The sequence below is a fragment of the Eulemur rufifrons genome, chromosome 21 (genome assembly GCF_041146395.1).
Source record: "Eulemur rufifrons isolate Redbay chromosome 21, OSU_ERuf_1, whole genome shotgun sequence".
NCBI classification, from domain to species: domain Eukaryota; kingdom Metazoa; phylum Chordata; class Mammalia; order Primates; family Lemuridae; genus Eulemur; species Eulemur rufifrons.
Genome location: NC_091003.1, coordinates 17,824,049 through 18,112,406, shown reverse-complemented (window position 1 = coordinate 18,112,406; position 288,358 = coordinate 17,824,049). Strand labels below are relative to the sequence as shown.

The 288,358-nt window shown below is 44.7% G+C and overlaps 4 protein-coding genes, 1 non-coding gene and 2 pseudogenes across 7 annotated transcripts in view; 3 read left to right on the top strand and 4 right to left on the bottom strand.

The window, feature by feature from the left end:
* Positions 1-4,519, bottom strand: part of XBP1 (X-box binding protein 1) — a 4,555-nt gene extending 36 nt beyond the window's left edge. Inside the window, 6 exon segments of the mRNA XM_069497102.1 lie at positions 1-599; positions 1,203-1,310; positions 1,313-1,348; positions 2,151-2,279; positions 3,155-3,251; positions 4,262-4,519. The exon segment at positions 1-599 is cut by the window's left edge and continues 36 nt beyond it. Of these exon segments, the coding sequence (XP_069353203.1) occupies positions 42-599; positions 1,203-1,310; positions 1,313-1,348; positions 2,151-2,279; positions 3,155-3,251; positions 4,262-4,488 (1,155 nt within the window). The 5' untranslated portion in view covers positions 4,489-4,519 and the 3' untranslated portion in view covers positions 1-41.
* Positions 4,520-27,187: 22,668 nt separating this feature from the next.
* On the top strand, positions 27,188-38,170 carry LOC138401583 (lipid droplet-regulating VLDL assembly factor AUP1-like; annotated as a pseudogene).
* Positions 38,171-59,154: 20,984 nt separating this feature from the next.
* On the top strand, positions 59,155-210,218 carry ZNRF3 (zinc and ring finger 3). The gene is made up of 9 exons (XM_069497131.1): positions 59,155-59,454; positions 149,846-149,971; positions 200,706-200,780; positions 201,194-201,325; positions 202,651-202,761; positions 204,120-204,287; positions 205,789-205,891; positions 206,525-208,273; positions 210,010-210,218. The coding sequence occupies exons 1-9, from the start codon at positions 59,155-59,157 to the stop codon at positions 210,045-210,047; spliced, it is 2,802 nt and encodes a 933-aa protein (XP_069353232.1). The 3' UTR covers positions 210,048-210,218.
* Positions 66,877-66,976, bottom strand: LOC138402003 (U6 spliceosomal RNA; annotated as a pseudogene).
* Positions 210,219-214,509: 4,291 nt separating the features above from the next.
* Positions 214,510-217,059, bottom strand: C21H22orf31 (chromosome 21 C22orf31 homolog). The gene is made up of 3 exons (XM_069497471.1): positions 217,018-217,059; positions 215,931-216,380; positions 214,510-215,021 (listed from the first exon to the last, which is right to left on the bottom strand). The coding sequence occupies exons 1-3, from the start codon at positions 217,018-217,020 to the stop codon at positions 214,581-214,583; spliced, it is 894 nt and encodes a 297-aa protein (XP_069353572.1). The 5' UTR covers positions 217,021-217,059; the 3' UTR covers positions 214,510-214,580.
* An 8,629-nt stretch (positions 217,060-225,688) lies between these two features.
* On the top strand, positions 225,689-285,511 carry KREMEN1 (kringle containing transmembrane protein 1). Of its 3 annotated transcripts, XM_069497590.1 has the most exons (10): positions 225,689-225,808; positions 241,446-241,608; positions 245,942-246,033; positions 265,677-265,801; positions 269,143-269,296; positions 276,504-276,836; positions 278,097-278,306; positions 279,701-279,785; positions 281,293-281,449; positions 285,484-285,511. In XM_069497590.1, the coding sequence occupies exons 1-10, from the start codon at positions 225,712-225,714 to the stop codon at positions 285,484-285,486; spliced, it is 1,419 nt and encodes a 472-aa protein (XP_069353691.1). In that variant the 5' UTR covers positions 225,689-225,711; the 3' UTR covers positions 285,487-285,511. The 3 variants fall into 3 exon arrangements, with proteins under 3 accessions (XP_069353691.1, XP_069353692.1, XP_069353690.1); XM_069497591.1 differs by lacking the exon at positions 285,484-285,511 and having other exon boundaries at positions 278,097-278,255; positions 281,293-285,294; XM_069497589.1 differs by lacking the exon at positions 285,484-285,511 and having other exon boundaries at positions 281,293-285,294.
* Positions 235,671-235,777, bottom strand: LOC138401996 (U6 spliceosomal RNA). The gene has a single exon (XR_011236590.1). It is a non-coding gene; the product is annotated as a U6 spliceosomal RNA (small nuclear RNA).
* Positions 285,512-288,358: the final 2,847 nt, after the last annotated feature.

Genomic DNA, 288,358 nt, shown 5'->3' with positions numbered 1-288,358 from the left:
AGTGATAGTCAAGAAAAAGGGCAACAGTATTGGATCATATCTTAGACACTAATCAGCTGGGGAAAGAGTTCATTGGCAAAAGTGTCCTCCCAAGAATGGTTTACACCAAGCGGAGAGGACATGTCACTGAAGGGGGAAGGGGAGCCCTCATATCCACAGTCACTATAAGCATCCAGTAGGCAGGAAGATGGCTTCAGGCAGTGGCTGGATGAAAGCAGATTTGAGATACCCAACTCTGGAATGAAGTCATCTTCTACAGGTTCTTCCTTCACTGAGACAATGAATTCAGGGTGATCATTCTCTGAGGGACTAGGAGGTGCTTCCTCGATTTTCACTACCACATTAGCTTGGCTCTCTGTCTCAGAGGGTATCTCTAAGACTAAGGGCTTGGTATATATGTGGTCAAAACGAATTAGTTCATTAATGGCTTCCAGCTTGGCTGATGACGTCCCCATTGACAGAGAAAGGGAGGCTGGTAAGGAACTGGGTCCTTCTGGGTAGACCTCTGGGAGCTCCTCCAGGCTGGTAGGCTCTGGGGAAGGACATCTGAAGAACATGACTGGGTCCAGGTTGTCCAGAATGCCCAACAGGATATCAGACTGCAAGAGGCAAAAATCAAATGGAGTACAATTGTTAGGACGCATTTGAGAGGCTGGGCATGGAGGTTCACACCTGTAATCCTAGCACTTTGGGAGGCCAAGGAGAGAAGATCCCTTGAGGCCACAAGTTCAAGAACAGTCTGAGCAATATAGTGAGACCCTGTCTCTATAAAAATTAGAAAAATTAGCCAGGCATGATGGTGCACACCTGTTGGCAGGAAGCTGAGGGTGGAGGATCACTTGAGCCCAGGCATTTGAGATTGCAGTGAGCTATGACAATGCCACTGCATTCTAGCTTGGGCAACAGACTGAGACACTCTCAAAAAAATAAAAAGAATACACTTGAGAATCTATTACACCGAGAACACTTAGTACTGGGTTTCATAATGTAAATTGATCATTATGCTACAAGATGATCTCAGGACCCACAGACCCATTTGTCTCCACCTCACTCCATGTCCTGAGTCACCTTGAAAGGGAATCGATGTTCACTTCAAACCCACCAAAATTAACTTCTGCCCTCCTCTGTCTGGTTAAGGGTGTCAGGCATCAAACAGATGGAATTAAGTAGTGAGACAGCTCTTCAGTAAGAACGATCCGTACCTCTGAGTCTGAAGAGTCAACACCATCAGAATCCACGGGGAGATGCTCTGGAGGGGTGACAACTGGGCCTGCACCTGCTGCAGAGGTGCACGTAGTCTGAGTGCTGCGGACTCAGCAGACCCGGCCACCGGCCTCACTCCATTCCCCTGGGAGGAAAGACCAAAGTGAATAAACAGCTGCAAATCCCCACGGAGATGCTTGCCAGGAGACAGCTGTGATTCTCAACTTTCAATAGAAAACTCTTCTTTAGAGCCATCTTAAATTCCATTTTTTTAAGTCCTTCTCAAAAGATAAGAAAAGGGCGTGTGGTGGGGGAGGACTAACTTCTCACTGTGATTTTCTGTGCAAATGAAACATTCTTCCTCCCCAAGCAAAGATTCAGGCAGAACTGACAATAATTATTTTCTCAAGAATTTTCTTAAAGTTGTACAGCAAGTTTGGTCTAGAATCTTTTTGAATAGTGATTTTTAAAGTTCTTCCTGAATACTACCTTCGCAGAGTAAAACTGCCCTGCTGTCGTCAAATTAGCCATAATGCATAGACTAAAAACCTGTATGTCCCCCTTCTATTATCACTATCACAATGAATCCATTCCTTATTCACATTCATCAAAGAACTACTATAATTTTAGTTGTGACTGGCTCTCTTAGTCTGGTTCTCCTTGATGCTTGCACTGTGCCTCTTGTCGGCTGCTGGCATTTGTTAGTACTTGTTCTTAGAGAGCCATGTAACTTGTTTTAATAATTAGAACTTAGCACTGTTCACTAAACACTTAAAAAATGAGTGTGTCATTAAAGAATACCCTGCCTGTATGGAAATGTCTTGGGAAACTAAGGGAAAATTTCATGAACACTTTTGATCAGAGGTCTAAGTCTGTAAACATAATCACTGGGTCATGTCACTTGGAACCAGTTCTCACAGGCACACCACGTAAAAGAGATGATTTACCTTGGCTTCTGCCTCCTCTTCAGTAACCAGGGCATCCATTCCCAAGCGCTGTCTTAACTCCTGGTTCTCAACTACAAGGCCATGAGTTTTCTCTCGTAAAAGCTGATTTTCTAGCAAAAGTTTTTGGTTCTGGAAGATAGTTCATAGGATGCTATTAAAACATCTAATTCTTTCACTTGATTTCCTTGTAGTTTAGTGCTTGGGGGGGAAACCTATTTGATGAAGTTTCTCTACAACTGGTTTCCTTTCCTTCTTGAGCTTTTGGAATACTCTATGCTTATGCAGTTGTTCAGGACTGGTATTAGAAGGCTTGGCCATAATTATGAGAAATAAACTAAGAAGTGCCGTTTCATGGGGTCCAGAATAACACAATGCCTCCAACTACTAATATAGACTTCAGCAAAGGGTAATTTGTGGCTTCACTGTAGATACGATGTTTTAAAAAAACTATCTTGAACTGGCAAGTAGTAATAAAAGTAATAGTGGTAGACTACAAAAACCAAAATAAATTTAAAAAACCCCTGCTCCTGAATGATCCATGTTTTTACAAGAACCAGCTAATGACTCAAACTTTAAACAGAACAACATAAATAATCCTTGTATCTTGAAAATGTGTAACTGGCAACAATTTAAGATTAGATAACAGGTGGACCTAGAAGGGGAAAAGAACCTTTAGTGAAGTTTTGGTCAAGCCAGGAAGAATGTAAAGTTTAGGCAATGATTTCCTATCTGCTTTTCCTAATTTCTTAGCCCAAACTTGCTAAACATCATTGAATTCACCAAATTTGACCTAGCACCAAATGCCAGAGGATCAATCACGTCTGCTCTCAAGCTTTACCACTTCGCAACTACTTGTCTACCCTAACTTAGTTTAACTTTTAATCACATAATCAACTGTATTCTAACAGGGGCTCAAAACGTCTTGGGATGGGCAGCAAACATCAGAACAGTCACAAAGGAAAGATACACAGTGGATAAAAGAGTTTGGCCTTAAGTAGTTTTACCTCTTCTTCCAAATCTACCACTTGCTGTTCCAGCTCACTCATTCGAGCTTTCTTTCGATCTCTGGCAGTCTGAGCTGCTACTCTGTTTTTCAGTTTCCTGAGAAGAGAAGAAACACACCACACTGAGTCATCTCAAACCTTATTTATATCTTACTTGAAAATATGACCAGCTGGCGCTTTCATTTTAATGTACAGTGTAGGACTAATGGTAAAATACACTTCAGGCTCCTCCCCTCAATAAAATAAAAAATACAGTCTTCGGTCAATCTAGTTTGAAGACCTGCTTTATTCTCTCCCATATTGCATCATCCACCTCAGCCTCATCCCGGCCTCAGCAAGAGGGCTAGACACAGACACTATTCATCTTGCATCATAAGAAACTTTCCTCCTCCCCCTCCTTCTCCCCCGCTGTTTCCTGACTCCAGTTCTCCCAACCTGGACTGATTAAATCTATCTAGTGAAGGCTGCAATCCTGCTATGACATAAAGCCTCCCTCCCCAAGCCCAATTTAGAACAGGGAGAGGCTAATGCCTCTCGCCCTAGTGTTGAGATCCTAGGCGGTGCCCTGATGACTGGGCCCCATGTTTGCTCAAGGAAACCCTTAATAAATCACAAAAGGCACAATGATCACAAAAGAAGGAACATTTACGGAAGACATTATATGCATGTCTCAATCTTCCAAATGACCTCTTGAAGTAGGTCGTAAGAGCGCAGAGACTGAACTTGACCAGTGAGCCTTGAAGAGCTCGCAGCCCTTTCAAGAGAGCTGTCATTTCAGCTCCACGCCCCTCCACAAAAAAGTAGGTAAATCAAGAAAAGGCTAATCGACTCCAGGTTACAGCCGAGTTCAGGGAGCATGAACCACCGGTCTGTGACACACAGCAAGGAGGCCTGGAACCTAGGTGCCCGCATCAGCTCTAATCACCTCTAATGAGACGGGGGGAAGTGAAGGAAAAAGGCCTGGGCAGCCCCGGATTCCACCCAGCGCGGCGGATCCGGTCGGTCCGGCTTCCTGCCCCGCCCCGCCCCGCGCCACGCAGGCACCGCACCCGCAGGGCGGCCAGCGCCGGGCCCCGCTCCCAGCCCCGACCCCGGCCCCTCGCCCACCTCCTCAGCGCCTTCTCCTCGGGGCTCAGGTGCGTGAGGCGCTGTCGCTTGCGCGCCTGGGGTGGCTCCCCGCTCGCCGCCTCGGGGCTGGCCCCTCTCGGGGCCGGCACCATGAGCGGCAGGGCCCGGCCGGCCGGGGCTCCGGCGGCGGCGGCGGCCTGACCGGACAGAAGCAGTACTTTGGGGGCCCCGTCTGCCGGGCTCGGCGCGGCTGCCACCACCACCATGGCCCCAGACCGTCTACGCGAGCGTCCGCCGCCGCTGCCCAGTGGCCTCCCCCGCCGCGCCCGGACTTTCTACAGTCGTGGCCCTCCGCGATTGGCCGGCGCCATGTGACGCCCGGCCGGGCTCGGCGCCCATTGGTCTGGAGGGCACGGTAGGGGGCGTGGCCAGGGCGGCCAGCGTGGCGGCCGCCGTCCTGGCCCGGGGAGCCGAGGGGACCCTGGCTCTCGCGGGAGGGTCCCGGAACGGGGCGGGCAGTTTCCTCAACCAACGCATTTTCCCTCTTGGCTCATTTTCACCCGGAGTGACAGAATTTAACTCCAAACCGAGACGCGTTTTTACCGGGACTAACGGATTATTACCTCTGCCTGACAACGTCTTATCTCGGGCGTCACCTGGGGCCCCGAGCGGAGCAGAAAGCCGGGATAGACGAAAGCCTGGGGAAAAAAATGCGAAATAGGGTCTTTAGGAAATGAGATCGCTCATTTTAAAACCAAGTTTAGCAATAGTGAGGGCTTAATAAAAAATAGGTGGTATTAATATCTCCGGGTGGTGGGAATACATATTTAGTTTTTTGCATTTCTAAACTTTGCACTATGAGCGCATATTATTCTTATTTTAATGAGGAGACAAGAAAGTCTCGTGTACAAACGGAGACCCCGGGGACTCCCCTGAGCCCCCCAGCGCGGGGAGGTCGAGGCTCCTGCCTGGCCTTTGTGGTGCGGGGAGGGCCAGGCCTTGCCAAAGCGAGGCCTCCAGACATCAGCAAGGGAGCAATTTAGACACGTGCATAGTAATATGGAGAAACCCGGGAAATGCTCCACATAATGTATGTTTCGCTTTTTTTCCGTTTCTTAAATTTTTTTGTTCAATGCGAAATTGAGAAAAACTTGTTCACTCTTTTGAAGCTGATTACAAAATGTCCAGTTCCCTAGAATTACAAAGCAATACTTTCTTTAACAAGTAGTTACTGGCCGGGCGCGGTGGCTCACGCCTGTAATCCTAGCACTCTGGGAGGCCGAGGCGGGTGGATTGCTCAAGGTCAGGAGTTCGAGACCAGCCTGAGCGAGACCCCCCGTCTCTACTAAAAAAAAAATGGAAAGACATTATATGGACAACTAAAAATCTATATAGAAAAAATTAGCCGGGCATAGTGGCGCATGCCTGTAGTCCCAGCTACTCGGGAGGCTGAGGCAGTAGGATCGCTTAAGCCGAGGAGTCTGAGGTTGCTGTGAGCTAAGCTGACGCCACGGCACTCACTCTAGCCTGGGCAACAAAGTGAGACTCTGTCTCAACAACAACAAAAAAAAAAACAAAACAAGTAGTTACTGCTTCCTCCTCTGTGCTCGGCGCTATTCCAGGTTATAGGGATGCAAAGATTAGTAAGGTTGGTAGTTGGAAGATATGTAAAAAACGAAATGTTAAGATTAGCAGATTTCTAAGTAATTCTTTGGTATTATTAAGTCAGATTAGTTGATCAATTATATTTTGGTAGGGAGGGAACAGGATGGAAAAAAGGAACTAAAAGCAATTCCATCTCTTGATATCTAGGCCCTTTAAAGGAACACAGTTTTGGCTTTTCCCAGGACCATGCATCTCCTAACACGTTTTCTCTTTCGCCATGTTGGCAAAGGGAAATGAACCACCATTTCCTTAAATTGGGCTAGCCCTAGTCAGGGCGTCCTGAGCACATGATGTTTCTGAGGGCTGGAAAAGAGATGGGAATGATCAGAGTTTCTGCAGCACAAAGAAACCTGCCTCCTTTTTAACGCTCATCAGCTTGGGCTACCTGGATTCTGATGTCCTTCCAGATGTGGCTCCTGGCCTCTGGGACCATTTGGGAGAAGCCTTTGGAGGTGTCTTCTGTTGGAAACCTACAGGTTTATGTTAAAGACCTTGGAAAGCTGTAAGAGGCTCAGAAGTCATGTCACTGTCATGCAACCTTTTATTTATTAAGCTAACAGTTATTAATGCCAAGAGAATGTGTGGCACTGTGTGAGAAATCCCAGGTGAAGTAAGAGAAATTTAAACCATGAAAAGAAAATGCCTGAGGCCCCTTTTAGTACAGCAGGGTATGAATGAATAACTGTATGGAGATAGCACAAGATGCAGGGACACAGGAGAAAAAGTGGATGGGATTGCACTTTGGTCTTGGTTAATGAGATAGGAGTGGAATGCTGAAATTCACTCCCCCAGCTTTTTTTCCCAAGGCTTTTATCTTTTTAACAAACATTTTAAACCACACTGAAAACAGTAATTTGACCCACTGCAGATTGCTGTCCATGAAGTCTTGAACACTCAAGTCTAAACCCTTGATCAGTTTCATATCCTCTAAGATTAGTCCGATAATTCTTGCATCAGGTGCCATTAATGTTTTAAAACATTTACTAACCTGTGATAAGAGCTGTATATATAAAATACAAAGTTCTCAGTCTTTGCGAAGCAGCGATGAGCAAATAAGCAAGTAAAACAGTAAGTCTAAATAAATATCAATGTGAAAAGAGGAAAAAAAGCAAAAATATGAAACTAAATTCAAGAACTGTGCTAATACGGTAACTACTGGCCACATGTGGCTACTGAACGCTTGAAATATGGTTAGTCTGAATAAAAATGTCTGCATGGTTGTGCAACAATTTGAATGTACTATTAAATAGAAATGGTTAAGATGTTAAATTTTATATTACATGTATTTTACCATAATTAAAAGATCCCCCCAAAACTGTGCTGCAAGTATGAAATACACACTGGATTTGAAGACTTAGTATGAAAAACAAAAATATCTCAGTCATTTTTTATATTAATTATATGTTGAAATGATAGTATGTTTAATGTTTGAGGTTAAATACACTGGTTTATTAAAATTAATTTTATATGAAATTTTAAATTACATAAGTGGCTTGCATTATTAGGTTTTTTCTTCTCTTTTTTTTTTTTGGAGACAGGGTCTCGCCTTGCTCTGTCACCTGGGCTAGAGTGCAGTGGCATGATCATAGCTCACTGTGACCTCAAACTCCTGGGCTCAAGCGATCCTCCTGCCTCAACCTCCCAAATAGCTGGGACCACAGGTGTGTGCCACCATGCCCCACTAATTTTTCTATTTTTTGTAGAGATGGGGTCTTACTTTTGCTCAGGCTAGTCTGGAACTCCTGGCCTCAAGTGATCCTCCCAATTTGTTCTCCCAAAGTGCTAGGATTACAGGCGTGAGCCACCGTGCCCAGCCTCGCTTGCATTGTATTTCCATTAGACAGTGCTGGTCTAGATTATTTCAATGTGGAAGGTGGCACAGGTAAAAAGGAGAGAAGGAAGGAAAATAAAAGTGTGCTCTAGACATTCAGGAATAACGTTAATCGGGTGTCGGGCAGATGTGGGGGGGAGGGCATGGGTGTATACATACATAATGAGTGCGATGCGCACTGTCTAGGGGATGGACACGTTTAAAGCTCTGACTGGGAGGGTGGGGGGCAAGGGCAATATACGTAACCTAAACTTTTGTACCCCCATAATATGCTGAAATATAATTTTAAAAAAAAAGAAATTCCAAAGCTTCCATACAGACCTAAAAATATCTTCTTCCTAGAATATTAGCATAGGCAAAAAAAAAAAAAAAAAAGTGTGTTCTATTCCTGCCTTGTTGGGGGAGGGGAAAGGTATGCAGAATGATTAATCCCAGACACTGTTAGAGTGGATAGATGTGTTAATGGTGATTTTAGAACTGAGTGCATGTATTCCTAAGGGTCTTAAAGACTTTTCAAGCCACACATGGGTACATGGATAAAATCGTTTTTCAAAATCCATGTGTCTAAGAAAACAGGGCCTCTGCAGCAGGTGGTTTTTCCCGCCTCTCTTCCCACAGTCTGCAAAGGAGGAGATCCTCTTCTCGCCCAGGTTTAATCTTCCTGAGGTATGTTGCTCCGAAGTAGAAAAACCTCTAGGGCTCCAAACAAATAGACCAATCTAGCTATTGGTGATGGTATTGAGAAAGGAAATGACCCTCATCATTGAGTATCAAGTCCGTTTCCAACTCCAGTGGTTCTAAGTCTTCATTTTCAATAAAGTTAATAGAAGACAAAATTGAATTGTCAGCTGAGAGTTCAGTAAATATAATTTTTGATGATAGATCACTATGTGATTTGGCTTCTAACTTGAAAGTTGTTCCAAGAATCGAAGGACTTTGTTATAACAAAACGCCTTCTATCCCCATTCACTTGGTTATACGAGCAAAGTTTTGGGGCAATTGCATTTTTTTAATGAAAAAGGAACATTTCTAGGGTAGTAAAACTATTCTGTATGATACTACAGTGTTGGATACATGTCATTATCCATTTGTCAAAATTCAGGTGGGGCACAGTGGCTCAGGCCTGTAATTGCATCACTTTTGGGAGGACAAGGTGGGAGGATCACTTGAGGCCAGGAGTTCAAGACCAGCCTGGGCAACACAGCAAGACTCCCCTCTCTATAACAAATTTTAAAAGCAGCTGGACATGGCGGTCCTGGCTACTTGAGAGGTTGAGGCAGAGGATCATTTGAGCCCAGAAGTTTGAGGTTACAGTGAGCTATGATTATGTCACTGTACTCCATCAAGACTGACTCTAAGAAGAACAAAAACCTCAAAGAATGTCCAACACCAAGAGTGCCAGTTAACTTTATTATATAAAATTTTATAATGAACCATAATGTAAACTGTGGACATTGGGTGATAATGATGGGTCGATGTACGGTCACTGATTGTAACAAATGCACCACTCTGTGGTGGAGAATTTCAATAGTGGGGGAGTTGTGCACGTGTGGGGGTGAGGGCGTATGGGAACTCTCTGTACTTTCTGCTCAGTTGTGCGTGAACCTAAAACTGCTCTAAAAAGGTTTCTTAATGAAATTTTTAAAAAAAAGGAATAAAATTTGTGCTGAACTTTGTTAAATTCAAGCAATAAGTGCTATTCATCCATTGATTCATGAATCCAGAGAGTCATTTTAATATTTGACTTTTGATGTTTAATAATTATGTATCAAAATTTAGAATGTATATGCTTTTGATAAATTTTTATAAAAGATTTACAGATTTTAATTGCTTATGATAGCTCAATGCAGAATGATTTTTTATGGTTAGAGGAAAGCTTTTATGAGGTTAAACTTTTTTTTTAAGTTTTAATAAACTCAACTCAATCTGCCTTTATTAAAAAATCTTACAAAAGATGTATTTCAATGCTTGAAAAAATTAACTTTATGCTCTATGCACAGATAAATTTCTCTCACTGTGCAGCTAAATATGGTTATATCCTTTGTTTAAAAAAATGTTTTTTTCCACTAATGACCCATCTTGTGTTGTTCTATACAAACGATCTTTTTCATTCTTCTTGGAACGTTAGTCCTAAGAGCTGATGGACAGTTGGAAACATCCTCACAAAGCGCCACTTTCTTGCTCCGTAATGTTTATTAAGATCGTTTGGGGTTTGGTGGTTTGGTTTTGTGTTTCCTTTTTCTTTTCTTTTCTTTTTTTTTTTTTTTTTTTGAGATGATGTCCAGGCTGGTCTCCAACTCCTGGGCTCAAGCAATCCTCCCACCTCAGCTTCCCAAGGTGCTGAGATTATAGGCATGAGCCACCACACCTGGCCAAATAAAAAATTTTTTATTTAACATCTAAAATTTCTCATCATGGCCAGGCTTGGTGACTCACACCTGTAATCTTAGCACTTTGGGAGGCTGTGGTGGGAGAATCAGCTTAAGGTCAGGAGTTTGAGACCAGCCTGGGCAGCATAGTTAGATCTGGTCTCTACAAACAAATTTTAAATTAACCAGTCCCAGCTACTCAGAGGCTGAGGCAGGAGGACTGCTTGAGCCCAGGAGTTTGAGGTTGCAGTGAGCTATGATGACGCTATTGCACTCCAGCCTGGGTGACAGAGCAAGACCTTGTTTCAAAAAAAGAAAAAAAAAAAAATGTGTGAAGCACCTTAAAGAAAAAATGATTTAATGACACTTGTTAAAGCATCGTAAGGGAGACTTTATCCAGGACCATCAAAATAGGTATAGTGACCACAGCAATGGGATTTTGCAGTGGAGGAGGGAGATTGGACTCTACTCCAAATACAGCATGGGCAAGTGGGAATTTTGTAGCCAAGGAACAAGTATGGATGTCGGTGGATGGAAAATTACTAAGAGGAAACATCAGGAGTAAGAGGGATTCTGGGCTAAACTGAACTAACAGGATTCTTTGTTGAAGACGGGCCAGAGTGAGCAGACATCACCTGAGGGATATTGGAGGCTGAGGAACCCGATAAGATGGAGGGTTCCTGCCAGACTGACTTAGCAGGGTTCCTTGCTGAAATTGGATTTTACAAGGAAATATACAGATGTGCCTAGGGGAAGATTCAGAAGCCTGATTTAGCCAAGCAAACTTTGTCGAGGATATATGGTTTTGCTAAATTATTTTAGGGACCATGTGAACAAAAAGGTTAAGAATAGAACTAAAACATCAGGACAGAGAGAGACAGAGAATGCACAAGAGTGAGCGAGTGAGAGACAGCGAACAAGAAACAATCATTCCAGAAAATATAAGAAGGAAACACAGAAACATTATAAGTGGAAAATGTGAAATAACGTGGTAGGAATAAGTTCAAATATATAAATAAGCAAAAGTAAATGTGAATGGATTATATTCTCTTCTTAAAAGAGAGAGGCTCCGATTGAGGGGAAAAAAAACCAAATCCAGCTATATACTGTTTATAAAGAGATACACATAAAACAAAACAGTATAAGAATGGAAAATGGCTTGCCAGGCAAATATTTACAGGAAGAAAGCATATGTAGGGCCAGGTATGGCGGTAGCTCATGCCCGTAAGCCTGGCACTTCGGGAGGCCAACGCAGGAGGATTGTTTGAGGCCAAGAGTTGGAGACCAGCCTGGGCAACATAATGAGACTCTGTCTCTACCAAAAATTTAAAAATTAGCCATCATGCATCTTTATGAACAGAGTAGCATAACTTTGAAATGCATAAAACAAAGACTGATAGTGAATAGGAAAATGACCGATCCACAAGTACAATGGGAGATAAATATGCCTCTCTCAGAATCAACAGAAGGAGCGGACGAAAAAGATTTGAATAGTTCAATTGACAAGGTTGATCTCATAGAGAATTTTCCTCTCAACCAACAACACACGTTTTTTTCAACACAGAAACATTCGCAAAGTTTGACCCCATTTTCCTCTACAGAGTTAAGACCGACCGTTGTATTTTAGGTTTTGAAATTGAATAGTTTCCAGTTTTGGGCTTTTGTGAATAAAGCTGGTTTGAGCATTTGTATACAAATCTATGTATGAAAGAAATCTTTATATTTTCATTTCTCGTGGATAAATCCTTAGGAGTGGAATTGTGGGATCGTATGATAGACGTATGTTTAAATTTTTTAGAAACTACTGGCTCTCCAAAGTGGTTATACCATTCTGCATTCCCACCAGCACTGTATTGATTTCATGTATTGCTCTTCCAGATTGTTATTAATATTTAACTCTTCCATTGTTGCTCAGTTTTTCATTTGTTTATGTTGTATGTTTTTTCCAGCTGGACTTCAACAAGCTCATTCAAAGCAGAGGCCATAGTTACACTTCTTTTGTTTTTCTGTGTTTACTATAGTGCTGAGTTATAGTAGTCAATCAATAAATATTTTTTAATCCCTCTCCCCTTCTCAATAAATATTTTTTTGAGTGAGTATTGAACAGTTAGATTGTCTGCAATATGCTTTAAATGATAGAACAGCTTTTAAATTACCCTAGAAGATTGCTATATAACACCATTCTCTTGAAATCAGAATTCAGCTTCAGGTTGATCTTTCTCAGGCTCATTATTAAAGCTTAGAATGTACTCATTTTTGCTTCTGCACAGCCAAAGAAACAGTCAAGAGAATAAACAGACCACCTACAGAATGGGAAAAAATTTTTGCATACTACACATCAGATAAAGGACTGATAACAAGAATCTATTTAGAACTCAGGAAAATCAGCAAGAAAAAATCAAGCAACCCTATCAAAAAGTGGGCAAATGACATGAATAGAAACTTCTCGAAAGAAGATATAAGAATGGCTAACAAACATATGAAAAAATGCTCAACATCCCTAATCACCAGAGAAATGCAAATCAAAACCACAATGAGATATCACTTAACTCCAATGAGAATGGCTTTTATCAAAAAAACCCAAAACAACACATGTTGGCGTGGGTGTGGAGAGACAGGAACACTAATACACTGCTGGTGGGACTGCAAACTAGTGCAACCCCTGTGGAAAGCATTATGGAGGTATCTTAAACAGATTCAAGTAGACCTGCCATTTGACCCAGCAATCCCATTACTGGGCATATACCCAAAGGAAAAAAGGTCATTCTGTAACAAAGACACATGTACCCGAATGTTCATAGCAGCACAATTCACAATAGCAAAGATGTGGAAACAACCCAAATGCCCATCAATACATGATTGGATTAGTAAGCTGTGGTATATGTATACCATGGAATATTACTCAGCTATAAGGAATGATGAAGATACGACATCTCTATGGTTCTCCTGGAGAGAGTTGGAACCCATTATATTAAGTGAAGTATCCCAAGAATGGAAAAACAAGCATCACATGTACTCACCAGAAAATTGGTTTCCCTGATCATCACCTAAATACAAATCTGGGAACGACACCAATTGGATATTAGACTGAGGTGGGGGGTGGGGGAGGGGATGGGGGTATGCCTACACAATGAGTGCATTGCGCACCGTTGAAGGTGCTGACTCGGGAAGGGGGGGTGGGGAAGGGAGGGATATATACCTCATGATGGGTGCAATGTGCACGACCTGGGGAACAGACATGCCTGGAGCTCTGACTTGGGGGGAAAGGCAGTACAGGAGCAACATATGTAACCTGCAATTCTGTATCCCCCATAACAAGATAAAATAAAAAAATAAATCAAATAAAATAAAAATAAAAGCCTGTCATGAAACAAAAAAAAAAAAAAAAAAGAATGTACTCATTTTTAAGCACTAAGACAAAATTTCTAGTTAACCACACAGCATCTATTCTAGTTTTCTTCCTTATCAAAAAAAATCAATTTTGTTCAAGATGCCCACTTGAAAATACTCAGCTTCAGATTCCCTTGAAACTATGAACAGCCCCTGTAATTCAGTTCGGGCCGATGTGTGAGTGGAAGTTCTAGGCACAGAGGATTCCAGAAAAGTTTGTTAAATGGAGGAGCCTCAACTGGGGAGCCTTTTACCTTTTTCCTGGTGCCCTTTTTCCACCTCTCTCCTCCTTCGTGCCTGGAATGCTGACAAAAGTTCCAAAGACTGAGAAGGTTCAGCAAACCATCTTGCAAGCTTGAGGAAGGAAGTCACGTGCCAAGGATGCCACAGGGGAGAGACTTAAGGGACCTGGGCTCCTGATGGCATCATGGCGTGGCCTCCTAGCTCTAGACTCCCCGCTTCCTGATGTCAAGTTACATGAGAACTATAAATACCATGGTAGCTGGGTTCTTGTTACGTGCCATTAAACACAGTCCTCACTTTTACTGCCACGTTGCCCTAAGTCAGATTTCCCACCACTGTCTTTGTTGCTCTCATGAACAGGCCATGAGCACTGCTGAGGAACAAGTATGCTTCAGTAGGGCAGCTAGACGTAGGTGCATCCCAAGGACGTGATTTTTATCAGTGGTACTTTCTTCTGATACCAGGAAAAGACATGAGTCATTTCACATTATAGCACTACTATTTTGTGGATGAGGAAATTGAAGTTCAAAGGGAAGAAATAAGCAGCGTAAGGCTATAGATTACGTCTCTAGCTTATCCATCACTCCAGTCTTAATATCTTCCTGGAATGTCCTTCCCTTGTCCCCTTGGTTTTCCCAGCAAACTCCATTTCTCGTCTCTGTTTAAACCAGGTTCTCAACTTTAGCATTATTGACATTTGGGGCTGGACAATTCTTTGTGGTGGGGGACTGTCCTGTGCATCATAGGATGTTTAGCAGCATCCCTGGCCTCTACCCACTAGATGCCAGTAGCACCTCCCCCAACAGTTGTGACAACCAAAGTTGTCTTTGGACATTGCTGAATGTCCCTTGGGCGCCAAGATCTCCCCCAGTTGAGACCTACTGCTCTAAAGTCCGGTCAACCATCACTCCAGTCTGCACCTGCCTTGTTCCCACGCAGTCCCTCCAGACTTCCAGCGTAACACTCACGACAGTCGATGGTTCAGTTCACCTGTCTGTATCTCCGTATTGGACTGCAAGCTTCTCGAAGGCAGGGACTACATCTGTCTCATCTCTGTATCTCTATGTTTATTGACCAAATAGTTTTTTTTTTTTTTTTTGAGACAAGGTCTCGCTCTGTCACCCAGGCTAGAGTGTAGTGGTGTCATCATAGCTCACTGCAACCTCAAACTCCTGGGCTCAAGTGATCCTTCTGCCTCAGCCTCCCAAGTAGCTAGGACTACAAGTGTGTGCCACCATGCCCAGCTGATTTTTCTATTTTTTGTAGAGATAGGGTCTTGCTATGTTGCCCAAGCTGATCTCAAACTCCTGGCCTCAAGCAATCCTCCCACTTTGGCCTCCAAAAGTGCTAGGATTACAGGGATGTGCTACTGCGCCCACCTGGCCTGAACTAAATAGATTTTAAAATGATTCAGGAGAAGAATGGGAATAGAATTCTAGAATTCAGGAATCTGGGCTCCCCATGCCAGGATTTTGACACTCATTGTTAAAGACGCCTGTGTCTCATGCCTTTGCTTGGTGTTGTGTTTTATAGATTCCCATGCTATACTCAAGAGGCAGGTTCTAGCAAGGAAGTCACACTGCTCATTGTTCTAATAGGAAAATTGAATCTTAACCTTGCAGAAAGTGCCATGTACCCTCCTCTCAGTTTCAATTTCCCCTAATGTTGCCATCTTAAATGTGGTACATCCATCACAATTAAGAAACCAACCTGGGTACGTAGGACTTCATTACCCTCTAGAAATGCATGAAGTCATTTTGGTTTGCTAGGACTATTGATCCTAGTGTTCTTGTTTACTTTTATTAGTATGTTTTTAAATAAGGACATTTATGAGCCGTTTAAGTAACGTTGAGACACCGAGCATGTGGGCAGGAAATGCTCTTGGTCATGTTGACGACTATTTCCTTTGGTCCCATAGCTGCCTACCCCTTTCTGGGAAAAAAGTTGCAACACTTCCTGAAGTTCACTTGTGTGCATTAGGGTTCTAAGAAATTCAATACTCCTTTGGCTGCTGCAAAATGCTGCAGTTCATTTGCCCAGTCAATTAAACAGGGACTGAAAGGGCACGAAAACAAAAGGAAAAGATTCGTTTGAAAAGTGCAAGGCTATTGCTCGGCTCTCTGTTTCACTTGGCATTGACCCGCAGCAGTAATTGGCTCTGCGTTTGGTTTTGTCTTTTTTAAAAAAGCACAAATGCTCCATTGTTGGTAACTATTCTTTATGCCAAGGTTCAAAGGTGTCAAGAGAAGCAAGCTTTATCTTACTTGAAAGACATTTAAGCTCTGCAGGCCCCTTCCGTGACTCCTACAAGAAATAATATCAGTTCACTGGTATTGAAATTTTTTAAGTAAACTTTTTATTTTGGCATAATTTAAATTTACAGAAAGGTTGCAAAGGTAATGCAGAGAATTCCCATACACCCCTCACCTAGTTCGTTCCCCCTAATGTTGTCAGCTTACATTACTATGGGACACTTGTCAAAACGAAGAAACCAACAATGATATCGCTAGGAACTAAACCCTAGTCTTTATTTGGATTTCGCCAGTTTTTTCTTTAATGATCTCTTTCTGTTCCAGGATCTTGCATTGGTTTTGATCATTTTGCTTCTGGATAGTACATCTACTTTTGCAAAATGCTTCGTGATTAATTTCAGTAAACTCCATTTATCTGAAGAGCTGAATTCCCTCAAGTTCAACCTTCCCAGACACATACCCTAGGGCTTTGATTCCAAAGTGGCAACAACTGAATCCTTCCCCCTTTGGGGAGCTGGCCTTGCCTTTAGGTGACACTGAGTTTGTGCACGACCTGGCTCCTAGGAAACTGGATTTCTCAAGAATAGTTTAGGGACTCGGCATTTTTTAAAAAATTCTCTCTTTTCTTTATAGCTGACTGAGCACATCTGATATTCATGTGGGAAAAGACAGCAAGCTGCATTTTTTTTTTCTGTTCTCTCATAATTTTTTTTTCATGAAAACATCCAGGATTTATGTGGTTCCAAGAACCAGCTGGGTAAAATATTAGACGAAACTCTGGTTTAGTGAACAAAGGGGATATGAGAAGAGAAAAGCTCTAGGAATGGAGGAGGAAGTATAATTATGTTTGCTTCAGAGATGCTGGGAGAGAGACCATTCATCTTCCATTCATTCATCCTCCACTCCCAGAGCTTGTAAGGACGGCCACTGTGACCCGTTTGGCTTGTTAAACAGATGGACATAAGGTAGGTTTTCAGCTCTACCACATGCTAGTTTGGTAACCTCGCAAAGTACACAACCTCTCTGAGCCTCAGATCCCTTGTTTGCAAAATGAGAATGAGTATTGAATAAGACAATGTATTTAACTCAGTGTGTGACCGAGAGAGCACAAGATACATGTTAAGTATTATTACATTATTACCAAAGGCAGCCCGCCCTAACGCCGACAGGCATTCCCAGGCTCTTCTTAGTCTACCATTAATCTCATCCTTTCTTCCATCTTTAGATATTTGGTAGCCAAGAAAGTTGACAGTTCCCAGAAGGCTGAGTGGAACAAGAGAGTATCCAAGTCTTTAAAATACGTCTAAGTAAGTGTAAAATTTGGCCACTGGTCACAAGCAGGAACGGAGTCCATGAAGCAGGAAGAAAGTCACAGCCATGGACGGTAGACGGGCTTTCTCTTGCTGCTCCCTCCCCCAGCCTGAGAACAAAATGCCCACTTTACCTCTGAGTGGGCCAGACCCGGTCACAGGCTGCCAGTGATCTGCCTGTTGGTGTGACCTGGAATAAGGTTCCCAGCAGAGGACTGCAAACATTTGCTGAACACACAGACCGTGACCCGCTAAGTGAGAGTCCGCGGGCGCAGTTTGGGTTACACCATAACCGAGGGTTGGCGGCTGGTGAGAACCGCTCTGGGCCTAACAAGGTGAGGAAGGCAGTCAGATCTGAGAAAGAAGAGGTTGGGACCTGCAATCTTAAAATGTGACTCTGCTGCTTTCTACAAAACACAATCATTTTCCATTTGGAAACGCGTTGATATTCCAGCATATAATTCCAGAATCCCTGACTGTGTTATAGTCCTTAGGACCCATAACGTGCTTGCAAAAATACCTGCCAATGTCTGTACTTTCATCGATCTGTAACCTCTCGAATAGTGGCGGGATGGGTTAGTTCTTGCCTCTGCTGGATAACCTGGAAGAAAGCGTTAACGTCTTTACGAGCTTCCTTTTTCTTTTTTTCCTTCGTTGTTGTTGTTGGTGGTGGTTGTTTTTACTGGACAAGCCGGCAACGTGCAGGAAAGCAGCCTAGCCGAGTGCCTGGAACACAGGAAGGAGCTTGTTTAATTTATAGTTTCGGGCTCCAGAACAAAGGCGGCCCAGGCTGAGCCACTCTGACTTCACTTTTGGAAACCCTGCCCAGGTATCTAAAGGAGGGTGAGAGCAACTACAGCAAAGCCCTGTGTTTGAGATCTGCCTGCCCACAGATTGCCTCCTCAGCACTGGGAACAGTGTGTGCCGCTGCCTGGAACACACACTGACTTCAAGTCTCGAACGCCGACGCAAGGGCAGCTCTTTCCAGAGACAGTGGAGCGGGTTAAGAAATGAATAAAATGAGCCCAGATTCTCCGACAGTCCAGAGACATACATGGAAGGAGGGACAGGGGGTCCCTTAGATTCATCTTTCAGGTGACCAGGTGCTTTACAACTCTGAGGGTCTGTAAGTCTTTTTTTTTTTTTTTTTTTTTCCCCTTACATTCTAGAACAGATAAAGGGATAAACAAGATAACTTCCCTGGGTACAGCTTCGGATGGGAATAGACACTTGAAGTGTTTGGTAATGTTTTGAAGAACCAGATTTGTTCAGGATTGCTGGAAGTGCATTGTCTGATTCTAAGTTTCACTTAAAAGCCTTGGGGAAAATCACTGAAAACAAAGCCTGCCTGCCTTCCTCCTTTCTTCCCTTCCGTCCTTCTCTTTCATGTGCGTGTGTGTGTGTGTGTGTGTGTGTGTGTGTTTGGAGACTGTCACTCAGAGTGCAGTGGCAGGATCATAGCTCACTACAACCTCTAACTCCTGGGCTCAAGCAATTTTCCTGCCTCAGCCTCCAGAGTAGCTGGCACTCGAGGCATGTGCCACCACATGTGGCTAATTTTTCTATTTTTTGTAGAGACGGGGTCCCTGTGTTGCTCAGGGTGGTCTCAGACTCCTGGCCTCAAGCAATCCTCCCACCTTGGCCTTCCAAAGTGCTAGGATTACAGGTGTAAGCCACCGTGCCCAGCTGAAAACAAAGCATTCTAAAGGGACCCCCCCCCAATCTTGATCAAGCAAGTGACCCATACTCCCCCAAGTGCCAGCATGAGAGAGAGGAGAACAGTTTGTCTTCATGCAGACTTGAGGTTCTCCTGAAACTCCCCACCCTTCCCCTTGCTCATTCATTTACATTCAATGCTTTTTTTTAACTTGGTGTCCAGGGGCTGGGTAAGCTTAGCCATGACACCTGCAATAAACTGATATTTCCAGCAACATGATCAGACTCATTGCCAGAAAACCTTGATTTGGGGTCATGCATTCACCCTGAGTACTGTGCTGCCTTCATCTTGCTCTCAGGAGAGAGCAGGATCCAGAAGAGGAGAGAGATTGTAAATAATTCCCGTGCAGTATAACTGTAACCAGCTGTTAGCGGTAGTGCCAAGGAAAGACAGCTAACTCCCCAGGGCCATCAGGGAGGGTTTCATAAAGGAGGGGATATTTGAATGGGCTTTGAAGGATGAGTAGGAGTTTGCACAGGATTTAACTATTCCTGTCCCCCTTCCCCTTATCCCTGCTAAAGAAGCTAAATGCCACCTGGCACCTGAGATAGAATCTCAAGAAGGCAATAATAGTTCATCTGGTGCTAAAAATGACTTGAAACTAACAAAAAATGTATATTCAACCCTTAACACCTGCTACTGCCCCCAAGGCAGTACAGGAAGATCTTTCTGGATTTCTGTATACTTATTTTAACTTTTGTCCCTTGTTCCTTTCCTTCCCTCATCCTTGGCCCCTTCAAGACTTTTTTTTTTTTTTTTTTTTTGACACAGTCTTGTTCTGTCACCCTAGCTACAGTACAGTGGCGTCATCATAGCTCACTGAAACCTCCAATTCCTGGGCTCAAGCGATCCTCCTGCCTCAGCCTCCCATGTAGCTGGTACTACAGGTACATGCCACCATACCCAGCCAATTTTTTCTATTTTTAGTAGAGATGGGTCTTGCTCTTGCTCAGGCTGGTCTTGAACTCCTGACCTCAAGTGATCCTCCTGTCTCGGCCTCCCAGAGTGCTAAGATTACAGGCATGAGCCACCATGTTTAGCCAAAACTTTCTTAATATTTCTCTTTTAACCAACAACATTTTTTTTTTTAAATGGGAGGCATGCATAGGAGAGACAGAGACAGGACATCCTTCCCTCACCCCTTCTTTTGGCCTTAAATTCTGCACACTCACCACCCGCTTCCCTGCTTTGACTCTCTCTGCAAAGTGGCAGGAAGGAGCTTCAGCTCCCTAGGTTTGGGGCACTATTGCTGCTTGCCCTTAGAGCCCCAGGGCAGGTTATCACTTGGGAGCAGGAGCCGGGACAGCACCCAGAGCTCCTGACACCTGAGACGGCCGTGCTCCCTGCACCTGTCCTGCCTCCTCACTTTGTACAACGAGATAGGCGACCTTTTATATTTCGTCTTGTTTTCTCCCTGCACCCAACTTGGCGTGGCAACCAGAAACCAACAGTTTCCTCCTTGGCATTTCTTACATGTGTACCGCCTGAATGACAAACTCAACAGAGAGAGCCCCACTGGACCTTGAAACGTCCAGCTTGTCTTCTGTCCTTGGCCGCTGGCTTGACAGGTCCCACGGGCTCTCCTGGGAGAGGAGGCAGCTGATGAAACCCGGAGGTCCTGAAACCTGCCTTCCAGTAAGTGCCCATGTTTGCACATCCTGGTTCAGGAACAGGAACTGCTAGTTGGAAATTGATCAGAGAGGTTAAAGTTACTGATTAAGAGGATTTGCTGCCAGCTGCAGGCCGCAGCCTCCCCGAGAAAGAGGGAATCTCTAAGTCTGGTTTTACAGATTAAAATCTTCCTTGTTTGTTCACTTGCTCCTTCTAAAAGTTCTTGGAATCCTTTTCCAGAAAGAAGCCAGGTAATATTCATAGGAAGTCCGAGTAGCAAAAAACATTAAGGCTTGTTTTTGTCCTCCTTATTCTAAAGCTCCTTTGATTTTCAAAGAAACATGCGTGAGGATGTGTGAAATGCGTCAGTATTAGGAGGAATAGCTAATGGGTCTTGGACGTGTGCCAGGCTCTGCGGGAGCACGTGGCGTCCAGTCTCTCCTCTAGGGTCCTACGGGGTAGGAACTGGCTCCATTTTTGAGGAGGAAGATGAGGCTCGGAGAGGTTAAGCCCAATGTTGCAAAATTAGTTAGTGGCGGAACGGGGGTTCCAACCCAGACCCTGTGACTTTTAGACCTTGCCTGGTGTCCTGGAGGTTGCACAGACATGAAGAAGATTCAGGCCTGGTCCACTGCTTTTAGGACGTGACACTTCTCAGGCGACCCCCACTTTCAGTGATTTGCATTTTATTAGATAGAAACTGAAAACTTGAGTCAGGGTGTCTGAAACCAGCAAAAGAATGGCCTTTTCAGTCTTTGTTCCCATACCTTGGTTGGGGGTGTAGATTGGTGGGGCCCCGTGATATTTGCTGTGCAAACAACAGCCCAGGAGCCAGGCAGAGCCCACACCTAGCTGAGTAAATAGCACCTGCGGGCCCTGGCAGGGTGTCCAAGCTCTGCAGAGGCGCTGTGGTTTGTGAAATGACCAGGAGAACGTGGTGGTGGACTGGGAGCCCAGGACGCAGAGCTCTGATCCTATTAACGCGCGCACCTCTCTGTTCCTCATCTCTGGAGTGGAGGAATTCAACTCCTTGATGTTTGAGGCCCGAGGCTGCAGGAGTCCATTTGACTTGCTTGGGCAGTGCTGCATGGTGGTTGGGCAAGCAGAGGCTAGAATCTGGTTCACTGGGTTCGATTCTGAGCCTTCCTACTTACAAACTCTGCAATCCTGGGCAAGTCCTTAACTTTTCACACCTCTGTTTTCCTATCAGTGACCGAATATGATAGCAAGATCCACCTCATGGGGTTGTCAAGAAATTAGAGTTAGAATGACGCACAGAATTCTAGAATATACTGTCCTATGCTTTGACACTTCTACTTTGGTGGGGAAGTTAAGATTCGATTAAAGCAAATTAACAAACAAAAAAAGAAAAAAGAAGAAGTTAGAGTTAACATCCAAAAGTTAGAGTTTAGTTCAGGAGGGCTGGTACTCGATATATCTTAGGGATTATTATTGATTCTTGAATTCTAAAAATATTCACCGAACGCCTAGCACATGCGGAGCTCTGCACTATTTCTCTGGATGATAAGAAAATATTTACACACGGACCTTGTCTCAAAGAACACACAGTCCAGGAGGAGATGCGCACGTGACTATGTGTGTCTGTGACACAGACGTAAGTAACTGCTACACGAGAGACTGGGAAACTACTTCGATGCTTCAGGAACTTCTCCAGAGGCCCAGACACAGGAAGACGCAGGGGAGAAGGTAGACTTTTCGGTTGTGCATAGCACGTTTTCAGGATAATCCTGGACAACTGACCTCACTTCTCTTTGAATGATTTTCTCCTCCCGCGATGGTTGGTTATATAAGCCAACCCACCTAGGCTAGAGGACCCAGTTACTCAATTAAACACTGATCTCAGTGTTGCTGTGAACGTGTTTTGTAGATGTGGTTAACATCTATAATCAGTTGGCTTTAAGTAAAGCAGGTGCTCTGAGTGGGTCTCATCCAACCAGTGAAAGGCCTTAAGGATAAAACTGAAGTTTCTCTAAAGAAGAAGAGATGGTGTTTCTGGACTGTAGCGTCGGCTTCTGCCCAGAGCTACTCTGTAGATGTCAGACGTGCCAGTCCCACAGTCGCATGAGCCAGTTCCTTGAAATAAATGTCACATAGATCCAGATCCACCTCCCGCTGGTTTTGTTGCTCTGACAGGGGGCAAGCAGACACGCTGCCTTCCCAGCTGTCCCAGGCCACACCTACCTCCTCCTCCTCCTCCTCGGTTTCCCCGACACCTAGTCATGCAAGCACAGGACTCAGACCTGGAAGGGCCCCCCAAGGCTGTGTGGTCCACCCTCCCTCATGCGTGGATGAGGACGTTCAGACGGAGAACCCAAGCGAATTGTCCCTGGTCTCAAGGGCTACACTGGAGGCATCTGGGTGGCACTCAGGGCTGCCCTGCAGGGCTGGGATGAGAGGGAGGCAAGGGAGGCATTCAGGTGCGACATTTAACTGGCAAACCAAAAAATTCAGTAATCAAGATAAATAATATTTTGATGCAGTATTTCTAAGTGAATGTAAAAAGTCCATGATGAGCAAAATATCAAAATTTTAAATAAAGAAGGATCGGTATTCTCGGGTTTTCCTTTGCTGCAGGCTTTGATGTGGTTGGTATGACACTGTGTCCTGAGTCACTGGGGTCTCTGTATTAGACACAGCGACACATGCTGCCCCGTAGTGTTCATTGCTGTCGCATGTGTGGTTTTGTCTTCCCATGAAGACCCCACATGGGTGACCAAGTGGGGCCTGGTGTGCTCGGGATTGAGGGGTTTCCTGGGATGAGGGGATTTCAGTGCTTAAACTGGGACAGTCGCAGCGAACCAGGATGGCTGGTCACTTGATCAGAGAAAAAAGCAAGGACGGGACCTTGTGTACCTTTGTACTCCCCAAGCCACTTGGTAGCACTCAGTAATTACCATGGGCTGAATTTGTCCTTCTGGGCTGAGCACGAGGCAGGGGCTCAGTATATCCCCAATCAGTTGCTTATATGAAGCATAGAAAAGCCAAAAATAGTGCGGCCAGGACCTACTGGCAAATCCTCACTGCTCCCGCACCAGGCCTGCTGGGCTCCCGAGTGACTGGCCTGCGACTGCTCCTCCATTCCCTCCCCTGAGATGCCTGAGCAGTGAATCCACCTTGGGTAACTGCTAAAGGCTTACTTGCCTAAAATCCACCCAGGAGGCCCCATGTCCCCTCTTTTTTTTTTTTCTTAGAGACAGGGCCTTGCTCTGTCACCCAGGCTGGAGTGCAGTGGCATGATCATAGTTCACTGTAGCCTCGAATTCCTGGGCTCAAGGGATCCTCCCACCTCAGCCTCCCAAAGTACTGGGATTACAGGAGTGAGCCACTGCGCCCAGCCCCCATAACCCCCCCCCCTTTTTTTTTTTAATAAGTTCTGCCTTTGGAAACTTTCTGTGCCTTGGATACCAATAGTTATTTTGTTTCTGGGATCATTACAGTGTGCCTCCAGCTAGAAACAGAGCTGGGAATTTTCTAGGCAGGCCACTAACTAGGTTAGCTCTGTCATCTGGGTCAAGACCTCTGACTGGGGCTGGGCACAGTGGCTCATGCCTGTAATCCTAGCACTTTGGGAGGTTGAGGTGGGCAAGCGAGACCCCATCTTTACAAGAAAACCCACAAATTAGCCAGGTGTGGTGGCACACGCCTGTAGTCCCAGCTATTAATACTTGGGAGGCTGAGGCAGGAAGATTGCTCCAGCATAGGAGTTCGAGGTTACAGTGAGCTATGAGGATGCCACTGCACTGGGCAGCAGAGCAAGACCTTGCTTGAAAAAAAAAACACAGGCTTACACCTGGTGTTCTAGAAGACAGCAGGGTGCTTCTGTGACCATCAGTTTCCTCATCTGTAAATCTGGCATCATAATAACTTTCAAGGTAATTGTGACGATTAAATGGACTCATGTATATGCACCACCTAGCACAGTCCCTTGTGGGAGCTTATTTATTAGTTCCGTTTTCCTTCTCTTTAGTTCTCCTCTAAATCTAAATTTCAATGCTTTTATGGTTCCCCTTTTAGAGCAGTAGCCCCAGTGGTTCATTCATTCAAAACTTTTTTTATTGTTCCTTTCTATGTGCCAAGCCTCCCCCTACATGGTGGGTGATAAACACATGGTATGAACAAGAACCTGGTTAGAAAACATCAGCAATTGCCCAAATATCCACAGCAATGTAAAGAAAGACCTAGCAAAAAAGATCCATGCTAAAATGCACCCAGAAGTCAGAAATCATGCCTTTTATGATTGTTTCAAATATGTTTTGAGTAGATGCTACTTAGCAGGTAGTCACAGTTCTCCTCAGTGGCGGCTATTCTTGTATTTAAAGCACCTGCTACTGTTTCCAGGATGCTAACATTTACTTTGCTCTTTATGTCAATGTCATCTGTAGAGGGAGCCAGCTGTGGGGCCTTCCTCTTCCAGCATTGCCACTGAATTGTGCTTTGTTGATAAGAAAATAAACACCACTTGCGTAGATAGCGCCAGGGCCAGCCTTCGAGACTGGCTTGAGCGAGAACCTTCTGCTCAAGATGACGAGTGGGCTTCATCTTGTTGGGGTTAGGAACATTTTCCTTCTTTGTGGATTGATCATCTGGCTTAATTTTACTTTACCTTGTGTTGTTTTTGTCTTCCTGCTTTTCCTTCCTTGGAGCCCTTCTTAATAACTCCTCTCTGCTTGTGGGATTTTACCAGAAAGTAAAGAACTGATGACCCATAAAAAGAAAAGTTTAGACAGGAAGCAGATTAGAGGTTGCCCGGTGCTGGGGGTGGGGACGAATGGAGAGCAGGTGCTTAATAGGAACGAGGAAACTATAAGGATAGGAATTAGAACAGTGGTTGCAGTGGGGGCAGGGAGAGGAAAGGGCATTATTGGAAAGAGGCACAAAAGAACTTTCTAGAGTGATGAAAATATTCTGCATCTTGTTTTGGGCAGTGGTTACGGAGTATCTACAATTGTCAAAAAGTATTAAATGTACAGGAAAATCTGCATTTTATTGATGCTAATCATACCTCATTTAAAAATAAAAATGACACAGAGAAAATTTTAAAAAGTAACGATGAGTGTCCTAGAAAAAGAGGCAGGGGATCTGGCAGCATTTGATTGAACAAGTGTCCCCGGGGTCAAGTCATCCCTTTTAAAATGTGCCGCCCTGATGAACTGTTTTCTGCTACTTCGTTGGTTGTTTTAGGAATGCAGTTTTTGGGGAGGAGGAGGTTTCATTATTCCTCACTTCTGGGAATACGGCTTTTCTATATAATTTCATTTCAGAGAACTTTATGTATACTTTGAGCCAAGGGAACCTCTTCCCAAGTGTGATAATGAGTTTTGCCCTCTCTTGAGACGGACTTTAAGAAGTGGTCAATAGCCTTGGTTTTGCAGTCAGATGCCCTGGATTTGCACCCTGCCTAAGCCATTTGACTCTTGTGTCATTTATCTGGCTGGCCATTTGCTAGTTGTGTGACTCTGGGCAAGTTGCTTAATTTCTCAAGGCAGGACTTCCTGCTGGTGTAAAGCAGAGATGGTAACAACCCTTCTTAGCCACCCTCAGTTGATGCCCAGAGCCCAGCACTGGGCTTATGCCAGTAAAATATAGAAGAAAACTGGGCAAGGTAGCTCATGCCTGTAGTCCCAGCTACTTGGGGAGGCTGAGGCAGGAGAATTACTTGAGCCCAGGAGTTCGAGGCTGCAGTGAGCTACAATGGCTGCACTGTACTCCACCCTGGGAGACAGAGCAAGACCTTGTCTCTAAAAAAGAAAAAAAGAAAAAGAAAGAGAACCTGGCTGTGTGAATATGGTTACCAGATAAAATGCAGGATGTTCCAGTCAAATTTGAATTTTCAAGGAAACAAATAATTTTTATGTAAAAGGATGCCCCACATATTGCATTGATTATCTGCAATTCAAATTTAACTGGGCATTCTGTATTTTTATTTATTCAATCTGGCAACACTGTGTTTGAGGCATTATAGAAAGTCTTGTCATTAAGGGATAAAATGGGATGATATAGCTGGTGAAAAGCAAACAGTCTATCACTTGGTTTCCTAAAAACCTCACCTGTGGAGCTACATTTGGAATCTGGAAAAATTCAGCCTAACAAGCTACAGATTTAGGTGGCCTAGGCATGTCCGGGGGTTGAGGTAAAACTCAGAACTAAGAACAAAGGGATTAATTGACAGTCTGCATAATAAATAGATTTCCAGGCCCCTTCATTTCTCCTACTCCCAGGAAACTCATCTCCAGGCAGGAGGCTGGAGGTTCTTCTCTAGACAAATTGAGTTGTTTTAGGCAAATGACTCACACACACCATCATTTTGGGGATCCTCAAATGGAAAAGACAGATTTCCCCTTGATCACGGCACAGGGAAAACCCAGTGGTTAGCAAGCCCTTCACACATAAACACAGAACTTCCAATCAGGTTTCTAGTACCTCCATTCTTAAATTTGAATTGATGGTCAAGGATCCCCAAATACCCGAGGAAAAATTTCAATATGAAAGACTGACAGTGAAACAAAAGAAAAATTGAACCCAAGAAAACAGAGGCAATGTAAGACTGCGGTCCCCAATGCCCGGGCTATGGACTGGTACCAGTCCTCGGCCTGTTAAGGACTGGGCTGCAGAGCTCTGCTGCCCTCCACTCTTGTCCGTGGAAAGATTGTGTTCCCTGAAACTTAGGAACCAGGGGGCCACACAGCAGGAGGTGGGTATCTGGGCCAGCAAGGAAGCTTCATCTGTATTTACAGCCGCTCCCCATAGCTCGCATCACGGCCTCAGCTCCCCTCCCCCCGCCCCCTCCCATCTCTCTGGAAAAATTGTCTTCCATGAAACCGGTCCCTGGTGCCAAAAAGGTTGGGGACCACTGATGTGGGGTCATGAGAAAACAAAACAATAATAACAATAAACAAATACCCCAAAATACAGAGTTATTAACCTCAAAGAGATAGAGAAAATATTGCATCCATAAAAGTAGAACAGGATGCTATGAAAAAGGAACAAAACCAAAAAACGAGCTCTTGGTATTAAGAAATATGATAGCTGAGGCCGGGCATGGTGGCTCATGCCTGTAATCCTAGCACTCTGGGAGGCAGAGGTGAGAGGACTGTTTGAGCTCAAGAGTTCGAGACCAGCCTGAGCAAGAGCGAGACCCAGTCTCTACTAAAAATAGCAATTAGCTGGACAACTAAAAATATATGGAAAAAATAGCCGGGCATGGTGGTGCATGCCTGTAGTCCCAGCTACTCTGGAGGCTGAAGCAGAAGGATCGCTTGAGCCCAGGAGTTTGAGGTTGCTGTGAGCTAGGCTGATGCCACAGCACTCTAGCCCGGGCAACAGAGTGAGACTCTGTCTCCAAAAAAAAAAAAAAAAAAGAAAGAAAGAAAGAAAGAAAGAAAGAAACATGATAGCTGAAATTTTTAAAATAATAGAATATTTGTAAGATAGAGACCTCCCCCCAAACAAAAAGCCCCAGAAAGTAGAACAAAAAGACAAAGAGATGGACAAGAGGAGAGAAAAAAATACAAAAATTGGTGGCTCAATCCAGAAAGTCCAACATGCAACTGACAGGAGTTCTAGTAAAAAAGGAGAGAAAATGCAGGTGAGGAAATTATCAAAGAAATAATATAAGAATATTTCCCAGAACTGGAGGCTATGAATCTCTGTCTTAAAAGGATTTTCTAACTACCTAGCACAAAGAATAAACAAAAAGAGCCACACTAAAGCATTTTTGTATTTTCAAACACCATGGATAAAGAGAATTTTCTGAAAAGAAAATAATCATATTTAATAATTTGAGAACCATAAATAATAGAATTTCTCAACAGCAACATTCCAATCTTGAAATCTTGGGCCAATGTCTTCAAATTTTAAGAAACAATGATTTTCAATTTTGATTTCTCAACCCAACCAAACCCATTAATCATGTGTCAGGATGGAATAAAGAATTTCTTCAAATGTTCAAGGACTCAAAAATGTATCTTGCCATCCCACAGAATAGGAGGAAATTTTTGAAACTCCTATAGCTGATAAGAGACTTGCATTTAGACTACATAAAATATTACAATTCAATAATAAAAATACAAACAACCCAATTAAAAATGGGCAAAAGACTTATCTCCAAAGAAGATAGGCAAATGGCCAAAAACCACATGAAAAGATGCTCAGTGTCATTAGTCATTAAGGAATTGCAAATGAGATGATACTACTAGAGTGGCTATAATAAAAAAGGCAGATAGTAACGTGTTGGTGAGGACGTGGAGACATTGGCATCAATCCTCATATATTGCCGATGGAAATGGAAAATGGAAAACGTCTGCTCTGGAAAACAATCTGACAGTTCCTCAAAACAGAGTTCCCACGCAACCCAGAAATTCCATTCCTAGGTATATACCCAAGAGGAATGAAAACGTATCTACACAAAAATTCGTACACAAATGTTCTTAGCATTATTCATAATAGCCAAAAAGTAGAAACCATCCAATGTCCATCAACAGATAAGCAAAATGGTGTATACACATACAATGGAATATCATTCAGCTTTTAAAAGGAAAGATATACTGACATATGCTGCAACATGGATAAACCTTGAGGACATTATGCTATGTGAAATAAGATAGTCACAAAAGACAAATACTGTATGATTCCACTTATATGAAGTACCTGGCATAGTCAAATTCATACAGACAGAAAGTAGAATGGTGGTTGCCAGGGCTGGGGGATGGGAGGGCAGGGATTGTTTAATGAGTACAGAGTTTCAGTTTTGCAAAGTGAGGAGAATTTTGGAGATGGGTTGCACAACAATGTGAATATACTTAACGCTACAGAACTGTACACTTAAAAATGGTCATGATGGTAAATTTTGTTATGTGTGTTTTACAACAATTAAAAATTTTTAACAATTAATTAAAAAAAGAAATGAAGTACTGATACATGCTACAACATGGATGAGCCTTGAAAACTTCATGCTAAGTGAAAGAGGCTAGTCACAAAGGACCACATATTTTTTTTTTTTTTTTTTTTTTTTTTTTTGAGACAGAGTCTCACTCTGTTGCTCAGGCTAGAGTGAGTGCCGTGGCGTTAGCCTAGCTCACAGCAACCTCAAACTCCTGAGCTCAAGCGATCCTCCTGTCTCAGCCTCCCAAGTAGCTGGGACTACAGGCATGCACCACCATGCCCGGCTAATTTTTTCTATATATATTTTTAGCTGTCCATATAATTTCTTTCTATTTTTAGTAGAGATGGGGTCTCGCTCTTGCTCAGGCTGGTCTCGAACTCCTGAGCTCAAACGATCCGCCCACCTCGGCCTCCCAGAGTGCTAGGATTACAGGCGTGAGCCACCGCGCCCAGCCAGGACCACATATTTATTGTGTGGTTCCATTTATGTGAAATGTTCATAATAGGCAAATCCATAGTGACAGAAAGTAGATTAGTAGTTGCCTAGGACAGGGGTCCCAGGTGGTAAGAGAGGTGAGGGGTGACAGCTACAGGATATGGAGTTTCTTTTTTGGGGTGATGAAAATGTTCTAAAAAATGGATTGTGCTGATTTCACAACTCTGTGAGTATATGAAAAATGATTAAACCACACTTTAAATGGATCATTTGTACATAAATTATATCTAAATAAAGCTTTTAATAAATTATATGTTGCATATGTTTAGGAAACTAAAGGCCAGATGTGTTTCAGGAACATAAGGCAATATCCCAAGAAAGAGGAAGACATAGGATCCAGGAAATTCGTGCTAGGAAGGTTGTGCTGTAAGCTGACAGAGTTAGCAGTCCAGATTAGAGTAGGAGGGCTGTAGAAAGTAATAAAAAAGATCCATAGAAGCACTTGGTAAAAAAATCAATCAATCAATCAATCAACATATATATAAAGTAAGGAAATGAAGAAAACGAGGCAGTTATCAGTTACAAGCAAAACAAATTATAAAAGAATGAAAACTTAATTATATACGTGTCCCAGCTGTGAATAATAATTACATAATCCCAATAATGCATACACGGTATTGGTTTAATAAAAATGGTGCCATAAAATATATTGGGAGAATTGGGGAAGTGGGAATAGTTGTAAAAAGAGAATTAACATCTCATCTGAAAGTCAATGAATGAAGTCAAAAATATTAATAGATGTATCAAGATAGAGTAATGTAAAAAAAAGATAGAGCAATGTAAATTTATTATTTATCAAATAGAAAAATGGAGATCAGGCCAGGTGCAATGGCTCATGCCTGCAATCCTAGCACTCTGGGAGGCTGAGGTGGGGGTATCACTTGAGGCCAGGCGTTCGAGACCAGCCTGAGCAAGAGCGAGACCCCCCCCATCTCTACTAAAAATAGAAAAAATTAGCCGGGCATGGTGGTGCACACCTGTAGTCCCAGCTACTTGGGAGACTGAGGCAGGAGGATCGCTTGAGCCCAGGAGTTTGAGGTTGCTGTGAGCTGGGCTGATGCCACTGCACTCTAGTCTGGGCAACAGAGTGGACTTCAGCTAGACTCTGTCTCTAAAAAAAAAAAAAAAAAAAAAGGAAAAGAAAAGAAAAATGGAGATAAAAGATTAAAGCATGAAGTAACAGGAAGTCACAGCCAAGAAGGTGCCTCTGAGGTGTAAGACTGGGGAGAGGGGCGGGGGAGGCAAGCTGGTGTTTGTTGTAAGCTTTTCAAAACTGCCTTGACTAAAAACCAAACTCCATGCACACATTACTTAAATAAAACAAGATATATTTTTAAAATGGAAACCTAGAATTAGAGTGATCAGATTGCATGCCCACTGAACTATTTTGCATGCCTATTTCCTACTTAGGAAAATGGGTTAATTTTAGAGCTCAGAGTGCCTAGAGGGAGAAGGCACACAGGGGACATGCTCCCCCCCTTTCCCACTGTCTCAAACTCCTGGGGCCCCCCCGGGGAGGGGAAACAGGACACTGGGGCCAGCCTCTGTTCTTGCTGGCGTTTGACATCTGAGGTTATAGATTCTGGGTACCACAAAATTCTCCTGCACCCTCCAGGATTCTTTTGCGCCTTGACCTCTGTATCTCCGGGGATCTTTCCGGCACTGCTTCCTGAACCTGCCAGCCTGTCTCATGAGTTCTCAGATGCCCATCGGTGGTTTTCACTCTTGCCTGGCACCGACTTACCTAAACCGGACACTTCGGACTTTCCCTGCTTTTCCTCATCCAGGACTCAGACTGTAACCGGCTCTGTGAACAAATTACAATGACTTCTATATGTTTTTTAATAATCCTCTCCCTTATCTAACTACTTGACCTTTTGAGTTGTTTCCCAGAAATGATGGATTTTTTGCAACACAAAGGAATTGAAATTCCAAAGGCCGCTGGGTTGACTTTCTGACACCAAGACTCACCATCCCTCTGCAAGCTGCCCTACAGGCTTGACCCTTGTTAATTTCCCCACTATCTGCCAAAATGCAGTAGCCCCTTGTTAATTTCCCCCCTTTAAAAAGTTGGGTACTCTCCAGCGTGGGAAACAGATTTGAGGCTGCTTCTCCCAAGGAGACATCTTTCCTATTAAAATTTCCTTTCTTCCTTGGCAATCCTCATCTCAGCAATTGGTTATTGTGTGACGCAAGCAACCAGACGCAAGCCAAAACCCCCTTGTGGTTCCCATAACAAGACTCCAATTCCTCTGTGTTCCACACCCCACACCCACAGCTGCAGGCCACCCATGCCCAGCCCAGCTCCTGGAACCCTGGCCTTGACAGAATCCCAGATCCACCTAACTGATCAAGAGGGAAAGTCACCCAGAGAGAATCGCCACATTCCTCTGCAGTCTCAGGCCCCTCACTGGTCACTTGGGAGAAATGATTCATATTGTGAAAATACGTAGTGTACAACAGTTGGACCTGTGACTGGCACATAGTAGGCCTGAGGAAATTATTAGTTCAAGAAACACAGGTGTAAAATTTCAAGCAATGACAAGAAACAGCAGCAGGCAGCTGGCTTGTTGTGCAGGAGGGCAGGGCCAAGCAGACGGTTTGAGATTGCAACAGTTCTAAAGGACAAAAAAAAAAATTGTTGAGGCTGGGCTCGGTGACTCACGCCTGAAATCCTAGCACTTTGGGGGCGGGAGGATCACTTGAGGCCAGGAGTTAGAGGCTGCTTGTGCTACTGTACTCCAGCCTGGGCAACATAGCAAGACCTCATCACTACAAAAAATAGAAAAATTAACTGGGTGTGGTGGTGCATACCTGTGGTCCCAGCTACTCAGGTGGCTGAGGCAGGAGGATCACTTGAGCCCAGGAGTTTGAGGTTGCAGTGAGCTATGATGATACCACTGCACTCTAGCCAGGGTGACAAAGTGAGAGTCTGTCTCAAAAAAAAAAAAAAAAAATTGCTGTGTCTGTAACTGGATGGTCTTCTACACCCATCCCTGGGCCTTGATACTTTTGGGCCACACCCAGAGACACAGACAGATGCCATCTTTATCTTTTAAGTGTAAAACAAAAGACGATATTCATTTGGGATTCCCTTCCCTTGTTCCCTCCCATCCACTTCAGAACATCCCCAGATTCTGATAGATCTGAGCTTTCTCAGCCAGCCTCAGTTGTGTCATGACGATCTGCAATGCACTTTCTCTAGAACCAGCTAGAGACATATTATTATCATTATTTTTAGAGATGGGGTCTCACTCTGTTGTCCAGGCTGGAGTGCAGTGGCAGAAGCAGCCTCTAATTCCTGGGCTCAAGTGATCCTCCCGCCTCTGCCTCCTGAGTAGCTGGGACTATAGGTGCACCCTGTTGTATTGCTCCAAAGATTTAACAATTAATGTTGGGCTGGAAGTGGTGGCTCATTCCTGTAATGCCAGCACTCTGAGGCTGCAGTGAGCTATGATCTATGATCACACCACTGCACACTCCAGCCTGGGCGACAGAGTAAGACTGTGTCTCTTAAAAAAAAAAAAAAAAAAAAAAAAAAACCCCACAAACAATTAATATCAATATTTCACAGTAGGGAAATTCCTAATGACTCTGAGCTACCTTGATTTCACAATATTTTTATCAACATCATTTCATTTAACTGTAAAAGAAAACAGGACTTCTAGTAATGTAAATATAATGTATATATTTAACTTTTGCAGGCACTTTAGCTTATTTTAAGGGCCACTGGCTGGAGGATTGGGGATCTTTAAATGACATTGAGATATTTGACTTAGATTCATTTTTTTATGTGAAGCTGGTACTTTTATCAATCCCAGACTTTCCACAATTCACAGTATGGTAAGATTTTTTTTTTTTTTAAGTGGGGAGGGAATATATGTCCTAAGGAAGGTCAATTTTACCAAGGAAGAATATTTACCAAGGAGCAAACAATCATCTACTACGGCTCAAAAGAGTAGGAGGAACATGATCTCAGACTATAGGAAGGGCTTTTAAATTTAGTACTTTAAGCTTTTTTAAAAATGCCCTACATTGTGCTTATTTTTCTCATTTCTCTGTTCTCTTGTGGTTTGGCCCCTAGGAACAGCGCTGTTGGCGTTGGCACCACAAGAGCTGCAGCGTCACCTAGTGGCTAGTTGTCCTTACTGCACGTGCAATGATGGCTGTCATAGCCGGCAGTTCCCCAAAGTATTAACAGTTAACTCACACCCAATGAGGATCAACTTTAAGCATTTTGTGAAAATTTTTTGTGAAAATTTTTGAAATTCATTTTATAAAGACTCCTATAGCTTTGGACTTAAAAAGACTGCTTCACTGTAAATCTGAAGATTGAGTAGTTTCCAGAGTCAGGCCTGAGTTAGAGGTTGTTACTGGGTGACTCAGGGCAAGTTACTTAAACTATCTCTCAGTTTCCTCTTCTACAATGGAGATAAAAACAATAGACAGGACTGTTCTGAAGATAAAAGGAAAGTGTGCATGTCATGTATTTGCTATTGTTCCTGACGAGTAAACATTTGCTATTGATTTGTTTAAAGCTTCTAGAAGGATGGGCTTTAGTTCAGGCAAGGGACAGAAACCCATCCAAAGAGGCTAGAGTAAAAGCCTTCAGCAGTGTCTCAGAAAACTTTCAAGCCACTGGGCATGGTGGCTCACACCTGTAATCCTAGCACTCTGGGAGGCCGAGGTGGGAGGATTGCTTGAGGTCAGGAGTTCGAGACCACCCTGAATGAGAGCAAGACCCTCATCTCTACTAAAAATAGAAAAATTAACCCAGTGTCATGGCAGGCACCTGTAGTCCCAGCTACTCTGGAGGCCAAGGCAGAGGGTCACTTAAGCCCAGGAGTTTGAGGTTGCAAGCCTTTGCAATAACATTTTCTAGTTTTTTTGGGGGGGTGGGGGTTGGTATAGATATCATGTGCATCTTTTTAATATTGATTTCTAGATATTTCAATTTTTGATGCTATTTTACATGGCATTTTTTTACAATTCATTTTATAATTTGTGCTTGTGTGTGGAAGTACATTTCTTATACTGACCTTGTATCCAGCAAACTTGCTAGATTAACTTATCCTACTAGTTTACTTTTAGATTCATTTGGACTTTATGTACAGTCATGTCACCATTTACAGTTTTATTTCTTTCTGTCCAAAAATTATACCTTTATTACTGCCTTATTGCATGCTCATAGGCCTTCAGGACAATGGTGAATAGCTGTGAGAAACACAGGATCCTTGTTTTGTTCCACATCTCAGGAGAGCTTTCAAATTTACTATTAAGTATATTTGCTAAAGGTTTTTCGTGGATCACATTTAGCGAGATCTCTTCTGCTTTGCTGCCTTTCAAACCATTGACTCCTATAGGTAATATCTGAGATAATACACTTCCATCTCTTAACAGTGGTCATATTAGGATGGGGGTATGGGGTGGGTTTACAGGACATTTTGGGGAAACTTTTACTTTCTATAAATCATTGTCAGATTAAGCTTTGTGAAGAGATACCTTTTTTTTTGAGACAGGGTCTTGCTCTGTCACCCAGGCTAGACCATGGCTCACTGTAACCTCGAATGCCTGGGCTCCACCGACCCTCCTGCCTCAGCTTCCCAAGTAGCTGGGACTACAGGTGTGCTGCCACCGTGTCTGGCTAATTTTATTTTAGTTTATGTGGAGATGGGGTCTCATCATGTCGCCCAGGCTGGTCTCTAACTATAGGTATCAGGAGATGCTCCCACCTCTGCCTTGCAGAGCACCCGTATTACAGGCATGGACCGGGCCCAAGTTTCCATTTTTCACTAATTCTTTTCCTTATCACATCGTTCCAACCCTATCCTCAATATTTGCTTAGAATATTTTTTTCCTGGGAGCCCCTGTGGCCCAGTGCGCAGACGGCGGTGGCAACAGGGCACTCCTGAGGCAGCTGCCATGGAGCTTGGAGCGGCTCTTTGACGTGCACCGGTTGGCAGTAAGGACCGCTGAGCGGTGCTGGGGCTCGTGGCTCGGCAGGAGGACTCCGGGCTCCGGGCTCCGGGCTCACCGTGTCAGGGTCCTCATTTCCAACCACGTGACAGCTTCTGCCCACCACAAGTCAATCTGCTCACCACCTGTAGCACCCTCTACTCAATAGCGGCCCCGGCTTTGTGTGCCGGTCTAGGGGCCTCATGGACGTGAGTGGGCGCGGGGGGTTGGTGGAGTCACTCAAGAGACCCTGTGCTTCCTTGAGGCTCCCCCAACCCTCTGCTGCTGTTCCCGGAGGAAGAAGCCACCAATGGTCGGGAGGGGCTCTTGCGCTTCAGTTCCTGGACATTCTCCATCCAGGATATGGTACAACCTTTTACCCTGCAAGTTCGGAGACCCCTGGTCTCTGTGACTGTGTCAGATGCCTCCTGGGTCTCGAACTGCTGTGGTCACTTTTTGTCCCTTTCATGGTGTATCAAGTAAGGTGGCTTCGTCCTATTCATCGCCAACTGGGGGAGAGGAATGAGGAGTTTGCCCTCCGTGTACAACAGCTGTTGGCCGTGTACAACAGGACTTCGGGCACACAGGGACCCGGCTCACTCCAGCAGACAAAGCAGAGCACAGGAAGCGACAAAGACACCATGGATGGCGCCCCCAGTCAGCCCAGTCATCTTTCCCTCCTTCCCCTGGCTTTTCTCCTGATGTGCAGCTGGCAGCTGTGGCTCAGAGAGTCAAGGAGGTTTTGCCCCATGCGCCACTGGGTGTGATCTAGAAAGACCTGCCTAGGACTGGCTGTGTAGACTTGACCATCACTAATCTGCTTGAGGAGGCCATAGCTTTTATGCCTGAAGACATCGCTGAGGGAACTCAGTCCCTACCACAGCCTCTGCCTCCAAGTTCCCCACCTCTGTCCCTGGGACCCCTCAGCCCACAGCCCTAACCTTTGCCAGCCCTTCCTGGGCCCAGCAGGAGAGTCTGCAGGAGCACGAACCAGCGCCGTATGAATGCGCGGGAAACAGGACGGCACCCAGAGCCTCAGGACGGAGACTGCGGGCGGCCCTCGCCCAGCACACAACAGGCTGGATGGCTGGGTGGTAAAAAGGGAGGGATGAGGCTCCCCCAATATCACATTAAATTCAGGGTTTTCACAAAAAAAAAAAAAAAAAAAAAAAAAGAATTTTTTTTTCTAATTCACTGAATTGCAGCATATAGTGAGATTTTGTTTCTGAGGTGGGTGCTCTTGCCTCTGAGGAGGGTGCTGTTGTCTCTGAGGTGAATGTTGTCTCTAAGGTGGATGCTATTGTCTCTGTGGTGATTGTTGTTGCCTCTGAGGTGGGTGCTCTTGTCTCTGAAGTGGATGCTGTTGTCTCTGAGGTGAGTGCTGTTGCCTCTGAGGTGAGTGCTGTTGCCTCTGAGGTGAGTGCTGTTGCCTCTGAGGTGGATGTTGTTGACTCTGAGGGGGATGCTGTTGCCTCTGACGTGGGTGCTGTTGCCTCTGACATGGGTGCTGTTGCCTCTGAGGAGGATGCTGTTGCCTCTGAGGTGGGTGCCCTGCCCAGGTCCTCTTTATCTGGCCAGTGTACCCACTCCCCAGACACTCTCTGGTTTCGGCTGCTAAAAGCTAATAGCTACATTCTTCTTTGGAGGATTCTCTTTGCTAATGGGAGCTGCCTTGCCAGGAGATGCCTGGGAGGTTACGCACACAGCCGGGGTGGCCCATGGCCAGTGACTGACTAATTGGGTGGGGCATAAAAGCCTAGCTCCCTGGACTCAAGGCGGGACACACTGCAGGGTAATAAACACTCCAGAGCTCCCCTTGGGGTCGGACTGTGGTTAGACCTCTCCTGAAAGCACGTATTTGCTTAGCCTCTTCCCCTGCCCTATTCTGCTTCCCTCCCTTCCTTGCAGGTTTCTCCCTCAATAAATCAACTGCATGGAAATTTCTGCCCTCCCTGTCCCCCGCTTCCATTTTCCCCCTGTCCCCATCTGTAGTCCATGGCCAGCCATACCTGGCTGAGACTAAGAGCTAGACCAGACCCCCAACGGTTAGTCCAGGCTCAGGGTCCAGCAAAGCAGATGACTTGGACTTAGCTGAAATTATTTTCACTTTGACAGAACCTGCCAAAGAGCTGTGTGAAGGAGCTACGTGAGGTCGAAGATACCTCCTGGCCCTGGGTGCGGATCCTGGGTCCTCAGAGGTGCACCTGAAGTGGCCTCAGCTGCCCAAGTGGGCCGAGGCATGTGCCCTGTCAGAAGGGTCTAGAACCCTGCGAGCTACTGCCATTTATCCCTTTTACTCTGGCAGAGGGATCGTGTCAACTCCCGTGACGTGACCCTAACGTCTGAGTTGTAGGTTTAAAACATCTGACTGTGCAACAGTTACCAGTTACTTCTGCTTTCTTTTCTCACTGTGTTATTAGATCTACCTGAGGTGCCAATGCAACAGGGCTGGCCTGGGCTACCATGGGCTATACGTATTTTAAAAAATATATTATTTATTTTTGAATTGAGAAAAATTATATATATTTATGATGTACAACATGAGATGTTGAGATATGTATACATTGTAGAATGGCTAAATCAGGCTAATTAACATACGCGTTACCTCACATACTTATTTTTTTGTGTGTGATGAGAACACTTAAAATCTATTCTCTTAGCAATTTTTGAGTATACAATACATTGCTATTAACTATAGTCACCGTGTTGTATAAGACTGTACTTATTTTGAAATTGAATTGAAATTCTCAGAATAAAAGGAAGCTGTAGAGTTCTCTTTAGCCTGCATTTCTCTGGGGTTTTCTTGTGTCATTATACCTGCTCTTGGATGAACTGTCAGCACAAGCTGTCTGGGTTTTTTATTTCTATTTTTTTTAGAGAGGGCTATCTTTTGGGAGGCTGAGGTGGGAGGATCACTTGAGGCCAGGAGTTCAAGATCAGCCTAAGCAACATAGCAAGACCCCGTCTCTACAAAAAATAGAAAAATTAGCTGGACATGGTGGCACATACCTGTGATCTCAAGCTACTCGGGAGGCTGAGGCAAGAGGATCACTTGAGCCCAGGAATTTGAGGTTGCAGCAAGCTATGATGATGCCACTGCACTCTAGCCTGGGCAACAGAGCGACACCCCATCTCAAGGAAAAAGAAAACTAAATAAAAATTTTAAAACAAAAAAAAAAAAAAAAGAAGAGGGCTGTCTTAAAGCTCAATCTCAACTCCAGTTCTAGGGGAAGAAAAGTGACCTTGATCATCTTAGTGGCAGTGGAAGGAATAACAACACAAGAAATTCCTTAAATAAAAATATATTGACTTTAAAAATTAAATTAAGTTAAAAAACTTTCATTCATCAAGAGACAACAGCGAGAGAATGAAAAGATAAGACACATAGAAGATATTATGATAGATATATCTGACAAAAGACTTATATCCAGGATATATAAAGAACATTTACAAATCAGTAAGAAAAGAGAGACAACATAGGTGGGTGCAGTGGTGTGCATCTATTAATATAATCCCAGCTACTCGAGAGGCTGAGATAGGAGGATCCCTTGAGCCCAGGAGTTCGAGGCCAGCCTGGGCAACATAATGAGACACCCCATTAAGAAAAGAAAAAGAAAAAGAAAAGGCAGACAGTAATATAAAATTTGCCATTGTAAATTTTTTTTCTCTCTCTCACTCTTTTTCTTTTATTATTTCCACAATGGAAGCAAGGAACCATCGTAAATTGTAAAGTGTACAATTCAGCAGGATTAAGTCTACCCACAACGATGTGCAATAATCACTCTATCTAGTTCCAGAACTTTTTCCTTGCCCCAAATAAACAGAAATTCTGTAACCCATTAGGCAGTCACTCCTCAATTGCTTTCGTACCTTTGACCACTAATCTTCTTTCTGTCTCTAGGGATTTGCCTGTCCTGGATATTTCATGTAGATGGAATCATATAATATGTAGCCTTTTGTGTATGGCTTTTTTCACGTAACATAATATTTTCAAGGCTCATCATGTTGTATTTCATGTCTTTTCATGGCTGAATAATATTCCATTGAATGGATATATCACATTGTGTTTATACATTCTTCTGTTGATAGACATTTGGGTTGTTTTCACATTTTTAGCATTGTTGATAGGGTTGCTATGAATGTATAAGATTTTTTTGTGGACACATGTTTTCAATTCTTTTGAGGATATACTATACCTAGAAGTGAAGTTGCAGAGTCATATGGTAATTCTATGTTTAACTTATTGAGGAACTGCCAAACTGTTTGGCATAGTGGTTGCACCCCTACACATTCCCACCTGTAATGTATGAGGCTCAAATTTCTCTGCATCCTTGCCAACACTTGTTATTTTCCTTTTTAAAAATGACCATCCTAGTGAATGTGAAGTGGTGTATCATCATGGTTTTGATTTGCATTTCCCTAGTGACTAATGATGTTGAACATCTTTTCATGTGGTGGTTAGCCATTGGTATATCTTCTTTGGAGAAATATCTATTCAATTCCCTTGCCTATTTTTAAATTGGGTTGTTTGTCTTTTTGATGTTGAGTTGCAAGAGTACTTTATATATTCAGGATACTAGACTCTTACATATGATTTGCAAATATTTTCTTCCATTCTGTGGGTAGACTAACCAATTAGTAAAATAGGCAAAAGAGTCACACAGGAATTTCACAAAACAAGTATCAAAATGACAAATAAACATATAAAAAGGTGCTCAATATCTTTTGTCATCAGAGAAATGTAAATTAAATTCATAAAGAGATACTACAACATACTCACCAGAACGGCTACAATGAAAAAGGCCAACATACTGAGTATTGGTGAGGAAAAACTGGAACTCTTATTTTGTCAGTGGGAACATGTATTGATACAACCACTTTGAAAAACTATTTGGCAGTAGTTACTAAACCTAAACATATGGATATTCTGTGATCCAGCAATTCCACTCCTGGGCATACACCTAACAGAAGTGAAGTGTTATGTCTACCAAAGAACACGCTCAAGAATGTTCTTTGCAGCTTTATGCACAATAATCTCAAACTGGAAACAACCCAAATGTCCATCAACAAGCTGTAAGATTCCATTATTATGAAGTTCAGAAACAGACAAAATTATTCTATGCTGATAGAAGTCAGAATATTAGTTACCTTTAGGTGGGTACAGATTGACAAGGTATACAAGGGAGCATGCTGGGGTGTTGAAAGTGTTTCATATCTTGATCTGGGTGGATGTTACGTGACTATGATATATGTAAAAAATTCCTCGAGCTATATAGCTGTCATCTTAACAGGGAGGCCTTCACTCACCACTTTATTGGAAGTAGCATTTTGCCTCCCACCAACCTGATGCCCTCACCCTGCTTTATTTCTCTTCATAGTAATCCTGACTACCTAACTGTTAATGGCTCAGACTGCCATAACACAATGCCATAGACTGGGTGACTTAAACAACAGACATTTCTTTCTTCCTTTCCTTCCCCTCCCTCCCTCCCTCCCTCCCTCTCTCTCTCTTTCTTTCTTTCCTTTCTCTTATTTTCTCACAGTTCTGGAGGCTGAGAAGTCCAAGATCAAGGTTCCAGCTGATTTGGTTTCTTGGGAGGGCTCTTTTTTTGGCTTGCTGATGGCTGGCTACCTTCTTGCTGTGTGCTCACATGACCTCTTATTTGTGTGTTTTGTGGGGGGAAGAGACCACTTTCTGATGTCTCTTTTTTTTTTTTTTTTTTGAGACAGAGTCTCATTTTGTCACCCCAGGTAGAGTGCAGTGTCATCATCATAGCTCACTGCAACCTCAAACTCCTGGGCTCAAGTGGTCCTCCTGCCTCAGCCTCCCGAGTAGCTGGGACTATAGGTGCACACCACTGTGCCCAGCTAAAGAGGAAAGACTTTTTACATGCATTCTGCGGCGCATTTTATAGCATGTACTGTTAGGTCATTGCTTCTTTTAAGAAAATTATTTCTTGGTTATCACTCTGTGGTAAGCATCCTCAGTCAAAGTTTAGTACTTGATTCTAGTCCTGACTTCACCACTAAGTTGCTGTACACCCTGGTGATTCCCTTTCCCTCTATAGACCTTGCCTTCCTCAATTGTTAAATAAAGGGTTGCAACTGAGTTAAAATGTCTGAGGTCAGTCCTTTGCCGCTGGAAAATGTTATTAAAACTTGCCTAGTGTGTTGTTCTTGTTTCTAGCACTAGGGGGCAATACAAGCAGCACATTGGAACACATTCTGCTCTTAACTGTTTCTGTTAAGAGATAAATGGGTTGATGCAGAAAGATGATTGCTGTCTGCTTTGGTTCTCCAACCTCTTCTGAAACCTCAAGCTCACACATTCGAGGTTCTACCAGGCTAGAGACACGAATTTCCATCAAAAGCAACAGGACTTGATTGCCCTTGAAATCCTGGATCCATCACTTTTGTATCTGGCACGGATCATGTATGTGGTTGGGGAGATGGCATGCAGAGAATAAACTGTCTGTGAATGACAAATAGATACCCAGAGGGAGGAAAACTGAGGTATAGGATGAGATTTTGTGCAGAAGAGAAAACCAGTTTAGTAATACTGTCTTGCTATGGTGTCTGACTGAGACCAGCATGTGGTTGGAAGGTCCATGGAGGCCGTGCACAGAGAGGAAGATCAATGGTCTGAACACTAGAAGACCTATACCAGAGTCCCAGCTTGTCCAGTGACGTGTTATGTGACCCTGTGCAAAGTACTTCCCCTCTGAGTATTATCTTTCTACCTGTGAAATGAGGAGGGGCCTATACATAGCTAACACATATCTCATGTACCTTCTACCACCTCCTATACCATGACAGGTATTTCTTACCAACCCAGGAGCCTTTCCCACCAATCCAGACACAGACACAGCCTCAGAATCCTTTTCAACACTACAGCTGGTTTTTGCCATCTCTGTTGACTTTAGATTATTCCCCCCCCCCTTTTTTTTTTTTTTTTTTTTGAAGACAAGGACTTACTCTGTTGCCTGGGCTAGAGGGCAGTGGCATCATCACAGCTCACTGCAACCTCAAACTTCTGGGCTCACTGGTCTCAAGCGATCCTCTTGCCTCACCCTCCTGAGTAGCTGGGACTACAGATGCGCTCCACCACACTGAGCTAATTTCTTTTTATTATTTTTTTTTGTAGCAACAGGGTCTTGTTATTTTCCAGGCTGGTCTTGGACTCCTGGGCTCAAGTGATCCTCCCGCCTCAGCCTCCCAAAGTGCTAGGATTACAGGTGTGAACCACCGTGCCCAGCCAACTTTAGATTATTTCTAAAAGTCCTTCTATCACCAACATTTTGTGGTAACAGGGCTTAAATAGCAGAGACCTCTTTGGTGTTGACCAACTTCGGCTGGTTCTGGATGGTTTGGGGTCAATATTTTAATGACTTTATACATTGGGTAGAGACAGACATATTTTCTGCTTTACACGATTATAATGCTTATAGGGGTTGAAGAACTTGATGCTCTAGCCTACTGGCTTAGAAAAAAGGCTTTACTTTTGTGGAGAGGTTGGTGATCACATTCCAAAGTAATTAATAGGTAGGAGAACATGTATTCAACCTTGCCCTTGACCTTTAGGATGTCGCTTGGAATTTTCAGATCCAAGTACAGAACATGGCTGTTTAAATTTAAGCACAAAGATCAGGTTCTTCTTCTCCCAGGCTGGTCTCAAACTCCTGGCCTCAAATGATGCTCCTGCCTCAACTTCCCAAAGTGCTGGGATTATAGTTGTGAGCCCCCGCAACTGACCAAATCACGTTCTTCTAAGAAAATTTGGAATTAACTCAGACTTCGTTACTGGAAGGTATCTCCTTTATATGATATCACCACCACCCAGTTAAAAATGGGTAAAAGTGAACACGTAGTGATTAATAGTTTTACTGAACTAGAAGTCATAATTCCATTTATATAAAGTTCAAAACCAGGCAAGACTTATCTTTGGAAATTGAAGTCAGGACACAGGTTACTCTCAGGGGGAGGGTAGAGATTAGGAGGGGGTATTAAGGTGTTCCTGGGAGGCAGAAAACATTCTGTTTCTTCATCTAGGAGCTGGTTACATGGATGTGTTCACTTTGCAAAGATTCATCAAGCAATACACTTATAATTTGTGTACTTCTCTGCAAGTATGTTACCCTTCAATAAAAAGTTGAAAACGTGTGCATGTATCAACATCAACCTCATTTAGGTGTTCGCTGACATCTGCTGGAAACAGCCCAGGGACAAGGAAAGGGGAAGGGAAAAGGCCACTTCAGGAGGCTGCCTTACCTTGAGTTTCCCCTGTTTTCTGAGAAGCGCTTGAATGTCACTGTTCAGCATGATCAACTGGAGAAAGGCCTTGAGGTTGGTACTGTGGGTGAGTCACTGTGGGAGTAAATCCTGACAGTGACAAATGAATAAAGTGTGGTTTTTAACTGTTAAAAAAAAAAAAAAAAAAGTGCATGCCCCTGACCCAGAAACTTTGTTTTTAAGAGTTAATTTTTTATAAATGAAATATTTATTAAGCAATTTTTTTTTACAAATACTTTAGCTTCAGCAGTGTGCCACTTTGCTATATTGTTTTAATTTTTTTTAATACAGTCACTCTGGCTTTCTTTTCCTTAGACATTGGTTATATCTTTTTCCATTCTTTTCCATTTTTGGTGATTTTTTTTTTTGAGATTAAATATACATAACATAAAATTTGCCATTTTAGCCATTTGAAAGTGTGCGATTCAGTGGCATTAAGCACATTCACAATGTTGTGCAACCATCATCACTATCCATTTCCAGAACTTTTTCGTCATACCAAACAGAAACTCTGTACCCATTAAATAATAACTCTCCATGGCCCCTTCCCCCAGCTCCAGGTAATTCTACTCGCAGTCTCTGAACATGCCTATTTTAGGTACTGCATGCAAGTGGAGTCACATAATATTTGTCCTTGTGTGTCCGGCTTATTTTGTGTATCATGGTGATTTCAAGGTTCACCCATGATGTAGCATGCATCAGAATTCATTCCTTTTTAGATTGAATTATATTCCGTTATATGTATACGTCACATTGTTTATCCATACATCTGTCGATGAACAGTTGGGTTGTTTCACACCTTTTGGCTATTTTGCAAAATGTTGCTATGAACATTGGTGTACAAGTCCATACTTTCAATTCTTTGGGGTAGATACCAGGAGGTGGAATTGCTGTATCATATGGTAATATTATATTTAGCTTTTTGAGGAACTGCCGAACTTTTCCATAGCAGCTGTGCCATTTTCCATTCCTACCAGCAATGCATAAGGATTCCGATTTCTCTGCATCCTTGCCAACACTTGCTGTTTTGATTTTTGATCATGCCGTTCTAGTGGGTATGAAGTATTTTCTCATTGTGGTTTCGATTTGCATTTCCCTGATGACTAATGATGCAGAGAATAATTTTATGTGTTTTTTGGCCATTGGTATATCTTCTTTGGTATCACTTCTTTTTAAAGTACAAAATACTTGAAGTGCCAAAAGACATAAAGGATAATACAATAAACATCTGTGTTCGTACCACATGGCTTAAGGAATAAAGCACCCCCCATACTGCAGAAAATTCTTGTGTGCCCTTCCCAATTGTTTCTTTGCTCCCTCCCCCCAAGTAAACACTATCCCAATCTTGATGTTTATTACTCCCATGCATTTCCTTATACTTTCATTACATCTATATATATGCCCTAACAAGAAGTGGTATTGTCTTGCATGTTGGTACAGCTTATTTAAATGAAATTTTACATTGTGTGCTCTTTCTTTACCCTTTTATTTAGCATTTATGAATCAACCAGTTGATGCACATAATTGTAGTTCATTCACTTTCTCTGCTCTGTGCTGTTTCATGGTGGATATGACACATCTATCCATTCTCCTGTTAATGGTCACGTCCTCCCCGTTTTTTGCTATTACAAACAATGCTCCTCTGAACATTTCTGTACCTGCTTTTTTGTGTGCATGAGTAATGTTTTTTGCAGGTATATATATGTAGGAGTGTAATTAAATTGAGAGGTTGTTGGGCATACACATCATCAACTTTACTAGATATTAATACTGTGAAATGCTCTTCAAACCCACCATGCCAATTTATACATTTCCAGCAGTGTGAGAGTTTCCGTGGCTCCACACCATCACCAACACTTAGTGTTGTCATGCTTCTTAATTTTTGCTAATTTGATGGCTGTGAAATGGATCTCATTGTGATTTTAATTTGCCTTCTCTGTTTAGGAGTGAGTTTCCTCATGCATGGGCCACTCAGATTTCCTGTTCTGTGGCTCACCCAGTCATGTTTTACCCGTTTTTCTATTGGGTTGCTTATGTTCATCCTATTTCCTTATGGATGCTCTTTATGTATGCCTAATATTGATCTTTTGTTGATTACGTGTTGCAAAAATTTTCTTCCCATCTGTGGCTCATATTTTCTCTTTTTAATGATGTCTTTCGTTTAATAGGAGATTTTTAAGTTTAATTGGTCTCTCTTTTCCTTTATGGTATGGCTTCAGAAATCTTTTCCTACTCCAAAGTCAGACCAATATTCACCTCTATTTCCTTTTTGTTGTTGTTGTTGTTTTGTGTTTTGGTAGAGACAGTCTTGCTACGTTGCTTAGGTTGGTTTCAAACTCCTGGGCTCAAGTGACCCTCCCACCTTGGCCTCCCAAAGTGTTAGGATTACAGGCATAAGCCACCATGCCCAGCTTCCATTTCCTTTCAAAAGGTTTGAAGTTTTGCACTTTAATCTTACTGAAGTTGATGCTTGTGTATGTATGTTGTGATGCAGGAATCCCCCCCCCCACTCTGCCACATACACTTTTTTTCTATTATATAACAAGTTGTCCCTTCACTAGCTGTTTAATAATCAATGACAATTGATTAATGTCATTCCCCTACTTAAAACTCTCCCATGGCTCTTCTGCCCATGGCATGAAGTCCCCATCTCCTTGCTGCTGTCTGTTAGGGATTGTATAAACTGGCCCAGCCTCCCCACCCCTCCACCTCACCTCTCATCGCTCTCCTACTCTCCAGGCACACGGACCTTGACCTTCCTTCAGTTCTAAAGGGCTGGACTCTCTTTTACCTCTAACCTTCAACTGGTTTTGTTTTCACTACCTGGCATGCCCATATTCTTCTGGTCTCAGTTAATACTAGTTGTATGGGGTTGAATGGTACATCCCCCCACAAAGATATATCCACCCAGAATCTATAAATGTGATCTCATTTGGAAAAAGGGTCTTTGCATATGTAATTAAGTTAAGGATCTTGAGATGAGATCCTCCTGGATTACCAGGGTGGACCTTAAATCCAATGACAAATCGTAGGAGACAGAAGAGGAAAAGACACACAAAGGGAAGAAAGGGAAAGCCACAGGAAGATGGAGGCAGAGATGGGAGTGACAGAGCCACAAGCCAAGGGACTTCAGCAGTCACCAGGAGTTGGGAGAGTCAAGGAAGGATCCTCCCCTCCCTTAGAGTCTTTGGAGGGAACATGGCTTTGGTGACACCTTGATTTAGGACTGACGGCTTCCAGAACCATGACAAAATAAATTTCTGTTGTTTTAAGCCACTGAGTTTATAGTGATTTGTTATCACAGCCACAGGAAACTACTACAGGCAGGAAGCCCGAGTGAGGAGCCGGCAACGTCAGTGGGCAGGGCTGGAGAAGACGAGGCAGGTGGTGGGATGAAGCATCTTCCAACCCCAGCCAGGAGCAGGGCCTCTTACTCATAGGCAGGTCATAGACAGTGACCACGGAGGGGGTTTAAGTGATGGGGCCACACTAGAAGGACCCTTGGCTTCCCATGTCTTCAATGGAATGAACAAATCTACTCAATACACCTTTAGGGTCCCTCATCCATGGAGGAGAGAGGCAGGAGGGACCCCAAGGAGGCCCAGGGAGCACGGAGTGGTGGGGGTGCGAATGATTCAGTTGCTGCAATGGGTGGACGTCCGGGCAGTGCAGTCTGGGCTGGCAGAAAGGACAGAAAAAGAAGAAAGGGAGTGATGGAGATGAGAACAGCTGGGGCCTGGGAGGCACACGGCTTGCAGTGGCCCCAGAGAGAAGCAGACCATCCTCAAAAAGACACTAAGGGCTAACCAGAATGCAGCAAGGTGGGTAAGGACAAGGGACAATGGTTCAGAGGCAGATGCCAGCAGGCTAAAGGACAATTCCGGGATGGGGCAGTGGGAGGGCTCCTGTGTCTTCGGATTTCTTTGATCCCTGAACCACTTTGGCTGGGACAGAGCCTTGGGCACCCACAAGGTCATATCTGTTCAAACAAAATTTAACACTGGAGGTAAATCATTAACGATTTGAAGAAGCAAACAGGAATATAGGCCATATCTCTAGCACAAGGACTTGAGAGCCACAGGGCTGTTCAGAACTCGTGAACAGCAGAAGAGGCTGCTACGCATGGTTGCCTTAGGCTAGTGCAAGCATTTGCTCAGCACCTTCTATTATAGAAGTAAGTGCCAGGTGCTGTGGGAACTAATGCATAGAGACTAGCAGAATCTGCTCTCAGCTCAGAGCTGGGGGAATCCAAGCTCATGGCCATGGTGAGCGCCCACATGCCAGTCACCCGGCCCACCATGGCCGACCCATCAGCTTGTGTAATCCTCACGCTGATCCCCTGAGATAGGGCAAGGATTGGCTGCATTTAATTGACAAGGAAACTCAAGCTCAGAAAGGGAAAGTGACTTGCCTTGGCCACACAGCTTATCGGTGATGGAGGAAAATAAACAGGAGCTGGCTTTAGCAAAGAGGGGAAGAAGTTGTTAGGGTTCAGGGTGTGTTTAGGACTTTAAGGGCAGTAAGCACAGCTGGGCCTCCTAAAAGACAGGAGTCAGGACCAGCAAAGCTATTGGGGAGGCAAAGCGGGCCCTGTCCCTATCTGAGACTACATAGTCTCAAAACTCTACCTTTCACTGAACATTTATTTTATTCTTCCCTCTGTTTTGAGATTAAGAGCAAGGGTTCTGGCATTAAATCTGGATTGTGCCATTAGATCTGGGTTCACCAATTTTATCTCTGTGACTTCAGGCGAGCCTACTTCCCACCTATAAAATAGGGATACTACAGCCCCCTAGTAGGAGTCAAATGAGAAAACAAGCACAAGGCCCTTAGCACAGTGCCTGGCACATAGTAAATGTGAATATTTGGATATCGAATATCAGCATTTTATTTTGGCATAGACTCAAGAGTCATTCATTCATTTAGCAATTTTTTTTTTAATTTTTATTTTTATTTTTATTTTTTTTTATTATTATTTTTTTTTTGAGACAGAGTCTCACTGTGTTGCTCAGGCTAGAGTGAGTGCCATGGCATCAGCCTAGCTCACAGCAACCTCAAACTCCTGAGCTCAAGGGATCCTCCTGTCTCAGCCTCCCGAGTAGCTGGGACTACAGGCATGCACCACCATACCCGGCTAATTTTTTCTATATATGTTTTTAGCTGTCCATATAATTTCTTTCTATTTTTTAGTAGAGATGGGGTCTCGCTCTTGCTCAGGCTGGTCTCGAACTCCTGAGCTCAAACGATCCGCCCACCTCGGCCTCCCAGAGTGCTAGGATTACAGGCGTGAGCCACCGCGCCCGGCCTTAATTTTTATTTTTTAAGAGATGATGTCTTGCTCTATCACCCAGGCTGGAGTGCAGCAGCATCATCATAGCTCACTGCAGCCTCAAACTCCTGGGCTCAGACAATCCTCCTGCCTCAGCCTCCTTAGTAGCTAGGACTACAGGCATGCATCACGACACCCAGCTAATTTTTTTTTCCCTTTTTTTAGAGATGGGGGTCTTGCTATGTTGCCCAGGCTAGTCTTGAACTCCTGGCCTCAGGCGGTTCCCCCGCCTCAGCCACCCAAATTGCTGGGATTACAGATCCAAGCCACTGTGCCCAGCCTCATTTATCAAATATTTATTGTGTGCCAACTGTATGTCAGGCATTTTGCCAGGGATTACCTACCTAAGCGAAAGGCAAAGTACTTGTCCTCAAGGAGTTAAATGGTTTAGTAGGAGGAAACAGACACACAAATGGATGAATGTTATGCAACGTGGCCCAAATCCGAGAGGGATTTGCTCAAGGTGCAAGAGAACAGGGGGAGGAGCACCTGTCCACCCGAGGGTGGGGAGCAAGGGAAGATGTTAGAGTAGGCAACTACCCCATCTATTTTTGCTTTTGTGGGTTTTGCCTGCCTACCATCCACTCTCCCTTTCCTAAGGGGAAACAGTCATCAGCCAATCTCAGTCCATGTGGTTCCAAGGGACTGACTCATGTTCCCGGCTCCACAGAAGGACAGATGAGCCAGGTCTAGGCAATCAACATATTCCATCCCCCTGGCCCTGGTCATTGGTTCAGTGAGGTGTATGTAAACCAGGCCTGGCCAATGAGATTCAACCTATGACTTGGGTTTGTGCCGAGAGGAAAGAAGCTCTTTTTTCACGGTGGTGGTGGCAACACGGAGGAACCGAGCCCGGAAGAGAGGGACCAAGGTGTAGAAACCGAGAAAAATAGCATCACAGAGGAGAGCAGAGCCAAGAGCTGGAGAGAGATGGCACCTGACAGTATCTGTGAGCCCTGGATCCAGCTGTTTCTGAAACCCAAATTATCCTTGGACCTTGAAGTTATGCGAATCATTAAATTACCTTTTTTGTTTAGAGCAGTCGGAGATGGTTTTTTGTCACTGGAAGAGAAAAGGTTTTGACATGTTTATTCCCTTTCATTCCAGACTTCCTGTTTTCCTTTTTTCAAACAATTCTGCTAAGTTTCTTCTGTACTGTGCCAGAATATATACTGTATTTACAAGGACGTTCATTGTAGCATTGTTGGTAGAAGCCAAAGAGTGAAAACAACCTGTGTCCACCAACAGAGGATGAGTTATGGACAAATGAAGTGATCGCCCAGATTTGCTTCAAAAAAGGGGTGAAACAAGATTGGCCAGGTGTTGATAATCAGCAAAACTGAGCATTAGGCTCATGGAACGCCATTATACCATTCACTCTTTTGTATATGTTTGAAATTTTCCAAGATAAAAATTGTAAGAATTTAAATTATGATAGATACATCCATTAACCGAATATTCTATGACCGTTAAAAAATGAGATAGACCTGTATGTGCTGATACAGCAAGAGTTCCAAGACATTGCTACACACAGAATATAGGATATATCATAGCATGTATAGTATTTTCCCGATTTATTTTTCTCTCTGGACTTTGGATGTGGAGAATTAGATTAGTCATGGCACACTCACATCATTGGTCCATATATGTCCTGCTTTTATTTATTTATTTATTTAGTTAGTTAATTAGTTTTAATAATATAGTAAATACCTATGATCCCACCATCTAAAATGAAAACTAGGACTTTGAAAATAACCTAAAGGCTACTGTATAATATGACATGTACCATATGTTAAGAGCAGCATTAGAGCAAAAACTCTTGCTCCACAAGAACAAAAGCTTGGAAATAGCCCAAATACCCATCAACAGAAGAATGAAATGGATAAACTCTGATATATCTATGCAATGAAATATTAGACAGGAGTCAAAACAGGTGAACTTCAATGACTCACAACAATATGAACAAATATTAGCAATATACTATTAAGTGGAAAAAAGTAAAGAAAGGTCCTGAAGATTATATTCATTATGATACTCTTTTCTAAAGGTAAAATCAACTAAAGTGACAAAACTAAAAACTTTAGGATTACATATAGATGCAAAGACAGTATACCAAAGGGAAGCAAGGAATTCAAGATGATGAATAACTCAAGTGAGGAAGGCAGGGGCATGAGATGGGGGAATCTTATCCTTAGATATTCCCTTTTTTATAAAACAAATAAAAATATATATGCATGTGTATATATGAATATATGTGATAGATATACATCCTGTGACTATATGCATATATACACATATGCATGTGTACATATATACATGTATACTTATGTATGAAATATATATACACACACGTGCACTGTAAATCTTTGCAGGCAGTTGTGGAAGTATCTGTAGAATAAGAGTGGGCTTGTTTGATCCAAAGAGTATATGAATTCTAAATGCTGACAGATTTTGCCAGATTGTCCTCCAAAGGGTTGCCCTAGTTACCACTCTGCATCATCAATTGTTTCATATCTTTAAAACCTCATTCTCACTATTGTTTCACTTCAGGTTGCTGTTTCTTGATTTTCCTCTTCTTATATGGAAACAGGGAAGATGCCCAGAGCAAAGAAAAAAGTAAGAGAGGTAGAAGTAAGGCCACTCACATGGCCATTCCCGGGGAGGGATTGTCAGCTCCTTGAGATCTGGTGGCTGTGGCTTCTCAGAGCCTCAAGGCTCTAGCTGACCAGAGCCAGAGAAGGTGTCACTGCTTCAATCCAGTGCCCCCAGAACACAAAGGCAAACTTGTGGGCTCCCTCTCTTTCATGTCACGTCTGTGCTCAGTGTTTAATTGCTGCCAGATTGCACCTGTGTATAAATGAGAGGGTGTAGGAGGCCAGGCACCTCTATGCTGTATAATTTTATTGATTTATTAGCTTGTTGTGGGTTCTAGGTCTTGGTTTCCTCATCTGTCAAACAAACAACAGCAACAACAACTATTACTATATTACATATCTCTAAGGTGTCTTTTAGCAATAAAATGTGAGGTCTACCTGAATTCCATGTCACATTTGGAATGCCATCATCTACATAGTGAGTTATTTCTCCTAAGTGCCCTCAAATTGAATGAGAAGGAACGCTAGTCTGAGTATTTACTCATTCATTCACGGAATTAATATATAGAGCACTTCAAGTTTTTGGTTTCAGAATTCCTTTTCATTTTTCTTGATTTGCAAAAGGTATTTTGGGAGGTAGATGCTAGCGATCTCAAAATGAAACTGTTTGACCCAATTGCTTTTAGCGAAATTTGGGTTTCTTGACCCTCCTCAATCTCCCGTTTCTTTGGTTTTATGGTGTGCGTGTGTCTACTTCTTATTGCTGCTGCAGCTGTCATTGAACTAGTCGCTTTCCTGCTGAGTTTGTCAGGAGTCTTTTGTTACAGGGATGGATCCAGGTGCTCAGTGAGTGCAGCCAGTATCCTTCCTCTTCTCGTTTATCTCATCTCAGCTTGTCTCTGCTTCTCTTTCCTGTGGCAGCACCACTTTCTAGCTGGTTGAAGGAAAACAGCCACAAACAACTTAAATTTAGATAATCCTTACAGTTTGAGATCCCAGGGGAAAAGAAAGCTCGCTCACACACTCTCTCTCTCTCTCCCCGCCCCGAATTGCAATAGATCAAACTTTTGGGAAGTCTCTGATTTGCCCTACTTTGGTCACATGCCCACCTCTGAGCCAATCATTGTAGCTAGGGGAGTGGAGTACTCTGATTGGCTGTTCTGAGTCACATGCCCGCCTATGTTGGGATGCCGAGCTCTGTGATTGACAGCCCACAGAGAAAGCATGACCCCGGAAGGGGTGGTTACCCATAGAAAGTAGTGGTTACCCATAGGAAGGGGTAGTTACCCATATTGCTGAGTCAATAATTCCTGTTCATTACTACCTCTCTGTAAGCCGACGATATTTTCAACACACAGTGAATGGAGTATACATTTATTTCTACATCCTCACCCAAACTGTCTTCTTTCCTATTAACTCACCTTTGTGCCAAGCTATCCTGTCTGATACATTGGACAAAAGCAAGTAATGCCTTTATTTGCTTCCAGAGTTTTCTCCCAATCTTTTTTGTTTTTTTAATCTTCAAATAGAGGTATAATCAGTGTAAAAGCAACCTGACTTGCCTATCTTTTGAAGGTCTAATGACCCCTCATTCATCATCAGTCTTTCTTGGCCAAGTAGGCATGTGATTACACTTCCACTTCAATTAAACACCACATCCTTAGGACAGGTGTCTCTTGTGGTCAAGGGTGCTGCCCACGAGTACACTGTCTCCTATATATAGTGCAGTATTTATATTTCTCAGATCTTGGAGCTTCTTCCTCCTCCTCATCTGAATAGCCTAGAAATGATAGTTTTAGTACTTGATCCAATCAGTATCTACTCTGTCAGATTTCTCCTCTGTGTCTCTTGAGCCAAAAATGGCCAGGGGATGGCATTTATTTAGCCCCACACAGCAATACGAATCTTTAAAATTTTATTGCAAACATTTCAAAACCAGGAGATGCTATAAACAAATCTGGACTTTTGCTTTTTTTGAAAAAATCACAAGATCTGTGAATCCTAGGTCCACATTCCGCATAGCAACAACGTGCTGGAGTGGGCCTCTGGTCTCACCATGCATTCCTCAGGCCACCACTCCCAAGGGTGTTCCCATTTGAAGCCCCCTTGCCATTTACCATCTTATTTGCTGATTACTTTTGCTTACAGCTGGCCTGCTTCATTCAGTTACATTCCCTGCCTGGCCCCTGGAGCACTGTTTGAGTTTATGACTCCTGGTTGGGTGGCCATTGCAAATCAGGGACAGGTTGAAGCAAGGTTTAAACTACTGATGAGCTGGGGCCTAGATTGGCTTTCTGCCTCAAGGCTCAACGCAGACATACATTGATGGTATACTTCAAAGGCCGAAGAGATACTTCTAAGAGTTCTGAAAGAACTGCCGCTACTTGTCTGTATCATGTCTATTGTACCTTTCAAGAGAATTATATGATGTTTAAATACAATAAATGAAAGTTTCCAGAAATAGATATAAATGCTGTGGAAGAATGCTAGCATTTCTTAAATTTGAATCACCTTACAGAAGCAAGAAGATATTCAAAGTCTTAAAATTATTTTGTAAAATAGTTAATGTGTACTTATATTTTATTGAAATCTTTTATTGATTTCTTTATCCGTCCTGTATAGTAATAAATCTTTCCAGACAGAAGGAGGAAATGAAGAAAGGAAGCAAGGAAGATAAAAAGGAAGGAAACTACTTGAATACGGGGACTGGCTGATCCATCTTTTAAGTTTAATTTTTATTATTAGATAATTAGAAGTTGCAAACATTGGACTGAGCGGTGTGTGCCCATCACCCAGTTTCCCCTATGATGACATCTTCCGTAACTACAGGCCAGTCCTTTTTTATTATATATTCCAGTGGCCCACAGTAACTGTTCAATAAGGTTCATTGAATGAATGTTTGCACATAGAAAATGAATGTTATCTATTGATTTAGCATGTTAGTCTTATTATATCTTTTATTACTTTTGAACATGTAATATATGCACATGGAGCAAAATTTGATAAGTACAAAGAATATTCAGTTGTCCCTCGGTATCTGTGGGGGATTGGTTCCAGGGCCGTCTGCAGATACCAAAATCCATGGATGCCCAAGTCCCCTATAAAATGGTGTCATATTTGCATATAACCTACACACATCCTCCTGTATACATGAAATCATCTCTAGATTACTTATAATACCAAATACACTGTAAATGCCATGTAAATAGTTTGTTTTGCTGTATTGTTTAGGGAATAATGACAAGAAAAAAGTCTATACGTGTTCAGTATAAACTCAACTATCCATTTTTTTTCCTGGACATTTTTGATTAGTGGTTGGTTGAATCCATGAATACGGAGCCCACAGATACGGAGTGCCAGCTGTACGGGGAGAAGTAGGTCTCCCTCTATTCCTGGCCTCCCAGTTACCCAGATGCCTCTCCAGAGACAATTATTTATTTGTTTTTAATGTTTTTTTCCATACATAGTTAATGTTTGCAAACCTTCATGTATTTGTTGTGTCCCCATCCTACCCCCTTCCATTGTAGCATATCATATGCCTACCTTTTTAAACTTAGCAGTATATATTAGAGATTGTTCCATATACGTTCATAGAGTTTCTTCATTCTTTTTAATGGCTATTTAATATCTGTTCCATTATATATTGAATAGATGTACCATAATTTATTGAACTAATGCCCTGTTGATGGACACTTAGGTTGTTTCCTGCTTTTTATTATTAAAACCAATACTGCATTGCATAGCCACACCTGGTTTTATACAGTCTCTTTAGGCACTAAAGCATATATTTATGAATTTGAAATCCTGGAACTTCTCTATTTGGTCATGTAAATGGGACTTTGATGGCAGAAAATTTCCTGAAGTTTTGTGTGGTTTTTGGCCTAAGTCAGTGACATTTGCCAAAGGTCTGGCAGCTTTAACCAATGCTGATGCACCTGTTCTCAGTTATTTTCATCTGAGCTGTGTCTGATAAGTAGAGAAAGGAGTAAGTTACACCCTGATGATCTACGAGGGATGTGCCACACCAGATAATGAATGCGCATCATTTCTAGCATTTGATCCAGCTTGCTGATCCTGTCCTTGCCTTAGCTGACTGGTCTTATCTCTTATTTGAAATTATTTTTTATCTCCCCTTACTGCCTGCCAGATTTTGGTGAAACTTCATTACTCAGTAAATACCTCCTTTCTAAACAGCTTCTCGACACAAAGAGATGAATCATGTTACCTCTGTGTTACTGGCCTATGTCTTATTAACCACATCTTTCTTTTAAGCAGAGTTGTAAAAATCAAAACCAGTTTCTCTTCTGATCCTTGTCTGGGTTTTCATTGGAGTTCTTGAGGAAAGGACTGTTGTTCTTCTCCACACTCAGAATTTATTTTGGTCTCACGAAGCCTGGTGCTTCCAAGCAGCTGCTAACAAGTTGCCCCAAATGTCTCCAAAATGGGAGGGATACATGTTGATGAGCTTATCACTCATTCATTTAGTCATTAACTCGTGCAACAAATATTTATTGAGTGCCTACTCTGGGCCAGGCAGCCTCGGCCTAACTCAGAGAACAAGACAAAAATCTCTACCATTATAGAACTTGTTCTCTAGCATGTATGTATGTGGGGCATGGAGGACAGACAAAAATAAATAAGCTAATTATTTAGCATGTTAGAAGGTGATAAATGTCACAGGGGTAGGGGAGGGCAGGCCAAGGGAGGTTGGGACTAGGGGATGGGGGGCACATTGCAGTTTTAAATGGAATAGTCAGGGTTGTCCTGTTGAAGATGTGAGATTTGAGCTAAGAATTCAAAAAGTGGAGGATATCCTTACACAGTATCCTATGTGTGTGTTTACATGAAAATACCACTGAAGATTGAATTTTTTCTACAGCTGTATTAAGATATAATTCACATACCATAAAATTCACCCGTTAAAAGTGTACAATTTAGTGGTTTTTAGTATATTTACAAAGTTGTATGATCATCACCATTATCTAATTCCAGAATATTTTCATCACCTTCCAAAGAAACCCATTCCTGCCTCCCTCCCACCCCCTGGCAACCACCAATCTACTTTCTGTTTCTCTAGATTTGTCTATTCTTGGCATTTCATATAAATGGGATCATATAATATGTGGGCTTTGGGGTTTGGTTTCTTTCACTGAGCATAATATTTTCAAGGTTCATCCATGTTGTAGCATGTCTCACTATTTCATTTCTTGAAAAATAATACCCCATTGTATGGATAGACCTTGTTTGTTTAGCCATTTATCAGTTGATGGTGACCTTGAACTGCAAAGTGTCATACACAGGTTGTAGTGATTACCCTGCTCCCAAGGACTGATGGTGCCCAGTAGCAGTCAGCACTGGCTGAACTTGGTTTTGGAGAAACTAGAAAGCCAACCCCCCCCCCCCCCCCCAGAGCCCTGCTTTCCCACTAGTGACTCCTTCCTGAACTCTGGGTGGTCCAAACCCTGTAACACAGATCTGTGAATTTTTCTCCAAGTGTATTTTCTATTCCACTTGCTGAAAATATTTTTTTTCTACTTTAGAATGTAACCTTGGTAGGTCATTTACTCAAGAAAATTTTCAATGAGTCTTCTTTTCATTTTTTTCTTTTCTTTTTAATATTTTGGGTGTGGTAGCAAGTAGAAGCAGGTTATACTAACCAAATATTTGCAAATATCTGAACGAAGCCCTCTGGTCAGGGAAGGAAGGCTCCACAAAGTAAGTGGGAATTGAATTCAGCTTTCGAAGGAAGGGTTCAATTCTCAGAGAACTAGATGAGGGAGGAAAAGGCATGTTTCAAAAAGGGGTAGGGAATTCAAAGTTTATTTTCTGGGTGACTGGAACCCCTGGGCCCTTGAGCAAGTGTCTTAGATATGTGAATTTAGCAACCATCAGTCTGTATACAGAGGGTGATGGTGTTGGACTCCTCCAGCCTTTTGCACATGGCCAGACTCAAAGTTTCAGAACTTCTTTTGAGGGGTGCTGCTTGAATTAGTCTCTGGGGCTGCAGAAAGATGCACTCCATCAGAATCCAAATGACTTCCTCAAGGTTTTCCCTTGCTCTTCCAGTTGAGAGTAGCTGCCTAAGCGACACCTCTGCAAGAACTTGACCCATCCCAGCATGGCCAAGGTGCAAATGGCCGCTGACCGCTGGGCCTTTCCTGTTTGATCCTGGAGGTGGGGGTAGGGATGAAGGGCCCTGAGCGGGCACCCAAGCTTCCTATGAACTGTGAATTGGGGCGGGGGAGCCGGGAAGGACAAGGCTTTCCAAGCCTGAATGGCCCTAATTCCTGCACCGGACCAGGACGCGTGAGGCCACCAGAGAGGACGTGCATCACCCAGAAGCAGGTTGCAGTCCCCATTCCCGCCGAACTCCAGCAACCGCAAGCAGAAATGTCTGCCGGCGAGGGCGGAGCTCAGCAGAGGGGGCGGAGCAAGGGCGAAGGGGCGGAGTAGAGACGACGGCGGGGGGCGGGGCGAGGCTGAAGGGGTGGAGCAAGCCGGCGGGAGGGGCGGGGCGAGGATGAAGGGGTGGAGCAAGACCGCGGGCTGGGGCGGAGCGAGGACGGAGGGGTGGAATGCAGACGGCGGGAGGAGCTGGGGCGATGGGGCGGAGCGATGATGAAGGGGAGGAGCGCAGACGGGGCCGGGGCGGGGCGTGGACGGGGCGTGTCCCGCCGCCGGGCCCCGCCTCCCGCCGCAGGCGCGCCCGCCCCGCCTTCCTACTCCCCACCGCGGCTGCGGCCAAGCGCAGGGAGGGAGGGGAGAGCGGGTCACGACGCTGCCGGGGCGGGGATAACCCCTCACGTGGAGCAGATGAAAGGGCCGCGGCGCGACGGCCCGGGGAGCCGAGCTGAGCCTGCGACCCACAAAGCCGCCGCCGCCGCGATGGGGCTGTGAGGCGTCCGCCCGCGCTCGGTCCTCCGCCGGCCCGCGACTATGCCCGGCCGCGCCCGCCCTCCGCGCCCTCCCGCCGCAGGACCATGAGGCCGCGCTCGGGCGGGCGCCCAGGGGCCCCGGGCCGCCGCCGCCGCCGCCTCCGCCGCCGCCCCCGCGGTCCCCGCGGCCGCCGCCTGCCGCCGCCACCGCCGCTGCCGCTGCTGCTCGGGCTGCTGCTGGCGGCCGCGGGGCCCGGCGCGGCGCGGGCCAAGGAGACGGCGTTCGTGGAGGTGGTGCTGTTCGAGTCAAGTCCGAGCGGCGACTACACCACCTACACCACCGGCCTCACGGGCCGCTTCTCGCGGGCTGGGGCCACGCTCAGTGCCGAGGGCGAGATCGTGCAGGTAGCTGCCCTCCGCCCGGGCCCCGCGCCGCCGCCGCCACAAGATGGCTCCGGGGGCTGCGCCCGCCGACCCCGCCGCGGGCTGGCTGACTGGCGGGCGGGCGGGAGGGGCGGCTGGGAGGCCGGCGGCATCCCTCCCCGGCGGGCGGGCGGGCGGGCGGGACGCGGCCTCCGGGGCGCCTCAGCGGGGGCGAGCGCACGTGGGGGCTCGACCTCCCGTGGGTCCAGGAGGCGGGATGGGGACCCCGGGCCCAGCACCCACGCTGCGGCGACCCGCTTGAGCCGGCTGGGTATTTCGGTCTGCCTCAGGTGGAAGTCCCGGGAACTACCTGTTGAATGCCAACTTTGGAAAGACAAGTGATGAAGGATGGGGTGGCTTGTTTCAGGTTGCAGGCTTTGCTTTCCACCCATGCATGTTCTTTTTGGGTGCGGCCAGATTTGTCTGAGGGGCTGCATAACATCAGGTTCTTCCCTGGAACCTGCCGCCCCCGCCTCACCTGGACACCACTGGCCCACCTGCAGGGCTCTGGACTAGCAGCCGCAGGCAGGGGAACTGATGGGGCTGGTCGAGGAGTGGGGATCGAGGGTGCCCTGGGGTGGCTGTGGAAGGCAGCCTTCGCTGCGTGCCTCACATTGCAGAGGGTGGGAGGATGACTGCCCGCCAGCCTCTCGGCCAAGGACTAACACGGAGGGGCCTGCAAATCGGGAGACAGGATCGCTCGCTGACAGGGCCTCCACCTTGTTCCAAGTGAAAGAGGTTTGCATTCCAAAGGAAGCTGGCCAGGGAGAGCTTTAAGCTGTGCCTAGTCTTTGGACGAGGGACTCTCAATTGAAGCTTCTGCGGATGGTTAGCGGGGTGGATGCCTTCCCGCTTCCTTGGCCATGATTTTATCAACTTGTTACTAGACTGCCAGCGCACTTATGGCGGTTAATAAGCGCGCCTCGGTTGGGAGTGATTTCAAATGGTTGGCTTGTCTTTGAACCTTTTCGGGTGATTGGAGGGCTGCAGGGCCTAAGCTTTGGGCCTTCTGCGTTTTACTCTTGGGTGAATTATGAATGAAGAGAAGAGAACCGTATCGAATGATTGCATAGCAGCCCAGAGTGTAGACAGCCTCTTCCTTCCCTTCCTTTTTCCTCCTCTGGTGCAGACTCAAAAGCCCTGCGTGGATAGGACAGGGAACTGTGCAGGCTGGCTCCAGGTGTGTCCTTACAAAGCTGAGGGAGGTACCTAAGCCCATGCTATTAATCAGCACCATTGCTTTACAGGGCTCTTATCCCCATCTTAAACTTTTGCGGGGTAAATAAAAGGGGAAACACGTTGATTGAGCCCCTTAACCACTTATGTTAAATGCTTTTGGACTTTTTAAAAAATAATGTTATAATTAAGGTCTTTAATTTATAAGCTTTAGAGATGATGCTTTGCTGAAGATTTCTAAACATTTCAATTGCAGCCTTCAAGAATAGATTGAATCTTAAATCTTGCTCCTTGTGACTCCTTGTCTCTGTTTGAGGTTTTCACTGTGCTCTGATGGCTTTAGAAATGTTTGATTTACAGCCTTCCAAAAAAAAAAAAAGATGTTTTAACGTGGCACTTCACTTTTTGAAGTTCGACTTTTGAAGTTTGTGATTTTTATCTGCAGTGTTTTAACTTGTATTCTTTCTCAAGGGTATTTTGTCTAGTGAGCTATCCATTATGAGTAGTGCTGTGCTTTAGAGATAATCTTGGGTTCGCCCTTTAATACAAAATTAGCAGTTTAAACACACCATTTGTAACTATTTTATCCTCGTGAGTGGGGAGATAATGTGTGAATTTGGCAGAAGGAATCTATTCTCTTTTGAAACTTTTTGAAGTGCTTATCTAACTCTTTTATAGTCCATTAGCCTAGCCCCCCCCAAATTAAGTCAACAATTGCTAAGTAAAGAAAAATGACTTAAATGATATTTAATAAGTTTACCTGTTAAGCAATCACTAATAAGTGTCCTTAATTCACTTATAACTGCAGTAATGTTGGTGAGTTTATCTGAGCTGTCTGAATAGTCATTTCTTGGTGCGCTATATTATCTTTAATAACTTTATTGTAGTGGCCGACTTGTTGAACCTCTGTGTCCATGGGCAGAGTGCAATGTGGCTTTCAGGGCTGTGTGTGTACAAAGACTGGCATGCTTTTATTAGTTTTGCGAATACTGCCTGATTGAAGGAATTGGTGTGGCCCCTGTTGGCCAGCTCTGAAAAAGTTTTTTTGCAAGGAAAGCTGATGTTTTACGACTGCTGTGAGGGAATATAACTTTTTTGTGTGTGTGTGTGAGAAATGAGAAAGTGGAAGAAACAAATTGGTGCCCAGCTTCAGATTAATCATTTTTTCTAAATACGCTCATTGAACTTTCCAAAACCTTTTACTTACTATCTTAAAAAAAAAAAAAAACCTATGTGTGATTTGCTATCTAATGTTTTATAATCTTCAGAGCAGAGTTAATTTTCCTGTATCTAAAGCAAAATAGTAGCGCTATAGCATGACTTTTGTTACTTCCAGTGGGGTTCTGTAGCGATATTGTTAATGGTTTTGGGGAGAAAAGATCTGTTTGGGAGTACCTCTCCTTTAAGAACTCTCAGATAAGAAATTGGGTTGTGTTACTGATTTTTTTTCCTCCCTCTCCTTATTATATGTCATTGAAAGTGTGTGTGTGTGTGTGTGTGTGTATGTACGTGTATGTTTGTTCACTAGATACCTTATTATAGTCTGCTTTGCCCAGATACTTTTAAGTAGAGTACCTGTTCAGTCATTTATGTGTGTTAGGGTAGGGAGAAGCCTGGTTAAGAATTGTGTCTGTCTGGTAGTGTCGAAAGAGAGAGTGCTTGTAGTTCAGACCTTGGGATTAGTCACCAGGAATCTTGGTTCTCCCCTTGTGCATTTTATGCTTAAATAACTACCCCAAGGTCACCATTGTAGTCTGTATGAAGACAGTTGGTTTTTATTTATTCATTTTTGACATCTACATCTTTGAAAGTTGAGGTGAAAACAATGTGTGAGTATGAAATGCTATTAATTACTGTTAACTTATTCATGCAGTGGTAAAGCCTATTTGCTTGTAAGAGTGTCAGGCATACAGTTTGAATGCTGAAGGCATTAATTACACTTCTGTAGTTCTGAAGTGTGGGACTTTAAAGGGTTCTTAGACATATTGATACATATTTCATCTTTGAACCAATTTGTTGCTGTTAATGAGATCATTATCTGAAACTTTCAGACTTGGCTGTGCAACTCACATGGTTGGTGGTGTTAAATAAAGACCCGATTAAACACTGGCTAGTGGTATGTGGATTGGTTAAACAAACAAAGAAAATTTGCATTGCTAGAGATGAAAGATTGTTTTAAAGTGGAAATGCATTTTTTACCCTTTGAAGTCAAATATTTAGAAAAGCTTGAGAAATTAGTTTGTAGAAGGAATTTGAGTGATAGGTTCTGTGTAACTTTAAAATCAGCCTTTCTGGATCCTACGTTAAGTGTTGAATGGACTTGAAAACAGGTTAGCTGAGGATATTTAAGCACTAAGTCAGTTCCTTTAGATAGTTGGGTTGGGAGGAGAGCTGAGTGGTGGGTTAGAAAGGCTGATCAAGGTCCTTAAAATAGCCAATGTTAAGTAAAGGTATCACAGAGAATAATTTTAGGAAACTAATTCCTCTCCTTTGTTTCCCTGTCAGTGTTGCTGCAGTTTAGCATTTGATCAAACACTTCTTTTCATCTCCATTTTAACTTAACAGGCCTGCCTCTAAAAATTGACTTGGCCTAATAGAACAATTGTGTGCTGACAGCTGACCTGGATTTACCCAGAAAGGGATCGCTGACTGTCTTCTCAGATGGGCTTTCATAGGTTAAGACCAAGCATTTGATTTGGGGGAAAAAGTAGGGCTGTGTTTTGTGACCTTACAGATTCTTAGGGGCTCTTATTTTCTGTCCTGTTCCCTGAGATCTCATGGGAGTTACTAGTGCAATTCTGAATAGGGATGAAGATGGGAGTGGGAGGTAGTGTGGAGTCTGTAGACTAAAGGGAAGGCAGTGATGGCTTCCACTTATCAGCATTTATTGTGTACAGAGCACTGTGCCAAGCATGTCACACATTGCCTCATCTCATCCTGATATTAACATAGAATTACCAACTATTGTTAACCCAATTTACAGAGGAGGAAACTGAGGCTGAGAGAGGCAAGTTGACTTCTCTAACCTCACATGGCTAGCAAATGGTAAAACCTGGATTGAAACCCAGACAGACCTGTCTGGCCCCCTTGTTCTTGTTTGTGCCAAGTAAATAGAACTTGCCTGGTTAGGATTTTGACATTAATTCAAGTCTAATTTTTAACAATCCAGAACCCTGAGGGTCACAGACTTCCAGAGAAAGTCTTCCATGAACCCCTGAAATTATATGCACATTCTTGTATATGGACATTTTTTTTTTCCTGAGAAGACATACAGCTTTGCCTCTTGGAGGAGTCTATGATGTCCCCTCACCCTCAAGAGGAAAAAGAGAAGGTCTAATCTAGTACCAGTCATTGAATAGTCCGTTACTACAAATTTGAGGGGGGTGACGTGAGGCTCAGGCTGGCAAGAGTTGTAGGGAAGAAGTCTAGAGGTTTGGATGCCCCTCTGTTGAGCATATTCATTTGATAGACTTTAACCAAAGCCCTATTCTGTACCAGACACCGTATAGCTGTTGTTTTCTGGAGTTTAGTCTTACAGAGATAGACGTGCATGGATAAATGACAACCCTTCCCAACTGGGTTTCCCCACAGAACTGAGCCCTTAGGCCCTAAGGCATCAATTGTCTATAGTGAATTAACCTCTCTCCTGTGCATCTATCTCATACAAGTTATACATCATCCTTGGGAGAAGTGAGAAAACAATCACTCAAAGAATTTTCTGCAGTTAGATGGCGAAGTGCAAGAATGCAACGATGTGAAGGCAGGATGTGGGAAAACAGTGTAAATGGTTCTTTTGCACCATTCATTGAAAACTGAAATGGAGCACCTGTTGCTGTTGAAATGCCTTAAGAGCAGCTTCTCATGCCTTCCCTTGTGGACCTCCACCCCGCCGGGCAGGTCCTTTTGTTTTTGCTCATCTCTGAACCTACCCCCCAGCTCCCCAGTGCCTGCTGTTTGTCAGGCACTTGCTATTTATTGAATGAATGATTTAGAGTGGATGTCAGGCAGGCAGTGGGTTTACCGTGCTTGGATTAATTGACGAGAATAACTTCCTTTGACTCCACTAGTAAATTCTGGGATTATCTTTCCTTTTTAGTTATTTCTGGAAGCTGGCTTGATTAGATGGAAAGGATGGACCTCTCTCTGGTTCCAGTAGATCCACTGGTATTATAATACTGGGTTGTATGAAAGTGATCTCTGGTGTTTGTGTGCTCCAGGGCAGAGTACCTGGCATTATAAATATCTGAAGTGTTCTTTTCTGACAAAACACCGAGTATCGGGAAAGCCTTAAAGTAAACAGCTGTTACAGATGGAAAGACACTTGCATCCCTAGTGTCCCTGGGAGTAATGGCAAAGGCTTGGTAGTCAGTATCACCGTTAACCTGAATATATGCCATATGGAAAAGTTTGCTTCTTGATAGAGTTTCCCAAATCTGGAGAATGTGGATTTCTAGTTCGTGACAAAGTGACGTTTACACAAATCTTCATAATCAAAAGAACAACATTCTGTCCTTAAATGTGTTAGAAAGGAGACTGAAATCCAGAGAAATAAAGTGCCTTGCCCAGAACCACATGGTGAGGTAGAGATGACCCAGGATTAACGTTCAGGTCCTCCAAGGCCCAGGCTCGGAGCCTTGCTGTTACCCCTGGCTGCACCTCGGCTGAGTGCAGCGGCGAAGACCAGATGCAGGGCGTGCTTTATGATCAGGTGTGTAATTGAGGAAAGCCAGGCATTCTTAAATTGTATATTGGGATGAAGTGGTTGCTATTCTCGTCTAATTAATTTAGATTTTGAATCTCTCAATCTTCCTCTCTGTCAGAGCTTTTAAAGATAGTTACTGATGATCAAGTGCTTACTGTGTGCCAGGCACTGGGCACAGCGCTTTGTCACGTTTAACGGACAAAGGTAGATGGCACACACCAGGTTTTCAGATGAGGATGCCAAGCTTGGAGAGGTAAGGTCAATTGTTGAACTCACTGAGCAAGTCCGTAGTGGAGCTGAGGTTCAAACCCTGGTGTGTCTGATTCTAAGCCATTTCCATCTTCACAAGACCACTTCACACTTTATTGTGATGCGATTATGGGAACTGATGGTGGAATTTAGAATTGGGTTTAAACCCAGAATGATTGACTAAGAAATGAGTCTATAACTTTGACTGAGAAACTCCCTGCCCTCAGAGAGGTTTGTTTCCTTCCTCCTTTCTTTCTTTCTTCTCTTTTTAATCACAGAGGGCTCATTTTAACTTGTTTTTTCCACCAAGAGCCGATCTGCCAAGATCGGGAAGAGGGACCAGTGACTTGAAGTATACAACTGTCACCCGATGGCACTTCCGTTGTTTTGGCTGTTGGGAAAGCTGGAACGGCCGTAGTGTTCTGGCATTTAAAGGGATTTCTGGTGTGAGACACACCTCCTTCCTGTGGCTGACTTTTAGAGCCATCTTTCACCAAAGAGGTCATGTCCCATGTTCATGGCCTTTCTAATTCTATACAGGCTCATTCCATCCTCCTGGTTGTTAAAACTTACTGTGGGTGCTGCCTTTGTCAGTTGGTGGACATTCAGCGCTGCTCTGTCCACCAGACCCTGTGCGGGGCAGGCAGTGAACACAGACGAATGAGCAGGCAGCTGAGTGCAGAGGGCCAGACAGTGAGTGAACTGTTACCTTACAGTGGGACATGTCCTATCTGGTAGGGCACAGCCTATAGGATACCGAGGAACACCTGGGAGAGGGAACCTGGCCCTGGTGCCAAGTTTAGGCCTGGGCAACCCATTGTATGTCACAACACAGTACGTGGTTTTGAGCATTCTGTTCTTTTCCAACTCATTTTTACCCGCCTTTGAGGTTAAAGCTGATAACCCCTTTGTGGAAACATGCCTTTATAACTGTCAAACAGAATAGGAAGGAGGGAAAGAGTAGAGGTTCTTTGTTCTATTTGTAGCTTGAATGAGATGTTTTAAAATCTGACTTTTAGTGGTTCTGTTGACTCATGATAGTGTGAAAAGAATAAGGTCAGCTGGCCCATTGTGGTTCAAAGGAGAGCATTTTATTTTTATTACCCTTAAGATGTGATGTAAGAGTTGATATTAATCCCCTTCTCTCCCCAGCAGCCAGTGTGATATGGTTGTTTAGAAACTCGATGTGTAGAGAGTTGATTCTCTGAAGACAAACTTTAATCCTAGAATTTTGTGGTGAAATGTATGTTGGAATGGAGACTTCTGGCCTCCTGGGGTAGAAGCTCCTGCATTTTTTTTTTTTTTTCTTTTTTAGGGACCATGTTAATCTTCTCTGTATTGTTCCAATTTTAGTATATGTGCTGCCAAAGCCAGCACTTAACAAGAGTGATGGTGGTGCTCAATTAGGTACACGTAAGGTCCTATCCAGGGCCATAAGAATTTGATTACAACTTAATTTTCTATTTGAACTTGAGTTAATTTGAGTATGCTAACTTGTCAGCAGACATTTATTGAATTTCTATTGTGGATACAGTATAGAGAAGAAACAGCTTTTATGCACCTGTGATACAGTTTGTGCATTACAGATGTCATTTCTCTGATTTACCCCATGCAAATTTGGGCAGTTAAATTAGCCCCACTTTACAGGGGAAACTGAGAGTCTTAAGTAAGCTTCTTGAGGCCACAGACTGGAATCGAATTTGGGTCACCTGAAGCCAAGGCTCACTGCCCTACTTGCTTGAGGGCTCAGGTGTATTTTGGTGATATTTACGCAAAAATGTTAGAATAAATTCATTTTACATTTCCCATAGTCAAGACTAAAACTTTGCTTTAAAAAATAATTTGTAACTTTTTTAAACTATAAAAATAATACGTGTTTGTTTTAGAATACTTGGAAAATATGGAAAAGTATGGAAAAAGGAAATCCCACTCTCTAACTTTTGTGTTTTGGAATATCTTATTTTTTAAACCATGAGCTTCCAGAGATTTTAAAGAAAATTAGAAAAATAACATTATATAGTATTCTTTTTTGTTTCATTTCTTTTTTTTTTTTTTTTTTTGAGACAGAGTCTCACTCTGTTGCCCAGGCTAGAGTGCCATGGTGTCAGCCTACTTCATAGCAACCTCAAACTCCTGGGCTCAAGTGATCCTCCTGCCTCAGCCTCCTGAGTAGCTGGGACCACAGGCGTGTGCCACCACATCTGGCTAATTTTTTCTATTTTTAGTTGCCTGGCTAATTTTTTCTATTTTTTTTTTTTTTTCTTTAGTAGAGACGGGGTCTTGCTCTTGCTCAGGCTGGTCTCAAACTCCTGAGCTCAAGCAATCCTCCTGCTTTGGCCTCCCAGAATGCTAGGATTACAGGTGTAAGCCACTGAGCCTGGCTTTATATAGTGTTCTTAAACACTTCTTCTACCTTGAATATTTTCTCTGAAATTTTTTTCATGACTGTGGAACATATTCTTATTTTCTGTTATTATAAGTAATGCTGTGAGGAATATCCTTTGTATATCTCTTGATTATTTGCATAGGATTTCTAGAATTAGGTTCACTGGGTCAAGTGGTATAAACATTTTTTTTTTTTTTAAGGCTTTTGCTACATATTGTTAGATCACTCTACAGAAGAATGATTCTAGTTTATCCTCCTCTACCAGGTTAGCATGTATGTTCCTACATACCTCTGCTCACAATGGCTAGTATCTGTTTCTTAAAAAAACAAAAGAAAACTTCAGAAAAGTGGAAGTCTACATATTCATATCATTTGGGAAATAGTAAAATACTGGCTTTTTTCTCTGCCATGAAGATCTGAGTTATGACTAATGTCTGCACTGGAGGGAACGTACCTGGTGTGGTATCTGGGTACTTCCCTTGGTATATCGGAGCATGGTTCAGGAGCAGCAGGTTGCCCTTGTGTCTGGGCAGGGACACGGCAGCTGTCCAGGCAGATGGCCATGCTTGGAGGCCTAGGAGGGGACCTCACGGTAGGGACCACTGTGCTGTTGGCACAACCCGTGGCAGCATATTGTTGCCCAAGAGGGTGCTGCTGCTTCTTTCCCATAGAGCAGACTCTCTGCTTATGAACAGGCTCGGTTCAGAAAGGCTGAATGAATCTGTCTCAAATTCAGAGTGACACTATCAGTTGGTGGTGGGCAGAGATGCAAGTTGAGCCAAGCACCAGACTATCAGGTGTGTTTCTAAGGAGCAGACCCATAGGCTGAAAACAGCTTCCAGGTGTTTTGTTTGATCTCTGTTACAAAATTTTACATAAAAGTAGATTCTTCTTGAAAAATTAAAAGATCTGACATCAGTGGGTCCACATTCTGGCATGGCAATAGTCTGCCATAGTGGAGTGGCAGCTGTCCCCTTCAGTGGGGGCACAGGCCCTCCAGGTCACAAGTCCCTATTGCATTGTCCTGGCTTACTTCTCTCACTAAGTTACATTTACCAGTGCCTGGCCCCTGTAGGCATTGAAGTTTGCCATCTTTTCTGTCTGTCTGAAAGTGTGTGGTTTTTATTTTATTTTTTTTAAAGAGCTGGAGTCTCGCTCCGTCACCCAGGCTGGAATGTAGTGGTGTGATCATAGCTCACTGCAACCTTGAACTCCTGGGCTCAGGCAATCTTCTCACCTTGGCCTCCTGAGTAGCTGGGACTACAGGTACACACCACTATGCCTGGCTAATTTAAAAAATTTTTTTTTGTAGAGGTGGGCCTTACTATGTTGCCCAGGCTGGTCTTGAACTCCTGGCCTCCAGTGATCTTCCACCTTTGGCCTCCTAAAGTGTTGAGATTACAGGTGTGAGCCACGCCCAGCCTGAAGCTGAAAGCTTTTAAAAAAGTCAAGCATGGCGAGTCTTTAGTATTTTCTGTCTTTCCTCAACCAACCTTCATGTCAGATGTGCACAGTAGACCTTGTGACCTCAAGTTATGCCACTGGGGAAGGCCAAACTGGCCCTGATGTGACTAGCGTGCCCTTTTCACTTTGATGTAGGTGTTTCTATTTTCTGCTGGACTTCCTGAAGGCTGAAGTCTGGAGCCATTTGGCCTATGCCTTCATAAAGATCTTTTTTTGCCCCTTCTCTCTTTTGGCTTCATGGTTTCTCATAACTGTGAGTTACTGTTTATGCTGAAGGGCACCTTGGAAGTGCTGTGACTCAGCTCTCCTTTTACAATGAGGGAACTGTGGGCAAGGGCTTCTAGCCTTTGGTCACAAGAGGAGCTGGAATTAGAGCTCAGGTCTTGGTGCTCCCTGGTGATTGTCTTTCTAGAATGGCATTCCACTTTTGAGGATTGAATTCCAGAAAATCTTCCATGTGCCTGGTGCTTTAGGGTCCCTGGTTCACTTTGACTTACATTATTTTGGTCTGTCCCCTCATCTGGGAGAGCCTTCCCTGGATTTGGCCCCAGAAGGCTGTCTGGCCTTCAGGTGGTCTGGTTGCTGAGGCTTGTCCCACACTTGACACAGAATGCTTTTCTTTGTGCCTAATTGTATACTTTTCCTTAAATATGTTTGACATTGTATGTTTAGCACCTTTATGCGATTTTTGGAATATCGCTAGGTACCCAGAGACTTGGCATCTTTTCAGAAAGTGCCTTTGTCTTAGAGTAGGTGGTGAGCAGACAGTTAATGGCATGTAAAGAATGTTGCAAGCTCGACTTGTAAAACTATTTCAGAATTTAAGGTAGTTAGTGTCTGAGTCAGAGGGAAATGGCGATGTCCTCAAGATGATGCTTGACTTGCTAGGTCCCTTGCTGACCTTTCATCTTCATGCCTGACATGAAGACAGTCTAGGCTGCCTCCCTATCTCACATTTTCTCTCTCTTAGTTTTTTTTTTTTTTTTTTTTCCCTTTTGAGACAGGGTTTTGCTGTGTTGCCCAGGCTGGCCTTGAACTCCTGGGCTCAAATGCCTACCCTTCCAGTAGCTAGGACTACAGGCATGTGCCATTGTGCAGCACTCACATTCTCTTTTTCTCATCAGTTCTTCCCCTCCCCACCAGATTCATCTTTCTACAGTAACCTCTGGTCATGTCAGTCCCTTGATCAAAAGCTTTCCTGGCATCCTGTTTACTACCCAAGCTGAGTAAAGCAGTTACCTGGCTGGCTCTGTCTCTCTCTCATTGTCCGCTCTGGGACGTGGGCCTGTGTGTTGCGGCCCTTGTTCATGAATGTGTCCTGAGCTTTCCTCTCAATGCCTTTCATTTCAAATTGCCCTTCTGCTGGAACACATGTCTGTACCTCCACATTCCTGGCACCCTTCTTTGCTTTCTGCTCCTCCCACCTGTGGCCAAATTTTCAGTTCTTTCCATTAAGTATTTCCTGGTTCCACCAGTGTGTCCATTTGAATCAGAGCACTCTATCCCCTCTCGCCTTATATATAAAACATGTAAAATATTTACTGACCTGAAATTCTTCTAGATCATAGTACTTTGGGATAGCATAGTGAGGGGGATGTTAGTGTGGCCAGAAAAATACTTGGCTTTTTGAGGTTGAGAACTTTCTATGATTGTAGCAACTATTCACAAGCAGACATGGGTGTGTCTTAGATCTATTCCAAATAGTTGAGATGGTCCAGACTCTCAAAATAATGTCACTTTGCCTGTGCTCTCCTGGAGGTCAGGAGGGAGGAAGGACGTGGGACTAGGTGATGACATCCTCTGACTCCTTCCAGCCTGGCTTGTAACTGCCCTGGGTACATTGTTCAGAGAATGCTGGAGAACATTACAGCCTGACTGTAGACTTTTAGGGATGTGTTTTATTTAAATATATAAAATACATTTTGGTGTTACTTAAATAACTGGAACTTTGGGGGGAACAGCAAAAGTTGAGTGACCCATCAGAAACAACTGTATGTGAGTCCTTACTGAAATTTGTGCCACATTGTTTCCTCAATATTTTTTTTCCTGTTTGGAAGTTGTGGCATGGACCTTGATCCTGCATTTAAGTGCTGGGTGGGAAGCAGAGTTTTAAAGGACTCTAGTAGTATTTCTAAAGAGGCCAACAGCCTTCATGTACAAGAATTTCAGGTTTCAATTTAGCAAACATTTGATTTTCTACTCTTTATGGGGCTGACTGTAAGCATTTGGGAAATTATTAAATTATTGCTTAGCTCTGTACATATTGGCATGTTGAGTTTTTTCGTTACTGTAGATGTTTTTGTGGGACAGTGGCAAAAACATGGGCACTGGAACCTTCAGGAATATTCCAGAATCTGGCTATGGTGTGTTGTATTTCACTTTTACTAGAGAATTTTCATGGTTGCTTTTTCATGACATGTTCACTGCAGAAACGTTGCAGTACCCATCAGTAAATGTCACCCTCATCCTAGGAATTCAATGAACACGTAATACGTAGTTTTGAAGTTTTGGTGTTATTAGGTTTAAATCTCTAAGACACACATAAACTCGCTTGTGGTATTAAATGTGCCGTGTGGGTGATTTCAAGTTCCAGTGGCAGTAGTAATTTTTGCATTTCCTGACTCTTGTGTTTAAATTTGCAGTCTCAACATTGCATCACCATAGGTTTTCACATTTAATGAATATTTATGTTGAGCCGAGTTCTATACGAATGCGGTGGTTTCTGACTTGATTATAGCTTGCTGTGTACTGTGGCCAGGAGTGCCCTACAGACAACAGAGTTGGCACACGTCTCAGCATGCCAAGCCCCGGCGGATGTGGTTAGGGACCACAGTGACTGGTGCTTTGGTTGCCATGCCAACCTTGTTTTTGGAAGGGGGAAGCTCTAAAACAGCAACGGGATGGGGGGCAGAATGGTTTTGAATATTCCATGTAAAATTATTTCCTATATGTTCCCTACAGGAAGATGCTGTAGAAAACTCTAAAAGTCTTACCGTGTGCACAGATAGCATTAATTAATTTTCTTTTCCCTCTTAATTTACTTTTGTAAGGCTGTTTTAATTGTCCTCTTACAAGCTTGAGAAAGTTACGTGGTGGCCCTTTCACGTGTGAATGTCTTCCCTATCTGGACGGTAAATAAGAAATCTTCTGTCTCTTAATATCATAAACCTCCTTCCAACCCCTGCCAACTTCCCGTACCCTCTGGTAATTCCCACCTAGTGGTGGCTGATTGGGGGAGGGAGAAGGGGAAAAAACAGGAGGAAGGATGGATGGGGGCCTCCCCCAACCCCAACCCCTTATCTTCATTCTCCTCTCCCCTATCCCAAGAAGGCCTTTCCTCACCCCTCCCTATTCATGTATATCAGCAGAGACCATGGTCGAAGGTGCCATCACCCATAAGTGGGATCTTAGGATGCCCTGCTCTCAAGTTTTGGCAGACAGACCTGGGATAAAAGGAATGATGTGTCCCTGGCATCCCACACTAGAATGCTGTGTACCCCTTTGCAAATGGTGCCCTGTATGATTAATTCTGTGGTGCTTGGTGTCGTACAGCGAAATGTCCAGAAGGGAATTGATCAGGCCTAATAAGCCAGATGGGAGCCCAGAATGGCAGAGTGGGATGGGACTCGTGGGCGCCATCTGCAGTTCTAGCGCCTCTTTAAAGACGACGACCTGAGCTGCTGGAGGCTGCCACCTGTCCAGGTTCAACAGCTCAGGCTGTCTGGTGTTACAGAGGGCCTGTCCTCAAGCCTCGTCACACAAAAAAGCAAAGCCCCACCCCTGTAAATGGAAACTTACTCTTTCAGTACTTAAGTTGACGTGGAGTCAACTCTGACACCGTTGCATTGCGGCCTCCTTCAGGGCAGGGTTGGTATCTCAATCTTTTAACGTTTTCCCACTAAAACCCAGAGCGTCTCTTCGTGTGAATTGGGAAAAGCTGTCCCTTCTTCAAGATACCTGACTTGTGTTTGCTGTAAATTGGTCCTAATGTGGATCTAGGATGAGCACAGAAGTGAACGGCATGCCCTGGAGTTGTCTGGTGCAAGAGGCCAAAGCCCACAGGGTGCTCCTCCATCTCCCTGTTGGCTGGTGTGGCACTGGTCTATAAACTCTTCTCTCTTTTTCAGCGCTTCTCCCTCAGCAATTCTGATTTCTGTAGTTCATTCTCAGAAAACTAGGGAACCATGTTTATTAGAATTTTGTGTACAGTTAGGGAAGAGAGATATACCAAGGGGCAGTGAGTATGTGCATTGCTTTGGCTGCTCTTTGGGCTGGCTCTTCTTTAGAGGTGGGTTGACTGCAGCATGGGGTCTTCAAACCTGGGTACCCACCTAAATGGGTAGGCCTTTTGTGGAGCAGAAATGGCACCACCATTTTACGGGAGAAAATACACATGTATTCCTAATCACCAACTCTTAAGTTAACTTTTGGACTATAACCCTGATTTGGGTGTAAGTTCTCTTTAGTTCTTTTAACTACAACCTTTAGCCAGCTGTATTTGAGGGGAGCTGGGAGGATACTTTTGTGTCATCAAACATTGGCATGGCTGTTAGGAGCAATAATTTTCAACTTCGCTATGCAGGTTCTTTAAAGCATGTTGTAAACTTCGCAGAATGAAGTGGTTCTGGGTTTCCTTTGATGACAGGAGAGGCCACTGAGTGCCAAGTCTGGAACCAGACTGCCTGGGTTTGAATCCCAATTCTGCCAGTTACCTGCTGTGGAAAGATGACTTTGCCTCTCCAGGTCTCAGTTTCTGCATCTGTAAAATGGAGATAAATCCTTCCTAGAGTTCTTGTGAGGATGAAATGAGTTACAGCATGCATTTTTTGTTCAGTGAGGACAAGAATGAAGAAAATAATGTACATAATTTCAGTATGTTCCTCACATATACCTAACATTTATGTTGTAGTTCCCAAATGATTGGAAATGTTTACTCTAAAGTGGTAGCTTATCTAGGTTAAAGATTCCAAAAGTGCTACTCATTGAGAAGTGACCATACCATGGGAATCTTTTTTTTTTTTAAACCATGCTTAGTGCCTTCCCACTTGTACCTGTGTCTCTTTTCCCCAGAGTGGTTCCTAAGCACTCTGTTCTTCAGTACAGACTGTTCTTTCTCCCTGAATCCCAGTTCCCTCTTTCATATGTTTCTGGGAGGGGTGCATTACCACAGCTTCAGCTGCTCATCCCTGCTCTCCACAGCTAGATCATTGTCCGGGCCTTGAGCTCTGTCTTTTGGGCAGGCGCGCGCGCGCACACACACACACACACACACACACACACACAGCTAGATGGGAACTATCCAGGGTGTTTCTAGGCCAGTCTGCCTGTTGTTTCTGAAGCCACATGGCCTGCACATGGGCAGAACTGCACCGAAGGAAAGGAGGGTGCTTGATTGCATCTCTGGTTCCGGCCAGGGCACGTGGAGTGCTGTGTACACCAAGGCTGTGCTCTGGGGGCCTAATTATGTGGGACCTGTGGCAAGCACAAGTGACTTCAGCGCTTGGTTTGATCCAGTGTGCGATTTTGCCAAAGCAAATACTTTATTAATCTTAACGCCCCAAATTAGACACATTGACTTTGTCTAAAAATGGGAATAATTGGAGTGTATTGTGGTTTTTTTAAATCCCCCTCCTTCCCTCCACTAGGACTGGGCTGCGCATTCCTCTCTTTCAGTGGAGAAGGTGGTTTCTATTGCTGTCTACCTCCTGCTCTCACATTCCTGAAACTGGGTGATAGACGCTCTTTCTCTGAAGGTGTGTGTATGCCTTCCTCAAGAGGAGGTTCCACTTCTTCCTGCTTCAAGGACAGAGAAAGGATTTGCTATCCTGATGGAACTTTCCTAACTGGGGACTCTTCCTGGTTCCTCGGGATTCTGATCCATAGCATGTGTAGGAAAAACTATTGAGTGACTTCCTGTAATGATCTTAAGTGTATCTGGGAGGCTCAGCCAGAATTTCTTGTATGGCGTGTGAGGGAGCAAGTGAGGGAGTGAGGTCAGTAGGGCTTCCCCCTCAGCACCCCGTATCTCTTCTCAGTGTCTTGGGTAAAGGGCATACTCGCAGGGTAGGATGAATCTGTCATAGAAAGTGAGCTTGTTCTTATCTAGTCTAAACTAGAAAAAAAAAATGTCTCTAAATAAGCAAGCAACTTCACCTCAGAAAACAACTCTTAGTTAACCTTCCCTCCTTCTCTTCACTTGGCCTCTGCCTTTAAGTCTGAGATGACCTGGTGGGATTTATCAGCTTTGAAGTCCTAAGGTGCTATTTTAATTCTTTTCTTTCCTATTGCAGGTTTTGAGACCGATTTAACTAGATTTTGGAGGGAGCTTACTTTGCAGCATTCTTAAGAGCTCGGACAATCTTGAAAGAGTTAAACTCTAATTAGCTCATTCCTAAGGTATTTAATGCCCTTATTAAAACTCAACTGCTCCTTCACTTTTTTCTGTAGTGAATCAGATTTCTTGAGGAGCTGAGCCTTCGCTCCTCAGATCACAGGCTCACATGTTGAAGCTGGCAGTGCTAGAGGCTAGTTCCTATCTGTGTGACAGCATTTTTAATTTAACAGGACCGCCTTTGATGTTCCCAAATATTTATAGGCAGCTTTAGATCATTTCAGTGTGTGCTTTCTTTTTCTTCTTTCTCTCTCTCTCTCTCTTTAACTGGAGCAAAAGTTCTTCCTCATGCAACAGCTTTCCTTTTATCCTGTTAGTTTATTTTTGTTTCCTTTGCAGCTTTGGCGTAGGCTCTTTGGCTACACACACACACACACACACACACACACACACACGCACCCCCTTCTTTTTGCTTCCTTGGTAAAGGCCACCTCTCTGTTATCATCCTGCCTGCTTGAGATTGCTTAAGGCACTTCTATTCCTCTCTTGACTTTCTTCAGGCTGAGTTGGGGTTTTTTTTTTTTTTTTTTTTTTCCTCTTCTGATTTAGCTCAGGAATCTGCTCTTTGGCTGACCTGAAAGCCTTCAGACCAGTGTGGTGACCTGGGCAATGTGTGTGAAGGTGTCTCTTTATGGATGACCAGGCTTCAGTGTCCTACTCTGCTCGCACGTGTTGACTGGGTCTCAGCAGGTTATGATGTATAATGTACCTTCAGCAGATAATGCTGAGGCAGGACATTCAGATTAGACAGAACTCTCTCCTGATCATTGCAGGCTTGCTCTTTGCAGCACTTCTTGGCTAACAGTAATAGAGAATCAAAGATTTTGGTCTCGGGGATAGGAAAAACAGGGCTGCGATATAAATTTGTTAAACCATTAAGAAAAAGAAAACAACTTTGTGTCAATCAAAACAAATGATAAAATAGAGGACGGTGATTTCTTCAGCCTGTACTCTGGGTAAACATTCTGCTTGTGAAACAATCCAAGTTATTGAACTCTTGGCTGCTGTTACTTACCTGGGCCTGGCAGACAGAAGCCGGGAACATTTCATGTCTTCCTCCATCATTGCCGGCTCTGCCTCCTACTACATGGAAGCCTTTTAATACCGAAGGTCACATAAGTGGTTGATGAAATGTTTGGATGAATGAATACTGTATGTTAGACACAATCCTTTGGACTTTAAACTGTCTTGCTAGATCCTTAGGAGGATTCGGAGCAATAAGAGGTTTATCCTTGTTTTCTTAGATGAGGACACCAGAATGCAGACAGGTTGACGTAGCTAGTGAATGGAGAAGCTGGCCTGGAGGTCAGGACTGTGCTTATAGACTCACCATAAGGTAGTTTGAGGCAGGTAAATCCAATGGCTGTCTGCTAACCTCTTACAGCTAAAAAACCTCTCGAGGCTAAAATCTACTGTGTGTTGCACTCCGAGAGTTCAGAGCTGACCAGGCTCTTGCCATGTAAGGAGCACAGTGGTGGAAAGCATGTCCCTGGAGCCACACAGGCCTGTATTTTCGTCCTGGTTCTGCCATTGCCAGCCCGGTGACCTTGGCCAGGTTACCCAGCCTCTCTGAACCTGTTTCCTCATCTAGAACATGGGATACATAGCTTGTACCTCCAAAGCATTATAAGGATTATGTGAGATAATATATGTAGGGTATACAGTAAGTGCTTAACATATGTTAGAATCAGTGGCTATTGCTGCTACGGAATTGTCACCCTCAAGGAGTTCATAGTCCAGTGGGAAAGCATCAGGTAAACCAGCCATTAGCACAGCGCTGGCAGCTGTGGCAGAGAGATGTGCTGGCGCTTAGCAGGGACCCAGGACAGAGCCACTGGCTTGGATTTTCATATTCTTTCATTCAGCAGGTAAGTATTGAGTGCTTACTCTGTGCTGGACAGAGCCATTGAGTCACTGATTGCTGCAACCCCCTGCCCCACAATTTTCCCTTTCCCTTCTTGGGGGAATTTGAGCTAAAATGTTAATTGCCACCTGAAGATTTCGTGGAGTCATTTTCACTTAAAACCTCAAGGTGCCAAATGGCACAGCCACACTCCATTTGACAATTTATCTTGTACGGCTTTGTGCTATCTTTCATCTATTATTTTAATGTTATCTAATTTCCTCTAATTTTTCTGGTCTTCTCAACATGAGAACTTTACGGTCCTTGAGAATTTACAAGCAACTCCGAGGGAGCAGGTGGTGACCACTTTGTTCCCCGCGGTAACCAGATGGTGTCCGTGCCTTCTCATGGTCTGGTTCCGTGGGGATTTGTTGATAAGATTTTGCTTTGATTTGGTTTTCCAGCCCAGCACTATATTGAGATTTGATTACTGGTGCTGTAGCTTTTTTCTCTGCAAAGTTTCATTGTCTCGGTCATTGGCTATCTTGAAATATAAGTCCTGTTTTCCACACACCCCACAACTTGGCAAGCAGTGGGGATAGTTGTGTGGTAGGACTTTTTCTCTGCCCACAGTGCATGGTCATCATAGTTTCACTTGTTGATTAATAACATTTAATCTAGAACAAAAGGTAGAATTGAAAGGCAGTTGCTGTTGTCTTTGTACATGTAAGAACCCAAATAAGCCTTTCTCTAAAATAGATTTAGGGTCATTTCCATGTCTTCCCTTTTGGGTTAGCTTTCAGTAGAAGATGGGTGTTTTCTGAATGCTAAAATGATGCTCCTAACTACTTTTGGACTGTGAAAATAATGTTAATTTTTGATTTGACTGGTTGGAGGGACCACTGGGGTGGGTCATTGATACTCAACTTTGGCATCCACCCTTTCTTTACATAGCGTGTTTAACTTTACGTTAAAAGTAGCTTATGTTCAGTTAAAACAACTGATCGAAAGGAAGATTCAGAAGAAGGCTTAAGTGACAGAACACAGCATGGGATGGAATTGGCTGCGAGTCATCTCCACAGAGTTAATTGAGAGTGAAGCGAAGCCCAGCTTTTCTTCCAAAGAACCCTGAACAACCCTCTAAGTTAACTTACCTTCTCCTGGGCATCTTGGTGGCTTCCTTTTTTGTCGTTGGTGACATGTCCTTTTGACATGGTGCATGCCAGCCATGCTGTGGAGAAGGCAGCAATGTTTGGGAACACATCTTGAACTAGCATTGGGTAGTATACAAGTGCCTTTGGGAAGGGATGTATGGTAGTCACTTATAAGTAACACATGGACAAAAAGAAGTCCAAGAGGTTGAATTAGTACCACTGGGGCCTGTGTGTGGTGATGTTTGCATTTTCTAATAATCCTTATGGAGCATCAGTTTGTCCCATGTCACATGGGCTCATGTCCCCCCGCTTTCTGGCTGTCAAAATTAGGAACAGAAGCAAAATTCATTCTTCACTGACTCTCCTTCTCCAGACTTAGCTGCATTGCTGTGTGTGTAGTGAGTTGGATGCGATTTTGTTTTTGCTAAATAAAGGGAAAGCCTTCATTGACGATACAGTGATAGAACCTGTGCTTTCAGTTTGGGTTTTTTAATTTAGTGATTAGTTTTGTCTGGGTGGGGAACAAAGATGAAGCAAATGGTCCAGTAGAGACCACTGGCCCCCAGACTAGGGCCTAGTGTCTCAGCGGGGTATTTTAGGCACACTTGTCTGAAGAAGCTTTTTTGATTTTGAACCACTTTCCAAAGCCCTTTCTGGTTTTAACTTTTTGTTGCTGCCTATGGGAAACTTGCTCTGTAGGAGTGGACAGCAACTTGCACCCAGCAGCTTTTAAGCATGGGCCTTTCCTAGGGGCTTTGTGTTGGGCTTGTTTACTAACGCTACTGTGGACTCTACCTTTAAGACCAGGATGATTTTCAGTGGATTTATTTTCTCAGAAAATAATAAAACCAAAACTTGCCCTTGCTGGTTTAGAATGATTATGCAAATCAGGTGTGTATGCTTATGTTCCTAGAAATGTAGTCTAGCAGAAGAAGAAAGAACCTTCTTTTAGCCTGCGTACTTTCCTTATTTACACTATGAATTTGGTGAAATCTGATTTGTATCTGGGAGCCTCAATCTCTCCATTAGACTTTGGATTTGGAAGTTAGTAAGAAAAAAAGCTAGGTAACGTAATACTTTCTTCTCCTTGTTGGATGTAAGCAACATCTTACCTTGTTACTGTATTCTTGGGTAGAAGGTGAGGAGGTACACAACAGGCTTTGGATACTTCAAGGTATGTCTGGCCACTCTGCTTTTCTGAGCCAGCCTTCACACTGTCTTTTTCCTGGAGAGGGGTGATGGGTGTGGGGTTTGATATTTTCTGAATAGTGCTCGTAGAATCACTGCTAGCCTCCTCCTGAGCATTTGTTAGGGGTGGGCTTATGGGCCAGTGGGAAAGACAGGATGTGTGTCTGAGATGGTGATAGTGTAACATGCATAGGCTGAGTGCCACATGCCTGGGGCCCAGAGAAAGTGCCTAGAAATTACAGAAAGGTCCTGGAGGGGGTGAGCCTCCAGCTGCGTCTTAAGGAAGACTGGTGCTTGGATTTGTCCTTGCTGGCCCTGGCTGTGGGAAAGGCATTTTTTGCTGAGTCCCAGGCTGGATTGGCACCCAGTGGGGCTTTTCCTAGCTTGTGTGGACCCGGAGGCCATGTGGGATGGAATGTGCTCATGGCAGGGGTAGGGAGAGAGGCGAGGCTGAGTGAGGCATGGCCTGGATACAGGAAACCTGATCCACTCCCTACTCTATCATTTAAGTGGGACCTGAGGAGAGTCAGCCTTTCTGAACCTCAGTCTCCCCATCTGTAAACTGGGCATGGGGGCTGGGTGAGATTCCTGGAGGGAGTAGGGGGGATCTGCAGCTGGGCTGCTGAAAGATCTCTGGGGACAGGAGCAGGGAGGGGGAGAAAGCACCCTAACTGGGGAATCAGGAAGGGAGATGAACTTCAGAGGGCAAGTAGGGGATGGGGTGGGAGGGGCTTCAAATGCCAGGAAGGGGGTTTGACTTTTATCACAGAGACCAGTGGGTGCCACAGTCAGAACATAGATGTTGTCTAAGTGCGTGGCCATATTTTTGATGGCACGACTCCGTCCTGCCCCGCGTTCTCCAGCAACACCATGTGTAATTACAGCAGTCACTGCGTTGCAGTCAGGGGCTCATTCGGGGGCTGTTCCCCAGCAGTCACTCCTTTCCCAAGAGCAGCCTGGAATGTAAGGGAGTAAGTGATGTTGTAGTGACAACCTTGAATTCACTTTATTAAAGATAAATAAATCACACGCCAGCTTTGGCCTTTAACTGTTATTAGTAACAAATTGCTCTCCACCTATACACTCGACCATTCATGACACGGGGGAAAATTGCTGTTGTGGCATTTGACCTTGGTTAACACTTTACTGAGGGTTTTAAAAAATATATCATGAGTGTGTAGAAACTTCTGGAGAGCAATTCATCAGCCGCCTTTCAAGTTCTGTCCATAACCCTTCAGTTTGGGCTGCGTCTGTTGACTGCCCTGGGTTTCTGCAGGGAGATTGGACGTGTGCCTGCCTTGAGCCAGGTCCGTTAGGATTAGGCAACAGAGTGATGGGCTGGTTTGGACATTTTTCTGGTTATTGACAGGCCTTACTGTGGCTTCTCCCAAATGAATGAGGAATATATTTTTCTAAATCCAGCCAGTGAGCCAAGTGAGCCACACTGGGATAAACTCTGTTTGTTTACAAATTATGTAAGAGAAGGGCCCAGCCATTAAATTCTTCTGAGCCAGAATTCCTACCCCTCTTCAAAGTTGTAATCAAACTAAACAAACACTTTCCACAGGAACTAACTCCCTCCCGAGAAACAGGAGCAGATGCTCCTGGGAGGCCTTCAGCAACTTTGGAATGTTTAAAGTAGAAATATGTAACCAAGGTGAAGTTGTTCCAGAAACATTGCTTGCTCTAGCCAGAACCAAAGCACATGTCAGCTTTTTTATTTAGGGCAAGAGGTGCAGAATGGACTGGGTCAGTCCAGGCGGAATTTTCTGTAGAATGTTTAATTTTTGGTTTGCGTCTTACCCTGCGTTTCATCGTTTTGTCTCCTTGTGACCTTTATTCCTTTCCGCTTAAGTAACTTTCTTCTTCTTCTTCTTTTTTTTTAGTTTGATACTTACCTCTTATCTTTTAGCTATGCCGGATTACATCTGAGGATCATCAAGGAGCCGCTGCCGCCTTCTTTTTTTTTTTTTTTTGGAGACAGACTCTTGCTCAGTTGCCTGGGTTGGAGTGCCATGGCGTCAGCCTAGCTCACAGCAACCTCAAACTCCTGGGCTCAAGTGATCCTTCTGCCTCAGACTCCTGAGGAGCTGGGACTACAGGCGCACGCCACCATGCCCAGCTAATTTCAGTAGAGCTGGGGTCTCACTCTTGCTCAGGCTGGTCTCAAATTCCTGAGCTCAAGCGATCCTCCCGCCTCGGCCTCCCAGAGTGCTAGGATTACAGGTGTGAGCCACGGCGCCCGGCCTAAAGGAGCCTTCTTCTTAACTAAAGTACTCAATTATTGCTTCTCTGTCCCTGGGAAAGATGTCAGCTGCAGCACAAACACTCCAGGGGAGGGCTCATCTTACCTTTATTGTTGTCCAAGTAAGATGGGGACACTTTAGGCTCCCTAGTTCTTTTTGGGATTGACAGTGGCTATCTAGGCTCAGGGACAGTTTACCAGCTCTTGCCGATTTGAGTCTTTACTGAGTGGCTTGACTTATTTTGGCTTGGGAAGTTGTCAGTTTTTAAGGATGTCAGGTACACTTGTATTAAAATAGATGTATACTTTCTTAAGCCAAAGGTACATTTCTCTGGAGTATACCTCAAGATGAGCTTTTCTCAAGGCTTTGTCTGCAGAACACCTGTCTTGCAGAATGCTTCGTTGTGAAAGGGTTCTGTGCAGGCACTAACTTTGAGACGTGCTGTTTATCATCATTCCCTTTTGGAGATGTATACTGCACAGTGGTGAATTAATGGCTCTGAGAAATCCTACTGAGAAGAAATCTGCTTTCATTCTATTTAATCTGGTACTTCCCAAATATACTTGATTGCAGAATTCCTTTTTCTCAAAGGATCCAAGGTACTAGAGGACATTCTGTTCCAGGTAGCTGGTATTAGGTTAGTTGGTTTAGAGTCTGTACTTGTTCAGTTGGTGTCTTGTTGGATTATGAGCATGGACAGCCAAGACCATGTTAACTTCCAACTAGAGTGTCCTGAACACCTTTAACAGTGATAGGACTGTTTCTTCCATTTTAGTTTAGAAGATTTGTAGTCTTTATAATTGAGTAATGGGGTGTAGGGATTTGTAGTATAAAACAACTGAGAAACAGTGCCTCTCTTTGAGGAATTTGATTTCTACTGGTTTGGGAAGATTCATGAAAGAGTCACAGTGTCCAAGTGGATATGAAATAGTATCAGAGTGAGCCCAGCTCCAGCTCCAAGTGGCCTGTCCTGTAGGCATTTTGGGGGGTTGGGGCAGCAGGAGGCAGCCATATTGTGACCTGACTTACGGAGCTGTGGGGACTGTGAGGGGAGGTAAGATAAGATAGAGGGTTGCCCCCCACCCCCAATCCTAAATGCCTTTTCGTTGGTCCTGCCCCTGCGTTTAACGCATGTACACGTGTAAAAATCTTAGGACCCCCTCTCTCCCACTGCCAAATGGTTGTTTTAGAGTTGGATGAAATTAAATGCTTAAAAAGCCTTCTAGAAGGAGAACTCCCTCTGCTGGTTAGCATCCTGGATTTGGGCAGGGCCATCCTCCCCAACTTTGACTCTTAGGCTGTGAGTTTGGCTGCCTAGTTTTGGAGGCCTGCCGAGTTGAATTGAGCGAACATGCATTTTCTAGGTTTGTCTACCTTGGTTAATGCATGAAAGAGTAAAAAAAAAAAAAAAATGCTTTGCTGACTCTAGTTACCCTTGGGAAAGATGGGTGCCGTGAATGGACTGAGCTATTTCCCCTTTGAGGTGCCAAGAGGAAAATGAGATGAGAAGTTTGAATTCTTCTCTATGTGTCATATTTCATAGAGTGTTGACTTAGGGACTTTTTTTTTTTCTTCACCCTTTAAATTGGGGTTGACCTACCTGATGGATGTTATTAGTAGTTGGTCTTTCTCTGACCTGGGGCATTCAGCCTTTTGCCTCTGTAGCTTTTGATGAGGCCCCAGGCTCTGCTATTGTATTAATGGCCAGCTCTGCTTCTCTTCATATCCCCCCCCCCCCCCCATAGCCGTTGAACATTGAGGCGGCGTTCTCTTCTTGCAGAATACTCATTGTCAGAAAGTTCTTCCTTCCACTGAACCAAACTTCTGCTCCTTGGTGCTGGTTCTGCCTTCTAGAGCATATTAAGTGTCCTAGCACTGCCTTAACAAAGTACCACAGACTAGGTGGCTTAAACAGCAGAAGTGTATTTTTTCCACAGTTGTGGGTGCTAGACATCTGGGATCAAGGTGATGTCAGGGTTGATTTCTTCTGAGATGTCTTTCCTTGGCTTATAAGATGGTGGTCTTCCCTTTGTAATTGTGTCCAAATTTCCCCTTCTTATAAGGACACTAGTCATACTGGATTAGGGCCCATCCTAATGACCTTGTTTTAGCTTGATAACCTCTTTGAAGACCCTATGTCCCAGTAGTTAACATTCTGACTGGTGGTTAGGAGTTTAAAAATCAATTTTGGGGAGGTGCAACTTACCCCATAACATAGAGCCACTAAGACGTGATGTTCCTTCAGACGTGAAGGTGGTTATCTTCTGTTACTCCCCCCTGCCCCCACCCCACCAATAAAAGCAATAAAATTGTTTTCTCCTTGCCAGGTACCCCCAGTTCTTTTCATTGTTCTACATCTGAGATATACGCATTCCCTATCTTGGGGTCTGTACTTGCTTCAGTTTAGGAGGAACAAAGTGGAAAACCCTGGACTACTTGTGACATTCTAGATACATTCTAGATAGAATTTGTTCTAACGTTTGCCCCAGCAAACAATTTTGATGATTTCTGAAAAATTTAAAACCATGCAAAATTAGCCTGCAAAGTTTCAGTAGCAACTTTAATGTATTCATCTTTAATTTTGCCTAAATAGGTCTGACCTTTGACACATGCACATGTGCACCCCCCCCCCCCCCCCCAGTCCAGTGCTAACTATAAGTTTTCGTCTGACTCAGGCATTTATGTTTAGAGTTAAGTGCTCAGATCTGAGTTTGTTCAGCACTTCTCCCTTCCTCGTAGTTCTTCGCTTTTAGGAAATCCAGTGGGGAATAGTTCTTTTAAAGAACAAATGAATGTAGAGATTTTTGGTTTTTTACATGTAAGTGCTGTCTGGAGAGCCTAGAAGTAACTCGGTAGTTACTTCTAGTTCAAGAAGTAACTTGAACATAACTCATTTCAGGTACATAGTCTCATGCCAAGCTGTAGTGTAATTAGATTTAAAATTATAAAGTACCCTCTTCACTTTTGGAAATTGTTTACTTTTTATTGCCCTTCTCCGCTAGAAATTAAGTGTCAAAAAGGCTCATCTCCTTTTTTTTTTTTTTTGCATTTTCAACCCTTAACAGAATGAAATTCAAAAAGTTTCCTGAATGACTAAATGAATCTTCTTAATCACCTTGTGCTTATTTATTTAATCAAGTTGTGTCGTGGAGGCCTACATGCGATAGAAATGGCAGCTTGGGGTCTAGGGGTTATTCTAGCCGCGTTCCCTTTTGCTTTTGAATTGTGGAGCTTCCCACGAAGAGACTCTCAGTGCTGTTCACTCTTCTTCTAAATTGTGCTTTGTAAATCCTGATTGATAGTTTTGACAGCCTTTTTCCCTTTACTGTAGTCTCTTTAGATGGAGTGTGACACTGCTGGAGTTCCTTTCTTTGAAGATGCTTTGACTGCACCGCCCAGTATTTCCAAATTGTAGCCCTTAGATACCCAGAGCCCTGGCCCCACACAGCTGTTAGGTCCCCTCTGTTCTGGAGGCCTGACAACATTAAAAACACCAACTATTTATAGCATACTTTTCAGTGTCAGTAAATTATAGGATGCCCTTGCCAGTGGGATGGGCAAACGCTCATCTGCCTGCGCTATGTGATTGCCTAGAAGCATCAGCCAGGTGGCAGTTGCTAAGCCCCACCTGAGTGCTGCCAGGGCCTCACCTGGCACTCCTGCAGGAAGCCAAGGCCTGCTGGAATGCTGTGGGGTTTCTGGTAGAGTCCCTGTCCTTTGTGATGGAGTGGTTGGGCATTAAGAAACTCAAGTGACATCAAGGTATCTGTGCTCTTGAGAGAAGCCCGTGCTGATCTAGCTGCCAGCTCCCCAAGCGGCTGTGTTTTCAGCAGTCAGTGCACAGCAGTTTGCTAAGTCTTAAGTCATGGGTGAACTGGGGAACATCCTGGCAATGTCCATTTACTCTTACCAGGAAGGATCCCCCAAATTTCAGCAAGGTAACTGAAGAATGTTGAATCTAAATTTAGGTAAGGTATAATCTCTGTAGGGTGAAGAATTTGACGAGTATTTAAAGCTCTTAAAAAGGCCTGATAGGGCCTAGGGTCTTAATCTTCCCTCAGCTGCCCCTTGGAAGAGATCTCCTGCTGCCATTCGGAGTCCATGGTGAGGGGAGGCCCCTCCACGAGGCGCTGTTCAGGAAGGACTCAGTGGCCAGAACGCTGCTGAGGCCATGCTCTCCCCGACCGCCAAGCCAAGTTGGACTTTTGGGGGCAGGTTTTGTTGTGGTAGCTTTTGGGCTCTTCAGTTATTTGCATGGTTCAGGGAGGGATCAGGGAGCAGCACTAAAGAGGCCTGTTCTGTTAGCTGGAGTTTCCATTGAAGTGCTAACTGCCGAGTCCTTTGAACCTCTAGCCTGGGAGGGTATTTATAACTAGCTGTTTGCGTGCTCAGAGGAACTGAGGCCCTGCCTTTCTATAGTGATTTAAGAGCCGTGCCCTTGGTGTGGGCTGAAAGGGCAGGTCTGGTGAAGTGTGGGGACTCACGCCTGGCTCCCCACAACCTTGTTCTCCTTCCCCCGGCCCTGCCCAGCCAGCAGCCCTTTCAGGGTTAACTTCTCTGCTTTGGAAGCAGCTGGCCAGTTTACACTCCTCCCTGGGCTGTACAAAAATACTTCCTTTGAAGTGTTGGGAGAAGCGGTGAAGGGTAAAACCTGGTGAAGAATAAAAACCTGGAGTGGGGCTTGAATGCACTTCTCTTCCAAGGGGGTTTGCCGCAAGACAGAGCCCCTGGCCCGAGTTCTGCATCCTAACTTACAGGGCTAGGTGATTCTCCTCACATAGTTTAGGTAGTGAGAGGGAGGGAGGGGGGAGAGAGAGAGAGAAATAGAGAGAGAGATTCCAAGGAAGGAGTATTTCTCAACTAGAGAGATAGTTAGAATGCAGCCACCAAGCTTGCTTTGGTGGTAGGAATCCCTTTGAAGGCACTTCTCCCCAGGGCTGGGGGGGGGGGAGGCGGGGGAGGTGGTATCCTGGGGTACGTGTGAGGCTGAAGTGTTTCCACTTGGTCCTAAAGCAGCCTTCCCTTTTCTTTCCCTGCTTGGGCAGGAAAGCTGCCACTGATGCCTCCTCTGATTCAGTTCAAAGCGCAGCAGCCCAAAAGAGCACTGGGCTCAGAGTCAGTAGTTCTGACTTCTCTTAACCTTGGTGTCCCCACTGGTAAAGTGGGGCTGGTGGAAATACAGGATTGGGGGTACCTTGAGAAAGTGCAAGACACTTCTCTAGTGTAGGGCCTGCTGTTGAGCAGAAATGGCATTTAGGATAAAGGGGCCAAAGAGAAGAATGCCAGAGTAGAAGTGAGATGGAACAAAGCTTGAATGTCTTCTTAATCCTTGAGTATTTGCAGCAGAGGAGGGGTTGGGGCGAGATGGGAGGAGAGGCAGCTGTTATTTTCTAGAGAAGAATGCCAACCTGTTTCTCCCCACAGATGGGGCCACACAAGTTCTTTCTGAACTGGGGTTTACAGTCCCTTCTTCCCTGGAAAATGCCCTCATATGGATTTCTTACATCTTACTATACTACTTCCCGTCTCTCTTAGACAAGGGGTGAGGTCCACAGATTTAAAATAATACCATATGGCTAACATTTATTGCTGGCTTTTGCCAGACACTGTTTCAAACACCCAATATGAATGATCTCATTTATTCCTAACATCCTTATGCTGTTAACTAATCTTGTCCCATTGTATAGATGAGGAAACTGAGGCTGGAAAAAGTGCAATGACTTACCCAAGGTCCTATTACCTGCTGATACAAGTATGGAAATTACAGGCCCAGTCAAGCTGACTTTAGACCCTTTACTCTTAATAGGTATAAATTAGAGTAAGTGATGGGGGGGCGGTGAGATTTAATTCTGTGTCCCAAACCTGGGCAGAAACTGTTTTTAGGGAAAGAAGTGAAACGTTGAACTCTGTTCATTCTGGCAGTTTTGACCCATGTTATGTTCATCAGTTCACTCTTACTGAGCAGTTATATTTGAATAAGCAAATGCTTTTTGCCTTGTGGTTTCTGAAAAGGAACTTCTAATTTGTCTATGTTGTCTTTATAACACCCATGCTATTTTCCTATCATTGAGAAGGAGGGAAGGTGGTTGCCCGGCTCTGTAACTGCAGCTTTCTCCCAGTCGGAGGTCTTGGTGTTGGGTCTTGATGTGTAGCTGGTACCTCTAGGAACCCTTAGCTATAGGCCTTGGTCTTTCCCCAGCCTAGAACCCGATGTGACACTTACTTCAAGGGGCTTAAGATCCTGTCCTTGACCTTCAGCTCACAGGGGTAAACTGAGGCCTGGGAAGATCAAGTGATTTGTCCCCCCACCCCCAGTCACACACGGGGCCAGAGCCAGGGCCAGATCAGCAGGTTCCCAGTCCACTGGCCACATGCTTTTCCTTTTCACCTGAATTTCAAACAGGAGGGAAGATGAAAGGAATAGAAATGACCAGTCAGAGGAGTAGGAGGGCTCTCATTTGCAGTTTCTTTTGATCTTCACCCCTTTGTTTAAAAAAAAAAAAAAAAAAAAAACAACCCCACCAAACCACAACTGGGAGCCTGAGCATGCTGTTCCCTCAGCTCATTGAGGGTCAGTCATTTCTCTTTTAAGTGAGAAGCCCCTGACCCCCAGTGGTCTGTTTCATTTAGCCCCTCCCCCCTCCCCTTCTGCTACGCGGCTGCCAGATGTCAGGTTCCTCTTCACAGATCTTTTAGAGCTTTTTGCTGCATATAGGGTGGAGTATAACCCTGCCCTACCCCAATATTCTAAAGCCCTTGGCATTTTGCTCCTGAACTGTCTTTGCAATTCAAGATCCTACTGCAGAATCCCTCGCCTCTAGTCCAATGACTCCTCCAAACAGGCTTTGGCCTTTATTTGTATCTTTGCCCACATTTCGCCCATCTTTCAAGGCCGCTGCCTCCAGGAAGCTCTCTTGGACTATTGCAGCACCCAGTTGTCTCTGCTGCCTCTGAACTTGAAACAACCTGGTCTGGCCACTCATTTGGCACTTAATAATATATTATTTTGTGTTGTTTAATTTGTAGGTGTGTCTGCCTCCCCAACTAGATTGTAGGCTCATTGAGGTCAATGCCATGTGTTCTGAACTGCTTTGTATTCCCCCCATAGCATTCCACAGGGCCTAGGTTGGATGCTGTGCAAAGATCTGGGACTGAAGTGCTATCATTTTGCTAACTGTTAATAGGAATGGAAGACTTGATAAATGAATTTCTAGGGGGGGAAAAAGGAATAAAATGATTAACTAGAGGGATTTTTATAGGATCTGTGCTATGCCAGAATTAATATACAGGTTGAGTATCCCTTATCCAAAATGCTTGGGACCAGAAGTGTTTTGTATTTGTATTTGTACATACATGTCTTGGGGTTAGGATCCAAGTCTAAACACGAAATTCACTTATGTTTCATATATACCTTGTACACGTAGCCTGAAGGTAAGTTTATACAATATATTAAATAATTTTGTGCATGAAACAAAGTTTGTGTTAAGTTCTTACGTATGGAATTTTCCACTTGTGCATCATGTTGACACTCAAAGTTTTGGATTTTGGAGCATTTTGGATTTTTAGATTAGGAATGCTCAACCTATACTTTAAGTCGGGAGTACTTGAATGAATCAGGGAATTTAAGTCTGTACAAATTTTTTTATATGTGTGATTTTGTTGGCAAATGGTCTATAGTGGGAATTTTGACCTAGACCCCGTCAAGAGTAAAGCTAATAAATACATGCTATTTTTAATTTGCTGTTGATATTTGGCGTCCTCGTTGCCTTTTTACTTTTAGACTTTTACTTCAGTGTTCTTAAAACTTCTCCCCCAACTTGTTTCTTGGATCTCTAGTCACACTATTAAAATTGTTTTCTTCTCTTAAAAATATCTTTAATCTTTTTTAGCTATCATGATAATATATTTTGTTTTCTTGACTCTTTCCATAGTTTTGGTTGTACCCTTGATTCTGAGGGGTTCAGTTAGGTTAATGGCCTTCTGGAATTAAAAACTGGAATTTTAGGTTTGACCTCCCAAAGGTGGATCCACCTGTACGGGAAGGAGTTGTTTTCCCTTCTCCATCCCCTCCCAGTCCTTTCCTCTGCCTTCTGGCCTTGTGTGTATGAAATTCTGGCCTTGAACACACCTAGCAGTCCTGGCCCATGTCCATTTCCCAGTTAACTCTTTTGTGCCTGATCTATGTGTGGCATGTTCAGCCGAAGCTACAGGTGGAATCATGCTTATGTCCCCATATACCCTTCTGCTTTTGGCCATTTTTTCCCCTTTCTTTAGCACCAGGGGTAGGATTGACCAAACGTAGCAGAAGAGGTGATGTGTATAGCAGAAGAGGTGATGACAGGGTCAGCACTAATGGCTCTCCGTTTATAAAATGTAGAAACAGGCTTGCAGAGGTTAAGTGACTTACCCAAGGCCACACAGCCAGTAAGAGACAAAATTGGCCTTGTGATGTAGCTCAGGAACGTGCCGTGCACCATGATGTGGTGTTGGGAGTCCAGTGGCTGGTCAAGTAGCCTGTAGCTCTTGGTGGAAAGGAGTTGTGCAAATGAAGCAGCCTGGAGTGCTTACTCCAGGGGCCGTTTCTCATCTGATTTCTGTAATGGACTTTGAGAGTGGGTTCTGGTATTTCCTTCTGGGTCTGGTACGTTCATGGGTGTTTCTCCAGAGAGATGGATGTTATATCCCCAAACTGGTGCAGAGCCCTTCACAGGGGTGAGACTAATCCTCCTCCCCCTGCAGAAGCCAGGTCTGTGGGTCACATCTCTCTGGTGGCTCCAGTAACTGTCCTGGGGGCACAGTAGAAAAGTCAGATGTGATCTGCCCTCAACCCTATCCAGTCTCAAACTGCATTTTTCCTTCTTAAAAGTCTGCCAGGAGTAAACTTTAAAAACAGCAAAGGGTTAGTTTTGTTTTTCAAGCTCTTACTATAGAAAATGTTACATGTATACTTAAGCAGACTGAACGGTGTGCACGTTGTATTTCCATATACTCCTCACCGTCACCCAATGGTGCAATAGTTGTCAAACATCTCACCCCACTTGTTTCATTTACACCCCTGTTATTTTGAAGCAAAACCAGCCTTATTTTTTCCCCTGTGCATGTTTTAGTATCTCTAAAAGATAATATTCTTTTTAAAAAAACATAATCTCAAGGCTGTTCCCACAAATATTAAGTTAGTGATGTCCCCTCCAAAGGGACGGCCCCCACCCTCCATAAGCAGTGGGGTGTGCCTGGAGGCGGGGTCCTGGGTGGGGCCCTGGCTGGGGGGACCTAGCGGAGTGGGCGAGGCTGTGTTGCTGGCCCCTCGATCTCGACCCGGATCTCTTGGATCCCCGCGTGGGCGCCATGTGATGGTATCAGCTTTGCCTGGGGCGGGCACCACAAGATCAAAGGCGCTGCGCACTGGGGCGCTTCAAAGCTGCCGGAGGAGCCCGGATTGATGCCGAGAATGAGAGCGCTCTGCTGATGTAATCGTAGCCTGTGAGACAGGTTCTTTTTTAAAATTTAAACAAAGACACCCCTTGTTTGTTTAGCGAGGTGAAGCGTGTGCTGCGGAGGGCATGCAGCATCTGGAGGGCTCCACTCTGGCCTGGTGGGTCCCTGGTAGGGGCAGGAATGCTGCAAGTGACTGGAATTTTCAGATAGGCTTGCAGATTTGCCGTAAAAGGCAACCTGTTTCTGTTCAGGGCAGTTAATTTTTTCTTCCTTTTTTAGGGTGGTCAGGTTTGTTCCCAAGTGACATTCCTGAGATTTTGAAAGCAATGTCGTTTGGTGGGGGAGTCAGACTTTAGAACCCGCCTGGTGAGCCAGGTGGGGGGTCAGATTAAAAAGTAGGCAAGAGGTCCGAAGGCTACCTTTGGTCAATCCTGCCCCTGGTGCTAGAAAAGAAGCTCATTTGTCCCTTCCCCAGAGGGTGTGAGAGGCTAGCCTGAGGCTGGCTGGCAGAGCCATCCCTGGGGAGGGAGGGGTTCCCAAGAATATGGCTGAGTGCCAGGATCTCCACCACCCCAGACTGAATATCCTCCCAGTTGCTATAAAAATCACAGATATGTGGCCGATCTGAGTGTTCCCAGATTAAGCTGGTGTCCCTGCCTTTAGTAGTTCATCGGTACACAAATCGGTGAAACCCTGTACCATACATACCTCCATGAGGGAAATCACAGCCATATTCTGTTTTCGTGCTTAATAAGTCTTGCAGATAAATAAGCAGACATACAAATAGCCCTCTGGATTGAGCCAGCTTGTTGGATGTTGAATTCCTTCCCAAGATCTTCCCCACGTCAGAGTTCAGGGTCAGAGGGGTCTGAGGCACTCCTCAATTTAAGTCAACTAAGATCCACCTCAGCATTTTAGAGGTGGCCTAGCCAAATCCAACATGAGTAAAACAAGATTTCTCTTCTCTCCCCAAACCTGTTTCTCTTGGTTTTTTTGGTTACTCAAGCTGAAGAACTGGTGTCATTCTAGGTTATTTATCCTCAGTGAGGTGTCCCCTCCTGGCCCCATGACACCTCTGTCCATGCACATTGAATTGTCTGTTAGCTCCTGGAGAGCAAGACTGGGAAGTTTTTTTCTGCCTTTTTAAACTACAAATCAGCTTTTCTCCATTTTCTACAAAAGCACTCCCCAATATTTTGTTATGAAACATTTCAGACATATAGGAAAAGTGAAAGAATTTTACAGTGAACACCCATATACTCACTACCTGTATTCTACCATTAACATTTTGCTATACTTGCTTTATCACATATTTATCTGTGCATGTGATATACTTTTAATATTTGAAATCCAACTATATGTATATCCAGCACATAGGTACTCAGATGTTCTAATGGATGCGACAGAGTGTGCAAGATCCACTTTTTAATTGTTTCTACCACTTTTAGATCCAGGTCTCTCCTCTTCTACTCCCTTTCTCTCTCTCTGGCTGGAAATAGCCCTAGAGATCTTGCTGCTTTATTCAGACACTCAAGGGAGAACCCAGGAAGTTGCACCTGGGGCATGGAGTTTGCTGTGGAGACCCTGTGATGTTTGAATGACTTGTCCTCTCACATTTCCTGAAGCAGAGTGTATTGCCTGCCCTTCATTTTGTCCCTCCCTTTGCCTTCTAGTGGTGTGGCCTTGTGGCTGCAGTGAGCTTGCACGCATTTTGTTCAGAGACTAAGTTTATCTACAATAGAGAATGGGGGTGCTACTATAGAGTGTGCAATGTGCAGTTAGTCAGCTGGGTGGAATTTCTGGTGGGTTTTAAACAAATTGGTTTGAAAAATCTCTAGTCTAAGTGGAGATTTTTTTTTTCTTTTCTTTTCTTTCTTTCTTCTTTTAAAAAAGAAACTAGGTCTCTATATTTTGGCTAGGCTGGCCGCATACTCATGGCCTTGAACCTCCTGCCTCAGCCTCCTGAGTAGCTGGGACTACAGGTGCACACCACCATGCACACTTTGTTCTTTTGATTTTTTTTTTTTTTTTTTTTTAATAGAGACGGGATCTTGCTCTTGCTCAGGCTGGTCTTGAACTCCTGAGCTCAAGTAATCCTCCTGCCTCGGCCTCCCAGAGTGCTCGGATTACAGGCATGAGCCACCACGCCCGGCCTTGTTTTTTTGATTCTTTAAGGTGAATAAACCAAGTCACTTTTCTTGAAATATCAATATTGTGCCTCTTCTTGAGGGGAGATAGCATTCCAGTGGAGTTGGCAAAGTCAGCTTACCTGAAATGTTAACTCTTTCATAGAAAGGCTTTAGCTGTCGCTTGTAAACCTGCTCAAAGGTTCCTGGAAGCCTAGAATATTTTGACTTATATATAAAACGAGTACCTTTTGCAAAGTTAAGATAAGCCACAACTTGTTGCACTTAGACTGGCTTCCCTTTGCTTTGTTGTCCTTTGATTTGTAGTTTCTCCAGAACAAATGGCTATGTGATTGTGGGTATATGTGTGAAGTCTTTTAGAGTAGAAGCACCATTCATGTTCTTTGCTCTTGTCAACAAGAGTGGACAGGACCCACAAACTTTGCAGATTCTTACCTGATTCTTTCTCTTCACAGAATGGATAAACTCTTTGTTTCCCACATAGCAGCATGTTTTAGTTCCAATTTGTGACTTCCCTGTGTACAGGGCTTGAGCTCAGATAGGTTTCCATTTTAGAGTGTGTGTGTGTGTGTGTGTGTGTGTGAATGTGTGCATCTTCAGAAGAATGATCTGACTTTGCAGTGGTCTCCCATGGCCTCCAGTTGCCATGAGATCTGTGACATGAGTTGGGTAGTGGACCTGCTAACTGTACCTTTTGTGCTGGTGTTGTGCTTATTGTATTTTGCTATAGCTATAGAAGGCAGCTACATAACTTTTATTTTTTTTTTATTTTTTTATTTTTTTTGAGACAGAGTCTCACTCTGTTGCCCAGGCTAGAGTGAGTGCCGTGGCGTCAGCCTAGCTCACAGCAACCTCAAACTCCTGAGCTCAAGCGATCCTCCTGTCTCAGCCTCCCGAATAGCTGGGACTATAGGCATGCACCACCATGCCCGGCTAATTTTTTCTATATATATTTTTAGCTGTCCATATAATTTCTTTCTATTTTTAGTAGAGACAGGGGGTCTCGCTCTTGCTCAGGCTGGTCTCGAACTCCTGAGCTCAAACGATCCGCCCACCTCGGCCTCCCGGAGTGCTAGGATTACAGGCTTGAGCCACCGCGCCCGGCCTACATAACTTTTAAATAATGAAACCAAGACTACCATTTCCAGTTTGATTCTGTTTAGAAAACGTTTTTGGTATAGTCTAGAGTAGGGGTGAGGAACCTGCGGCCTTAAGGCCACATGTGGCCTTCTAGGTCCTTGAGTGTGGCCTTTTCACTGAATCCAAATTTTACAGAACAAATCCTTTTATCTTTATTAATACATTTGCTTCATCTTTCATATTTCTATTTTATTTTTTAAAGTGAACATATTTAAAATACCAAAGAATAAAGTAAGTTTCAATGAAATAATCCTTCCAGATTAACTGGCACAATTAGAACTTTAGTAAGCCATAAGGGATAAATTGGCGGCTGCTATGCTCATGAATTAATTCTAACTACCCCTAGCTGACTGGTGTCACTACTGCATGAGGCTGGTTGGTGAGAGTTTATGGGGGATGAGTATGCCAGTCTATTATCAGCTTTTGACAATGGTGCACTGTGTTTCTGTTTGAAGTGGAATTTGTGAATAGTTGCACAGCTCAACAGTATTTTTAAATTCTATCTGCTTAATAGCCCATCATGTCAAAGAAGACCAAAAGAACACTGAAGGAAGAAAACATTTTTTTAATGAGGCTTGAGAATTGCAATATTATCTTGTTTCTGCTAAAAATAAGATGATTTGCTTGCTTTGTGATACTGCAATACGAACATTAAAGAAATTCTATGCTCATCAGCATTATAACACTCATAAAGACCACAAATATTTATTTTAAATTAGAGGGAGAAGTGTGAAAAGTTGTACTGCAGAAATTAAAAGATGAAAAGCAAAAGCAAAGACAATTCTTTCAAACAGTAATAAGACCTGGAAATAATGCTACTGAAGCAACTTACAAAGTGACTTATATACTTGGGAAAAAAGCGAAGCCATTCAGTGATGTAGAAATTGTGAAAGAATCCATTGTCAAAGTTGTAGGATGTTTAGACCCCAATAACATTTCAAAGTACAAACAAGTTCCTCTTTCAAGGAGAACCATAACTGATCGGCAGCGTGAACTAGCCTTCAACTTAACAGAACAGCTTCATGCAATACTTTAAAAGGAAAATATGTATTATTCAATCGGTTTGGATGAATCAACTGATACTACATAAGAGAAGAATTATTTGCTTTGGATGGCCTTGCAGATAGAACATGGGGGATAAATATCTTCAACAACTTTCAAGATAAATGTAGAGAAGTTAGACTGAATTTGATACATTTAGTGACTGTATGTACAGACAGTGCACCTTCCATGACAGGAAAACATGAAGGGTTTATTGCACAGATAAAAAAGGTATTAACAGATCCTGATGCTCTCATTTCTTTTCTTTGTATCTTGCATCAGCAAAATCTCTGTGCTAAAGCTACTATTTTAAGCTACACTTTGCAACAGTTGTAAGTATTGTTAACTACATTCCTGCAAATGCAACACAGCATTGTCAGTTTCATGACATGCTAAAGTTGAATGATGAGGCAGGTATTCAGTGTGGATTTGCAAGATGATTCTGAAGTGCGTTGGCTATGACAGGGACAGGTGTTAGCCAAAATTTTATCTCTGCGAGAACAGATAGTTAAATTTTATGAAGAACAGAATCAGCAATGTGAATTATTGAAAGAAGATTTCAGTAGGAATGCAGCATTTCTGTGTGATATCATGTCAAATCAAAACAACTTCAATACTTCTTTGCAAGGTAAAACTAAGTCTGTATATTACAGGTGGCAAAAATTCCAAGCATTTCCAAAAAAGCTATCTTTTTTCAAAACACTTCTTCAAAAGTAAATTTGGGATGAACATTTTCCCCAGTTAGCAAAGGTCATGATGAGCAGGATAATATATGTGAATCATTTGAAAAATACACAGCTGTTATAGAGCTATTAATTGGAGAATACAATGAAAGTTTCACTGTCTTTGAAAATCATGACATCACACTCAAATTAGCATTTCAGCCGTATCTAGTTGATATCACCAAGGCACCTAAAGAACTACAGATGGAATTCATTGAGCTCTCAGTAGATGACATTTTAAAGTCATTGTTTGATGCTAAGAAAGATCCGGTTGAAACATGGAAAAATGCAGTGGAGTACCCATGCTTTTGGTAACATGCCCGAAAAATGCTTTCTTGCTTTTCAACCACTTGTTGCTGTGAATCTACATTTCTCCTACCTAACCCAAATCAAGTCACAAATAACTGATACTCATCTAGAGGATCAACTGAAACTGGGGACCTCCATGCTGCAACCAAATATTCAGATGCTTTCCAACAAAAAGCAGACTGGACAAAGTCATCAGAAGGTTAGTTAAATTTAAAATTAACAAACAGTGGCCTGGCGGGGGTCGCTCCCACCTGTAATCTTAGCACTTTGGGACACCAAGGCGGGACAGTTGTTTCAGGTTAGGAGTTCAAGGCAAGCCTGAGCAAGAGCGAGACCCCATCTCTATTAAAAATGGAAAAATTAGCCTGGGGGGGGTGGTGTGGGCTACTGGGGAGACTGAGGCAGGAGGATGGCTTGAGCCCAGGAGTTTGAGGTTGCTGTGAGCTAGGCTGATGTCACAGCACTCTAGCCTGGGCAAGAGGGCGAGACTCTGTCTCAAAAAACAAAACAAAGCAAAACAAACAAAAAACAAATGATTTTCATTTTTGAAATTATTAAGTACATGGTAGTTAGATTTTTACAAAATAATGTATATTTGTAAGTATATCTAATTGAAGTTTCTTGAATATGGCCTTATTTGATTACAGCTAAATTAATGCGGCCTTCCACTGTGAAAAAGTTCCCCACCCCTGGTCTAGAGCCATGATCCAGTGATAATTGCAAGTTGATTGGTGTCTCCCTACCTTCTGTCTTCGTCTGTATTTAAATTTTGTCTCTCCACCCACCCTCTACTTTTTTTTTTTTTTTAAGAGATGGAGGCTCACTCCGTCGCCCAGGCTAGAGTGCAATGGTGTGATCATAGCTCACTGCAGCCTCACACTCTTGGGCTCAAGTGATTTTCTTGCTTCATTCTGCTAAGTAGCTAGGACTACAGGTGTATACCACCATGCCTAGCTAATTTTCTTATGTTTTGTAGAGACGAAGTCTCACTGTGTTGCCCAAACTAGTCTCAAACTCCTGGCCTTGAGTGATCCTTGAGCCTCAGCCTCCCAAACGGCTAGATTACTGACATGAACTGTTGCACCTAGTTCCTTTTTTTTTTTTTTTTTAATTTTGAAGTTTTTAAGCCCATAGACAAGTTGATTGAATAGTTTGGTGTGTGGCAAAATGTTAATAGTTGCTCAATTTGTATTCTGTCTTCCATATGCTCAGTTTTTTTTTTTTTCTTTCTTTTAACCTCCTTTTTTGGCTAGGCCATTTATTTGAAAGTTGCCAACATTGTGGTATTTTACCCCTTAGTACTCCAAACATATATCTGCTAAGACCAAGGATATGCTCCTAACCACTGTGCCATCATCCCACCTAAGAACTCAACACATTTAAATTTCTCTAATTGTTCCAGAAATGTCTTGTATAGCTGGCTTTAAAAAAATCCAAGGCCCATGAATGTTCCCATTAGGCATTTAACTTATAAAGTATTTATATTGCATAGATGCACACAGATGCTATTAATATAAAGATAATGGGAAAAATTTCTCCCACAATTCTACTACCACAACAAACCAAACCAATTTCACTTTTCCATCTCTTCTGTTCTTTAAAAATGAAGCTTTGGACAGATAATTTAATTCACTTTTCTAACTGTCCACGAGCTAGTTGGAGGTATCATGGAATATGAAAGGAAAAAAAAAACACTGCAAAGATAGTTGTGCTGTTTCACTGCATAAGCAAAAATTGCGGTCTTTGAAAATTCTTGCTGAGAGACTTGGGGTTTTATTAAGAATACCAGGAAGCCAGTGGCCTTTGAGTAATGTTTGAATCAAGAGGGAAGAAATCAACTCTTCCTTTTGTTTGTTCAGAGGCTGACTCTGATGATGTAACAGTATCTGTAGGTTTTGGGATTCCTTTTTCCATACTGTAGACCAGGTTTTTCCACCTTGGCACTGTTGACATTTGAAACTGTATAATTTTTTGTTCTGGGTCCTGTCCTGTGCATTGTAGGGTACTGGGCAACATCCTAGGCCTCTACCTACTAGATGCCAGTAACAAAACCCCCTCCCCAGTCATGACAACTAGAAATGTCTCCAGACATTGCCAAATGCCCTCTGGTTGGAGGCGAGGAGGGGCAAAGTTGACCTCAGTTGAGAACCATTGCTCTAGAAATTCTTTAGGACTCATTATTGAGTTGAGATTGACTATACTACTGATAAATTTCTGTGGAGGGGCATTTCCTTTTATAATGAGAATTAAGTTATTTTAAGACCTGTCCCAATTTGAGAACCTAGAAATTTCTCCATGTCAGTGGCCAAGGGATTGAAATCATTTGGCAGATGGCAACTGAGTGTGTGCCTTTTCATGATTTTCACACTTTAGCGGAAGCCTTGTTATCTGATACTGTTAGGACCTGTAGGTGGTTGGGTAATTGAAAAAGGTCAGGGAAGTTGAAGCAGTTGAAGCAGGGAATGATTTAAAAAGAATGATAGTTTAAAATTCAGTTTTAATTACAGCTTGTAAGACTTGGACATTCAAGGCCTTTGCAAATAGGACTGCAGATTTGCACTCTTTAGAGCCTTACATTAGCCTCAGATGGTGTGGGGAACCTGTGGCCCCCAGGCCACATGTGGTCAAGTGGCCCAATCTAAAGGCCACATGTGGCCCCCAAGGCTGCAGGTTCCTCACCCCATCTCACTTAAAATTTGCAATTTACATTTGTGTTTTTTTTTAAACAGAGCAAAAACTTATCGACACTTGTAAAGCCAACAGGTGCCTTCTAGAATTTCACTTTTTTTGAATCTTCAAAAGTTGCACTTAGTTCTTGGCAGTTTTTTTTTTTTAGTTATTTGCCTTAATTTAATCTTTCTTTCCAAAGTATTCAACTTAGTTTACATAGAATAAAACTATATTTTCATTGTTTAATATTTACTTTAGTTACATAATTATAGGAGATAAGTTGGTATAAATAGATCTAGAAACATATAGCTCAGCTGGTGGGTGCAGAGGTGTGTGGAGGTCAGGTAGGGAGTAGTTTGCTGGCCAGGAGTCTGCAGTGGGCGCAGGCTCTAGTCAGAGGCCCAGAGGAAGGTGGTGGCCTAAGTGTGTGCCTCCTTGGGAGTAGGGAGATTGGGTCCAAACCCCGGTTCTGTTGCTTACTCCATGGATTTCGGGCAAGCCCCTTAGTGGCCCCAAGCCCTAGCTTGATCATCTGTTAAATGGAAATGTCAGTAATGCATTAATGCTTGTCTTAACTACCGAGGAGGTTACACGTAGGCCACGTAACAGGAAATGTCTTTGTAAATGTTCCATTTACACTGCTGTGTTATTAATGAGCTGGCTGTTGCTGAGCCTGAGATCTGCTCTTCTGAGAGCGTGTTGGCTGTCTCTTGTTCCTTGACCACAGAACACTTGAATCACAGTGTGAGCTTTAGGTCCAAAGAGGAATGGAGAAGGCCTTGCTCAATGCAGATGTATACCAGCTATTAAGGAAGCAGCTTTGGGCTCCTGCTTTGCTGACGTTAAAGGCACATTGCATGGCTGGGTCTTTGTCATAGATCTTGCTTGAGTGAAGATTACTGGCTTCTCAGTGATGAACCCAGAGAGCAGGCAGTGGGGCGGGAGTGCCAGGGGTTTGGCCAGGGTGTAAGAGGCAGCCAGGGTTCTCATCACAAGTCTTTTACCCATGATTTGACAAAGCAAGTGGCATCGTGAAGACTGCACCACCCTGAGGAAAAGTAATCATTTCAGTGCAACATTTTAGGATCTTCTGGAAAGTAAGAACTTTTATTTATTTTTGCCACAAGACCACTTTTGTTCTTTCCATGACTTATCAGCAGGTTGACCAAATTGGCACTGTCTGCCAGAATCTTATGCTGTCAAATGGTTAGATAAATCCTGCACTGATGGTCATACCTGGAAGGACCCTTTATTGTGGAGCTTTAGGCATTAAAGAAACTGAGCCTGGGTAAAATGGAGAAGATCCAATTGCTCTTTGTAACTTTCCTCCCGCTGCTCCTAAAGGAAGCTAGACTCTCCAGTCTTGGCTCAGTAGGTAAAGTACTTTGTGAGTACTTGTGTAACCTGAAGAAGACTGAAATTGTGTAGCAGGTAGCATGACAGAAACCCTGGGATTATTGGCCCAAGGCTGTCATCAGTGTACTACAAATTTTCCTGTTAGGCCAGCATTACTGTTTTGAAATGGGAATTTACAAAAGGGGAAACAATGAAGGAGGCTACTACTTTGTTAGGGAACTGAATCCACCTAGCATATATCCACCTATCCATATATCCATCCACCCACCCACCCATCTGTCCATCGTCCATCCATCCATCCATCTATCTGTCCAACAATGTTAGGTACCATATGAAATACTGCAGTGAAAAAGACAAAATTCTTTGCCCTTGTGGAGCTAACATTGTGCTGGGGAAACCGAGGTCCTAGTGCATTGTCCTTCTGAAATCAGAAGGACTCTTTCTGCTCGGTTCCACTGGACAAGACATGTAAAGAGAATATGGGATTGAGGAACAGCTAAGTATTGGTCAAATGGCAAAATTTAGGTGAGGTTCCTATGTGTACAAAAGGCAGACAGCATGAGGGGGATATGCTGAGCTCAGTGATGCAGCCGTGTAGGCAGCCTGAGAGAGTTATTACAGTAAGGACAATGCAGGTCATTGGCCAGGGATGGGTCAAGTTGGGACAAAGGCCATGGAAGAGACAGATGTGGTGTATGGCACCTATAGCTGAGGCTCAGATGATAACCTTAACCTACTCAAGCACCCAGAGGACCAGTTCAGCGGACACTTGCAGGCATCACTGAGTTTGTAACCAAGGATGGAAACATCAAAGCAGGGGTCTGCGTGGGCAGTGGGAGGTGGAGGAGCTGATGCTTATCTTAGCCAAGGGGAGACCTGTCCTTTCTCCTGGCCTTGGTTTCCTCACCTGTAAAACAAGACCTGTATCTCAAAGGTCTCTTTCAGTTTGAATTAAAAAAACAACAACAAACCAACAACTTAACATTGTTGAGTAAGAATGTAACCAGTTGCCTATTTGATCTTTGATCAGTGATCTGCATGAGTGGAGGGGACCCGACTTTCCCTGGTGCTGGCTACCTTTGGAGTGAGTGCAAAATGTCCATTTTTGCCCATAACCATATCTCTGTTGGCGTGTACAGAATTTTAGGCAGTATGAGAGTGTAGTAGCCACCCAGCAATACTGGGTCCCTGTGTGAGTGTCCTTGTAATCTGTCATCATGCTGTTATTCATATTGATCTAAGATAAATTGCCAGTTTGCAGCGACTGCAGCCGAGAGGCAAAACTGGGCAGAGAGGTGGGCTTCTGCAACTGGAACCCTGAGAGCCTGGGCAGAGCTGACCAGTGTTGCCTTAAATCCTTGTCTTGGGTGTTACTGGCCGTGGTTGGCTTCCCGCTCCCCTCAAGAACCATCACAGAAGAAAGTCACCAAATATCTGTCTGCTCATCAGACGCTCTGTAGCCATCTCATTACCAGTTGTAAATCTTTAATCTATGTCCTGACCGAGAGATACAGTCTGTTCTCTCTTCTCTTCCCCATGGCCCCTTCCTCTCCCTCCTCCTACCTTAATGAAAGAGCAAAACTGCTAATTATATGGAAACAAAGATTGCCAAGGTTTATTAGGACAAAGTGGTGTGTGTGGTGCGTGTGTGTGTTCCACCTATAATAGTGGCCAGATCGTCCAAAGCACATCATCTGACATTTTAGAATACAGACTTTCCTTTCAGAGCAAAGCTGTATTTTAATAGCTTACAGCTCTAAAAATATTATCTGAACTCATGAGCAACTGTATTCTTCTCAATTATATATCCCAACACTACCGTGATCTTCCCTTTCTTCATTATTTCTCTAGAAATTATTGAAATCTGCTTACAAAAGCTGGGAGGTTGTACATTATAGTAGTTTAAAAAAGATCAAGTTTGAGCAGTAGGATAATTCAAAGGAGTTTTAGGTGGTGTTCAGGTTTTTTGTAAAGAGCATTCCTGAACCTGAATGAAGCAGTCGGTGTTCCTGATGAGCCACTCGCCCATTGTTCTAAGTTCAAGTCTCCTGGTGCTCGTAATAACTAATAAGGAGTTAACATTGCTTCTGCCACGTTTAAACATTAACCAAAGGGCTTCCTCTGCTATTATCTGTTATCAACAATTACTTGGAACATTTTCTGGCAGTGGAACTTTGTTTTTCCTCCAAGGAGATGCTAGAACAGGATGAGAATAGACATTAGGGCACAACAAAGGAAGATTCTTGATTATGTCCAAAGAAACTCTGGCCTCGTGGGTGTGTAGAGTTTGTTTGCTCCCTTAACATTTTGTAACCTCATGCTCCCCCCAGCCCCCGCATCCCCACTTATCTGCATCCACGGGAGAGGGCTGTAATGATTATGTCAATGTATAGTGGTGAATGGTACCTCTTTTCCTCTTTGGGATACTCACTGGAGTTGCTCTGTGGAGACAGAGTGATGGTGGGGTACGATTAAATGCAGTCAAGCGATTTCTGCCTAAGGACCTGATATGTTAATGCTCTCCAGGTCACTCGTATTGGGGGGGATGAATAAAGGGGGTACTCCCTGCTGCAGATGTACTCATCTGGTTATTAACAAAAGACTGGGTGACCCAGAAACTTAAACCCTGAGAAGAACAAAAGTACTTTCAAACTTACAAATGGGAAGATCTTGGAGACTCTTGAATAGCTCCTCTGGAGTGCTTTCTTTGCCACCTAGCTGCTTTGGAACTGTCTCGCCTAATGGCTTCTCAGGCAAGAGGGCCCCATAAAATTTTAGCCTGTTTCTATATAGAGTGCTTTGGAGTGGCCGTTTCTCTCTGCCTCTCATTTACTCTCAAATACCCTTTGGAAAAAGAGCTGATGAGGTGCATTGAGACTTGGCATCAAAAGCCATTCATTGATAGCCATTGCTCAACTCTCCTCTTGGCCTTAAATTTTCTAGAGAAAAAAAAAAAACTGTCTTAAAGAATTATTCCTGTAATGCAAGAAGACATATTCATTAAAATGTAAATAGTGAAAAAGTATGTAGATTAAAAATGGGAAACCCTCCCATTCTGTTCTTTCTGTAGAGACCACTGGGACCAGCTGGATGGCTAATTTTTCTTTTCTGTGCATTTATTGATACTCACACGTGGTTTTGCATAAATGGGATTACCCCACGCACCTCTTCCTCGACTTGCTGGCCCAGGCTTCTCTGAACATAGGGTACGGTAGGTACATGATAACAAAGCCACATCATGGCTTATGATTTGGGCCCTTATCTTGAGCCCCTGGGTTTCAGTTCTCTTCTGGAAGCTTCAGACAGTGCTCCACTCTCTGGAATGACCTTCATGATTCTGGATTCTTCCTGTCTTATTCTCTTAATGAGGCTCTTCTAGAACAGAGTTTCTGAATAGCTCAATTCTTTCAACCTGACACACAGGCCGAGCAATCCATTAGTGGAAGGGTTTTAAGCCTGCCTGTGTGCCTGCCCTTTGCCCTTAGTGGCACCACTGTGAGTGCCCCAGTCATGTGACCTGCTCTGGCCCTGCGGGGGCAGCCCACCCTGGGGTCCTGTGTGGTAAAGCCAGCTCTTCATCAGATTTCAGTCATTCCACTCTGACCTTTGCTTTCTGAGTGCTCTGCCCATGTCCTTGGCTCATTTCTCTCATTCCAGGTTCTTTGCCTGAAACATCCTCGCTAGGCTCCATTCCTTCAGGTCGAGACTTGCTGTCTTCGTGCACTTGGAGGCTGGCCTCTTTCTTGTTGAAGTGATGTGTGGGCGAGGTGCCCACACTGATACCCCTGACACATCTTGCCAGCCACCTCGGGTCAGCCCTCCACCTCCTTCCATCTTCTCCAAGATTTGTTCGATTCCAACCTATCTTGGCTGCAGAAAATGATTTTGTACAATTCTCTCACTGTGATTTATGATTGAAATCCATTTTCATAAATCTGATACAGGGTCACTTTCACTGGCAGCAAAGGATTCTCTTATGGTCTCCAAAGTGGCTCCCCTACCTGACTTCCCAACCACTCCACTAACCCAGGGGCTAGGGGAAGGGGAGTGGATGATGCTTTTGCTTCAAGAAGTGCTGCCTGTACTTTTCATCCTTCATCATCAGGGCACACTTAACCACCACCACCACCCCGCCCCCACAGTCTTTCTAGTGCCCTCTGCAGTGTGAGGGGAGCTCAAGGGTGCAGAGTGAATGCATGGTCGAGGTAATTTAGGAAGCTAGACTCTCCGTGTTCTCCTCAGCATAGGTTTCTCTGAGTCATTTTTTTTTTTTTTTTTTTTGAGACAGAGTCTCGTTTCGTTGCCCGGGCTAGAGTGAGTGCTGTGGCATCAGCCTAGCTCACAGCAACCTCAAACTCCTGGGCTCAAGTGATCCTCCTGCCTCAGCCTCCCGAGTAGCTAGGACTACATGCGTGCACCACCATGCCCGGCTAATTTTTTGTTTCTATTTTTTTAGTTGATTCGCTAATTTTTTTTCTATTTTTAGTAGAGATGGGGTCTCACTCTTGCTCAGGTTGGTCTCAAACGCCTGACCTCAAGTGATCCTCCTGCCTCAGCCTCCCAGAGTGCTAGGATTACAGGCGTGAGCCACTGCGCCCAGCCTCTCTGAGTCATTTCACTCCCTCCCAAGTACCATGGTTTTCTTTCACCTTGGGGCCTTCATCTCGGGTCTCTGCTACTGGTGCTCTCAAGATCATGCAAAGGTCTTTCAGCTGTAGGCCCTTGATCAGGGAGAACGGTCTCCTGCCTGCACTGCAGCTTGTTTTCCTTATCCTCTGGCTGAAAGTCCTGCCTTGACTCAGCCTCGCGCTAGACTCAGAGCCCTCAGAGCTAGCTGTCTTTCCATCTCAGTCCATCTCAGCTCTGCCTATACAACTTGGGTGTTGTGGCCATCATGCTCACCCAATATGCCACACCTGTCTGGTCTCCTACCTTGATGAGGTGCTAGCCGCTGCCCAGAAGTACACCAGCAGCCAGCCCTGGCTCCTTTCAGCTCTCAGGGCCTCAGCACCTCTCCCGGGCTCCTGAGGGCCCCTCACTGGCTGCCCTGGCAGAGCAGCAGGCTTAGTACCTGGAGATGTGGCCCCCGCTCCCTGGCCTGGGAAGAGCCCTGAGTAGCTGCTTGGTGGTGGGTGAGTTACTTCTGATCGCTTTTCACTTGCTCTTCTCCCGCTCCAAACCACCTTGGCTCTTCCATCCACAGAGTGGATGGCTCTAAGACCTAGTGATTTTTTAATGTTGGATTTCTGTGCATTACCATGGCTTTCATAGTTTTGCTAATAGGCAAAAGCACCCCCTTGAATGCTTCTGAAAGTAGAGCTGAAATAAAAACTTCATGGGTCTTCTACACTAAGTGGAAGTCCTGTACTTTCTGTGGAGTCTAAGGATGTGGCTGTAGGAGAAGAAGCCAGCTGGGGGTTATAAATACTCCTGGACCACAGAATAGGATCAAAGAAGGGCATTGAGGGGCCATCCCAAAGCCAGGGCTTGTAACAACATGGCAGCTCATTCATCTGAGCCACTACTACATACAGGTTTAGGATTCTTTTTAAATTATGAAGATGAGTCTCTACTCATGAGATTAGTTGTCATGCCCTGGCTGGTGCCGTTCATGTAAAATTGAGGCTGGAGGCCATAAATTTGAAGGTGAAGATTGTAATCTGCAGCCACTGAACTTCTCTCTTACAATAAAAAAATTTTTTCAAGGAAAAAAAAACCCATGCCAGACTTGTTTGTCTGAGATTAGTGTCTGTAGGTATCCCAGGGGCCTGCACGGATTCTGACTTGGGGCTGGCTGGGACGGAGCAGGTCAGTGTGAGCTCTGGACTAGCCTGTGCCTGCCTCCCACTGCATGTACTTCGTTTGGGCATGTGTCGGCTCTTAAAATGCTGTTCATCCATCAACATACTGACCCCTTTTTCAAGTTTCATTGTTCTATTGTTTTGACTATAAAAGTGGCATTTGTTACAAAACCAGTTTCTGTGATCTAGAACAGCGTTCTCAAAGTTGTGTTTGCATCAAGATCATCTGGCCCCACCTCTAGAGTGTCTGATTCAGTAGCTCTGGGGTGGGGCCTGAGAATTTGCATTTCTAACAAGTCCCCAGATGCTGCTGTTGCTGCTGAGGTGGCAACCACCCCTTGAAAACTACTGATCTAGAAAGTACAAAGAAATGAACATCATCTTGGAATCTTACCACTCAGAGAACCATTGTTAACATTTTAAGGAGTAATATATATTAATACATACATATATGAACATATTCTTAAAAGTAATGATAGTTCTGTGCTGTATATAGTATTGCATTTTTAAGAAAACTTTTTTCTTTTGGAATAGTTTTAGCTAGAATAGAGAGCTCTTATATACCCTGTACCCAGTTTCTCTTATTGTTAATATCTTATGCAATTATGAAACATTTGTCACAACAAAGGAAGCAATATTGGTATATTACTATCAACTAAACTCAATGCTGTTGTTGCTTTTAATGAAAATACATGAATGTATTTCCATAAGATTCAGATATCAGAAACACATAGTGACAGAAACTTCTTCACACCTCCCATCCCACTTCCTGTATATTTCAGGATATTTTTCTACACATTTATATACACATATAATTACATATGCACACATGCCCATCCATCTTGTTTTGGAACATACTTTTTAAATTTAAATATGTCTTTGAACGTTTTTCTACATCAGTATATCTAGATCTGTACCATTGTTTTTTAATGGACAACGCGCATTGTTTTGTACCTTTTTAAAATGTAATATATCTTATCTGTTTCCCGATTTTTAATCTGGCAGATTAAAGGTGAGGTCTGGCACACCTCCCTTTTATCTTAAATTGGAGGTTAGAGATTATTTGCCTGCCTTTGTGGCATACTTAGCATGTTCCGGGCACGGCCAAGCACTTAGCATATATTATCTAACTCAGTTATCAAAACAATTTTATGAAATAGGTATCATTATCATCCCTGTTAATAGATGAGAAAACTGAGGGTCAGAGAGGTTAAGTGAGCAAAACTCTTTGACGACTTGCTAGCTGAAGCAGGCTCTCTCTGGCATTTTGGGTGCCATGAGCCATTCAGCTTAGTGTGCACATTGCTTGTTTGTTCAGCCTTCCTATGTGCCACACCTAGTGCCAGAATATGAAGGTGAATGATGTCCTTAAGGAACTCACAGTCTAATGGGGAGGGGGGAATGTATATAAACAAATAATTACATGATAAATATTACACTACAGTTTGTAAATTGTAAGAAATTGTAAGGTGGGTTTTAGATGCCTTAAAAAATCCACTGGAGTGGGTAGGTGTACCTGGAACCATGGTGGCACGGATGAAACTATAGCATCAGACTTGGCAGTTGGACCTGAGTACTAATTCTGAGTGTTACTTTTTAGCTGAGGGACTCTAGGCAAGGTACTTAACCTTTCTGAATTTGTGTTATGAATATCTTTAAAACTACCTCATATGGTTGTTGTTAGGATTAAATAAATACATATAAGAACTAGGTATTGATCTGCTTACTATATATATAAATATATATAAAATGTGCTTAGTATATTTAATATAAATGTGTAACCTCTGCTACATCAATTGCTAAGTGGAAACCTGCCTTTCAAAGTCCTTAGAAGTTCCAGATAGAAACAAGGAAGGAACCAAACCTCAGTTATCTTTCTTATCTTCTGTCTCTCGAGACCAAATCCTGAAGCCCTCCCTGAGCCTCTTGTGCCCTCGTCTTTGCACTCTCAGAGCATTCTCTTGATGGGCCCCCCCTTGGCACTACATCGTCACTCCCATGCACGTTTTATCCTGTTCGTGCCATCTCTCCTCTCTGCAACTCCGGTTTCTTGGAGGGCAGAATCTGTGCCTTTTATTTTTGTACCCCCTGCAGTTTAATGGAAACACATTAAATATCAGTTGCAGAACCAGATGCTGTAGGAGGGGCTCACATCCTACATGCCAGGTCAGATCGAGCTTAAACATTATGGTTTTTGAAGAGTTTTTTTCACCTCTCCTAACTATCCTTTCCCCCTCCTGGTTTTTCAGACATTAGCCTTTGACACCTTAACTTGAGTTTCTAACACAGAAGGGTCATTGAACATTTTGTTCAACAAGATTTTTAATGAATTGTATCTTGATATATGAGTAGTCTTCATTATGAATTAACTTAATCCTTAGGTCTTTCACTGGGAGGAAAGATTTATGTTGATATTTTCCCCCCACTTAGAAAAGCAGAACAAAACCTCAGCAGGCCAGTGTCTTGCTTAGCGAGGGCAATTCTTACCAGCCTGCCACAGGTTAGATAAAATGCTGCTTGCTCTTTTCCCTTCCTACTTACGCATGGTTGATGTAGAAAGCATTCCAGCAAGGATTCTGGGCCAGCAAAGCTGGAATATTACCGTAAAGAAGTTTTGGTTTGAAGATGAGGCTACGTGAGTTAGGGGAACGACTAGTTTCTTTGCTGTATGATGGCTTGGAGAAGTTTCTAAGTTTGTCCTGGGAGGACTGGTGGTTAAAACATGTTCCATGTCAACCTGAACCATCTAAATAGTAATCTTGAGAAATATGGCAGTGTTATTTTTTCTCCTTCTGGAAAATCAGCTAAACTTACAGGGCATGTGAAAATCCACTCTTCTGATTTGAAGAGCAGGATTCTCATTTTTGGATGTCAGTAACAGAGAGCTGCACTAGGTTTCTGCACTTTTTTTTTTTTTTTTTAAGTAGTTTGCTCCCCTTAAGAGAGCCAACTATTCAGAAAACTTAATCACAGGTTCTTCTTCCATTCAGACTTAATCTGGTCATTCAGAAGCCCTTGCCCTCCCCTTCAGAGGCTGCCGGCGCCTGACCCGGGACCGCAGAGGTCTTCCTCTTCGGCCTGCAGAAGGCTCAGAGGGCAGGAGAGAGTCTGATTCTTTGGGTAGGGGGTTGGGTTGGATTTTTTAAAATTAATCTCTGGGTGTGAAATGTAAAGGAGACTAACCAGCAGGGATTTACTCTCTTCTGTAATTTACCTTTGCAACCAGAAGCTGCTGATGGTTTCAGCCAAATTTTTTTTTTTTTTTAATAAAAATGACCAAAATATAACAGACTGTTTCGCTGAGGTTGTTCATTTTATGGACAATTGTTCCTTTTCAGGCACTTGAATCACCCTTATGAAGTCCCTTTTTTTTTTCTTCCCCCCTTTTCAGTCTTCAGTTCTCTAACATGTTCAGTGACAGAGGCAAAATGGCCTTAGAAAGTCTTTCTTCACATAAATAAGCACCTACATCTCTGCTCACGTTTTTATTTTCCTCTGATGTTAAAACAACAAGAGTAGAGAAGGGGGCTCTTAAATCCTATCACTGCAAAAAGGGTTGGGTTAAGGTGGCTGCGTGGTGGTGGCAGCCAGGGAAGAAGATCTGGAGTCCTTTGCGTGCTGCCTGGGTGTACCCGCTTGTTCATTAGCTGTGTGGCACTAAGCTGCCTGGAGCAGTGCAAATTTATATTTATTGATTTGAATTCAGAGGAGTTTTTTGCTCATTATTGTTTTTCATTTTAGAAATTTAATTTCAGAGTCACCCTAATCGTCAGTACTAAAATCCTGTATATGCATTTCTAAACTTGCCAAACTGATAAAATAAGATGAATTTATTGCTTTTATATTTTAAAATTTCACATTTACTCTTTTCTGCTGGGCTGAGGACAAATACAGATAAAGTCTGGACCTATCGAAAGAGCCATTTCAGTTTTATTTTGGTTTTTAACCTGGGATGTTTTATATCTGCAAAATGTGAGACAGATCCATTGATTAAAAACAGACTGCATGAGTCTTCGACATCTGAGTGTTTAAGCTGGAGGAAATCTCTTGTGTCATGTTAGCTTTGCCCTCCACATGGGACGTGGTTCTTTGATGCAGTTTCAGGCCTGAACACTGCGTGTGTACCTCTAGCCCTATGAACCTCTCACCTGTTTCAGGAAATCATTTTGAGCAAACCTTACCTCCTCTGAGGGTCTGAGCACTTTCTCAGTAGAGCTTGTCCACAGAGCTCTGTGACACAGACACAGAGCCCAGGCGAGGACAAACAGATGTGCCCAACTGCCTGGTCGCCTGTCTTCTGTGAAAATCCACTAAAACCAACAGGCAGATCGTTCTTTTTTAGAAGAGGAAAGAGACCTAGCGCTTTCATACAACATATCAAACCATGTAGTAGCAACCAGAAACTAAGTAAGGAATGAAGACTAAGCATTTAGCCTCTTTCCTCCTTGTGCCTAGACCTTCATAGTTGTAGCTCATCCGTGGAAAGAACTTGGGCCTGGAAGTTAGGAGACCTGGGCCCTAGAATGAGCTGGGTGACCTTGGGCAAGTCTCTTTCTGGAGAAAGTCCCAAGGTCTTTCTCCAGAGTGAGGGAATGGAACTTGATTCTCCAGTGGTTTCTTCTCTGAGTCCTGTGTGATTCCGAGGGGCTGGTGCTACATCTGGGGTTGGAGATTTCAAATGTGAAAGGGACTATTTGAGATGTCTACATAAGGGCTACAAAATCCATTGACTCTTGTGTCTTTCACCTGGAAAAATGAAAGCAGCTTCTACTCAGTTTCCCGTACTTAGATTCTATAAACTGGTAGTTGGTCCCCTCTTCTGTGTGATTGGTGTTGCCCTTTGGGATGGGGACATTTTGGACTAAGGATTTAGAGATTTCCTACCAAGACACTATCATATGTGTACTGAGATGGTCCTTAAAGCAGGTACTTTCTCTTTTATCACTAATGGCTACTCTTTCCATAGCTGTGTGCTTTATCTGACCATCTCTTAGGTACGCTGAAAGATTTGACTAGCACTTAAAAGGCATGTTTGGAAAATGCTATTTTCTGTATTTCTTCTTTCCCCTGCTTTCCACCTTATTGAGCAGCACAAAACTACCAGGTTTTATGTTCCACTGGGCAGCTGCTGCTGGTCTAATGTTTTTCTCTCCCTTTCCTCCTCCTCCTTCTATCTCCCCTCCCCCAGGGGTCCTCCCCTCCCAGCCCCCCATTCTTGCTCTGCTCTGAAGAGAGCTGTACCTTTGTGGTTCTTCTGCAGCTGCTGGACTTTGATGGGGACATGCTTGCTGCCTCTACACTTGCTTCCCTTAGCAACCGGTCCTTTGACGATGACCTCTTGCTGTTTGCCTGTTGTCTCTCATGTTGGATTATAGATGAGAGATTTACCAGGCTGGGGGTAGGGGCCTGCTGTTAGCGCATTTCTTTTAGGGTTCCCAGTGTCCCTCAGCCTGTGTTTTCTTTCTCTAAAATATGAGATTTGGAGAAGGGGGTGTGTGTGTGGGTAGAGTGATATTAGTAAGTTTGTAGGATTGCCCTAGTTGTGAGATAATTTGGAAATAGATGCTGCTGTGATTATTAAAGTTACTTGTTTGCTTCTCATTTTTATTATAATGTGATTAACACACGTAGGGGGGGTACCATTTGTTCTTTACTTACCAAGTGTTTGTGTGTTGGCACTAAACTTGCTTCCTGATGTAATCTGAGCTCTGGGAATTGCCAAATTACCTAAATCTCCACATATTTTGACACCCTTATTTTCCCCTAAAGCACCAAATTTTCTCTTTATTTAAAGCAGCAGAATTCCCTGATATGTGGCCCTTATTTTGCTTGGACGGTTCTTGATGTGCTGTGTGCAGCTAGTATGTGCATTTCTATTTAGCTCTGGACTTGCCTTGGATAAGGTGTGGATGAGGACATTGTGGGGCAGCAAGGATTCCAAAAGAATTCTGGATTAAGAGAAAAGCCAGTTTTTACCTATCCAAATAGCAAAGGCTAAAATAAAACTAGCACACATTTTTGTAAAAAGGTGCAAAAAAACAGATACTTTTATACACCACTGATGGGGTGGGTTGTTTGTAGGATTATGTGTACTGAGAGTTTTAAAAATGTACCCCTTTACTCAACAGTTTTTTTTACTAGGAATTTATCCTTTCAAAAAGTCAGAGCTACATATCAAGACTTATGTGTGAGGATGTTCACTAACATGTTATTTGTAGTAGAAAATTGCCAACAGTGAGAATATCTAACAATAAAGGGTGGGCTAAGTGATAGCACTTTTGTTCTTATGGTAGAGTATTATGTAGACATCAAGATTGCTTGAGAGTATTTAATGTCAAGGGAAAATGCTCATAAATGCAAAAAGCATAATGTGAAGCAATATATCATATGGTTCTAATTTTGTGTAATTAAAAATAAGAAAAATTGTATGGCATACACAGAAAAAGAAAGACTATACTGAAATTCTATCCCTGAACTATTTCTGTGGTAATGGGATTTTTGGTGCTTTCATTTTTTTCGTATTCCAAGTTCTTCAATCATGATGTTTTATAGGTTGAGTCTCCCTAATCTGAATATCCAAAATCCAAAATGCTCCAATGAACATTTCTTTTGAGCATCATAACAGCACTCGAAAAGTTTTGGATTTTGGATTTTTGGTTTAGGGATGCTCAACTGGTAAGTATAATGCAAATATTCCAAAATCCAGGAAAAAAAAACCAACCCAAATCCAAAACACTTTTGGTCCTATGCATTTTGGATAAGGGATACTCAACCTGTACTTTTGTAAGCCGAGAATGTTTTTTAATTTTAATTGACTCTCCACCCTCCAAGAAAATACTTCAAGAATATTTTCTTCTAAAGCTATGTATTTAATAGGTAAACCAAGAAAATGCCTATGCTCTGTGTTTTTTGTTGTTGTTGTTGTTGTTGTTAGAATGTGTTTGTGTTTTTAAAAATTAAAGCCATTGTCATTCTTTGAGTGAGAGACATGGCTTTGGGGTTTTAAGAAGTTGCAGTTTTATCCCAAGGAAGTTACATCCCTTTGCAGGAACTCAGTAGAATAATGTGTCATCCTTCTGTAATCATGCAGTGACGCCTGATTTTAAAATGACTTACCTAGTGAGTGTTTGGTGTTTGGATCAGTTGTTTATAACAGAGCCCAGGTGGACTGCCCATTTGCTAAAGGTGGATGAATGGCAGTGGACTTGGAGCTTTTCTGCTTGTTGGTAGTTGAAGTCACTAATTATGGACCCTATTTTTATTTGGAAATGTTTGCAATTCGGGAAGAATGAGAAGTGTTAGCAGATGCTGGTTCTATGAGAAGGTCGTCTAGGAGTATCAGAGTGGTGGGAGAGGGTTCTGGGGATTGGGTGGGAGTGGGTTCCATTTGTGTTTGGCAGTAGCAGGTGATGGCTGCTGCTTATTGAAAGGTCTGGACTCTCTGAAGTGCAGTTGATTATGAGGTTGGTTGAGTTAAGGGATGAATAGCTATGAAATCATGAGCTGAAAAGTCTTACTACTTGAGAATACTGTCACCAATTACTTGGGAAACCTGTAAAGCTGGGAAGAAGATACATATAGCAGCCACTTGCTGAGAAGGTGTTGAGAGGCTAGTTCAGAATGCTGGAATGTGGGTAAAACTAAAATGCCGGGCTTTGGGAGAGACCAGTTAGGGTAGAGTTGGCTTTCTTGCGAGGGTTCAGTCTTTTAACACTCTTCTATTTTTAATCTTTTAAATAAGCACATGTGGGAATCAGGAGTCTAGATTGAATTTTCTTCCTCTGGTAAATGGCTATCAACCATATATTGCCGAATAATATTATAGCATGTGGATATACCACACTTTATATATCCATTCACCAGTTGATGGACATTTGGATAGTTTCCACGCTTTGGTTTTTATGAATAATGCTGCCATGAACATTCATGTACAAGTTTGTATGGACATGTTTTCATTTCTCTAGGGAATACACTTAGTACTGGGATTGCTGGGTCATATGGTCACTCTCTGTTTCATGTCTTGAGGAATTGTCAGACTTGTTTCCAACATGTCTGTGCCATTTTATATTCCCATCAGCACTGTATGAAGATTCTAAGTTCTCCATAACCTCACTAATACTTGTTATTATTTATCTTTTTGATTATAGCCACTGTATAGCTGTAGGTGTGAAGTGGTATCTCATCGTGGCTTTGACTTATCTTTCTCTCACAGCTAATGATGTTGACCATCTTTTCATGTGGTTATTGGCCGTTCATATATCTTCTTTGGAGAAATGTCTATTTAGAGCCTTTGTCCATTTCAGTTGGATTATGTGTCTTGTTTTATCATTGAATTGGAAGAGTAGTTACACTTTTTTTTTAAAGAGAGAAAGTCTCACTCTGTCGCCTAGGCTGGAGTGCAGTGGCATGATCATAGCTACTGCAACCTTGAGCCCCTGGGCTCCAGTGATCCTCCTACCTCAGCCTCCTGAGCATCTAGGACTACAGTTGTATGCCACCACACCTGGCTAATTTTAGTTACACTTTTAAAGTATTGAGGGTCACAAAGAGATTTTCTTTATATGGGTTATTATATCTATTGGTATTTACCATATGAGAAATTAGAATAGAGCATTAAAATATTTTAAGATTTATTTAAAAACAGCTAAAAAAAACACCTTACATGTTAACAAAAATAACATTTTTATCAAATTTTTTTTTGTTTTGGAAAATATAGTAAGTAGAGTGGCCTTGTTTTGTATATTTGTAAATTTCTTTAATGCCTGGCTTAGAAGACATTTGGATTCTTGCATCTACTTCTGTACCTAGTCTGTTGCAATATGCTTTGGTTGAAGTATATGAAGAAAATCTGCCTTTATCCAGATATGTAGTTGGAAAATGGAGGATATTATACTAGCTTAGATAATTATGGATATTCTTTGATACTATATCAAAACTTAACAAGAGGTAGTTTTCCTTTCCTACACTCCTCTTCCTTCCCTTTCCCTTTCTTCTTCGCTTCACTTACCTTCTTTTTCCCCCTTCCCATCACTTCCCTTTGCTTTCCCTACCTACAGAGTCTCACTATATTGCCCAGGCTGCTCTCAAACTCCCGGTCTAAGAGATCCTCCCACCTCAGCCTACCAAAATGTTGGGATTACAGGTGTGAACCACTGCACCCAGCCAACGAGAGGTAGTTTCTTAAAGGTTAGTTGCAATGTGAATTCTGACACCCCATCAATGGACTTTTCATACTCTTTCACATTGAAATCCATTGGTCTCTCTTGCACTTTGAATGGATCTTTTACTAATGAGTGATTTTGTATTATAATACATTGGTCATTTAGAAAATAGTGATTTACTTATGCAGCTCTTCCAAGTACTGACACATTTCATTATATAGTATGTAAAAATTCACATTTGTTAATATCCCCACCTATTTCAGTAGGAAAGTCTTTAAGTATCAGGATTCTGTCAAACTCATGATGGTAGATACAAGTTTCCCAAAAATCTGATTTTTACTTTTCAGAGTTTTTCATTGGCAACAAATATTGTCAGTTGTTTTCCTTGAAGTGACGGACTCACTCCATTGATTTTTGAGAAAATGTCTGCCCTGTATTTAAAAAATGTATTCTGGTTTACATTTAATAAAATTAATAGCTCTGTTGCTTCATCAATATTGCTTCATCAACATTCTTAAGGAAACTTTTTTTTTTTTTTTTGCAATTCCAAGTATGCAGTGGTCAAGAGTACAGTTAGGTGTCACTGTCGTGATTCATGCAACAGTTTTTCCCACCATTGCTTTTGTACCATCAGTGCAAAAGTCAGCAGAGTATAAAAGGCAAATAATGTCTTACTATTATTACAAAAATAGTTTTGCTCTCACAGATTACCTGAAAGGGTTGAAGGACCCACCACTACCGCCACATAACCGTGGGCTTGCAGATCGGACTTTGACAACCACTGGGCTAGGCAACTTTTAATGGAAACTGGGATAAAATTGTTCTGAAGGTGCTTGCTTCTCTGTTATCTGAGACTGGTGCCATAAACTTGCATGGTGATAGCAGCAAAATATATATAGTATTATGTACCTTGTAGTTGCACCATTCTTCCTAGTCTTCAGTAACATGCAAAACCACAAAACCATAACCATTGACACTGCTTTGAAAGTAAACTTCTTCCTCATTTTCTTCTTCCTTTTCTTTTCTTTCTTCCAAGTAAAGGACCTCTTCACCACCTACCTTTGCCAAATGTACTATTTCTCTTATTTCATGTTTTGAGTTTTTAAAAGGGTAGTGGCCCTCTGAGGCCTTCCTCTGTATCTCTGTTTCTCAGGACACACCTACACTGAGAACCCTTGACTGATGTCTGGTTCAAGCCTAGGCCAGTGGCTGGCAATGACCTGTTCCTTGCCATGTAAATCCTCGCTGAATGGCATAAGACTCCAACTTAGCAGTTCATGGAATTGTAAGGTGAACCCAATTTCCCAGCCAGTAATGACTCCATCTAAAGCCATAGCTGGGCCATTAATGTATTTTGCGCCTTGTCCTCTTTAATATCGTGCCAAACTCTGAGAGTCTACTGTATAGCTACTGGCAACAGGCCTCTGCCAGAACAGTCTGTGAATGTATCATTTACACCTCATTTTTCCTTGTTTCTCCCTGTGATGGCACCTTGCCTGTGTTTCTCTCTCCCATGTTGTTCCACCCACTTAAAAAAAATTATTCATTTAACTTATTCCTGCGTTGTGATATTAGAAGCTTTTAGCTTCTGTAGTTACTTAGTGTGAAGGAGATGCCGAAGAATGGAAATGCTAGTATCGGGCCCTTCCTCTGCCATTAGGTTCCCCTAAGGACCCTGCTATGGGGTGAATTGTGTCCCCCTCCCCAAATTCACATGTTGAAGTCCTAACCCCCCGTGGCTCAGAGTGTGACCTTATTTGGGGATAGGGTCTTTACAGAGGTAGTCAAGTTAAAGTGAGGTCATTAGGGTGGGCCCAAATCCAATATGACTAGTGTCCTTATTAAAGGGGAAATTTGGATGTACACATGCACACAGGGAGAACACAAGGTGAGGATGGAGGCAGTGATCGAGGTGATGATTCTACAGGCCAAGAAGCACCAAAGATTGCCAGCAACCCACCAGAAGCTAGGGGAGAGGCATGGAACAGATTCTCCCTCAGAGCCCTCAGAAGGAATGAACCCTGCCAACACCTTGATCTTGGACCTGTAGCCTGAGCTGTGGGACGATGAATTTCTGTTGTTTAAGCCATCCAGTTTGTGGTATTTTGCTAAGGCAGCCATAGGAAATGAATCCTGTCTCAAGGCTGACTGCTGTCTCCTATGGTCCTGTGGTTCTGTTACTTACCTTGGACTTTTATTAACGTTTTCCAGGTCATACCAGGAGTGGTTTCCTAGGGTGACCTTCGCACCCACTAGTTGAGGTTCCTCCTCAGAGCAGTGCTTTGTGAATGCACACACTAATGGAGAATGCAAGGTTAAGGATCATGTCTTCTAGAAGGATGATAGAGATGGTACCCAGAGACGCCATATATCTCCTTCCATCCCTTCTGCATTGATTAGAGATGTTGAAATCTGACTGGCCTCCACTTGCTCCTCTTTGGAGCAAGAAGCATTGAGCCAGCCACGGGTATATCTGCCTTTATTTTCTCCAAGTGCTTTCTCCATGGGACCCTCCTGCGGGTTCCCAGCTGACCGCCAGCTTGCACCACACAGCCAGGAGAGGTGGCCAAGAAAAGCGAGCTGCTGGAATGCTCAAGGCCCCAGAACATTACCCTTCGTGGTAGTTTGGTTCTTGCCAGGATGTCCTTGTAAAACTTTTATGAAGATGTTGTTGTACTTGCATTGGAGGTTGAAAATTGCTGTTAACCTTGCTAAGTCCCGTGTCCCCCAGGAATGTGGGACGCTAAGGAAATGCTTCTGGCCCTCCCTTCTGGACGGGTGCGCCACTGCAGCAGCTGCCTGCGCAGAAAGTTGAGCTGGCTAGAAGGATTAAGGGACATCAGCTAGGCCTTTGTTTAAAAATATTTAAAATATGCTTGAACCTCCCTTTATCAACAAAGAACAGATCCTTTCAGCAGAGAGAAGTTTTTCATTTCCATGTTTTTTTACGATTATGTTTGGTTCTTTTGTATATTAGTGACTTTGGAAAAGTGTTCCCATTCACATTTTGAAAACCAAGTATAAAAGGCATTGCATAGTTACGTTCTATTTTGCTTAAGGGAAAAGAGCAGTTTACTTCTATTAAGAACATAATGTTTATGAAGATAATCTTCTCTAGCTCGAGTTAATTTTTTCTGGTACAGAGCTTTGACGATTAAAAAACAAAAATATATTTGAGAATGTGTATTTAAAAGATCTCTGGAATTAGTAGTTCATGAAGGTATATTGGTAATGACAATGAGCTTTTTGGAAATAAAAATAAAAGAGATTCCTACATCATGATCTGCTGGTATGAGAGCCAGGAGTATTAACCCTCGGAGTCCTTGACTATTAGGTATTTTGAGTTAAGTTTCAGAATAAGGTAGCATTTTTCTAATATAAGATCTAGGTTTCCCTTGCCTTCATCTGTGATGATCAGTGTGTGTCAAGTTTCTGCTTAACTTCACATGTTCTTTGAGCATCTTCCCAGTGATATTAGAAACCTGAGATACTTCTCTCCATACATGCAGTAGGGGCCAGCATGTTGCACAACTCCAGGGGCCCCATTCACCTTAGAGTGTGTAGATTAGACCAGGTGTCAGGGGCACTGGACAGTGTTCTGCAGGCAGGTGCCGACAGGAAAGGCATGGTGGGTGGGTGGGGGGAGGTCCCTTCTTCTTGGGTTCGTTAATATGTAATTATAGTTAGAAACAGATCATAGCTGTATCCCTGTTATTCTGTGTCCTTAAACTAGATCGTTTATCTTGAGGAGTATTTGACCAGCTTTGGGTTATGGCTTTGCCCTCCAGCCACTAGCCAGCCGTGGCTTGACAGGGGTGAGGCGACAACCTGTGAGAGATCTGGAGAATTGTTAGTTGTCTCTTAAGGTTGCTTTAGAATCACTTGAAGGCCAACCCTGAAGTTTAGGAAAAGAGTGTGCTTGTGTTTCTCCCTTTTACACCTTTCTCCTCCACGTGTTCCTCTGGAGGCTGGAATCTAAGTAAAGAAGATGAAGGGGGCTTTAGTTAAACATTAGAATATATCAATATTCAGGGCTTTTGACTGAGCTTAATGATGTGCCACCCATAACCAAAGTTTCATTATATCCTAAAAGGATATTTCTCTCCAGCCAATTATGTGTCAGCCATTAAATAGACATTTAACAAATGGCACTTATGTACGTTAGGTTGAATCCTATGACCTTGCCATTTTTTAGGGCAGAGATGGTTGGATATTGGCAGTTTTCCCTGGTTTTCCCTGGAGTCCTCTGGAGAGGCCAAGTAACTTCAAAATAACAGAGATCTGGGACCTGCATGCCTTGTGCTGGGCTGGAATTCTCACCTCTGCACTTACTTGTATGTGACATTGGGCAGGTCACTCACCCCCATTGTATTTATGTCTGTTCCTGTGAAAATGGGGATGATTGTGGTTTTTTTCTGTTTTTTTGAGATAGGGTCTCACTCTTGTCCAGGCTAGAGTGCAGTGGCACAGTCATAGCTCACTCAGGCTCGAGTGATCCTCCGGCCTCAGCCTCCTGAGTAGCTGGGACTGCAGGTGCACATCACCACATCTGGCTAATGTTTCTTATTTTTTGTAGAGATAGGGTCTCGCTATGTTACCCAAGCTGGTCTCCAACTCCTGGCTTCAAGTGATCCTCCCTCCTTGGTCTTCCAAAATGCTGGGATTACAGGTGTGAACCACCACGCCTGGCCCATAAGTTTGTTTTAAAGATTAAATATGGCCATGTATATAAAGCACCTAGAACAGAGCCTGGCACACAGCTCACTGTGTCTGTGGTTATTATATTATTTAGTCATTCTTAGAACCTTCATAATTTCTGCCATATCTGTGTGTCAACTATGTAGTCATTGTCTTAGTCAACTGGAGCTGCTGTAACAAAATACCATAAATGGTGTGTCTTAAGCAAACATTTCTTTCTCACAGTTTTGGAAGCTGGAAGTCTGAGATCAGGGTATAGCATGGTTGGGCTCTGGCGAGGGCCCTTTTCTGGCTCACAGATGGCTGTCTTCTTGCTGTGTCCTCATGTGGAGGAAGGAGGGAGGGAGGGAGAGAGAGAGAGAAAGAAAGTGTGCATGCCGAGAGCACACCAGCAAACTCTGGTGTCTGATCTCTTAAATGACAGCTTCACCCTGGTGACCTTATCTAACCGTAATTACCTCCCAAAAGCCCCATTTCCAAGTACACATTGGAGGAGTTAGGGGTTCAACAGTTGAATTGGGGTGGTGTGGGGGACACAATTCAGTTCATAGCAGTTATTTATTTCATATATTTTTTAAAAAGTGACTGCAGTTTTAAAAATGGAAGTAACTTATTTTGTTGATTCTTAGATGCTTTTCTTTTTTTGTATTTTATCATCTCTGAAATTGGAATATCTTAAAATCCATGATACGTCCTGATTTATTTTTTTTCTTTTCTACTGAAAGATATAACAGTTGATGGTGTCTTAGATTTGGTGGAAAATGGTATTTTTTAAAGAAAATTTTATCAAGAATTTGTGCTGGTTATCTTTTTCCAATTCATGTTAAAATAAATAAATGTCTTGCTTTTCAAAGTCCACCTGTGTGCCACCTTGAATCCTCTGTGAGTCGGCAGTGGATTCGTGGCCTGCACTTTGGGAACCACAAATACTATCAGTGGTTTTCAGATCACGGTTCATGGAGCAGCTTGAAGGCCATTGCCAGGAGAATGGAGGCAACAGGAGCAGCCTCGGGGGGCACTTCACCTGGGGAGGCTCTGCCTTTGTTGGTCTTGTGCACTGGAGTTTTACTTAAGGTTTGGTTTATGGAAAAGACGCTACTAAACATGTACTAAAGACTACTAAAACCACAGCAGTAAGCCATCTTAGCCCCACTAATGGCCTGCTGATGTCCCACAGATAAGGCAAAATGGGGGTGGGGGTGCATGGGATTATGTCCCTCCCTAGGAGCAAGTTGGCCTGCTCAGCTGACAGGGCAGTGGCTCTGTCCACTGCTAGGGCACCTTGAGTACCGCAGCGATGGCTAGAGACAGGGATGTCTGTCTGGCTTGGCAAACTTGCCTTCAGGGAGGAGTGTGTTCTTTGCAGGCTGCTTTCTGGGATGGAAGTAGGCTGGTAAAGTGATGGGTGGGGCCTTCCCCAAAACAGAAGGGCCTGGACAGGTGTGTAGTGCAGATAAGACGGGGAGGGGTGATGGATAGTTCCTGCTCATACCTGTAGATCTTCCTCTAGATGGAAGTGTCTGGTGGCATTTTTTAGATTTTCTGAATGGCCTTTTTTCTGTTTCCTTGATTTTTTAGCAACAGCCTTTTGCATTGAATGAAACCCCGACAAAGGCACTTCCAGACTCTTCTCCCCTCCCCTCTTCCAGGGCTAGTGTTTTTTATATGACTGACAGGGCAGCATGGAGAATTTCGGGAAGGTAGTTTTGCCTTTTCTCCTATAGGAAGAGGGACTTGTCTACAAAGAACGGGGCTTGTCTTTCAGTCCTTTGAAATCAGATAGTCTGACATAGATAGTTTCCCTGTTCCACCTTGAGCTGAGCAAAACATTACTTACTTGCTGAAGGCAGCATGTGAGGTCATTGTGGAGGACTTTATGCACTCCTGTTTTGACTTTATCTATAAGAGAGCTGAGAACTGAGCAAGGCATTCCTGCTTCTTGAGGCCTCTCTGGACATCTCATGGCATCCTGTCGAGGAGGGAGGCGCTCCATCGCTTCAAGCATGGAGTATAAATAGTCTCAGAGGGCTCAGGAATCTAGATGTGTCAATTCTAGAGGAAAAATAAGGCCTAATGACTCCTTTCCACCCCAAAATATGGGGGTTTCAGCAACCAACTGGGATTCAGGGGCACCAAGAATCTGGGCTGGCCACTTTCCCCTCCTAAGCACCTCTGAGTTTGTTATGAAGGTGTATTTGAATTTGGTCTAGAGAAGGTAGTGTGCCTCTTGTGCAGAATGCAGGGCTTTCTGTTGAAGGCTTTCTCCGTTTGGAAGTAGAATTACAGAGCAGTGTAGATTCGCACGGAGCATCTTTGGGGCTATTACAACCCCAGGCTTTATAGTTTGGAGCCAGGACAGTGCTTTTCAAATTCTCTCTTTTGCAGTTCTGAGATTTTGCTTTGGTGGCACTGGTTGCAAGATAAGTTACAAAATTCCAAGCTGAGGATTATCATCTAGAGCCACTACACAGTTGGATCCTTGCGCCGACTTTTAACTATGTCACTGACAGCACCTGTCACAGTGCGTGTATGTCACCCAAAGGGTGCTCAGGAAATTTATTGAATGAGATTATAAATTTCCATATTGCTTTCCAATTGGATAATAATGCCTGCTGTTTCCGAGATCCTGTCCATCATAGTGAGACTAGTGACATTTCCCCTGAGACAGTACCATGTTTAGAGGTGGGAAACATGCTGTCGTGCACAGTTTTGTATCTGGAGAATTTGTGGCGAGAATGGGGAGTCAAGAAGGCTGCTTTGAAAAGCATGACTCTTTTGTCCTCATGACAGCTGAGGTTGTAATTCACTGGAATGAGTTTTGTCTTTTCTGAAATGTAGTAACCACTTGGTCTATCTACAACTGTTTGAGTGCCTACTTAGGCAGGCAATAAAGCAATGATCGATAGATTTGGAGATGGAAAGAAGAGTTGGTTTTAGTCTTGCTCCCCTCCTTTGGGGATGAGAAGGATATATGACAGTGATAAGAGCAACCATGGGGACAGAGTAGCTGGATTGAATATGGTCCAACAGATTCTTTCTTTGGGTATATCACCTCCTGAGGCCAGGCTCCACCTCATCACATGGGACAGTAATCACTGTCCTCCTGCCCACCTCACAGGAAAGAAGCAGATAGGACCTGAATTATGAGTTTTAAAGACGGCACATCTGAATTGTTTGCCACTGACAGGGCAGGGGTGGCCCTTGTGGGTTGTAGAGAGGACATCAGGAGCCTCTTATGATTGGCCACGTTTGGTTCTCTTACCCTCCTTCGGTATTAGTTCACCTAGTTGCCTTCGTCAGACATTTTCCCCCCTGGCTGGGCTTCTGTGTTAGCTCAAAGTAAACAATGACTGTGTTCAGAACTGAATGAATCACATCTGGTACGTTTAGTCCTTGTGTCTCATAGCAAGGATTAAATGGTACTCTGGGAGCTTGGCAAAATGAGCACCCGCTTCATCACCAGAGAAGAATGGGGTCGTTTGGGAGAGAGTGCCTGTTCTGATACGAAATTTCTCACTGATCACAAGTGCTTGTGAAAACTACCTTTTGCACACTCTCTCATCCTTCCAAGGGAAGGCTGAGTTGCTTCTCAAGTTTGTCTTGCAACCTTGGGTGAGAATTCTGGTTTTGTTGAAAAGCTAGAGCTCAGAAACAAGAAAATACAAGGCCATTTTTCCTGGAGAAAGAGGGAAGCTCAGCTCACAGGAGCTTCTGACCCAGGAGCCCATGGGCTCCCCACATGGGAAGTGTGATCCCAAAGCTGCGGAGCAGGTGGGTGAACACCTTGCCTTCTGACTACCACAATCATTAGCAGCTGCTTCCCCTCTCCTCCTCTCTTCTCTCTCCCACTATATGACATAGTGGCCATTTCATATGCTTAATTCCCAATAACTCTTGAGAATCTGAATGACAGTTCTGTCATGTAGACAAATGTTATGGACTGAATGTTTGTGTCCCCACCCTCCCCCCAAAATTCTTATGTTGAAACCCTAACCCCCAAGGTGATAGTATTTGGAGATAGGGGTCTATGGGAAGTAATTAGGGTTAGATGAGGTCAAGAGGGTGGGACTGGCCGGGCACGGTGGCTCACGCCTGTAATCCTAGCACTCTGGGAGGCCGAGGTGGGCGGATCGTTTGAGCTCAGGAGTTCGAGACCAGCCTGAGCAAGAGCGAGACCCCACCTCTACTAAAAATAGAAAGAAATTATATGGACAGCTAAAAATATATATAGAAAAAATTAGCCGGGCATGGTGGTGCATGCCTGTAGTCCCAGCTACTCGGGAGGCTGAGACAGGAGGATCGCTTGAGCTCAGGAGTTTGAGGTTGCTGTGAGCTAGGCTGACGCCACGGCACTCACTCTAGCCTGGGCAACAGAGTGAGACTCTGTCTCAAAAAAAAAAAAAAAAAGAGGGTGGGACCCTCATGGTGGGCTTTGTGCCTTTATGAGAAGAGACACCAGAGAGCTTGCTGTCTTTCTCCCCTTGTGTGCACAAAGAAGAGGTCATGTGTGCACACAGTGAGATGGTGGCCATCTACAAGCCAAGAGAAGAGGCTTCAGAATGAAACCCGCCTTGCCACACCTTGATCTTGGACTTCTCAGTCCCCAGAACTGTGAGAAAATAAATTTCTTTTGTTTAAGCCACCCAGTCTGTGGTATTTTGTCATGGCAGCCCAAACAGGCTAAGATACTGAATTCAGCTAGAAAGTGAGAAGCCTAATTTGAATATGTTCTTCATCTACCCTTAGTCTGTTTTCTTTGGTCTAGGCAAGTCATTTTTAAGTTGTTCTCTGAAGGTCATCTTCATCAGAATCACCTGGGAAGCATGTTAAAAACCCAGAGTCTGGATCCTAGCCCCAAAGATTCTGATTGGGGTTACATGTGTGGCTGGACTGTGTATTTTCTGTTTATGGTTCTTTCTTTGAGGTAAAATTTACATGGACTGAAATGCACAGATCTTAAGTATACTGTCCCATGGGTTTTGATAAATGAGTCCCCTTGTGTAATCCAACCCCTGTCCAGATAGAGGGCAACATGACCATCAGTCCAGAAAGTTCCCTGGTGACCCTTCATAATCGGTCCCCACTGGCCTGTGCATTTTTAATGATGTCCCAGAGCTTCTTGTTTGTTAATGGCGGCTGTAGCTAGAGAGCCACTGTTACTAGTAGGTGACAGCCCAGCTGAGAAATTTGATCTAGGAGGGAGAGTCTGTAACTGGAGCTGCCATCCTGGATTCAGGGCTTTCAAATTCTATAGATCTTTGGTCATATTGATAGGGACTATATTTTTAAAAGAGATATTTTGGAGACTTGGTTAGAAGGAAATTGTAGTGAGTTCACTTTTGGACCTGCCTTGCTGCCTGCTTTTGAAATCAGGGTTTTCAGTTCTGGGTGTGGAAGCTGCATTGTTGTTCAGAATCTCAGATCAGAGCACATCACCTGCCCACCTCCTACTTGCTCCAGTCCCCTCTTGGAGGGGTTTTCTGCAATTCCATTGGCGGGGTTTCTCACCTGCTCACTCTTCTCTGGCTGTTCCTAGTCATTCTCGGTGTAGAAGAGTCAGAATTCTGCCTGGTGACTCACTTGACTGCATCATCTCCCTTCACTATGATGTTGCTGTTTGATTTTTTATAACCTAAAGGTTTGTTATTTGACATGCTATCTCAGTCAGTTCCTGCTACGATAATAAAATACTTGAAACTGGGTAATTTATAAATAATAGAAATTTATTTCTTACAGTTCTGGAGGTTGGGAAGTCCAAGATCAAGGCACCAGCAGATTTGGTGTCTGTTGAAGGCTCGTTCTTTGCCTCCAAAGATGGCACCTTGTTGCTGCAACCTCACATGGCAAAAGGAACTGACTCTCCCTCAAGCCCTTTTATAAGGACACTAATGCATCCACCGGGGCAGAGCTCTCATGGTCTAATCACTTCCCAGGGACCCCACCTCTTAATGTAATACAGTCACCTTGGGAGTTAAGCTCCAACATACGCATTTTGGGGGGACACATACATTCTAACCATGGTACATGCATTATCTCATTTGATCTAGAGCCAATGGTTAACACCCCAACCTTCCAGTGGGGAGAGAATACACACGTGATAGTTCAGCTTAGAATGTCAAAATGTGGAAGGCGTTCAGAGAAAATAGTGAGCTTGGAAGGTCTTGGGAAGAGCATGTGGAGGCAGTGTGGCTAGAGCTGGACCGTGAAGAATGGGCAGGGCCAGAGAACAGCTGGCAGGAGAATGAGGGATAAGGACCTCCTAGGGACTTAGCTGAATCTAGGATGACATCTTGCTTTTAAGTAGCATTTGATACTCTTTAGTGTACTTTCCCTTTCTAACAACTCTGAGTTAGATGGGGCAAGGGGTTAAATCCTATTTATTGTTGAGAAATTGAGGTTCAGAGAAAAAAAAGTGATTTGCCCAAGACTACACAGCGAAATTGATGGTAGGCTCAGCTTCTCCCCTGTGATTTCCGTTTCCCCATGTCACCTGACCACCCACTGGTCTCTGACCCCAAAACACCTTCATTGCTGGCTTCCTGGGGTGTTTTGTTTTGTTCTGCACTACATGGTGTTATTAAATACAAAATCTTTTTAAAACATTTGCTCTGTAACTCAGTAGCATCAAACACATTTCTTTATCTTCTAGATTTGAGCTAGTCCTGACTTTGATGCTTTTAAGATAACCTAAGGAGAGTAGGGTAAGAGTATATTTGGACTTTTTTTCTTTCTTTCTTGAGATTATAGGGAAGTATTCAATTTCGGAGTCTAAAGTTAACACAGTAGTCACCAGCTAGATGTGGTGATTTAAATTTAAATTAATTAAAATTAAATAAAAATTAAATTTCAGTTCTCTAGTTGCACTCTCCACGTTTCAGCTGCAACACATGGCTCGTGGCTGCTACGTTGTCAGTGCAGAAATAGAACATCACCATTATTGTAGAACATTTTATTGGACAGCACTGGTCTAAAGCTGTTGTCTCAGCTGAGTGACTTCTCTATAACCTTTGACCTCCCAAGGTAGGCCTAGACTGCAGAGGAGTGCAATGAAGTTGTCTGTGATACTGACATGTGTCTCAGGCCATGCTCTAATGTTCCCTGGGTCATCTCCCCAAAAGACAAAAGCAGTTACTTGTTTTTCACACAGAGAGAAAACCTCTGTTTCCAGCTATTATATTGACTCTTGTAGAGGTGCTACAAATTTGCCATCATAGAATCTAGAACCAGTGTGTTATCATTTGTTCTGTATTTATATATGGAGTGCTCTGTGTGTCATTAGTGGCACACGTTCCCATAGTTGTGTTTGTATGCATCAATACTTGCACATGAAGATACATGCCTGTATTTGGAGAGAGATGCAGGGGAGGGCTGCTGCAGTCAGAAAAGCTCCTGTACAAAGGAATAAGCCGCCATATTGATGCCTCTGCCCTTAAGAATATTCTCTGTTGTGCTTGCTGGTCTCCAACTGGAGTGTGGTGTATACATTCTTTGAGTTTGCAAGAATGAAACTCTGAATGCAGAGTTACAGGTAGAGGACTGCTCTTAGTCAATTGCATTGAGGTAAGTTGTTTTATGCGCAGTGGCTTCTACTGCGAGCATCTTTTGTAATGGTGAGGCAGGGTGGGTTACTGTATATCTCAGTGTGTGCACAGCCTCTGACTGGATGACAGCTTGAGGGCTCTTGTTTAGGTCTGTCTTTATTCTATCAAGGTTAGGGTTTATGAAACATGGAAAAGAACCACTTTCATATTAGCCATCTCGAAAGGGCATTGTCTCTTAGGTCCTTGGGTTTTCTGTGGCTCAGTTCTGAGATAGACCTGAATCTGAAAAGTTCCCTTTTTCCTCTACCAAGTCATCATGGATTTATGAATTAAAAGCCCATCTACACAACTGAAGCTGATGGTAATGATCATGTGATCAGCACTGGGATTCTCTTGGCTTTGGTCGGGTTGTAGAATTCCATGGCAGAGTTGTTGACTCTTTTTAGAATGCTGTCTTTGTTCATAGCCTGAATTCAGCAATGTCCTTTTAAAAATCATACTCTTAATTAAGGTATTTATATACAATAAACTAACCATTTAAAGAAACAATATGCAGCAAGTTTTGACAGATGAATACACCTGTGAAACCACCACCACAATCAAGGTACAGAACATTTTCATCACCTCTGAAAGTTACTTGTCCCTTGATGGTCTATCCCTTCCTCCTTCACATATCCAGACAATCACTGATCAGTTTTCTGTCACCATATATTTGTTTACATTTTCTGGAATTCCACATAAATGGAAACATGCATTATTTACCCTTTTGGGGAGAGGGGAGGAAGTCTGGGTTCTTTTATTCAGCATGATGATTTTAAGGTTTATCCATGTTGTAGTATATATCGGTATTTTGTTACTTTTTATTGCTAAGTAGTAGACCATTGTGTGGGCGTACCACATTTTGTTTATCCATTTACCTGTTGTTGGACATTGGATTGTTTCCGTTTTTGGCTCTTACAAGTAAAGCTGCTATTGAATACAAGATTTTTGCAGACAAATGTTTCCATTTTCTTTTGTAAATACCTAGGAGTGGAATATCTGGGTCTCATGGTAGGTGTATGTTTAACTTTATAAGAAATGCCAAGTTATTTTCCAGAAGGACTGTGCCATTTTGGATTTCCGAAAACAATATTTGAGTGTTCCTGTTGCTCCATGTCCTCGCTGACACTTTGTATTATCAGCCTTTTAATTTCAGCCATTCTAGTGGGTATGTAGCAGTATTTCATTGTGGTTTTATTTTGTATTTCCCTGATGACTAATGATGTGGGGTATCTTTTCAGGAGCTTATTTGCCATCCCTATCTCTTTGTGAAGTCTCTGTTCAAATCTTTTACCTGTTTTTAATTGGGTTGTTTGTGTCATTATCATTGAGTTTTAAGAGTTCTTTATATATTCTGGATGATAGTCCGCAGTCATCTTTTGAGGCTTCCAGTAATTGTATCTGTGTACACAGGTAGAAGGCTTAGTCTTCATTTTAGTGTTGAAAACAGAGCTCCCTCCAAAACAAACTTATTCCATCATTTTTCCTGATCTCAGGTAATAGCATTTCTATCTGTGGAATCATCCTTGATTCCTCTCTTTCACCCTCACCTATATCCAATCCACCAACAAATCCTGCTGGCTCTACCGTCAAGATATATTCAGAATCCAACCACTTTCCACCACCTCCCCTGCTTCCACCGTGTTCCAGGCCACCTTCATTTCTCTGTGTTATTGCAAAAGCCCCTAACTGCTCTCTTGTTTTCTACCCTCCTACTTCCCGCCACTGCTCCCTAGTCTTTTCTCAAATAGAGCAGCCAAAGCAATCCTGTTAGAACATAAGACAGGCCATGTTATGACTCTGTGCAAAAGTTACTGTCAACTTCCCAGCTGCCATAGGAAGGCTTGTAAAACCCTCTGCCATCTGACCTGCTCTCCCCTCTTCTCCAGCCAGTCTCCCTCTTGCTCACTCTGTCCAGCCACACCCGCCTCCTTGCTGTTCACACATGCCAGACCCGCCTGTAGCACGGCTTTTGCACTTGCTCTTGTTCCCTCTATGTAGATTAATCTTCTTTCCCCAGATGTGGCTCTCTCCCTTACCTCCTTTAAGTCTATGTTTATGTATCACCTTTTGGTCAGTGTGTAAATTCGATTTTGAACCAGTTCCCCTACCTTCCATTCCAAATACCAAATATAATAAGAAAATGAAAGATGTAATTATGTTTAAAAACAAGGTAAACATCTATGGACCAAAAAAAAAAAAAAGAACAGAAGCACAAAGCAAAGATTGATGCCGAAGCCATCAATCTTGCAGTGCTTTGAGTCTAAAAGTAGGTGGTGGTGCTAGGAGCTCTACTCTGGTGGGGAAGTGGGAACCAAAAGTAGCCCAAGTAGGGAGGGACGGGAGCCAGACTTGCTGCTTAAAACCAAGGTCTGGGCTGGGCTGCTCCAGCTATGAAAGGAGGCTATAAACATCTGATAGTTACTGCTGAGGGTGCAGCCTAGGGCTATAGGAAGAAACACATAAGACCTACAACCCACATGTGGGCCAAGGGCACCTGGAGGCCTGATGGACTGAAGTTTATCAGAGTCACTGTGTCCTAGGGGACCTGATATGTCCATATGACACCTGATCCAGGCTTAGGGATCCTGGGAGAAAACTGTTGGAGGAGGGATGAAGACCTCCCTCTTCAACTAACTCTGACTCCATGAGTTTGCAAACCCAAATTCCAAAATACCTAAGGAAAGCTAACTTAAGAAAAGATAGCCAACAAAATCAACAATGGGCGTTTATTTGAGACTAAATGAAAATAGGGCAATCTGACAGTGACTTTAAAATGCATGTTTAGGATTATTGGAGATGAAAGAAGGAATTACAGCTATAAGAAATAAGAAAATATAGAACACAATAGGCACAAAGGAAATATAGATATGAAAAAAATAATGTATAAATGTTATTAGTAGAAATGAAAAATAGGCATTGAAATTTAAATCTTAATAAATGAAACTCCAAATTGGATAAAGATGAAGATGGGATTAGTGAATTGGAAGACATGATAAGGAATTCACCTGGAATGCAGTAAATGAAGAATAAAACTATTTGGCTGAATGTATTACGGACACTTGCATATTTATTTCTAAATTTGGGCTATTGACTCGTGGAAGCAGGGGGCTCCTGCCGCCATTTGTCCTCCTTCTTAACTGTGAAGCAGGTATAGACTCTATAGCCTGCAGCCTGGATTGCCCATCACTTCTAGAAGATCCCTGCCAGCCCTTTTCTTTGTCTCATTGTTTCCTTTTATTCAGGCTCAACCAAATAACTAAAAAGATAGGGGAGACAGAAACTGTTCTCAGCACTTAGAGACTGAATAAAATGTTACTTTCTCTTCAACAGCAAAGAAGTGTGGGAATATATTTGATGTCTACTGTGGCGAGGTGGTTAAGAGCCCAGGCTCATAGGCAGCCTAGGTTTAAATCCCAGCTTGGTCACTTACTTGAGTGTGACCTTGAGCAAATCTCTGAATTTCTTTGTCTTGGCTTCCTCATCTGTAAAACAGGAATACCTACCTCAAAGGTGGTTGTGAGGATCAGATGAGTTAATACCTATAAAACTAGTAGAAGAGTTCCTGGAACATGGCAAGCACACAATAATTGTTAGCAGCTGTTATTATCCCTTTGTTTTAGTGGTTGTGTCAGGCACTGCTCTGGAAGTGTAATATATGTTCTCTCTGTTCTTAACAACAGCCTTATAATGTCAGTATTAGTATCCTTATGTGTAGATGACAAAGCTGAGGTGGAGAGAATTCTGGCTGTGCTAAGAGGCCGACCCCCGAGGGGCATTGGTTGGCTTGGGTCTAACGCTTTGCTCGTTGCTCTAGATCCTGCTGCTTTCCCTGTTGACAGGCCTTGGGAATCAGCCCTGTCCTCATGACCCAAAGCTTTGGTGCAGTCAAGATGAGAGTTGGACACACCCTCTTGTCAAGGCAAGGCCTTGCAAACCCAAGTTTTGCCAAGGCCTTACTGATTCAGCCAGTAAAGGTATAGCAAGCCACTTTTAGATTCAGTTTATTGCTTACATAGACAGCAAAAGGAAGAGTAGCCAGAGGTGCTCACTCCCCATGGCTTTTTCCTCCATACCAAAAAGGTATGACACTGAAACACAAGGGGCCAGGTGACTGCAGCGTGAGTTGTGAGATTCCCCATTGCTAAAGAGTCAATTCAAGGCTGTATCTGAGTGGTTTTCCCTTCTGCAGTTTGATTCTAAGGGGAGCTGGGTAGGGAGCCTTATCCTTGTTAGAACCTGGGAGGTGATGGGATGCTATCTCATGACAGCCTTCCAGGGGACATAGGAGGTGGGTGACAAATGGCCTTGAGATGAACCTCATGGATCCTCTCATTCTCTCCTGTTCCAGGAGGATCACAGTCATCTGCCAAAGCCTCCTGTGAGTTGTGGTTCAAGCCTTTGCTGTGGCTGAGCCCACCGAGGGGTGAGGGTGCTGTGGTCCTCACCCTTCTAGCCCACAGGTCCACAAACACTCAGCCTCCGCATCCTTTGGCCTGAAGCAGTTGGGTCGCCTAGTCTGACTTCTCTCCTTGTGTATATCAAGGCCAGTGAGCTTTCCAAGGAATAAATGTCAAGTTTACCCAATGAATAAAGGACCCTTGAAGTTACAGACTCGCATTGAGTATAGTTTTTTGTGTCTTTCGTACATGCACACACATATACACACACAGATTCACACAACATGGCCTTGCCCTCACTTAGAAACACAACAAATATAAATTTCATTGTATGTGAACTTACCGCTGCCTGGTTTCTTTAGTTGGTTGCCTTGAAATTAGACTTTGAAAAAACCTGTCCATCAGTCTGACACGGAAGAACTGAGTAGTTGAAGACTCCAGGAGCTTGTCCCTCGCCCCCTGCAATGTGGCAGTCACTCCCCTAGTGCCCTAGAGTGTTGGAGGTTGGGGGATGGTAATGCAAAGCAAAGGATCTCAAAAAACAAAAAGCCCAGAGGCCCCTTTTTATTCTTTTTTTCTTTTTAATTATCCATCTCTGCTACCAAATGCTGGGCACTGAGCTAAACTTCCAAGGTGCTCTGTTGCTGCTGAGTATAGGTTTAGGGAGTGGCTTTAACAAGACTGACCAGGACAGACCCAGCTTGGGTTATGACCTCTCCAGTCCACTCTTCTTTGAGCAGGAACTTTTATAAGTAGTCGTAATCAGGCATAGCGAGTTCAGTGAGGTGAGGAAAGGGCAAGAAACTGTCCTAGCTTGTGCTAATAATTCCTGATATATAGTGGCTGAGCCCAAAGCACAGCTCAGACATTATCTCATTAATCCTCCCAAAACCCCCATGACGTAGGCAGGTGGCAGGCATTCCCCTTGCTTCAGGATCAGAGAAAATATGGCCCTTATGCGACTTGCCCAAGGTCATGCTGGGTGGCAAAGCCTAGCATATAATTTATTGCTTTTAATGCTTGAGCCTGTGGTTTCCCTCTATCCCTCTCTGTCTATTAACAGACTACACAGTAATATTTTAATCAGGTGATTTTCATCATGTCCCTTCCTGAAGCGCTCTTGGCTCTTTCCTTTGGTTTGGAAGCTCACCAGGGCAATTACAGAATAGCAGGGGATGCAATGAGGTGAATCTATAGCCTGTGGGTATAGCCAGTGCACCCTTGAGGAACCCGAGTGGCTGTCTCCCTCGCTGGGGGCCTTTGCCCACTCTGGATTCATCCCTGGTGTCCTGCTTTCATGCATTGTTTGTTTGGGGTTTCTTACTTGATTACACGGTCTTGGGGATCTCAAATGGGGGTAGTTCCAGTCCCACCCAACTCCCCTTTCATTGTGTCTCCTGTGAGGCTGTCATCATTTTGATTCTGTTGATGGTAGAACTGGGCCCCTGGCTAGAGCCCTTTTCCCTGTAGGCAGAACACCCTAACCTACTGCCCTTCCAGCCAACCTTGTACTTGTGTTTACTGAGTACATTGACTTATGCCATCTCATTCAGGAATATGGCTCTTGCCGTTCCTATTTTACAGATGAGGAAACTGAACCTTGGTGAGATAAGGTAACTGCTTGGAGTGGTGGAGCTCAGCTGTGTTCTTGTCATCACACCATGCTACTGGTGATCATTAGAGTCTTACCCCACTGTATTTTTTCCTTTTTGCTCACCCACCCTTTATTTGCATCATTCTTTAATAACAGCTTTATTGATACGTAATTCACATACCATATAATTCACATGTATGAAGTATACCGTTCCGTGCCTTTTAGTATATTCAGAATTATACAACCATCACCACAATCCATTTTAGACCATTTTAATCATCTCAAAAAGAAACCCTATACCTTTTAGCTCTCATCCTCCTACCCTCCTTATCCTCCAAGTCCTAAACAACCACTAATCTAGCTTTCCCTATTCTGGACTTTCACATGAATAGAAGCATATAAGGTGTGGACTTCTGTGACTGGCTTCTTGCACTGAGCATGTTGTCGAGGTTTATCCATGTTGTAGCATACATCAGCACTCAGTTCCTTTTTATGGCTGAATACTATTCCATGTGTTCCATATTACCACATTTTATGTATCCTTTCATCAGATGATGGACATTTGGGTTGTTTCCTACTCTTTGGTTATTAAGAATAATGCTGCTATGAAATATTCATGTACAAGTTTTTGTGGACATATATTTTCATTTCTTTTGGGTATATACTTAGTAGAATTGCTAGGTCATATGGTAACTCTTTAATCCTTTGAGGAACTGCCAGATTGTTTTCCAAAGTGGCTGTACCTTTCTACATTGCCATCAGCAGTGGGTGAGGCTTCTAATTTCTCTACCTTCTAGCCAACATTTGTTATTATTTTATCTTTTTTGTTACAACCATCCTAGTGGGTATGAAGTGGTGTCTCATTGTGGTTTTGACTTGCATTTCCTTGATGGCTAATGATGTTGAGCATCTTTTAATGTGCTTACTGACATTTGTATGTCTTTTTTGCAGAAATGTCTGTTCAGATCTTATGCCCATTTTTAATTGAATAATTTGTCTTTTTATTATGGAATTATAAGAGGTGTTTTGTTTTGTTTTGAGACAGTCAGTCACTCTTGCTGCCCAGGCATCATGATAGCTCACTGCAAGCTTAAACTCCTGAGCTCAAGCAATCCTCCTGCCTCAGCCTCCTGAGTAGGTGGGACTAGAGGCACGTGCCACCACACCCGGCTAATTTTTCTGTTTTTAGTAGAGACGGGGTCGGTCTCACTCTTGCTCAGGCTGGTCTCAAACTCCTGAGCTCAAGCGATCCTCTTGCCTCTGCCTCCCAGAGTGCTAGGATTACAGGTGTGAGTCACCGCATCTGGCCTGAATTGTAAGAGTTCTTTTTATATTGTAGATACACGTTTCTTTTTCTTTTTTTTTTTTTTGAGACAGAGTGTCGCTTTGTTGCCCTGACTAGAGTGAGTGCCATGGCGTCAGCCTAGCTCACAGCAACCTCAAACTCCTGGGCTTAAGCGATCCTCCTGCCTCAGCCTCCCGAGTAGCTGGGACTACAGGCATGCGCCACCATGCCCGGCTAATTTTTTCTATATATATTTTAGTTGTCCTGATAATTTCTTTCTATTTTTAGTAGAGATGGGGTCTCGCTCTTGCTCAAGCTGGTCTCGAACTCCTGACCTCGAGCGATCCACCCACCTCGGCCTCCCAGAGTGCTAGGATTACAGGCGTGAGCCACCGCGCCCAGCCAGATATACGTTTCTTATCAGATACGTGATTTGCACATATTTTCATCCATTCTGTGGGTTGTCTTTTCCCTTCCTTGATGGTGTGCTTTACAGCACAAAAGTTTTTAATTTTGATGAAGTCCAGTTGATCTATATTTTCTTTGATTGCTTGTGCTTTTGGTTGTCACATCTATTGCCCCATTTTTCATGTGCCAGGCACACGGGCTTCTTTGTATCCAATCCGCAGGAGAGGCAGGATCAGGACTGCGCTTCAGATGGGGAAACAAGGCTCGGAAGTTTTGTGACTCTTCTAAGGCCACACACAGGTTAAGTGGCGGTGCTGGGGCCAGTATGGCTCAAAGCCTGTGTTCGTCATAGTGCAGCACAGTGTGATCCAGCTTCCTTGGTGGTGTCAGGATAGAAAGACAGGCTCGGCTCTTAGGCTAGACACTAAAGTGCTTGCTCTTAACACTATATTAAGAATCCCCTTCTCAGAACAGTTAACTTAGCAAATGTTGGACTATTCCTTCCATTTTAGTTTCTGTGTTTTTCCAATTGAAGAGACTTTCCAAGAAGAAAAAAAAAAGAACTTACAATCTTGATTGGGAGGTAATGAACCTGACTTTTTTTTTCTTTTTTTGTTTTTGTTTTTGCTTTTTTCATTGTTGTTGTTATTTTTTGTGAACCTCTTTTTGTTCAGAAAACTACTCAAGAGTACAGCAAACCAGGCTTCTTACAGCCCATTGGTTCCTTATAAGAAATTCTCCAAATATCAGGAATCATTGTATTTATTTTATGAAGAACCCTGACTAGAGCTTTATTGTAACACTTAGAGGGTGTATATTTTCAGGCATGTGGTGCAAAGATTTTGGTTTTATTTTGAGAGTTTTTGTCTCTCTTGTGTTTGCTGAAGAAATGAAATGAAATGATGGTGTACCTTCATGCTTCTGTGGTCAGATGGTCCTCTTGAACAGGCTCGAAGTGTTAGACTAACCGGAGCTGTTGCCGTTGATTAAAATAATATTTATTGTGGATTCCACTGTGTGCTGGTTTATAATACCTTTCCCGTGTGCTTTTCTTGCCGAGCACCTGTGGGCACCGTGTGCTTGCCTTGGTAACTAGCACATGTCCTCAGTGCCATATGTGTGCCTGGCTTTCCAACTTACACAGAGAACTTCTCTCGGCTACACTCAACCAGTCCATTGGAGGTTGTAGTGTTTGTTGTGGGAAAGGAATACATCTTTTTCTCCCCTGACTTTAGTTTTTCTTAAATTTCAAAATATTAAGGGGGGTACAAATATTTTTGTTACGTGGATACCTTGTATAATGCTTAAATAGGGGCTTTTAGTGTGCCCATCACCAGAATAGTGTTCATTGTGCCCAATAAGTAAGTTTATATCCCACACCCCCTGCTATCCTCCCCCCTTCTTGGATGCCAATGGCCTTTACGTCTCTTTGTGCCAGTGCCTGCCCATGGTTTAGCTCCCAATTATTAGAGAGTACATGTGGCGTTTGTTTTTCCATTCCTGAGATACTTTGCTAGTTCCATCCAAGTTGCTGCAAAAGACATTATTTCATTCCTTTTTATGACTGAGTAGTACTCCATGGTGTGTGTATATACATACCACATTTTCTGAATCCACTCATGAATTGATGGGCACTTAGAAATACATCTTTTTGACAATGCATATTACTACCTTGTGCTGCCATTTGTTACTTTTAAACTGTATTATGCACAGAGCCAATTAAGAAAAAGCCTTGATGAGCTCCAAATTTCAGTCACCTGTCTTGTCAGCAGATGTGTATACATTTTAGAACTTTCTTCAAACTGTTGATCAAACAACATTACAGTAAGGGAGCGCCCAGATCTCAATTGCCATTTCTTGTCCAGTGTCCATCCAGAAGGTCAGTGCTCAGCAAACGTTGGATTGAATGAATGCTAGAATCCAAAAAAGAAAAATCTCCTACTATCCTTATTCTCCAACACATCAACTTTTAAAATTCTTTGTTTCCTTTCAGTTTTCTTCCAGATGCAATTTTTAAATAGTAGTTGTTTTGTACATTAACTCTTCTTAAAATTTCATATGTACTCTTTGTACCATGTTATCCAAATTTCATATGTACTCTTTGTACCATGTTTTCCTCATCATTATCTTCCTAAGGTTACATAATATCCCATATACACATTGATTTGTTTGATTATGTAGTCTTGAGGGGGGCAGTTTTTTCCTAAATTTCCAGTTTGGAGGAGGGCAGCTTAAAGATTTCATCATATAAAGTTTCTTTGTTTTAGCTTATTTCCTCGGGATCTATTCTAGAAATGGAATTACAGCAGAAGGGACATAACAGCTTGGGCTTTGTCGCATGACCATTCTGCTTCCCCTCAAATTGAGCCAATTTGCAGCGTGGCAGGGATGTGTTTGCCCCAGTGGGGTTTAGCCATTGGTTTACTTTGGTGATTCTGTTGTATTCATCACCTGATAAAGTTGATGGTTTCTGTTTTCATACTATAAACTAGTTACATATGTCCCTTAACTTTGTCATTTCATTCCTTCCGTTGTATTTTTGTTCTGTTCCTGCTCATATGGAGACATTTTACAGATACATTTGTACTTTCTGCCCCCTTTGTTGCTATATAGTTTACTAATTGTTCAAAGGAATCACATTAACGCGTATTGCTCCATCATTTTCATAATAACTTAAGGCTGGGCACACTGAGCCTTTCTCTGCATTGCCATCCCCTGTCCCAACAGAATTTACTGATTCCTTTGTACATCCTTATGTTACTCCTAGTTTGTGTCCTATTAAGACCTTATAAAAATTTAAATGTAGCTTTGGAATTTCTTTTCCACTTGCTTTATTTTTCTAGTTTCAGTCTAGCATCATGTAGCTTTAATGATTTATTGTTTTATAGTGTTCTTTTTAAATATAGAAGAGTGAGAATTCTACTTCTATCGTTTCCCCCTGCCAACATATTTCAGCTTAATTTAGTAATGCTTTGGTGTGTTTAAGCATGTAACCCTTACCTTTTCATAAGAACCATCAAGTGTCCTTTATAAGTTGCCTTGCAATTTGAAGTAAAACTCTGTCAGCGAATTTCTGTGCAGAGAACAATACTTGTCATCTGGTAGTCATATGAATCACTTTGAGTCACTTTAAGAATATATTTAGAATTAATTTTGCTGAAGATTTTCTGGTGCTTTTCTGTAGTCTATTGGATGCTTTTTTTAAAAAAAATTTAACTTATAAAGCATCTCCTTACCTATTTGAAACTAGCAATGGAAGTTCTAAGTGAAGGTTTATAAAGTCAATACATAAGATGTGCACAGGGCCATATCTAAGTTTCAACATTATTATCTGATAAAATGAAATTCCAGGGGATAGGATAAATGAGAAGGTAGGTGTGAAATACTTGCTGCTTCCCCTGGGTTCTGACAGGTAACTTCCTGGTTGTTCATCTGGTACGGAGGAACTGAATAGGATAGAGTCTCTTCTTGGTTTTTCTCTAAAAAGGGACACACACTGGGGGAGACTCCAGCTGAGTGTTCTGAAAAGCAGAGTCCTCAGGCCATTCCCAGTTGGAAATCTCTAGCAAACAGCAACAGCCAGCTCCTTTTCTGTGTCTGAGATGGTTTCTGGCCCCATTACAGTTGCCCCATTGCTATGACAACGGAAAAGGACTGTATGCAGGTTCTTCTGGATTCTAGGTCCAGAAAACGATTTATTTAGGCAATTTGCTCAAATAGCAAAAGAGTTGTCCATTTCTTTATACATAGAAGGGAAAACAAATAATCCTTATGATTCAAGAGAAAAATGAAGGAGGCTGCTCTTTTTCCATTCTTTCATGTAAATTATAAGTCTTGATTCTAGCTGCCACACCTTTTAAGAAAAGGTCTGGGGCTGTTTGATGTGAAACTGTGTACCATGGTGACACCCTACCCTGGCTGACAGCGGCAAAAGGACAAAAGGAAGGAAGTTTCCCTTTTAAATCCCTAGGAATTTTTGGATGAGATAATATTACAGAGTGAAATGTCTCGTCCTCCTATTAGTTTGGTGTTTGGCTCCTGTGTAACAGTAACCCACTTAGAAGCAGGCGGCTCTTTTGAAGTTATTTTAAACTCTCAGCCTAGTTTAGAGATATTGTAACCTTGGATAAAAGCACCATCAGCCCTGGTTTCAGTTTTGCCCTTTCAGACATGTGGAAAGTGCACCAGTATATCTCAAGGATTTTGTATTGAAAACTTCTTAAAGAGCTGGTCTTGGTTTCAAAGCTTGGCTTGATGTACCATACTCAAGGGAACATAGTTCTTTTTCTCCAGATATTTAACCTTGTCTGACAGTCTTTTGGCTTAGAAGTTCCCATATATTCTTTGTCCATTAACAAAACAGTGAAACCATGATAGTCAACCTCATCGGGCTCTTGAGAAATTTGAAGAAGTTCCATCTTCATATTTCAACATAAAATCAGGTATTTGAAACCAGGTACCAAAGATGATCAGGTATATGCATTGCTTGTTGGTAGCATTTTGTTTGAGCAGCTCCTTAATGAGAAATGCAAGTAGGATATTCAGTGCCTCTTCTAGAGGTTAAAGAATCTATGTCTGGGAGGAAATTGGGGCTTCTCAGAGCAAACACCCTGGTTGTTGTGTCTGCCATCTCTGTAACACCCAAATCCACGTCACACTCTGATGCCACCTGGGAGTTATTTTTGGTTGTGAGGGTGAGGAAGCCTGCTGGTTCTTTCTCTACCATGTCTCCCTGAGTCATCCTCTGTGCTGTGTTCTCAGCCTCAGCCCAGGTCCTGGACGGCTCCCAGAACAACCATCCCAGACAGTCTCCCTTCAAGTGTCTCTTCCTCTGTGCAGGGAGCCTGTGCCTCTCTTGGGTCTGACAAAATGCTTCCCTGCCTTTCCCAGTGAGGAGGACCTATAGAATCTGCTGGAATACCTGCAGGAAGGGACTTATGTTGAGCAGTGCATTAAATTTTTGATCAGAATGCACATATCTGTTCATAAAAAGACAAAGAGTACATCATGGCTTATAATAAAAAAGAGCATTCCCCTGTTCCACTTTCGCCATCTCTGATTGCCGTTCCCAGAGGCAACTATTTTCAATTCTTGAGTGGTTTCTTCTCTTCACCTCTGTGAATATTTGTAAATTTGTGTGAGTACTGCTTATACTGCTGCTTCACATGTCTAGTCTATTTTGAAATTGTTTGTTGACTTCCTACTGTGAAAAGATAAAGATATTGTTTCTTATTTCCCTCTCCTCCTATCTGCCACCCGCTTCCCATTCCTACATACATTCTGCCAATATAATTCTACTGCAATTATTATTTAGATCAGGCTGTCAGTCTTCTCAGCCATGCCATGTAGGCCATACCCTGATTGTGGGTTACAATTCTGGTGTAACTTCTTGGGGTTTTCTTTTCTGGATTTAATCATTGCCCCCCTCCCCATTACTTTAGTTTTCTTTAACTATCATATTTCATCCTCTTGTTCAGAACTATAATAAAACTCATCTCAGTACCGTCCAACTCATTGGGTAGTGATTCAGGTTTTTGTTGTTTGTGTGGTTCATTCTTCAGCAGCCTCGTCCCTTAGTCCCATGGGGACTGGTTGCTCAGCAGGCTGGTTGCATAGCCATTGTCCTGGGATTTCCCATCCCCGTCATGCCAGGAATTCCCTTTATCATCTCTTCTCAGTTGAAGTCCCTGTGCTTGGATCCCGTGCCTACCTCTGTCTTGGTTTGGTTTCTTCCCTTGTTTTGTTGTTGCTGACAGCAACTTCAGAGATCAGACATGGGAGGGAAAACTGAAGACATTTGGTTTTTGGGGGAGGACATCCTTTGCTCTCCTTCCCCCTCAACTGCCCTTTCAAGGTACTGTCACCTGCTAGCCCGAGTCAAGGGCAGCAGTGTTGTGTTCTCTGTGAGTAGAAAGAGTTAGCTGCCTCTGCGTGCTCAGGCTGCTGTGGATCCACACCAGGACCAAGGAGGAACAGCCTTTGCTCCTACACCGTTGCCAGTAAATCTTTTTCGTCCTTGGAATGTCTTTGATGACTGGGTAATCAACAACTGTAAGAGCCAAGTCTTTTAAAATTCTGGCAGCAATTTGATTGAATCCTGACCTATTTGCCCTGGTCTCTCTTAGCTGAGTAGAGACCCAAATGACTCACCAAAAACAAAGCAAGAGGCATGGCAGCAGGCCTGCCTCCAGGCCAGAGGCTGTTTGTTCAGCCAGCTGTCATTTATTGAGCACCTGTTGGATGCAAGGCTCTGGGTAGGATGAAAGGGCACCTCTGAGTAAGACTGTCCTCCCAGAAGCAGATGCCTGTCTTAGAGGGGAAGCTAAAGGAAGTGTGGTAAGCAACATACAAAGCGTTAGGGAACAATGAAGTGGAAGCACCTTAGCTGTATGGGTGCATTTGAGAAAGCTGCATGGATGGAGTGACATTCAAGCCGGTCTTGAAGGGCAGAATATTCTAGGCAAAGACATGAAATGCAGTTGAGTCTAGGTGTGGTCACTCATGCCTGTAATCCGAGCACTTTGGGAGGCCAAGGCAGGAGGATCACTTGAGACCAGGAGTTTGAGACCAGCTTGGGCAACATAGCAAAATCCCGTATTTTTTTTTTTTAATTAGCTGGGTGTGGTGGCATGCACTTGTAGTCCTAGTTACTCCGGAGGCTGAAGCTGGAGGATTGTTAGAGCCCAGGAGTTTGAGACTAGCCTGGGTGACAGGTCCTGTCTCTAGATAGACAGATAGATGGATATTATGGATAGATGAAAGAAAGAAAATTAAAAAGCAAATGAACAAGACAAGTCTAGAGAAAATGAAGGAGAGGATTTTCCATTGATTTTATCTCATTTAATCCTTAAGAACCTGTTGAGGCAGATGCTATTGTACCCATTTTACAAATGAGGAAATGGAGGTTTATAGAAATTGAGTCATCTGCCCAGGTGATGTGCCCCTTAAGAGGCAGGAGTGTGATTTAGACACAAGGATGCATGATTGCAAAGCGCTCTTTCTTTCCATCCTGAAACACCCCTTGGAACATAATGAGTGAAAAGATAAGAGCCACAACTTCATAATATTTCAAGATCGTGATAAAGAACTAACTGGGCATTTTTCCTTCAGTTGACTTAAGGAAGATGTTGAGCACCCCAAAGTTATTGTGCAAAGACCAAAGTTATAACACAGGACATATTTTCTGTTATATCCTTACACTTTAATTGTAGCTTATTAAGTACTTGCATCAATTTCTTCTTTGGATGTGTCCCAGGAGTTTTGCTTGTCTTACCATTTCGGGCTGTCCTTCCTTTTTTTAGTACTCTCTGTTCAGTGAAGTCTTCATCAAGTTCCAGACTAGGTCTCTAAGTCTATTTGATCTTTTTCTTTATGTTTTCCTTAGGAGTTCTTTCTGTTGTCCCTGAGTTCTTATACATAATTCAGTCATTTTTAACCTTCTTAAAAATAGTAAGACAAAAAACTGAAATTCGAAACATCTGATTAAGTAAATCCTACTCATTCAAACTTTTTAAGAAAATAAACTCCAAAACGCGTATAATGTTTACATGCCACAAAAGGTTCAAAGTTAACATGTTTAAACATCGTATGTTGAAGTATGCTAAGATTAATTTGGAATGATAAGTGTTGAGAAGCAAACACAGGTCTGATATGTAGTCACTGCCTGTATGTCACTGACTGGTGTTAACATGTCTGAATTAATTAATTAATTAATTAATTTTTTGATGACAGAGACTCTGTTGCCTGGGCTAGACTGCCATAGCATCAGCCTAGCTCATAGCAACCTCAAACTCCTGGGCTCAAGCGATCCTCCTGCCTCAGCCTCCCCAGTAGCTGGGACTACAGGCCCATGCCACTGCACCTGGACAATTTTTTCTATTTTTAGTTGAGATGGGATCTCACTCTTGTCAGGCTGGTCTCGAACTCCGGACCTCAGGCAGTCTTCTTGCCTCAGCCCCCCAGAGTGCTAGGATTACAGGAGTGAGCCACTGCGCCTGGCCAGATATCAGAATCTCATATGGGAGCTGTAAAAAAATAAAAAAAGAATTTCATATGTAGAATTTCTCTACACATGATTGTTATCTGGAAAAGGATCTAGGGATCTTTTTAAATCTGGGGCTAATATTTTAGTAGATAATAGAAATAAAGGTTTGATTGGGGGTATATCTTAAAAAATGAACCAAAAATAATAGCTTGATTTTGAATTTAACAAGTTAAATTGTAACTGAGCCTTGTACTGATTTCTGAGACTAAACAGAGTGAATCTCATGTGGGCAGTGTCAATATTTTCAGCAAAATTGTGTGAGAATATGGAAGTGGTAGCCTTCATTTATGTTTGACTTCAGCATCATGATCATCAAGAGTTGTGTTCCAAATGAGAGAACTCTTACTTTTTACAAAGTTCTCTCTCAATCCATTGATCATTCTCTGGAAGCTCCCATGTGTATTTCTTCTTCTTTAATCCTTAGATTGTCATTGGCTTTGAGTGGAATCCAGTTGTTGACTAATATAACTTTCATGGACTCCACTAAATTCTGCATTGATTGCTGATTTGGAGTTCTAGTTTGCAGCTTAGTTACATTGTCTAGTCAGTATATCATCTAATATTCCAACAATTAGCAGAGTTTGCTGTAAGGATTCTATTAGTTTAAAATGCATAAGCACAGTAACATACTAGATGCTAAATTAATGGGAAAACCCTCTCCTTCACTTTCCCTGACATGGTGTGTTCATTTGCATTTTATGCCTTTGCCTAAAATACTCCATCCTTTGGGACAGATCAGTTGACTGATGAGTATTTTCATGTTGTGACTACTTCTGCTTAACTATAAAACATAATCTTGAGCTCAAACTTGGATCCCTTGGGAAAAGAGAACCCCACGGTATAAATGGCTGGAGACCTGGGGTGGCAGGCATTGCCGGAAGCTGATACTGTCCTCAGGGGAGAGCTGACAGAAACCTGAATTATACAGTATGATATTCAGGAAATGGTTGGGAGAGGCCAGTTACATTGAGAGACATAATACTAAGATTGAATTTGCAGGTTTGGGCACCTAGAGATATGATCTGGAATAAGGACCTCAGGAGAGAAGGAACTCAGGGTGGAGGTAGGAAGGTAGCAAGGATGGTGAGGTGGAAGGTAGCGAGGATGATGAGGTAGGTTTTTGATCCTCTGAGATGTGATTTTGGTGGTTTCTTTACCCACCACAGAAAAATAAACAACCCACGCCAACTGATCATACCCACTGGCACTTGAGAAAAATTCCTTTTGGTTTTTAAGGCTTTTATCCCTGTTCAGAAGTCAACACCCTTGACAGGGTTGATGTGTTGCGCTGCTAACAGTCACCCTAGCGTCAGGGTGAGATTTGATGGGGGAGTTTGGAGGAGAGTGGGAGGGCCTTACTGCTGAGGAGGGCAGAGGGCCCGGCATGAAGCGTGGTCCAGGGCGCTGGCCTGACAGACCTGAGGGGACCCTTGGGTGTGTTGAGTCTTACATAGTTCAGATTTCTGCATGCCTGGGAACACGCTGTCAACATGCCTTCCCTGTGGCCGTGTGTTCTGCTCCACAGCATATGCTTTGGGTCCGGTCAGGCCCCACCTCCTCCCCACTGTGGCTGCAGCAGGTCAGGCCTCAGCTTCGGCTTCTCTTGCTCTCGGTTCCCATTCCTAATCTTCTCCCTCCCCTCTCCTTCTCTCCATATCCGCTGCCCTCCCAGGCATTGCCTTGTCTCCACCTGTCCCCAACCATCCCTCCATCCCTTTCCACCATAGCCTTAACTCTGCGTCATGGCTGTGCAGCATTTGTGGACATTGAGCTTTGCCTTGGGTCATGGTTACTGTAGGTTTATTCTCATGCATGTGTATGTGTCTCCCTAATTTAGCATCTCTCAAAGTGTGTCCTGCGAAACAGAGTGATCAGATGAAATGCAAAACGGGTTTATAATCAAAGGGTAGGAAATGGTGGGTTTAGCAAAGGCCAAAAACCTTTTGTTTTTTAAACCATAGGCCTCTGCAGAGCTTTAATTTATGCATGTAGATCCTGAGTCTCTATGAAGTGCTTCTCAACATAATTTACTTGTGCAAGAACCTGTTTTTCATCTTGTAGGGCTGGTATTCTGCAGGACTCAGTTTCCAGAGAGCTACTATATTTGGCTTAAGTTCTGGAAGGGTGGAAACCACACCATCTTCTGCTGTGGATCCCCATGTTAGCTGAGGGCAGCGCTAGGCAGGATGTAAGAATTTTTGAGTAAACTCTTAGGACAGTTGTTTGGTTTTTTAAAAAAAAAACTATTATAGTACAATTCATATAACATTCACCATTTTAATCATTTTAAAGCATATAATTTAGTGGCATTTAATATGTTCACACTGTTGTGCAACCATCATTGTCATCTAGTTCTAGAACATATTCATCACCTGGAAGGAAACCTTGCAGCCATTGAGCAGTCACTCCCCATTTCCCCCTTCCCGCGGCCACTAGTCTGCTTTCTGTCCCTATCGATTTGCCTATTCTGGACGTGTCATGTAAATGGGCTCATACAGTATGTGGTATTTTGTGCCTGGCTTCTTTCTTTGGTGAAGTTTTTGTGTAGATACAAGTTCTCAGACCTGGATGATACCTCTGATCCTTCAAAGCAACTCTTTACCATTGAGCAAACCCCATAGATGAATGAGTATGAAAAAGCAGTCATCCATCTGGAAACCCTTAAGTCACCAGGCCAAGGTAAAAAATACCACAGAATACTGTAGAAAAAGGTCAGGCGGGTGGTTGCCATTACCATGACTTGACCTGGGACTTCAGGAAACTGGCTTGAGCTGGGCCTCACACCCTTTCCTAGAGGTCAGAGGTGACTGAGCTATTGATGCAATTGGCTTATCATCCTCACTCATCCTTTTGCTAGTCTAAAGTCTTGGCATTTCAGGCTACTCATCATTTAATAACCACAGAACATTCTTAGAAGCAGGATGGTGGTTGTGGAAGTCAGAATCTGCTAAGATGCATGTAACAACTCAGCTGTCAAATCAATTGGCCCTGAAAATGGATGGTGCTGGAGGGTCAGGCCCATACCCACCATTGCTGGCAGTCAAGAGTGGATGGGAGGAGTGGGGATGGGGTCTCCTTCTTCCCATCCTGTGAGCACTATGGACACTGCACCAAGATGAGTAAGGTTTAAAAAATATATTTTTTGCAGGAGGAGGGTCTTGCTCTGTTGCCTGAGCTAAAGTGCTGTGGCGTCAGCCTAGCTCACTACAACCTCAAACTCCCGGGCTCAATAAATCCTCCTGCCTCAGCCTCCCGAGTAGCTGGGACTGCAGGCGTGTGCCACCACACCTGGCTAATTTTTCCATTTTTTTGTAGAGATTAGATCTCGTTACGTTGCCCAGGCTGGTCTTAACCTGCTGGCCTGCAGTGATCCTCCTGCCTGGGCCTTCCAAAGTGGCTTGAGCCACTACACCTGGCCCAGTTTTTTAAATTATTATTTAATTTTAAAAATAAAAAAAATTTTTTTGAAATCTAGAACGGGCTGAGTCTTGCAGGAGCATCGTGAAGGGAAGGTTGTACTGTCCACTGCACTGCAGAACCCTCACGGTCCTTCAGGCAAACTCTTTGAGCCTGAGGACTCATGTAAAAATTGGGTGTTCCAGTGCTCCCTGTCTGGTATCTTGGAATTCCTAGGGGCTGGAGTATCACTCACCCACTGCAAAGACAGCTGCCGGTAGCCCCTTGTAGCACCCTGTGCTCAGCAGTGGTGACCCCCTCACCTGCTTTATGGGCTTGTACAACCCCTTCCCCATTGTTCCATTAAATTGCCAAGGATCTGTCACCTCTGGGCTGTACCCTGTGCTCTCTACTTTGTTGCCATCTCTTGAATCCAGGCGTGTATTAATACCATTGCCTGAAAGAGTGTCACTCGCCCGCCTAAAATAACTGTTTTCAGTGTGCCATCTTCTGCCTAAGAACCTGTGATATCTTGGTGTCCAAACTCCTTTCCAGTTTTTGAGCCTTTCTCTTTCCTTCTCAGTATAGACTGTGACCCTTCCTACTGATCAGATTGGTCTCCTCCTTTCCCCTCCTTATCATCTCTTAGCAACTTCTCCCAGGCCTTGTAACAACTGACTGCCCTCTCTCCTTTTGCCCTGACCAGTCTAGCTCTTCCTTTGAAGCTCACTCAGGCTCAGCAGCTTCACAGAGCCTCTACAAACATTCTTGCAGCTATTGCGGTCTGCACTAAACTCGTGTTGCACTTGTGTACCATGGGATTTAGAGCTGTAAACATTTTTTCCCTAAAGATTTTCTCTCTTAGTCTTTCCCCTCCAGTCACATTGTTAGCTCTCAGAGGGACAATAAGGTAAGCAGGTAGAGTGGGAAGGCACTGGACTGTGAATCTGAGGGCCAGGTCACCTCTGGGTGCACCACTCGCTGGCTGTGTTGTCTTGAAAAAGTCACTTACCTTGAATTTCTGTTCTCATCTGAATTTCTGTTCCCCGACTGTAAAACAAGTTGGGGATAAGGTGGGTGTATTAGTTTCCTGTTTGCTGCTATAATGAGTTGCTGCAGACTTAGTGGCTTAAAGGAATACAAACTTATGCTCTTACAGTTTTGGAGGTCAGAAGTCCAAATAGGTCCACAGGGCTACATTCCTCCTGGAAGCTAAAAGGGAGAATCTCTTTCCTTGTCTTTGGCAGCTTCAAGAGGCTGCCTGTGTTCCTTGATTAACAGCCCCCTCCTCCGTCTTCAAAGCACATCAGTCCAGGCTCTGCTTCTGTTGTCACATCTCTTCTCTGTGTCTCTCATGCTGCTTCCTTTCCCTAACAAGGACCCTTGTGATTACATTGGGCCTACCCGGATAACCCAGGGAATCTCCCCATCTCAAACTTAGTCACATCTGCCAAGTGTCTTTTGCTGTATAAGGTAATTTATGTGCAGGTTCTGGAGATTAGGACATAGATGTCTTTGGGGGCCATATGTTGTCTAAAGTGGATTCTTAGGTCTTCCATGTCTCTAACTTGCCATCAATCTAAAGACATGTTTCTTCCACTTAAGAGCTTAGCACACGCAGTGCTAGGCTTATCATCTTCTTGATAAGTTGTGTTTATCCAGGAGGATTTCCTCTTCTCAGACTGTTATTAGGGATTCTAGAGCCTGAAACAAGTCAGTGATAGAACTGTGAGCACAAACCTTAGGATTGTTCTGGTTTGACCCCACGTTTTCATGCAAAAATTTGACGATGCTCTTCTACCATCTTTGATTTTGTGCTTTGCAAATTTTGAAAAGAGCTCAAAGAGTTTCATCTGTTTCCCAGTGACCAGGGATAGCCTTTAAACAATCTGTTAATTAAACTGGTGATTGTGGTGTATTTCTAGTGGTCTCTCCGTAAAGTCCCAGATGTGTTTCCAGGTCCTCTCGTATAGGGTGAAGTAGATGTGTTGTTAAGGTCTAGAAGCCTTGGATGCTAACCTAGTGAGTCTTATCTATAATTACTATTTAATGTTAAATTTATGGTATTTCACAGCAATTTAGATTGGCTTTTATATGGGAATTATGCTGTTTTCTTTCCCTACATTCTATTTGGTGGTTTCTGCCTTGGATGACCATCACTTACAAAGCAGTGAAAAGACATGCGTAAAATACACTTAAAGTGGCTCTGTCGTGTTCTCCCCAGTGTTCAGCTCACTGTGCTGGAATAGAGTTCCTCATGGGTTGAAAAACTGCCATTTTCAAAGTTTTGAAATTGCTTTTGGCTATCGTATCTGACAAATGCACAATGTGAGTCAAGCAAGTTCGTAGCCTGCCTATTGACATCTTCTTTCCATTTTGTCTCCTAGATGCACCCACTGGGCCTGTGTAATAACAATGACGAAGAGGACTTGTATGAATATGGCTGGGTAGGAGTGGTGAAGCTGGAACAGCCAGAGTTGGACCGGAAACCATGCCTCACTGTCCTGGGCAAGGTAAGCCCCAGGCCCTTCACATCACTATGATTCTGGTTGGTGTTTTCTATTCTTCCATTTCTCCAATTTCTCAAATAGTGGCGTTAGGGAAAAGAGCACAGTGCTCCTTCCTGGCTGAAGTCACGTGAGCTGGGAACTGGGACATGTCTTGCAGCAGCCCATCGTGGTGTTTATAAACCCAGGCTCTGAGGGAGACCGCCTACCTCGGAGTCAGCTCTGCCTCTCGTCCACTGTGTGGCCTTGTGCAAGTCGCTTCCTTTTAAGGAGTCTCAGTTTCTTGTCTGTGAAATGGGCTGATGATAGAGATTCACAGTACTTTATCTTATACTCCTAAGGCCAGATATTTCAGAATTCCGAGATTTTGGGTTTAGAAAGGTATTAAGGTGTGTATATGTCACATTAAGTAACCTCCAGGAGATCTGGGGCAGCATTGAGTAATCAAACACATTCATATTTGTGTAGCAGACCATATGGATATTCACATTAAGTGGGATAACTAAAATCCAAATAGCCACATGTTAGTTCAGGGTGGCTTTGCCTTCAAATGAGTTCAGGTCCATTAAGTTTTGTTGCCAACTAAGTTATGGAAAAACTTTTGGGTTTTAGAGCTTTTCTGGTTTCAGAATGGCAGACAGCAATTATGGTCCTGTATTAGAACTTACCTCATAGGGTGGTTAGGAGGTGAGAGGAGATGCAAACACCTCACACAAGAGTAAGCCCTCAAAAAACATTTGCTGCCGTTGGCTGTTGTCACCCATTTAGAAACACTAAAAAAGACTTCTTAGCCAAGGTCAGCATTACTTCTGACTGCACTATAAGATAGAAATAAATTTACTTTAGAAAGCCATCCATCAACAGTCTTAAAATATGACAAGTAACAACCTGTTTTAAACTGGATCATTTTGTTAAAAGGAAAGGTTCAGAGAAAGTTATTTGAATTTTGGTCGGAAGAAAGGTGGTGTCTTCTAAGGATAGTGTTACTGCTTGGATATTTTTTATATGCTCAGAAGCTACTGTTCTGGGTACTATGGGGTAAAAAAAAACTGTCCTGGTTCTTGACCTCTTGAGGCTGTCTTGGGAGATCCAGGCAAGAGAAGAGGTGGTTTTGATGCAGAGTACTAGAGAGGGGAGCCTTTCCCAGACTTGAAGAAGCCCCTGCCGGTGTCTCCTGAAAGATCTTTGGCCCCAGGGACCCTCACAGGTCTAACCTGTTTGTGATTTTTGCAGCCCTCTTGTGTTCTGAATAGCTCCAAGGCATTTGTCAAGTTCTCTTGTCCTTTCCTTGGGAAAAAGAATTCCACAGGAATTATTACCTGTTTGGTTTACAGTTCCTGAAGTTGAGTCGAGGTGTTTTAGGTGGCTCAGGCCCTCATACTTCATCGTTTAAATGGTTGGCCCAATCTGCTTAGTGGTGGTAGGAGAGCAGTGACCCCCTTAAGGATAATGTAGTGTTTTCCTAGGAGAAATGCCAGCTACATATATAGGATAGGAACAGTGCTTCCCTTGTAGGTATTACACAAATAATGTCATATTTTCTCCTATACTGAAACTGCTGCTATGCAGGGCTCAGCTCCTTGGCTTAATTTGCTTTCCCCCAGTCTCCTGGGACTCCATCTTTGTGTCTCTTGTGTCTATAAATGGGTTGGAACAGGGATCACAGGGTCACTCTATAGTTCTCCCACGGTTTAGTGGTGGGGGCACTTGCTGAAGTCACTCAGAGAACCCAACTATTTCCTTCTCTGCCTGGAACAACCATGCAGCGGTTTTACTTGGAGAGTTTTATATGGTTTGGCCTGCTGGCCTGTGAAGCCAGGGGGAATAAAAACCCTAGACATATATTGAATCATTAAGTACTTCTTGAGTTTATTCATTCACCAAATATTTATTGAATACAGGGGCACAGAAGCGAAGCATGTGGTTCTACCTGCTCTCGAGCAGCAGCCCTCATGTTTCTGTTTGGAAAGGCTGTGTGGTAGCAGGGAGCATTTGCATGTGGTTAATTGTTGCACTTTGGCTTAGAGTTCACACCTGAATAAAATCATTAGCAAAAACGCTTGGGCCAAAGTAAAACAGTTTGACATTTGTTTAAAACCTGGGTTGGTGTAGGAGGTGCCATGAGTGAGGCAGGCACCTCTCTCACCCCACTTCCCACCCTCAAAGTGTGGTTGTTCTCAGTCTTGATTTTGTTAACTTTGCTAAATATATTTTCTTTTCTAAATTCTAAATTTCTTTTCTTTTCTTTTCTTTTCTTTTCTTTTCTTTTCTTTTCTTTTCTTTTCCAAGGGCTTGTAGCAAAAGCCTAGGGTAAAGGAAGGCGAAGCCACCTCGTAGGCATCTCAGTCCCCTGCACACAGCTGATTTCCCATCCATTCCTTGGCCCTTGGCTGTGGCAAGAAGAGGCGGGCAGTGGAGAGGGGCACAAAAGGCATAGGAAGAAATGACAGCCAAGCCAATGTGGGAGTTGGGGGTCTCCCTCATGTTGATGCTGAGACTTGCTGAAAACCCTAGAAGGGTCTAGAAGGACTCTGTCAGCTGTGGCCGTGTCATGCATTCCAAAAGCCCGTGGGGGAACAGGGGAGGCCCAGACACAGACCAGTCTCCCGCCCCAGCACCCACCCCCATCACCTCCCCACCCACAGAAAATGCCATGGAGTGAAACCATGAAATAAGAGAGGAATGTCCTAAATTAAAAAATGTAAATGCCTCTCCAGGAGTTCAAATAAAGGTTCTTTTCTTTCCTTTGATTTTTTTTTTTTTTTTTTTTTTTTTTTTTTTTTTTTGAGACAGAATCTCACTCTTTTTCCCGGGCTAGAGTGCTGTGGCGTCAGCATAGCTCACAGCAACCTCAAACTCCTGGGCTCAAGCAATCCTCCTGCCTCAGCCTCCCGAGTAGCTGGGACTATAGGCTTATGCCACCATGTCTGGCTAATTTTTTCTATATATATTTTTAGTTGTCCAGCTAATTTCTTTCTATTTTTTTAGTAGAGACAGGGTCTCGCTCTTACTCAGGCTGGTCTCGATCTCCTGAGCTCAAACGATCCACCCACCTTGGCCTCCCAGAGTGCTAGGATTACAGGCATGAGCCACCGCGCCTGGCCTAAAGTTTCATTTTAAAAGCCTAAAGACATAAACTCATCACCTTGGTTTATTACTGAGCGCTTTTGAACTCCTCAGAAAAGAATACTATAAACTTCTGAGAGAAAAATGACTTATGATCCCTTCCTTCTAATCTTTTTGATTCTGCAGGAGGAGGTGCAGACAGTAGGATCAGCTAGGGGGGCAGAGCTGGGGTGAGGGTGGGCCCCCACCAGGAAGCAGCAGGTCGGGCCCTGCCTCAGACCAGCCGTGGGCACATTGCTTCAGCTTTCTGGTCCTTTCTGTTTCACTTAATGTGAAGAGGCTATTCTGGGTTCCTTGCTCTTCTGATATTTTGGGCCTCTATATCATATTTAAAATCTTAACCTTGATATTCTAGTTTGGGGAGATTCTAGTTATAGAAAGATAGACTCTTATCTGTGACAGTTAAAGTCCTAGGAAGTTAAAATAGAATAAAGTTGACATTCTGAGCAGCTTATTATTGAAGATGAGGGTCTTAAACCATCCCAAAAGCTTAGGAATTTATGTTTATGCCTCAGGCATTTTAACCCTTCAATTCAATCAGTGTTTATTAAGCATCTTATGGGGCTGCCAGGAATTCCGAAGGTTGACTTGAAGTATGTCCCATCATCCCAGTGGAGAGTCTCATGGCAGGGAACACAGGGTGTGCTGGAGTTTCTAGCAAAGCCTGCCTGGCCCTGATTCCGTAAAGCCCACCACCGCCGCCACTCCACGTTGGAGCAGATTCCTAGGAAGGGTTTTGGCAGACGGCATGGTCAACACGTGTGGCCTCGGCTCTCTCCAGTGCCCTAGAGAACAGTTTGGGGAAGTCAGTTAAAAAACAAGAAAGGCAAGGAATGTCCTTCACAGAGACCCAGCCTTGGCTGAGTGACCCTAGAAAGGGTGCTTCAGTTCTTGGTGCCTTCCTGTGTGCAGCAGGGCTAATGCTGCCCTTGTCATTGCGGTGGGGGTTCTGGGAGATTCTTGCGGAGCACTTAGCATGGAACCTGTCTCATGGCAAATGCCTGATGAACATGTAGAAGCAGCCATTACATGTTGGGTGCCCACTGAGAGGTTTACATGCGGTGTCGACTTTAATCGTCAGACGCACTCTGGGATCCTGTGCAGATTCCCATTTTACACTGAGCAAATCGAGTTCCAGAGAGGTTCTCCACATAACCTAAGATCGAACAGCTCACAAGAGCCGAGATCTAAAGTAAGACCATCCTGCTTCATCAATGATAATTTCCTTTCTTTGCCTCCATTTGTCTTCGTTAGCTTTTCTAGATAAAAATTGGATGCTTTTCGATAGTCACAGGCTTGGTTAAGACTGTTAGTTCCACATAGTTGAAACCTAGCTCAATAAGTCACTATAGTGTCTATGGAAAAAGACAAAGATAAAGAATTCAAAAAAGAAGAAGAAACCCAGGTTGAGCTCTGTTGAGCAGAAAGGGGAATTTGCTCTGAGGATCCTGGGCTGTGTCGTAGAACCCATGACAGGGGTGCTGTTACTTTCCCAATGCAGCCGAGTCCAGGAAGACACTTCCTCAGGTCTTCTTTGTGTGTGCATGTGCTTTATACCCCCACCCCAGCATCCCTGGGCCTGACATCTCTTGATTCTGAGTCTAAAAGATTCCAGAAAAGGGATTCATTGGTCTGTCTTGGATCAGGTGCTCGTTTTTAGGCTGGCCAGCTATGCTTCAGAGCTCAGATCACAACGTAGCTCCCCTGTGTGGGAGCAGGAGGAAGGTGTGTTCTCCAGAAGAGAGCTGGTAAGGGGGCTGCCGTCCCCTAAGGAGGTCGCCAAGTCACGTGTGCAGTCACAGGCTAGTGGGTAATGTCTTCAGTTTATCCCGAGTAATCCAGAGCGGGTGCTTGAACTCTTGGCTCACGTGTGCTACGTAGAGGCAGATCCTCTTCCTGCTGTGAACACAGCGTAATTGTGGTGAGTGAGACGTGAGTCCTACATGGACTGGAGGAGTCGAGTGGGTTTTACAGAGAGGCCTGTGTGAGACAGAGGTACAGGGAAAGTGGGAAACAGGGTGAGGTGGGAAAAGAATCTGCAGAACAGGGAAGAAAAAAGGGAGCAAGAGGTTCTTCGAGGGGCATTAAACACTCCTGGGGAAAGAAGAGACTTTTAGGGTAAGCAGTTTGGTCTTCATTCTCTAGGTAGCTGGGATGCATTGAAGACTTCTGATGGAAGGACAGGTGTCACAGGATCCGTGCTCTAGGATTGTTCATTTGGCAGTGGCATCTAGGCCTGCTGGAGTGGGGAGGATCAGGCTGATCTTTGCTGCTGGATGTTTCGGGGAACTGAGTGAACCCAGACATCAGTTCTTTTAAATGCTTTGGTGAGGCTCAAACCAGTGAAATTACCGAGGACGCCTCATGTTTGCCTTTTCTTCATTCCCTGTTTGCGCGTTTAGGCCAATGTGAAATGTAGAAGCAGCATGGCAAGGTGGAAAACTGCTGCGTTGTGAGGCAGGAGAACTGGTTTATAATCCCTGCTCTTCTGATAAGCAGCGGGAAACCAAGGCACAAGGGGTGGATGGAGAATTGAACCCATACTTTCAGCCCAGCAATCCATGTCCAGCCCTCAGAGGGTCTTGGAAACTTCTTCACAAAGAATGAAAAAAGACCCTGTTAACCAAAATGGCCAGAAGACAGACAGCAGAGTTGAAGGAAGCTTTACTTTTTCAGCGTGGTCAGGGAAGGGCCGCATGTAATTAATGGTTGACTTGGGTTTAGACATCAAACTAACTGGGTTGAAACCCCAGTTCCTTCTAAGCTCTGTGAGCCCTGGCAGTCACTTAACCCTTCTGCCTGTTTCCCCCCCTTAGATGGGAACAGTGCCTAATGGAGATCACGTATGCCAAGTGTTGATCATTGTTCTTGCACAACCGAATGCCCTGAACGAGCTAGCAAGTCTTATTGTCCATCTACTCCTCCCTTCTTTCTACCTCCCTTATCCTTCGGTTCCTTCTAGCACTGGAAGTGGTATTACTTAAGTAGTCAAATCCATACAGACAGAAAGTAGAATGGTAGTTGCCCAGGGCAGGGGTCAGGGAGCAATGGAGAGTTGCTTAATGGCTGTTGAACTTCACTCTGGGAAGATGAGAAAGTTCTGGAGATGGATGGTGGTGACGGCAATGTGAACATACTTAATGCCACTGAACTGTGTACTTAATACTGATTAAAATGGCAAATTTCATCTTATGTACTTTTTACCATAGTAAAAAAAAAAAAAACCCCCAGTTGTATTACTTATATCATTTTACAGTATATGGGATTTGCTGGTGGGGGTGAAAAAATCAGCATTTTGTTCCTGAAGTGTTGGAGTATAGTCCCATCATGAATGGATGACTGATAATACTGAGTCCCGGTGGAAAGCAAACCCTTCGTCCCGTAAGAAATGTTACAGATAATCCAGATGCAGTGAGGACAGAGACCAAATCCGTCTTTGCACATCAGGCTACCCCTACTTACCTTTCAAAGAACAACTCCCAAAATAGAGAATTTGGGTAAAGGGAAAACAGACTTCTATTTGTATCCTTTTTTCATGACATAGTGAATGGAGGACAGGAAAATGAAACTAATTGAAATCCAAAGATGTTTGAATTTCTTCACTAAATATTAGCCAGAACCTGATGTGTAATACAGTAGTTGGTGCTTAAAGGAGAAAAGGGACTCAGGAAGAATCCAGGAAAGGGACGGTCACCTCCTGATGATGAAGGGTTTTGCCAAATCTCTCTGAATTAGGGCTTTTCTCTTCTGGGCATCCTCTCACTGGCTTCTCTGGTAAAAGTCAAAGCTGATTAAATCATGGTGCAGGTGTTAATCTAGCACAGTAGTTCTCAAAGTGTGGTCAGGGGCCCACTAGGGTCCCCAAGGTCCTTTTCAAGGGGATTCATAAGATCAAAACTCTTTTTATAGCAATATTAAAGTGTTGTTTGCCTTTTTCACTCTCATTCTCTCACAAGTGTGTGGTGGAGTTTTCCAGGGGCATCGTTATGTGTGGTGACTTCCTCACTGTGATAGCTAATGGAATGTGTGCTTGTATATTCTGTGTTGTAAGAGTTCTTAGGTTTTAATTCCTGATATGGTAAATATCAACAGATAAAACCTGAACAGAATTTCTTTGAGGTTTGTAATAATTTTTGAGACTATGAAAGGAGACCTGAAATCTGAGTTCACCGACCTGCCATTCTGTCCCCCCTGTAAGATCATCTCATAGAGCTTGGCCTCAGTTAGAGAAACCGTTTTATAAAATCAGTGGAAATGAGGCTGGGCACAGTGGCTCACGCCTGTAATCCTAGTACTACTTTGGGAGGCCGAGGCAGGAGGATCACTTGAGGCCAGGAGTTGGAGACCAGCCTGAGCCAGAATGAGACCCCCATCTCTACAAAAAAATAGAAAAATTAGCTGGGCATGGTAGCGTGTGCCTGTAGTCCCAGCTACTCGGGAGGCTGAGGCAGGAGGATCGCTTGAGCCCAGGAGTTTGAGGTTGCTATGAGCTATGCTGACGCCACTGCACTGTCCCTGGGGCAACAGAGTTAGATGCTATCTCAAAAATAATAAAATAAAATAAAATTAGTGGAAATGAGCAGAAACTAGAGGACAATACAGGAATTAAAGGTAAATGTGTTGTCATTAATAATTCTGTTCCTCAGTACTGGAGCCAAAAGAGTTGGTTCTGAAGTGTTAGTAATTTAAATAAAACCAATGGGTTGCTGTTTTCCACATTTAATAACAAATAATTAAACAGTGAATATGAAGAACTTAAGTGAAGAAGATCTTGATATCTTTGAGGCTTGCATTGGGATATAACCTTCAGCCTTGACCTAGAGCGGGGCTTAGGATGGGACTTGACTTCAGGAACTTGGGTAAAGCTACAGACTTGTTTATGAGCCATGTAGGTGGTAGGGGTGGGGGCCTTTTCCTTCAGCATGCCATTGTCATTTGGGGTTTTAGTCAGATAGGTATTTCCTGGGATACCTGAGTGCCTTGGTCCTTAACACAGGGCCAGCATAGTACTCCTGAGTGTGAGATTCCCACCTCAAGAGGAATGGTGGGACTGAAATCCTTGGGTCTCATTTGCTGTGGGAAGGGGGCAAAGGTGGCTGACTGTCACGGTCTTAGAGACAGCTGCTCCACATCCCAGGCATTGGCCTCACAGGCCGCCTCCAGTCAGCGAAGCAAATAGGTATATGCCACACACCTGAGCACAGGACACTGGTGACTATAGCTCATCACCATGGCCCCTGGAAGTACCCGTGCACCTACATTGTATATTCTCAGGTCCTCTTAACACATTGTTTCCAAACCAGGGACAATTTTGTGCTCCCCATCCCCACCCCAGGATATTTGGCAATGTCTGGAGGCATTTTTGGTTTTCAGACAAAAATGATGGAGGTGGAGTTGCTACTGGCATCTAGTGGGTAGAGGCCAAGGTTGCTGCTCAACATCTTGGAGTGCACGGCACAACCCCCCACCACAAAAAAAACAATTCAGCCCCATAAATATGTAACATATACAGTTGTTATTTGTCAGTTTTTAAAAAGGAATAATCGAGCCCCAAATGTCAGCAGTGTCAAGGTGGAGGAACCCTTTTTTATCATGACATACAAATTTTCTCTCTCTAAAAAACCTTAAGTTCCCCTTTTCCTCCTTCATTTCCTTCTCTGCCCCGTTGCCCTCCTTTCTAATGACAGGTTCGTGGTGGCCTCTGTGCTGTGCTCTGTTGAGGGAATGGCAAGTGTTGGGGGTCGGTCGCGTTTCCCTGTGAGGAGCGTGAAGGGCCTAGGCCTTGGGGCCCAACAACCTAGGTGAAAGGATAGTTATTTCTACTCAGTGGAAGCTGGGTGACTTTGGGCCAGTTTACCTGTCTTTGCCTCTATTTCTCCATATCCCCTTCTGTAAAGAGAGCTGTGATGTTTTTAAAAAAGAATGTGCGTAGAATTCTTGGAATATGTGAATCTCAACAAATACCAGTTCCCTCCCCTCTCTCAACATTCTCTTACCAAGCAAATGGAGCCTTTTTTCTAAGGTGAGCTAAGGCGGGTTTCTTGAGGAGGAGGAAATTTAAAAGGATCTTCAGGCTTATTTTAAGGAGCATGTAGGTAAATATCTCCCACATTTGGTTAAAATGGAAAGCCAGAAAGGAACTTAGTAAAAGAAATCAGATCAGGAAGAAAAGATTGGCTTCATGTGAATGGGAAAACTCAGGGAAGACCAGTTTTCTTCCGAGATGATGTGTCTGATTTGAAAGTCACAAACTTTGAATTTGAGGCTTTTCATCTACACTTAAACTCTTCCGTGAACCTCTTGGTTAAAAGGCTATATTAAGCATGACACTTTATTATTTTTTTTTTTTTTAACTAGATCAGAGACATTTTTAGCTATAAAAGGCTAACTGAAACCATTATTTGAAATCCACTGGGAGGCTTAAGGGAGTTTTGAAGATGGAGTGAGTGAATAGAACAAATAATGTGTCTGCCAACCCGAGGAGCTTAAGTGATCGGCCACCTCCCAGGACTAGGGGAAGCCTGGCTCCAGACACTCCTCCCTGCCACTGTCCCCATCCATTGAACCAGGCTTTCCATGGAGCAAGAGTCACAAATGAGGTTAACCCAGAAAACTGGAGGTGGTGTGACTAGAAAGGCCCATCAAAAATCGTTACTGACCTTGTCTACTTTTAAGAGGCCATTTTGAAGTACAAAAGAAGTACCAGTACCATGTTGATTGACCAGACTCCCTTACACCTGGAGTTAAGCCCAAAAGTCCATCCACTCTTTGATCTCAAATAGAGGGGACTTGTGCCCACCTGGGCATGCACATGCATTACTCCAGCTGAGCAACTGGGCTGTCACTGGGGTGGGGTGTTTCTGGCCATGTCCGTGGGTGTTTCCAGTTGTGGTGGCTGCCTTGACAGTGACTGCACATGTTTAGTTTACTATCTACCAACCCCCTGGGAAACCTGGACATTTCTAGAGGGCCCCCCTGCCCCATGCATCACCCCCCACCCCCACCTTCTATAGCACCTGTGCAGGAGAGCACCATGCCCCTCACCTGGGCATAGATTCTCACTGGGTACAGAGGTAGCAGGAATGGGGACATCAGAGAGAGCCTGTCTGTGAGCCGTGGTACAAGACCTTCTTAGACTGCAGACACATGTAATTTCTTTTCTTCTGCCCTTTGTATGTGTTTCCTTTCGAAAACCACCATATTTTATTTGATAAAAGGTACAGGGAACCATTCTACTTTGATGATCTGATTTTCCAAATCAAACATTGGACTGTGTGGTCTGATTAATGCTTTCTGTGCTGCGTCTTAAGTTTGAGGCAATCTGAACAATTCCTTTGGGGGTACTGAAATACTTTAAACTCTGCATCATTTTTGCTGGTTATTAAAAATAATAAAAGAGTTCCAACACATTCTAGTTGTTCTAAGCACTGATGGATGAAATACAATTCTAGTCAGCCTGAAGAACTTGGGCTATTTCTTGTGCTGTAATAAAGGTGCTTGGCCTTCACTACTTCACGTTAACTTATTGCTATAGATTTTCACAAATGTTTCAACTCTTAAATGAACCTCAGAGAAAAGAATGTGGAATATGCAAGGAATATTCGTTACCTTGGCTTGATTTTTAGAAATCTAATTTTAAAGTGTTTAGCTTTAAAAGCTTTCTTTTTCATCTATTTGTAAATGTAGCAGGTTGGTTTTTAAAAATTGTTTTTCTTTTCTATTCTAATCCTGTGACAGAGTATAAAAATCAGTTTTCTTAGCGTTTTTCTAGTTTTTAAAGTTTTAATTGATAAAATCTTAACTTTTTAATAATTTCTAATTTTAAAGGCATACCCAAAATTTATAGCATTAACTTGATTTTACTATTTCAGTTATTATCAGAAATTTTCTGGTCCCTTTCTTGGTCTTTTTTTTTTTTTTTTTGAAGAGATGAGGTCTTGCTCTGTCACCAAGGCTTGATCCCAAACTCCTGGCCTTAAGCGATCCTCCGTCCTCAGCCTCCTGAGTCTCTGGGATTACAGGTGTAAGCTACCATGCCCAGATTGTCTTTTGTATTTTTAAATATGTAAACTGTGTGTTAATTTATACCACCACTGTTATATTCCCAGTGCCAAGAATAGTTCCTAGCTCATATGGCAGGCACTCAGTAAATATTTTGTTGTATGAAACAATTAATTATCTAGAGTTTGAAAATGGAGAAAAACCCATCTTTGGGTTGTTTTGTTTTGTTTTTAAGACAGAGTCTTGCTTTGTCACTCAGGCTAGAGTGCCATGGTGTCATCATAGCTCACTGCAACCTCAAACTCTTGGGCTCAAGCGACCCTCCTCCCTCAGCCTCTGGAGTAGCTGGGACTACAGGCATGTGCCACTACCATGCCTGGCTAATTTTTCTATATTTAGTACAGATGAGTCTCACTTTTGCTCAGGCTGGTCCCAAACTCCTGACCTCAAGTGATCCTCCTGCCTCAGCCTCCCAGAGTGCTAGGATTACAGGCATGAGCCACTACACCTGGCCAAAAAACCCATCTTTAGTTCTACTCCATTAACACAAGTACTGTTTGTTTGTTTATTTATTTATTTATTTAGTTTGAGACAGAGTCTCGCTTTGTTGCCCGGGCTAGAGTGAGTGCCGTGGCGTCAGCCGAGCTCACAGCAACCTCAAACTCCTGGGCTTAAGCGATCCTACCACCTCAGCTTCCTGAGTAGCTGGGACTACAAGCATGCGCCACCATGCCCGGCTAATTTTTTCTATATATGTTTTAGTTGGCCAGATAATTTCTTTCTATTTTTTAGTAGAGACGGGGTCTCACTCTTGCTCAGGCTGGTCTCCAACTCCTGACCTTGAGCAATCCACCTGCCTCGGCCTCCCAGAGTGCTGGGATTACAGGCGTGAGCCACAGCGCCCGGCCTGTTGATTTTGATTTATTCCCTTCAAGTCTTCTTTGAGCCTGCTTTCTAATATAATTATTAAAGGTATACATGTTGATTCCACCTTCTCAAACTTAATAATTTATGCTAGTCATTTTACCAATTTACAATAACTTTCATAACATTTAATTTTAATGGCTGTATAACACAATGAAATATACTATGATTTAGTTGACCATTCCTCCAGGGTTCAATAATTAGATTGCATCTGTTTTGTTTTTAACCCTTACAAGTCAACCAAACTAAAATCTTTCTTTATGTAGGATGGGCTTTTTGTCTTGTTTTTTTCACTTAAGCTATTTATTATTCCTTTAGGGTAATATTATAAGAGGAGATTATATAGATCAAAGAACACAAACATGTTTTAATTATCCTTGATGTAAACAGTTACAAATTGCTATTCAAGAAAGTTCCCTCTTCTGTGCCAGTCATGAGTCTGAAGTTCAAAAAAAACAAAAACAAAAGAAAGTTTCCTCAGTTTATCCCACCACTAGTGAAGTAAGAACAAACTGTTTTTCACAGAAACAACACTAGCATTGAATATTATCGTCAACACGTTTCTTTTACTAATTTGAAAGAAAAATTGTACTTCTTTGTTTTCATTTGTTTCTTCGATTATTAGCAAATATTAAACTCAAAGCATCTTTCCGTGTGCTAATTAAATTTTCTCTCTTGTGAATTGTCTATTTTGGTCCTCCATTTATTTAGGGGTGGGTCTTAATGTAAATTTGTTATGGTAAAGTATTAATTCCTTATAATTTGCTATTTTTTAAACTGGCCTTTTAATTTACTTATTTTTGGTCTGTTTAATTTCCTTGATATGCAGAAGTTTGGAATTTTTACATAATCATCATTCCTTCATAATTTCTTCTATTGCGCCTAAGCTTAATTATTCTATTCCCTCTCTTTCAAACTTAGAATTGTTTTTGTTTACTTTTTCAATGGTCATTGCTTTTCTTTTAATATTAATATATTACATCTTTTAAATCACTCAAAATTTATTTTGATGTCTTATATCAGGAGCAGCTAAGTAGAATCTCTCTCCCAGAGTTCTCCAAACACCTTTTTAAAAGTCATTTCCTTTATTTTATGAATCTTCCCCCTCTTAAAAAATAGTATATATTCTGTCCTATAGTGGGATCATATTCTGTGTTTTCTGCTGTCAAATAAATTCTGTATCTCTCTTTGGACTAGTGCCACACTGTTTTAATTTTTGTTATTTTAAAGCATATTTCCAGAGCTAAGTGAACTATGCTTATAAACACATTTAAAAGAATTCATCTGGGCCAGGCCTGGTGGCTTGTACCTATAATCCCACATTTTGTGAGACTGAGGCAGGAGGATCTCTTGAGCTCAGGAGTTCAAGATCAGCCTGGACAACATAGCAAGACCTCATCTCTACAAAAAAATAAGAAAAATTAACCAGGCATGGTGGCACACACCTCAGTTCCAGATGAGGCAGGAGGATTGCTTGAGCTCAGAATTTGAGGTTGCAGTGAGCTATGATCATTCCACTGCACTCCAGTCTGGGCAAGAGAGCAAGACCCTGTCTCCAAAAAAAGAATAAAAATTAAAAAGTTCATCTGTAAATCAACAAAGTGAGTGTCTGTTTATGTTATTCTTTAGATCAGGAAAATCCTGATTAGTCTTCATCCTCTCCCACCCAATATATCATATGCCCACACCCAGCTTTATCAGTATGACTAGTTGCTTTCAGAATCTGTTAATTATAATTGCCATTTTCAAGTCTTATTTCACTCTAGAATGCACACACACTCACACTTTTTCGTTTTTTTTTTTTAAATATTGGGCCAGCCTGAGCAAGAGTGAGACCCCGTCTCTACTAAAAATAGAAATTATATGGACAGCTAAAAATATATATAGAGAAAAATTAGCCGGGCATGGTGGCACATGCCTGTAGTCCCAGCTACTCGGGAGGCTGAGGCAGAAGGATTGCTTAAGCCCAGGTGTTTGAGGTTGCTGTGAGCTAGGCTGACGCCATGGCACTCTAGCCCGGGCAACAGAGCCAGACTCTGTCTCAAAAAAAATAAATAAATAAATAAAAATAAAATAAATAAAATATTGAGAAGATGTGTTGTGGTTAAAACCAACCACAAAACTTAGTTCAACTTCAGGTTGCCCAAGACTATTTCATCACCAAAACTTTCCTACCCATTTCTGTTCTGGAATTGTGTTTTTAGACAGTTAGACTCTATATAGAAACAGAACAGAAAGTACTGATCAGGTTGTTCCTATGTGAAGACTTACTCTTTTGTTTTATGTGTACAGTGGTTTTTAATATGTTCCTAGAATTTTGCAATCATCACCACAATGAGGTTTAGAACATTTTCGAGTTCTTTCTGTAGTCTAGATACTAGTCCTTTATCAGATATATGAATGTTTTCATCACCCCCAAAGGAAACCTCATGCCCTTTAGCAGTCAAACCAATTTCCCTCCCACCCCCTACCCCTGGACACCCACCAATTCATTTTCTGTCTCTGTGGATTTGCCTATTCCAGACATTTCATATAAAGGGAATCATAAAATATGTGGTCTTTTGTGTCTGATTTCTTTTGCTTAGCAAAATGTTTTCAAGGTTCATCCATGTTGTAGAAATGAAAATACTTCCCTTGTTTTTCTTTTCTTTTTTCCCCTATTTCTTTATATGGCTGAGCAGTATTTCATTGTATGGATATGCTTTATCTTGTTTATCAGTTTAAGGACATTTAGACTGTTTTCACTTTTTGATTATGAATAATGCTGCTATGAACATTTGTGTATAAGTTTTGTGTAGATATAGGTTTTCATTTCTGTATATACCTAAGAATGGAATTGCTGGGTCATAGGCTAACTCTATGGTTAACCTTTCTAGGAACTGCCAGACTTTTTCTATAGTGGCTACACCAGCCAGGCATGGTGGCATGCACCTGTAGCTTCAGCTATTCAGGAGGCCGGGCGGGAAGGTTGCTTGAGGCCAGGATTTTGAGACTAGCCTGGGCAACATAGCAAGACTATATCTCTTAAAAAAAAAAAATAAAAAATAGGCCAGATGTGGTGGCTCATGCCTGTAATCCTAACACTTTGGGAGGCTGAGGTGGGAGGATAGCTTGATCCCAGGAGTTTGAGGTTGCAGTGAGCTATGATGATGCCACTGCACTCTAGCTCCAGGTGATAAAGCAAGACCCTGTCTCAAAATAAATACATGAATGAATGAATGGCTGCACCATTCTTCATTTCTACCTACAGTGTACAAGGGTTCTAATTTCTCCAAATTCTCAATAACACTTATTATCGCCTGTCTTTTTGATTATAGCCATCCTAGCAGGTATGAAATGGTGTCTCATTGTGGTTTTGATTTGCATTTCCCTGATGGCTCGTGATGTGTAGCATCTCTTCATCTGCTTATCGATAGTCTGTAGATCATCTTTGGAGAAATATCTATTTGGATCCTTTGCCCATTTTAAATTGGGTAATTTGTCTTTTTATTAAGTTGTAAGAATTCTTTTTTTTTTTTTTTGAGACAGAGTCTCATTCTATTGCCTAGGCTAGAGTGCTGTGGCATTATTAGCCTCACTCACAGCAACCTCAAACTCCTGAGCTCAAGCGATCCTACTGCCTCAGCCTCCCAAGTAGCTGGGACTTACAGGCATGCACCACCATGCCCAGCTAATTTTTTCTATATATATTTTTAGTTGTCCTGCTAGTTTCTTTTTATTTTTAGTAGAGACAGACTCTCGCTCTTGCTCAGGCTGGTCTCGAACTCCTGAGCTCAAATGATCCACCCACCTCGGCCTCCCAGAGTGCTAGGATTACAGGCGTGAGCCACCTCGCCCAGCCTATGAGAATTCTTTATATATTCTAGACATAAGTCCCTTATTAGATATGTTATTTGCAAATATTTTCTCCCATTCCGTGGGTTATCTTTTCACTTTTTTGATGTTGTCCTTTGTAGCACAAAAGTTTTTAATTTTGATGAGGTCCAGTTTATCTGTTTTTTCTTTGGTTGCTTGTGCTTTTGGTGTCATATCTAAGAAGTCATCGAAAGGCTTATGCTTTCACTGAGACTTGCTGGTTGTCCTTACTCTGTGGTATTGTACAGGGTCATATATTTAAGGTCTTTCTGGGATTCCTAATAAATCATTCCCTCTGTCCCTCCAAAAGCTTTTAAGTTAATAAAGGGCCAGGAAGCATTGTTCTCTCCTCATTGCTGCTCCCTGTCCTGACCTACCTTCTAAGATCCCTTGATTTCACCTGAGACATCTGAGCCACAGTAGTCACCATGTATCCAGTGGTGAGAAGATGGTAGATCCTTAGGCATTGCCAGTGGTCAGGACTCCTCTAGTTCCAGCTCAGTAGCTGAATGGCTGGGTTAAAAATATGGAAAGATGGGAGAGCTGCCTAACCTCCTTTTTTTAAATCTAATGATGGCTCTGAAAGAGACTGGTCGGCCACTTTGAGAATCCCAGAAAGTGTCCATGAATGCGAGTACTCCTGCTGAGCAACCTTAGGGGAATTGATTTCCCCTGGGCCTACGGTTATATTCTGTCAGGTGTAAGTAAAGGAAGACAAGACAAATCTATCAAAATAAAGGTAATGGAGGTGCCGTTTTGAAACCTGATGCTATAGAAAGAACTTGGCAAGTGACAGCTGTCAGTAAGCCTCCCACCCCTGCTGTGCTTTTAGTGCCTTTGACAAGAGAACAGTTTGAAGGTTCTATTTTAAAATGTTCAAGATCTGAAAAATGTTTCCAAAATAATTTTTTTCTCAAAGGTTTGCTGATGAGCACCAGACTGAAAATAATTCCCTTAACTGGTGGCCGGGCCCTTGTTCTCAGAAGGGGGTGCACGTGTTTTTAAGGGGGTGGATATCATTAACCAGAATTCCCTGCTCCTAAGAACAGTCCCACCGGGCAGCACAGGGACCTTCTGTTGAATTCTGCCCATAAACCGCAGCCTGTCTGGAAGGTCTGACTTCAGGCCACTCGGTCTTGGCACGCGTGTGCTTCCGAAAGCGCCTGGCAGAAACAGGAGCTGATAGACAGGCGCACGTGGCAAGGGGAGACGGTCATGTGGTGGCTTCACACTTACTAGACCTGAGACCGTTTCCCAAGTTCTTTTTCATAATACCAGGAGCACCGAGTGAAGAAAAAAAAATTTTGCAGTTCTTTCTGGGTCTGAAATTCATCTCAAACACTTGAGATTCTGTTTGTTGTTTGAGCACCCCATTTTTCCTGTTAAACAGTCTTCAGTCCCTCTGCAGATATTACAGTGCAGTTGACTTCTGTATCATGATTATGTGAAAATAAATAAATAAATGCAATTGACTACCACAGAATTTTTACTTGGCATGGAAACATCAACTCTTCCCTAAAGATCAAAATAGAATCCATTTGTTTTGCAGAAGGATTGCCTGTAGAATTGCTTTCAACCTTCCACGCTGCCCCGCAGCGTGCCCCCCCACCCCGCAACGTGCCCCCCCCCACCAGCCCCCACCGCCAAACACATGCAAAGGAAAAATCCAGTGTACACTCTCTCTTAAGAAGTGACTGGAATATATAAAGTTGTGTCTCTTAGCAGCCCCAGGCCCCCCCTACCCTGCCTTAAACCTGTGTGCTATTGTCATCTTTGCTTAGGTTGAGCTCTCTTCTATGAATAGGAGAAAATAAGAAAATTGCCTGTTTTAGGCAATCCAGGTGTGTTTCAGAGATTTAGAGTTAAGAAGTCAAGTAAATATTTTGGCAGCCCAACAAAGGTAAGAAAGGGAGAATGCACCTAATGGGCTTCTCGAATTACAGGCCTGTCCAAACACTGCCTTCCTCTAGAGACGCTGGTCAGGGATGAAGCCTGCCCTGCTCGTCAGCAGCATGGCCCGGCTGAGAAGTGGGCTCATGTCTTTCACTGGCCCTGGCCCTGGCCCTGAGCCAGAGAGGATGCTGTTTGACTTTGATTTAGTCTGACCCAAGAGAAAAGATACTCATCAGAAAGTGGCGGATCTTTCCTCCTTAGCAGACTCTAATCACATTGCTTCCTCTTCCTTGCTGGAAAAAACCCCAGATAGCTTTTTCTCCTGTGTTAAATTGGAACCCAAAGAAAGGAGGCACAGCGTCTCAGATACTCTCAGATAACAGACTTTTTCAGTCTGCCTGTAACTTCATCCATCTTGAGGGCTGGGAGGCAGACAGCTATGAAAGAGGACCCAAAAGCAGCATGTCAAAGGGCCACTAGTCTTTTGGGTTCAGGATCTGAGTGTTCAAGTGCACCCCAAGCACGCTAGTCTAGGTGGCTTCTCTGTCACCTAGTTTAAGAGGGAGCTCTGACCTGCTAGCGGCGTGTCTCCTTTCAAGTTGTGCTTTGTGTCTCTTCTGTCAGAAAGGCAGACATAAGAACTGCCTCTCTTCCTTGCCCTCCCCCAGTGGCCTACGCTGGATCACCTTGGCAGGGCCTCATCCCGAGGAGGGCGGGCGAGGAGGGAGGAGGGGGGTGGTGGCTGCAGTGGCGGCTCCTTTGATCACCTCCTACCCTGTTCCAGTCTCTGCTGCCAGCAGGCCAGCCAAAGGCCCAACTCTACTGATCTGATGAGGTGCTGAATAGGACCCGAGGGGCAGGGACAGAGCAAGAAGAAAGCCTTGGGAATGAAAAGGAAACCCCGTGAACCTGCTCAGCTTCATTGGCCGGATTTTCCTACCAGAGAGCCGCTCAGTTCCTGCCAGCCAGGGGCTGCCTGCCCCTCACTCTGGCCCCTCTTGTCTCCACTTTTCAGACCCTGTGTGTGTTTTATGTTTGAATCACGGCTGCTCTCCCTGGTTCTCAGGCTGGGAACCCACTGTGCCTGTTTCCATGGTCACTGGGAAGCTCTGAAGCCATGTACTTCAAAGGAAACCTTTCCCCTCCCAGGGCTGGATGCTGCATGCCCCAGGCGGGTGCACAATAGGTGGTTCCTCCAAGCCAGGCCTCTGACCCTCGCTTGCCAGGAGGAAAACCCTGCCTTTGCCAAGTGAGGCTGTGCAGCTTCACAGAAATATCCCTCAGCAGAGCATGTGGATGTGCACACACTTGTGGCACACGAGTCCTCACATGCCTGGTGACAGATTTTTATGGGATGTAGGGATTATAGATTGAAGAGAGTGTTAACCTTCCCCACATCCCTCTGTTTAGAAACCTTTCTGAAATTGAAGGAAAGAGCAAAGCCTAAACCCCTTGTTAAGAAAAGAGATGGCCTCATTTTGGGTGGGACAATGGAAGAGAGAAAGTTACTTGGAAGGTAGTGGGAATCAGAGGCCATGTGGGGCATCCTCAACTAGACCCATGTCTTTTGGGTCAGTAGAGAATAGAATTGAGGCAGATGGCTCTGGGCTTCCTGTCCCTCGAGCTGGGGTGGGGAGGGTGATGCCCACTTGCTTTACAGGGCCAGGGATGCTGGGCCCACCAGCTTTGAAATTTGGTTTTGGCCAGGCACAGTGGTTCACACACATAATCCTCGCACTCTGTGAGGCCAAGGCAGGAGGATCACTTGAGCTCAGGAGTGCAAGACCAGCTTGAGCAAGAGCGAGACCCCATCTACTAAAAATAGAAAAATTAGCTGGATGTGGTGGCGCATGCCTGTAGTTCCAGCTACTCAGGAGGCTGAGGCCGGAGGATCGCTTGAGCTTAGGAGTTTGAGGTTGCTGTGAGCTATGTTGATGCCACTGCACTCTAGCCCGGGACAACAAAGTGAGACTGCCTCAGAAAAAGAAAAGAAAAGAAATTTGTTTTTGTTTGTTTGTTAAAAAATGCAGGGGAATGAAGCCTCTCATATCTGACTGGAGGGAGAGTCAGTAGTTTAATGATCTTGAAGGGCTGCTACATGATCACACTGGAATTAAAAGGTGACTATCCTCAGAAAATCTTACATTTCAGATGCCAAGCCTTGTACCCTAGCTTGGAGCCCACAGTATTAATTTCTGCCTTGGGCTTACTGTACTACAGGGAGTATGTGTGAGCATTTGAATGTTTCTCCAGTGTTAGCAGTGATTGAGGTTCTTGTCCCCTTTCAGTTGGGCTCTTTTGTCCTGATGCTGTTTCCTTATCATTCTTGGTTCCTTGTCAAGCTTCAGGCTGGCTGTTGGAGTGTGGGTGGCTCCCTACAGAAGACACTCTCAATAGTTCTGCTACGTGGCTTTGTGTGTAGTGATGGGAATTCTAGGGCAATTTCAGATGTGCCTTTTAGATGACCAGAAGATAATTCACCTTGGTGGTGAACTCTCTAATTCCTACTTGTAACTCATCCTTCTTGAAAAGGTTTCTAAAATTTGCAGGCTCAGGGTTTTGTTACACCAAAAGAGTATTCCATTTATCTGTCTTCAGTGGCCATGTGTAGCATTTTAAGGGTAGATTTTGAGAAAGTCTCAGCCTAGGAGCTAAAGCATTCTCAAAGGTGCTTTTCTGTTAGAACATGCATACGGAGACCTAAAAGTTAGTGCACCTGACATACCTGTGAAAAGCAAAATGAAGGATGATTCTGGCTACCATAATACAGGGATCAAGATTATATTCCTACTGTGTGCCAGGTGTTTTCACCTGTTATCCAAAATCCTTGCAGTATCCCAAGAGAGAACAGTGTTAGATCGTTCTATTCATGTGCAGGGACAAGGGTGCAGAACGACTTGAGTAACATGTGCGGTCACGTAGCCGATCTTGGCAGAGGTTGGTAGGAGCCCATGCTGCCCTTTGCCTCCCCTCCTCTTCCAGTGAGCCACAGTGGGAGCGAGGACCCCTGCTGCAGTGTACCAACTTCACAGGAGTACCAGCGGGTGTCAGATTACTTTGGACATTCTAGGGGGAAAGTTTGGTTAAATTTAGGTACCTGGTTTCTCAGCAGTTAGACACTCGGGAGCCTAGTAAGTGAATGAAGAATTCCGCTGAAATCATCTTGTTTAAAATCTCTAGTTTCTCTTATGTAGCATTTAATTTGCTACCAATCTTTCTGTTTTGTAATATTTTGATCATATCTCTCCATTTCCTTTTGTTCATTTGCCCCTTCCATAGAAATTCGGTTTCTTTCCCTTTTGTAAAACTATATGAAATTGTACGTCTCTGGTTTTTGTGCTCAATGAGGAGAGACATGACAAGGTGTTACAATTTCTTTATTCAAAAATCTCATCATCAACATGTCTCGTTGGTGGGCAGAGTCCTTTCTCCAATTATTCTTACTAGTGGGAGTTGAAGACCCTTAATATTTCAGGATCAGACTAGGCCACCAGAGCCACATGTTTCAGAGAACTGGGCCATAGCCATGGAGTCCCCTGGGTACAAGTTTGCCAGTCACCCTGCGTGTGCTCTCCCTAGCGGTGGTGGCTTTGCTTATTCCATATTCTGAGCCAACTCTCCTGAGACTCTGTATCTAACATCACATGAAGAAATTAATGATGGCATGAATTACTTTGGTTCTCTTAGGTGCCAGGCATGTGTTTTGGAGAGAATAGGAAAGAGGTTTGAAGTTCTGATTCACTTGAACTTTTCGGGATTTTATATCTTTTCTTTCTTCCCAACATCAAGCCCATCTAACTTCAAGGCTGAATGAATGAGTACTGTTTTCTTTCTGCATGTTCTCTGGACAGAACTTAGTGGGGAAAGGCATGGGACAGCCTAGGTCTTTGTTCACATCTGTGCAGGTGGAGTGTACATTGGTGATAGCTCTTGACTTGAATTAATGGTCTTTTATAAGAAGAAGGTTATTGGTTTTTTATCAGTAACACCACCAACTGTCCTTATTGGCAGCTTTAAACAGAAGGATTAGGGAAATTGAAGATTTCTCACTACTCATAACTGATTCTCCAATTCAGTTCTGTTGTTTTCCCCAATTCTGTGGCTTGGATAATGTAGGTAGCTAACTAATCTTTTTTGTTACTAAGAAGGTTTATATAGCTATTAGGCTAAGGTTTGTAATTTAAGGTATAGACATGTCCAGGATGTTAAATATAGCTGGTGTCTCAGATCTAGAGCCGTCCAAACACTCCTTTGCCCTGGTGCCTTGATGTTCAGCGGGCAGCTTTGATGCCCACGGTGCTCCAGCCTCCCTCCTAGGTCCTTCAGGGCCACCATGGGGAGGGAATCAGGATAGACTCCTTCAGGTCTCAGTTCAGACATCCCTTTTTCCTGAAAGTCTTTCTGGATGGCTTCACAAAAGAGATGAAACTCAACTTTCAAGAATGTCTGGGTTTGGGGTAGGGAAGGAATGGAGAAGGAAATTCCAGGAGTGGGGCCAGCAGGAGCAGAAATAACATGTGGCATGTCTCAGGGCCAGTCAGAAAGAGCGACTTGAGCAGGCTGCATAGTTTTAGTGGGCAGGAGAAGGTCCCCTCGCTAAGAAAGGCATTTCCAGGGAGTTCACCGGGGGGTACAGAAGAGGAGTGTGTGGTGAGGGGAGAGGAGGGGGCTCCCAGCAGAGGGGACCGGATGTGCTTAGGCCTAGAAATAGATTGCCAGTCTGGACATTTCCATGATACTGTTGTATGTTGCTGTTCTGTGGCACTTTAAGTAGAAGAGAGGAATAAAACTTTGTTATGTATTAGGGACCTGAAAACTTAAAATCCGGGAGAATTTTTACATGCATGAACTATAGTGGCACTTGGTAGAACTTGCCCAGTCAACAGAAAACACAGACAGGGCTCCAATTTCCCCCCCGCTGCAGTACTGATTCTTTTACCCTGAATCTTTTTTGTTCTCTTGTGTGTGTCTCTCTCTCAAATTGTAGTTAAATACACAGAAGATTTTACCATTTTAAGCATTTTTAAGTGTACAGTTCTATGGCACTAAGTACATTCACATTGTTGAGCAACCATCACCACTGACCACCTGCAGAACTTTTTCATCTTCCCCGACTGAAACTCCACACTCATTAAACTCTAACTCCCCTGTTAGTGTTTATATAAACATATCCCCTGGCAAACACCATTCTGCTTCCTGTCTCTATGAATTTGACCACTCTAGGTACCTCATGTAAGTAGAATCGTATATTTGTCCTTTTGTAACTGGCTTCTTAGACTTAGCATAATGCCTTCAAAGTTCACCCATGTTGTAGCATGTGTCAGAATTTTATTCCTTTTGATGGCTGAATTATATATATTTCATTGTCTCTGCATACCACATTTTGTTTTTCGTTCATCCATCGATGGATACTTTGGTTATTTCCACCTTTTGGTTATTGTAAATAACACTACCATGAACACAAGTATGCAAATGTCTCTTTCTCCTTTTTTTTTTTTTGTAATAGTCGTCTTAATGGGTCTGAATCATGCTATCTCATTGGTTTTGATTTGCATTTTCCTAATGATTAGTGATGTTGAGCATTCTTTCTTAGGCTTATTGGCCATTTATATATCTTTGAAAAAGGACTATTCAAATCTTTTGTCCATTTTTTAACCAGTTTTTTGTAGTTAAATTGCAGGAGTTCTATATATATAATATATCTATATATTCTGAATATTAATCCCTTATCTGATATCTGAAATATGCAATATTCTCTCCCATTCCATAGGTTGCCTTTTCACTCTGTTGATAGTATCCTTTGATACACAAAAGTTTTTACTCTGCATGAAATGCAATTTATTAATATTTTTTTCTTTTGTTGCCTGTGCGTCTTCCTGTACTTGTTCCTTAAGTCCTTTTAACTCAACTTTTTTTTTTAACACATAAAAGGTTACACAGTTATATCTTCTTACTAACTTTAATTTATAACTTACTATTGAACTGAGGATTCCAAAAAGTAGGAGAATTCTTGCTTCCCCACTAGGCCCTCGGGGTCTTGATATGTTGGAAGAAATGCTGTTTCAGATGGAAAGCATGATAAGGAACTGCACAAAAGGTGCCCCAGTCTGGCTGCAGGGGTCCAGCAAGCTGGCTACACTGTTCTGTGGTCAACCTCTTGCAAATGGGGTGCTCCTGTCCGTCTCCATGGCCAGCTGCCACCAGCCCCATGGTGTGAATGGCAAGGAAGTGGGGACTGGCGGCTGGCCCAACTCCAGGATGCAGCCTTTGCTGGCAGAGCACCAAGGCGGAGAGGGAAAAACATTCTACTTGTGTATGAGAGAAATAATGCTAGCTCCAAAACCTATAATTCCCAAGTTTAAAAAAAAATTTTTTTTTAAAGATTTTTAAACCAAACTGTGCTTTTATCTTTAGGTTCTGAATGGGAGATTGTTCACACAGCTAAGCTGGCTGCAGAAGCCAGGCCAGTTAAAACAATATGCAGGCAGCTCTCCTCCAACTAACCAGAAACTGTTGGCTCAAAGGAGCCTGAACCGAGGAACCAACCTGCTGGGAGACGTTTTCCAAGTAACTCCAAGCAACGGCCTGAATGTAAATCCTCCTGCTGGGGAATGGCACTTTGGCAAATGAAGACCCTAATTAGAGATGGAAGGGTTTCTATTTTGTTTTTCTTTAATCCTTACCCTGGGGCCTTTGCAGGGCCGCCATGTCTCTGCTTGTGTGCAAAGAAATTTCCAGCTTCTCTTTGTAACAAGATCCTCTTTTGGGAAAGAAGCAACAAGCCGACAATGTGGGCCCACCACAGCCAGGGGACCCTGCAACCAGCCTAATCCAAAACAAAAAGCTTGGTCTGGACCGGGGTGGCTGGGTCACCTGGATTGGCCAAGTCGTTTGAAGTTGTTGGCCAAGTTGGATCTTATGCTGCCCCCGCCCCCATGAGACATTCAAATCCATGCCTAGACTGCAAGTGAAGTTTCTTAACTTCCAAAGGAGAACAGAAGTGTGAACAAAATGTAAAGCAGCAAGGGAGAACTGCAGCTCTGAGGCGCCAAGGCCAAGGTTGAATTGAAAAGGGAGGGTGGGGTGTGGGGGGACTTAATCTCTTCAGCCTTCCACATGATTCTTTGGCTATTTGATCTAGAGGTGAAGCAGAGGGGCTAAGTGCACTCTTTGAAATTGATCACCTCTTACTTCTGGAAATATCCAGAAGTATCACGTATGTGGAGAAGCTGCCCGCACCAGTGTTGTTTTGGTTTGCTGTGGGTGTGGATCCTGCTCAATTTCATTTCTCTTTGGCCCTGAAAAGGCAGAAGAACAGAGCTCTCTGGGCCCAAAGTATCGGGCTGTCAGTGAATTACAGAACCATTTTTAGATAGTTCTAGATGACTGAAGTGAATATAAGTTATGTACCTTTTCAGCCTTTCAGAGCAGTTCTTTGAGGCATCATCTGTCACATTGGTAGGCGTGGGAAGGGTACGAGAGAATTTTGTGTGCCTGAGTATTTTTATGCACTATTGAGGGCTGTTAACTTATGTGTTATTAAATTCACTGCCTAGTACAGGAGGCTGGTGCCTAAGTGTCTTCAAGAACTTGGTGGGGGGTGGGGAGGATTACACGTTTTTAAATCAAATATAGGAAGGCTGCTTCTCCATGCTGAGTCCCGGGCTGGGGTCTGTCCAGACAGAATCCTCTTTAATACTCTCAACTCCCTGAGCTAGTTGACATGCTGCTTTAAAGGTGAATACACTGAGACTCAGGGGAAGGGACTCACCACAGACACCAGTCATGGCTCTGTCCAGCTCCCAAGTTAGCTTCAGACCTCCTGCTCTTTCTAGGCTACCTCAGCTCTTCTTGGTGTATCAATTCTGTCCTTTGATAAGTGGAGCCTACAGATGGTGGTTGATCCAGTTCTGCATGTGTAACAGAACAGACTGACGGATTTCTGACCCCCACCTTCCCATTGTTGAGAAGCCCAATGCAGCCAAAGAGCCACCCATTCCTGGTTGCCACATGCTAGACGAACATGCCTGCCCCATGTATTTCCCTGAAGTCCTCAGCCTGCTCATACTGTCTAAAGTTAGGTTTCAGGGAATCCCAAGATGTTTCTTTTTCAAATCTATGCTTGTGGTTAGGCTGCTTCAGCTTGTTGGAGGAAAAATGGCCCAGTCTCTCTGCTGCCAGGCCAAATGATGACCCTGAAGAGTATTCCTTCCATGCTAGTAACTGTCCGTGTTCCAACTTCTTATTCTTAGTTTAATTTTCAGTGGGGTGTCTAGAAACTACTTAAAGTCATTGGGAAACAGGTACATCACAGACTAAAAAGAAAGCTGAGTTTTTAGATGCTACATTGATCCTTCTAAAAAGGTAAGGCAATATAAGATGTTACATAATGGTAACATTCTATTGCTCCTTGGGAGGTGTGGTGCTTAAATGGCAGAATATGGGTGGCAACTTTTACCCTTTGCTGCTATTGAAAATCTTTGCCAAGCTATACTCATAGCTAATTTAAAGCTATATCCAACTGAAATGGGAGGTGCAGGGGATCCCTGATAAAATAATTCGAATGTCAGCTTGCACTTGTACCTGATAGTTTGCTCAATTTGTGATAATGGTGGCTCTGGAAGGAGGCTCATATCAAGAACCAAATTCTATCACTTTTTTTTTTTTTTTTTTTGATGCAGAGTCTTCCTCTGTTGCCCTGGCTAGAGTTCAGTGGCATCATCCTAGTTATTGCAACCTCAAACTCCTGGGCTCAAGTAATCCTCCTGCCTCAGCCTCCCTAGTGGCTGGGAACACAGGCCTGCACCACTGTGCCTGGCTAATTTTTCTATTTTTAGTAGAGACAGGGTCTTGCTCTTGCTCAGGCTGGTCTTGAACTCGTGGCCTCAAGTGATCCTCCCTCCCTGGCCTCCTGGATGGCTAGGATTGCAGGCATGAGCCACCATGCCTGGCCTCTATCACATTTTTTAACATTACCTGTATAGGCCATAAAAGCATGATTATATGGAATAAATTGAATAATACTGGATTTGGGGCAGTGCTGCTGTAATACCTTTGCGTAAGGAGCTGGATGGCGTCAGCCTGGAAGCCTGATTAGAATGGGCACCATTCTCTACCATAAGTAATCATGGGCATCACAGTATATTGGTGGCAGCCTTTCCCAGGACAGCCTATCATTGCTAATAATGTTAAAAATTCCTCTGTGCTCAGCGAAAAACTATGTAAAAGCCTTAATATTGTTCCCTAAATACCTATTCCCTGTATTTTTCCTTCTGCCCTAGTCATTTCTGTGTTGCTGTGAAGTCACACAGCTATCCTCAGTGCTACTGTGACAACAGTGAGGATCCTAGCCAAAAATCTTGTCCTCAGGAAGAGCTGGGACATGTCACTTTAATTACCACCAGTGGTTTTCTTGCTTTTGAGTTATATCTCCTCATCTACCCCTCTTTTGTATTTGATGTCACTCAGTTGTCTGACGTTACTTGTTAATGTCCTGCATGCCCCTGGCAGTTCCCCAAGTAGCAGCAGCCCCGCTGGCCCGCTTGAGTTGTAATGTGGGCTCGGCTGATGTGATTCCTGATGTATGTGGGATCCCTGATCCAAGGGCAAGGTTGGCTGCACCTGCACAGAAACTGGGCTTACACACCATCTTACTGCTACTTCTTGTTTGACAGGGAGCAAAGGTAGCCTGGGTGCAATGAGCCTGACTGAGCGGCTCCCTTTTGCAGCCCATATAGAACAGGTTCTGTCTTTAGAATTTATTCACACATTTATTAAGTACCTCCTGTGTCCCAGACAGTGTGCTAGACACTGCTGATATAGTAATGATTAAAATAGACAAGTTCACTGCCCTCATGGGGCTTCTGGTCAGCAGAGAGGACACAGAGACAATGAGCAAGTAAACACAAACGTAACAAACAGGGCAACTGCAGATTGTGATGCAGCTGTAAGACAACAAACAGGGAGCGTGGAGAGTTTCTCTATATAGGTTGCTTTGAGCCAAGGTTCCTGGAAGAAGAAAGGGAGATATTCCCGGATCCCTCTCCCCACATGAGAGCTTGCCTACCTCTGCTCTATCATCTGTTCTTCAGCACATCTGCTACCTGAGGTGTGCCCTGATGCTTCTTGTCATTCTGTCATTTTCTAACCCATCAAATTGCACTTTGCTACCATATAAGTATTAGCATCTGCCTCCTGTCTGCTAAGTGATAAAATGAAGGCACTCAAGTCTTGTAAAGTTAGCTGCTTTATTTTAGGCATCTTGTTAAATATTACCTACTTGACTATTATGTAACAATTGCTTTTAAATCCTCTGAAAGTTGCATAATATGCGGTGTGGTGTAAAAAGATATATATATAAATAACCTTTATTTTACTAACAATTGCCTATAACTTACTGTTTTGTTTTAATGCTTAGCCTAAGAAGTCCAAAGTTTAATCGAAATGTGGCTGTGGTGTTTTGCTTTAGGTTAATATTCTTCCTTCCAGGCTTTTTTTCCCTCTCCCAGTGGCTTTGGGAAGGAAGGAAGGAAAGGGGGGGGAAAGATCAAAACTAAAATTGGCCGATGAGAGTTGTAGCTTATACTCTGAACTAAATAATGTTGCAAGAGGTTAAGTGATCGTTGCTAAATGATGTCTCTGGTACTGGTGAAGGTCATTGACACCGTTCATGCAGAGCTGCCTAGTGCACAGACCTCATGTTTACACAAAAATCTAGAGACCAGACCAAGGAAGTGTCCTCTGAGCCCATGACAGGTGCATTTGGGAAGGTGAAGTGGCATTTGACTTCCTTGAAGGAAGATGAAAGCCTAGAAAGAGGTTGTAAATAGGTTAGAGAACGTTCTCTTTAGAAAAAAGTGAATGAGAAAGCAAGGCTTTGCTAGGGCAGGGATAAGAGCTCTAGCAAATAAAAGGTTACACTAGAACCCACTTCCTTTGTTCTGTAAAGTCAAGTCTTGCTAACACTGAATAATTATAGTAGAGAAAGCTTGAATGAGGCCATCGTTTTACTTGTACCGTAGAGGTTAATTTAAGGACCCAATAAGACTTAAGATAAAGCTTGAATTTAGGGATTTTTGCAAATTACCTGTTACAGGACATGGAAACAGAAGTATGTTTGTTCCTTCATATGTGAGTGACCTCTTAGTATTTAAGAGCGATTACTGATTAACCAGGGAGTTTCAAATGAGACGTTTTCATATTCAGATTTAAAGAAGCCGCCTGGCTGAGAGGTGGCTTATGTTTGGATGAGCTGTGAGCAGAGTGGGGCTGCTGTGTCTCAGAGCATTGTGGCTTCAGCTGGGGAAACTTCCTTCCCATGTGAAGTGCTCCGTGTTATCCTAGGGGTTATGCTCATGGTGCACTAAAGCCACCTCTGCAATATGTTTTCATCCAAGAGATTTGAAATAGGAAAAGAAACACTTTCCTAAAAAGAAAGGGTGTCTGGTCCCTATATTCTACCTTCTCTTGAAAAAGTAAAAATTGTGAAAAATTAAAAATCGGATTAGCAGACGTTTTTATGCTTCTGATTGTGTCAAGCACTGTAAGTTCAATATAGGGTGACCATATTATTTGTCATCCCAGCTGAGACATTTTTGAGACTGGAAGGAGATGCCATTATTGTTAATTATGGTGGGAGAACAAGTGTAAACCAGGCTGTCTTGGGCATGTGAGGACAGGACAGATGGCCACCCTAAGCCCGTGGGACATGAAAACAGGAAATTTCCATTCTGTCAACCAGGGTGAGTGTAGCAAAGACTTGTGAGAGGGGCTCACACGGAGGCTACACTGGGATAGAAATGGTTCAGGACAAATTGGGCAAGGCTTTGAGGGAAAGGAGGATTTTAGGTGGGTCCTGAAGCATGAGAGGGGCTTTGAGAGGCAAACAAAAGTCCAGGAGAGCAGTTCAGGTAAAAGGAATAAGCTATGCAACAGCTAGGAGGTGTTTGTCTTAATTTTTCAGAAATGGGGGAACACTGTGGCTGGAGCACACAGTGCTGGGCGGCACATAGTGGGAGTGAAGGGAGGCCAGGTAGACTGAATCCAAACTAAGGTGAGTCTTGAACATGAAAGAGTTCGGACTTGAATCTGAAAAGGGCAAAAGGGTGAGAGCGTAACTCTGGGCATTGTGTATGGGATGGACCAGATTGGAAGAAGATTGGAGACAGGGAAGCTCTTGCAATACAGTGTATCTGGGTTGCAAAGGGAGAGGCCACTCGAGAGTGATCCATTATGGAGGTAGAATTGAGCAGATTGGTTGTGGAGAGAGGAAGGGGAAGGGTTTGTGAAAGGAGGGGAAGAAGAGTTGGGTTTCTAGATTTGCATGATGGCGGCTTTGTTGACCTAAGACAAGTAATGTAGATTTGTGAGAAACCTGGTGACTTTAACTTTGGTCATGTTGAATTGGAGCCCTGGAGTTCAGGAAAGGAGTCAAGGCTGGAGATGAAGTTTGGAAAGTCACTAAGTAGGGGAGTGTGTATTCAAACCAAGAGTCCAGAATGAGCTTGTCCAAGAAGAGAGTATAGACTACAAAGAGAAAAAGGGCCCAGCATGAGACTTCAAGGAAAAAGTAAATGAGTGAGACTATGTAAGAGTCAGTGAAGGGAACCTGAAGATACGAGAGAAAAGAAACAAGAAGGAGGCCGGGCGCGGTGGCTCACGCCTGTAATCCTAGCACTCTGGGAGGCCGAGGCGGGTGGATCGCTCGAGGTCAGGAGTTCGAGACCAGCCTGAGCAAGAGCGAGACCCCGTCTCTACTAAAAATAGAAAGAAATTATGTGGACAACTAAAATATATATATACAAAAAATTAGCCGGGCATGGTGGTGCATGCCTGTAGTCCCAGCTACTCGGGAGGCTGAGGCAGGAGGATCGCTTGAGCCCAGGAGTTTGAGGTTGCTGTGAGCTAGGCTGACGCCACGGCACTCACTCTAGCCCGGGCAACAGAGTGAGACTCTGTCTCAAAAAAAAAAAAAAAAAAAGAAACAAGAAGGAGGCTCAAGAGCACAAAGCAATGTAAACAGGATGGTGGAACAGCACATGACCTTGTGCATTCATTTAGCACAGGTGTATTGGTCAGCTTTTGCTGCATAACAAACTGCTCTCTTAAAACTTAATACCCGCAAAACAGTTGTTTTAATTTGCTTATCATTCTGCGGGTTAGCTGAGTAGCTCTTCTGGTCTGGACCAGCCTAGCGGGTCTCTGTGGTCAGCTGGTGGTTCAGGTGGGGCTGAATGGTCTAGGACGGCCTCAGTCACACATTCTGGCTTCAGTCGGGACAGCTGTGCCAACATGTGGTCTCTCATCACCCAGAAGACTAGCCCAGGCTTCTTGACATGGCAGTCTCAGGGTTCCCAACAGCAAGAGAGGGCAAGCCCAGTGCACAAGCACTTTCCAAGCCTCTGTGGGCATCATATTTTTTCATGTCCCATTGGTCAAAGCAAGTCATGTAGCCAAGCCCAGTTTCAAGGGGTGGAGAAATAAACTCCATCTCTTAATGAGAGGACCCATAAAATATTATGGCCATTTTCTTTAATCTACTCTGAGATGTGAATTTCTTGTTAACACGTGGCAGGAGGAAATGTTTGAATCTTTGAGTCAATCATGTAACTTCCAGTTGAGCCAGGAAGGTTTGAAGATCACAAGAGAATGATTTAAATTCTGAAGACCCTTCTGACTGTGGAGATGATTTCAGTTCTGCTCCAAACAAAAGCTGAAGGTAGTGCAGGGAAGAACAGTGCCACTTGCATTCATGACATCAAGCTATAAAGAATTGATAATACCCAGTTCAAAACTCAAACTTGAGTTCCCTCGCTCAAAGCAGTATTGTCTGATTTGCAGCAATCAACACCTTAGTGCCATTACTCATGTAAGACTAGATAAATGAGTAGTAGCCATAGCTGCCCTAATGGGTGCCAACTCTGTGCCTAAACTGCACCATGCACTTTACACCCATGAACTATTTGATCCCCTCAACAACCCTATAAAGTACTATCACTGTCCCAGTTCTACAGAGCAGGCAACTGAGGATCAAATACTAATTGACTTGCTGAAGAGTATTTATTAGTAAGTGACAGAATCAGAAATAGGAAAATTCCTCAGGCCACTGGGCTCCCCTGACCATGGGCAGTGGTAGCAAGTATGCACACACCCCCTGCAATCTTGATCTTCCTTGTCTTAATAAAGTGCAGTTTTCCCTTGACATCTGTGGGGGATTGGTTCGAGGACCCCTTCCCCTCCCCACCGTGGATACCAAAATCCACGGATGCTCAAGTCCCTTATATAAAATGGTGTAGTATTTGCATATAACCTACGCACATCCTCCCATATATTTTAAATCATCTGTAGGTTACTTATGATACCTAATGCAAGTAAATGCTATGTAAATAGTTGTTATACAGTTTAGGGATTGGATAAGAAAAAAAAATCATGTTCGGTACAGACACAACCGTCCTTTTTTTCTTCCTCCTGGAATATTTTTCATCCATGGTTGGTTGAATCCACAGATGTGAAACCTACGGTTAAGGAAGCTGACTGTATTCTCTTATGTATACTGACCTGGGATCTGTCTGCTTCCCAGAGTCCAGGCAGGCCTCACACTGCTGGTCTAACTTACCTATTCATCCAGATTCCATTGAGAGTGGATTCGTTTTAAAATACTGAGACAGTTTTAAATGTCAGAAAGAGGTATTATTTGGCTCAGTCCAGATAATTTTTAAAACTGGCTTTGGAATTTTCCTGTGTTAACTAAAATTAACAGCATTCGCATGATAAAAGGTTGTCTGTGTCAAAATAATTTTGCTTTGAGGCAATAAGGAACAATGATGGAAAAAGAATTGTTGTGGGTTCTCTCCCCACCTGTTTTTTTTAATCTTCATTATTGAAGTATAATAGACATATGATAAACAGCACATACTTAAAATACACAATTTTATAAGGTTTGACATATATATATATATATACACACATACCCCATGAAATTATCACCACAGTCAAGATGAACATATCTGTCGCTCCCTAAAAGTTCCCCTTTGAAATCCTTCTCTCACTCTCCCTCCCCTCCCCAAACACCAGACAAGCACTGATCTACTCTCTCCTACTATAGATTAGTTTGCATTTTATAGAATTTTATATGAATGGAATCATATAGTATGTACTGTTTAATCTGGCTTTTTTCACTCAGCATAATTATTTTGAGATACATCCGTGTTGGTCGTGTATATCAGTAATTCATTCCTTTTTATTACTTTTTAAATAAGAAAGGGAACACTGCTTTTTTTTTTTTTTTTTTTTTTTACTCTAAACTTGGGCCAAGACTATTGAAGTTACCTACGAATTGTACATTAACCAGCTAATGGCAATGATGAGTTAATCTGTAACTTCATCTGTTAGCTGTTAACGTGGCCCCCAAACCTAATGTCCTCTTGACTGTCAGACACATTTTCTGATAGTGTGTCTGGTCTCAGACACATTTTCTCTTAAGGCTAAAACTGAAGAGACACGAGGAACCCAGTATTTCTGAGTCTTGGTCCCTGCCCATCACCAGATCTTGATGCAGCATGTCCTCGTGATAGCATGAAAACAGAGCTATGGATGTGACCAGCAGAATAGCAGGGGCTGGGTGCTCTGTTTAAAAACTCTGACTTTAGTCAATTCTCTGTCTCATAAGTTTGAGTTATGCAAATGTCCTAATCCCAGCAGAAGCAAATTTAGTAAGTATGTTGGGGAAATTATTGTTGTCATAAAAGCACTCACTTTAAGGTTTATTAAATAAACTCAATTGGTACATTTGAAATTATTTTAATTACACTTCTTTTTAAGACTTCACATCCCTTCTAACCCACATACACCTGTCTGCTGGCAGGTCCTTTGCAGTCAACCTTCCTTTAACAAATCAGTTTTTAAAACATTCTTTCCTTAAATCCTTTGCTTCAAATCTCTTATTTATAGGAATGTTCTAGTAAACATTGCTTAAAATAATACACAAAATGTTTGTTTTTACTAATAGATCCTGGTTAAATTTATTTTAAAGTTATTTTTAGAAAACCAACTTTGGATTTCCCTAATTTCTGATTTTCCCCCAAAACAAAAACTTGGACATTGCAAAACTTAATGGGCGACAGGAAGCAGTCAGCTCTGATGGAACTCCTCCCCCACTGCCAGCACACTCTGACCTCAGGAAAGTCACTGCTCTTCTGCAGTTCTCAGACTCAGGGACTAGGTACATTTTCATCGCACTTCAGGACTGAGAGGCACTTAATCAATTCAGATGGACCATAGTCAAGGTCACTGTTGCCTGAGAGACCCCCCCCCCCCCCCCCCCCCCGTCCCCGCATTGTCCTTCTGCATGAGGACTCTTCAGGTGGGCTGCATTGGCTCCCAGGACAGGAATACAAGGCTTAGACACCTCATGTGCACCACATTGGCCCCTGGGGCCAGGAGGAGCAGGTTCAGTCAGTTATTCCACGTGGGACCATCTGGCCAGAACTCTGGGAGTAGTTTGTGGTCCCTCTTCTGGATTTGGCTCACCAATCTTGCCAAATGTCTCAGCCACCTGGAGAATGTGCAGTTGGATTCATTTAGCCTCAAAATGATGCCAGCCAGTCCTCCATGCCTACCTGATATCTGGGTGCTTCTTGAGCCAATGTTGGCATATTCTATAATTACCTGCTTGTATTTGGGGGTTACGTAGCGCTTGTAGTTCTCACTCTCTCTACTTACCCACAAACCAGACTGCCAAACTCCTGGATCATAAAACAAAGCATAAGCACCCTGGATCATGACCCAGCTCTTTTCCTGTTCTGCTTTTGAGACTTCCCCAACAGGAAAGGCTCTCGGTAATTGATAGAGATTATCCCTGATTCCCTTAATGTAACCTTTTTACTCTTTCCTTTTCCTGGGATTAAGCTGTTCCTTTGCAAGAAGTCCTTTCTTAATGACATAGTTATTCACCTATTATTGACCAAAGGAAGTGATCCGGCCCAACTCTACCTTTCTGTGGTTCAGAGTCCCTTGAGTCTCTTTCATTGTAATAATGCCTTGTAAAAGCATTAACTTGGGTTTTTCAATTTTCTGCACTGTTAAAGGCTATCAGACTATACTTTGAAATTAATCTGCCTTCCTGAAATAATAATTGCCCATATATTTGTTGTTGGATGTGAGTGTTAGCATTGAGTAGATGTTTGAACATTTGCTGAGTGAGGGTTCCCAGGCAGCATGCCTGCGCTGCTGCGGTGTGACACAAAGTGGAGACACGTGGGTTTTGGCAGCAAGCACCCTTTTTCTCCCTTTCTTCTTCCTATCCTGTGATGTTCTCCTGCAGGGCACTTACATCTGGCTGTGCATGTAGGGGCCCTAGTGTAACTGCTGGAACTCCATGAGAAGAGAAACTAGATCTTTTAGAACTAGGTCCTTTTGACATATGTTTGTATCTTCATCGTAGAGACTCAGTAAATTCTTGTTTAAATAATGAATATTTTGCCAGAAGCACATAGCCACAGGATTGGGCCCTGTGTGCAGGGGTTAGGGAACCCCTTCCAGAGAAAATGAAATTTCAGGTAGTGATCCCAAAATGTCAGTAAACTATAAAGCTGCTTGGATGCTATGTATCAGAAACCAAACCGTGGGCATGCCAACTGCCACCAAGAGGAAGGGTAGTCACTAGATAGTGAGTTTATATGATGGCCTTGTGAGTGGACAGTAATACCTAATCACCATGTCTGTAACCCAACATTGCCTCTTGCAAACCTCTCCCATTCATGCTACTTGGTATATCTGCAGGGTCTGCCACCTCTGCCAGCACCTTGTGTGTCCAGCTCCTGGCCAGCCTTCTCTTCTTCATTCTAGCAGCTTGGCATCCATGAAGTCCTTCCTGACCACACCAGCCTATGACACACATCACCCCATCAAGCCTCCTTCCTTCCAGAACTGTCTTGAGCGTCCTTTAAAGTGGTCCCACACAGTTGAGCTCTCGATCCATGTGTTTCCCAGTTGGTCTAGTTCTATTGCTTTAACCTAGTGGATTGCAGGCCCCTCACTGCTTTGCAGCACAGACAGAGGAGTGTCGATGGGATGGAGAACCTAGGACGGAAGGACTATTGATGATTATTGCTGCACCCTGGGTAGTTGGTAGGGCTATTTGGGAGCATCTTTTTCCTCCAGCTAGCATCAGTTCTTGGGCTGAGGAAAGCTACCTTGGTGCGTCTTCCACTTTTCTCCTTCCCCTTCCATCATCACCACCATAGTGATGACTATTTATTGAGTACCAGGACTGGAATGCACTTGGAAAAAATAAGAGATGCAAGTGCTGTGACTTGGTTAGCTCAGCTCAGAGTGTGTTTGAGCTCTTAATTCAAGAAGGCATGTGTTGCATAAAGAAAAATGAGACTTAAACTTGAAAATGGTGTCCTTGAGATTCTTTCCCAATTTTTATCTTACTGTTATCACAGAAAACCCAACTGAAGCTTGCATTCTCTTGCTTTGTCCTGTTGTCGGTAGAGGCTCCTGTGCAAGGTCCTGGAACTCCTGTGGAGTGGATGCCAAAAGCCTGGACCCAAGAGTCAGGAGGACCTCTGCCGTGAACCCCAAAAGTTTGCCCCATGTGGGATAGATAGTTGCTTTTGTGCCCATAGCCTTGTCCCCCCAACGTTTGCCTGCCTGCTGGGTTCCAGGTGCTATGCCAGGACCTGGTGCTATGGTAGTTGCTGCCCTTGAGGTCTTCGACTGTGAGGGACCCAGACTTGTGCTTTGAAGGGTATCTTTCCACAGACATCACAAAAAGCTCAGTTGTTTACTGCCTTGAAGGCACATTTTCTCTTTAACCAGGGCTTTCCTTAAGTCTCCATTAGAATAGCTTAAGTGGGTTTCTTGAAAACCAAAAATGTAGCTGAGAAAGGAATTTGGCTATTCTAGGAGGGGAAGAACAAGGGATTGATGAGTTGGGTTAAGGAGCACTTTCCTAGCTTACCATCCCCCCCTCTCCGACCTCCTTAGCATGTTGGTCTTGTGGTTACCCACCTTGGCTGCACCTAAGAATTGGCGTGAGGAGCTTTCAAACCTACAGAGGCCAGGTCCATCTCCAGCCTAGCTCCCCTCAGTCTCCAGGGAGGGGTCTGCCCTATATTTTTAACAAGCTCCCTTAGGTGTTCTGATGTGCCACTGGGCTGACAGCCATTGACAACCCACTGCTGGACTCATGCCATGGCATCATTTCTGGGCCTAAACTGTGACGTTCCTGCATGTATATGAAGTGCAGCACAGTCATATCAACTTCTAGAAGCCTTAAGAAGGTAGATTCACGGTGACTCTTTAGTGCCTGCCTGCTTTGTGTGGGTACTAGGCCTGCAAGAGTGTCTCTGCTCTCTTTCGTGGAGAGAAGAGGAATCTTACCTCCAAATAGTCAAGTGAAGGGCCAGAGGCTCAGAGGAAATACACATGCAGTATGTGCCGTGTTCAAAGGAGGGAGATGTATATATCAGTTACTCCTGAGTACTTGCTGTGTGCAGGAGTCTTCTCATTTAGTCCTCTCAACAACTGTGAGAGTACGTCCTAATATCACCCCCATTGCACAGATGAGGAAATGAGGCAGAGAAAGGTTGTCATATGCTCACAGTGACAGAGCTAGGAAGGTGAGCTAGGATGTCAACCCAAGCAGTGTGAGGTGGCAACCCCTCCCCGCCCTTTCTCCATGGCAGTGCTAAGAAGAGCCTGGGTTGGCTAGCCTACTGCGGTGTCATCACACTGGTGGGATGTCATCAAGCTGATTGTACCCAAATAAGAATAGCAGGGCTGAGGAGGGCCTTGTGACTGTTCTCTAGAGAAAGGGATTTGATTCTGTTGCTGTTGTAAATGGTTTTGGTGTGGGGTTAAGGGATCGTGAAACTGTATCAATCTTAAACTCTACTAACACAAAGTCATAGATAAAAGGAGTCAATACGATAGGGTACATAAGGGACCATTTTGAAACAACTTAGATCCTTAAGAAGTATAAAAGGTGAAGTTGTCGTACTGTTTGTGACCTTGCATTGGCTAAAACGGCGATGGATATAACCCATTTGAATGAAATAGTCTGACTAAACAGACATGAGCTTTCCAGCAGCTAACCCTGTACAAAAGTAGGAAAATTTTCCACCCTGCCTCCTCCTGGGGCGGGAGGGGGAGACGTGATGCAGTGAGTGTGATAGGTAACGAGGGCAAAAATTCTTATGTTGACTGTATGAGCTGCATGACATTTGTAAAGGGGGTTTTAAAGAGGAGGGGGTCAAAATGGTTTAGGATAAGAGCTATCTGGAGTTTCCTTGTGGGACTGGGAAATACGATACTTACATAAGCTATTAAAGGAATACTTGGGGGTTCAGCATTCATGTTTGTATATGTGCACGCATCTCCATTACACTTGATCTTAGAAACTCCTGGGATAATGTGAGTATTTCTCAGGCCTGGGATTATAGAGAGAGGCTTAGGTCAAATGGCAGCTCTCTACTTTGTGGCTGAGTGACCATGGGCAAGTTATGTAACCTTTGAGCCTCCAGCTGTAAAATGGGGAACAACACCACCTCCCTTGCAGCGTGGCTTTGTGGGTTCAGCACCATCTGAAAGCACTCAATGCCTTACTTGGTACATTAATAGGAGCTTGCCTTACTTTTCCCTCTTGGAGTCTCATGCTTTGGGCCAGTACTACTTCATGACCAGGCAAGGAGGGCCATGCTTTAAGGCCTCTCTTCTAGAGCTTCTGGCCATAGGGTGAGGGGTCAAAGGGGGAGCCCCTTCTAAACCATTCTTGGGATCCCCCAGTTCCCCTAAGATCACCACATGCTAGCTTCCAGTCCTTACAGACCTCTTTCTAGGACCATCTAGGGGCATACTGCACTCACTGGTGGCACTCTCCTAAGGAGAGTGGATAGAGCTTGGCCTCAAAGGCTGGGGTGTCCACCCATATGTATATGAGGCCCCTCAAAGTATAGGGTGGGCAGGGGGTCAGCTGTCTCCACACTGACATGCCCTGGCAAGGAACTCCAAGGAGTTAGAGAAATCTCACTTGGAATCTAACCTTTCAGGTTCTTTGTCAAGTTATATATGTCAAGATAGAAGGGTAAGATACGCTTTATAGATCTGTTAACCCTTGTCCCAAGCCCCACAAATGTTAGGAGCAGGCCGGCTTCAAGCATGCAGAAATTCTTTCATACACATTACCTTCCTCGTAATAAAAGTAAGGATATTGTATAATCAAAATAATCCTTTATTTTCTCAGTGAGTTTACCACATGATTCAGGAATTCTCTAACACTTGTCTTTGCCTCTTCATAAGTATTGCTGGAGGGTGCTGGTTAGATAGCTTCTCGTCCTATACCCATCCAACTGAGTCAGGAGAGGGGCTCCAGTGTGCATTGGACAGTCATCCCAAAGGTTTTGGGCAATTTTAGCTTAGATCAGTGGTTCTCACCCCTACCTGAATTTTAAAATTAACTGGGAAAATTTTAGACAGTATTGCTGCCGGGGTTTCATTCCACATAGATCACATAGTCTCTAGGGGTGGGGCCCAGGCATGGTTTTTTTTGTTGTTGTTTTTTTTTAAATCTTCCCAGTGGCCTCCTCAGTAGGTCAAGGTTGAAAACCAAGACCTCCCCTTTGAGGAGCTCAGCCCTCAGAGAGCGCCTGTCTGCCACCTCTCATCCTCAAAAAGGGAGACTTTGCAGGCACTGTTGTTCCTTGTTAAGCCTGATTCTGCCACCTAATTAACACTTGTTTATATTAATTAGTTTCCATATGCATAGAAGGGAGTGGTCCTTTTTGAAGTTTCTAGTTGCTGACTTTATAAGATTTGGCCCGTAGTGAGACTTCTGGAAATTCAACCAAGATAACGGCTTCCAAGTTCTTCCGAAAGTTTCTCTTCCGGGCATAGAAAGCTAATGAAACAACCCAACTGCAGACGTTTTTCCATAACATCTTTCACCCAGCAGTATGGATGGAACAGGAGGGTGTGGACAGGCTTCCCGGGTTTTTGGTGCTCCTTGTCAGGTGTTAAAACAAAGAGGATCATTGTGTTTCTTGGAACTGGTCTAAACGGCTAAGTTGAAGATAAAGATCTAGGGAAATGCATTTCCGTTTGACACCCAGTAGTTTCTGATTGTGAAAAGGGTACCAACCTGTGCAATGGCGCCGTGACATGGCCACGGACTCCAGCCTCTTCTGTCGGTTCCTTTAATTAGGAGAAATTAAGTGGGGCTGCTACATATTTTGAGAATAAATAACACTGTTTAAACTTAGGCAGCCTTAACCACTAACTTAACCGCTGAATTCTCGCTGCTACATGTCTCCTAAATAGACCAGCATAATCCTAACTAGGACTTAAAATGCATCATCTTCATTCCGGAGCTCAGAACCTGCAGCCGACGGGAGCCTTTGGAGGCTTAATGACTTTAATTAAGGCGAGAAATATCTTCTCCCGGTGGGGAGGGGCGAGGCCAGTGGTGGGGAGGGCACTTTCTCGGTTGGCGGTTGGCGAAGGCCGGATGGGAGCCTGCCCACTGGATGGTGGGGGGGGGGCATGGAGAAGCAGGGCTGGGGGGAGGAGGGACCCTGGTGGGGGACGAGCAGGAGTGGTGGAAGGGGGCGAGGGAGGGGTGGAAAAGGCGGGAGCGTGGGAGGAGGGTCCCTGGAGGGGAGGAGGGCCTCAGGAGGGGGTGGGATGTTGGCCGCAGGGCCTCAGAGTTCTGAGCTGTGTTTGTGGCTTTGGAGCTTTGATCTCCTGCCAGGGAAACCTGGAAGGTCAGGCCGGGCTGCAGCCAAGCCCCGGAGCGAGGAGCCAGCGGAGCGGGCAGCGCTGCTGTACCCATCCTCAACTCCCACCCCCAGGCAGTGAGCCCGCCCGGCTGCCCAGGCCTCTCACCCCGGCCCCCTTTACTGCTTTGTGGCCGCTTTGTGTGTTGGTCCCCTTTAGGCAGTGGATTAGGGGCTCCAAGTCATGCAAGTAAACTAGCCAAATGCCCTACAAGTTAGACTTGGTAAAATCATGTGTGTTCTATATGCTTTAAAAGAAGCCAGATTATTTTTTAAGCTGTGTGCCTCCCCTTCCTCTGCCCTCCCTGCACCCCAGGACAGACTCACCAGCGCACTGGCAGGTGATTCCCCCTGGTGGTCGTGAGCTGAGGGTCCAGTTTGCCTCCCCACCTCCACCACCACCACCCCCCTTCCTGGCACTAGGATTTTCTCACCAGTTCCCCGTGTGCTCTGGTGTGTGACCTCATTTCCTCTGGAATGAAAGGTTTCTGTAGGAAAACAGGGCCCTCGGTGAGACAGGCCTTGCGAGCCCCCTTGCCCAGCGAGATTGTCCCATGTCATGCAGTGACTCATGCTTCAGGGAACAGCAGCTGACCAGAATATTCAAGAGCCTGGTGCCTGGGTGGTCACTACTAAGTGAAGAACTTGGGGAGGAGGAAAGGAAAAAGTGAGGAGTGAGGATTTAAAATCCACTTAGTGGCCTCCAGAGGGAGGGGCATTAAAGGACCCAGTGAGCTCTGGCTCTTTGAACTGGGGTAGGACCCGCCAAGAGGGACCTGTGGGCGTCAGGCGTGGCCAGTCCCTGGGACTGGCTGGTTGGTCTCCATCGGTGTTAATAGTCCCTTATCCCTCCCCGATCACACGAGCCTGCCCAGCATTGGCAACATAAACAGGGCTGGGTATTGCCGCCCTGCGTTTCTGGCAGTGACGTGTCAGGCTCTGGCCTTAGATGGATGTGGCTCTCAAGCCAATGCTTTGGTCTCTTGTTCCTCCAAATTAGGCCACCATTGAGTTTGGGATTTTGAAGCTGTGGTAGAATCTGCTGCCACTTCACCCAGCGAGCCAAGCTCCAGATCTTTGCACCAGGTAGGGCAGGCCAAGGTCTGAGGGACACTTTGCTGGGGATGGACCTCTGTTTGGTATGGCCATGTTTATCCACAGGTTGCAGGATGGAATCCATCAGTCTTTTAGGCTGGAGGAAAGCCAAGGTCCCCTGGTGATAATGGGAGGAAACTATAAAAGTTCACATCCCTGTGCAGTTCTGTTCCTGTGGACATGCCCAAGGGTAGTCATTTGTCCAGCCTGCCTTTGGTGAAGGTACAAAGGGAGTCTCACATTCCTCCAGAGAGTGGCAGGAACAAACACTGCCAGTGCGCAGCCTTGTTTTCTGAGAGCCTTGACTTCCAGAGAAGTGCACACATGGCAGCCTGGGGCCTGATCAAGATCCACAAGGCAGAGCCACTTACAGTGCCTGGTGTGGAGGGTGGCCAGGGTCATAGTGCCCGCATTAGAACTAACAACGGATAAAAGGCCTGTCAGGAAATGCAACAGCAGAAGATGGTACCCGTAATAAGAAACCAAATCCTGAAGATCTAAAGTGCAAGGAATACTGAGTTCCAAGAAGAGCTGGTAGAGAACAGCCCCTTCTCAGTGTAAGAGTCAGGGGGAACAAACAGGAGACCATGTGGCCAGCAGCAAGCTGCAGTCAGTGCTTTGAGGAGCAGGGCCCATGGTGTTTGAGGCTAACCCCCAGGGCAAAAGCTGATCTCTTTTAGGTTAATCAACAAACATTTCTTGGCCATTTACCCTGTGCCAGGCCTTTTGCTGGGTTCTGGGAATTTAGCAGGAAAGAAGTCTGACATACTGGCTGCCCTCTAGTGAGGGAGGCATTTTAAGTAAAGAGTGACAGTGTGACGTCTTAAGTGCCTCAGTGGCAGAGCACAGAGGAAGGCCACGTGGAAGAGAATAACACCTAAGCCGAAGGGGAGTTAAAAGTGGTAGAGATGAGCCCATGTGGGAGGTAGTGTGTTCATTAGGAGGGACACAGGCATTCAGAGAACTACTAGAAGCTCAGTCCGTTTGGAAGCGATCAGCAGGGGGATGGTCAGCTCCTGCCTAGGAGCGGTGCAGAGCCATTCGAGGAGGATGGTGCAGTGACATCTGTGATTTAGAAAGGTCCCTCTGCTGCTGCATGGAGACCACACTGGGGGCAGAGCAGGTTTGGTTGGGCAGGGCTGGAGAATCCCCAAGGGGGTTGTTGCTGGGACTCAGGTGAGAAGTCTGGTGTCCTGGACAGGGTGGCAGCGGTGGGGATCAGCAAAACTTGGAAAGCAGTTAGGTGTAGAGGTGAGGGCAAAGGGCTGCCTGATGACTTGGCCCCTGGGTACGGGGGAGTGGAGGGGCAGGGAGCGCCTCCTTGAGGAGGGAGCCCAGGTTAAGGGCAGTAAGGATCATATGAAGGGTAGACCCATGGGAAGACCCCATGCGCCCATACCAGCCTCAGCAAGAGATGACCCGCAGATGGCCTGGACAGTGTGTTCTGCTCTGGGAGTAGCTGTAGAATAAGCTAGGGACCCGAGCTGAAGCACAATGCTGATGCCAAGTGATAGGAACCAAGCCCTGGGACTCTGACGCCATTTCAGATTCTCCACAATCATGGTTTCTGCCCCTTGGGTCACACTACTTCTATGTAAGTATGTCAGAGGGAAGCCCCAAGTGAACACTCACTTGGATGAGAAGGGAAGAGTTCTCTGCACCTTCATCCTGCTGCCTGCTAAGCAAAAGCTCTTCCTCCAGGACAGCATCAAGTGTGTTACAACAGATACTTCTAGAAGGTCCTAGCTTGTATCTTCTTGGCTTGCCTGGCACACAGTTGGCCCTTTAAAAAAAAGTGGTTGTCTAATGAAACTGTATAATTGAATGTTTTCATACCAATAACATCTCATTTAAATTGTGGTGGTGTGTACCATTTAGTGATTGGTTTCCAGATCAAAACGTAGGCCTTGTCACACTCCTGAGCCTTCCACCTGTGAGTCAGAGCGAGAAGGAGTAGGGTAAGGGGATGATACTCCTCTCACCTGGACATGCCACACATCGTGGGGAGTTGAGTCCCAAAGCCCTGCCCCATGGAAGAGAGGACATTGACAGGAGTTGCTGCAAAAAAAGGGTTCTGTGTCAAAAAAATTTGGGATACTGGGTGTATTGGAGCCTCCAGCATATTAATATGCCCTGAAAATGTCAGGGATAGCTCTGGAATATGCAGCATTTCTCAAAGGACACTGACCAGTAAAATCATTCCCTATGATGCACTTTGGGAAAAGCTACTATAGAGACATGAGGTAAGCAATCCTTTGTTCTTAATTTCTTAGCCATTTGCCCTTGGAACTAAAGCTCACACCCTTCCTTATGCCTCCCCTGGCCTCTTCAGAGAGGTCTGCACCATCATTGCCACAGAATGCATGCTCGTTGAGGACACGGGGTCTGCGACCATGCTTGCTGCTTACTGCTGTATGTGTCTCCAGGGCCTAGCACACATGGTGACTGGTTCATAATTACTGCGGAACAACTAGATTAATAAATAGTTAGTACAACAGAATCAAACTGTGTCCGTGCCTACTGTGTTAATTTGTTGAGTGTGGACCATGCCCAGGGCAGTCTGCTTCTTTAGGCTTTATGGGCCATACCAACATGGTCAGGAAGATCTACCTCTGGCTCCTAGGAGTCTCTGTTAGCCTCCAAGGGTATGCCTGGCACCCACGCAAGGCATTTATGCACAGGACATCTATATCCTTTAACTCAGCAGGACCACTCATAGCTATTTTAAGGGCAGATGCCACCAGAATGTGAGTACAAGTATATAAATACAGCACTGTTGATGATAGAGAAAATGTAGAAATCCTCTACGTGCCTGTCAGGGAGACAGTCATTAACAGTCATTTACCATATAATGTGTAGCTGGTAAGAAGAATGAACATCTGTCCACATCAGTGCATAGAATGTTGAGTTAAGGGGGGAGATAACAAAGTACAAACAGTATACATCCCATTTATTTTTTATTTAATTTTTTTTTTTTTTAGAGTTGGGGTCTTGCTATGTTGCCCAGGCAGGGCTCAAACTCCCCAAGTGATCCTCCCACCTCAGCCTCCCAAGTATCTGAGACTACCAGCACATGCCACTGTGCCCAGCTCATCCAATTTATTTTTAACTACATTTTGATGTACGTGTGTAATACATATGCATTTTATTCCCGCTAATATATGGGTTAAAAAACACAGAAGTATATAAACCACACTGTTATGTTAAAAAGCTGGGACATGGAGGGGTAACAGATGAGTTATTTTTTGCTTCCAATTTCTGAATTATTTAAAATTTTTCACATCAGGCATGTATATTACTCTTATAAATAGCAAAAACACTAAAAATGATTATATTTTCAGGGAAATATGATCCTCCCTTATGTATCACAGCGGTAAGCAATAGAGGAGAAACACTAACAGGTATTAGAGCTGAGAGAGGGGTAAGAGACCCCTTTGACTAAGGAGAAGCACCATTAGTTTTATGAAAGGGTTGCACATGAACTTGACCTTGAAGAATCAGTAGAGTAGGTGTGATCAACTCATTGTATTTCTCTCTGAAGTATCTTTCTGCATGTGAGGGATCATCTTAGTTACTCTCAAACTGACATCTTTCCCCCTCCTAGCCTACTTACAGGCCATCTTACCCAGAAGTTAAATCTGTTGACAGATTTGTCTTGTATTGTCTGTGCCGTCCTATCTTGCTGTGAACGCAGATAAATAAGAGTTGGGTGGGGACATAAGGAGGGGCATTAAAATTCTGTGTGCGTTGTATTAAGGTTCTTGATAATCTTCATATTCTTGGGTACTGGGCCTCTGTCCTGAGAAAATTGGAAATGAAAGCCAAGATTTATTCAAATGGCATTAATTATAATAAAAAACATAAACAGTTCAAATATCAAAAACACATGAGTGAGTAGAGTATAGGAAGGAATATGTCACAGCCATTTAATATATTTACAAAGAATTTTTAATAAGCTTATAATAAATGGAAAGAAAGTACAATGCAAAATTATATTCAGTAGAGGCCAAAAAAACGTCTGGAGCCCCCGCATGACGTCGGAGACATGCCTTCATGTTAGCCCTACCAGTTCAACCTCCTTGCTTATCCTATGGTCAGGAATTTGGTACAAAGGAGATGTTTAGTCATCCTTTTGGGTTATTTCCTATTAAGATTGTATTCCGCCATAGTATTCCTGCTGTAAGGGTTAGGCACTGGGGAGACCATAGTCAAGTGCTTGACTGAGGAACAGGTACAGGTGGAAAACGGAGTCTGTGCCCCAGAGGCTCTAGGAGTGGGTACTGGAGTGAGTTTGAACACCAGACCAAGCCTGGGTGTGTTGCACACCCTGGGGAGAGTGCCACATCCACTCCTGAGTGGAATTCCTGGTAAGTGGTGGACTCCAGGCTTCAAGTTTTCCCACCCACAAGGTAGTGATGGAGCTGTTCTCATCAGAATGCCTTATTTGCATTGGGAAATTCTAGACTCATCCTTATGGATAAAAGCACTTCCTTACTTCCTTATGGGAAAACCACATCCAGGGGCAGAGAGCACTTTTATTTTTACCAGTTATAACCCAAGAGTATGGTCCCAGGCAGGCTTTCTTTCACTTATAATAACTGTTTATTGAATAACCATAAAAGTGACACGTGCCAGCCACAATAGGGCCTTGTCTTCTAGGGGCTGGCATTTTGTTCTTTGCAAAGTGTACTTATAAGGATGCAGGTGTTTGCCATTTTGCTGCTTGTCTCAGTGGTTATGGACATTGTCTGGCCTTTGGTCCTGCAGCCCTGGAAAGGTAAATAAAGGACCATGACAACCTTTTATCCAGCATTCTGCCACTGGACTTCTGGTCACCTGCTAGCGGCTGCTGCCCTGCCCTGGCCTGAGGGAGGAGTTGAAGTGGAAAAGGTGATAAAGGATGTGAAGGTGCCCCCGGGGGTAGGGATGAGGGGAAGGGCATGTCAAGGTCAGCAAGGCAAGGCCTTTGGCGTTTCTGGGAGGCCTTGCCGAGACTCCCCAGCTGTGTTCTGCTGTTGCCCCATCCTCTTGCTCTTCCGCTCCGGTCTGTGCACAGTTTGGGAGTGACTGCCCTCTGCAACTGCAGCCGCTGTACTAGTGACCTTTATCCAGCCGTGTCTACCAGGCTTCACCTTTCCCATCCATTCTTTGAAATGGCCTCATCTTAAGAGTTTTGAAAGATAAGTATGTGACTTAATAAAGATAGGGTTTCTTCATTAAGTCGTCCCAGTTACTTGAGAGGCTGAGGCAGGAGGATTGCATAAGCCCAGGAGTTTGAGGTTGCTGTGAGCTATGATAATGCCACTGTACTCTAGCCTGGGCAGCAGAGTGAGACCCTGTTTCAAAAAAAAAGAAAGAGAGAGAGGGAGGGAGGGAAAAGAAAAGAAAAGAAAGAAAAATTGACAAAGCATATTCCTGAACCAATCTTCATATCTTAGATCATTTACCATTTTACCTAGTCAAGGTTGGCCTAAATATCGTTTCAAAACAAATCTAGACCCTAGTTGGGAGATTACCAATCTTGTGACTACCAGAAACCCTATCTTTTTTTTTTCTTTGAGACATAGTCTTGCTCTGTTGCCCGGGCTAGAGTGCCATTGGCATCAGCCTAGCTCACAGGAACCTCAAACTCCTGGGCTCAAATGATCTTCCTGCCTCAGCCTTCCCAGTATCTGAGACTACAGGCGTGCGCCACTGCGCCCAGCCAATTTTTTCTATTTTTAGTAGAGATGGGGTCTCACTCTTGCCCAGGCTGGTCTCGAACTCCTGACCTCAGGCAATCCTCCTGCCTCAGCCTCCCAGAGTGCTAGGATTACAGGTGTGAGCCACCGTGCCCTGCCGCTTCATCAATTTTTAAACTGAAAATGTAGGGCAAGGGGCAAAGTGTGACCAAGCAGTGTTCTGCATTTTTTAATTTGCTTTGGGAATGGTATAATAGTGTAATAAAGGTGTCATTTTCTAAATACGGATTATTCACAGCCTATTTTAAATCCTGGGCCAGTTCCTGATAGGCAAGTTCCCAATAGGATGCTAGGTTGACCCCTTCCTGTCCAGTCCTGGTATGTGTAAGAAATACAAACTTATTTGAATAGCAGCTTATGTTAACTATGATCTTAAAAGTAGATCAACTGAGAATGAAGCATTTTCTCGAACGAGATATCTGTCCTTGGATCCTGTGCATTAGCCTGCCTGAGTCGTGTCTGAAGTCAAGCTGTAAGCAGGATTTCAGCACCTTCTTCTTGATCTGCCCTCTTCACTACAGAAGCCAGGAGACTGGTCAGTCCTCCTAGGTTTTGTTAAAAATATATTTTGCGCCTGTCCCGAATGGATCATGCCTCATCGAGAACCTCCAGATCCTTGAGACTTCATTTTCTCATGCATCGGGGAAGCCTGAACGCAGGAGGAGGCCACGTGGCTGAATGGCTTCCCTGAGGTGCACGTGGCCTGGGAAGGCATTTCCTTCCCCAGATCTTGCAGCCTTTCTTTCCCGAAGCCATTAGGCTCTCCAGGTGTGCCAGCATCAAAGCCGGAGGTACCTGCGGTGGCGGGTGCTCCCGTTCAGGACACATCTGAATTGCACATTCCCCGCAGGTGCTGTTTGATGTGCTTGATTGTGGGATGAAAGCCAAATCAACCAGTGAGAGGGCCTGTTTATGTCCTCATTTTCAATGCTGTTCCTTGGGGCCCTTCTGTGTCGCGGGAAAGAATTTGTGAAAAAGACTGGAATACCACCTAAGCAGAAAACACAAGCACCTACTTACTGTTAACTCTGGAGTCCACAAGTTGTTGGCCTCAGGCAGAGGGGTCCAGGCCCCAAAGAGCTTTGTGGAGGAGGAAAGTGATGCCACCTCGGCCTCACACTTTTTCTGCTGTGCCATCCGTGTCCCCTCTTGCTGAAGGGGGGTGACAAGACCATTGCAGTTCTTTCTGAATTGCTCTAATCCTCTGCCTCTCAGTTGAATGGCCAAGACCAGGAACTAGAAGGGACATAATGATATAGGTGCCCATTTTTTTATAGATAGGGAAACTGAGGCTGGGGCTGAAAGATTCAGTGCATGGTCCTCAGTTTCCCCAGTGGCAAAGCCAGAATAGCTCCCAGGACCTGCTCTTGACTCCTAGTGCAGCATTCTGGTGATGAAACAGGATGGAGTGGACAATTGGCAGAGACTAAATACGTTGAATCTCCATTCACAAAGAAAGTCCTGTGCCGCTGTGGTTCCCAACCCCCAGGCCACAGACAGGTACCCGTCCTTGGTCTGTTAAGAACCCAGAACCCAGAATGGGCCACACAGCAGGAGGTGAGCGGCAGGCCAGCAAGCAAAGCTTCATCTGTATTTACAGCCACTCCCCATGCCCCCCATATCACCGCATAAGCTCCGCCTCCTATCAGATGTAGGGGGCCATTAGGTTCTCCTAGAAGCACAAACCCTACTGTAAACTGCACATGCGAGGGATCTAGGTTGCAGCTCCTTATGAGAATCTAATGCCTGATGATCTGAGGTGCAGCTGAGGTGGTGATACTAGCGCTGGGGAGCAGCTGCAAAAACAGATTATCATTAGCAGAGAGGTTTGACTGCACAATAAATGTAATGCGCATGAATCATCCTCAAACCATCCAACCCCCAACCTCCCCATCTGTGGAAAAATTCTTTTCCATGAAACCAGTCCCTGGTGACAAAAAGATTGGGGACCGCTGCTCTACAGGACTAGAACAGATTCTGCTGCACAGCACCCAGGGTGCCAGAGCACTTCATAAACTGCTGAAGAACTTGAAGTAACCCTGAATATTTCACTGAAGCTGTTTTGGGTGCTGCATGTTTGGTACAAAGTAACAGGGAAGGCTCTTGTTGTAAAAGCTGTGGGGTGAGACTGCCCTCTAGTGGGCCAGCGGAGCCATTGGTCTAGCCACGTTCTGGGCAATGTTGCCTTTTTACGCCACGTCAATGTGGAGTGATTATTCCTGTGGAAGGAATTCGCATATTATTCTTTCTCAAGCACTCTGGCCAATAGTGACTCTAATGATCTCTGAGCACTGGCCATCGTTTGCTCATGTTATAGAAGTGTGATTTTATTTTTTGTTCCTCCTATACACACACACACACACACACACACACACACGGTATCTTATTTCCCTAACAAGATTCAGGCTTCTAAAAGCCAGGGTATATCTTAAGTCTTGTTCTTCCATAGCTTCTACCCGCTTGTCCACTTAGCTGGATATGAAATTAGAAGATTCATTAGGATGGAAAGGAATCCTCTCTCACCACCACCCCCGAAATAATCCTGTCACTTCTCATTTGTTCCTAAAACATTCTAATCTCATTTCTCTGATCAGTAGTTCCCCAAGTGGTTGAATCATCCGCATCCTTCAGAAAGCTTACAGAACTCAGTTTCCTGGGCCTGACTCCAGCCCTGCTGAATCAGTCTCTGTGGTTCGAGCCAGAAAATCTGCTTTACAAACTTCCCAAGTGGTTTTTGATGTGTAGCCAGGGTTGGCAGCCAACTGCTCCAAACCCCATTTACAATTATTTCTCATAGCTCCCCCCGCCGACAGTGTCTCCAAAGGTCTTCAGCTTGTGTCACTTATTAAAAGTGACCATTTTGAGATTCATTCAGAAGTATTCAATATGCTATTCTAATCGGGTGACATGGGAAGGAAGAAGGGGCCACAGGAGATGGACCAGAGGCTTTTGCTTTGGTTGCCAATGGCTCTGTGTTCATAGCAGAAAATCCTGAAACCAATGCCTCCATGCTGACTGGGCAGGTTGTTGATTTGTAGTTTGCTTTTAAATGTTTGAGCTAGATAGGTAGCAAAAGGTTTGTTGAGTACCCAGTTACTTATTTTCACCTATTCTAAGTCATCTGGCTCTTGGGATGACCACGCAAGGTAGGCATTGTCCTCTTTTACTGAGATGGGAAAATTGAGGCTTAGGAAAGTTAGGTAACATGCCCGAAGTCACGTAAGTTGGTAATTGTCAGATTGTGCATTCGATTACAGGCCTGATTGCCAAGGCCAGCTTTGGAAAGGTAAGTGGACCAGAGGGCCAACCTGCTCTTTTTTACTCTGCCAGGCCAAGCGAGCAGTGCAGCGAGGAGCTACTGCAGTCATCTTTGATGTGTCTGAAAACCCAGAAGCTATCGACCAGGTAAATTCCTCGGGCCCCGCCAGTTCTGCAGGCTCTTTAATTAGCTTGGCTTGTCATAATCGTGTCACCCTCATCTCGGGGCCTTTGCACTCATCTGCTGCAGTTAGATGTTCACGTTTGGATGTCATATCCAAGGGAGGTGTATTGAGAGGGGTTAAGAGCCAGGGAATTAGGGGTTTGGGGTGGGGGGTACGTTTTCAAAGAACCTGATAGGCCTTCAGCCTGCCCAGTGCACCCTAAAGCAAGCAACATTCTCAGCCTTGCCCTTCTGGGAGCTCCAAGGCTACAATGCTTGAAGAATTTGAGAATTTCCAGATGGGTATTGAATGTTCCTTTCCCTCCAGCCTTTCTTTCTCTCTCCTGCTTCTTACAATAAGTATGTCTTTTAACCAGGGCCCTCTCTTCTTCCTTAGCTAAACCAGGCCTCGGAAGACCCGCTCAAGAGGCCAGTGGTGTATGTGAAGGGCGCAGATGCCATCAAGCTGATGAACATCGTCAACAAGCAGAAAGTGGCTCGAGCACGGATCCAGCACCGCCCCCTGCGAGTGAGCCTCCGCACCGGCTGGTGCCTTCTCTGCTACTCCCTGTGCCCCTATTTTCCTCGGGCTTTGGGCTTTCGTTCCTGTCTTTTTTCTACCTAAAACGCCAGCCTACCCTGGGGGGCTGCAGGTTTAGATCAGCTGTAGGGCTGGAGGCCAGAGAGAAATTTCACCCATGTTCCTTTATAGGGAATTTGACAAATCCTACCAGAAATAGGTGATCATTGCTAATATGTCTCTGGTCTCTTGTGCCTGGTATTCCCTCTTGGCGACCTCTCATCCTTTCTCTTCCATCCCATCTCCCTCTGAAAGGCAAACTGAGGCGGCCTGAAGGGGTGGGACACCCAGTACCTCGCTTCCTGTGTCTCCTTTATTCCACTTCACCTAGACACTAGAGAAAAGGCCTGTACTTCTTTCTTCCCATAGGGTAAATTACCTCACTGAAGCTCCCTAACTTACATTCCGGTCTGGAAAAGTTAGCTTTCAACTGGGATGGGATTCCATGGCTAATGATTAGCATCTAGGCTTCTCCTAAGTGTTTGAAGGGACACTGCTGGCCACCAGCTCTTGGTAGGCATCTTCTGCTCAGGCTAAAGGGTTCTAAGGACCTGGGGCAGGTGCCCCATGTGTGTTTTATTCCATCCTCACACATACTGGGACATTCACACGTAGGATGATTCTTTCACACGCACAAAGTAACTGAATATACACAGCATCCATTCAGCCAAGCTCTGTTGGCCAAATGCGTGTCCTAGATGAGGTGGCTTCAAGGTTTTAGGAAGCAGTGTGCTATGAGGAGCTAAAACTAGAGGGAATTTTCAGAAGAACTGACTTGCTGGCTTCTTTTTAAAGGAAAAAGGAGTGCTTGGTAAATATGACTCATTGTAGTGGAAGCCGATATTTGTGGAGGCAGTGTACAATTTTCTGAGTTGTTGTAAACCATTAATTATATGGTTAGTAATCACTGTTCCCTCAAAACATGACACTCACTCTTTTGTCCTGTAAATGTGATTATTTGTGTTTATTTGGAAGGGCCTTTCTTACTGGTTACAGCAAACTTTGTGCTATTCCTTAAGGAGCCAGGCTTTGTGAACAGAGCTCCCTTGGCTGTTAGGGGGCCTGGCTGAGACCACCGCAGGCCTCCCCCTGGCCACACTGAAGGCACTACCTGGTCCTCAGGAGCACACCGTGTGCGTGTACGCAGAACCCCAGGAGTTTCCTGCAAACTGAGGGGAAGCTCACCCCAGTAGCCCCATGTTTACCCGGCAGCCATGTGCTGATGGCCGGGCTGCAGAGAGGCCGTGATTCACTGTGTCTGTGTTCTGTTCCAGCAACCCACTGAATACTTTGACATGGGGATTTTCCTGGCGTTCTTTGTCGTGGTCTCCTTGGTCTGCCTCATCCTCCTTGTCAAAATCAAGCTGAAGCAGCGACGCAGTCAGGTAAGCCCTCCGTGCAGCCTGAGAACTTGACCCCCGTTACCGCTATGGAAACCAGGGGGCCGGGTGTGGTGGCTCACGCCTGTAATCCTAGCACTCTGGGAGGCTGAGGCGGGTGGATTGTTTGAACTCAGGAGTTCAAGACCAGCCTGAGCAAGAGCGAGACCCCGTCTCTACTAAAAATAGAAAGAAATTATCTGGACAGCTAAAATTATATATAGAAAAATTAGCCAGGCATGGTGGAACATGCCTGTAGTCCCAGCTACTTAGGAGGCTGAGGCAGGAGGATTGCTTGAGCCCAGGAGCTTGAGGTTGCTGTGAGCTAGGCTGATGCCATGGCACTCTAGCCAGGGCAAAAGAGCAAGACTCTGTCTCAAAAAAAAAAAAAAAAAAGAAAGAAAAAGAAACCAGAGATCGCGTCAGCTTGTTGTCCGATGATCCAAAGTGGAACCTGTCCCAGCTGTGGACTTGGCTCTGCAGCCCGTTCACAGTGGCCGGGAAACAGCAAAGATGGAGAAGAACAAGAGCCAAACTTACAACACTCTGCCTTCTCTGTGCTGAAAGGGCCAGCCCTACAAAGGCCAAGCGCTGGGGGTGTCTCCTGCCAGTTTTAAAGGAAATGTTTAAATAAAGGTTTAATGTGGCACGCTAGAGCCTCGCCCCTCAGATAGGATCTGTGGTCCGGCAGCAGCGGCACCTGGAGCTTGCTAGGAGTGCAGAATCCCAGACTCCCCAGGCTACCACGCTCTCCGGGTGATTCTTGAAAAACAGTGGCCACGGCAGCACTCCGGCGGCCACACCGTGTGTGCTTGTAGGAAGAAAAGATTCGGAGGTGGAGGGTGGTGAAAGGGTAAACAGGGTTCTAGACGCTCCAGTGTATGGCAGGGCCATGTCTCGGGAGAGAGATGGTGGCTCTTGGTGGGCAGCCTGTCGAGAGGATTGCTTCAGTTCTCGTGAGGGTCGAGTGGCCACCACGGACAGAATAACGTTTACCCTCACTACTTCCTTCAACAGAAAGAGGAGGAGCCCTCGTAGAGCAGGTTAATAACTTGGGGTCTAGCCGAGTTGGGAAGTGGCAGGGCCAAGTAACGGAAGGAGACCCCTGCCTTCAAATTGAAGGAGAGATCTCTGCTAGTACTGCCACTTGGGAAGAGCCGAGGTTGATGGGTTGGTGTCATGGACACTCCAGGGGTCTGGAATATAGGTGCTACAGCAGTCTGAGTTTTGAGTGATTCTCAAACTTCTGTTGTGGCGTGGTAAGAAGTATTTGCCTGTCCCAGTGCATTGAGTACATGGCCCTGGGGTTGACCAACACTGCTATACGTAGAAGACCCTGACACAGACCCCTTTATGCTGTGCAGAATTCCATGAACAGGCTGGCTGTGCAGGCTCTGGAGAAGATGGAAACCAGAAAGTTCAACTCCAAGAGCAAGGGGCGCCGGGACGGGAGCTGTGGGGCCCTGGACACGCTCAGCAGCAGCTCCACGTCCGACTGTGCCATCTGCCTGGAGAAGTACATCGATGGAGAGGTAATGGCAGAGGCGGGGCCTGTCCTGGGTGGGGATGAGGTCACCGGCTTAGCAGAGGTGCCCAGGGCCCAGAAGGACAGGGCCCATGTCCTTTCCCACACTGAAGGCCTTCGCCCAGGTCCCCAGGTGGGATGGCCTGAGATGTTCTAACCACTTCCCCCAAGAGGGTGGCTGCAATGTGGGGACACACACTCCAGAGGACCCAGCTGACACAGGGGATTTCAAAAGTTGATCCGAAACATACAGTAGGCCAGAAAATACCTGGTTAAGAACACTCCACACACTGACTTTGTTTTAGAATTGTTCTTCTGCAATCTCTGAGGCTTGACTTGATACATGATTGGTGATTTTTACTTACAAAGAGACAAAGGATTTGCTGTCCCCCTTTTTTTTCCTTGTAGCTCTTTATTTTGAAATTTTCAAACCTTCAGAAAAGTTGCAAGAACAGTACTATGTATGATATATCTCAGTCACCTTGTTAACGCCCCCGTTGTTAACATTCTGCCGCATTTGCTCCATCGCTCTCTAGATAGATACAAACGTACATGCACTTAGGGGCAGAGAACACGCCACTTAAGAATTGCAGACATTTGATGCCCCTTTGAAAATGATCCACTGCTGTATAGACTGCTGGAGGAAAACTGAGTTTTTGCAGAGGCCTTTAGAATAATATTTAATAGATTCTTGCCTGGACTCTGGGTTGCCTGGGTTCTAATCATGGCCCAGGTGGATTCTAGCTTTGTGATCTTGGGCAAGTGACTTCATTTTCTGTCCCTGCACTTGGCATGGGCCTGAGACTGACCAGCATTCCAGGTGATCACGAAGATGACGTGAGAAAATACAGGTGGACCTTTTGGCACTCTGTCAGGCACAGTATTAGGGATGAGTTTGAATGTTACTGTATTGGACAGGTCAGAAAATGAAGAAAACAAAGTAAAATTAGCAAATTTGGAGGGTGCTTAGGCTCAGGAACTCCAGAGGTGGTCCTGTCCCAGAAAACCCCATCATACTCTCTCCAAATAGACTGCTTTTGTTATAAACCATGTGCCCATGTGGTGAGTGTTCAGGGTCCAGTACAATAAGGGACAGGAGAACTTGTCAAATGTGAGTCCCGGGCATCTTCCTTTCTACTCGTCCCCTTCTGTGGTACCTCATGGCAGCCACCCCCTTGGAGATACATAATATCTTGGGTATACCTAGGCCTCTCTCCACACCCCAGGCCTACCTTCGCCAGCAGGAAGCTTTGGTCTTCCCTGTGGTTGGGGCTGGCTGGTGGGCAGTTTTCTTCTCTCTAGAACACGTACATCAGCCCCGCCTCCAAGGGACTGAGTCCACCTGTAGCTGGAGGTGGGGAGGAAGGAGGGGAGGGCACTGGCACAATCAGCAGGGCTCCCCGGCCCACGCCAGGTCCCACAGGAGGAAGCAGGTGCAGGGCTGAAGGCAGAAGTGCCCTGCCACCCGTGCCTGCCCTTCAGGCTGTGTCCCCTCTCTCCCTGCCCAGGAGCTCCGCGTTATCCCCTGTACTCACCGGTTTCACAGAAAGTGCGTGGACCCGTGGCTGCTGCAGCACCACACCTGCCCCCACTGTCGGCACAACATCATAGGTAACTGTCACCTGCCTCGGTCGTTGCTGAAGAGTCAAGTCAGAGGACACTGTCCCCACCAAGTGCCTACCTGGAGTGTGGCACACGCCACAGGCTTGGGAGCGAGCAGTACTGCGCTCGGGACTTGCAGCATGGCGGCCTCGGGTTTTGGAGGTTGGCTCCATCACCCTGGGGAGAGTCTGGCATTAAGAATCGCCAAGATCAAGTTTGGGCTTCATATTAACCAGCTTCCTGACCTTGGGCAAGACATCTAGCCTCTCCAGGGCTAGGCTCCCAAACTCTTTAGTAGCAATGACAGTAACATCACTTGCCCATGTCCAGTGCCATGGGGTTGTCCCCAAGGCCACAGGAGATGACAAGTGTGTAGTGGCAGGCTTGCCCTGTTGTGCCTGGTCACTGCATTATTGGATGGGGGGTGATGGGGGACTTGCATCCCTGTATCTCTGTTCCTCTCTGCAGGCTCCCATAGTGCCCGTGGGGCAGAGCAGGTGGGAGGTGGGAGGTGGCTTGCACACAGAATTTGGTGGCAGCTTGGATTGGAGCAGAGTCATAAGAGTAGACACCAGGTCTGCTGCTGCTTTATCTCTATAGCCCCTGATATCAGCTTGCTTTGTTTCCTCTACCTCTCCCCAGAACAAAAGGGAAACCCGAGTGCCGTGTGTGTGGAGACGAGCAACCTCTCACGCGGTCGGCAGCAGAGGGTGACCTTGCCGGTGCACTACCCCGGCCGCGTGCACAGGACCAATGCCATCCCGGCCTACCCTACAAGGACAAGCATGGACTCCCACGGAAACCCCGTCACACTGCTGACCGTGGACCGGCACGGGGAGCAGAGCCTCTATTCTCCGCAGACCCCCGCCTACATCCGCGGCTACCCGCCTCTGCACCTGGACCACACGCTGGCCGCTCACCGCTGTGGCCTGGAGCACCGGGCCTACTCGCCAGCCCACCCCTTCCGAAGGCCCAAGTTTAGCGGCCGCAGCTTCTCCAAGGCAGCTTGCTTCTCGCAGTACGAGACCATGTACCAACACTACTACTTCCAGGGCCTCAGCTACCCAGAGCAGGAGGGGCAGCCCCTGCCCAGCCTCGCTGCCCGGGGCCCGACCCGCGCCTTCCCAGCCAGCAGCGGCGGCAACCTGCTCTTCCCCACCGTGGTGCACGTGGCGCCACCCTCCCACCTGGAGAGCGGCAGCACGTCCAGCTTCAGCTGCTACCACGGCCACCGCTCCGTGTGCAGCGGCTACCTGGCCGACTGCCCGGGCAGTGACAGCAGCAGCAGCAGCAGCTCCGGCCAGTGCCACTGCTCCTCCAGCGACTCTGTGGTCGACTGCACTGAGGTCAGCAACCAGGGCGTGTACGGAAGCTGCTCCACCTTCCGCAGCTCCCTCAGCAGCGACTATGACCCCTTCATCTACCGCAGCCGGAGCCCCTGTCACACCAGTGAGGCGGGGGCCTCGGGCAGCTTGGGCCGGGGGCCTGCCGTGCGCTTTGAGGGCTCCCCGCCCCCTGAGGAGCTCCCGGCGGCACCCGGCCGTGGTGCTGGGTGGGGAGAGCCTTGGCTGGGCCCTGCCTCTCCCTCGGGGGACCAGCTGTCCACCTGCAGCCTGGAGATGAACTACAGCAGCAGCTCCTCCCTGGAGCACCGGGGGCCCAACAGCTCTACCTCAGAAGTGGGGCTCGAGGCTTCTCCTGGGGCCGCCCCAGACCCCAGGAGGACCTGGAAGGGGGGCTACGAGGCGCCATCCTGTGCCTGCTGCTGTGAGCCCCCGCCCTCCAAACTGGGGCCCGGTGCCGGAGCAGCGGGCAGCAGCGCCGTGTTCCTGGGCTCCCCACTCTACGAGGGCTGCAGCCCCGCGGGTGGGGACCCACGGCCAGGAAGCCCCCGGGGCCTGCATGGCTTTCACCCAGACCATTTGCCCAGGACAGACGGGGTGAAATACGAGGGCCTGCCCTGCTGCTTCTATGAAGAGAAGCAGGTGGCCCACGGCAGCGGAGGGGGCGGCTGCTACACCGAGGACTACTCAGTGAGTGTGCAGTACACGCTCACCGAGGAGCCGCCGCCGAGCTGCTACCCAGGGGCCCGGGACCTGAGCCAGCGCATCCCCATCATTCCGGAGGATGTGGACTGTGACCTGGGCCTGCCCCCGGACTGCCAAGGAACCCACAGCCTCGGCCCCTGGGGTGGGACGTCGGGCCCAGATGCCCCGCGGCCCCACAGGGGCCTGGGAGCAGCCAAGGAAGAAGAGCAGGTTCTGTGCTGCCAGGCTGGGGTGCCACCACGGCCCGTGTGCCCTCCAGAGGAGGTGGGTGCCACCAGGGCCGGCTTCCCCAGTGCCCCCCAGGACACTCAGGAGTCTATCGCCACGGCCGCTGAGGCTGCAGGTGAGAGGAAATGGCAGAAGGACAGACCAGGAGTTTCCATGGGGGTTCTCTTCTCTCCCTCCGTCGTTTCTGAATGTGCCCTGCCTTTAAACACTGTGGCTGAGGACTGAATTATTCCCCAACCTGTCCCTTCCTCTGAGTTCTAGACCCAGTGAGCCCTCTACTTCCGTGATCTTGCTACCCCTCCCCCAGATGCCTCCCAGGCCTCCCCCCCTGTGTCGTGTCCACTGCGGTGATCTCATTCCCCCTTCCCCAGCCCCGTCGCCAAGGCTCACCACCCAGATGCCCAGGCCAGAAACCCAGACACCAGCCCTGTGCCCACCCTGCCCCTCGTGATCCAGCGTCCTGGGTTTCTCAACTTGTCTGCAGGACCACGTTTGCTTGTTTTTTCCTCAGTTCATAAAAGTGAATTCCCAGGAAAATGAAGCTTTAGCAAAAGACATGCAAAATACAAGTCAGATTTCTTATTAGATTCAACAGACATCAGATTGCTATAAAATTTCTAAACATTTTTGTCTGAGTGATAAACGGTGCGGTCTAGTACCTCTGAGTAGCACTGCGACAAGTTCCACCTGCAAAGTACATCCCACATGTATCTGCTGTTCTCTGCACCCCTTGCTAGCCCCTCAGTCCAGCCCCATTTCCCCTCTCCAGGGCAAAGGCCGTGGCCTTCTGACCGGTTTACTGTTGCTGGTCTTGCCTTCTATTCCACTTGGGAGCCAGGATGGCCTTTTTTTTTTTTTGAAACAGAGTCTCACTCTGTTGCCCGGGCTAGAGTGCCGTGGCGTCAGCCTAGCTCACAGCAACCTCAAACTCCTGGGCTCAAGCAGTCCTTCTGCCACAGCCTCCCGAGTAGCTGGGACTACAGGCATGCGCCATCATGCCCGGCTAATTTTTTCTGTATATTTTTAGTTGTCCAGCTAATTTCTTTCTATTTTTAGTAGAGATGGGGTCTCGCTCTTGTTCAGGCTGGTCTCAAACTCCTGACCTCCAGCGATCCACCCACCTCGGCCTCCCAGAGTGCTAGGATTACAGGCATGAGCCACCGCGCCCAGCCAGGATGGCCTTTTTTGAAATATAAGTTGATGTCTTTGTGGTTTTCCTTAGGATTTTACAAATGTTGACTACCCAGTTCTGTGTGATCTGGCCCCGGCCAACCCGTCTGACCGAATCCCGTTTCTCTCCTTGCTGGCTGCTTTAGCCCCCTGTGGCCTCTGACCTATTCCCCCCTGTGCCAAGCTCATCCGAGCCCCCAGACAGACCTCAGCCCTACTTCTCTCCTCCAGATCTTGGCTTAAATTACCACCTCCCCCCCCCCCCCCCGCCCCCTTGGAAGTCACTTTCACACATTCCACTTACTTCCTAAGTCATCTCAATTCTAAATTAACGTTTTTCTGAGGCCTGCAAGCCCTGTGAGGGGCCCTCTCTGGTGCTCTTCCCAGTGTGTGTGCCTGACACGCTGGCTGCCCAGTTAACATCTTGTGTACATGGTGTTTTCACACTACCTAAGGGCTTCTAGAAGGCTCGGCATGTCCAGGGGAGGGAGGCTGGCTTTCAAGGGGGCACAGACTGAGCCCCTCTTGGAAGAGGAGCCCTGCCTCAGCCCTGTGGCACACACACAGCCTGCACGCCATTGCAAGCTGTCACTTCTTACAAGCCTGAGGGGCCACCTGAGTCCCTTGCCTGGTCCCTGCAGTGCTGGCTTCCTCCCCTAACGACTGTTCTCTCTCTCCCAGGACCTCGCCGGGCAGACAGCAGCAGCACGGGAGCCTGAGCTCAGAAGGAACTCTTATCTGGAAATTGGAAACTGTACAGAGACTCCAAACTCTGGCTTCCTTCAAAAAAAACAAAACAAAACAAATTTTTTTTAGCTTTGACAAACACACAAAAGTGGTAATAAAGAGAGCCCTCCTTCTCAACCCAAAATGTGAGCCACCTGTGGCAAAACCACCCCCCCTGCCCCATTAACAAACCAACAGACAAAATTCTCTGAGTCCTTTGCCTCTTTTGATAACATGTTTTGTAAAGTGTGTGTGCTTGGGGTTCCGAGGTGTGTGGAATTGAGTTCTCTGCTTTGTTTTTGTTTTTTTTTTTTTTTTTAAGATATTATATGTAAATGTAAAAAGTTATTTAAATATATATTTTAAAGAACCCTAACCGCCAACTTTTGCTGAAAAAGAAAAAAAAAAAAATCACTGCTGCATTAAATGAACCACATCATGTGTAGATACTGTTGTCTCCCTGGAGGGAGCTCAGGCCTTTGAAAAGCTCAGGGCTACACCTGCCTTAGAAAATGAACCAGAAACTTGAAGTAAAGCTAGTTGATATGGGTACAAACTCTGAGGAACAATGCAAAGCTGCCTCTTTCTTTCTCGTGGCAAATCCCAATGTACAAAGCGTTGGGTCTTCTCGGAAGCCATTCCTCTGCAGCCCCGCCTTTAGGCAGGTGATGGAAACAGCTAGGAATAGGGTGCACGAGGTCTGCAGCGCTGGGGAGTCAGGGCCAGCCATTGCCCCAGAAGCTCTAGGGTGACAGGGACGATTCTACCTAGTATCCTCAACCTGTCCCCTTGGGTCACTGTCCCAAGGAAAGTGACAAGAGTTCACGGCCCTGATGTTAGCAGAGATCCAGGTCATAGTAAGGGCAGTGTTCTTGGGGGTCCTCTATTTCAACTCTGACCCCTGGGGCAGGGAAGAGGAGGCTCTCCCCCGTCGGTGGTCCTGACATTGGAGTCCTTTGCAAGAGTATTTTGGGCTTCCTGCCACTGGCTGCAGAAATGGCTCGACGGGTGTGTGGGTGCAAACACCCCGGAGGGATATAGTTTTGTGGCCTTGGTGTCCGACGGGGGTTGGGGAGGGTGCTCTCCACCAACCGTGCTGGGGGCGTGCCTGTGCGCATGCGTCTGTGGGGGGCAGCCACGCCCCTTGGCTGCTGTTTCCTTGGGCTGCCTTCCTGGGGGCACGTGCCCAGACCCCTTGAGGTCTGCACTGAGCTCCATTTGAATACCTTTCCCATCCCGTTTCCCCATGGAAGCACTGCTTCAGGGTTATTCAGCCCTCTGCCTCATGGCTGAAATTGCTCATCTCGCCTACAAATGTCTACTATCCTGTCTACCTAATGCACTATTATGTATTGATTTTCCATGAGGCAGAGAGGGAGACTATCAGATAGTTTAGACCCGAAGGGTAGGTTTTTATATATTTTTCCAGCCTTTTGGTGTTTTGTTTTGTTTTGTTGAGGGGGACAGGGGAGAGTTTAAGAACCCAAACCGTTTTTGTTTTTAAGATGTTTCGTTTTTAAAAGGGAGAGAGAATTTATTTAAAGCTATTTCAGATCAGGGATTGTCATCCTTTTTTGTCCAATGTACTCCTTGTTCTTAAAAAAATTTTTTTAGAGGAAACTATATTAGCCCTTGTATTCACTAACTCTTCTGGTCACTTTTATTTCTTCATTCATTCAGATATTTGTTGCCATCTGCAAAAGTTGGGCCCACTGGGCCTAAAAGCTCATTTGTGGAATAGGAACCTTGGGATGTGGCCCCTGTAGGCAGGGAAATAAGGACCACTCTGGGTTGCCAGGCAACTGTGATGACCCCTCTCTGGTCAGGCTCACAGGAAGTTGGCCCTGGGTCCGGACACGAACGTTTTGAATGAGAATCTCACTATATCAGAATCCTTTTTTCTTAAAAACCCCAGTGTATGATGAGGAAATTTACTCATTTCTAGCCAGGATTTGACAAAGAAATTCCAGCATCAAATGATCAAGCCATTTGCCACTTAGGGACTCACTGCGCTGAGATTGTCTTCAGGCCTCTGGGGTGCAGTCCCTTAGGGGGTGGTCCCCAGGGCTGTGCCCAGCACACCTGTTGGCGAGGGTGTGAGAAGCGCCTAAGCAGTTGACATGTGATCCAGGCCGCCTTTATTTCTCGGGCCAGGAGTAGCAGCTGCTGAGGACAACAGCTCGCATGACGTGGTTTTAGGAAAGGGGGGTATGGCTTTTAACATGAACTGCAAAAAGCAGCTTCTCATTGTTGAGATTTTTTTGTTTGTTTGTGGTTTTGCTTTTTTGTTTTTAATGCCTTTGGGTGCATATTATCTTCCTTGTCTGAAACCGTACTCCTAAAGTGGCTTTCTTTAGCCCTGGCTGGAAAACCACTCCTCAATAGCCTTAAGCAATAAACAGATCAGTAGAGAATGTGGCGTCCACTGGGCTTATTAAAATAAATTTGTCCAATTTTCACTCGAAAGACTGATAACAGCAGATGGCAAGAGAAACATTTTAATTTCAATTAAAAAATGAACATTTAAAACCTTAAATATCAACCATTGTCTTTTAAATTTGTGTTAGCTTATCAGGGAGATCACAGGATAAAAAAACCAAATATCTTATTTCATCACCATTTAAATCAAAAGGAATGTCCTCTTTGAAGTTGTAAGACTCCAATAATAAGTACCTTTTTCGGTGGACTCTCAGTGGTGCGTAATGGTTATATAGCCGCAGAAACTGGGAGCATCTCGTTTTCCACTGAGAAACCTCTCCAAGTCAGGGTGTGACGGTTGGGAATGGCCAAGTGACCCAGCCCTGGGTGTAGGACAGCCATGGAAACTTAAGAGTTCTAGAACCAGCTAAAAATGGAAGATTGGGTGTTCTGACCAACAAGGTACCTGTTTATGGACACAGCCCCGGTAAGCTGGCTTTAACTCTCTCAGTCCTGACCCCTTTTCCTCCAAACCCAAGCCCCTTTATAAAGCCCCAACTGCTGTCCCACTGCTCAGACACCCCCCGCCCCTTACGTGCTGCTAGTCTCTACTCGAAGTTCATGCAAGACTAATGCTTTTAAAATGAGGTCTAAGAAAGAATTACTAACCAAGAGTATTGTTTTTTAAACAGAACTGCCTTTTTCTACTCTTTATATAAACGCTATTGTGTTGGTCTAACAAGGCACTATTTTAAAACTTTTTTTTTTTTTAATTTCTCCCATAGCACTTAAAGATATTTTGTAAAGACTTTGCTGTAAAGATTTTTGTAATAAAATGGTCTAAGGGCTCTTTTTCCAACATTACCATTTTTTAAAGATGTTTTAAAAGCTAGAAAACAACTTATGTATATTCTGTATATGTATAGCAGCACATTTCATTTATGGAAATATGTTCTCAGAATATTTATTTACTAATATATTTATCTTAAGCCATGTCTTATGTTGAGAGTGTGACATTGTTGGAATAATCATTGAAAATGACTAACACAAGGCCCTGTAAATACATGATAATTGCACACAGATTTTACATATTTGCAGACCAAAAATGATTTAAAACAAGTTGTAGTCTTCTATGGTTTTGTAACAAGTTGTACAAATGACTGTAAAAAAAATACAATTTTATCAAGTATGTGTTGTGTGTTGTCATTGCTCTGTTTGGTAAAGGACTATAGATTCTACAAAGGAGAGGTGTTTGCATGGGCCAGTGCTTTTTTACTTAAACTTGCTGGTGGAAGCATTTGTATAGCACCCTCTCCTGTTAACACAGAGCCCAGGTTATTGGAGATTTAGGTGCTGTCACGGAGATCTGCTGGAGTGTGGTGGTAAGCTTTCTGCTCAGCCCCGTGTGGAGGGAGCGAGGGAAAGTGGTAGTCAGTGATCAAGAACCTACCAGTCTACTTTTTAAAAATAGGGAACTGGGCCATGCGCGGTGGCTCATGCCTGTAATCTTAGCACTCTGGGAGGCTGAGGAGGGTGGATCGTTTGAGCTCAGGAGTTCGAGACCAGCCTGAGCAAGAGTGAGACCCCGTCTCTACTAAAAATACAAAGAAAATTAGCTGGACAACTCAAAAATACATAGAAAAAATTAGCCGGGCATGGTGGCGCATGCCTGTAGTCCCAGCAACTCGGGAGGCTGAGGCAGGAGGATTGCTTGAGCCCAGGAGTTTGAGGTTGCTGTGAGCTAGGCTGATGCCACGGCACTCTAGCCCAGGCAACAGAGCGAGACTCTTGTCTCAAACAAAAGTAGGGAACCATAGGCTGGCTATAAACCATCTACTTTATCTGCCAGGCCTTTTCCTACCTGCAAGATTGAGAGACGCTCAATCCCTTGTAGGGAAAACCTGCAAGCATCTAGCCCTTGAAATTTTCTAATCATGAGTGAGAGAGGCTCTCGGTCTTGACTGAATCCAGCACCCATTTGTCTTGCTTCCCGGAGAGGGTAGCCACTAATTTGTAAAGCACTCTTGAGATTACGTGGAAAGTGCAAAAGAGGTGTTTATTTTTCAGACATCTAGCAGAGAATATCCAAATCCCATGAGTTCCTGTTCCTATTTTTCACTTTTTAACTTGGGCCTTTTCTTGAGCACAGGCTGCTCTTGGGCATCTAGACGCTTCCTGTCTGGGAATGGGTCCCTCTGAGCACTTTCACGGGTGGCAGCCTGACCGCACAGAGCCTCCCAGAGCTTCTGTTTAATGGTCTTGCCCAACTCCAAGCTGTACCTCTTGGGGGTTCCGGAAGGGTTCCGCAACATGGGCTCCACCACAGCGTGGTACAGAGCCCGGTACCCTTCCGTGGGGAGGCCGTGGATGGTGAGCGTGTCCTCCGACAACTGCTGTCTCTTTCGGGCTTCAGGAAGCAACACTTGGCCCTTCCAGGCTGCTGTCCCACTGTCCCAGGGTAGCACTTGGGTGGCGGCCACATGTTCGGCATATCTGTCCTCAAGATCTTGGCCGACTGTTAGTTTTTTCTCCTTTGAACTTTCTTTGCTCTGGCCAGGAAGAAAGCAGAGAAGTCAAAGCTAAAACTTGAGAAGGGAGCTCAGAATAATTATCTGGGATTTGTGTCCCAGAGTCTCGGTTACAGCAACAACCAACATTTGTCTAGCATGTTCTAGTGGACGGAATTCCTTTATGTGTACCACCGCATGCGTTCCCCATAACCCCATAAGGTCGGCAGGAGACGGCTGTAAAGGCAAGGAAATTGGAATGGGTGTGCCCACGGCCACACAGCTGGAAGGCTCATAACCACAGCTGTCGTCTACTGAATGCCACTCGGGATCCTAATCATTTACTCTGTGCCAGGCTCTGCTCAAAAGCCCTCTGCATGTATTAACTCATTTAATCTTCATGAATCCCTAGGAGGGAAGGGCCATTATCCCCCATTTTATAGGATAATATCAAGGCACAAAGAAATTAAGCCCAAGGTTGTCCTCAGTTAGAGTTGGGATGTGAACCCTGACAGCCTCGCTCCAGGGCACACTGAACTCTGCTGGCCACTGTGGAGTGACAGAGCGGGACTCAGGCCTCTGAGAGCCAAGTTCTCCACGTGGAAGGTCACAGCCACATCTACAGTGGACCTCTGGCCTGGGTCTGTGCCCCAGCACACGCTGGCATCCTCGCTGCCTTCCTCACCATTATTTTGCCTTCACAGCAAGTTCCTCTTGTCTGTGCCTGTGAAAGCCACCTCATCCTTCTCCAGAACTGAGCAGGGTGTAAGCAGCAAATAGCGTGACCCCAGATCTGGTGCTCACTCCCCTCCATCATGCTGCACCCACCCCCTGTCCTGTCTTCAGCTTTAGGCTTTCCCTCACTGGTACCAATCTAAGCGCTAAGTGTTCTCTAGCTTTCCCCCTCCCTCCCTTCCCATCACATTTTCTCCACCGCCCGTCATCGTCTACCTCTCTGATGCCGCCCGCCGGCCTCCTGTGCCCAGGTGAGCCTGGCAGCTGCCCCCCTGGCCATTTGCTCTTGGAACTGACGGAGCTTCTTATCCTGGCCCGCTGGGTGGCTTTCGTTGCCAAATCGTCCTTGGGCTTTAATCTCTTCGAGAGTTTTCCTTCTCCAAACGTGCGTGGTACCGGGCAGCACTTCTCCTTCCGTTGCCGCCTGAGCACAAGCTTAACCAGGGAGAGTGGGCTGGCGATGAATGGGTTCTTTACAACTTCCCAAGAAGAGGTGGTCCCGGGTGCTGGGGCACTGAGGCTCTGCTTTGCACACGTCCTGGCCATCCAGATGTTGGTGAGAGCTGGTGAGTCCACATAGCAGTCCTGAAGCCTGGTGTTCAACAAGATGGACTGTCGGAGTCCATAGACGGGGATGCTGGCGTCTCGTCTCACACAGATTGGATGCTGGAATCATAAGGGAGGAAGAAAGGAATGAACAAAGACCACTTCTCACGCAGAGACTAGAAGGTCTACTTTGAAGGCAAAGTATTAACATCTTTTTATAGACCATTCATTCCACAAAGTTCTTAGAAATCATGCTATATGCCCTCTCGTGTCCCCTGTCCTGCTCACCAAAGCCTTCCAAGTAGGGAAGAGATAGTAACTTCACAAGGTCATGGTGATATTCAGGCTCTCAAAGAACATAGCTTGTTGAGGCAGGAAGTTTAAAGGACTAGAAGGTAATTCCTGTCTGCTGGAAATGACAGGCTTAAGGAACAGGAGACAAGGTCACTTAAGACTTCTAGATGAGCTGTAGACACTCCTCAACCACGCGGCAACTCGGAAATGACAGCAGGTAAGTTCTACCAAACCCTAAATACACTCTCTAGCCAGACTGTCATGGTCAAGAATCGCCGCGACCCAGGGAAATATGTATACTCTGTGGTCCCTAAAGGCAGAAACACAATGTATTTGATGCTGGCTTCCATTTCCCGGGACCAGCCAAGAACAAGAGAACAACCTGGATAGATTAGAACCACATATTTAAAAAGACCTGACTTTCTAAGAAATGTCATCCATAAAAAAAATAAAATCACCTTACCATATTTCAGTTGCCTTAAATTTTATTTTAGCTAGCTTAGTAGGGGGAAGAAATATGTATTTTCTTTTTCCTTTTTCTCTTTTGTTTGTTTGGTTTTTTGTTTGTTTGTTTGTTTTGGTTTTGGTTTGGTTTGGTTTTAATATTTCTAGTCACAGTCTTTCTCTGCCTCAGTCGTGCGTTGGCAAATTGCAGTTGGTTTGGATTTTTGGCTCACATACAGGCAGTTTTGAGCCATTATCTCCAGTATTTGTGATGTCACTTTGGTTTGTGATGTGAGTGTGGGTGAGTGTTACATCACCAGATTTGATAGTTAAATGATGTTGGAAGTTCTACTTTGGTTTTGCTTACAGTTTCAGAAACTGCTTAAGCCTTCATTTCCCCCCAACATGGCTTGGTGTATTTTGAAGGTACTAACGTTCTTAAGAAGCACGCTTTGCACAAACTGTAGTCAAATATGCAGACCAGATTTGTAGACACAGGTAGTGGGATGCATCCCCACGCGTGCAAAAGTGCCCTCCTTCGTGCACATAAAGAAGGTACTGTTAAATTCTCGGGATAGCTGCACTGCCAAGGTTAGGGACCAGAAATGAAAGAACATGTTCCTGCAGCCCTGGGCACCTCTCCCTGTCTCTCTCTCTCTCTCTCTCTCTCTCAGAGACTACATGTTTTCTGGAATGCGGTTTTATTTTACATCCCATGGCAAATGCAGTAATTAGAGCTGTTAGCAGTGTCAAGAGCTTGAAACAAGAACAAAGAAGCCTCTTCCTGGGAACTCTTGGGCAATGCCCCTCCGCTCCTTATCAGGTGCTGGTCCTGCTGGTGGTTTGGATTTTTCATATGCAAAATGCCAAAGGAGGCTCCCTCCCAAGGGGGAGGAGAGTGAAATGATGGAAAAACAGAGTATGAGTCTGGCAGAGGCTCCTGGAATCGAATGTGTTGCCTGTTTGAATTTTGAAGTGTTGTTGTCCCTGGAGAGAATCAACGCCTGCAGGCAGACCGCACCACAGGCCTGGTGGAACCACCTCCAGGCCCACAGCATTTGGACCCACAGACACTTGGGAGGACAATGGTGCCCATTCAGCCACCAGCCCTGGCCTCACCTCCCAAGAGGTGGGTCAGTTTTAGAGCAAGGCCTTGGAAAGGGTTTGTCTTTGGGAAGGGTTTGCGAATGTCTGGGGACTGGGCAGGCAGGCACCATTTTGGAGCTGGTGAATCTTGCAGAGGTGACACCAGGCTTCTGGGCTACCCCAAAATCACCCTCTGCCTTTACTCTGCAGAGCAGGGACAGAAGGGACATGGTGGGCGAAGAAGGCATCATAGGAGTAGCTGTTCTGTTTCTCTTCTCTCCTTCGCCATCTTGAGTTTGGCTTTCCCAAACCTCCTCTTTCCAGACACCCATCCATTCTATGTACCGACCTAGTTCTTTTACTCAATGACCAAGTGACACAGCTCTGACTCCGAGGAGCACATTGAATCTCCTTCGTCTAGCACAAAGCTGTTCACATGGACGCCACCTGACACATACTCTTTAAATCCGATCAAATTGTGCCTCTCTCCCTTCAGTGCATCTCACTTCAGGTGACTGTGCCCCAACAGGTAATCCTCACCTTCCTTAAAACTGACCCAGGGTAGGTCGGCCTGTGCTATTTCTCCTAGGTCAATAAAAGTAGTATTTGCTGGATGCTTTTGAAGGCCAGGCATGGCTCTAGGCACTTTACAAGCATCATGTCATGAAATGCTACCAACAGTCCTATGAGTTTGAGCATTGTTCTCTACTTTACAGATAAAGAAACTGAGGCACAAGTTGTTCAAGAACCATGCATCCCTCAGGTCCCATAGCTGGTAACCAACAAAGGCTGGACTCAGCCAAAGTCTACACCATCCTTGTCATCAACCACTCATAGTTCTCACTGCGGCGCTTTGCCTCTTTATCGGGTTGGCCCATCCACACGCCATCCTAGGCCTGGCTCTAGTCCTGTCCTTGTCATGAGACTTTCTCTAGGTTCAGGTTGACATCCCAGATCTGTCTCTCAACAGGCAAGTGAATTCACATCTCTGGACCTTAATCTTCTCGTCTGTGAAATGGGGACAGTAACAATGCCTACCCGGGGATGACTGTGAGGAGGAAGTGGGTCGGTGTATCTGAAGCACTGGGCGCAGGTTCTGGTGCATAGTAGGCGCTCGACGAATAACGTTCTCGTGTGATGGCCCGTTCCCCCATCTGACCTTTCTCGAGCCCCTGGTGCTCACGGTCTGAATAACACAACCCAACGCTTGATAGGGTCTTTTTGTCTCAGGTCCTGCCTGCGCGTCCATCTGGTTTGTGAGGCCAAGCGATGAGCCTCCGGAACGGGGAGGATGTTTCTGATCTGACCTGGGCATCACAGTGTCTCTTTTCACATGATCCATCTTCATTAAATAGTTGTCAGATTCACTGGCCTCACAGAAATGTACGTACAGGAGGTACGTTTACCCCCGTGGTTCTTGGGAGTTGTTCAGAATATTCCATGCTTCATTGGACAGAAATGGAAGTGAGCACCTGAGGATACGATAAGGAAAGTGTCTAGTCTTTAACAGAGATTGTTCCATCGAAGGGTCTTGAGAATTATAAAGTCAAGATGGAAAGACTACCTGGTCCAGGGTCCTGAAACCATGGCAAGAGTCTCCATCACTGGTGACTTGGTCCAGAGAACTCAAGGTTGAGGCAGTAGGGCTTCCATGTTGCTAAAAGACCTGTTCCTCAGTTTGCTTCTCCCATGGAGCTTTCTTATTCTGCTGAACTCAGTCTAAATAATCTTCATTTTCCACCCAACATTTGGAGCTGTGCTTCCTGACATATCTAAACCACCGCTTCTATTTGGAAACACATCTGCCCTTCTTTGATGTTTAGCCAAGCTTTCGACGTTGTATTTTTAGCTCCTCTAATCTCTCTTTTTTTCCTTTCGTTTCCTACTACCTTTCTTCTCTTCAGTTTCTCTTAGCTCTTATTCTTCCTGGAGGATCAGCTAATAAAGAAGAAATGGAGCCAATTATATTCATTCTTTTTTTTACCCCCTTTATGCCCCACCCCCAAATTCTAGTGGAATTTAGTGGTTTCTAATTTCCTCAGATGTTTTTATTTTAACACCCAAGCAGTAAACTTCCACACCCATGTGGGAACATATCTGAGGTTTGTGATGCAGAAAAAGAGAACAACTTTGGATGAGAGAGAATTTGAGAAGATTCCTAAACGATGATGCAAACTCTGAGGACCAATGATTTAGACCACATGTGCTGAATCCGCACCAATCATGGGCCAAGTGTGCGCACCCATGGTGTCCTGCCTGCCTTCCCACCAATGCTCAGCTCATTCTTGCAGATGACTCGCACTTCCTCATTTCTACCCCAAACTCTACCCGAGTTCTCAGACAGCCCACCTGGATGCCTCACAGACACCTCTAACTCATTATGTTTAACACCAGTTCTTCCTTTTCCCTCGCCCCCATTAGAACAAGCAAACTGCAGCCACTCTCAAATTTTCCATCACTGGTTTGTCTGAGCCAGAATCCCGGGAGACAGGATCAGTAATGATACTATGGTGAGCCCAGCCTGATGCTAAAGGAAATTCAAGAATACAGATCCTGTCTTTATTTAAAATCTTGCTATTCTGTTCATTATGGATGTTTTCGCATTCATTTAGACTTTTTAACATATTGCATTAAGGCCAGGCACAGTGGCTCACACCTGTAATCCTAACACTTTGGGAGGCTGAGGCAGGAAGATTTCTTGAGGCCAGGAGTTTGAGACCAGCCTGAGCAAGAGCAAGATGCCATTTCTACCAAAAAAAAAAAAAAAAAAATAGAAAAATTAGCCAAGCATGGTGGCATGCACCTGTAGTCCCAGCTACTTGGGAGGCTGAAGCAGGAGAATCACCTGAGCCCAGGAGTTTGCGGTTGCTGTGAGCTATGATGACACCACTGCACTCTAGCCTGGGAGACAGAGCGAGTCCCTATCTCAAAAATAAAAACAAGGCCGGCTGCGGTGGTTCATACCTATAATCCTAGCACTCTGGGAGGCCGAGGTGGTAGGATCGCTGGAGGTCAGGAGTTCAAGGCCGGCCTGAGCAAGAGCGAGACCTCATCTCTATTAAAAGTAGAAAAATTAGACTGGAGTGGTGGTGTGGGCTACTGGGGAGACTGAGGCAGAAGGATTACTTGAGCCCAGGAGTTTGAGGTTGCTGTGAGCTAGGCTGATGGCACGGCACTCTAGCCTAGGCAACAGAGCGAGACTCTGCCTCAAAAAACAAACAAAAACAAAACAAGCCCAAAACAAGTAAAAACAGAAACAAAAAAGTATTGCATTAAAATGCTATTTATTAAATACACTTATTAGTTGTATAAAATATGTATTAAATAATATTTATCTTGATTACTGAGTTTTTTACCGCTTTTTTAAATTCCCTTAAATTCTGTGTCTGAGTCAAATATCTCACTTGCGCTCATCCTAGCCCTGGACCACTCAGTAAACATTTGATGACAAAACCCTACAAAGATAAGGAGGTGCCAGGTGTGGTGACACACACATGTAAGTCCCAGCTACTCAGAAGGCTGAGGTGGGAGAATCTCTTGAGCCCAGGAGTTGGAGGCTACAGTGACCTATGACTGGGCCACTCCAGCCTGGGCAACACAGCAAGATTCGATCTTTAAAAAAAAAAAAAGCAGGCCGGGCGCGGTGGCTCACGCCTGTAATCCTAGCACTCTGGGAGGCCGAGGTGGGCGGATCGTTTGAGCTCAGGAGTTCGAGACCAGCCTGAGCAAGAGCGAGACCCCATCTCTACTAAAAATAGAAAGAAATTATATGGACAGCTAAAAATATATATAGAAAAAATTAGCCGGGCATGGTGGTGCATGCCTGTAGTCCCAGCTACTCGGGAGGCTGAGACAGGAGGATCGCTTGAGCTCAGGAGTTTGAGGTTGCTGTGAGCTAGGCTGACGCCACGGCACTCGCTCTAGCCTGGGCAACAGAGTGAGACTCTGTCTCAAAAAAAAAAAAAAAAAAAAAAGCAATAAGGAGGCAATGTAGCATAGTGCTTAAGACTGTAGGCCTAGAGTCTCACTATCTGGGTTCAAAGCCAGCTCCGTGACTATGTGACCTTTGGGGAAGTCATTTAACTTCTCTGTGTACTGGAGGGCAGGGGTAAGGGTACTAGAAGGATTATGTGAAGTGTGACCATAGACACCCTGCACAGCCTTAGTGCAGCCTCACTAAATATCTGCTAGTGCTGTCACCACGCCCAGGCTCCCTCCCCCAGGGCTCTCTCCACGACATGACTGCTGCCCTTTGAGCAGAAATCATCCCAACTGGAGTTTCAAAGACACTAGAATGACCCCAAATTCCACCAGTTTAGGGCTCCCAGCTTCTTGGCAAATCCTGCTGCCCTTGGAGGAAGAAAAGGGCCCAACTGCAGAGCACAAGCAAACAGACAGACACTAATATCTTCCTGGAGGCCCAGGGGCTGCATGCGGTGTCCTCACTCTTTCCATGAAATAAAGCTGTTAAACGCCTCAGGCATGTAAAGCATTGAAATGAATATCTCAGGCTGCTCCCGCCAGGGGCCAAGACCACATAACTGAGCGAAAGACCTTGAGCTGTTAAGTGCTGTGACCTAGACACACTGGGCTATATTTTTAGCCTCTTGTGCACTGTTTCCATCACCTGTGCTAGGGGCTTTAAGCCGGAAAAGAGAAGGTGGGAGCGGGGAAGGTGGGAGGGATGCTTCTCTCAGCAGCCAGTGGGGGCAGGAGCTTGCAAATCATTTCTGAGCTCTGCTGTACCGAGAGCCAATTTCATGGGTGTGCAACCTGGGCATCGACACAGGTCCCCAGGCTTGGAAGGGCCCCACAGTGTCTTTATGCTCTGCTGTCACCATCTGGAAATTCTTAATAACTTTGGACAAAGGACCCACATTTTCATTTCTAATTGGACGATGGGAATTATATAACCGATCCTAGTTGTACACAAGCGACTGCTGCCAGCCTGGGGTAGGGTGGCAGGGTGCCTTCCTACAGGGGGCAGCGTGGACCCAAGGCACTATCACCAGGCACGGATGCCCACACGTGGCCAAATAAACCTTGTTTCAAACCTCCTGTGTGCCCTTCCTATTTTCTCCTGAAACTAGAATGAGATGCCGAAAGAACCTTATAAACTGTAGAGAACTGTGTCTTGCTAAAGTCTTTCCCCAGCATCCTGTTTAAAATAGTCCACAGACCATTCTGTCAACATCGTTTTCTTATCTTGTTAGTACTTTTTGGTCTCTAGCATTTGCATTTTCTCAGGTTGGTTGACCAGACTGTACGCTCTGGGAGGTCTTGGCGGTGGCCGTGTCCTCAGCACCTGGCATGTTCCTTACTGAATATCTGTTGAAGGAAAGCACGTCTGCCTTCACTGAGTGTTTGCTTGGTGTAGATGGTTTCACCCACATCTTCTCATTTTGTTCTCTTCCAAGGCGATCCTGTCTGAGAGGGTGCAAAAGTCAGAGATGAAGGTGTTACGGAAAGCTCCGCACTTATCCTCCAGGCGGCATCAGAAGAATGAGGAGGACATGTGGTTTGAGGAGGAGGAAAGAGAGGTTTATTAATTTGTCGGCAAAGGAGGAGGATGGAGACTACTGTCTAAAAATGTCATCATCTTAATAATAAGCAGAAATACAGAGCTTTTAAAGGGTGGGTTCTCAGCTTCAGGCAGTGGTTCAGCTACAGTTGATGATTTTAATCCTCCCCTCTCTGTCCCATTTCTGCTGAAGACAATCTTGCCATCTCCACCCAGGACCTCCATAGCTCAGGCCATCTTGTGTAGCACAAAGGACAGAAGACATTCCCCTGCCCCTCTCAACTGTTGGCCTCAGGCAGGGATGCAGGTCCTAGTTCTCCAAAAGGAGTGGGGGATGTTTTCAAGAGACATAGAACATTTTTGTCATTTTTTCAGGCCATTTCCTCTGTTGCAAAGGGTTCTCAGATACTGCTGGAGAAGGTGCGGAAGGGCCCAAGATGGTGGAAAAGAGTCACCAGGTGGGCTGTGGAGGGTGTGTCCCCAGGGACCAGGCATGGCTGGGAGGGGGGTGTCCTAGGCTCCATTAAGCAGCCCAGAGGATTTCTGAACTCGGGAACGACACCGTGAAAACAATGACCGACAAGATTCTTCTTGCCACAGCGCTGGGTCGTGTGGGTGGAGAGGGACAGAGACTGAGAGGCTTCGTGGGAGGTAGCTGCGCCCTTGGGGCCCGGCTCTGGGAGCAGCCCTGGGTGGGGAATGGCATTTGGGGGAACGCGGGCTCTGGGAGTGGGTGAGGGGGCGGCTCCCAGGTGGTAAGGGGGTGCAGGGATGGGTGTACCCAAGGCAGGCCTGGGAGCCCGCGGGCCCGGTACCGCCCAGCCCTGCTCTGGGTGCAGCGAGTCGGCGCACGAGAGCAGATGTTCCCGCCGCCGCGGGAACACACTGGCAAGCCCGGACCCGGGACTTGAAAGCTCCGGCGAGCCGCCCAGACCTGCCCCGCCGGGCGTCACCGCGGCGCTTTAGGCGGGAGCCATAGGAAAATCCCCTCTGCCTGGGGGAGCGCGGGGGAGGAGGGAGGCCCACCACCGACCCCGGCTGCAGCTGGGAAAGACCTTGGAGGGGCAAAGGGCCTACCACGCGGGGGCCGAGAGCTTAAGAAGGCCACGCGCTCTCTGATCCCCAGCGTGCCAGTCTGCAAGATAGCAGCGCGGTCCAGTCCGCCTCTGGACTTCGTGGGGGGCGCTTTTCTTGCGCCCTGCTATCTCATCTACTCCTGGGAAAGCCTTTTTTTACTCCTATTCTGGTATGGCTGCGGCTCAGACCAATTAGGAAACTTGCCCTGGTTGACACACAATGTGTGATAGGATTCGGAACCAGGGCTTGGTATGCTGCCTCCTTCGTGGCTGCAAGACTTGGGGTGAGAAAGGAACTCAACATTTGCTGTACGTGCGTAAAAGTTTCCATGCATTATCTTATTTAGTATAACCGTTTTGGGGAGTAGTTGCTGTCATCACCCCCATTTAACAGATAAAGAAATTGAGGTAAGAGCTATTTTTCCTTTAAATCTGCCCAAGGTGACCCAGTGGGCTGTGGAATCCGGACTGGCTAGCTCCAAAGCACCCTTTTTTGAACCACTACCATGAGCCAAGCAGGAAAAAAGGGTTTGCAAACTGCTGTTCTGATTGTCACCGCTGTGGTTGAGCCCGCGCGTGGGTCACGACCCGAGCGAGGGTAGAGCAGGGGTCACTGGGCGCCCCGCCCGCTTCAGCCGGGCCAAGCCTCCGCGTGGGGACTGGGAGGCGAGGCCCTGGGCCCCGCCCCTCACCTGCTGACCCCTCCCCTGGATCAGACTAATGGGGCCCCCCGCCGGGCTGGCCCAGGTGAGGGGAGGTGGGCGGGGCCTGGTGCGTGAGTGGCAGGCGCGGCGCGGGGCGGGGCGTGCGTGCGCAGTCGGCTCCGCCCCCCGGGCCTCGCGGCGGAGTCGGGCGGGCCCCCGGCTGCGGGGCGGCGGCGGCGCTGCGGAGGGCGGGCCGGGGCGGGGCGGCCGGGCAGCCGGGGCGGGGCCACGCTCGGGCCCCGCGTCCCGCTCCCATGGCCGCCCCCGGCTCCCCGCGCTGCCCCCTCTCCCCCGGGCCGCGCCCCGGGGCCCCGCACTGACGGCCCATGGCGCCGCCCGCCGCTCGCCTCGCCCTGCTCTCCGCCGCCGCGCTCACGCTGGCGGCCCGGCCCGCGCCCAGCCCCGGCCTCGGCCCTGGACCCGGTGAGTGAGCGACCCCCGGCGCCTGCCCGGCGCGGAGCCCGCCCGGGGGGCAGCGCGGGCCGGCCAGCCCGGGGCCCACTCCCTCCCGCCGCAGCACCTCTCGGTCCCCTTCCCGCGGCCCCTCAGCGACGCCCCCGGGCCCGGACGGTCCCTACCTCAGCACCCGGGACTCCCCCCAGGCCCCTCGGCAACGCCCCCGGGCCCGGCTGCTGTCCCCCAGCTTCAGGACCTGGTTCTCCTCAGCGACACCCCTCAGGCTGGAACGCTCTCTCCGCCTCAGAACCTCCCGGGACCCCTTCGCCAAGCCCCTCGGCGACGCCCCCTGGGCTGGGACGCCGCCTCTGTCTCAGGGCTCGGGACCCGCCGCCCAAGTCTCCCAGCAACTCCCCCGGGCCGGGCCGCCCCCCGCTCCCCAGTACCTCCTGGGATCCCGGCCCCAAGTCTCTCGGCGACGCACCTCGGGCCAGGACGGCTCCCTCGCCTCTAGACGCTGCATCCTCTCCCCAAGACCCTCAGTGACACCCCTTCCCGGGGCCAGGATCCCCTCCCCGAACCTTACTACGACGCCCCGGCGTCCCCCAGCCCTCTCCTCCCGCCTACGCGGTGGACCCTGCGCCTCCCGGCAGGAGCCGGCGCTCGGCCCTTCTGCCGGAGTCCCGGCTGCGCCCACTTGGCCGACACTAACTTTTGAGGGGAGCCGGATTGACTTGCCTGACCTGCTACAGGCAGGTCAGGGTCCTGGGACGACCCGCTGTGCCCTGCCGGGACGCCTAGTCCCTACCCGCTTTGAACTTCCCTGCGACTCAAGTGATAGCCCAGCAGGGGGAGAGGAAGAAAGGAAGGAGTGATGGGGAAACTGCTCCCCCACAGAGCTTAGGGTGCTCCACCCGAGGGTGCAACGCTGAGCCCCATGTCCTGGGTAACCCCACACTTTAAACAGGTCACCGCTCCCCAACGCCAAGGCCAGATCTTCCCGAGGTGGGGCCCTGGACCAGGATGAAAGTTTGGGATTTGCTTAGCGTCCACACACACCCTTCCTTGTAGCAGAATCCTTTCCAAGTTGAAGAGCAGGCAAGAGGGCGTTGCCTGGCCAGTTAGGCTTCGCTGCAGGTTGTTTGGGTGTTGAGCATCCGACATTTGTGAAAGGGACGGGAAGAGTTCATTACCATTCTGCCCAAGTAGGAAAACCAGCTTCTGGGTTCTCCACCCAAAGTCAGAGACTGTGATGTTGGAAAGACAGGATTTTGCTGGCGAAAGAAACTCAGCGTTGCTTTGTTAACTTACCAGCTTGGATTAGTGAAAAAGCTAGGGCTTGGTGTTGTCACTTAACTGTGTGACTTTTGGGCCATGCCTTCAGCTTCTGGCCTGTTTCCTCATCTGCAAGGTGGGGGGAGATAATGATAATTCCCTTGCAGGGTGTTGTGAAAATTAAATGATAATACTGTAGGTAACACACCCACATATAGAAGGCAGTCAATAAACACTTTAATAATATTTTTTATAGGGCTTCACAGTTCATCAAGTGCTAGACACCTCATTTACCCTGGGAATGCTATGAGCTTTCTGTCTGATTGATCCCTGTAAAAGGCAAAACTTGGCTTTACATCAGTAGAATGGGGGTCTCCTAGTGCTGTAAACCTGAGGCTCACTAAGTGGCTTCTGAGTGATCTCCACCTTCTGTGGGACTTCTACAGTTTGATGACTTCTACTTTTGTGAGGAGCAAGGGAGGGACATTCCGGGAGCCAAGATATGTCAACATAACTGTAACCTAGTAACCCCTTAGCTCCACTTTGCCATCTGTGTGGTCAGGATTTAATGTCCTCTGAGAGAGGTATGGGTGGAAATAGACTGGTTCCCCTTCTGGAAAGGGCACAGTAGCAGCTCTGAAAAGCGTCAAGTGAGCCAACTCTGTGCTTATGCTTGTTGGAACGTGGCATCTTCTCCCAGGCACCTTTGCTTTGCTAGGGTCAAGTGCAGATAGCTGAATCTCAAATCTTAGTGTGGGTGTCTGGGGTAGGGGGAAATAACCGTTGTGAAATGATTTGTGATCAGTGGCCCAAGTTCCCAATTCAGTGAGTCCTGCCGGCTTGGTTTGCTACCGTCCTGGTACATCGGTGCTTTTGTGACTTTTCCTCTCTGGTTTCAGAAGCAGTTTTAGGGAGATACCACATGGTCTTCAGTATCACATCCTGTCTAGAGCCTACCCACTAGTTTTTAAATCCTTCCCAATAAAAAAAACACGCTTTACTCTGAGGATTTTATATTTTTTGATACTGTAATTTTCTCTAAAATTTTGTGGATGGAAAAAATTATTTCAATACTTATATTCTGCACAATTTTGTAATATTTAAATTGCCGGTGGTTTGCATTTTTGAATGCTGACTTTATAAAAACAGTTAGCTCATTCCCCATCAATGCTACTTCTAATTACAGTGTGTAGCCAACCCCAAATGATCTCCCTTTTCTTCATTTTTCCTTTAAGATTCTTTCCCTTCCTTCACAGCTGATAGAAAGGAAGATAGAGGTTAATTGTGGAATCTAGACTTTCCTCTCAAGGAGGAAGGCAGCCTGGGCCATGGGGCAGATGGGTTCTCCCTAGTGGGCTCTCATCTGGCATTTACTAACCTGGGGGGAAAAGACAAGAGGTAAAAACAGACTAGAAGGCTGGGTGGACTCTGCTAATTGGGTTTTCCACCTAAGGCAAACTGCCTAAGGCAGACTGCATTACATTTGGGGGCCATTAGGTGTGCATCAACAGAGCTTCTCCACTCATCTTAAATAGCCTTTTGTGAGTTTATAAACTGACGTTCATTCTCCTTTAACTCCTCATCTGGAATTTGTCCCACTAGCCAATAGTATGTCTTGCCATAAAACCTATGAGTTCAGTTAACAGCAAGAGCTTCATAGTCTCTACAGTCTTGCCCCTTTAGGGGACTTCATTAATGGCAACAGAGTTACCTGTAAGCAACATAGGGGCTGAGGCAGCGAAGGATTAAAGCAAGCGTAACAGTTACTTATGTGTTCTGAATATTTTAAGAAACACCATTTGACCTGGTATCAAAGAACTCTGATCCTTTTGTGAAATTTTGTCTTGGCCCCTAGACAAACTATTTAAATCTTTGAGGTATGCAATGAGCCCTTTTATAAGATCTTAAAGCAAGAAGGTCCCCCATTTAGGCTCACTACTAATAAACAGCAAGTTGGTGTACTCAATATAGATACTGACACGCTCATGGTTTAGCATAGTTGGACCAAAAGCAATAAATGATTAAGAGAAAATATATTGCTTTAAATAGCTTCACTATATACAGATTAGGGATTTGGGGGTGATGTACCATCTCTAGTTTAGAATTTTTGAGGCTAGAATGCTACCCGAGGCTCTAGGTCAGGTGTGGGCTAACATTTTTTGTAAAGGGTGAGACAGTAAATAATTTGGCCTTTGTGGGTCATATACTGTTTTTGTTGAAATTACTCAACTTTGTAGGGCAAAAGCAACCATAGACAAAACACATATGGATAGGCATGGCTGTGTTCCAGTAAAAGTTTGTGGACACTAAAATTTGGATTTCATGTAATTTTTATGTTACAAAATATTTTGTTTTTAATTTTTTCAAAATTAAAAATTTTAAACCCAGGCAGTGGGCCACATTTGGCCCACAGGCTGTGCTTTGCCAGGTTCTTCTCTAGGTCCATGTCTATTGATTTTTTTCAGTGTTAATGGGTCTAGAAAAGGTGACAAGGAGGCCAGATTTTGGTGAATGAATGAACATTTTACCATTTACTGTTAACTAACTTCTATAAATATGGGAGAAAGGGTTAAAACGATATGTTTTATGTTATGTTTTACCATAATTTTTTTAAAAGATACATATGAGGGAAAGTTCACATACATACATTTGGATCTTTAATAAGACTTTTTAAAAAATTCTTCCAGGAGAAATTCAGTGTGGTTCAGTGTGCACAACATAAAGAAAATAGTGCCTGCCTCGCAACTGGCCTACTGTTTGTTCAATTATGCCTGCAGATGTTGCTTGGAACAAACCGTTGAGGGATCTGTTTCTCTGAGGAAAGCCCAGGCAGCAGGTGGCACCAGCCCTGAGACATAGAAAAACAGCCAGGAACAAAAAGAAAAAAAAAAAAAAGAAAGAAAGAAAGAAAAAGAAGAAGAAAACAAATTTCTGTCACTTTCCTAAGCAGTTAATTTTTATTTCCATGGTTCTATTGTCATATTTCAAGTAGTTTTTAAAAAACAACAATGTGCTTAGCATGGCTGATTATTTTGTTTTAATTAAAACATTTCTGAAAAAACAAAATGAAGCATTCAAACATACCAAGTTGATTGTGTTTGTACTGCGGAACAGTTAATGCAAAACACTTGAGAGAGGCCGGAAGTTTGGATCTGTAGCTTTTGCCTGAGTTTTTGCCTCCTAAATAAGGACAACATAGGAGGAAGTGAACGTGTCCCTTAGAAAACTACCAGTATAGGTTTTGAAGTGAGATCAAGCCCCCTGACGCCACTTGACAGGTCGTTTTCTGGCTGGCTGTGCAGCCTCTGCATAGATGAGAACGATGACTGACAATTCCTTCCACGTTCAGTTTGACCTTGAGAATCCGACTGGAACCCGGAAGTATTAGTCCAGGAGAAGCAGTCCGAGGTCACTCTATTTTTTCCTCTTGCCTTCAATGTCTTCCTCCCAAAATGGCAGTACTTCCGCCTCCCCACCCCCATCTCAACTTCTGACACATTGTCTGCGTTCAGACGGAAGAGAGGGAAAGAGGCCATTGCAGAAATGTCAGATGGGTGTCCATACACCTCCCTAATAACCGCTCAACAGAAACGTGCCTTGTCCTCCTCTGAAGGAATCCCTTCTCTCCCCTCCCCTTTTTTATTCTCTTTCTAGGTAAACACCTCCCTAGCCTGGACTTGTACCAGTTTGAAGAGGAATGAAGTTAGGTACTAGGGAGACCTTGGCAGACAAAAGATTTTAGGCCACCTCACAAGCAGTTGCCTCTCTCCGTCCAAGTTATACAACAGGACCCTCTCAGGGCTGCCCCTCTGCAGGGCCCAGCTTCTAGTTTCTCTTGCCACAGATTTAATCCCTGGCAAGTAGCCAAAGCATTAAACTTTTATTGTTCAATTTGCCACAAGGGCGGGGCCCTGCTTCCAGTGGGCTGAGGAGGCTGCAGCCGCTTCCAAACCCGAGTGTCACACCACATTAGCAACTGCAGACTCTGAGGCCTGGATTTCTTTCAGTTTGGTTAGAGTCTTGGTTAGGACCAGAGCAATATACTCACACTCAAACGTTTTAAAGCTAGGAAATAGTAAAAACAGTATAGGCAGCTTTCAAAGATGATTCATAGTGGTTGTAGCTATCAGCATGTATGATTGCACGATTTCTTTCTGCCTTTCAAACAAATTTTATTATAGGGCGCAAGCCTCAGTGTCCTAAAGCTGGATGAAAACATGGTGACCAAGGAGTTCTCTTCTAGGATGGTAGGGATTGTTAACCAATCCCATCACAGCATGTCAATGACTTGCTGCTGTTCAATCTATAAAAATTCATCTTCAAAGAAAATTATTGGGCTGGTAAAAATATTTTTAATAATGACCACAGAAGCCATATTTGTTTTTCTTTGATGTTCTTCCGAAGACTCTTCTGGTTCTAATCAGATTGTTCCCACATAAAATACAGTGGAAATCTACAATAATAAAATCCCTATTCCTATGTCTGTGGGGAAATAAACAGGATGGGGACTGTCCTTTTAAGGGGCTTTCCCCTTGCCTTTCCCCAGACTCAAAGCCTCTATTACTGGTGGGTGTTTTGGCATCAGTTAAGGGCCTTCAATCCTTCCCTCCCTCCATGTTTTGCTCTTTCATTAAAGTGTTTCTGTTGTCTAATTATATCCTTTCAATCAAATTAGAGACTGCGGCATCTGGTGAGGGCCGTAACTGCTGCCATCTGCACCTCGTGTACACAGGCCTTTTCAGCTGAGAATCACTCAACTTCCAAATGGCAGGAAGAGATTTGGAAAAAGTTTAGTTGGAGGGGAGGTTAACTTAAAAGGGATGTCTTCAAAGGCTGGGTGCGACGCCTTGCTTGCTGTGATGTGTGCATGGCCATGCGGAGCTTCGTGGGCTTGGCTCACCAGAGATTCTGCTCTAGCGCTTCTGGCACATGAAGGGTTTCTGATTGTCTTAGCTCAAGTGACTAGGCTTTCTCTTCCCTGTTATGAGCTTGGAGGGGCCCCGGGTTGAGCTGAGAATGTCTCCCTTGTGAACAATCTTTTGTTATTTGACCACTGGTTAATGGATATGACACTTTCTGTTTATTTGACCATTTCTTCTAACCCAGTGATTTCAACTGGAGGAGATTTTGCCCCCAGGGGACATTTTGCAATACTTAGAAGCATTTTTGGCTGTCACACCCGAGGGGGTGTTACCAGCATCTAGCAGGTAGAGAGTCCAGGAATAATGCTAAACATCCTCAAAGGTACAGGCGAGCTCCCACACCAAAGAATTATTGGCCCAGAACGTCAGTAGTGCTGAGGTTGAGAAACCCTGTCCTAATTGTATTGTTCTTTGGTCCCTCCTTTCACTGTAGCCTGGGAGCAGCCAACTCTGATCAGTATCTTTTTTCACTCTTAAGAAAGTAGCTTCTTCATTATCCACATCTAAGCTCTTCAAGCATTTCTGTGAACAGTGTTTCAGAAACCTTAATGCAATAAGGGGATCTGTGATTTACTATATCCTTCTGTCCTCTCTAGAGTAAAATTGCCAGATTAAATGCAGGATGCCCCACTAAATTTGAATTTCAAATAATTTTTTAGTGTTTTAGTCTGTCTCACTATATTTAGGAATCCTTATCTTTAAAAATTTTTGGTGTTTATCTGAAACTCAGATTTAAGTGAGCATCCTATATTTTTATTTTCTAAATCTGACAGCCCCCCCTTGAGATCCATGAAACACTACATGAAACTTTAAACCTTTGACAATCAGAATTAATCTGTTAGCTACCATCTGCCCTTACTCAGATTGCTCTGGATGGCTAGAGATGACAGCACTGCTTGTTCTTGGTTTCTTATAAATCAGTGCTACAGTGAGTCTTTCCTGCTGCACTAAACTGTCTCCCTGGCCAGAACTTGTGAAACCTATCTCTCTCTCTCTCTCTTTTTTTTTTTTTTTTTTTTGAGATAGAGTCTCACTCTGTCATCCAGGCTAGAGTGCTATGGTGTCAGCCTAGCTCATAGCAACCTCAAACTCCTGGGCTCAAGCTATCCTCCTGCCTCAGCCTCCCAAGTAGCTGGGACTACAGGCGTGCACCACCATGCCCGGCTAAATTTTTTGTATTTTTATTAGAGACAGGGTCTCCTTCTTGCTCAGGCTGGTCTTGAACTCCTGACCTCAAGCGATCCTCCTGCCTTGGCCTCCCAGAGTGCTAGGATTACAGGCAGGAGCCACTGCACCTGGCCTGTAAACCTATCTCTGGAGTCATTTTTATGTTGGGACCAACTAACAAGAGCTTATCAAATGCCTACTGTGTGCCCAGCATCTCTGACCAGGGCTCATCCCTGTGCCAATTCACAGAAGAGTACAACTTTGTTGCTTCCAGTTTTACTTTGAAAATGTGTTCTTGAGATATACAGTCTACCTGGCAACCAGCTCCCTACTTGGGAACGCTTGTATTATTTGTCCACGCCATATCAACCAAGGGAAGCTGAAAAGCCCAGAGTCTGGCTTCCATGGAGTATTGGCTGCCCTCCAGGACTCTATTATTGGGGAACTTTCTTGCCATCTGACATTAAAAAATAGGTCACAGGCAGTACTGACAAAACTTGTCCAGAAGCTGGATTATATCAGCTTATTTGATCTCCTTTTGGTCTGATTGAGAGCGTCAGACAGTATGAAATAGGGTTGCTCAAGTGACAGTGAGGCAAGGTGTAGATTCGAGTCAGGTCTCTCCTGCTGAAAGCAACCTCAGAATATAAAAATTTATATTCATTAAGGAGGGAATTGATTATACTCCCATTACAGGTGGCTTTATCATTGGATTTCCTTTAAATAGAGGAGTTCCCTGGTTTAAATAGCCAGTATTTGACTTTCAAGTACTTGATTTACATAAATTTTCCTGGCACTTCTCATAGGTTATTGCTAGGTGAGTCTTGAGGCTGGCCTCGAGGCATACATTGGTGAGGAAACTGGGCACTCCGAATGTATCCGTAATGGATTTGCCCCCAGTTCCCCATTCACCTGCTTCCCTCATTCAACAAACATTTGCCAGGCACCTTGTGTGGGGTCTGTGGTTGCTAAGGATACAGAGGTGAATAAGACGCTCAAGAAACTCACAGGCTATTGGAAGCAGGGCCAGGTGCTTCTTGAGCAATTATAGTTCGGGGCAATCAAGTCCCCTAAGAGCTGTGGCAGCAGGCACTGTGTGACTTGCTTGTTTCAGAGCCCCTAGTTCCTGTAGGAGTTAATGCCACCTATTCTAGACCTGAGCCTTCAAACAGTTCTCCACCTTTTGTCTTTGGGTTTTCTTTAGAGGTGACTTATGATGAGCTGAGATATTGTCCATCAGCAAGCTGGACTCTGAGCTTTAAAATATCTTATGCTTCCTTTATCCTTAAGTGAAAACTTTCCAGTGTGAAATTTTATTTCAAGATTGGTCCATTTATCCTCACATATTCCATCGAGAGATAAATACTTTACATCACCAAACTATGGTAGAATATGTTATGTTGGCACTGGCAGTAAAATCCATCCAGGTGGTTTGGTTAATTAATGAAATGTTCTTCTTAGAGTTGTGCTGGCCCCGTGACTTAGTGAGTCCATTCTTTAACTGAGGCTTGGTTTAATCTTTCTATACATGTTGTAGACCAGGATGCCGATAGATGAGTGGTCATTTTCTTCTCAGAAACTATCTTTTGGGCTTCAATTTGATGACTGTATATGTTTATAACATCCTAAGTGAGAAATAGAAATTCCTCGAGCACTACTGCATATTCATGGTGACTACTCCCGGCCAAAACACACATCCTTCACAGTGACAACCATGGCATGTTTTCCAGTGGGTCCTGCCTAGGTGGGAGAGTGGGGCATATTCAAGATGACAGCCAGATGGGACATAAAGGACACCCAAGCCACTGCATTCTGGGCCTTCTGGGCCTTTTGGGCCTCGATAATTATTTGTTTTTCAAATTTTTGTTTAACAAATAATAAGGCCCTCTCTCTGAAGTGTTTTCATGGATCTTCTGAGTTTAAACCTCTGGTCGTATGCTTACTATAAGTTCATTTTCTTGCAGTGGTCTTTTAAGTAGTTAAATATTTCATCTGGGCCAGGTGTGGTGGCTCACGCCTGTAATCCCAGCACTTTGGGAGGCTGAGACGGGAGGACTGCTTGAGGCCAGGAGTTTGAGACCAGCCAGGGCAGCATAGTAAAACCTTATCTCTACAAAAAAAAAAAAAAAGAAAAGAAAAAGAAATTAGCTGAATATGGTGGCATGTGTCTCTATAGTCCCAGCTACTCTAGAGGCTGAGGTGCAAGGACTGCTTGAGCCCAGGAGTTCAAGGTTGTAGTGAGCTATGATTGGGCCACTGCACTCCAGCCTGGGCAACAGAGTGAGACCCGCTAAAAGAACTAACTAATTAAATATTTCATCTGTTAATAGAGATGAATAAATTGGAGATTCAAATAGAAGAACTCAAGTCTCCTTCCAAAAGTATAAATAACTTTGAGAGGCATGGCCTTTTATTCTATTACTGTTTTTAAGGACACTGTATCCTTAAATGAAGAGGAAGATCTAAAATATATTTTAATGGAAAAGCTACTGATGTTTAAAACATTACAGTGATCGTTATTATCATATTATATGGAACACTTCATGAATTTGTGTGTCGTCCTTGCTTAGGGGCCGTGCTAATCTTCTCTGTATCATTCTGATTTTAGTATATATGCTGCCAAAGCAAGCACTACTACAATGATTATTTTTGTGGTATTTCTGCTTTATGCAAAAGTGCAACTTGATCTATGGTCATTTTGCACTGTTAATGTGTAATCCAAGAACATGACATGTGAATAAATAGCTGTATTTATGGCTGATTGTATTCGTTTAGGGTTCTTAAAAAGAGGCTAAAGTAGATTAATTCCAAAAAATGTTAGTAACTATTTTCAAATTGTCCTTTTAAAAAAATTTTTATGGGAAATTTAGAAAACATGCAAATATAGAGAGGAGAATATAAGGAAGTCCCATGTGTCTTCTCCCAGCTCCTATGATTGTCAACCATGGCCAATGTTATTTTATCTATACTCTCTTTTCTCCTCCACTACATTATTTTGTAACAGATTTCAGATATCATATCATCTGTAAATATTTCAGTATGTATCTCTAAATGTTAAGGATTCTTTTCAAAATCATATTAGTATACCATTATCACACCTAAAAGACATTAACAACACTTTCTTTTGTTTTAAAAGACAGGATCCTGCTCTGTCACCCAGGCTAGAGTGCAGTGGTGCAATCATAGCTCACTGCAACCTTGAACTCCTGGGCTCAAGCCATCCTTCTGCCTCAGCCTCCTGAGTAGCTGGGACTACAGGCACACACCATGATGCCTGGATGATTTTTCTATTTTTAGTAGAGGAGGGGATCTCGCTCTTGCTCAGGCTGGTCTCAAACTCCTGAACTCAAGTGATCCTCCCACCTCAGCCTCCCAGAGTGCTAGGATTACAGGCACGAGGCACCCAACCTTTTCTGACATAGCACCACTGAGGCTATGATAGGACACTCTCTCATCTTTAATAATGGCTCCCCCAAGAGCAGTGATTTCTATGATTACATGGAGGAATGTTACCAGATCTAGACTAGGGAGAGGATAGTTTAGGGGGAAAAAAACCTAACCCTCTGCACACAGTACACTTCAAGAGTCACTGGAATAAAGGGGAAGTGAGACCGGATAAGTAGCTGACACTGTATGGTTTGAGCAAAACCACTCAGGCACTTTGGGCCTCCGTTTTTTCCTCAGTTTCTTCACCTGTGAAATGAGGGGATTTGATAAGATGAAAGCTTATCAAAGATTAGAATATCTTTTGGATTAACTGCTGCTTTCCTACCACTATCTCATAAATGTCAGCTTTCCTAGCTTTTCTTTCACTTCACAGGCTGTACTTTCTCAGTCATCATCGCTAAGTCTGGTATGTTGGAGGGCTCCAGGGCTCAGCCCCAGGTGTCTTCTCTGTCCACACGCATCCTGTTCTCTGTGCACGTGAGTGGTGCTGAGGACGGCCACCTTTCTAGCTCTAGCCTCAGCCTTTTTTCTCAATTTCAGACTCACATAGCCATCTGCTCACTCTACATTTCCACTCAGTTTTCTGAAAGGTGTCTCAAACTTAACACACCCAAAACCAAACCCTTGATTCCACCGCAAACGCTCCCGCCTACCTGAGCCCTCCCCATTGCAGTAAATGGCATCGCTGCTCACCTAGTTGCTCAAGCTCAGATCCCTGGTGTCCTACCTGACCTCTCTTCCTCTCAGACCCTGTGTGTATCCAACCCCCTAGCAAATACTTTTGGCTATCCCTTCAAAATCATCTAGAATCTGAGCACATCTCACGACTCCACAGCTGCCAGCCTCGTCCAGGGCATCTCTCTAGCCCGTCTTTCTACGATAACCATCTATCTGGTCTCCCTGCCTCGTCCTTGCCTATCTACAGTTTTTCCTCCACCCAACAGCTAGAAAGTTCTGTTACAAGATAAGTCAGATCATGTCATTTCTCTGTTCAGAACTCTCCAATGGCTTCCCCTCACACTTAGAACAAAAGCCAAAATCTAATTTATATAACCCTCAAGACCTTACATGTCCTGGCCTTGCCTGCCCTTCCCCACTCATTTGCCTACTCCAGTCAGACTAGAGGAGCAGCTTTCTAGCTCCCCAAACCTGCCAAGCACATTGCCGCTTCCAGGGGCTTTGCTCTTGCCATGCCCTCTGCCAGTAATGCGCTTCCCAGCTCAGTCTTGGGGTTTGCTTCCTCCCTTCCTCTGCCTCTCTGCTCAAATGTCTGCTCCTCTCCAGGCCCGCCTTGACCCACCCTACCTAAAAGAGAACCCCCCCCATTCCATCTCCATTCCCTTCCTCTGCTTGATTCTTCCTAGCAGCATTTATCCCTGTTTGATGTTCATTTGGATTGGTTCGTTATAAGCATGTGTCCCCTGTTAGCACGTAAACTCCGTGAATGCAGGGTCTTTGTTCACCACTGTAGCCCCAGTGCTGTCAATAATGCCAGGCACATAGTAAGTGTTGAATAAACATTTGTTGAATTAATTAATGAATAATATCCTAGACATTAGATCTTTGCTCATTCTCTTTCACTGAATACATAAATATACAGTTGACACTCTGCATAGTCTGATTTATTTGTTTGTTTATTTATTTATTTGTTTGTTTGTTTTAGAGGCAGGATCTTGCTAAGTCACCCAGGCTGGAGTGCAATGGTGCAATCATAGCTCACTGCAGTCTAGAACTCTTGAGCTCAAAAGATTGTCCCACCTCAGCCTCCCGAGCAGCTGGGACTATAGGTGCACACCACCACACTCAGCTATGTGATTTTTAAAAAAATGGTTTAAGCCACTCCTTATTTATTTAGCCAAAGCTTATGTCAGTTGCATAGTGGTGGAAAATAAGGGAGGCAGGGTCCTTGTTACCTTGTACACACTCTGGTATTCCGATTAAATCAGGATGCATAAATAACTTTACATCTAGAGCACTCCAATTTTGTTTTCCTTGCTTTTTTCCACAATTGCTACACACTGGGAAAGTCTGGTCAAAAAAAAAAATCATAAAATATGATACGCTGCCTCAGTTTCCCCTGTGTAACTGAGAACAAGATTGGATCTGAGAGGAACAGACCCAAGCAAACAGGCCTGTACTTTCCCATTCCCACTTTCAGATGCCATCTCATCCCCATTCATGAGGACTGTCACATGTGTGGATGGCTGCCACATGCTTTTGTGTGACAAATCAAGTCATCTGAGTCTCAGGAACAGCACCTGCCCTGTGGGTTGCTGTGTACAACTGAGACCTTTCATTGTTTGTTGGCCTACATTTCTGCTCCCGGGTCACTCCTCACTGCTTTTTTTTTTTATAGTATATATTTAAGGGGTACAACATCATGTTTTGATATGTAAGTTCTGATAGGTGAAAAATATATATTAGTACTTAGCAATTAAAATTTTAGCAATTAAAATTCTAGCAATTGGCAAAGTTTGGCTTGATGTTCTTACAATCGTCTAGTCTAGTGGTTCCCAAACCTTATGACTTACCAGAATCACCTGGGCACCTTTTTTTGCACTAGAGGTTCCCGGGTTGTCCCACTCTAGCCCAGGGGTCGGGATAGGACTCTGGTGTGGTTCATACCACACATTCTCTCTCTCTCTCTCTGATCGCATATATTCCTAGTGATGTGTGCTATGTAGGAAAAAAATGCAGGGCAGAAAAATCGGAGTGGAGATGATGGGAAGGTTTCTGAGGAGGTGGCATTTGGTCTGCCATGGGAAGTATTAGGGGAAGATCATTTCAGGCAGGAAGTAGCGTAGCGTGTTCTCAGAATTGACAGCCGGCCAGCGTGACTGCAGCACAGCGAGTGAATAAGGGACGAGCTCTGGTGCAGTGAGAGGAAGGCGCTGGGGCCACATCACGGAGGCCTTGCAAACACTGTGGAGGAGTTTGGGTTTTATTCTGAGTGCTTCTGTTCTCCTAAGAACTTTGAATTCCGTATGGAGTAAGGACTGTGGGAGAATAAAAGTGGAAGCTGCGAGACCCGGACTGTTCTCTGATGATGAACAGGACCAAAGTGCTGGCACCAAGGATGGAGAGGAGAAGGCAGTTTCAGGGTGTATATTTTAAGGAAGTCAACAGGACTTGCTGATGAGTCGGAGTTGGGGTGAGGGAGAGGATGGAAGAAGCAAGGATGACACCGAGGGGGTTCTGCTGGAAGCACTATGTGTCACGGTTGCCCCTGTTACCTCATCTGTCAAATGAGGGTATTAAGGGTATCTCTCTGCTGGGCTGGTGGCAAGTTGACATTTATAAAGCACTTAGGATGGAGGTTGGCGCACAGTAAAACACTATGTAAGTATTAGAAGTGATGTGGATGATGGTGATTTGTCCAAGGTTGCACAGCTGGTCAGCAGCAGGTCCAGGACAAAAAGCCAACACTTAGCCTCTTGGTTTAGTGTATTTTATGCTACACTGAGCTGCCTCCTTCAATTACCTTTGAACTTTTTTATTTATGCAGACCCTTGGTAAAGGTTTGGTCATCGCGGAACACGATGAATCGCACTTACCGTAACATATGAGTGTTGCACCAGACATGATAAAATTGCTGCGGTTTTCTGTATAGCCTGGGATTTCAGATTATTTTGGCTATCCATAAAATGGTGCCATTCCAGATGAAACACAGGGCGTGGTTGGTTGGGATGAAAGGGGTACTAGAAGAGAGATGTTCTGTGGATAATTTTAAAATATTAAAAGAAATATCTTCCAGAATGTGCTCATGTCATCCACATGCGCAGGCTGGAGTAGGCACAGGCAGTACAACAGGGATGGCCTTAAGAGTCCTTAATACCGGAAGTTACGGGTCAGTGCATGCCAGGAGAAGGAAAGAAATAAAGCTAAGAATGTTAATGCAACTCCCCCAGATTGTCAGTTTTCTAGTGACACATCTTAAAGAAGTGTTTGAAGTGCTTCTATCTGTCAGTTTCAACTAAGCTAATTTTTAAAAATTGCTCTTTGTACTGTGCCTTTCTCATGAACCTCTGTGAGTTTAATGCATGCAATATGTGGGGGGAAATCCTATCAGCCTCAGTTCCCATCCCCCCAAAGTCTAAGAAGCAGATTTTAGAAGCACATTATTGCACCTGCAAGGATTTGTCATCTTACTAAATCGGACCTGAGACCATTTTCAGTGTGTCTTGTAGGAAAGAATGTCAGAAAGAGGTGAGAGAAAATGCCAGCCTTTCCTCCGCCGTGTTGACTGTCTGTTTTGGTGCACCTCTGTCTCAAACAGCATGGGGAGGACTGTTCTTCATTACCAGGGAATGTGAGTCATTCCCAGATTTGTGTGATTGGGATTCCAAAGCATTGCTGTATCCGATGGTCTTATTAAATCCAAGTGTCAGTGCAGCCTTTCAGACTGTAGGGGAGAGCTCAGTTACAGCTGGTGACCTGGTTCTAGTTACCACACAGAGACACTGGCGAGAGCAATGACCCCCTCCGAGTACCCAGAATTCCACATGGATGGCTGTTACCAACTGTTCCCAGATTTGAGGGTTTCCCGGTTCACTTCGTGGGCTTCAGTACACTTCAGCTCCCTGTTTATATCCTAGTTGGGATCTGTATACTTAGGGGAAAATGTTCTAGTGTCTATAGACAAGCTCGTGCCAAGATTAGCGTAGCTTTTGGAGGGTACCTCATTTCAGATTTATTCAGCTCTAGCAGTGTTAACTGCACTGTGTGGACCATCTAGCAAGACACTATCCACTTCCAACTTGGTCCAAACAAAACAAATAAAACATCAAGCAAAGAGGGAGGAAACTATAGACGTTGCCAGAAAATTAGTTTGCTCTGTCTTTTTTTTCTCCTAGAGTGTTTCACAGCCAATGGTGTGGATTATAGGGGAACGCAGAACTGGACAGCGCTACAAGGGGGGAAGCCATGTCTGTTCTGGAACGAGACTTTCCAGCATCCATACAACACTCTGAAATACCCCAACGGGGAGGGGGGCCTGGGCGAGCATAACTATTGCAGGTAAGATGAGGCCACTGAAACTTAAAAAAAAATCTCTTCCATCCCTGCTCACAACTAGGGGCCAACTTAGAAGGCCTTTCTTAGTTACTGTTTTTAAACTCTTTCTCCCATACCTTATACACACACACGCACACACACACACAATCTACCACTCTTTTCAATTTGAGTTGCTTCGATACTGGCTTTCAGAGCTCTGCTTTCCTGTCTGGTCCTCATCTTCTTGGGAGGGTTTTCGTAGTCAGCCCTACCTCCAGTGCACAATACACAGACAGCAGAGCTGCCTACGCTGATGAGAACGTAGTGGTCAAACAGCACCATCTGTGACCCAAACCTCCCTCTGTTTCTGAGCAAAGGAAGCGCCTGCGTTATTCCACCTCTGGCCAGCCAGGGTAACCTGCCCTGGGAGCAGCTGTGTCCATCAGATTTGTGCTGTTTACTTCCTCTCAATAGATTAAGGCGCTTCTTTGCTTTTCACCTCCTGTCTGACTCTGGAAGGGGCTCTGAACCGGACATCCATGGTACTTCAAATGTGTATTCGAGGCCGGGCGCGGTGGCTCACGCCTGTAATCCTAGCTCTCTGGGAGGCCGAGGCGGGTGGATCCCTCGAGGTCAGGAGTTCGAGACCAGCCTGAGCAAGAGCGAGACCCCCGTCTCTACTAAAAATAGAAAGAAATTATCTGGACAACTAAAAATATATAGAGAAAAAATTAGCCGGGCATGGTGGCGCATGCCTGTAGTCCCAGTTACTCGGGAGGCTGAGGCAGTAGGATCGCTTAAGCCCAGGAGTTTGAGGTTGCTGTGAGCTAGGCTGACGCCACGGCACTCACTCTAGCCCAGGCAACAAAGGGAGACTCTGTCTCAAAAAAAAAAAAAAAAAAGTGTATTCACAATTTCTTGGGGAGATGATCTATGGCTTTGATCAGATTCTCAAAAGTTATCTGTGATTGAAACCAAGTTCAGAATCACTGGTATGTAGAGACCAGAACAAAAATTATAAGCACTTTTGATTGTACATTTTTGCTACTTATAACCAAGATCCTGGTAACAAGACTCATGGTTTAGCAATGTATTGAATTTAATTATTATTGGGACAGGTGCAAAGGCAGCCTCTTGAGCCATTAGGGCAGGGAAAAATGATTGCTGAGCTACACACCATGTCCCTGGTTCTGCATACATTGGAATCTCAACCATGGCACTGTTGACCCAGCTGAGCCAACATATATATTCCTGTGTCACATGGGCCACACTGTTTACCTCCTGCCCTCTACATACCTTTGCTAACACTCTAGGGCCCTTGTCATTGTCTTGAAGTCTCCAGGCCTTTAGTCTGTGTTCGTTCACCTCTGCTCTAACTTGTACCAACTGACCATCCCCTCATAGTTGCTGTTGCATTATTTTTTTCATTTGTTATTATAAAAGTGTTAAAAGCTTGTTCCAAAAAATTTTTCTCAAACACTACAGATATATATTGTTTAAATAGTTAAGACCAGGTGCAGTGGCTCACGCCTGAAATCCTAGCACTCTGGGAGACTGAGGTGGGAGGAGCGCTTGAGCTCAGGAGTTCAAGACCAGCCTGAGCAACATAGTGAGACCCCATCTATACTAAAAATAGAAAAATTAGCTGGGCGTTGTAGTGATTGCCTTTAGTCCCAGCTACTCAGGAGGCTGAGGCAGGAGGATCGCTTGAGCCCAGGAGTTTGAGATTGTAGTGAACTATCACGACACCACTGCACTCTACCCAAGGAAACACAGTAAGACTCTGTCTCAAAAAAAAAAAAAGTTATTAATAAAATCCCTCATTTTACCTCTTTCCTCGAGAGCTTCCCCACCAAGTCCACTTACCCAGAGATAACAACTTGTATATTTGCCACTTCACATTTTGCTATCTGTTGTATTTTATTGTTGAAGTTATAAATGTTCATTAAATAATTCTTTTCTATTTTATTTTCAAAGTTATACTTGTTAATTTTTTTTTTTCATAAATTAAAAAATGAGTCCCCATTCTCCATTTCTAGTTTATTACATTTCCCTAGTTTTTCTATTCATAGGAATAGTGGGGTCAGGTCGGGAAGAATGTTTAGGAAGAGAATCAAGTGTTTGTTTTTTGTTTTAACATAGTTACTTATCTTCTTGTCCCAAAGTGTCTCTTGGTAGTAGGCTGTTGGTTTATTTTGTTACTCTGTTGCTTCCTATTAGGCAAGTCTTCTCAGAAGAGCACCTGTTTTTAAGTCTGACTTTAAGATAAATTTTCAATTTCCAGTGAGGCTTAATTTATATGTCAGATTTTTTTTTTTTTTTTCTTATAGATTAGCACCCATTTCTCCTGACAGGCTCTTATAAATATCCACTAAGAGAGCAATAAGAGCCAGGAAGGACCACCTTTCTCCTTAGCCCTGGCCGGCTACAACCCTCTCCTTTGATTTGATGAAATGTACCAGACCTGAACTACCAGCTTATACTTCGAAAAAGAGAGGCTTAAATTTTTGATGATTATCACATCAGAGACTCCAAGGCTTTTTGTTTTAGTCCAGGATGAATTTGCTTGTTCTTTACTAAGCTATTCTGATGCTTTTCAGTATGGTTTTGACATTGATAATAAACAGTTGTTTTCTAAGGGCTTTACCAAATACTACATCAAAGCCAAACACTGAATAGAGGGAGGAAAATGACGGTGAAACACTGTTTAAAGAAGGGCTTTGTACAAGTTCTCCTTTGATTTCTCAGTGGACACCCGATACCATGTTTGTCTTGTGCAACTTTTTCAGACTCATCACACTTGAGAGGCTGAGAGTTGGCGAGTGATGGGAGCGCACTTCCCTGGGCTGGAAGCATCAGGATTAGAAGGGAAGGCAGAGACTGGGGGGGAACAGAGTTGGTGCTGGCACCTGCCTTTGGGCATAAGAAATAAAAGGACGCTTTGTGCTTTGAGGAAGCTTATCTTCCAGGCCATACAATAGGCTTATCCCACTCTGGCCTGATAGGGGTTGCTCCAAAGCTGCCGCTGCAGTCTTTATGCCCATTTCCGGCCGAACCGGAGTGTCAGGTTTCCAGTGTTCTGAGTCTAAATAAAAGGGGCTTGGAAAGCAGTGAAGAGCAGCGAGGCATTTCTGGGTGCCCAGCAGCCCCTGCCATTTTTTTTTTTTTTTTAATCTGCTTGTTATTGTCATGGTATCTCTGAGTTGAAAAGACCTTCAGGGTATTTATTCCAAGCCATTCTCATTTAGAAATGTGAAATAAATCTTTAAAGAAATATATTATTGCCATATCAGGGGTTGGTACCAGGGTGGCAGGATCACACATTCCATCTAACCGAGACTCTGGCACAGTTTTCTTCAGAATTCTCGGAGGAGTCAGTATTCTGGGGGAGGAATAGGACTCATTTCTATCAAATGTGAGTTTACTGGCCTGATCCTGCTGAAAGCTTGTCAGTGGAGTCTTTATTATGTGAATTTTATTTTGGCGTTTAAAAATTACACAATCGAAGTATTCATATAAAAGAAATAAGAAAATAAAGAAAACCCAAAAGAAAAAAAATTGAAATCACCCATAGTCCCATCATCTAGACATAAATACTTTTAAGAGTTTGGTCTTTCCCTAAAAATATGTCTTTTTAAAACACGAGATAGTGTCATTCATTGGGTTTTATAATTGCCTCTTTAAAAAAAACCTAATAAGACATTGTGAATATATGTCCAAATTAATAAGAAAGGTCTCTACACCACATTTTCCTTAGGTGCCTAGCATTCCTTATATAGGAACTATATCTATTTAACCAATCCTTTATTGTTGGTACTTGCTGTTTCCAACTTTTTTTATATCATAAAAATGTTTTGGTGAACATCTTTAAAAATAAAGACTTCCTTAGAATATATTCCTAAAGAGGAAATTGCCAAGTAAAGGGTTTGCATGTTTTTAGGGCCTTTGGCTCTAATTACTAAATTGCCACCCTGTGTCGGTTCACATTCTCATCAGGAGTGCTGAGAGCACCTATGCTTCTCCAGCCATTGGAATCTCCATGTTCATGTTCAAGGTGCCAGTGCTGTTTGGCATGATTTGTGCAGTGGTCAGTTGTCCGAGTTACACTATAGTGAACAAACACTAAACAGATATCACCTTTGCTCACTACCCCCCAAACTCAGAAGTGTATGTCAGAATGTACATGTTTGTTCTTATTGTGTTACTACTTTTTTCCTCTTTATAAGAAATACCATCGGAGATACATAGAATTATTAGAAATGACGCAGAAACTAAAGCGATTCCTTTCCTGTAAAACTGAAAATCAGTTGACTTAAAACATCAGAAATGTCATTGATTCTGTCCTTTTCCCCAACAGAAACCCAGATGGAGACATGAGCCCCTGGTGCTATGTGGCAGAGCACGAGGATGGTGTCTACTGGAAGTACTGCGACATACCTGCTTGCCAGAGTAAGATTGCAACACACAACCTGATGGTTTACAGGCTTTTGAACACTGAGGGTGCAGAGTGGAAGGCCCCCACCAGAGGTCAGGTAGTTCAGCCTGGTGGCTTTCATGAAGCATGTGAAAAGAGAAGCCATTCTGGGCTGGGGATTTTCACTTTTGTTGTTGAGGCTTTTTGGGAATTGGAATGCCTATTTCCTCAGCACCACATCTCAAAGGCATTCCCCTTGATCAGTAAGCCCAATGGGAATTCCTACGTTTAGTAACTAATTTCTTTTTTTTTGAGAAAGGGTCTTGTTCTGTTACCCTGGCTAGAGTGCAGTGGCGTCATCATGGCTCACAGCAACCTCAAACTCCTGGGCTCAAGTGATCCTCCTGCCCCAGCCTCCCGAGTAGCTCATACTACAGGCATGCACACCACACCAGGCAGATTTTTTATTTTTTGTAGAGATGGGGGTCTTGCTCTTGCTCAGGCTAGTCTCAAGCTCCTGACTCAAGACCTCATCTCTACTAAAAACAGAAAAATCAGCCCAGAACTACTAAAACTAGAAAAAAATTAGCTGGGCGTGGTGGCATATGCCTGTAGTCCCAGCTACTTGGGAGGCTGAAGCAGGAGGATTGCTTGAGTCCAGGAGTTTGAGGTTGCTGCGAGCTAGGCTGATGCCACGGCACTCTAGCCCAGGCAACAGAGTGAGACTCTGTCTCAAAAAAAAAAAGATGTTATAGTGTAACACATTCATTACTTATGTATTTGTGGCGATGCTGATGTAAACAAACCTATTGCACAGCCAGTCATATAAAAGTATAGCACGTACAATTATGTATAGTACATAATAACTTGATAATGATAATAAATATTACTGGTTTGTGTATTCACTATACTATACTTTTTTTTCTTTTTTAATATATTAGGGACAGGGTCTCACTATGTTGCCCAGGCTGGTCTCGAACTCCTGGGCTCAAGCGATCCTCCCACTTCAGCCGTCCTAGTAGCTGGGATTACAGGCATAGACCACAGTGCTTGGCTCTGTACTATACTTCGTATCATTGTTTTACAGAATACTCCTTGTACTTATTAGAAAAAGTTAACTGTAAAACAATCTCAGGCAGGTCCTTCAGGAGGTATTCCAGGAGAAGGCATTGTTAGTGTATGAAATGAAATTAAAAATTTTTTAAAGAGAAAATAACTTATATCATAAGGATATAAAGAAAGAAAATATTTTTGTATAGCTGTACAATTTGTATTTTAAGCTAAGTGTTATTACAAAAGAGTCAAAAAGTTTTTTAAAAATTTCAAAGTTTATAAAGTAAAAAAGTTACAGTAAGCTAAAGCTAATTTATTATTGGAGAAAAAAATTATAATAAATTTAGTATAGCTGAAGTTTACAGTGTTCATAAGTCTACAGACGTGTACAGTAATGTCCTAGATCTTTACACTCACTCACCACTACTCACTGAGTCACACAGAGCAACCTCCAGTCCTGCACGCTCCTTTCATGGGAAGTGCCCTGTATGGGTGTACCATTTTTTATCTTTTATACCCTATTTTTACTGTTGCCTTTTCTGTGTTTAGATATATTTAGATAAACAAATTCTTAGCATGGTGTTACAGTTGCCTACGGTATTCAGTAAAGGAACATGCTGTTGAGGCTGCAGCCTAGGAGTGATAGCTATACCAGGTAGCCGAGGTGTGTAGAAGGCTATCCCAACCAGGTTTGTGCAGTGCACTCTGTGATGTTCATATGATGCTCACACAAGGACAAAATCACCTGATGCATTTCTCAGAACACATCCCTGTTGTGAAGTGATGTGTGACTGTACTTTATAACAAGGTAGAGAAGATATTGTAAAAAGGTTTTGCAGAAGGTTTAAATTACAGAAACTAAAACTAGATCGGATACTATAACCGGTTTACTCGTGCAGTGTTTACAATGTATTTTAAAATAGGCCAAAGGAGAAAGGTTTCTCAGTGCCTAGAGCTGAAGAAAAGGACAGTTGATTCACATTCATTCTGCCTGGCTTATTTTTTCCTCATTATTGAAACCTACTCTTTGCCCTGCCACCGGTCTCACCCTTCAGGTCAGGAGGCTTGTGTACGTAGAGGGGCATGGAGGTTTACGTGGAACCTGGAACCCCTGTCACCGGTGCCTGAACAGCAGTCTGAATTCTGATGCCTCCAGGGGAAAGGGCAGCCCCTGAGCCAGAGCTGCGAGCCCAGTACTCGAGTCTCCTAATTTAAACTTCCAAATGTGACCACTGCCTGGCAGTTAGGCCCTGGCTCCACTGTCCTTCCAACCTGAGTATGCCTTCACTCAGTCCCCAAATTGAGAAAACAGTAAAGACCAGAAGAATGGGCTTTTGCTCAGTCTGATTAATCAGATTTTTAAAATGAAAAACATCTCATTTGGCTCTAGTTATGTAAAGAAGAAAGGGGCAGGGGGAGAGGAAAGCAGATTTTCCTCGGTCCATTTGTTCTGCACAAAGATAGTCTTTTAGAACCAGCCTGTGTCACTCTCTCAGGAGTGGCGAAGAGGGGGTTTCAATCTGGGCACTTCCACTGGGAAAGATAATCTCCAACCTCCATTTATAAAATACAATCTGGGCCAATAGGACCTGATTCTTGTGGTCACTGAAACTAGGTTCCAGAAGAACAAATTATAGCAAAATGGTATTATACAAGGTATCTAGTCTGCCTCTAGTTTGTATTATCTGCCGGATGTGCCATACTGTTCCAAAAAGGAAAATTAAATATTATTTCAGTTTTTTTGTGGCCCTTTGATAACTCTCTCAAAGCTGCAAAGCCGGCCTTGAAACGTTCTGGGTGGGGAAACTCGCGTAAGTTGGGAATGAGAACTCAGTAGTCCCTGATTTCTGAGGGTGGAGGGTGAGCTGTGTCTGGCTTTGGTTTTCAGGAAAACCCAGCAGTTTGCTCTGTGGGCACCAGGGCTCCCCATCAAGCTGACTTCAGACCTTGAGTCTGGCAGGATATTGTACTTTTAGTGTGTCAAATTAACAGGGTTGAGGAAAAACTCTGGTGCTCTTTGCAGCAAGAGACTTTGGTAATTGCCTGGCAGATTTTACAGACATACAGCCTGCCTATTTTAGGCTACGTTTGCCCTATTTCTGGATGTGGAGTCACAGTTTTTATGAATAATACTAACCCCTCTGTGTGAAGCCTGCTGTTCATGATTAGCATTGAACTTGTCATACAGGAAAAGGCCTGTGACATGATCAGATTCCTGGAAAGTTCATATCTGAATATAACAGACCCAGCAGGAGCCGGGGGAATGAATGTTTACGGACAAAGCAGAATCTGGTTGAATGGTGGGCTATTGTGTGGGGACCGGAATCTCTGCCCCTTGGCGTGTTTGTTACATGGAGGGCGACAACGGGCAGGAGGCAGAGATGAAGTATGATTCAAAAGGGGGCAAAGAGAAATGAGCACTGTGCTCTTGACCTGCAGAGCATGGATCAGCACCTACTGTTAAAAGGAGAACAACTCCAAGGTAATTGGATTTGCCCCCCAAACTGCTTCTGCCCTGTGTTTCTCAGAAACCCCAAGTTCTTACTGCAGCCAGAAGAAACACAGATTTTAAAAGGAAATTCTTACGTCATCAAGTTAAACATCTCCCTAGATCCCACCCTCTAGATCTCTAAATCTTGTTGGTTTGGCTATGGAGAGGAAAATCGTTTGGGTTAATATCCTTCGCATAGTTCTCTTTTGTTAAATAACCATCCTAACCTTTATAATTCCTTTTATTTGTTGCTTTTGAGGGACATGCTTGTGTGGACCTCAGCATGGCTTTTGCTTTATTCTATTTTACCTGTAGGTTCTTTATAAAAGTTTTGTGAGATTTTTAAAAAAGTAAATAATATATAACTGTGAGTTGAGTAGGGGGAGAATCTGCAAATGGCAGTTAGCAGCAAATAGAATTTTCTTCACATAGTTGATTTGGTCCTGAGGCCACGAGCATGAGAAATTTACCTTCTCATCTCTGAGAGCTATTTTTTGTTTGCTAAATAATATTCACCTGATTTCTACAAATTTGTTGATAAAAATTCATTTTTAAAATAGGGACATTTGAACACAGATTGAGTATTAGATTATATTAAGGAATTACTGTTAATTTTATTAGTTACAATAATGGCATGGTGGTTAAGTCCTTTTAAATTATAGATACAGGCTGGTCTGAGTGCAGTGGTGTTTACAACTAATCACAACCAGTTACGGATCTCTTTGTTCCTTCTCTTCCTGCTTCTCTTGACTAGCCTAAAAATAAAAATAAAAACAAATAAGTAATAAATTGCAGGTACATGCTGAACTATTTGTGGTTAAAATGACATTGTATCTGGGATTTGTTTTAAAGCAATCCAGCCCCTCAAAGAGTGACTAGGTTAGGATAAGGGAAATAGATGAAACAAGAATCGTTTAAAAAAAAAATTTGTTGATCCTGAGTGATCAACAAATTCTACCTTTTTTTTGTTTGTTTGTTTTTCCTTTTTTTGAGTCTTACTTTGTTGTACAAGCTCAAGTGCAATGTGCAGTCACAGCTCATGCAATCCCAAACTCCTGGGCTTGAGCAATCCACCTGCCTCAGCCTCTGAAATAGCTGGGAGTACAGGTGCATGCCACTGCACCCAGATAATTTTTACATTTTTTGTAGAGAAGTCTCACTGTATTGCTCAAACTGGTCTTGAACTCCTGGCCTCAAGCAATACTCTCCTCTCCTCAACCAAAGTGCTGGGATTACAGGCATGAGCCACCATGCTCAGCTTCTTTCTACTTTGGTGTATGTTTATTAAAAATTAGATTTTATTTTATTTATTTATTTTTGAGATAGAGTCTCACTCTGTTGTCTGGGCTAGAGTGCAGTGATGTCATCACAGCTCACTACCACCTCCAACAACTGGGTTCACGCGATCCTTCTACCTCAGCCTCCCGAGTAGCTGGGACGAAGTAGACAGGGCCAAGCAATGGAAGCTCTTGTGGTCTGGGTATGGAACTTGGACTTGGTCCAGGAAGAGGGTGACAAAATTGAGTAGAGTGCTGAGTGTCTGAGGGAGACATTTCTCCATAGTTCCATAGCTCCCTTTTAATCCGTGAGAAGTTCTTAGTGATTATGTCATTCACACAGACCACCCTATGAGGAAGCCAGCCAAGCCCCTCTGCACTATGGAGCCTTAAGTCCGTCTCAGCCAATGAGCTCACTGGCTCAAGTTCATTCTAACTAAATAATACCTGGTCTTGTTAAAATAGATTTTTTGTTCCTCAGCTATGAGTATTTGCCTTACAAAAATGCAGCCCAAAAAACAGGATTTGAAAGCTTCCAATTGTGATTACTACGAAGAGTTTTTAAAGATGTGTTTACTAAAAAGCCAAGATCACTTTGCAGTGGTGGTCAAGGCAGTCTCTCAATTATAGAAAATGTTTTGTTTCTTTCAGAACTTTCTGCATTGTAATGTCAGCACTGATTTTTAGTATGTTTCGACTATTGTTGAATGCCTACTATGTACACAATACTTCAGTTCACATTATCTTATTTAACCTTTTCAACAATCTTGTGAAGCAGGTTGGTGGTATGTCTACACTCCCTCCCTCGTTTTACAAATGAGGAAATTGAGCCTAGATGCTTAAGTGACTTGATGAGGATTACACCTGGAACCAACAGTGTTTGAAGCTAGGACTCCTAATAGCAAGGCCAGTGCCTTTCCCTCCTAGTACTTGAGAACAGCCCCTTTTCCTTTATTTCCTTGAAAACAGGGGCCCTGGGATGGATTTGGGCTACTGTTGAGGTCATTCTTCAGAATTTTCTTTGTGGATTGTTTGGGAATTAAAGTTTGAAATTCTGATAGTATGGTGAATTATTAGGATTGCTTTTTTGACATTGTGGAAACCAAAGGATTAACTCAGTGGCGACAGAGGGTCTGCAGTTCATGCTGTCAGCTCCAAGTCATTTTCTTTTCTTCTTTGGGTTTGAGAAATCCTGAGCCCCAGGAGCAAAGCAGGCTGTGATGGGATCCGGGAAGCACTTGCTGCACAGCAGAGCCGCTCGGCAGCACCCGGGCCGTCCCCACGGGTGTGGCCAGCCAGCTGTTCTCAGCTGGGAAAGGGCTCCCCGGAGTAGGACCCACTGCACCAGACACTCCATCAGTGGCTTTGTCAAGGCATCAGGGTCTCTCCCGTCCCCACATGTTCACTGCTGTGGGCCGAAGTTTATCTTCTCCAAAATGACACATCACTGTGCATCATTAATACTTTACAGCTAAAACGAAATGTCCAACTTAAATCAATAGCCATAGTGATATTGAAGGGAACAATAATATAAATTATGCAGACTGATTTTTTTACCTCCTCTGTCTTTGAATTACAATTACTTGATGTTTTCGTTTAATTGAACCCTTTTATACTGCCCAAATTAGCCTTGTCAGAATCCTGTTTCAATATTGTTTATTCTCACTTTATGTGAGTGGTTTTTGTTTTCCCAACTAGACTAAGCTGTTCAAAGACAGGAGCAGGGGTAGCTCTGGAATTTCTGTGAAGGAGAGATTAAATTAGAAAGGGCTGGGTGCAGTGGTGTGCGCCTGTAGTCCCAGCTACCGGGAGGCTGAGGTAGGAGGACTGATTGAGCTCAGGAGTTCAAGGCTGGCCTGGGAAACAGTAAGACTCCATCTAAAAAAAAAAAAAGAAAAGAAAGACAGAAAGAAAGGGGGCTCAAGGATTCCTATTAAGCTGCATTTGCATCACAGGCACCCTCGTGCTACTTAGATTGTATGTTTATTTGTGGAGGGGTGCTGATGGAATGTATGGGGCTTTTACCTGCTCAGGCCTCTCCTTGGTAGCCACTAAAAAGAGCTATGTATTTCAATAATCTTCCCCCACACCTAGCACAGTGGAGGCCATAACAGGTACTCACTAAATATTCTTTCTTTTTTCTTTTTTTTTTTTTTTTGAGACAGAGTCTCACTCTGTTGCCTGGGCTAGAGTGCCGTGGTGTCAGCCTCGCTCACAGCAACCTCAAAATCCTGGGCTCAGGCAATCCTCCTGCCTCAGCCTCCCAAGTAGCTGGGACTACAGGCATGCGCCATCATGCCCGGCTAATTTTTTTTCTATATATTTTAAGTTGTCCAGCTAATTTCTTTCTATTTTTTTTTTTTTTTTTTTAGTAGAGACAGGGTCTCGCCCTTGCTCAGGCTGGTCACGAACTCCTGAGCTCAAACAATCTGCCCGCCTCGGCCTCCCAAAGTGCTAGGATTACAGGCGTGAGCCACCGCGCCCGGCCCCCTAAATATTCTTTCTTGATGCCGTGAAGTCATAGCTCTTCCATAAGAGACAACGCAAGCTGGTGGAAAGAATATGGCCATCTGAGTCCCACCCACTTAGGTTTGAATCATTGTTCACTTACTAGCTTTAGGCAAAATGAGTCTCCTCTGTGCCTTGGTTTCCTCTTCTGTTCCTTCCAGAGTTATTTTGAAAAGTAAATGAACGAAGTGCACACAGCCCTGCCTGGCACACGGCAGCAGGTATTGGAGTATTGTCCTTTCCCCAGGAAATGGACTATCATTGGCATGTTCCTGTAATCTAATTTCTAGGATATGTTATTCCTAACCTGCTTTTTATTTCTATCCATATCTTTTGAATCTGACTGACCATGGGGCTTGGTATCAGGCCTCAGCTGCCGTGGTGGCCGTTCCCTGGGGCCTGCTGTGGCACCGGACTCGGGGAACACAAGAAGCCCCACATTTGTTCTTATAATGCAGTTTTATGGTTTCAGATATGACGTGTACTTGATTGTTTTGGGGTTTTGGCAGTGGATATTATTTAATTTTCTGTAAAAAAAAATATAGACTTTCTGAACCAAATGGACATTGGTTCAGCAACAGATACAAAATGTTCTAAAGCACAGTTGTGTAAAGCATACCAGTGACTTAAAAAGGGAAAATCATTCAGATCAATAGGGATGGCTTTACCGAAATCTTTACACCAGTCTGTGAGGAACATACATAAAGGTGAGAAATAGCCTCTCAGTCTTAGGATGTGATTGGGAATCTGAGTTATAAATTTGGAGACTAGCACCAATTTTATAAATAAGCGTTGAATTATGAGGTAGAGAGCTGTGAGGTTTTGAAGACAAGAGGAGTCAGTAAAGATCGTGGAAATTGGGAGAAAGGCGGATGGGTCCTGGATGGGTTAGGACACACCAGCTCAGGAAACGGCATGACAGAGGCTTGGAGGACAGGCACGGGATCAGCTATGGGTGGTTTGGGGGCCAGGCTGGCTGGAGCAGAGAAGGGGACAGAAAGCAACCAGGTCAGGCCTTGAAAGCCAGAGTTGATCAGGTGGGACTGATGTGCTGAAAGCCCTAATTTAGGAAGGTGAGTCCAGGGTCATTTACAGGACGGATTGGAGGAAGGAAGTTTGGGGAGGAGAGGATGGATGAGTAGATTTCCAAATTCAGGGGATAAAAGTCAAGGCTAGGATGGCAGCAGTGAGACAGCACAGGAAGGGTTAAGTCCAAGATGCATTTAGGAAGAAGACAGAACTTGATGACAAGTGCAATATATAAGGGATGAAACAGCAGGAAGAGTAAAAGATGAGTCTGTGGTTCCTTGCCTGGGATATTTGTGGTGTCCCTGAAAAAAATAACTCCAAGTCAACAAACTGAGCTTTTCTTCCCAGAGACACAGCTGTATTTCTCTTGAACTTGGACTGATCTTTGATCGAGTGAGGTGTTTTGGTTGTTTGTTATTGCATAGCATGCCACCCCAGACCCTAGTGACTTAAAACAAAAATAGTTTATCATTTCTCCCAGTTCTGTGGTTTGGGGGAGCATCAGCTGGGCAGTTCTTCTGTTACTCTTACCTCAGTCAGGTAGGTTTTAGCTGGGAGCTCTGCTGACGTTCAAGATCAAGATCAGTCCTCTACCCGGTGACCTCTCCCAACAGCAGGGCATTCAGACGTCTCACATGGTGGCTGGCTTCTAAGAGGGAAGAAGCAGAAGCTGCTAGTCCTCTTAAGGAATGAACTCAGAAGTCCACCACACTCTACTGATCAAAGCAAGTCTGAAGGCCAGCCCAGATTTAAGAAGGAGGGGAATCGATTCCAACTCTTAAAGTAGGAGCAACACACATGTACAGGGAGTGGAGAAATTATTAGAGCCTCCTTTGGGTACTGTCTATTGTACTAAATCACCAGAAATTAAGTTTAAGAGAAGTAACTGGCTGGGCGCGGTGGCTCACGCCTATAATCCTAGCACTCTGGGAGGTCGACGCAGGAGGATCGCTCAAGGTCAGGAGTTCGAGACCAGCCTGAGCAAGAGCAAGACCCTGTCTCTACTAAAAAAAATAGAAAGAAATTATCTGGCCAACTAAAAGTATATAGAGAAAAAATTAGCTGGGCATGGTGGCGCATGCCTATAGTCCCAGCTACTCGGGAGGCTGAGGCAGTAGGATCGCTTAAGCCCAGGTGTTTGAGGTTGCTATGAGCTAGGCTGACGCCATGGCACTCTAGCTTGGGCAACAGAGTCAGACTCTGTCTCAAAAAACAAACAAACAAAAAAAAAAGCAGAGAAGGAACTCCCACCAGAAGGGAACTGCCACGGTGATACATCCTGGCCATATGGAGTCAGGATCCTTAGTAGCTCTTACTACTGTCCGCTAAGGGTAGAATTTCAGAGAGGAAGAAAAAGCTGTGCTTATTTATTTATTTGGGTGAGTTGACATGAGACTCAGAGGCAGGAATAAGGCTGTTTGAAGAATCAGAGTGACTGGAAGGAAGCTTATGTTTAGAAATAAAGTTACAGAGGTAGAGTGGGGCTATATTGTGCTAAGGACTTGGACCCAGAAGTTACAGATGGACAGGACAGGGTGCAGTGTGCTCATATGGTTATGGGCCCGAGAGTGTGGGTGAATCCACACGTCACTGGTCAATACTCTCAAAGATGTGTTTATATTAGTTGCTCCTCTAATAGGACTCCAGTGACATCATCTCAGTTGTACTTAGTTCTTGTTCCCATGGGGGGAGAAATCAGCTAATGAGGCACCCATGTGGGGTCCTCTGGACAGAAGATGAGTTAGATGACATTTAAAATAGGTAAAGGAGTTGCATCATGTCTGAAGAAGCAGACTTTACTTATAAGAAAAAAAATAAAAGGAGTTCTACAGAGCTATGGAAGGAGTTTTCTAAAATGTCAGACAAAACTTTGCTTCTGGTTTCCTAAAGCAAATATCCCAGATTTAGTCAGAGCAGTGGAGTAGAAAACACAGTAGCAGTCAGGGCTGCTTCTTATGTGAGTTATCACCTGAAGATTTGTATTCAAATTGAACTTTTACCAAGATGGGCCTGCTTTCTGTCCTTGACAGGAATTGTTTGGTTGTCAGGACTAGAACTTACTCAAGCTAACTTGAGCAAAAAGAATTTATTGGAAGAGCATTAGGGTATGTCACAGAACTCAACCCCTGTGTCCCAAGAACCTAGAAAGGAGACATGCACTGTCACCATCTCCCTCTGGGGCCACATCATCTCCCTTCTCTGCCCCTCTCTCAGCTTGGCGACCATTCTTCTTCCTCGCTGTGGACCAGTAGAATTGGCTCGCTCGTCCACTCACGTGGCCCAAACATGAGTTTGGTTGCCTCAACTCGTACTTGACAGATTCCTACAATTTCGGTGCCTGCAATTCACTGAGTGGATCCTGATTCCAGTTTCCTGGGAGAAAGATTCTGGTGGCCCCAGTGTGAGTCAGCTGTGGCCAGAGGATGGGGTCCTATGATCTGACCCCAACCAGCAGTAGTTACAGGAACCGATTCTTTGAGAAGGTGCCGTGGGTGATGGGTGGTTCTCAGAGAAGGGCTGATAGCCCTGGAGGCCCCCGTGGAGGTATGTGTGGCACCTTCACAGTGAAGCCTGCGTTGTAGTAAGTTGTAACAAGTGTTCAGTAAGCCTGCTGACAGTTGCTTCCCAACAGTTCCTTGTGATAGTAAAAGAACAATAGTTCCTGGGTTAATCTGAATGGAAGACCATCTGCCCTCAGCCAACTCTAAAATTTTTATCTTGGTCAACAATCCTGAATATCTAAATGTTGATAATTAATTCTCATAAGTTTTGAAGCCTCGACTATGGCAAACAGGGGTCCATTTGTATGTTAAGATGATTTTTTAAAAAATTGAAAGTTTTGAAGCCTCTTTGGTAAGAGGAAAAATGCATGACCAAGCCACAAGGACTTTAAAGTGGCCTTGAAAGTAAGAAAGAATTCGAGAACAAATATCCTTTTTCAAATTGACTTTTTCTCCCTGCTTCTGGGAAGAGCTAAGGGTGGGACACAGTCTGGAAATCCACTCAGTTGACCAGTAATGCTTTTGAAGACGACATGACGTGTCTTGTCCGGCAAGACTTCGAGCCACACTTTCCAGGACGAGTCAGAGGGCAGTGGCAGCCTCGGAGGCTGACCGCTATCTCAGAGGCCTCCTCCGTGGCGCACAGAGTGTGGAGGGAGTAACGTGTTTGCAAAGTCATCATGTGCGAGGACTTCTGTGAAAATGCACTGTATGCCGTGCAGATGTAGGAGATTCATATTTTAATATCCAGAATCAAACCATTTGCTGAGGTGGCTGCCTTTGACTTTGTCTTTTAAATCAATGCTATTTTATTTTTCTATTACTAAGCAAGTTATTCTTGTTTAGTGAATGATGAAAGCCTTATTATCTATAATGATAATAAGCACTATTTATCCAGCACATACTATGCTGCCAGGCCTTGTGGTATTTACTTTATTCACACTATCTCATTTTATTTCTCACAAGAACCCTTTGAGGTCTGCATTGTTTCTTATGCCACTGTTGATGAAACTGAGCTTAGAAAGGCCGTGATGGAGGGGGCCAGAATCTACCATAGGCTTTGTCTCACTACAAAATGCCAGCTGCTCCCAGACAAATGATGATACCGTCAGTGCCCTTCAGAATATCGCCAAGTTCTCTGAACTGAGCAAGCAAAACCAACTCCTGAGCTACAATATGGATGGCAGAAAGTGGGGAGCACAAAGGCCCTCCCTCTTTTAGAACCTGTTCATTCTTATTTTTCCTCCAGAGGTTTGTTCTAAGCCTGAGAAGCAGCAAATTAAGAGGATCAGCAAAGGCTACAGGCACTGACTTTAGTAAGAAGGAGATGCTGAGACCCCTTTCAGCTCCAGTGATCTGAAGTTTTAGCAGCCTTGACAGCAATTGTTTTGCACTGAATGTTTGCGTCTCCACCCAAATTCTTGTGTCGAAGCCCTAACCCCCAATGTGATGATATTTGGAGATGGGGCCCTTGGGAGGTAATTAGGTTTAGATGCAGTCATGAGTGTGCGGTCCCCATGATGAGGTTAGTGTCCTTATGAGAAGAGGTAGACAGACCAGAGCTCAATGTCTTCCTGCCATGTGAGGACACAGGAAGAAGGTGGCTGTCTGCAAGCCAGGAAGAGAGCCCTCATCGGGAACCAAATCTGCCGGCACCTTGACCTTGGACTTCCCAGCCACCAGAACTGTGGGAAATAAATGTCTGCTGTTTAAGTCACCAGCCTATGGCATTTTGTTATAGCAGCCCAAGCTGATGAAGACAGCAACCAAGGAGACAAATGAACGATTAAAGCCAGACACAAGAACATAAAAAAGCACACCGGTCTGAGGCCATTTTGGTGAAGTACAATCGATGACCTCCAGTTACCAAGAAAAATTTCAAGTCGGTTAAACTATGTTAAATTAGTTTAAGAAATATCTGATGTGTTTTAGAAGGTTCCATCCAAAATGATTACAATAAAATTTTGAGTCTTAAAGTTAATCTTTATGGGAAACTTAGTTATCTAGAATGATGCTTCTAGATAACCGAAGAAGACATTGAGCAGAAAGGAGTCAAAACCAACAGTTTCTAGCTTTAAGTGGACGTTGTTATGCAGATCAACTCTGCTTTTCACCTCTACTCTACCCTGTTCATTCACTGCTGCCTCAAATGTACCTTTATCCATTTACCCCATGATTTCAGCAGGTGACAAAGGACATGCTTGTTCACTCAGCACATAGTCCTACAGCACCTGCTGTGTAACTGGGACCATTCCAGGCGCTGGGAATACAGTGGTGTGAGGAAGATACAGTCCTGCCCTTAAGTTGTTCCTGGTTGATCGTGGCGAGAGACAAGTAAACTGGTGTTTAGAATCAGACTCAACCTAGACTGCTCTAGGACTACACAGCAGGGGCACATAATCCTCTTTTCTTGGTGGGGGGTAGAGTGGGGAGGATGGGAGGGCCCTGGGGCTTCCCAGGGGAAATGATGCTCAGGCTGAAATCTTAAGAAAGAGTATTCTAAGCAGAAGGAATATCACGTGAAAAAATCCAGAGGCCAGAGAGAGGGCAAGGTGCAGTTGGGAAACTTGCCAATACGCTACAGTGTAGCCTCCATATAGAATATGGGCCAAGGGGTAGAGAGAGAGGTCATGTCGGCAGGAGAGGGGAAGGAGAGCAGCACAGATGGGGCAAGGCCCTGGTGCCACGTGAGGAGGTTTGCGCCTTATCCTGAGGGGCAGCCAGGGAGCTTTGAGGGGTTTAGGCAGGGCTGCTGCTTTTCCCTTTCTCTGTCACTGGTCACACTCACTTCTTTTTGTTCCTGCAAAGGCCAAGCTCATTTTTGCCTTAGGCCTTTGCGCTTGCCGTTCCCTCCGTCTGGAATGCACAGTAAAGATTATTCTGATTGCAGTGTACTAACTAGATTACAGTAGGGTAAGCTTAGAAACAGAGACAGAGTCTGATGCAGTAGACTAAGTGGGAGGGGACAATGGCCCGAACTAGGAAAGTGGCAGCATGGATGGAGAGGCATGAGCAGATGTGTGTGATGTTTTAGGAGGAATTGACAGTTTGGCAAGTGATTCACTTGGGGGGCAAGGATGATACCTCAGGCCATTGACACTCAAATGACTCAGAACAGTAGCAGGCTGCGGTCCAATGCCCAGTGATCCCCCTCATGGTGTGTTTTGGGACCCCACTTCCTCTTTGGAACATGAGCTGCCTGGATTTGTTCACTGTTTTGTTATGAATAAAGCTTATAGGTTCCAGCTGCATTAATGCAACCCATGGCCTTATTTATGTCTAACATTAACATTTATGATTATATGCCTTGGGCTCTCTGTAAAGTAATACATAATAACATGCTTACTTGTGAGCCTAATGGAATAAATGAGACAAAAATCAGTATAAATGACCAAGATGATCATGATCAAGTAGTTCTTACTAAGAACCATTAAGTGGCTCCGGTTTCCATGTGCAAAGTCCCTTTAACAAACTCGGTTTATATCACATACTCCTGACTGGAGATGCTTGACTCACTGCAATTGTTTAAACCCTAAAACCCAGACATTCCCAAGCCAGGCCCCCACCGAACACTGGACTCCTACTGCCTAGAGCTTTTCTGTTTACATTTGCTACTATAGAGATTTGGTTTGTTTCCGAAGGATGCATTTTAACTTTAGTGTGGTGAGCCACATTTATTATATTTGAACCATGTGTGACGCAAGGGAAAAAGGTAACCACTTGGCTTAGAGGGGGAAGGGTGAGTCTTTGGGTTAACAGAAGTACTTCCTGCCAATTTAAAATGAGCTGGTTAGATGGTGGAAGAAATCAAAAAGTATCTGCGTGTGTGTGTGTGTGTGTGTGTGTGTGTATTACATACACATACATGCATGTATTTTGTATGCCCAAAGACTAATGTGGATATAAAGCATATTAAACTGGACTGTGCTATTTTTCCCATCTTAAACATAACGGAAAAGTACAATCTAAGAGTCTACATGGCTGTCACTTTGGAATTGGATAATACATAACTCTAAACTGACCTAGAACCTGCTTCTAGAACTAGGCCTCATTCGTATCTTATTACAGTTTCAGTTATACAAACCATAAGGAACAAATGGAGAAAGGTAAAGGGCTTCAACTGATAGTGAAGTGATTCAGAAATCGATAACACAGATGACCACAGAGATTGATAACACCAATCAATCCACCGAGATTGATTTGTCTATGACCCACAATGAATTTATTCATTCACTAACCATATATTGCTTCATTCACTAACCATATATTTAGTATGTATTATAAGGTGTATTAGTTATCTATTGCTGTGTAACAAATTACCCCAAAACTTAGTGGATTATAATGTCATATATTTATTGTCTTGCACATTCAATGGGTTGGGAAATCTGGGTATGATGTAGCCAAATCCTTTGCTTCGAGGTCCCTCACAAGGCTGAATAAACATAGCTACCAGGGCTGTAGTCTCATCGAAAGGCTTGACTGGGGCGAGAATCCACTTCCAGCTTCGCATAGTTGTTGGTAGGATTCAGTTTTTTTGTGGACTGTTGGACTGAAGTTCTCAGTTTCTTGCTGGCTGTTGGCTGAAGGCCACCCTCAGTTCCTTACCACATGGCCTCTGACGTGGCACAGGCTTCATAGAAGGGCACAGGCCAAAAAGGCAGTAGAGAGTCTGCTAGCAAGATGAAGTCACAGTGTCTTGTAACCTAACCTAATCACAGAAGTGACATCCCATCAACGTTGCCACCTTTCTTTCTTTCTTTCTTTCTTTTTTTTTTTTTTTTTTTTTGTTTTGAGACAGAGTCTTGATCTATTGCCTGGGCTAGAGTGCCTTGGTGTCAGCCTGACTCACAGCAACCTCAAACTCCTGGGCTCAAGCAATCCTCCTGCCTCAGCCTCCCGGGTGGCTGGGACTTCAGGCATGTGCCACCATACCCGGCTAATTTTTTTTTTCTATTTTCAGTTGCCCAGCTAATTTCTTTCTACTTTTAGTAGAGACAGGGTCTTGCTCTTGCTGAGGCTGGTCTCAAACTCCTGGCCTCAAGCAATCCTCCTGCCTCGGCCTCCCAGAGTGCTCGGATTACAGCCGCGAGCCACCACACCCTGCCAGCATTGCCACATTCTATTGGTTAGAAGCAAGTCACCAGTGCACCCACATTCAAGGAGAGATTACATGAGGGCATGAATACCAGGAAGGAGGATCTGTCTTAGGCACTTTGGGCTACTATAACAAAATACCTTAAACTGGGTGGCTTAAACAATAGACATTTATTTCTCACAGTTCTAAAGGCTGGGAAGTTAAAGGTCAAGGTGCTATGAGACTCTGTCTGATGAAGCCCCTCTTTCTGGTTTGCCCCCTGGCCTCCTCCTTGCTGTGTCCTCATATGGGAGAGAGAGAGAGGGCTGTGATCTCTTCTCATAAAGGCAGTAATCCCATTACGGGGGCTCAATATTCAGGACATCATCTAAACCTAATTACCTCCCACAGGCCCCACCTCCAAATAGCTTCACTATGGACATTCAGGCTTCAACGTATGAATTTTGAGGGGCAATAGAGGAAAACCCCCTTTTTGCTATACATTCACACACTTCTCGTCTGACACCAGATGAATGGGTTTTACCAAAACCAGCCAATTCTCCAACTCTCCAGATATCCCCTGGGTACCCTACAAATAAATTATGACATGAAGTACCTAGAGTTAGTGCAGACCCCCTGGGTTAATGGCTCAGTCCCACAAGACTGCTCCCCACTTCAGATGCCAGTTGCAAGTAGTGGGTCCCCGGGTTACTGACACTTCTGTCCCATGTGGCTACAAATTGGGGGTTCCCACAACCCTCTTCTCAGTTTTGATAATTTGCTACAACAGCTCACAGAACTCGGGGAACACACTTACCAGTTTATTATAAAGGATATGATAAAGGGTACAGGTGAACAGACAGATGAAAAGGTACATAGGGTGAGATCTGGAAGGGTCCCGAGCCCAGGAGTTTCTGTTCTTGTGCAGTGCGCCACACCTGGCACAGGGATGTGTTCACCAATCTGGAAGCTCTGAATCCAGCTCTGAATCTTTTAGTCTACAGCCACACCACCCTGAACACACCTGATGGCGTCTGAATCCCATTTGCAGGGATTTTTTATAGAGGCTCATCACATAAGCATGATTGATGATTTAGGTTATTAAATATGAAATGTCTGATTTTGAGTCAAAAGTTTAATTTATTGTATCTCAAATAAGAAGCAGTACAATTAATCAAAGTATGTGCCTAAACTATCAACACGGTTTTGCCATCTTAATGGTCGCTTGCTTATGCCAGCAGCAAAGAAGCCTGGAGAGTGAGTGGCGATGAAATCTTGAAAGGCGTTTTCCACAGCTTGTTGAGAATTGAATATTTTTCCTTGCAAGAAGTGGTCCAAAGCCTGAAAGAAGTGGTAGTCAGTTGGTGCAAGGTGTGGTGAATACGGTGGATGACACAGAGTTTCCAAGTCTAGCTTCTATAGTTCGAGCAGCGTTGTTTTTTGCAACATGTGGTCTTGCAAGAGGATTGGCCTGTCCCTAGTGACCAGTCTTAGATGCTTAATTGCGAGCATCCTCATCATTTCATCCAATTGCAGTAGACATCTGCTGTAATTGTGATTGACCAGGTTTCATGAAGCTATGGTGGATAATACCAGTGCTGGACCACCAAACAGACACCATTAGCTTCTTTTGATGCGTATTCGGTTTTGGACTGTGTTTTAGCACTTCATCTTTATCCAACCATTGTGCCAAACATTTGCAATTGTCAAAAAGGATCCATTTTTCATCACACATAACAATATGGTGTAGAAATGGTTTGCCTTTTTGTCGTGACAGTGAAGAAAGGAAAGCTTCGAGACAATTTCTCTTATGACACTCACTTAATTCGTGCAATACCCATCCATCCAGCTTCTTTACCTTGCCAGTTTGTTTCAAATTGTCCAATATTGTTGGAATAGTAATGTCAAACTTTGCTGCTAATTCATGTGGAGATTGAGATGGATTCACTTCCACTGCAGCCTTCAGCTCATCATTACCCACCTTGGTCTCAAGTTGCCCACGTGGCTCATTTTCAAGGTTAAAATCACCAGAATGGAACTTCTCAAACCATCGACGTACTGTGCATTCATTGGCCACATCCTTCCCAAACACTTTATTGATATTTCAAGCTGTCTGCGCTGCATTGGTTCCACAATGGAACTCATATTCAAAAATAACCCCAAATTTTTGACTTATCCATGGTTTCACAAAAATTGCTCTAAAAAAAAAATTGGAAGATAACCACAAGCCAAAATGTGTGTTTGAAAGAGCGAAGATACCTTCACAGTAAAAAAACAAACAAACAAACCAAGAAGTGTTAAAGTGAAATGTCAGAGATATCAACTGTCAAACTTAATGCTTAAGGAAATCAGACATTCCATACTTAATAACCTAATATTAACTCAATTTCTGGGTCCTCTCCCTTCCCTGCAGGATGTGGGGAATGGGACTGAAAGTTCCAACCTTCTAATCATGGCTTAGTCTTTCTTTTGACCAGCCCCCAAATGGAAGCTATCCAGGGGCCCACCAAGAGTTGCCTCATTAGAACAAAGATGCTCCAAACACCAAGAAAATTCCAAAAGAGTTAGTAGCCGTGTGCCAGGAACCAGGAGTAGAGCCAAATGTATATTTCTTATGTCACAGGGGCATGCAAACATTCATTCCCTAGCAGGATCATTGAGGTCCATCATTGAAAGCTGTCTACCACAGTTGGTGCATATATTTAAGTTTCTTTATTCTCAGATACAGCTTTTTCTACTAGACCCAACCCTCTGATATGTGGTGGTTGTCAAACACTAATATGCTCACAGTGGTAGCCTGAATAGTGGCTCTTCAAAGTTGTCTACTTTGTAATCCTCAGAATCTGTGAATATGTTACCTTAGATGGCATAAGGGATTTTGTAGATGTGATCAAATTAAGTATTTTGGGATAGATTAGCCTGGATTATCCAAGTGGGACCAATGTAATCACAGGGTCCTTAGAGAGGTAGCAGGGTCTGAGTCAGAGGAGGTGCTATGACAACAGAAACAGAGGGAGGAGAGGAGAGGTGATGATGGAAACAGAGGGTAGAATGGTGTGGCCACAAGCCAAGGAATATGGGCAGCTTTTCGGAGATTGAAAAGGCAAGTAACGGATTCTCCCCTTGGGCTTCCAGGAGGCACTCAACTCAGCTGACACCTTGATTTTAGCTCCATAAGACCCGTTTAGTACTTTTGATCTCCAGGACTAAAAGATTATAAATTTATGTTCTTTTAAGCCACTAGGTTTACAGTAATTTGTTCCAGCACCAACAGGAAACTAACACACTCACCAAAAGACCTTGGGGAAACCCACTTGTGGAATGTTTTAAGGAACAAGGGGCTTAGGTACAAGGTATAGGATAATGGGCTTCCAAAGGCTTTTCCTGCTTTCTAGTGACTCTCAAACATAATTTACATATCGGAGCCTCTGTATTTTTAGGGAATTATTCTTAGTTCTCTTCAATACTAAATCCTATCAATATTGAACAGGCAAAAAAAAAAAAAAAAAGTCTTAAGGTTAAAGATGGACCTGGGTCTCACATACTCTTCATAATAAAACAAAAACATAGTATTTAACAGAGGACACTAAGGCTTCCATTTTTAAAGCTGATTGCTCGTTATTTATTTGAACCTCAGGACTGGAAATATTGGCCGAGATAAAAGTACCTGGCACAAATTGCTTTTACTTCTGGGTGTTTCACAGCCAGATGTTGTGAAACTCTTTTGTTTTTCTTTTTTCTGTAGTGCCTGGAAACCTTGGCTGCTACAAGGATCATGGAAACCCACCTCCTCTGACTGGCACCAGTAAAACGTCCAACAAACTCACCATACAAACCTGCATCAGTTTCTGCCGGAGTCAGAGGTTCAAGGTAATGGCTCTGTGTCTATGGAACAATTCAAAAAGATAAAGATGGAAATGCATATTGCTGACATAACTTAAAAATAAGTGCTAAGGGAAATAAAGCCGGGAACACAAGGCCGCATGTTGTATGATTCCATTCATATGTAGTGTCCCGAATAGGCAAATCCATACAGACAGAAAGTAGGTTAGCGGTTGCCAGAGGGTGGGAGGTGGGAGGAATTGGGAATAACTGCTCATCAGTGCAGGGTTTCTTTCAGGGTGATGAATGTTCTGGAATGAGATAGTGGTGGTGGTTACACAACACAGTGAATATACTAACAACCACTGAAATATACACTTTAAAATGGTGAATTTTATGTTATGTGAATCACATTTCAATTTAAAAAAGGGCTAAAACTACTAAACTTCAAGAAAAACATAAAAAAGTCTTACAACATTGAGTTAGACAAAGATTTCTTAAATAGGACACAAAAAACATAAACCATAAAAGAAAAAAATTGGCAAAATGAACTTGTCAATATTAAAAACTTATCTTGAAAAAATAGAATTAAAAAATGAAAAGGCAGGCCACACACTGGGAGAAAGTAGTTGCCAAATATATATCTGATAAAGGATGTGTATACAGAATATATAAAGAACTCTTAAAACCTCAATAATAAGATAACTCAATTAAAAAATGGGCAAAGATTTAAACAGACATACACCCCACAAAAAAATATATACAGATGGCCAATAAACACATGAAAAGATGCTCAGCTTCACTAGTTATCAGGGAAATACAAATTAAACCACAATGAGATACCACTATACACCCAGAATGACTGAAATATTAAGAATTGGCAAGGATGGAGCAAGTGTAACTCTCATAGACTATTGGTAGGAATGTAAAATTGAACAATCTCTTTGGAGAAAGATCTTGAAGTTTCTTTTCTTTTCTTTTCTTTTTTTGCTGGGGTGACGGGGACAGAGTCTCACTCTGTCGCCCTGGATAGAGTACAATGGCATCAGCCTAGCTCATAGCAACCTCAAACTCCTGGGCTCAAGCAATCCTCCTGCTTCAGCCTCCCAAGTAGCTGGGACTATAGGCACAAACCATAATGCCCGGCTAATTTTTCTATTTTTAGTGGAGATGAGGGTCTTGCTCTTGCTCAGGCTGGTCTTGAACTCCTGAGCTCAAGCAATATTCCTGCCACAGCCTCCAGAGTGCTAGGATTACAGGTGTGAGCCACTGTGCCCAGCCTCAAAGTTTCTTATAAAGTTAAATATACATCTGTCTTACATCTCAGCAATACCATACCTGGATATTTGCTCAAGATAAAGTCTAGCTCACACAAAGACTTACACATTAATGTTCATAGCAGAATCATCCGTAATAGCTCCAGTCTATAAATAACCCAAATGTCCATTAACTGATGAATGGATAAACAATTTATAGTATGTCCATAACTGTGGAATACTACTCAGTAAAAAGAAAAGACATATTAAGACATATTGATACACACAACAATATGGATGAATCTCCAAAACATTATACTAATTGAAAGAACTCAAACATAAAAGACTACATACTGAACTCAAAATTGGTTCTAGATCTAACTCTAAAATGTAAAACTTTAAAACTTTTAGAAGAAAATATAGGAGAAAATCTTCACGACTTGGATTTAGACAAAAAGTTCTTAGGAATAACACCAAACACATGACCCATAAAAAGAAAAAATTGATACATTTTACTGTCGACTTCACCAAAATTAAATTTTTTTTTTTTTTTTTTGCTCTGTGAAATACATTTTTAAGAGAATGAAAAAGACAAGCTATACCCTGGGAGAAAATATTTGTAAATCACGTATGTAACAAAGGACTTGTATCCAGAATGTGTTTAAGAAAGAGACAAAACCTCTAAAAACCCAATAGTAAAAAAAGAAACCCAAGGCCGGGCGCGGTGGCTCACGCCTGTAATCCTAGCACTCTGGGAGGCCGAGGCGGGTGGATCACTCGAGGTCAGGAGTTTGAGACCAGCCTGAGCAAGAGCGAGACCCCGTCTCTACTAAAAATAGAAAGAAATTATCTGGACAACTAAAAATATATATAGAAAAAATTAGCCGGGCATGGTGGCGCATGCCTGTAGTCTCAGCTACTCGGGAGGCTGAGGCAGGAGGATCGCTGAAGCCCAGGAGTTTGAGGTTGCTGTGAGCTAGGCTGATGCCATGGCACTCACCCTAGCCCGGGCAACAGAGCAAGACTCTGTCTCAAAAAAAAATAAATAAGTAAAAATGAGTAAAAGACCTAAGCAGATATTTCACAAAGGGGGTATACAGATGGCAAATAAGCACATGAAAAGATAGTCAACATCATGAGCATTAGGTAATGTGGTTAAAACCACAATGAGATACAATTACATGCTATTAGAATGGCTAAAATAAAATATACTGATGATAATAAGTGCGGCAAGGATACGGAGTAACTGGGACTCTCATACATTTTTCTTGTGAACATAAAATGGTACAGTCATTCTGAAAAAGTTTGGCAGTTTCTTATAAAGTTAAACATGCGCTAATCATGAAAAACTAGAAACAGCCCAATGGATGAACAAACTGTGGTACATCCATACAGTGAACTCTGTTCAGCAATGAAAAGGAGCAAACTATGGATACATACACCAATTTGGATGAACCTCAAAGATACTACGCTGAGTGAGAGAAGCTAGTCTAAAAACCATACATGCTGTCTGATTCCATTTATGCAACATACTGGAAAAGAGAAAACTATAGTAATGGAAAACCGGTCCGTGGTTGCCAGGGGTTATGGGGGAGCGAGGTTTAAAGCAATAGCACAAGGACGATTATTGGGGTGATGCAGCTGTTCTGTATCCTGACTGCACCAGTGGTTGCACAAATGTATACAAGTGTTAACATTTATAGAACTATATACCAAAATACTATGTGGTTATATGAAAAAATGCAAATTTTAAATGGGGCCTATAATGAGTTTGCTTTGAGAATTAGCTATAAAGGCCTTACTACCTGGCACATAGTAAATAGTCAATAAAATATTCAGCTGTTATTGTTATTCATGTTTCGAGTTTATGAGCTTTTCTCCCCCCTGAAACTTATTTAAGTACAGCAGAAACACAAACATTAAAAAGGAATGCTCACTGACATTGGTGGCGTGTAGTTACTGGTCGGCTTGGAATTAAGTGTGGCAGACGTAGGAAAAGGGAGAGGTCCCAGGGGAAGGGTGGTCTGGGAAGATGAGGCTGATTGCTTGCTGGGGACTGACCCTGCCACGTTCCTTTGGGCCACCTGACACCCCTGATAATGTTTACCATGTGCTGCTTCTGTGTTACGGCAGTTTGCTGGGATGGAGTCAGGCTATGCTTGCTTCTGTGGAAACAATGCTGATTACTGGAAGTACGGGGAGGCGGCCAGTACCGAGTGCAACAGCGTCTGCTTCGGGGATCACTCCCAGCCCTGTGGTGGCGATGGCAGGATCATCCTCTTTGATAGTGAGTATGCCCTGTGCCCATCACTGCCCAAGGCACGGGAACCCTTGGACCAGAGCAACAAACCTGCCCACCCTCCCTCCTTTCCATTTATTCATTCATTCTCTTGGCAATACTTACAAAGCACCTACCACAGGCCAGTCACTGACCAGACCCTGGGAATGTGCACACAGCATGAAGACTCAGTCCCTACCATCTAGGAAGAAGGACAGACATTGAACAAGTGACTAGCCACAGTCTCGCCAATTTGTCTGAAGCGACGTGGCCTAGTGAAATGCTAAGACAACCTAGAAAAGATAAACTGTCCAGTTTTACAAAGACACTGATTAACTGTTCAGTGTCAGCTCTGATATCCTCTTGCTTCAATATAATTTCCAAGCTCTTTTAGTGTTTCTTTTAGGCATTTGGGATTTATATCGGACTGTGCGTTGTTTTTCCAGGCCTAGCATTGGGTTTGCCCTGAACCAGCTCCTCTCTGAACTGCCAGATTTGCAAGATACTGGCTAGGGGTGGAGTGTGTTCTGAACGGGGTATGGATCCGGAGCGGTGATCTCTCCGGTGCCGTGTTCTAACCACTGAATACCTGATTTCTCGTTAACTCTACCCGTAACCACTCAGTGGTAGTGAGACTTTATGAGAGTCGTAGCACCAGTGCGGCACCAGATTTTAAGATGGTAAAAAGGAGTTAGTTGCAAATGAGGCAGACAAAAGAAAAGACTTGATATTACCAAAAAATACTATATCTATAGTATCTTTTTGGTCATTAAGCTAGAGAACATCTCAACCACTAATGACATCTCAACCAGGCAGGGCGGCTCAGTTTGGACCAAAAATGTCCTATAGTGTATTAGTTTCCCAGGGCTGCCAAAACAAATTATCACAAACTGGATGGCTTAAAACAACAGAAATTTATTCTCTCACATTTTGGCTAGAAGTCCAACGTTATGCTAGGTGCAATGGCTCACACCTGTAATCCCAGCAACTTGGGAAGCTGAGGCAGGAAGATCTCTCGAGCCCAGAAGTTCAAGGCTACAGTGGGCTATGATCGCACTACTGTACTCCAGCTTCGGTGACAGAGCAGGACCCTGACTCTAAAAATAATTAATTAATCAATTTTTAAAAGTCAAGGTGTCGGCAGGACCATGCTCCCTCCAAAGGGTCCAGGGAAGCCTTCCTAGCTTCTGGCGGTTGCCGGCAATCCTTGGCATTTGTTGGCTGGTAGCTGCATCACTTCCTCTTCACATGGCCATTTTTCCTGTTTTTGTCCGTGTGTGTCTATGTCTCTGTGTCTATGTCTCCATGTGTTTCCTTAAAAGGACACCAGTCATTGAATTTAGGGCCCACCCTAATCTAGTATGGTCTCATCTTGACTCAGTAACATCTGTAAAGACCCTATTTCTGAAAAAGGTCACATTCATAGGTACCAGGTGTTAGGACATGTCTCTTTGGGGAACACAATTCAACCACTCCATATGGTGACTACAAAACCTAGCCCAAGTTTATAACTGAGCCTTAGCAGGTTATAGCTTAGACATTGTCTAAGTGTGTGTGTATTTGGAGGAGGAGGAAGGAGGAAGGATGGGCGAGCAGAACTCATGTGGTCAGTTGTTGGTCATCTTAGCTAAGTGTTGCCATTGGAGATGGCCAGTTGCTTCCTATACATCCTGTTATGTCCAGACAAGTGCTTAGTTTGGTACCTCTGTTATGGCTAAAGACTGAACCTTGGCTAATGATTAAGGAAACTTACTAATGTTTAGTTGGCGAATAACTATGCATTGCACATCTATTTAACCTTTCATTGATAGTCCATTATCGTAAGATTATCCACCTTGACACCCTAACCCAGGAGAGTATGTTTGCTGAGCTAACAGAATGCCTGGTATACTCTTAAGTGAAGAAAGAAAGGAAATAAACATTTCTTGAGTACCTAGCATGTATTAAGGCTTTCCATAAATTATCACATTAGGTCCTCCTGGCACCCGTCTGGAGTAGGCATTATTACGATTACTCTCATTTTACAGAAGGGAACCCAGGGCCATGGAGATGAATAACTTGCTGGGGCTTATACTGCCAAGAAGCCATGGGACTGGAAAGGAAACAGGAGCAGGGTGTGTGGGTTCGCTACCTGTTTTTCTCCTTTAAATAGACTGTAGTGTTAATTAAAACATGGAGATAAGTGTTGGTGGGGATATGGAGAAATTAGAACCCTCATACACTGCTGAGAGAAATGTAAACTGGGGCTTCTGCTTTAGAAAACAGTCTGGCAGTTCCTCAAAACATGAAACAGAGAGTTACTTTATGACCCAGCAGCCTTATTCATAATAACCTAATAACATAATAAAAAGTGTCAACAACTCAAACGTCCATCAGCTGATGAATGGATGAACACAATGTGGTAAATCCATGCAATGGACTATTATTCGGCCATAAAAAGAAATGAAGCACTGACACATGCTACCACATGGATGACCCTTGAAAAATTCTCCTAAATGAAAGAACCAGACACAAAGAGCCACATGTTTTATGATTCCATTTATGTGAAGTGTCCAGAATAGGCAAGTCAAATCCAAAGCACATTTGTGGTTGCCAAGGGCTGGGGGGGCAGGGGGAAAAGTGGGAATAACTACTTAATTGTATACAGATTTTCTTTTTGGGGTGATGAAAATGTTTTGGAATTAGTGGTGATGGTTGTAGAACACTGTGAATATACTAAATATCACTGAATTGTACATAGAGGGTCCCTGACTTAATGATGGTCAACTTATGATTTTTCAACTTTACAATAGATTTATTGGGGTTTAAATGCATTTTCAGCTGGTCGCAGTGGCTAACGCCTGTAATCCCAACACTTTGGGAGCCCAAGGCAGGAGAATAGCTTGAGTTCAAGACCAGCCTGAGCAAACATACTAAGACCCCATATCTACAAAAAATAAGTAAATAAATAAAAATACATTAGCTGGGCATGGTGACATGTACCTATAGTCCTAGCTACTTGGGAGGCTGAGGCAGGAGCATCACCTGAGACCATGAGTTCAAAGCTGCAGTGAGCAATGATCACTTCATTGCACTCCAGCCTAGAAGACAGAGCAAGACCTTATCTCTTAAAAAAAAATAAAAAAATGCATTTTTGACTTATGATATTTTTTACTTATGATGGGTTTATTGGGACTTAGCCCCATTCTAAGTTGAGGAACATTTACACTTTAAAATGGTTAAAACGGTGGATTTTCCGTCAATAAGAAATAAAATATAGTTTTTATATGACAATCTTTCATTCATTTAGCACATTTTTATTGGACATCTGCTGTATAGCTGATAGAATTATGTTTTATTTAGTCTAGTGCCTTTACTGGAGGTATCAAATGGAAATAATTTGGTTTAAAGTCAGTCATGTACCAAGTATCATCTTCAGTACTAGAAATACATCTAGGAGATAGTACTGGTCCTCACACAAAGGTGCACTATAATGAATTTTGAAAGTGATAATGACAATAGTTGCTGTTTATTGAGTGCTTGCTGTGGGCTGGGCTTGATGCTGAGTGCTTTTGTGTATTTCATGTTGTTTACTCCTTGCAACATCCCAGTTAATAAGAAAACTGTGGGTCAGAAGATGCATTAATTTGTCCAAGCTGGTGAGTGCCAGAGCCAGGACTCAAACCCACGTTCACCATTAAAAAAATTAACCATAATAAAATAGATCATAATAACTGAGCAAGTGTTATGCTCTAAAAGTATGTGAACGAAGAAAGTATGCCAGTTCTGATTATTATGAGACTGGCCCCTTACGCAGCCCTTCCAAAGCTGCCCTTTCCAGCTTGCACTCGCTCGAGGACTGAGAAGGTTGGCATTCTGAGAGGCTGCCCGCTCTAGCCTTCAGAAGCTCTGATGTGTGTGGACTGGCAGGACCCTGACAGGAGCCAGCTCTGTAACCCACACCCCACTGCCCTGCAGAGAACGGTATAAGATGCAGGAACAATCTCTAAAGTTTCATCTACTAGAGAGTTAAATAGTTCAAATAGCTTGAGTACTGCCTCATGGAAGTCCTTATGATCCATTGGACAAAGCGGAGCACTTTGGAAGTGGTGACTGCAAACTGTCCCATGATTTAGGAGGGTAAAGATGTCTCTCCAGGCTGGGCGCGGTGGCTCACGCCTAGCACTCTGGGAGGCCAATGCGGGAGGATTGCCTGAGCTTAGGAGTTCAAGACCAGCCTGAGCAAGAGCGAGACCTCGTCTCTACTAAAAACAGAAGAAAAAAAAATTAGCCGGGCATGGTGGCTTGTGCCTGTAGTCCTAGCTACTAGGGAGGCTGAAGCATGAGAATTGTTTGAGCCCAGGAGTTTGAGGTTGCAGTGAGGTATGATGATGCTACTTCATTCTACCCCCCGGGGTGACAGAGCAAGACTCTGTCTCGGGGCGGGGGATGTCTCTCCAAAGAGATTGGAGGAAAAGTTAGATGGTAAGAAAGGGCAAGGTTACAGTCTCTGTCTCCCAAAACATCAGGCCCCGCTACCAGTGTGGCTCTGATCTGGGCCTCAGGCCGCTGAGGTGAGTTGTGTACTGTGTGTGAATACAGCACTGGTGGAGGCTTCCGAGCCTCTGCTACCCCCAGGACTATAATTTATTGAGTTCACAGAACTAAATAGATCGGGCAGGTAGGCTGGAGCCACAGCGGGTTGCAGGGACTGCCCAGGCTGGGCTCTTGGGACTCCCTTGGCTTCTAGGCTCTGAAGAGAAGAGTCAGTCGTCTGGCTTGGACCTTACTTTGTAGCATTAGTTGGACACGTATCACTCACAGGACTCTGTGCCAATAATGCACTTTATATTGTTATCTCCCTGAATTCTCCTAATGCTATGAAGCAGGTACTATTATCCTTATTTTCCAGATGACAAAATTGAGGCTCACAAAAGTTCAGCAATTTGCTCAAGCTCCCACAGATAAAGATCCTGCCCTCTTGGAATTTATATTAATATTTTCGTGGGAAGGGAAGAGATTAATTGTGAAGAAGACTGAGGGTCTAAGGATGGGTAGGATCTGACTCCTGGGACTATGTTAGGAATTGTACTTTGTAGACTCCAAGATGCCATCAATTGTGAGGTGCAACATTATGTCACGTACCACTAAGCGGAAAAAATGCTTTTATTGTGTTGTAATTTTTTATCAAATGCCATGTACTATGTATTAGAAGAACAGCAGAGGCTGAAGCGAATGGTATTTACACCTGGGCAGGTCTGCTTAGAGTACGGATTGAGCCCATCTGTCAGTAGTTGAGCTGGATTTAGGTTTTGTTGTTTCAAATGCACACCAGGATTCAAATTCCTCCAGCAATGGGCTGCTGTTACCTTGTGCTTAGTGTGGAGCCTGGGGTGACCAGGGATTTTTTCAGTGTTCTTGTTCCACCCAAAGCTTTGAGCAGCTCCTACATGCCTGTGCCACGGAGGGGCTCTTTTTCCACCTTCTTTCCCCTCCCTCAATGGTAAACCACTGTTGCTCGTTACTTGGTGCTATGCATGTGGTGAGGTCAGGGGGTTCTTGGTTCTCCTGTCCCTCACTCAGTCTCAGATAGGACGTGCTACTGGGCCGCAGGGATAGGCCTTTTCAGCATTCCTGCCCCTCCTTCTCTCCCTGGCATAAAAACACTGCCTGGTGTCTGTGGTGGATTTGGGGAAAGAGACAGTTTCCTGCCCCTCCCCCAGGAGTAGCAGACCTCTGCACTGGGTGCAGGATCCTGGGCCCAAGAGGGCTCAAGGCAACCAGGGGACAATGGCTTTTGCTTCTGCTCTTCCCCCAGAAGCAGTAGCTTTTTCCCTGGTTGGTTACCTTGGCAGGAAGTATTTCCTTCCCCCAGAGGCAAACAGGTTTTCCTTCTGCCCCTCTCCGATGGCACTGGGAGCAGGGGGTTTGCTGCCCCTTCCCCAGCAACTGAAGACCTTTACATTTTTTGAAAAGAGGGTCCTGGGAAGTGTCCCCCTGTGGCAGCCTATCACCTCCAGCACACCTGTGCCACCGAGGGGAACTCTGGTCTGCTGCCCGACCCCTGTCACTCTTAGGAGCACTGGCCGGAGGCCTGTGCAGAACAGCCTGCAAGTGAGTGCAAACGCTCATCAGGTCTTGTATCTGGGGCTCCCAGCTGTGTTAAACTGACAAGCCAGCCCACACATAGCCTTTAAGAATTTGTTAAAATTTTAGCTGCTTTCTTCTTACCCAATCCTATGGCTGTCACCTGTGCTCTGTCAAAGCTGAAACCATTTTCGTGACCTGAATCTCCTTGGAGGGGTGTCTTACTTTTTAGAATTAAATTCTCCTGGTTGTCATGAGAACTCAGCTTTCTGAGTTTTGAGCTTTTCTCGTTGTTAGGATGAAAGCAGCATTCCCTTTTTGCATGCTCTATCCCGAAGGGAAGCAGAACTCCCCCAACGCCTGCTTTTAAATCCCAGCCCTATGCTTTTCCCCGAGGATTTTCTTTTCCAATATCTTGTGTATAGTTCACCATGTGAGACAGGAAGTGGTTGTGTCTCCTGCCTAGAACCTGCTGATCAAAACTGAGAGTCCAGAGAAATCAAGTGCTCAACACAGAGCGACCAGAATCTAGTGTGTTTCCCCCCTGCAGAAAGTCATTCGTTCAGCCACAGTTTCCCTATTGAAAAATCCAAGTGCCCCCCTCAGGGGATCATTGCACCTCTAAGGTATTGGAGATGCCCAAACAGCTGGAAAGCCGTTCTTTTCGGATGACTTTACCTCCCCAAGTGCCTCCCCTGCAAAGAGGCCTGAGTGGCTCCTGTGCTTTGTCTCGTGGGCCCTGGCACATCCGTGTGACACAGGAGCAGGTGGTGGTCTCCCCAGCCTTGAAACCGAGAGAAGTGAGAAGCCTGCAAATGAAGTGCGGCCCATGGGATCCTTTGGCCCCACCAGGCCCAAATCCAGACTCTCCGACTCCAGCCCGGCCCCAGCCTAGGCCACACCACTGTGCTGTGCTAATTCTAAGGTCTCCTGGGCAAAAAAAAAAGTCTCCACGGTCATTTGTCCAGGGTTTAAGCGATTCACTTTGTGACTCAATCCTGAAACATAAGATAGTCTAGCTTTGTAGACGGAAACAATATGTCAAACGAGATCTTGTTTGTTAGGAAGCATCTTGTGTGCTTTAGTGTTGGAAGCGTGCCCTGTGGCGGACACCCAGCCTGAAGGCCTGCTGTCTTTTTGTCTCCTGCAGCTCTCGTTGGCGCCTGCGGTGGGAACTACTCAGCCATGACTTCCGTGGTCTATTCCCCCGACTTCCCCGACACCTACGCCACGGGAAGGGTCTGCTACTGGACCATTCGGGTTCCAGGGGCCTCCCGCATCCACTTCAGCTTCCCCCTGTTCGACATCAGGGACTCGGCGGACATGGTGGAACTGCTGGATGGCTACACCCACCGCGTCTTGGCCCGCTTTCACGGGAGGAGCCGCCCGCCCCTGTCCTTCAATGTCTCCCTGGACTTCGTCATCTTGTATTTCTTCTCTGACCGTGTCAATCAGGCCCAGGGATTTGCTGTCTTATACCAAGGTAAGACACTCCCACCTCCGCGGGGGCCCTTCAGGGCCTGTGTTCTTCGGGCTTCTTTTCCTCCCTCACCGTTGTGACTTTCGACCCCTGGGCAGTTCTTGCTGGGTGGACTGGGAGTCAGGAGCGACTGACGCAACTCACAGATTGCCCCAAGGCTGCGGCTCTTTCCCTCCTTCCCAGTTCATGACTTGTTTACATCTCACGATACAGGAAAGAGGTGAAACCTGTCAATTTGGCTATTTTAATAGTTCATTTTTTTTAGAGACAGAGACAGGGCCTCACTCTGTCACACAGGCTGGAGTGAATTGGCACAATCATAGCTCACTGTAACCTCAAACTCCTTGGCGCAAACAATCCTCTCACCTAAGCCATCCAAGTAGCTGAGACTACAGGTATGTGCCACCATGCCTGGCTAGCTTTTTTTTTTTTTTTTTGTAGAGACAGGGTCTCACTATGTTGCCCAGGCTGGTCTTGAACTCCTGGCCTCAAGTGATCCTCCTGCCTTGGCCTCCCAAAGCTTGGATTATAGGCATGAGCCACCATGCCCAGCCTATTTTAGTAGTTCTAATGACAGTTTTCGTGGGAGGGTTAAAAGAATAACTAAAGAAAAAGCTGAGATTGGTAGACTAGGAAGGCTCTCAAGAGGTAATTTTGTCCATCTTCCTGCCTCTAATCATCCCAGCCAATCCCACAAGACTGATTAACCATCTTTCTTCAAACCCCCCTAAAGTGGAGCCATGCTCTCTGCCCCTGTAATGTGAATATGTGTGCTGGGCACGCCTCCTTGGCAGCACACGAGAAACACAGTGTCTGAGACCTAGTCTTGGTCCTAGATAGCAAACCTCAAGAAGAGTTCAGGTAGCACGTGCTACAGGAGATCGGTGGGAGAGGCCTCCCTGCAGATGGGTCAGTCTTGAGGAACAGGTAAGATTTGAGTCAATAGACAGGAAGGAAGAGGGCCTTCCAGGGAGAGGGAGCCGCAGCTGCAAAGTACAAGGGTGAGGAAACTATAAATCATGCTCAGGCGTCCCAGAGGAGACCAGCCACATAATTAGGAGTTGACAGCTCCATCCTTCTGCCTCCTGCAGAGCCAGGGCCTGGCAAGTTCTGCTCTGGGCTGAGTGGGACCAGTGGAAGGAATTGCACCTGGAATTGAATCAGAGAAGAAGGCCTTTTCTTCATAACCAGTGCTCTCCCCGCTGCACAGCTCTTCCTTGTCTCCATAGCTCTCTCCCCAGTTAATTCCTTTTGATCTTCCAGCCGTCAAGGAAGAACCGCCACAGGAGAGACCCACCGTCAACCAGACATTGGCCGAGGTGATCACGGAGCAGGCCAACCTCAGCGTCAGCGCTGCCCGGTCCTCCAAAGTCCTCTACGTCATCACCACCAGCCCCAGCCACCCACCTCAGACTGTCCCAGGTAGCAATTCCTGGGCACCATCAATAGGGGCTGGAAGCCGCAGAGTTGAAGGTAGTGCCCTTGGCAGTGACAGAAACAACTCTTGGGTGTTGCTCGTGCAGGGGCAGGTTGGGGGTACTGGCTCTGACCTATAGTCTGTCTTAGCCTTTGCGGGACATCTTCATCGGCTCCGTTCCTTAGTCCTTGGGAAAATATGCTCGATTAATCAGCTAATCCAGTGTCTTCTCACATTGAGATTATCTTTCTGGAGCCCCAAGTTATAGCTCCCTGAATTCATTGACATTTGCAAGAGCTTCATTCATTCATTCATTCAAAAGATATGTAAGTGCCTCAGCAGTGTCTGGTACTGTTCTAAGCACTGGACTATATTCAGTGAACCACACAGAATCCTTGCCCTCTTGTGGCTTCTAAGTGAGAGGAGCAAGACAGGAGGCGAAATAAAAAATCAGATGGTGATAAGAGCTATGAAGAAAAGTCATGCAGGAGAGGCATAGCGAGTGGGCGATGACCTTTTGTGGTTTAAGCTGGCCCCCCTGGTTGGGTGCATACTTCCCCAGTCCCTCTTTTCTGCCAAGGAAGGGGTGCCTTCATGTGCTGGAGAGTACCATCGGCGGTGACCTAGCCTAGAGGCTTTCAAACTGCTCTCCAGGCCCCCGCAGGACCTGCCATAGAAGGTCAGGGAGGAGGGGCCTCTCCAGCACTTGCTCTGCGTCATCTTGCTGTGGATCTTGGTAGCTTTTTTTTTTTTTTTTTTTTGAGACAGAGTCTCGCTCTGTTGCTGGGCTAGTGTGCAGTGGTGTCATCATAGATCACTGCAGCCTCAAACTCCTGGGCTCAAGCAGTCCTCCTGCCTCAATCTCCCGAGTAGCTGGGACTACAGGCACGTGCCACCACACCCGGCTAATCTTTTTTATTTTTTGTAGCGACAAGGTCCCACTCTTGCCCAGGCTGTTCTCAAACTCCTGGGCTCAAGCGATCCTTTCACCTTAGCCTCCCAAAGTGGTAGGATTACAGGTGTGAGCTACCATGCCCCGCCACCTGGTAGCATTTTATAGGTCACACATTTCATTCCTCCGAAGAGGAAACTGAGGCCCAAAGAGTTTATGTAACTCATCTGTGGTTGCACAGTTGTTCTAGTGGTAGAGACGGAACATACACTACCCCCTTTCAACTCTGAGTCCAAAGTACTTTAGATCATACCACCGGCCTCACCCAGAGAGGAGTTCTAGAACAAGGCAAGGTGCTCAGAAAGCCTGGGGCTCCGTGCCCAGCCCAGCTTGCAGCTGCTCCTGCGGCCACACTTGCTGGCTGCTCCCCGCCTGCAGGGAGTCCTCAGCCAGACCTGCATCTCCGGGCTGTTGGTGTTCACTTGGGTCCTCCTGCAGACCTCCTTTTGCAAACCAAGCACAAACCGGTCCAGTAAACTCTGTCTCTTACAATTGCAGGATGGACAGTGTATGGCCTGGCAACTCTCCTCATCCTCACAGTCACAGCCATTGTAGCAAAGATACTTCTGCATGTCACGTTCAAGTGAGTACAAGAAAGAGCTGCCTGTTGCCAGGAAGAGGAAGGCTCGGAATTCCTTTTATACTATGTTTCATTTCTCTAGATCCAATTATAATATCAGCACATAATTCCAAAGCCCTTAGTCCTAGACGGCATAAGGCAATAGACCTTCCTCCTTCTCTGTAGAGTGAAATGTACAACTGGACAAATCTCATCAAGGTTTGAGGGATTGTGTTTGTCCTTGTGTCCAAAAGATACAATTTCAAGGAGGATTGTAGCAGTCCTGGCTTAAAAAGCAACACTTTCCATTTTGCTAGTCCCTTACAGAGATCTTTATGCTATAGTAAAAATTCCTGGAACGATGCCACGCATACTTCCCGATGCCTTCTAGAAATTGGGAAACATCTTGGGAAGAGTATTCCAACATTTTAGTCACTATTGCTTAATAATTATTTTAAAACAGTTATTGAAGAAATTTATGGGAAGCTTCATCCTTTAATTCTGACCAATTTGGGGGAAAAAAAATCTTCCCTTATTTTGCTGCTCAGGTTTAATAGTTCCACCTCCAGCAAAAGGGCAATTGTTCATGCTACTGATGTTTGTGTACTTACAGAAGGGACTTCTTTCTAATCTTTTTCTAGGCCCCTACTCTGTCTTTCCTGCATTTCGTAGTCCCTCCCCATTTTATGGCCTTCCTGAAAATTGATGTCCAGTAAAAGCCCCCTTTTTCCTGACCTTCTCACTTGCCTCCTGTTACAGATTTTTTTATACATTAAATTCAGGCTCCACCGTTGCCCTGTGAAAGCTGCCTTTGGCCATATTGGGACCACCTTACGTAGACATCTCCGCCCTACACTTGAAATTTTTCAGTGGCAACAGTGTCCTTATTATTGTTTACTGACCTCACTCTCATGCCTTTTAAATGACATGTATAATATATATATGTATTTCTTTTTTTTCTTAAGTCACAATTTACATGTTCTAGGGAAGACTCTCAAGCACAATCCTGTCCACATCCCCTGCAGAGCAGGATGCTTTCTACAGGGTCTAACATCTGAGCATGGCTGAGGCCCTAAAGTGCACACCTAACTCCCCTCTGACATCAGAGTCCCTCTGCAGCTTCCCTGCCAAGCAGCGTGGCTGACATGGGGTCTGGGCCAGCACCGGAGGTTAGGCAGGCCTCTGCTTCAAGCAGAAAAGTTTTGCCTTTATCCTGCTTTAGCTGGGTGGGTTTCCAGGTAAATGGCATTAAAAGACAGAGTTTTTTTTATCTAAAAAAATTTTTTTTGAAAATTCAGACTCTCTCAGACCATTCTGCTAGTTAGAAAGTTCTTTGTTATTTTGAGACGGAATCTCTCTTGGTGCCCAGGCCACACTTCATCCACATGACAGTCTTTTAAATCTTTAAAGGTCTAAAACCTCAATTCGCTTAACGTCCCATTTCTTAGGCTCGGTATCTCATGAGATGGTAGGTTGTTCTGGGTGCTTTGTTCTGATCTACTAGATTGTCATTGTTATTTTTGTTTGACAGATCCCATCGTGTTCCTGCTTCAGGTGACCTTAGGGATTGTCGTCAACCAGGGACTTCAGGGGAAATCTGGAGCATTTTTTATAAGCCTTCTACTTCGATTTCCATCTTTAAGAAGAAACTCAAGGGTCAGAGTCAACAAGATGACCGTAATCCCCTTGTGAGTGATTAAAAACCCCGCCGTGGACACGAGGTCCCTCTTTGAGCTCAAGCCTGCTGGGGTTGACCTCTCCTGCGGTTCTTCTCCCACCGACTCTTCCCTGCCTGTCCCTCCACCTGGGCCTCTTCAGGGGCCCCCTCCTACAGACTGGGAAGGGGCGCCGTAGCCCGGATTCCTCCTGCTTCATCAGCTGCACTTGGGAGAGACACCGAAGGCCCCAGGGCTCGGCCCTCTCTGCGTCTGTCTCTCTCTGATCTAGCAACGGGGATGCCGGGGTAGTGGGGCTGAGAGGACGGGGACAGTCATGACTGGCACTGGGCTCAGGTGCATTCTAGATGACGTCGGATGCTGGGTAGGTTTAGTGTACGTGGAGTCTTTCTTGCTTCTTCTCTATTTTGTCCACACGCAGATCAGTTTCTCCTGGTCTTTACGGTTTGGAACAGGGCCAGACGGGGAGAATTCTCAGGCGGTCTTGAGGGTTGGCCTGGTCCCGTCTGAGTGTGGACTCCTGGGCATTAGCGAAGAGTAAGGGGGCCGGTGCTCTGCTGACCCTAGAGCCTTGCTCTCTGGGTGCTGGGCCAGGACAGGATTCCTCCAACCTGGGGGCCTGAATAGGGTCTAAAAGCCCCATTCATTCACATCAAACCTGTCACCTTCCCCACACAGGTTTCTTTCTAGATTCTTCTTTCCATAGCTCAGTAACCTGCAGAGCAAGCTCGAGGAGTGGAAATATAAAACATTGATTCATTTATTCATGCAACAACCTCTACTGAAAGCTTTGAAAGACCTGTCAGATGGGATTTATCTGGCCTGGCCCCCCCCCCCCCCCCCCAGCAGCTCACAGTCCTGTGGAACTTGAGCCAGGCCTGGCCTCTCTGTGACTCTCGGTTCTGAACGGGGAGTATAAACATTGTGCTTTAGCCTTCAGGCAGCATCACGGGAGACATGGGGCCTTAGGGCCCTCCTTGAAGTGTCTTGCGTTTTAAAAGAAGATGATAAACACCCGGGGACAGGGGGGCTGTACTCTTTTCTGTATTCCCTTCAGGGAAGGCAGTGGGGTTGGGAACGGCTTGGGGGAAGGGGAGGACTCTTGTCCCTGGCCCACTACCCTGCCCCTTAGACAGACAGGGAGGTGAACTGCAGAGATTGTTGTGAGGGGAGGGAGGGTTTGCCACCTGAAGATCCTCTGAGGACAGGCCCTAATACTGAGAGCTCCAGGTGCAGTGGCCACCAGTTGGGAGAGTAAGTTAAACGCCATCTCTAATTTGGAAGTCCCTGCCATCCGGAAGCAGGTTTTGTCCACGGCCGCTGAGAAGAGCAGCGTGTGCCTTTGTCAGAGCGTGCCTCTCCCAGAGGCACTTACTTGGGCCTCACTAGTTGTTGCCGCTGGCCTTTGGGTTCCCTCTTTGGAGCACTTTGCCTACCTCCCCCAAGTCCCTAAGCCACTGCCTGCTGTGGCCTCTACTGGGGTTCTGGCACCCCATCTGTGCCCGACTGCTCCTGGGAGAGCAGAGGGGGTTATACGGGGCCAGCTGGGAAGTGTCTGCAGCAAGAGGTGACACTCAGCAGCCTGAGCCAGGAGGCTTGGAGCTGCGGTCAGAGGGGCATTCAGAGGGGCATTTGGTGGAGGAAAATGGGGAGGTGTGTCCACAGGTGGGCAGGGCGCCGCCCCAGGCACCATGGGACGCCCTGCTGAGGGCTGGGAGCCACCCAGTGCTATCTTCGCACTTTGATCTGGAAAGGGTGATTACCCCAGAGCAGCTGCCTGCAGGTCCCTGGGTCTGGAGGCAGAGGCCTGTCACACACAAGGACCTCTGGAAATACATCAACACGTGCAGTCTCCCCTCCAAGCTATTTGTGGCTTTTGTGGAATCTCCTCTCGAATGCAAGTGTCAGGTGTGTGTAGTCCCGAAGTCACTGTGCTGTGAAGAGATCCATTCGCAGCACAGAGGGAACGTGGATTTGGCCCCAGGAAGGGTTTGCCTGGCCGAGGGGCAGTTGTTCAGCTGCCTGCCGCCCACCTTGCCCCTCACCTCTCGGGCCATGCCCACACTGGGGTGTTGTCAGAGCCCGCAGTCCCAGCCCACCAGGACTGACTTGCTGTCCTTGGAGCAGCCCTGGGAAACCCAGACCTGCCTCAGGGCAACACGGGGGAAGGAGGGCTGTAAATCGTCCCAGGCCAAACCTCCATAAACCCGTAAGCGTGGGGTCCCCCGCAGCCTGGCCAGGGCCTCGGGACCTGTCAGCGACACCCCACAGACAGCCCCTGCCACTAAGGGAACACCTGAGAAATAAATTACCCCAGAAGAGATGAGGCCGGCTTCCAGGAGCCCCGAAGGAGGAAGCACTTGATCTTTTAAGAACCTCTTTTAAAAGACAGAAAGTGGGTGTTGGAGGTGACTGGAAGGGGTGACCCTGAGGAATGTAAATGACAGAAACAGCAGAAGGATGTGGAAGAGACGGGGAGGGGCTTTGGGGATCACTGTGGACGTGCTCTGAAGGCACCCTGCCCAAAGCCCCTTTGAGGTGACAGAGCATGGGAGGAGGCTGCAGGGGGCGCCCAGGTCTGAGTGCCATCCTCACCCCGTTCCGTGCTGGCACCAGGCCTGCGCCTGGCCTGTGCTCCGACAGGAGGGCCCTCGACAGCCCGTCGTGCTGCTTCCCGTGGCGACTGCGCCTGGGGGTGGATCGGCCGGCTGGTCTCCAGCGGTGTTTCCCAGGGCCCTTGGTCCCTCTGACGTGGCGGGCAGGAGGCACTCAGTGCCCTGGGTTCTTCCACGCTTGTCTGATCGCTTGCAAAGCAGAGAGTGAGTAGGAATGAACCCCCGTCAGGACAGGGCTGAGGCCTCTCTGGTGAGCGAGGGAGCTGGGCTGCTCTGACTTCTGAAGAGTGGGCTCTGGCTCAGACTCCAGTCAGCAGAAGCCCACAGAGATCAAAGCAGGAGCAAGTACAGCTGTCCTGGCCCCGGGGCCCAGCCGTGGGGCGTGCCCGGGCACGGCTTCACCCACACGCCCCACTGTCAGCCTAGGCAGGATCCGCCCGCATCTGGCCAGGCATCGCCCAGCCCCCATGTGTCCCGGACACGCACACTTACTCTTCACGGCCACTTAGAAGTGACTGTCCTCTGGAATCCTGCTGAGTCCACGCCAGGGCTCCCACAGAGCCCAGTCACCTGGCAGCCTGTTGGGTTTCAGATCTCCTGTTTGATGTTGATGTCTGCTTTTGTTACTACCTTGGAAATTTTTAACCTTTTGATTGTTTCCTCTGGTGTCTTTGTTTACCTTCCTCACTGTTCTACCTCCTGGCCAGGTCTCTCAGCTTAGCTGCCCTGGTGTGGGGTGTTTTCCAAACCTTCCAGCCACAGCTGCCCCTCCTCGGGCTGGACGGCTCAGAGGTGACAGGGCTTCCCCTCTGCCCGCGGACCCTCCGCCCGCGGACCCTCCGGCGGGCCCATCTCACAGGTTCAGTGTTACCCAGCTGAGCGCAGTCAACAAGGCAGAAGTGGAGTGTGGAGGAAAGTCAGAGGTGAATCCACTTCAGAAAGGAAGTGTCTTTAGGAGCACGGCCTGGGGGTCCCTTCCCTGCCTGCGTGGGGAGCTGCCGTCCTGGGGATTCCTGCACATGAAGACCTTCCCCATCCAAACTCACCTTCCAGCAGGGACTTGACTTTGGATGACAAGGCTTTATTTGTAAATATGCTCTTAATATGCAACGTTGAGAATAAAATAGAAACATCATGTATTTTAAAATATAAGATGAAGTGTGAGGCACTGTATACAATTTAATATATATTTTTAGGATTTTGTTATTTAAGAAAATGGAATGTAATGGTACTTAACTTTTACAAAAGAGAAAAAAAATGTTATTTTTACTGTCTGGAGAAAATAAATATTCTCATTGTTGTAGAAACAGTGATGGGCCCCGGGCTGTCGTTTTTATGGGAGCCCCCCCCAGAGACGGAGGGACAGGAGGAAGGTGTCATGTGATGGAAATTCTTAACTCCAGGCCTCACCCTTTGCTTGCTTTTTCCTAGTAGTGGCTCCAGATTTCCTCCAGTCCTGTCACGGCTTTGATTCTCAGTGGACCTTCAGCCGGTAAGCCCTGGAAGAGCAGGAATTCCGCATCAACCCACCTCCCCGACAGCATACGGGGGGGGGGGGGGGCCTGGGGAAGAGCGCGGGGCTGTGCACGTGGAAAGATCCCAGTTTGAACCGGCCTCCAGTCGGTCAGTCTGCCTCTCTGCCTCAGTTTCCCCACCTGCAAACTGTAATTGCATCTATTCCTCAGGAGTTACGAAGATGAAGTGAGAAAATGTATCTAAAGGGCTTATGTAATTACTATCCCAGGTGGAACTGATCTTGCCCCTCGGTTCTTCCCTCCCCCCCTCCCCCCCACCGTTTCCTTTTCAGTACTAATAGGAGCTCCACGTGTGAGCCGCCTGCGTGGCGCCAGGCACTGTGCGTCTCCCAACAGCCCTTTACAGGTTGTTACCACCTTGGTACCATCGTCCCTCTTTTGCTGATGAGGAAACTGAGGCTCAGAGAGGCAGTGTGCGACAGCAGTTGGGAGCACAGCCACCCGTCCATGAGCTGTGAGGCCCGTGTGGGTGAAACAGGGAGCCTTTGAAGGGTTGCAGCAGAGGAAGGACATCAGATTCCCCGTGTGGAAAGATTTCCTCCTTGCGTTCAGAAAAACAGATCAGAGTCGGGTAAGACAGAGAGGGCACGAGACCAGTCTCGGGGCAGGAAGGTGCAGAGGTCCGGCCGAGAGATGCGGAGGGCCCGCCAGGCCCCCCAACACCGGCGCTGTGGAGAGAGAGGCCAGCCACACCCACGGGACAGGGCTCACACCCCAACTCCACCACTCACCACCTTGGACAAGTGACCCAGCCCTGTGCACCTGTTTTCTCATCTGTCACGTGGGGGCAGTTACCTGCCTTTGGGATGCTGGGACATTGGGTTGCATGAATTACTACGTGTTGTCTGTTTTCAATAAATGGTAGATGTTCCTTCTATGCTAGAATAGGGGCGGGGGAAAGGACAAGGAGTTGTCTAGGATGGTGCCCAGGTAACCTGACTTGGGTGCCTGGGCGGGGAGCGGGGCTGTTCTTTGAGATAGCAGCGTAAAAGGCACCAGGTGTCAGAGGAGACCTGACGAGTTCCATCTGGGCTGCGTCCAGTGGGGTCCCAGTGGGGACGGAAGCAGAGCCGTCCAGCAGGCAATGGACAGGTGCCCGAGACCCACACACGGGTCTGGCCTGGGGAACACAGTCCATGGAAATGTGGGTGCAGACGATGTCCTTGGGGTGTCTGGAGCAATCCCAGAAAGCTGCTGAGGACAGTGTCTTGGGACACACTGAGGGGGCACCTGTGCAGGACCAGGGTGGGTTGGGGTGGGACTGGAGAGGGGGACTTCCCCAGAAGCCAAGGAACCTACACCTCTAACCTGCCTGGTTCAGGCACTCTCAGACTGCTGGTTCTTTGAGTCCCAATTCCAAGTTCTCAGGAGATGACTTGGCCAGGTGAAGTCTCTCTGGACCAGCCAGTTTTTGCTAGGATATAGGGTTCTCGGAGAAACGGGGGCACGGGCCAGTCCCACAAGAGAATATCACCACCACCTGAGACACACACGGTTCTCCAGGTGTGATGCATTAGCTGCGTGCCTGGGAATCCCTGTGTGCTGGTGGACAGGCAGGCGCCCGGCCGAATCCCTGCGAGGCTTTGTGGATGATGCTGATGCTCACCAAAGTCTGACGCCCACTTTCATTTGTTTGGGAAATCAAGTTGTCACCTCCTCTGAAACAAATTGTCCACACTTAGACAGTTGTGCAAGTTCCAGTCGCCATTTCCTTCATGGACGGCGGTGTGTTTGTTGCTCGACTGCAAAGACTGTTTCAGCCCAGAGAGTCGTTGCAGGACAGAAAGGTAGGGGTAGGGTGGGTGCAGCACAGCAGTTATTCCAGATGCTTCTCTGGAAGGGGCATTACCTTGACATGCCCTTCCCTTTGCCATTGTCCCCTCCCTGGCTAACTTTTGTCCTGCTGCTGCGGCAGCTGTTGCATCATGACGGCACCTTTAAAGGTCAGCTTTCCTTGAGTGTTTGCCTTCCCTGAGCTTTCTTTCTCTTTCCCAGAAGCTCTTTCCTTCCACAAAGGAAAATATTTTTAATGGCAGGAATGGCTGGTGGAAAACAAATGGGGTGGTCTTGCTGGTAAATTTCTTAGAGACAAATTGGGCTGCAACAGAAAAATAAATAAATGTAGTCAGAATGTGCAACTGTCCTACCTAAAAAAAACCCCTTAGGGTTATGGGACAAAGGGGACAGGAGGAGACCCCCAAACTCACTCGAGTGGACTTTGGGGACCACTGACCTTGACCTCCTCTCCTGTGTTCTCCCGAACCTGAGAGAAGCAGACATCCTAAAACCCACACCCAGGAGCCAGCACCAGGGCAGCGTCCGCCTCACCCTTTGTCAGGCAGTCAAAGGCTTGTCTTCCTGTGGAGGGGAAAAGGGTTGGACAAGGGTGACCTTGTCTCCAAGCTTGGAAGTCACATGACCATCTTCTCTCCCCACTAGGCCGTGCGTGTCTGAAACTGCAGACAGTCTCTGGGACTCAGAGAACTGGGAAGCTTTTGTTCCTCTGTGGCGAGGTCGGGTCCCCATGGGGGATTGTTTTTGCTCAGCTGAAAGGGACACTTTGGGGATAGAATATTTCAACCTCAAGAAGCAGCAACATTTGCTTGTAGCTGGAAGTCTTCATTTCTGGTCTCCAGCTGTTGTCTGGAGCCACCAGGCCCCCGCTGAATGGGCCTACGCCCGGCAGCTGGGGGCAGGCAGTGGCGGGCTGTGCTGAACGTGGACCAGGACACCCTTTGGGCGACCTGCTCCTTGCATATTGATCATGTGAA

Bases quoted from the DNA above. Each gene is read 5' to 3' on its own strand.
- C21H22orf31 (XM_069497471.1), bottom strand. The intron at 215,022-215,930 runs GTAGACGATGAC...CTTCCTGGCCAG, and splicing joins CGGCGGGCGGCATCAGAGAG to AGCAAAGAAAGTTCAAAGGA.
- KREMEN1 (XM_069497589.1), top strand. From the start codon at position 225,712: ATGGCGCCGCCCGCCGCTCGCCTCGCCCTGCTCTCCGCCGCCGCGCTC. The intron at 265,802-269,142 runs GTAATGGCTCTG...GTGTTACGGCAG, and splicing joins GCCGGAGTCAGAGGTTCAAG to TTTGCTGGGATGGAGTCAGG. The intron at 276,837-278,096 runs GTAAGACACTCC...TTGATCTTCCAG, and splicing joins ATTTGCTGTCTTATACCAAG to CCGTCAAGGAAGAACCGCCA.
- ZNRF3 (XM_069497131.1), top strand. From the start codon at position 59,155: ATGAGGCCGCGCTCGGGCGGGCGCCCAGGGGCCCCGGGCCGCCGCCGC. The intron at 201,326-202,650 runs GTGAGCCTCCGC...GTTCTGTTCCAG, and splicing joins TCCAGCACCGCCCCCTGCGA to CAACCCACTGAATACTTTGA. The intron at 205,892-206,524 runs GTAACTGTCACC...ACCTCTCCCCAG, and splicing joins CTGTCGGCACAACATCATAG to AACAAAAGGGAAACCCGAGT.